General features: G+C 36.0%; 22 protein-coding genes, 6 long non-coding RNA genes, 1 other non-coding gene and 3 pseudogenes across 46 annotated transcripts; 18 read left to right on the forward strand and 14 right to left on the reverse strand.

Moving 5' to 3' along the window:
• Positions 1-1,522: 1,522 nt before the first annotated feature.
• LOC147277167 (putative disease resistance protein RGA3) lies at positions 1,523-6,300 on the reverse strand. Of its 2 annotated transcripts, XM_086255446.1 has the most exons (2): positions 2,539-6,300; positions 1,523-2,485 (listed from the first exon to the last, which is right to left on the reverse strand). In XM_086255446.1, the coding sequence occupies exons 1-2, from the start codon at positions 6,082-6,084 to the stop codon at positions 2,336-2,338; spliced, it is 3,696 nt and encodes a 1,231-aa protein (XP_086111572.1). In that variant the 5' UTR covers positions 6,085-6,300; the 3' UTR covers positions 1,523-2,335. The 2 variants fall into 2 exon arrangements, with proteins under 2 accessions (XP_086111572.1, XP_086111573.1); XM_086255447.1 differs by having other exon boundaries at positions 2,341-6,300.
• A 1,329-nt stretch (positions 6,301-7,629) lies between these two features.
• On the reverse strand, positions 7,630-26,983 carry KEA3 (K+ efflux antiporter 3). Of its 4 annotated transcripts, none has more exons than XM_086252954.1 (19): positions 26,646-26,974; positions 25,468-25,854; positions 25,198-25,299; positions 24,441-24,521; positions 22,525-22,626; positions 21,394-21,471; positions 19,004-19,072; positions 18,745-18,795; positions 14,186-14,299; positions 14,004-14,105; positions 13,782-13,916; positions 13,065-13,246; positions 12,804-12,939; positions 12,393-12,464; positions 12,153-12,254; positions 11,086-11,247; positions 9,234-9,326; positions 8,952-9,113; positions 7,630-8,136 (listed from the first exon to the last, which is right to left on the reverse strand). In XM_086252954.1, exons 1-19 carry the CDS (start codon positions 26,679-26,681, stop codon positions 7,894-7,896), a joined length of 2,409 nt encoding a protein of 802 aa, XP_086109080.1. In that variant the 5' UTR covers positions 26,682-26,974; the 3' UTR covers positions 7,630-7,893. The 4 variants fall into 4 exon arrangements, with proteins under 4 accessions (XP_086109080.1, XP_086109081.1, XP_086109082.1 ...); XM_086252955.1 differs by having other exon boundaries at positions 9,234-9,323; positions 26,646-26,972; XM_086252956.1 differs by having other exon boundaries at positions 8,039-8,174; positions 26,646-26,979.
• A 1,672-nt stretch (positions 26,984-28,655) lies between these two features.
• On the reverse strand, positions 28,656-31,199 carry LOC147277169 (peptide methionine sulfoxide reductase B5-like). Its single transcript, XM_086253165.1, has 3 exons — positions 30,798-31,199; positions 29,096-29,252; positions 28,656-28,991 (listed from the first exon to the last, which is right to left on the reverse strand). The coding sequence occupies exons 1-3, from the start codon at positions 31,136-31,138 to the stop codon at positions 28,827-28,829; spliced, it is 663 nt and encodes a 220-aa protein (XP_086109291.1). The 5' UTR covers positions 31,139-31,199; the 3' UTR covers positions 28,656-28,826.
• A 3,100-nt stretch (positions 31,200-34,299) lies between these two features.
• LOC147277170 (glutamyl-tRNA reductase 2, chloroplastic-like) lies at positions 34,300-36,572 on the forward strand. The gene is made up of 2 exons (XM_086253164.1): positions 34,300-34,685; positions 34,967-36,572. Exons 1-2 carry the CDS (start codon positions 34,424-34,426, stop codon positions 36,334-36,336), a joined length of 1,632 nt encoding a protein of 543 aa, XP_086109290.1. The 5' UTR covers positions 34,300-34,423; the 3' UTR covers positions 36,337-36,572.
• Positions 36,573-53,091: 16,519 nt separating this feature from the next.
• Positions 53,092-56,494, forward strand: LOC147277171 (protein RMD5 homolog pseudogene; annotated as a pseudogene). The gene is made up of 4 exons (XR_015123814.1): positions 53,092-53,129; positions 53,216-53,280; positions 53,845-53,886; positions 55,152-56,494. The product of XR_015123814.1 is annotated as a protein RMD5 homolog pseudogene (transcript).
• A 671-nt stretch (positions 56,495-57,165) lies between these two features.
• On the reverse strand, positions 57,166-57,964 carry LOC147277172 (uncharacterized). The gene has a single exon (XM_086255135.1). The coding sequence runs from the start codon at positions 57,816-57,818 to the stop codon at positions 57,327-57,329; it is 492 nt and encodes a 163-aa protein (XP_086111261.1). The 5' UTR covers positions 57,819-57,964; the 3' UTR covers positions 57,166-57,326.
• An 11,366-nt stretch (positions 57,965-69,330) lies between these two features.
• On the forward strand, positions 69,331-74,033 carry LOC147277173 (uncharacterized). The gene is made up of 3 exons (XM_086255603.1): positions 69,331-69,559; positions 69,671-71,053; positions 71,155-74,033. The coding sequence occupies exons 1-3, from the start codon at positions 69,331-69,333 to the stop codon at positions 74,031-74,033; spliced, it is 4,491 nt and encodes a 1,496-aa protein (XP_086111729.1).
• Positions 74,034-74,157: 124 nt separating this feature from the next.
• On the forward strand, positions 74,158-77,562 carry LOC147277174 (uncharacterized; the record flags this gene model as incomplete). Its single annotated transcript, XM_086255604.1, has 2 exons — positions 74,158-74,301; positions 77,404-77,562. Coding segments are annotated over exons 1-2 (303 nt in total), but the record flags the coding sequence as incomplete, so codon positions are not given.
• A 49-nt stretch (positions 77,563-77,611) lies between these two features.
• Positions 77,612-78,401, forward strand: LOC147277175 (uncharacterized). The gene is made up of 3 exons (XR_015124048.1): positions 77,612-77,677; positions 78,097-78,196; positions 78,279-78,401. It is a non-coding gene; the product is annotated as an uncharacterized LOC147277175 (long non-coding RNA).
• A 100-nt stretch (positions 78,402-78,501) lies between these two features.
• Positions 78,502-79,044, forward strand: LOC147277176 (uncharacterized). Its single transcript, XR_015124047.1, has 3 exons — positions 78,502-78,577; positions 78,670-78,802; positions 78,910-79,044. It is a non-coding gene; the product is annotated as an uncharacterized LOC147277176 (long non-coding RNA).
• Positions 79,045-81,555: 2,511 nt separating this feature from the next.
• LOC147277177 (putative E3 ubiquitin-protein ligase XBOS32) lies at positions 81,556-83,634 on the forward strand. Its single transcript, XM_086255605.1, has 4 exons — positions 81,556-81,580; positions 81,772-81,834; positions 82,510-82,984; positions 83,613-83,634. The coding sequence occupies exons 1-4, from the start codon at positions 81,556-81,558 to the stop codon at positions 83,632-83,634; spliced, it is 585 nt and encodes a 194-aa protein (XP_086111731.1).
• Positions 83,635-83,647: 13 nt separating this feature from the next.
• On the forward strand, positions 83,648-91,818 carry LOC147277178 (uncharacterized). The gene is made up of 3 exons (XM_086255338.1): positions 83,648-83,768; positions 89,614-90,059; positions 91,204-91,818. The coding sequence occupies exons 1-3, from the start codon at positions 83,648-83,650 to the stop codon at positions 91,816-91,818; spliced, it is 1,182 nt and encodes a 393-aa protein (XP_086111464.1).
• Positions 91,819-93,333: 1,515 nt separating this feature from the next.
• Positions 93,334-96,370, reverse strand: TBL12 (trichome birefringence-like protein (DUF828)). Of its 2 annotated transcripts, none has more exons than XM_086253228.1 (4): positions 95,730-96,370; positions 95,046-95,183; positions 94,294-94,543; positions 93,334-93,998 (listed from the first exon to the last, which is right to left on the reverse strand). In XM_086253228.1, the coding sequence occupies exons 1-4, from the start codon at positions 96,260-96,262 to the stop codon at positions 93,717-93,719; spliced, it is 1,203 nt and encodes a 400-aa protein (XP_086109354.1). In that variant the 5' UTR covers positions 96,263-96,370; the 3' UTR covers positions 93,334-93,716. The 2 variants fall into 2 exon arrangements, with proteins under 2 accessions (XP_086109354.1, XP_086109353.1); XM_086253227.1 differs by having other exon boundaries at positions 93,334-94,016.
• Positions 96,371-96,372: 2 nt separating this feature from the next.
• Positions 96,373-101,189, forward strand: LOC147277180 (4-hydroxy-tetrahydrodipicolinate reductase 2, chloroplastic-like). 5 transcript variants are annotated; one of them, XM_086253231.1, is made up of 9 exons: positions 96,373-96,545; positions 97,762-97,989; positions 98,246-98,483; positions 98,620-98,753; positions 98,847-98,921; positions 99,486-99,587; positions 100,227-100,336; positions 100,430-100,517; positions 100,931-101,189. In XM_086253231.1, exons 2-9 carry the CDS (start codon positions 97,786-97,788, stop codon positions 100,997-100,999), a joined length of 1,020 nt encoding a protein of 339 aa, XP_086109357.1. In that variant the 5' UTR covers positions 96,373-96,545; positions 97,762-97,785; the 3' UTR covers positions 101,000-101,189. The 5 variants fall into 5 exon arrangements, with proteins under 5 accessions (XP_086109357.1, XP_086109356.1, XP_086109355.1 ...); XM_086253230.1 differs by having other exon boundaries at positions 96,376-96,545; positions 97,765-97,989; XM_086253229.1 differs by having other exon boundaries at positions 96,377-96,558; positions 97,765-97,989.
• Positions 101,190-102,352: 1,163 nt separating this feature from the next.
• Positions 102,353-104,378, forward strand: LOC147277181 (uncharacterized). Its single transcript, XR_015123987.1, has 3 exons — positions 102,353-102,490; positions 103,278-103,406; positions 104,016-104,378. It is a non-coding gene; the product is annotated as an uncharacterized LOC147277181 (long non-coding RNA).
• Positions 102,400-102,502, forward strand: LOC147277182 (U6 spliceosomal RNA). The gene has a single exon (XR_015124117.1). It is a non-coding gene; the product is annotated as a U6 spliceosomal RNA (small nuclear RNA).
• A 5,565-nt stretch (positions 104,379-109,943) lies between the features above and the next one.
• FAAH (fatty acid amide hydrolase) lies at positions 109,944-120,434 on the reverse strand. The gene is made up of 20 exons (XM_086254326.1): positions 120,163-120,434; positions 119,936-120,045; positions 119,731-119,791; positions 119,449-119,639; positions 119,223-119,352; positions 118,992-119,069; positions 118,762-118,909; positions 117,590-117,702; positions 117,416-117,491; positions 116,779-116,850; positions 115,624-115,675; positions 115,218-115,298; positions 115,057-115,140; positions 114,842-114,945; positions 113,454-113,546; positions 112,084-112,152; positions 111,148-111,212; positions 110,694-110,755; positions 110,303-110,398; positions 109,944-110,162 (listed from the first exon to the last, which is right to left on the reverse strand). Exons 1-20 carry the CDS (start codon positions 120,239-120,241, stop codon positions 110,100-110,102), a joined length of 1,827 nt encoding a protein of 608 aa, XP_086110452.1. The 5' UTR covers positions 120,242-120,434; the 3' UTR covers positions 109,944-110,099.
• Positions 120,435-133,595: 13,161 nt separating this feature from the next.
• Positions 133,596-135,476, forward strand: LOC147277184 (Octicosapeptide/Phox/Bem1p family protein). The gene has a single exon (XM_086254222.1). The coding sequence runs from the start codon at positions 133,719-133,721 to the stop codon at positions 135,201-135,203; it is 1,485 nt and encodes a 494-aa protein (XP_086110348.1). The 5' UTR covers positions 133,596-133,718; the 3' UTR covers positions 135,204-135,476.
• A 7,668-nt stretch (positions 135,477-143,144) lies between these two features.
• Positions 143,145-143,887, reverse strand: LOC147277185 (putative calcium-binding protein CML18). The gene has a single exon (XM_086254075.1). The coding sequence runs from the start codon at positions 143,826-143,828 to the stop codon at positions 143,376-143,378; it is 453 nt and encodes a 150-aa protein (XP_086110201.1). The 5' UTR covers positions 143,829-143,887; the 3' UTR covers positions 143,145-143,375.
• Positions 143,888-154,022: 10,135 nt separating this feature from the next.
• LOC147277186 (disease resistance protein RGA2-like) lies at positions 154,023-157,561 on the forward strand (annotated as a pseudogene).
• Positions 157,562-160,352: 2,791 nt separating this feature from the next.
• On the forward strand, positions 160,353-161,700 carry LOC147277187 (uncharacterized). The gene is made up of 3 exons (XR_015124101.1): positions 160,353-160,464; positions 160,955-161,051; positions 161,528-161,700. It is a non-coding gene; the product is annotated as an uncharacterized LOC147277187 (long non-coding RNA).
• A 6,588-nt stretch (positions 161,701-168,288) lies between these two features.
• LOC147277188 (transcription factor GTE7-like) lies at positions 168,289-170,832 on the forward strand. Its single transcript, XM_086253661.1, has 4 exons — positions 168,289-169,808; positions 169,909-170,122; positions 170,234-170,425; positions 170,532-170,832. Exons 1-3 carry the CDS (start codon positions 168,417-168,419, stop codon positions 170,290-170,292), a joined length of 1,665 nt encoding a protein of 554 aa, XP_086109787.1. The 5' UTR covers positions 168,289-168,416; the 3' UTR covers positions 170,293-170,425; positions 170,532-170,832.
• Positions 170,833-172,024: 1,192 nt separating this feature from the next.
• LOC147277189 (DNA polymerase V family) lies at positions 172,025-180,687 on the reverse strand. Its single transcript, XM_086255048.1, has 8 exons — positions 179,919-180,687; positions 179,530-179,655; positions 179,233-179,430; positions 176,951-177,178; positions 175,714-176,838; positions 174,911-175,195; positions 173,511-174,003; positions 172,025-173,248 (listed from the first exon to the last, which is right to left on the reverse strand). The coding sequence occupies exons 1-8, from the start codon at positions 180,516-180,518 to the stop codon at positions 172,395-172,397; spliced, it is 3,909 nt and encodes a 1,302-aa protein (XP_086111174.1). The 5' UTR covers positions 180,519-180,687; the 3' UTR covers positions 172,025-172,394.
• A 3,146-nt stretch (positions 180,688-183,833) lies between these two features.
• On the reverse strand, positions 183,834-187,753 carry LOC147277190 (heat shock 70 kDa protein, mitochondrial). Its single transcript, XM_086255445.1, has 6 exons — positions 187,503-187,753; positions 186,604-186,668; positions 186,431-186,509; positions 185,770-186,336; positions 185,069-185,689; positions 183,834-184,786 (listed from the first exon to the last, which is right to left on the reverse strand). Exons 1-6 carry the CDS (start codon positions 187,575-187,577, stop codon positions 184,160-184,162), a joined length of 2,034 nt encoding a protein of 677 aa, XP_086111571.1. The 5' UTR covers positions 187,578-187,753; the 3' UTR covers positions 183,834-184,159.
• Positions 187,754-188,928: 1,175 nt separating this feature from the next.
• Positions 188,929-192,535, reverse strand: LOC147277191 (pentatricopeptide repeat-containing protein At3g03580-like). 4 transcript variants are annotated; one of them, XM_086254795.1, is made up of 4 exons: positions 189,998-192,535; positions 189,597-189,840; positions 189,365-189,479; positions 188,929-189,270 (listed from the first exon to the last, which is right to left on the reverse strand). In XM_086254795.1, exons 1-2 carry the CDS (start codon positions 192,356-192,358, stop codon positions 189,805-189,807), a joined length of 2,397 nt encoding a protein of 798 aa, XP_086110921.1. In that variant the 5' UTR covers positions 192,359-192,535; the 3' UTR covers positions 188,929-189,270; positions 189,365-189,479; positions 189,597-189,804. The 4 variants fall into 4 exon arrangements, with proteins under 4 accessions (XP_086110921.1, XP_086110922.1, XP_086110919.1 ...); XM_086254796.1 differs by having other exon boundaries at positions 189,365-189,490; XM_086254793.1 differs by having other exon boundaries at positions 189,577-189,840.
• Positions 192,536-195,248: 2,713 nt separating this feature from the next.
• Positions 195,249-199,711, reverse strand: LOC147277192 (Magnesium transporter CorA-like family protein). Its single transcript, XM_086255347.1, has 5 exons — positions 199,409-199,711; positions 198,139-199,273; positions 196,905-196,984; positions 196,189-196,453; positions 195,249-196,070 (listed from the first exon to the last, which is right to left on the reverse strand). The coding sequence occupies exons 2-5, from the start codon at positions 198,902-198,904 to the stop codon at positions 195,805-195,807; spliced, it is 1,377 nt and encodes a 458-aa protein (XP_086111473.1). The 5' UTR covers positions 198,905-199,273; positions 199,409-199,711; the 3' UTR covers positions 195,249-195,804.
• A 15,064-nt stretch (positions 199,712-214,775) lies between these two features.
• Positions 214,776-223,551, forward strand: OPT4 (oligopeptide transporter 4). Its single transcript, XM_086252999.1, has 6 exons — positions 214,776-215,391; positions 216,345-216,442; positions 220,793-221,356; positions 221,766-222,018; positions 222,424-222,606; positions 222,797-223,551. Exons 1-6 carry the CDS (start codon positions 214,846-214,848, stop codon positions 223,409-223,411), a joined length of 2,259 nt encoding a protein of 752 aa, XP_086109125.1. The 5' UTR covers positions 214,776-214,845; the 3' UTR covers positions 223,412-223,551.
• Positions 223,552-223,681: 130 nt separating this feature from the next.
• LOC147277194 (heat shock protein) lies at positions 223,682-226,548 on the reverse strand. 2 transcript variants are annotated; one of them, XM_086253001.1, is made up of 8 exons: positions 226,226-226,548; positions 226,021-226,122; positions 225,716-225,875; positions 225,447-225,626; positions 225,161-225,301; positions 224,818-224,900; positions 224,444-224,537; positions 223,682-224,292 (listed from the first exon to the last, which is right to left on the reverse strand). In XM_086253001.1, the coding sequence occupies exons 1-8, from the start codon at positions 226,489-226,491 to the stop codon at positions 224,215-224,217; spliced, it is 1,104 nt and encodes a 367-aa protein (XP_086109127.1). In that variant the 5' UTR covers positions 226,492-226,548; the 3' UTR covers positions 223,682-224,214. The 2 variants fall into 2 exon arrangements, with proteins under 2 accessions (XP_086109127.1, XP_086109126.1); XM_086253000.1 differs by having other exon boundaries at positions 225,161-225,358.
• Positions 226,549-227,094: 546 nt separating this feature from the next.
• On the reverse strand, positions 227,095-230,130 carry LOC147277195 (uncharacterized; annotated as a pseudogene).
• A 5,819-nt stretch (positions 230,131-235,949) lies between these two features.
• On the forward strand, positions 235,950-257,147 carry LOC147277196 (uncharacterized). Of its 2 annotated transcripts, XR_015123758.1 has the most exons (6): positions 235,950-236,128; positions 237,826-237,932; positions 242,142-242,213; positions 255,468-255,611; positions 256,182-256,302; positions 256,400-257,147. It is a non-coding gene; the product is annotated as an uncharacterized LOC147277196 (long non-coding RNA). The 2 variants fall into 2 exon arrangements; XR_015123757.1 differs by lacking the exon at positions 255,468-255,611.
• Positions 237,228-261,966, reverse strand: AGL44 (AGAMOUS-like 44). 3 transcript variants are annotated; one of them, XM_086252986.1, is made up of 10 exons: positions 261,879-261,966; positions 261,343-261,565; positions 255,521-255,599; positions 245,570-245,631; positions 243,163-243,262; positions 243,019-243,060; positions 242,831-242,914; positions 242,422-242,594; positions 237,539-237,568; positions 237,228-237,316 (listed from the first exon to the last, which is right to left on the reverse strand). In XM_086252986.1, the coding sequence occupies exons 2-10, from the start codon at positions 261,522-261,524 to the stop codon at positions 237,241-237,243; spliced, it is 828 nt and encodes a 275-aa protein (XP_086109112.1). In that variant the 5' UTR covers positions 261,525-261,565; positions 261,879-261,966; the 3' UTR covers positions 237,228-237,240. The 3 variants fall into 3 exon arrangements, with proteins under 3 accessions (XP_086109112.1, XP_086109113.1, XP_086109114.1); XM_086252987.1 differs by having other exon boundaries at positions 261,343-261,568; positions 261,879-261,965; XM_086252988.1 differs by lacking the exons at positions 237,228-237,316; positions 237,539-237,568 and adding an exon at positions 242,186-242,302.
• Positions 261,967-279,630: 17,664 nt separating this feature from the next.
• Positions 279,631-282,041, forward strand: LOC147277198 (uncharacterized). Its single transcript, XR_015123751.1, has 3 exons — positions 279,631-279,756; positions 280,395-280,523; positions 281,960-282,041. It is a non-coding gene; the product is annotated as an uncharacterized LOC147277198 (long non-coding RNA).
• The last annotated feature ends 5,607 nt before the right edge of the window (positions 282,042-287,648 follow it).

Raw genomic sequence — 287,648 nt, forward strand, 5'->3', positions numbered from 1 at the left:
CATTTAGTGAGTCTCAATTTTTCTAACAAATAAATAAGAAGAATGAAAATTGAAATTAGTTTTAGAAAGCCTATAAAATGGTCTTTCTGTTAATGTAATATTATGTAATTGGCAATTTCCTAGTGTCAAAACTCTAAGTCTGTAAGTTTGAGTTAGTCATAGGTCTAGTGAGTCATCAAGATGTGTTTCGTGTTGAAGGTTCATGCTTAAAGAGCGACATGATTAACTTTGGTTCAATGAGTTCGGGTTCCTTCGGTAAGTGTTCATTCTCACATTCATACATACATCATGTTAGCTAGATTCATATTTGATTGGTTGCATGTTTGGTTTTTGAAGAGAATATATGGGTTTAGGACAAAATGTGCTTTTGAAGTGTGTTATGTGGAATCGATCACACAGAGTCAAATTCTGTCATTTTTACCTAGCTTGTGTGTCATTATGTGGGATCAATCCCATTGTAAGTGGGATCAATTGCACAGTGCTGGTTTTCCCTTTGTGCATTTTGTGGGATAGATCCCATCATAATTAAGTGGGATAGATCCCATCATAAGTGGGATCGATCGCATAGAACGTTTTCAACTTCTTCTTCACACGTTTACCTTCTTATTCAAGGTGTTTGGTTTCTATGTTGTGTTAGGACTATATATACCTAGTTAGAATTCATTCTGGGGTTGCTCGCGCATAATACACAAAAGAGATTCATCTTAGGATTATTGCTAGTGTGACGCTGTGATATGAACTAGGGTTTTGCATAAACACTTTTGAAAGACTAGTTCATTGTGCATTCAACATAGATAGCAGAATAGATTGTTCTTTGTGAATCTATTCATGCTATCATCATCCATACATTCATTCATCATACAAGTTTGACTCATTGCATTAAGGTTGAAGCAGGGTTCAAGAGTTCTTGTCTTCAGGGCGTTGGCAAAAAGATCTCAATAGCAATTGGTGTAATTGAAGAAGTTTCAAAGTGGCATGAGGTCAGACATTTCTTAATTACTAGAAGGAGTCCAGGAAGGACTTGGATCGAGTCACTTGTTGTAAACTCTTATTTATATAGTGGATTTCTTTTCTGGACTAGGTCCCGCAATTTTTATCCAGTAGAGGGTTTTTCGCGTCAACAATCCGATCCCTAGCTTGCGTGTACTTTTTTGTGATTGGATTGTTTCACTTGAGTTGGTTGTTTCACTTTGTTTAATCCGCTACGTTTCTAAATCAACTTGGTAATTTTAATGTTTGGTATAAGTTGTGAGTAAGCCTATTCATCCCCCCCTCTAGGCTAGCTTAGTTTAGTGACCCTTGGGATTTTCACTTTCAATGCTCCAACAAAATTTTTCTCGAAAACAAATTAATAGATAATTTATTCCCAAATTGAAAATCGAAATTTTGTTAAAATTGTCCCAATTAAGATCGGAAACAACATAAAACACAAACACTAAAATTGGCAAAATTTGGACCACGAGAACAAATGTGATTTCGAGCCAAAACACAACACAATGACCAGTTTACCCCTTTTATTAACTTACATGATGAATTTTAATGACACTATGAAAAATAGGTACACAATATTTCTATATTGCTCTGACACATGGGATCTGCTAATATAGAACTTTCACGATGATATTGGTAATCAAACCAAAGAGGGAAGAACAGAAAACTATGTAAGATCCAAAAAAATAAAATTAAGATGAATTGGCTGGCGTCCATTTAGGCCTTCATAGCATTTGAGGCAGTATATGCAACGTATGTCAGTAAGGATTGCAACTGTCAAATTGAAATGGATGTCAACATCTCATTTATTGGTTCTATAATGCCCTTCGTTAACCTGTAACTTAACAGTCTCAATGACATGAAGGCAGTAGGAAATACATAGTGGATTTAGATGGTCAGGAGAAAGGGTTGAAACATAAGGCACTCTGACAAACAATAGGTTTTCAGGAAAGAAAACCAGAATTGTTTTCGAGAAAACTATTCAAAAGAACATGTATATCTCTTATGTGGGACACGGAATTATACAATTTATATAAATAGAAATGGAAAGTTAATTCCAAGGTAGTAGTCTTTAAACTGTATATATATGCATGTGCAGAGGCCAGAACTGACTTGTAGCATAACACAGAATTGAGCATGCTAAAGTGGAGGTAAGCCATACTGAGAAAATTTATTAGCCTTTAGAAATGGGAAAGCACTGATCTTAGCTTCTCTATATAATCTTCTTGACGCACATCCTCTACACAATAGTGTTTCTGTACCACAGATGAAGTACCTAAAGAGAGATCAGATGACAGAGAAGATGGACAGCAGTCATTAACAATGGAAGGTCTATTCTGTTCGCTTAATTGTTCATGCCTCTGTTGAATACTATGCAATAATATCTTGATGAACATCTGCACAAAGCAACTAAGACAATGATGTCAAAGAAGGAAATTATCAATAAAAGAAAAAAAAAAAAAAAACTGGACAGTCTTTCTCTTCGCTGGGAAACCTGTTTCACTCTTTCTTCACTGATCGAGGCAGTCTTGCTTTACGCCGGGAAACCTGTTTCACTCTTTCTTTAGGTCTGAAGGAGATCCACGTGCTTGCTTCGCTGGACCACCTGACCTGAGGTGATCCAATGTATCTATGTGGGACATGGGCTATTTTCAACCAATCCTCACCACTTCCTTGTCTACACCTTTCCACAAGCTCAGGACATTCTTGAATGGAGAGGTGTTGGAGTTTAGTGAGAAGCTTCAGACCTGGTGGCATTTGTTTCAAATTAGGACAATCAGATATGGTCAGAGATCTAAGAGAATCAAGATTCTCAAACCATTCTGGAAAAGCTGTTAGATTGGGGCAGCTACTAATCTCCAAACAGTGCAGCGTACTGACATTTTGTAATGCACTTGGCAGAGAATCAAACCAAGGACAGCTCAAGAAAGTCAGACTTCGAAGGGCAGAGAGGTGTCGCACACCCTCTGGAAAAGAACCAAGATTTGGACAATACATAATGGTCAAGTGCTCAAGGAATGTGAGATTCTCTAAACTTGATGATAAGGACATCAAGTTACTGCAGTTTTCAATTGACAAAGTTCGAAGGGAGCTCAACCCTCCAATTCCACCATCCGGAAAGGAGATTATACTGTGACAGTCACTAATCTCCAGTGTCTCTAGAGCTTTCAGGTTCTGTAAATTCTGTGGCAGAGAGGACAGCACTTCACACCAACGAATGGTCAAGGATTTCAGAGCACTAAGGTTTCCTATCTCCAAAGGTAGTGAAAGAAGCTTTGGGCAAGACAAGATCTTCAGAGTAGAGAGACGAGCTGATGCAAAAAGCCCTTCTGGGAGAGAGAGTAGCTCTGGAATTTTTTCTATAACAAGAACAGAAAGCAAACTCAAATTTGCTATGGACATCAAGGTTGGATTACAATCCTGCATTTCCAAATGTTGAAGGGATTGAGATAAAGGTATATGTTCTAACTTGGGACATCTTTTTACAATTAATTTCCTCAACTTAGGAAATTCATTTCTGTCATTTTCACATGACCACTCTTCCAAGTTTGGAAAACCAATGAGTGATAGTTCTTCGAGCGATGAAAACCTTATGTCTGTACCATCACCATAGAAATTTGTACCAATGCGCTTCACACTATCCATTCCATGCAGAGAAAGAGTCTTGAGTAACAAAAGATTCCCAAGGGCTGGAAGATGTTTACAATTTTTACAGTTGGTCAAATCAAGTGCAATTAGATTTGGAAGATGCCACCAAGGAAATCTAATTCCTGGATACCCATTTATAACTAGCTTTTTCAGATTTTCATGTGGTTGCAGGCCTTCAAGGATTTTTCCTGCCACTATAGCATCATCTTTTTGCCATTGTTGCTGAGTCCTTAAGAAGGGTACTTTGAGTCTGGCTTTAGCTAGTTTCGTGAATGACTTGTCCCCATGTTCAAGTTGTCCCCAATATAATCCTAATGATTCAAGATATTCCTTCTTCTTCAATTTAGCTGACTCCGCCGCGACTTTACTTTTTACATTCTCCAAGTGCGTAATATTCAGCTTGCCATAAAGATTGAAATATCCCAGCCCACGAAGATTAGAGTTGGAATCATTGCCAATCTTCCCAGCAACATATAATGGCAATATTTGAAGGCCATCTATATGTTCAATACCTGGAGGCATCTCAATCAAACTCTTACATCCAGTTAAATTGAGATGTCTTAGGCTTTTCATCCTTCGGATGGAAGGCAAGGTTTTAAGGTTATGACAACCAATTAGGTTTAAAGTCTGCAAATAACAGAGATTGCATATGCTTCCTGGTAGCTGGGAGATAGGAGTGTAAGACAGATCAAGATACCTCAAACATATCAAGCCACCCAACGATCGTGGCAAATTGCAAACTGCACTACTACTCAGATCTAACAAACGCAAGTATAGAAAACTTGGAAACATTCTTTTAATGTTCGCTAACAAGCCAGAATCCCCAATCAATAACAGAGTTCGTAGATGTTTTGCTTCATAGAGAGCTTCTGGAATTGTAAGTGCACCATACTTATAAACAATAGATGAGTGGCGAACTTGTGCTACACTATATGGAGGAAGAACATGTTCAAGTATCTCATATTCATTTCCTGCAACATATCGTGCAAGATCATGAATGACATCATTCATTTTGTATCCAATTATGCCGCTACCATCCAATAGCTCTACTTCTTGCAGGAAAGACATCCACAACAAGTCCGCAAAGTATTCATCACCAATGTCTTCAAGTCGCTTGCTTCCTTCTTGTAGAATTAGGCCTGCTGCCATCCATAGATGAATTAGCTTCTGTTTCTTGAATTCATAATTTTTGGGAAATATGGAGCAGAAAGCAAAGCATTGTCTAAGATGTGATGGTAGATAAAGATAACTCAACATCAGGGCAGGTAAAACTTTATGTTGCCTTTCATCTAATTTCCAAAGTTCGCAATCTCGCATAGACAACCACTGTTGTTCCCCTCTTTTCAAGCGCATTATACTGCCCAAACTTTTTGCTGCTAATGGAACACCTCCACACTTTTTGACAATCTGCTTCCCAATCAGACATAGGTGAGCATACTTGTGTTCTTCTCCTCGTCCAAATGCCCGTTTCTTGAACAAAGCCCAACAATCATCCTCCTTCAAGCCCTCCAAATGATACGGGGAATTTGGGGTGTCCATCACCAATGCAATTTTTTTACTGCGGGTGGTGACAATGATTTTGCATCCATCAACACCCCCTCTAAACAGAGGTCTTAGTTTGTCCCAATCATCCTGGTCTTCAGCCCAAACATCATCTAACACAATGAGATATCTTTTATTGTGCAGCATTTGCCAAATCTGAGACTGAAGTAGTTCGGTCTTGGAGAACTTGCATTCATCCGTTGTTGCAGACTCAATAATTGTCTTCATGATCTTTTTGACATTGAAATCCTTGGAGACAAAAATCCACATCTTAACATCGAAGTGTTTGGTCACCCTCTCATCATTATATGCCAATTGAGCAAGAGTCGTCTTGCCAATCCCCCCAATACCAATAATTGGAATACAGGTTGCATATCCTTTCTGCTCCCGGTAAGCTTCACAAAATAGTAAAAGTTTGACTAACTTCTCTTTGTCATCCTCTCTTCCATATATATCTGACTCCATGACAAAAGAGCTAGTCTCCCTTTCGGTAGATGGTGGATCTACCTTACTAGGCTCTTGAAAAGTAAACTTACAGCGTCCCTCATTTACAGTCTTTTCTAACATCTGGAGTGTCTTTCTAACTTTACTAGCATCTACATATGTTGGAATAAGAGAATTAAACATACCACCCCTGATGATTTCTTTAGCAGTAAGGAAGTCCAGAAGGTCCTCAGTATTAGAAGCTGCATGCTTGAGCTTTGACAACCAAAGTCTGACTGCTTTGTTGGTCAACTGTTGCTCTTCTGCATTTTCAAGAGTAGCTTGAACCATCTCCAAGGCTTGTTGTAGGCTCTGAAGGCTGTCCTTGAAATCCCAGACATCAGCAACCTTTTGTAGGACTGGGGATGCTAGTCTGTCAAAGATCACTTGCAAAGCAGAGGATAAAACTAGGTCTGCCATTTCTGGCTGCAACAACACAACCAAAACAATGCTCAGATGAGAACGGTTGGAGCTGGAAATGGAATGGATCGGAAGTGGTGGAAGTTTAAGGTTTTGTTAACCCGTGAGGCCACTGTAGTCTATATGATTGCTTTTTTTTTTTTTTTTTGGGTGAAATGGAACAAACAGTGTGCATGGTACTTGCATCTCTAATAGGTCTTTAAAATTAGTAACAGACCTTGTGGAGGCTAGTTATAGATGACTGGCATATCTATCAAAAAACGATTTAGTTTTAAATAAGTAAAAAAAAGTTGATTTTTTAAGAGTGATGTTGGGAATATGCTTGTGTATTGAGCAAAAGTTCAAAAATGTTATTAATATATAAAGAGATGAAAAACAATGATAAGTGAAGGAATAGTACGTGGTTGTAATTTGAGGAGTGGTAGTTGAAGAGAAATTATAGTCAAGTCAAATTAGTTGTGCAGGAATGTTAGTTAGAAAAGTGTGATGGTTGGAAGGATGTTACTACATAAAAATATGGTCCTTGCAATTTTCTAGCATCATGAATCCATGAATGGGATTAACACTTTAACAGTAGTTGATAGATGAAGGATTACAGTACACTTTTCTTTTTCGAGTAATAACTACTAAAATAAGGTAACAACATCTGAAAAGCTAGAGCATTGAAAACAAAATCTGTAGGAGGGAAGCTGTTCTATATCCCTTGCTGCAATCTCTGCAATGAAAGGCGAGTGATCCGACCTTTGTTGTTTTTTAACTATGGGGGAGTGAGCATTCGAACTCGAGACCTCTCCAACACTGTAGAGAAAAATAAAACTAAACAAATTGCTAATTTGGATGGAAAAATAGCAAGTTAATTTGTCCACTGCTACTTATCCATACCATTGATTTTTACAACTACGTTAAATTGCGCTGTGAACCTTAGAGGAGTCGAGATGGTTGACTACTTGACTTCCATGTCAAGGCTTTTCATCCTTGGGTTTGTAAGGTTAGATATAGTTTTTCTCTATAGAAAATGAATTGTTGATAAGTGAATGGATTCTTGTAATTTGAGTGGTAGTTGAAGAGAATTGAAATTGACACACCTTCCAGATATTTTCCCAAGAAAAATGTGAGAGAGAGAGAGAGAGAGAGAGAGAGAGAGAGAGAGAGAGAGAGAGAGAGAAAAAAAAAAAAGAAGAAGAAATAACATGTATTGTTGATTACAAACTCTGATCATGTGGCCATGCACTTCTGTACTGAATTTAGAAGGCAGTGCCTCCCATAAAAGGTAAATTCGCGTAGTTTACAACAATCTTTAGAGCCATTCTCTACTCTGGAAACTGTAATTACTATCAAACCGTAAAATTAAAGTGATAATGAAATCTCTCCGCATATTCAAGATTTGTTTCTTCGGCATTGCTTGATATATTTGTTTGCACAACACCCCCATCAAAGAACAAGATATGAAACTGAAGATACAACATACAAGTAGAATTTAAGACTCAGATAAAGAAAATAAAATAAAACAAAGTAGATTTTAAGAGTGAGAAGGGAACCCAAGAAAAAAACGAACTAAAATATTCTTATAAGTTGAAGTACTAAGTTGGAACACGAGGTATAATTAAGATACTAAAATGTAATTTGCTCAATATTCTTATATTGTTAGTGTCAGCAAATTGAAAAAATATACAAGCCTGTGGTTTGATCAAAAATAAAAAATTCGCTACCCTTGCTACTTTTCCCTGAATCAAATTTTAGCCACGCTCTCACCGAGTTCCTGTGCACATTGTTAGTGTCAAGCAATATACACAATGTTTTCCGCCTACATTACAGGTCATCCTTAGTTGTTACAAGAGGAATTGATGGATCTGCTATACTTTTTTCCCTCTCAGCATCTCGCGATTTAATTGGAAAACCATTCTCTGTATCTTGGTCACCATGTAATACTTCTTCTCCTTCGGTACAATCAGACTGTTGCAGCTCACTGTCATGGTTTACCTCCCATGATTTGTCTTCCGATGAAGTTGATGAAATGGGCATGGGATCATCAATTAAGTCAGCAACTCTCACCTTGTAAAGCCAATCCATTAGTTATACATTTCATCCTACTGCATGCAAAATAATAGCGTATATACATCGAATCAATTCTAAAGATAACAAGATAATTCGTGCAGCTCAAGTTGAAGTCCATTGCAAGAAATTTACATCTTCAAACTGTCCTCCACCATGGGCAATCCAAAATAACGATTATACAAGAAAGTACAATGAGAACTAGGGGGTAACGAGTGCATGTTAGCAGAACCAAATGGACAGTTCACATCAGTTTAGAGATCTAACTCTTAAAAGAAAAATCACTTACAATAAAATATTGTGAATACTTGATGAATGATATCTTGATAAAGCTGGGCCTCAATGAAACTTAATATAACTTTCTCATGATGTGTAGGATCCCTTTGGTATAGAGGTATAAAATGGACTGGGTTGGTACGAGCATGACACGGGCTGACAGTTGAAATGGGCACAAAATGGGCTAGGCCGACTTGAGCACAACACAAGTATACGGGCTGGACCTAGCTAAAGTTTCTGACCCATCAGGCATGGCACAAGCACAAGCTTGAAATAGGCCCAAACTAAAAAGACCCAATTAGCATTGTTTTCTTACTCTTAAAAACTTTTCAACAAGAAAGAATAAATAATCTAAGATAAGTTTAAAACCCTAAAAACAACAAAGAAAAATGGGTCCATGTCTAGGCACATGGTTGGCCCGTTTAAGGTATGACATGATGATGTACATCAAGTCCGAATCCAGAAGACCAATATGAATGATAAAACTACACCTAGTAATTTCAGTGCAGGTTATTAACTTATTATATAATTGCAAGTACCTGCAGTGGCTCCATCCTATTAAATTCTCGGTCATCAGTTTTTCTGACTACTTCTTGAGCTTGCAGCACCATGGAATCACGCATAAGCTGACGAAGAAAGTTCACATCATCTGACATAACACCAAACCCTTTCAAAAGCTTGGAGCCCAGCTGCAAACTTGTCTGCGCATGAGGTAAAGTATCTAGTTAGGTATCAAGTCATTATTAAAAAAAAAAAAACAAAAAAAAACTTTCATGTTATATATTCAATAATTCAAATAAAACAATCAATTAATTTTATACCTCTGCACTTTCCAGAATAGCATCTGTTGCACCTGCTTTCTTCAGATCTAAAAGGTGCTTGAGGTCCAGAGCTCTGGCATAAATAGGGATCTGCTAATGTAGAAATTTCACCATGACATTAACAATCAAACCAAAGAGTAAGAGAATGGGAAGTGATTTAAGAACCAAAATAAACAAAACTGTCAGATATCAATTGGCAAGAATCTATCCTTCATAGCACTTGAGCTAGTACAATTTATGGCAGAAAGGACTAGGATTCTCAAATTGAATTGGATGTCAATATTGTTACTGGGCCCCAACATCCTAAACTGTTAGGGAATGGACCAACAATGTATATCGAGCTAAAACCTTCCCTCACATGCAGCCTCATCCTGCGCATGGAGAGGAAAACAAATATATTGATAGGAAATTGGAGTATCCAACCCAAAACCAACTGGAAATGGGTGGAGAGGCCCAGCACCTTATAAACCACTACGCAAGGCCTTAATTTCCCGATGTGCGATTCTTTTCTCTCATCACATATACATCACTTATCTTGGACCAAGTAAAGACTTTGGGGTTCCAACACGCCATTACTACATCCATTTCATTAGGAATTGATGGTCTTCTAACCATACCTTCTAAGGGGTGGCCAATCCAAGATTCAGAACAAGAAAGTTTGATTTTCCCCCCCAAACAAAAAGATAAAAAAAATAAAATAAAATAAAAAACCCATGCCACCAGACATGGCATAGTTTAGGTTTTGGATATAAGATTGTTTTTCAGGGACTTCATGTGAGCTTGACATTCTTCTAGAAACCATACTCTTAGTACCATGATTAAACAGCCAGTGCACAGGAGTTCTTCAAGAAGACTAGTAGTTTTCCTAATATTAAACAAATGATAGGAAAAATATTGTCCTGTCAACCTAATACATAAAGCACAGGTGGTTTCTGGGGAAAACAACTAGAAGTTGCAGAGTCCTTGAACAATACAGGCAACTTCCCAAGTCTGAGAGACTGCTAGAAAAAATATTGAATTGCGGACCTATTAAAGGGATGCAGGCTTCCAGTATTCCTTAATCCTTAGTATAATGTGAATTTTCATTTCAAATCAAATTTGAATGGCTTGATCAAGTTGATAATTCTACCATTTGATATGCATTCATACATCAGAACATAATGCCAGTAACATAGTTATGTGGATCTGGAAGAATGGTGTATGCATCACATGAGAGAGGGATAGAGAGAGAGAGAGAGAGAGAGAGAGAGAGAGAGAGAGAGAGAGAGAGAGAGAGAGAGAGAGAGAGAGAGAGAGAGAGAGAGAGAGAGAGAGAGAGAGAGAGAGAGAGAGAGGCTCTTGGAGTCCATGTATCAAAGTCAGTGGAAATTGTAGATGGAAAGATTTTAACAACTAATAGACTAAGAATTTAGAAGAGAGAGAGAGAGAGTGGGCGAGAAGAACAAGAACTGATCTATTAAAATTTCCACTTCATCTAGAAATGGGATTTCAAAACCGATGTCATTCATTGAATTCAAATTCCAAAAAGACAGGAACTCAATTCAATGATAATTCCATGCAGCCAAAAGCAACCTGAAAAATGGCCTTTTAGCCCCATATTGAATGACATGGATCCTAGATATAGAATAACATCTTTGATATATACAAGAGTGTCCCTGTCAAATGACAAAAGCTGAAACTGTTCACAAGCTCCAGAGAACAAAGTTTCTTTCCCCTTCGCTATGGCTCCTATAAAATTTCAGTCTTTTGTTGTTTTTTCATAATTCATAAGATGCAATGACTTTTCTGTATGATGTATCCTATGTGTTTATAATGAACAAACATGGACAGAGGGAGAGAGAGAGAGCATTACTCCAGGGAAAGCAAGTCGAAGCCTTTGAACAGCATCAGTTGATCTCTCCCTTGCAGTGTACATAACCATGACAGCTTTAGGGCAAGAGATACCAGCAGATTGCAAAACTGCTGGACGTGATCCATCCCCATAAAGAATTGGAAAACCAAGTTTACTAGACGCCTGCAAATGCAATGGTGAAAATAATTTTATATCATCACCAAGTTTAAATTTTTCTTTACCATATAAAAAACCTGCAATAATTATGCATATTTTCCATAACAGATTTAATGCAGATACCAAACTAGATATAGCATGTATTATCTTCCCTCCAAGTGCCAAACATAAAAAACTTTAATTTAATTTAAAGAAAAAAAAATGAAAATCAGAATTTTCCCAGTAGCAAATTTCTATCTGCTTATCAAGAATTTAACATAAAAAATTTTCTTAACTGATTCCCACACTCTTGATGCAAGGCATTTATATGAGTAATATTGCAACATGCAGAGACCGGTTAACTACTTCAAAAGAAGATTGGACAAAAAAGTTTTCCCCAGCATAATTCTTTCAATGTATAGGGGTGTTGGCACTGTAGTTTCATTTATTTTGATTTTCTAAATTTTTTGTAGATACAGTTCTTCCACACACACATAGCATGTGTAACTGTATATGGGTCTAATATATATAATGTGTATGTCCAATGTGAGAAGTGTTTGTGTGGGATCAAAAACATTTTAGCAAGCTTTACTTGAAAAAATAAAAATTATGATAATAATAACAAATCTTAAGAAGTTCAATTGTTTGTAAACTTAAATCACAAAATCCTTATCTCAAAGAAAAAAATACCTAATAATTACAACTCAGAGAAGATAAATCAGACACTATCCCCCTTCTGCAGAGAGAGAGTCCTCAAACGACATATGATATCTAGATGAGAAGAAGCATCTCACAATGCACAAATGTAGCTTGAAATGCAATATTTGTGTGTGTGTGTGTGTGTGTGTGTGTCGTTTTAGATCCTGAACACTGATAAATACAACACTGAATGATATCAAGATCAATGCCACACAAAGAAATATTTGATTGACCTTCACCACAGAAGGATCAAGATCAAAAGCTACGTATGGCCACCCCAGAGCATCACCATCTATTCCAGAAGCCAATGGAGTGGACAAGAAATTGGCAAGGACCTGGGCATGAGAGAGAGAGAGAGAGAGAGAGAGAGAGAGAGAGAGAGAGAGAGAGAGAGAGAAGTAATTACAATAGGACCAGAGAACAATAGCTCAGTCAAAATTTAAATCTTGCAGCTTAATATAATATACTTTTACCTGGCCCATTTGTCCAAATCCAAGAATAACAACAGGTTCTCTAGAATCAAAGTTTACCATCTCAGCAGCTTTCTGTAAAAATTTGTTTTAAATTCAGGCACCAAACTGAAGCTAAAGATATGGGAATATATTAACTCCATAACTAATTCAGAAGAACTGGAAGGTTGTATTAATTTCAGAAAACATAAATAACCAAAAGTGAATCGAAGTACAGTTATGAAAGCCTGCAAGTGTATCAACAGTTCAGTTTCTGATAAAACTTATAATGATTATGTTTATGGCCTCTGAGTTGTATTTTAAAAGATTTGATGCATGAAACCTCAATCCAGATGCATTAATGGCCAGCTATGGTTGCCTCCAGCCATTTAGTATATAAATCTCAATGCATGATGTAGGAAGGTAGGAACTTACATCCCCTGCATCAAAATTGTCATCAACAAACTCAGCAGCTCTTCTTCCAGCTTCGTTAAGCAATGGGGTTAATGCCATTGACAAGACAACAACAATTATGAGCAACTTGTTAAGTTCAAGTGGTAGCACACCAAGCCTGTTTTCAAGTCAACAAGGAAGGACATTTTTAAAACAATGAACAAGACTGAAATGCATAGTCATAGAGTATTTTCTATTTACAACATGTAACTAATGAGTTATGTGTTATGAGTTATGACTCACCTGTTTGCAAGAGAAAAAACTACAAACCCAAACTCGCCTCCTTGAGAGAGAAGCAATCCTATTCTTACACTTTCTTGTAAAGTGAGTCCAACACGAGGGCCTATTGCTGTTATGATCAGCGTCTTGATGACAATCAAACCTGCCAAGAGCGAAAGCACATTCGGCCACTCTCGGAAAAGAAGCTGCATGTAAAAGAAAAGATGACTAGTACAAAAGAAAATCAGAGCTGGATTTTTTTAGTAATTATTCTGTTTTTTCTATTATTGGCGCATCTATAAATTGTGTATGAGAACCTGAGGCGAAGATACATATATTCATGTCATATGGGTCAAAAGAAATAAACATCATACATTTCATTTTCTTTTTCAAGACAATGGAACCACTTATCAGATCATTAAGAAAATCAAACGCTCCAGAACCTCAATCATTTCAGCAAGTTCAGAAGGAACTTCTCACCATGTTACTCATTAAGAAATGCTCCATTAAAATCTGAATCTTATAAATATTATAACACGAATAAAATGCAGACACATGAAACCATAAGGACTATTTGGTTCCCTTGTTCACAAACAGTATTCTGTCATTAAGATCATGAAAAGAGAAAATTGGGTGGAAACAGGCAGCCAGCCAAGTTTTCAAAAATCGTTTTTCATTAGAGAGTTTAGAAAACAAACTTGGAAACAGAAGCATCCAATGATGCTTGGAAAAGTTCAGTACCTGCATGTCAATGGATGTCCCCGTTGTTACAAAAAATAACCCAAGAAGTAAGCCTCTGAAGGGCCTTATATCAGCTTCAATCTGTGTCCGAAAATTTGTTTCCGCTAAGAGTGCTCCAGCCAAAAATGCTCCTAGCTGCATTATGGAATCAAGCTCAATTACTCCATTGAACTGTAAAGTATTAATCTTGACTATTCCCATATTTTAGAAGAGCTATCAAACCGTATCACTGAAACCCAACTTCTGGGTGAGAAGTGAAGTCCCTGCAACTGTCAGTAAGCAAAGCGCAACAAAAGCCTCAGAGCTCCTTGCTTCTGCAACAAACTGATTTTACAAACTTAATTTTAGTGCCCACAAAAAAACAAGTATTAATGAGCTTAAGCCCAACTGTTTATGATGCACACCTCAAAAACTCGCCTAAGAAGGAATTTTCCTCCAAGAGAAAGAAGACCCAGTCCACCTAAGGCTTTTAAACTTTCCTTCAGAAGCGTTGGCCATATACTTCCCTCTGCTAGGTCCTGCAGGGAAATAAAAATAAAGGAATGCTCAATGAGTCACTTGTATCTGAAAGCAGACAAACTTGAAAATTAAAAAGAGAGAGAGAGAGAGAGAGAGAGAGAGAGAGAGAGAGAGGAGATAAAACAACAGTCGTCTTTTGAAAGGGAGTGAACTCTTTTCACATTGCAATTTCTTCTCCTTTTATTAATGGAGTGACATTTTCCAGCATTAAGTTTCCTTCACTGACATTACATTTCCGACCAGATGTAAAGAAAAATGGCTAAATCAGTTTAAGTTTTAAATTGAACTTTCAAAGCTTTGGAATTTCTCTATTCCAGACTCCATTCTCTACAAAAGACATTGCACAGATTACTTAATAAGATGAATAATGATCTATTCATCTTTTGGAGACAACCACTCACAAATCACAACCATATGAACAATTCTTTTTGCTTTTAATACGAAACAAGGACTTTATTAATAAAAAGTCTAAATTAGTGTCCAGCCGCGGACAAGAGGTCCACCATCTAGACAAGCTGCATAATAGGATCTCTAATGCAAAAAGTAAACCCTGCGTCCATCTACCTAAAACAAGCTTCTTGAGGTCAACAAAGAGCAACTGCCCAACCCGAATGAGTGATAATATTTTAAATAAAAAATAATACCCATAAAGTCAGCATAAGGATGTCAACTCCTCCTCTAACTTTCCTTTGAAAATTATAGCATTCCTTTCTAACCAAATCACTGCAAAACCCATCATCACACCACATTTCCGTATAACCTTTGCCTTTTCTTCAAAGGGAAAATGATTTTCAACTAATAATGATAAACAAGAGTCCAGAATCACCCAACTCAATTTTTCCTCCTCAAAGAGGTTATGCCACTACCTAAGTGCAACAGGGCAATGGAGAAATAAGCTATCAATGTCCTCCACTCCACTCTTATACATAATACACCAAGAGGTACATGTTTTTTTTTTTTTTGAAAAGAAAGAAACTCTTTATTGATCATAACTCAAAACAATACACACAATGGATAAGATGTCCATTATTGAGAGAAAAGATCAAAAAACGAAAAAACATAGAATTAGGCCTCATAAAGCAGAATCCATTTATCTAAGTGCTGCCCTCCAATCTAAAATTATATCGAATAAATATACACCCCTGAAGTCACTAGTAACAGATGCCCAAAGGGATGACCAAAACACTACTCTATCCCACAATTCTTCAACATCTGCTCCTCTATAATCCTCAAAAATTCTTCGATTCCTCTCCATCCAAATAACCCAAAAAATGGCCAGCATTCTGCAATTCCAAAACACCTTGGCCTTCTTGATCCCACCAAAACCAAAGAACTTTTCACTCAACAAAGAATAGCACCCTTCTCGCATTACCCACATTACCCCTGCATCTTTGAATAGATTTGACCACAGCTTTGCTGCTACAGAACACTGAAGGAAAATATGATCAACACTCTCCCCTTGAATCTTACACATAACACACCTGCTTGGAGATAAACAAACATTTGGCCTCCTTTTTTGTAGAATATCACAAGTATTTATCTTTCCAAGAGCTGCTAACCAAGCCAAAACTCTGACTTTTGGAGGAACTTTTGCTTTCCAAATCAAGCCTGCCGGTAGAAAAAGACTACCATCGCCATGCCCACAAAGAAAGGTAAAAAAAGACTTTGAAGAGAAAAACCCTTTTGAGTCCAATTTCCAAATTCTTGAATCTCTAGTGGACGACAAATGAACTTTCTCAAGCACTAAGAGCAAGGATGACAACTCCTCCACTTCTAAGTCATTTAAATTCCTTCGAAAGCCCAGGTTCCAATTTGGCTGAAGATTAACTCCCCCTGCCATTTCTGCCACTGATAAACCATGATGATCTGACAGATTATACAGCCTTGGAAAACCGGTTTTAAAAGCCTCCTCTCCTCCCCAAACATCCTCCCAAAATCTAGCCCTTTCGCCGTTCCCTACAACCAGCTTACAGCACACTATAAACTTATTAAAGCCTTTTGATATATCTCTCCAAGGGCTGCGACTTGACCCTTTCCTTACCTCTTTTGAATCCCAACCATTCTCGTGGTTTCCATATTTACTTCTAATCACTTCATGCCATAAGGATTCTCTTTCCAAAGGGTATCTCCAAAGCCATTTCCCCAATAAGGCCATATTTTTTTCTTCCAGTTTCCCTATACCCAATCCCCCTGATTGCTTTGACTGAGAAACAATATCCCATCTAACCAGATTAAACTTTCTCCCTTCCCCAACTCCTTTCCACAGGAAGTTTCTCATTAGTTTCTCCACCCTTTTAGCTACCCCCTTTGGTATTTTAAAAAGTGATAAGTAGTAAGTTGGGATACTCCCCAAAACAACCTGAATCAATGTCAGTCTTCCTCCCCTTGATAAGAACGCCTTCTTCCAATTTTCCAGTCTTTTCTCTATCTTTTCCATTACCGGATTCCAGAAATTTGTTGCTCTCGGATTACCCCCCAGAGGCAAGCCCAAATACTTCATAGGCCAGGCACCCACCTCACAACCCCAATCAGCTGCTAACCTCTGCACTTTACTCTCTGCTGAATTAATACCCGCTATAGCACACTTTGAACGATTAATTTTTAATCCTGAGACTACACAAAAACAGTCAAGAACACCTAATAAATTCTGCCACATTTGCTCATCTCCAGTGACAAAAAAGATGGTATCATCAGCAAATTGGAGATGAGACACTTGCACTCTTTCCCGTCCCACTTTCAACCCATCGATCAACTGTCTCTCCCTTGCTTTTTCAATCAATCGACTAAGCCCGTCTACCACAATTGTGAACAGGAATGGTGATAGAGGATCTCCCTGTCTCAAACCTCTAGAAGCCCCAAATTTTCCACATGGTCTTCCATTTATCATTATTGAAAAATTTGCAGACCTCAAACAGCCCACTATCCACCTTCTCCATCTTGCCCCAAAGCCCTTCTTTTCCATCATAAAGTCCAAAAAATCCCAATCTACATGATCATATGCCTTTTCAAAATCAATTTTGAATACCAGTCCTTCAATTTTCTTCGTTCTCACCTCCTCAACTAATTCATTGGCCACCAAAACAGCATCCAAAATCTGTCTATTCTTCACAAAAGCACTTTGTGCAGATGATATTGTTGCACTTAAAACCTCCCGTAATCTGGCTGCCAATACTTTTGCTAAAATCTTGTAGAGACTCGATACCAAACTGATTGCTCTATAATCCCCAATTCTTAATGATTCCACCTTTTTCGGAATGAGGCAAATATATGTCTCGTTTGTGGTAGCATTAACCACTCCGGTTCTGTAGAATTCTTCAAACACCTTGAGCAGCTCCTCTTTCACCACATCCCAACATCTTTGAAATACTAACATCGTAAAACCATCTGGTCCTGGTGACTTGTCCTGACAGCAGTCCATGATAGCTCTTCTTATCTCCTCTTCCTCAAAAGGTCTTTCTAGCCACCTTGCTTGCTGATCTTCTATTGGACTCCAATTCAGCCCATGAATTCTACTAGTTCGCCTTTTAGAATTATTATACAGATTTGTAAAAAATCCGATAATTTCATGCTCAATCAACTTCCTGTCTTCCACTATCACTCCTTCTCCTACTTCTAATTTTTCAATGTAATTCCTCTTCCTCCTTCCATTTGCAATTGCATGAAACAATTTAGTATTACTGTGTCCTTCCCTTGCCCATTACTACATGTTAGGCCTTCTACATTGAATTTTATTGCAAGTATTTGCCCTCCCATGAGCAATTATTCAAACAAGTATTTACACCTTGCTCGGTACCTTTGCCTCCTATTGGAATATTAAAAAAATATTGGCCCACATCCTAATAGCTCAAACTTTTGGGAATAGTATTAAACCAACAAACTTTGTAATGGTTTAGAACAGGGGATCCTGAGTTTGAATCCCTGCAATTGCATCCTCCCAGTCCCAATATAAGTTGAATTCCTCATGTTGGGCTCTAGAGGTAGTGAAAGACCCACATGTGATGAGGAGTGTTAAAGTATAAAGCAAATGATGACCCACATCCTAATAGCTTAACCTTTTGAGAATGGTAGTAAACAAACAAACTTTATTACCTTCCAAATTATTCAAGATGGATTGAAAGAGGGAGAAAATGATGGAAACCTTGTCCTCAGAATTGTACAATTTCTGTTTAGATTAATAAAGTCTTGTTTCCTATTAAGGTTTTAGTGGATTGAAGTTGTCAAGCACTTCTATCTACCTACACCAGACACAAAGAGACGTTTCAATGCAAGACAAATCATATGAATAATTCATTACTGAGTTTTATGAAAGGAAGACTAGTTAATCCACCTCAAAAAAAATTTCTACCATGAGAGAACCTAATGACATTAACAAGATTCTCTATTCAAATATAATTGACTTACAATTTTCACATTAAGCTTAAAAATTAATTGAATATTCATATACCTGGCTTTCCAGCACTGGAAGTATGACTAAGAGAGGTACAACAGCTATGTCCTGCAAATATCAAGCAGTGGGGGGGACCAAACAGTTATTGATATCATACTCTTGTGGTATACTTTGCATGACGACCCTAGCAAATTCCAGAATGGGAAGTAAAAGAAGATGCAACACCACTGCTTATTCGACTCAATTTAATAAATCAAGACGGTTGAAGCCAAACAAAAAAAAGAAGACAACTCTGAGTGTGGTTTTGGAATAGAACCTGTAAAAGAAGTATCCCAAGAGTTGCTGAGCCAAATCGTGTAGGGAGTTCACCTTTCTCTGCAAGTAGCTATATATTATGGTGTGTAAGCTCTACAAAGCTATATCAAATATCATCAAATAGCTATATCAAATATCATTAAATAGATTACATATAAATTAACAGAAAACAAATTGATATGAGTAACAAAATACAGAACTAGTTTCATTCTTATCAATTTGATTTGTTCCATGGATTTTAATGGGAAAATACAATTAGAAGATCTGTGTAATGAGAAAATGGAAACAAAAGAAAAATCTTTGTGAAATACTGCCTGACATTCTGCATTGCTGTCCATTTAAGAACTCATAAAGGCAAGACTTTAAACAACTATTTGATGACAACATGAAATACTGGATGCTCTCAAAGTCATCTTATTCGTTGAATTTCACACCATAAGATCTTCTGACTTTCATTGATTAAGCCCAATCAAGGGACCAAAAAGAAGTTTTGATAGAAGATTTTTTCTAGGCATCATGGTTAATAATATTCATAGCCAGTGTAAGTTTGAGAATTTCTGTGTACATTCTTCTCTTTGAGAGGAAGTATAAATAGATACAAGAGTTTACTAAAGTCTGTACAGTTTAGGAAAGAAAATCCTACAGCTAAATACTTAAACAAATTACACAATGAAAGGTAATTACATAAATAAAATACAGCTGGAGAGTTGACTCTAAACAGAGAGTAATTTAACGCTAGGAAGAAGGTGATTTAACAGCCACTACTCCAAAAGAGAAAATGAAAAAAGTGCTTGTTCATGGTAAAATCAAGACCCTGTACACTATTTCATCTGTCTCTTCAGTACTAAGTATTGGAAACCATAAAAACCTTTAGAGAGAGAGACAGAGAGAGAGACAGAGAGACAGAGAGACAGAGAGACAGAGAGACAGAGAGACAGGGACAGAGAGACAGAGAGACAGGGACAGAGAGAGGGAGAACATCAGAGCTGTAGCCTAACAAAAATTAACAGCCCAAATCATGTGTACTGACAAGATCACAACTATGGCATTACTTTGCCACTTTCTTCATATAAAAGATAAAATAGCATGCCAACTTTTTCTAGAAACAAATCACAATTAAAATACACAAGCTCAAGCTTTTTGTCAAAAATAATTCTAAAATCAAGGTTGAAAGAAAAGGTGAAGATGAGAAAAAGGTCCACCCCTTATGTGCCAATCCTTTGCCCAACTTACAGTAGCAAAAAGAAAATGAAGGCTTCTTTTCAAATGCATTTATAAGCCAATTTAATTAAAATAAATAAGAAACCTATGACCATACTTCTCTAGTGACCTAGTATGGATAACTCCATGGAAAGGAATTTCCTTACAGGCATCCATTACCAGATGAAGTGAGAATCGATTTCAAAATGCTTGTCCCTGTTTTTGGAATTGAATTTGGAAACTGTAAAAAGGGGGTCTAACAGTTGTCACTGAATATATGAACTTACAAGTTACCCTATTTTTCATTTGACCAGTGGAACACTTCTGTTCCTATCTAGAAATTACAGATATGGATATAGATACATGAACAATAAATAAAAATATACCAATATGCCAATTTTAGATGAAAGTAAAGATATGATATGCTAGGAATCCATTAATACACATGCATATTTTTTGTTGATTTTTACTAAATTGTTAAACTTTCTATGCTTGTATGGTGTACTTATATTGGACAACAATTTCTACAATTATATTCTTAAAGGAAGTTACAGCCTAAAAGTTGAGGTGTATTTGACAATTAATCAAAACTACTGCTTTGTAGGTCAATAAGTTCAGCTTCACTTTAAAAATTTGGATATGTTTGTTACAGAGAGGATATGTATTAGAAAACACACAAGTACTACATTTGATACAGATCCAATACGGATGAGGGATCGATATTTTGAGCAACTTGGTTTACCAGCATAGTATCAGAGCTTGACTGACAGCCAGATCTGGGTTCAAATCCTTAAACCTATGAAAAGGACTTTAGGATTGAAGCCATTACAGCTCAAATACTGGTAACATTTGCGCAACAACTAAAATGTTATCATACGAATCTGCAACTACATTGGTTTCGTGTTACCCCTGGTAAGAAGTAAACTATCATCAAAGGGTCTTACTAGACCTTCGAATTATTGCAGCACAACAAAACACTCGACAAAAACATTGCTAAAAATATGAAACACAAATACAACATTATCATCTTAGCTTAACAAAAGACAAAAAAAAAAAAAGGTTAATCATCACTTTAGCTTGAATATTGCTATCCATGTTGTTGCACCACTATATCTGTAGTGACAATAGCAGCTAATGGAAATAGACTTGTTGACTTGAAAAATCATTATAGGCATTTTCATATTTATATACCTGCAGTACAAAAGCTGAAGAAGACAGAGAGAGAGCGGCACCAATCACTACAGCTTCATCAATGCTTCTGATGTTGACCTGTTAACAAAGAAAGTATACCAAACAAATTAAAAATGGTACCAAAGACTTTCTGTATCACGACTGCAGTTGGAAACACAAGACCACTAATTATTTTAAACATCAAGAAAAATTTATTAACTTAATCAAGCAAATATATCATATATGAACGAGGACAAGCATTTGCCTAAAGATAATAAATCTTCAAACTGGGTCACCACTATAACTAAAAGTTTTATGAAATGCTCTGCTTAAAAGAAAGAGCTGTGGTATGTGTTGTACAAACATAAATTTGATGTTTAATTTTGGAACTTCAGTATCAGAAAACTGAAATTAATATGCTTCTTTGAAGTCACTCATACAGCTTACAGTTCTCCTGTCCACGCTTAAACAAGAGACGCAAACTAATCCAGAAATAAAAACTAAAGTTTCATCTATTGAAAACTTTGAATTATTAGGTTGTCCTTTTCTTCTAGTGGATTTGGCAATTTCGCTCTAGTAAAAGCATTCCTGAAGAAATATTCCCAAGCTTCTCTTCATATGCTTTCAATGGAACCTCCATCTAATTTGCTTGTTAGATTTGTACTCTCTAATCAACCACATGATTAGCGCCTAAGTAGTTAGCTTGCCAATTCTACAGTGGCTATGATATCATATTGAAAGTTACAAAGAAAACTTGGGCTAGATGTTGCACAATCAAGTTTTAAAATTTTTACCGTCTGCAATCAAATTATTAGAGGCAAAAATTACATTCAAGATTTTGTCGCCAGTTAGAACTTTGAAATTCAGTCAAAGTCAGAATACTGAATACCACTACACAATAGGCGCTACATTTTCTTTGCTTTTACCATTTTAGTATACCATTCAGGAAGAAAATAATAGAAAAAAACTGTCAACACTACATCCAAATTGGATGCAAGCCTGCAAACTATGATAAAGTGGGTTCCAATAAATTAACTAAGTCAAAAAATTCCAATAAATAACAAAAACAGAAGAATGGTAATATTACAGTAAATAGAAATGAAATCACATTCAGAAAATGTAAAATTGTTCTATAAAACAAGAGTTCCTCACCAAATCAGGCCTTGAGTTAAAGAGGAACGTCAAAATTCTTGTTCCAATAGCCCCATTAGGAGGAAGTTCAAACGCTGTGAAAGCAAGAGTAGATAATACAACCTTCAAGAGGGAAAAGAGTTATAAAAAAAGGGTCAAAAATCCAAGCAGAAGTTGTAGAATGATCATTTGTTTTTATTCCACGCAATTTGTGTAGCATTCACAAAACGTAAGCACAAGCTAAAATATAGCATGCAAACAAAGAGCAATAATAGGACTTGAAAATTATGTTGCTATGTCACGGTGTATTAATTATTAATCCGCAATAAACAACTAAATACACTTCCATTAAGAAAAAATATTTCAATGTTCCATAGTAATTTCTGAACTGACTAAGATTATCTTTCATGGAATTCTCCAGCAACAAAGGTATGGCAAGAGCTTTTGGTCCTTAAGACATGCAAATTTCCCTGTTCCTATCCAACCAGAACTTACTTGAATTATATTTTTATGAAACCCTAATTAATCTTCCAAATGCAGGTACAAGGTGTCTTCCAGTGACTGTTTCAACCATCAACATACAACTAACAATATGACCAAATTAAATTATATGTAATTTGAGAAATATGTTGGTAGGCGGTAGGGTTGCGGAAAGAATGAAATTTCCAAGGGAATGATTCTGCAGTTTGGTTGACTACAAAGAAGCAGACTGACCAATCCATCGGAGTGGGAGCTCCCACCTCATTTCAGAAAGAAAAAAAAAAAAAAAAACCATTCCACCTCTTAGGATCTGGAATGGCCTTTCTATTCCCTAAGCATGAGAAGTAAAGTATGTTTTTTTATTAATTTAAACCAAAGAGAAGGTTTACAAGGTCTTGTCCAGTGAACCAAGTGGGAACCCAACGAAGCAATAGGACTACAGTGTAGAGTTTGTGCCTTTCCCATTAACACCTACCTAGTCCTTCATTTATTTTATTACTTTACCACGCACACATGCACTCGCATAGAGAGAGAGAGAGAGAGAGAGAGAGAGAGAGAGAAATATGTTGGTAGAAAAGTAATATGTTTATAGAAATAACTTTTCGCAAAGAGAGATATTTAAAAGATTAATTAAATTTTGATTACATTCGACGAATTTATCAGAAAACTAAACATTGAAATGCAATCTCTATTTCATCCTGCTCTCCGTTCCATTTCCTGAGCCAAACAGATGATTAGAAACATGATGCAGGACAGGAGCAAAGGCTGCTGTCTTGCTCCAGTAATAGGGCAAAAACCACAGTAGAAAGGAAAATCCAGCAATAACAGTAGAAAAGAGAGAGAATAAAGCTATAGAATCAAAGTTGGAACGTAGATAAATGAGTTCTAGGGTTTAACAACCCAAAAGAAACTCTCACATCAGAAATCTCTGAATAATATTATGGCAAAAACTGTCTATTACAACCTAAGCCTTAAGCTTATATAGGAAAACAATTTCCTCAATTGACCAGGAAAACAATAAACCTTAGCTAACTAGGAAAACATAAAGTAAAATTACCTTAAAGACCTAATGAAATAAGGAAACTAGACTCTAAATCCAGCTAGGTAATAAAATTAAAAAGCTACTAAAAAATAATAATAATAATAAGTCTTGGAACCCTAGGAGATGCTCCTGCATCAGAACAGAAATTCAATTCCTGCCTTATTCCATTCCTTTTGAATATTCATTTGATTTCTGCCTCGTTCCTTTCCAGAATACAAGCATAACCTTAGACCCTGAAAATAACTTCTACAAGCACATTTTTCCAACATATCTTATGATTTTAATAACTCATAGCCGAACTACTCCAGTTGGAGTTCCATAATTATGTTCCAGCTAAAAAACAGATGAAGCATCTAATTTACACAACTACTCATCTGCTAGAAACATCAAATATTGCTTTTTGTCAACAAATTACCTGAGTTAATCCCATGCCAAAGGCAAATTTTGCAAGAGCCTTTAGACGTGAAAATGAAAGCTCTAAGCCCATCTCAAATAGCTGAAAGAGAAAACGTAACAGTCAGAATTATATAAAAACAATTGAAGAGGTATGCACCATAGAACATATCATCATGAGAAGACCATAAGCTTCTGAAAGAAAAAAAAAATCATATTCTTTAATCTTTAGGAGAAGCACAAATTTCATAAAAAAATAAAAAGAAAGAAAAAAGAAAAGAGACAAGCATCCAAGAAAATATTATGCAAATAAGAGGAACACTTCTTCCAAAAACCTGCCCAGATAATTCCCTGTCCATATTAGCTAAGTCTAGCCAATGAAACCTAAATACTTCTCATCTTTATTACTTTTAGTATCAAGGTTAATTGCATCCAATAATTAACCAATAGAAAACTAATTTAAGATGGATGTACTTATGCTTGAGCATCCAAAACTTAAGACGACAAGAGATTCATTTCCTTCCTTCTTTTACAAGAAAAGGAAATCATTACAGGGAAAAGGGCCACCCTTGTAGATAGGAAGTACACAAGGGTGGCCAAAAGAAAAGAAAAATGCTCTCTCTTGTAAAAGGGAAAGGAAAATTCAGTTCATCCCAAGGACTATCACAAACCAAGCTGAAGAATTTGCAGTGTTCATAAAAATGGAACAGGTACAGCATAAGAAGAGAAGGCCACAGAATTATTAACAGTTCCAAGAAAAGATAGATGGTTAAGCTTACCAAGAAAAGAATCCCCCATTCAGACAACACTTTCACATCTGTCAGATTTCGAATCAAGCCAAACTGATTGAGTACAATCCCCGCAAAGAAGAAACCCAGTATCTGAAAACCATAACATATGCTATATGTCATCTAAGAAGCTACCTCATGCAAGCATGGAGTCACAAGTTTGTATATAAAAACCCACATTGGTGGACACATATGTATAATAGTACATAACATATACAAAGACTCACAGAAACAAAAGGCGAAGTACCACAATAATCTTACAGGGCTAGCTTTGATGATCTTGAATGCAGGAACAACAATGACAGTCACAGCTAAGAATGTCAACGTATCAAATCCTAAATCATTAATGACTTCAACACCATTAGCAACATCAAGTGCTGCATATATGCGCAATCTTGGTGAACGGCCTGGTCTGTGGTTTGAGAAATGAAATCCTCTCCAGCCACATAAAGAGGAAGTTAACAATGGACAGCCTTGAAAGAAATTCCTTGAAACAAAAGGGCTATGGCTTAACTTGAAATTATTAGCATATGATAATGAACGCACTTGCTGACTACTGGAATATGGAATAAAAGAATGCCCACAAAGCTGTGAGATGGCTAGAGAGCGGGCCATAAATGGGCTATTTTTCTTGAGAATGTTGTATCCCTGCAAGGAAGAGAACAAACGATGCAAACTAGAATTACCACCCTTTAGTGTTCTAATAAGGATGTGAACATTGAACAATTTTGAATTACTAGTTTACTCCAACGCCAAAATGTAGATAAAAGAATACTGAAAAAACCATTGGGTTTGCACTTCAATTTTAAACAATTTGAAACTTTGGCCAATTCAATACTCTTATTCCTGTTCGGGACTGGAAAGTTTGACAAACAAATTTTGAAAAATTGGCAAAAAGTTTACCAAATAAATGACATAGTTCGAATAATTTGACAAATTAATTATAACTTAAAGTTTTAACTAATTCATTAAATTTTCCAAATTGGTTTAAATTGTGCCCCACTGATGGCAACCAAAAGGAAGCAAAAATTCGGAAGTTCATCATGAATTTATGTGGTAGACAACGTCTCATTTATAGGATAAATTGAATAATGTTATGCAACGTTTACAAATCTTCTTGGGCAGTCCAAATGAGTATTTTGCTCCAAATAGATGAATGAAAGTCAAACAATGTACTCCCCTTGAACATGGAATTGTATCAAACTATCAATTAATACACACACCATCAATAAACTTATTGCATTACATTGACGTGAAGATATCATTTTCTGCTTTTATGCTTTTCTTTTTTTTTCTTTCAATGCATTAACCACAAAATCAGATGAGTTAGTGTGGTAACGCAAGAAAGCAAAAGAGAACAGAAACAGTAAGTGAAGCAAAAGACGAAGCAATGGGTTAAAGTTGAAAACTTTGAATTATTCAATGGATGTTGGAGGTACCTTAGAGCTTTTAAAACAAGTCACTGACTCCAACATAGTGCTGAGGCTGATGACACAAGAATACCCACATTGAAGAAGTTACAGAGCATTCTTTGCTTTACTTGCAAAACCCAGAATTAACACACAGTTTGAGGAGTTGACCCTTCTTCTGATTCTGAATCTCCTTACCTTTTTTCAGCGTTCTAAGGAACTTATTGGCCCAAAAGAGCCTGACCCAAAAAAGAAAGAAAGCCAAAAGATGAGGAGGACAAGTGCACACGTTTGACGCCTGTGGGTTTGAAACTATGCATAGAAATAGAGATAGAGAAATCGAATTCAATAAGCTTGTGTACGAGACTGTGTTTGTGGAGGAGAAGCAGACGTGGGGCAACGAAATGGCCTTCAACGTCTCTGCTAAATGACAAAGGATGATTTGATTTTTAACTCGGAAGCTAACGTAATATCTACGTGGCGATAGCCCACATAGACCTTGTGGATTGTAATTATCTAGTACAATAATTTTTAGTAGGAAAAAGAAAAAACTGTTATTGCACTCCACCTTGTAATTCTGTGCTTTCAAAATTATTTTTTAAAATCTCTTCAAAAAAATTTATATCATATTAAGTTGGAGTTTGAAAACAAAAAAATTGCAGGGGTTTTTCATGCACAGACCCCATATTATTGTGCATTTTATGTTGTGGCCGTGAATATGAGCGGTTTTTTTTTTTTTTTGGTCAAAGAATATGATCGGTTTGGCTTATGACAAATCCATGACAAAAAATGGGTTAAGGTCCAATGCACGTGAATGAGTTTGGGTAACTAGGAATGAACAAAAACTGGTGTTTTCAGAAAAAATAGCATGGATTTGCACAAAGTGTTTTTAGGAAAGTGGTTTTATTAGCTTGATATATATTATTGTTGATTTAGTTAGTTTTGACAAAAAAAAATTACTTAATTTAAGAGTTTAGAGTCAAGTAATTGTCTAATATGATATCAAAACTTTGTTCTATCCCTTAATTATGTATATCTCATTTTCATAAGTAAGTTGGGGCTACATGTCCATATACATTGATGGACTATTTTCAGAAAATAGCTTAATATTTTGGGATCAAATAGTTGTCGAACAGGTTATGAGGTATTTGAAGTGTTGGATGAAAGTGTCATGTTGATGGGGATTGGGAATCAAACAAAAATAAGAATGTATTACAAATATGATTTGATGGTTCTATTAGTTAAATTTCCATAAAATTAAGACCTTGCATTAAGGGATTACGTGGTCCAACTCCAATCTTATATTTGCCATTTGGTTTTACCTCATCTTCATCTCCCATGCAATGTCATTGGATTAATATCATCGTTCATACTTCATTGGCATCAAATGTTGTTCTAATTTTCTCGTCCTGTAAAAAAATTACTTGAAAACCATGTATGATAAGGCTATGCCATTACATTATTCACATTACAAAGGAGAGATATGAGCAATCTGTCATCAGGAATAGCATTCTGGGAAATAACCAAGCTCGCCATGCTGTCATTTTATGAGCTAATTTTGTGCTGGCTCGAATTATCTTATCGTGTCGTACCAAAATTATCAATCTCAGTTTCAAACTTGTCTTTCTAAAGGGACCTCTTAACTTCTAACGAGTGAAACTAAAAAACTGTATCTACCTATACATGAAGAATTTTTGCATACAATGTGTGTATATAACACCCAATTAGAATAACTGGTCGCCTACCAACACATGAAAAGATTATTGTGAGAAGGACATCGTAAGCAGAAATCTTTACTAAATATGGTGCATTGCATCATACAAGGCACTCAGTACAGGAACTCAAACGAAACCACTTTTTTTTCCTTTAAATTAAGAATAAATCACTATAGACCATATATATTGATCACCTTGCTTACCACTTCTGTAATAGAGACGAGACTTATTTACAGAGTCTCGTCTTTATTAGAAATATGGTCAGCAAGATGGCCAGCAAGAAAGTTATAATAAGTCATACAACATCCTCTGATGGATGGAGGAATGGGATCAAAAGAAGGGCCCATTTGGCTAAATTATGTGCAAGAAAGTTATATTAAATCATACAAAAAGAACAATCACAGCATTTGACACAAAGGTTGTAGCATTAATCTTTACCATGACCACCAATTTATTAACAGAATTTACGATATTAAAACGTAACATGCATAGGGCATCACTGAGAAGGATCAGAATTGGCAGGAACAAACTTGAGTGAGATACTATTCACACAATGGCGTTCATTTGTAGGTGTTGGAAAGCCTTCGCCTTTGAATACATGACCAAGATGTCCACCACAAGATGCGCATGTAATTTCGACCCTCGTTCCATCTGGGTCAGGCTGATTGCAGATGCAATTCATTATAATAGAACTGATAGCTGGAAGAGAATAGATTAAGAGAACAAAATAAAACATTGTTACCAAAAGAAGGTAAGCTCACTCACAGTAGAATTTATGGCCCCAGGAAGACCCTCATAGAAGGCTGGCCAACCACAACCAGAATTGAATTTGGTTGTGGATTTGTAGAGAGGAGTCCCACATCCTCCACAGCTATAGACTCCCTCTTCAAAGAACTTGTCATATTCTCCCGTGCCAGGATACCTTTACAGCATCCAAATAATGTCAAGAACACAAGTCAGATTTGTTCTTGAATATTAATTAGATACGATCATAAAGAACTAAGCATGTTACATTGCACCTCTCTAACAAATTATAATGATTAATTAACCTATATTGCCAATGCATGGAGCCATCAACTATACAGTAGTTATCTGGTTATCCATTTTAGTTCTGAAGATTTTGTAATAGCCATTCAACCGAAGCCTATAATACATCCCAAATAAGAACATGTTTTCCTGTTTTACATTTTATTTTATAAATTTGGGGAAGAGAGGTTCTTTTTCTCTGATAACAGTTTCAGTAATTGGAATGAATAACAGTTTCTGGAAATCAAAAATGATAATTAAAATCAACATTGAGAATAATTTCCGGACGCTTTCTACAACTCAGAGATTACATTCACTTCCTGTTTTACCACATGCTCATTTGCTCACAAACTGATAATTGCCTTCTTTCTGTAAGTGTACATATATAATAACTATTTTGCATTTATAACAAAGCAGCAGCCCCTATTTCAACTCCACTTGTGTCATGCTTAATGTCTTGTTTTTACTTTTTAGTCTATACAAGAAGTGTCTGTAGTAGGATGACAATCTTACAGTCACACCTTATGAGCACAGATTTGATCTCTTTTTGGACAATCAATGTAAGTTTGCCCAATTTGAATATATAATTTTTTTTTTTTTTGTGTTTCGTACAAGCTACTACTCCTATCTTCTTTCTCTAAAGTTGATGTTTTACAACCTACACCAATCTCACTTTCCTCCCCTTGAACAAGTGGTAGTCATGGCAGTCAACATGGAAACATATATAATCAGACCACTTTATACGATAAAAGTTACAATCATCACCACCTAATGATTTGTATTCACCCCATTTATTTAGGACTAGAAATTCACTCATCTAGCAGAAAGACAGCTATACTAGCCATGGTGGGGCGGTGTTCATTTTACATTCCACTACCCAAGCTAGTAATATGTAGAAATCATGGATAAAGGGAAGAAGAACAAGCATCAATACTAGCTCAGTCTCTAATCGGTATGCCAATCCCGTCTGTTCAATAATGAAAGAGATTCATTAAAGCACATCCACATAATCAATTCTAAATAGCAGGAACGCATCAATTGCTATGGTCTTCTGTTCTTCCATTCTTAGTAAAACCTTGAAAATGAACTTCCTTTTCATCTCTCTCTTATGTCTTAACCCATTTACAGTATTAGACTACGAAGCTTACATGAAACAAGACCCAAAAATCCTCAATCTCAGAGACTCAATTCTCAATAGCATATCCTTTATCTCACTCTTAATGTAACATACAACATCCAATTGTTCCAATATAATTAGTTTCCATACAAAACATGAATCTTTAAAATAAGTACCAAGTAAAAAAACTGAAACATAACAAATTATAACATGCTTGAAACTTGCTAGCTCTTTCTCATAATCTATACATCAATCCAATAAAGAGTAGAAGTTAGAAGTGTCAATCAAATTACTAAGCAACTAAACAACCACAAAAACTCTTACTCTGTGCCTTTTTGCCTCAGAATTCGAAACTGCTCAGGCGAGAGGACGGCCCGCCACTCCTGCTCCGATTTCTGAACCGACCCAGGTGCAGCAGCCATGGCTACAACAACTCCACCACGAAAGCTACGCTTGCTCTGTTGCAGAGACCCACCAAACCCAATAGAGGGTATGACGCTGGTGATGGGTTTTGGTGGAGAAGTGCTGAAATGGGCTTTGAAGCGAGAAGTGGGCACAGGGTTTGGAGGGCGGAGGAGCTTTGTGAGAGTGGGTGTGGTTGTGGGATTGAAGATTATGGTCTTGGAGGAAGAAAGGGGTGACGACCTGAGAATGTGCAAGCCCATTTTTAAGATAAAGAAATGAAAATGTTAGATAAGAGTATAAGACCAGTTCAACTGGAATTTGATGTAACGTGCCATTTCGGGAGCCTTTTGCTTCCTTTTATTATCTATTTCCCATTTTGATACACATTTTGTCCCTCACTATCACCCTAGTGTCAAATTACCCTTTAAAATTATAAGAATTCGGTTAATTAAGTTATCAAACTTGTAAAAACAAGTCCATGTAAGCCAATTTCATCAGATTTTATCCAAAATTTTGTATCATGTGTCTTTCAAGCAAGGAATAAAATTTCGGATTTCGAAGAAATTTCGATGAAAATTTCGATGGAAATTTCGACGGAAATTTCAAAAATTTTTAAATTTCGACAAAAATTCGACAAAAACAACGAAAATTGCTATCAAAATACGGAAATTTTGAATGAAACTTTATCATATGTTTATTTAACATATTATCTACTACATTGATAAAAAACATTGAAGAAACTAAATTATATGGTAGGTTTTATGTGATATGTGATGAATATAATGCGCGCTGGAGACAAATACTGTTAAATAAAATTAGTGTAATGAATAAATAAAATTAATATATTCATATTTTATAATTCATACACTAAATCCTATATACTATATATACTCTAATACTCTTTATTCTTTATAATCTACACACTAAGATATTAAGGTTTAGCCGTTTAGGCCCTTTAAAGTATTTTAATTATTTTTATATATAAATATATTAGGGTTTAGGGTTTAAAAACAACTAAACAAAATCTCAAACTCTTTTTTTTCTTTCTAATTGCCCAAGGGCCCCAAATCTCAATTAACAATAAACTTTTTTTTTTTCCTCTTTTTTCTTTTTTTTTTTTCTTTTTTTTCCCTTCCTTTCTCTTTTCTTTCTTCCTTTCTTCCCGTATCTCTATGTTCCCTCCCCTTATCTCTCTCTCTCTCTGATCGTTTTCCCCAAAAAATTCGTCGTCGTCCGGAGGCCAACGACAACGAGAGTACCACCAAAAGGCTCGTCTTCTTCTACTCTCCCTCCTCGTGTCTCTCTCTGTCCCAGATAACCGCCGATCATGGCGGATCGAAGCCACAGGGCCGACAGCCACTCCGGCGGCAATCTGCCTATCTCGGCGAAGTTGAGATGCCGGGCCTAGTGGGTTTTGAAGCTCTCGTCATTTTGAACATGTTGGTGGCCTCCGATTATTCATTGGACCACTGTACAAGGCGAATCGATGCCGAGAAGCCAGCGGCGGCTCCAACGCGATTTCGACGATTACGGCGGCCGAAAATTTCGCCGAAATTTTGAAATTTTTCGCGAAATCGTCGAAATTAAGACAAAATTTTGTTAGTTTTGTGTTAAAATTTCAAAATTTAATACCTTGCCTTCAAGTGAGGGCAAATGGACAATTTACAACAAAAGATCTTGCGGGTTTGTCCCTATTCACTCCCAATTCTACCAAATTTTGTTCCTTTTTGTGCCCTACATTTCTAGAAATAGTAGGGGTGATCATGGGCATATTGGGCAGGTTGGAGAGTCAACCCATGTTTGTCCAAGTTAAAAAAATTTTTTTGCCTATGCAACCCAATGAACCCACAAAAGGTTTGTCCAAATTAATTCCTCGGGTTTCTCAGATTGTCCAAATGATAACATTTTACAAGAAAACAACACGAAAATGTCCAAAAAAAAAAAACACTAATTTAAATTTCAAACATTTCATATGAAAATATTATAATCCTAAGATAGAGTTTCATTGTACCTCAATTTTCAAGGTTCAAACACCTAAACAAATATAATACAACCACTTATTTTGCTTAAGCACATAAAGTACTGATAGACTAATTAAATTCTAACTTGTCCACTGTCCTTTGAGATTCATGTGCACGGTCCAACATTCTCTCTTTAGAGTCTCACATTTCCAAAGTTTTCAACTAATTAACTTTAAATGCATATTATTAATATGTATAATATTTAAGTTCCTCAGGTTAGAAATTTCTCAACCTCGCAATTGTTGGGTAGCCCAGTTTGGAAGGCCGTAAAAAGCACCCAAGTTCGATCTTTCCTCTTCCCAACTAAAAAATATATAATAATCTCAACCCATGTAACCATGTTTGCCCAAGTTATAATTTGGGTTGGTTGGGTTAGAACTTTTTCAACCTATATTACAGACTATTACCACATCTTCTTGTCCAAATTGTATAAAGTGCGGGTTGAATTATGGTTGGTCGGGTTTGTCCAACCCGATGCCCAACCTTAAGAAATGGGACAAATCTTAGTAATGTCAAACATCATTTAACTGATGTGAAAATTAATGTCTTACATAAATGTTTTTATCTTTTTATTACATATACATGTGAAAAACAACATAAAACACAAAAGAAAAGTATAAGATTATGAAACCACATCCATCATAATTTTGTGACTTACTAGTTAGTTACATATATATTTAAAACCATTATAACTGTTTGACAATTATAATGAAACTGAATGACAACTATAATAAATTAGACGTTATTGCCAAACTTAGCAAGCAACATATATGGTGTGACCAAGAGTGATTCTACATTTTGGCTTCATGGGCTGCAGCTCATGTATTTTTTTTTAATGTTTTCTAAGTATGTTTTATATCTAGCACATCTCTACCCATAAATCTAACCTAAGTCCTACCGAACCCTCCCAAACATTTAACTGGTTTTCCACATTTTGCAAAATTTCAAAGAAACAAATGCCGCTTTTTCAAGTTTCAAACTTTCAATTAGGAAAAAAACAAAAGTTTCCTAGGGTAAGTTTAGCCCATTTCATATTAGAATCTTGATTTGCTCAAGATGTGATATTCAATGATATATAATCACATGTATGTTTATTTCAAATAACAAATCTAACAATTGTACAAAAGTTGAGTTGGACTTGGCGGTGGTCAATGGGTGGTTGGCCGGTTTTGGAAACAATAAAACATGACTACTCCTACTTTGGTTTGGGTTTGGTGTGTTTCTTTAACTTGACCAATCCCAGTATCAAAACGTGTATTTACTATTTAGCTTTCCTAGCAAAACAAAGAAAACGTGTGTATATAAATCCAACTTGGCTGCCTTCTCTCCTCGGTCAAACCTTTGAGGCTTTGACTTTTTCGCACCCAATTCCAAACCGAATCAAAGCCTTTCAAAATTTCGTTTAAAAATTCTCGATCGCTGCAATCTCTGTAGCCTTCTTTGTTCTTCTGCGCTGGTCTTCACCACACACCAACTCCGATCTTCAGACCTTAGGTTTTCAGATCTCTCTCTCTCTCTCTTTCAATGGCGGCGGCTACGAGTGGCTTCGCGGCCCCTCTTCAATGCCGGAACGCAGGTCGCACCGCCTCGACCTCTTTCTCCACGTCTTCGAATCCCCAAATCCGAATCCCATCATCCAGGCCTTTTCCAATTATCAAGCTCCGACGACCCGCTTTGAACCCTAGGTGCGAAATCGTTTCCGAGAACCCGGTCCAGACCGTTAAGACCGGTTCAAGGGCTCTGAATTCTTCCGCTCTCGAGCTGCTCAAGACGTCCTCAGCTGACAGTAAGTCCTCTTCTCATACAATACAGTTTTCATTATATATCGATTGATGTAATGGGTTGATAAAATTTGGTGAATTGGGATTGAAATAGATTTAATGAATCATTTTAATTTCATAAATAGTTGATGGGTTGTGGTTAAGGGAAAATTGGGTATAGTAGTATATCCTACATTGTGTTAAATTATGCTAATTACAGTTTGTTTAGATCTTTTATAAATGCTAAACCTTTCATGAAATAATTTTGGATCTGATTTTTCTGAACAATCTTTTTAATTTCTTTTAGGATATACCAAGGAAAAGAGCAGCATTGCAGTAATAGGCCTAAATGTACACACGGCTCCGGTCGAGATACGCGAGAAACTTGCCATCCCTGAAGCACAGTGGTCTCAAGCCATTGGCGAGCTCTGCAGTTTGAACCATATAGAAGAAGCTGCTGTTCTTAGTACTTGTAACCGTATGGAAATATATGTTGTGGCTCTCTCTCAGCATCGAGGGGTTAAAGAAGTGACTGAATGGATGTCAAAGGTTAGTGGTGTTCCCGTGTCCGAGCTTAGTAAGCACCGATTTTTGCTGTACAACGAAGATGCCACCCAGCACCTATTCGAAGTAGCCGCTGGGCTTGATTCTCTTGTCTTAGGGGAAGGTCAAATCCTTGCTCAGGTCAAACACGTTGTAAAAGTTGGACAAGGAGTACCTGGATTTGATAGGAAAATCAGTGGGCTGTTCAAGCATGCAATAACTGTTGGGAAGCGGGTTAGAACTGAGACCAACATTGCCTCTGGTTCAGTTTCTGTCAGTTCAGCTGCTGTGGAGCTAGCCTTAATGAAGCTTACTGAACATTCTTATGCTACTGCCAGAGTGTTGGTGATTGGTGCAGGCAAGATGGGAAAACTCGTGATTAAACACTTGGTTGCAAAAGGGTGCAGAAAAATGGTGGTTGTTAATAGGAGCGAGGAGAGAGTTGCTGCCATAGGTGAAGATTTCAAAGATGTTGAAATAATCTACAAACCCCTCTCAGATATGCTAGCAAGTGCTGCTGAAGCTGATGTCATTTTCACTAGCACTGCATCAGAAACCCCATTATTCTTGAAAGAACATGTAAAGATGCTTCCCTCTGTGAATCCAGAACTTGGAAAGCGGCTTTTCATTGATATCTCCGTTCCTAGGAATGTGGAACCATGTGTCTCGGATCTTGAATCTTCATGTGTATATAATGTGGATGACCTCAAAGAGGTTGTGGAAGCTCACAAGGAGGATAGGCTCCGGAAGGCTATGGAAGCTCAGACAATTATCAGTGAGGAATTAAGCAAATTTGAAGCTTGGAAAGATTCGCTTGAGACTGTACCTACCATCAAGAAGTTTAGAGCTTATGCTGAGAGGATCAGGGCTTCTGAAGTTGACAAGTGTTTGTCAAAGATGGGCGATGATATCCCAAAGAAGAAACAAAGAGCTATTTACGATCTTAGCATGGGAATAGTGAATAAACTCCTTCATGGTCCAATGCAGCACCTCAGGTGTGATGGAAGTGACAATCGTACTTTGAGTGAGATACTAGAGAATATGCATGCTATAAACAGAATGTTCAATCTTGAGACAGATATGTCTGTGTTGGAAGAAAAGATTCGAGCCAAGGTGGAACAGACCCGGAGGTAAGGGTCTTTGTAGCTGGATTTTTTTTGCTCCAGTTGCAATGAAATTGGAATTCCGGCGTAATGACCCTTATGTAAGTGGCGGAGCCACATAGGGACCAGGGGGACACAGCCCCATCTCACCTCTAATTAATTCATTTTTCTTTTTGATTTCTCCATCATTTTTGTTAATATAGTATGACCTATATTTTCTAAATAATTACTTTTGGCATAAAATATGAAATAGTTTCTTGTGTAGCATGTGTAAATCTAAGTGAATCATTATATATATTTTTTCAATGGTATAACGTAAAAGTCGATCTGTCTTGTTTATTTTATAGAAAAATGTTTATTCTTGTTGGAGATACTTGATGATTAATTAACTTAAGAACAAGTTAATTTTTTTAATTTTTTGTTTGTGAAAATAATTCTAATTATGTAAAGATGATTTTTATTATTGTGAATGTCATGAGAAAAACAATCGTTCATTTAAAACAATGAAATTATCATACATGTGATAAGGTGTAGAAATATATAGATATGTGCTTGGGCTTATTATTTTAGAAAACAAAAATGAGCTTCTGCGTGTCATAGTGAAGGTCCATTAGAAAAGTGTGGCATGACCATTTTACCCTTAAATAGCAAAAGTTTTGCTATATGACCATTTTACCCCCAATATACTCTTGTGCAACCCCTCCACCTCCATCTCCACCTCATGGCCAGTTGGTGATTTCTCCAACAACCTCTTCTAGCAACACCAACGACATCGTTGACCCCAAGAGCGCAAGTTTTGGGAGAGGCGCCCTTTTTTAGTCCAAATTCCGGCGGGTAAGGGAGGTTAAGGGACACGGTGGAAAAGACATGGTAGGGGCAATGGCATCAACCGACCCCTATAACTTTTTTTTTGTTAATGATATTGAAGTTTTTTTAATTAATTATTAACAATGAAGTTTTTTTTTTTTGAAGAATATGTTGACCAATTCGGCTACTATGAGAGACAAGTCAAGGTTCAAATCCAATCCTTAGATATGTTGTCCCTCACTTGTCCCTTATATTTTGTCCCTCATACTAGTCATTCTGATATATTAACAATAAAGTTGATAAATATAATTTGGATAGATTTGTTTAATCTTGGATTGATCATTTTGAGGTCTCTTCCTAGTCATTTAAAAAATGTATATGGATTTCAAAGGTCAAAAAAAAAAAAAATGTATATGAATTTTGTGAACGTGACATATTGGTGTAGGGGGAGTAATTCATTGGTCTTTTCAGCTGGGCTATACCAAGTGTAAAATTTTTTAATTACAATGGATTCATACGAGTTAGGCCAAGATGGGTCAATTGGCTGATTAGCTCAATAACCTTTTCTACTTATCTTTTTTTTTTTTTTTTGAGTTAGAGAGAGAGTGATTGAACTTGGGTGCGGGTAATTCTATAACCCTTCTAACTGGGCTACCCAACAACTCTACATTTTCTACTTATCTTTAAGCATATAATATATTTTTTTTTGGCCAAGATCTTTAAGCATATAATAAGTATTAATATTATAGAGTGTTTATATTCTCACATCTCCATCGTATTTTCTCACATACCTTATTTATACACCCCTATTAAATTTGAAAAATATATGAAATCATGTTTTCGACCTCTCACTATTCTTATCTTACCCTTTTGTATACCAACTCAAATACCCACCCGCTAAGCACTATTTCCATCCACCCACAAATCGTCTTCCATAATTTCTTTCCTCCATAAACCTTAATTTTACATTGTCACTAAAACTGAAAATCGATAATACTATTGGCTTATATCCATTGAAATGTATAATTATTATTTTTTTATGCGTTTGATGTACAATTGCTTCCTAAATAGTCAATTATATTAATTGAACAGTGAAAATTAATCAAATGCATGTGTTTTAGTGTTTGATGTTGAATATACGTTTGGTTGTGTGGTGCTTTTGTTAGTTTAAATTGACATTAAAATGCATGAAACTATAGAAAATTCTTTATGCATTAGCAGTAATGTTGAATAGCATAAACATTCAAGAAAGTTACTGGGGAGAGTGATCTTCAACGCTCATTTGCTAGGGAGGATGATATATGTTTGTGGGAAAATCCACATCGATCCGAACAGCCAATCACAGCTCGACACGTGGCTGGTCAACATCCACCTCGGAGTTGACTCTCAGTGGTCAAACTTTGACCTCCACGTCATCATCACTCAGCATCGCCTCAGCCAGCTCGGACCGGATCTCCACACCGGGCCCTCCATGTTCGGTCCGAGCCGAACCGATGGTCTTCTAAGGGATCGAGTATCCATCTTCCCACGATCATCCCGGTTCGGCTCGGCTCGGCACAGGAGATGGTCTCTTTTCGAGTTCTGGCGTCGACCAGTTAGGGCTCGGAAAGACCCCAATCTATGGGACCGGCTCGGCCTGGAATCCCATGTCCGATCCGACCACACATGGACTTTGTGTCTTCGCATGAGAACATGTGTTTGTATCGGCTCGGCTCGGCTCTCCGCCGCCATTCCCAGGAAGATCACGCTGGGACGAACCGCCACACTTGAATGCACCTGACACAATCTTCTGACAGATAGAATATCAGGCTTGCATTCATGACTACTGGGACAGTTTGCCTGATCCTTCCAACCTAGCATTTAATGGGGCATTCAATGGGGCATTGAATGTTGAGGGAGTAAGCAGCTGAACATGCAACTAGGCCTGACCAGGTGCGTGGATCTCTGGCAACCACTCATTCACATGCAGGTAACTTATTCATTAAGTCTTCCTTTGCCTATATAAGGCACCACATATGCACAAAATGAGGCATCTAGCAATCTACGCATCTACCCAAAAACACTTACACAAAAATTCCCACTCACCAAAGAGCTTACCCAACTTGCTGAGAATAACTCAGAACATTTGCCTTGTTCTTCCCATTCTCCCAAGTTCTTCCTTTGTTCTTCCTCATCCACCATCAAACACCACCACTAATTTCATCATCGAAGTGTGTTTGGCTGGTACCACACCGGTCCATCTCCTTTGATCTTGTTTTTGTCTACAGGAAAATCTCAACCAGCATCCACTTCATCATCCAGCAAAGCACCTGATCAGCCAGATCAGCTTATCTAAGTTGTTGCATCTACCTTACGAGAATTTGCATCAACAGATTGGCGCCGTCTGTGGGAAGCTGACTTCAGCCGTTGTGTTCATCACCGCAAGCGGTAAGCTCTTCCTTCACGCGAGTCATCATGACTACCATCTTTCGGGACACCAGCTCTTCCTCAGGAGCATCTCAGAATGATGAACAACATCAGCCTGAGACGCCTGAGAAAACGAGGGGAGCACAACTCCCCAGGACATCAAAGTCCAAAGGTCCCTCGAAAATCCGAGCTGCTCATAAACTCCTTAAGGAGAGCCGGCGACATCTAGCCGCAGAGAATGCACTCCTGAAGCAGAATAATGAGCTGCTTGCAAAACAGGCCGAGCTGGCCGGGGAACTTGCACGCCACCGTGCTCAGCTTGAGAATAGTGGGGGATCGGGCTTCCGATCGCGCCGGACCCGAACCGAGCAGGAGGTCCTTTCACCGTCTCCTTCTCGGCAAAGCACTCCTGCCGAGCCGAACGACCAGACGGATCGGCAGGATTCTGATTATGTCTTCCCGAGCTTCGAGGACAAGCCCCCGGTCGAACAGGCCGAATGCCTAAACGCCCACCGTCTTCTTCAGCAAAAACAGGCGGCTTTCGGGAAGCGTGCCCCCAGGAATTCGAGCGGAGACCGTGCCGACCCGAATACAAACCGACGACCCCCGGCCCAATCAAGGTTGGGGGCCAACAGTCCAGCCGGTTCGGCCGAAACCAGGGTCCCGATTGGGGACAGGCTCGGCCCCATCACCAGCCAGGATCCTCCCCCATCAGGAGCTCACTCAGGGAGACGATCGGTGAGCGACCGACTGGGATCGACTATGATCATGTCGGATCGACGACCGGTGAGCGAGAGGGTCACTCGCCAGCCGATGAGTGAGAGACTCGGTAACCGGGCCGAATGCTCGGGGGAAAATGCGGCCGAGCCGACCCCGCCCGACGTGGAAAATCTTGTCCGGACTCTGGTCCAGGACCAAATCCGGAGCGTCCACGATCGGCTCGGCCACGTCAAGGTCTCCAGGGGGTACACCGGCAGGGCCGACCACGGGGAGGAACTTCCCCTCCCGTACACCAGCAGAATCATGGATGCTGAGGTCTCCCGCGACACCAAGCCCCCCAAGATGGATCAGTACGACGGGACCAAGGATCCCTATGACCATCTTGACAGCTTCAGATACGCCATGGAGGCCCGCCAGGCATCTGAAGCCACGAAGTGCAGAATCTTCCCTTCGACCTTGAAGGGCTCGGCTCGGGGTTGGTTCCGAACCCTCCAACCGAACTCCATCGACTCCTTCTCCGACCTCCGAAGGGCCTTCCTGGCGAGATATCGGGTTGTATCCGAACGACTCTACAACTTGAACGATATGTCGCTCGTTAAGCAGCAGGAAGGGGAGAGCCTCAAGGCCTATATGATCCGCTTCAACATCGAATATACGAAGTGCGACGATTGCGACGATAGGTCAGCTAAGAACGCCCTCATGCAAGGCCTGCACGCCGGGGGACTCCGCTCCCACCTAATGAGGAATCCTCCCTCCACTTATGATGAGCTTTCTGCCGAAGCCACTAAGTGGGCGCGGGCTGAGGAATGGGATGCTCAGGTGGAGGCCCTGAATCCCAGGCCGACCTCGGCCAAGAGGAAGGAGGGAGAGGTTTCAAGTCCCAAACCCCAGGTCCAATCCAAGAAGACCAGGACCGAGGAGCCACGCCAACTTTTGGGCAAGGGACCCAAATTTGTCCAGTACACGGAGTACACTCCCCTCAACGCCGGTCTGGAGGCAATCTACTCCAAGATCAAGGACCAACTCCCAGCTGCCAGGGAGATCAAGGGACCACCCCCGGACAAAATCAGGGAGGGCGTCTTCTGCAAATACCACTCCAATCACGGCCATGTCACGGGTGATTGCTACGCTCTCCGCGACGGGATTGAGACTCTTGCCCGGGCGGGTAAGATCAATCAATTCCTGGCCGGAGGGCCTAGGGTACCCAAGGCCGCGCCGAAGAAGCCCACCAACACCATCGAGGTCCAGGATGCTGCCATCGGATCAATCGGCGAGGGACCAACCTTCGTGGGGAGCTCGAACCGATCCCAGAAGGAGTATGTCAGACAGGCGGCTCAAGCTCACGAGTCCCTGTCGATCCAGGCAGGTCAGCCCAGCACTTCCAAAAGACAGCGGAAGGACTGGGCGCCGGTCACCTTTGAGCCGAACGAGGCAAACGAGATCATCTTCCCCCACTATGATCCGGTCGTCATAGTGGCTGAGGTGGCCGGGACAACCATCGCGCGCTCCTTCGTCGACGGAGGGAGCTCAGTCAACATCCTCTACCACTCTGCGTTCGCGCAGATGAGCATCGGCGAGGATAAGCTGGAGACCGATACACCTGCCTTGGTCGGGTTCGGGGGAGAAGTGGTTCAGCCCCTCGGACACATCTACCTTCCCCTTTCGCTCGGGAAGGGACCGATTAAGAAGACCTGCATGACGTACTTCATTGTCGTCAAGCGGCCGTCAGCCTACAACATCATTCTGGGCAGACCGGCTCTGGTCGACCTTGACTGCATCGTCCATTACGCCAACCTCCTCATCAAATGTCCGGTGGGCGACGACTGCATCGTCATTCAGGGAGACCAGTGCTCGGCTCGGTCTTGCTATGCCACTTCGATCAAGCAGAAGGGTCAGCTGCCGAACTCACAGGAACTCGACTCCATCGCTGATTCGGGCAGGTGGCCGAGGGCGGAGACATTCGACTTCACTTTCGAGCCGAACCCAGAATCTCGGCCCCTTCCCGCCGAGGCCTGGGAGGAAGTGCCGATCTCGGCCGAGACACCGGATCGGCTCGTCCGACTGGGGACTCAGATCAGCCCCGAGCAACGTTCTGCCATCATTGACTTCCTCCGTGCCAATGCGGAAGTGTTCGCCTGGTCTTACGATGACATGCCAGGCATATCGTCTGACGTGATCACCCACAGGCTGAACACCGACCCGGGATGCAAACCGGTCCGTCAGAAGAGGAGGTCATACGATCCGGTCCGATACGCCGCCATGGCTGAAGAGGTAACCAAGTTGCAAAACAACGGGTTCATCCGGGAGGTCAATTATCCCGACTGGCTTGCCAACGTGGTCATGGTGAAGAAGAACAACGGGAAGTGGAGGATGTGCGTGGACTTCACCGATCTGAACAGGGCTTGTCCCAAGGATAGTTTTCCCTTGCCCAGAATAGATCAGCTCGTCGATGCAACAGCAGGACATCAGCTCCTCAGCTTCATGGACGCCTACTCTGGATACAACCAAATCCTGATGCACAAGTCCGACCAGGAAGGCACATCTTTCATAACGGATCGCGGCATGTACTGTTACAAGGTTATGCCCTTCGGCCTCAAAAACGCCGGAGCCACCTACCAAAGGCTGGTCAACCACATGTTCAGATCTTCCATCGGCAAATCCGTAGAGGTTTACGTGGATGACATGCTGGTCAAAAGCATCAAGGCGGACGATCACGTCAGGGACCTCTCAGACATGTTCGGAGTCCTAAAAGAGTATCAGATGCGGCTGAACCCAGCCAAATGTGTCTTTGGGGTTCGGTCGGGCAAGTTCCTTGGCTTCCTGGTCAGCCAACGGGGGATCGAAGCCAACCCGGAGAAGATCCAGGCTTTGATCAACATGAAGTCCCCAAGGACACGTAAGGAAATCCAGAGTCTGACTGGAAGAGTTGCCGCCCTGAACCGGTTCATCTCAAAGTCCACTGACCGGTGCCTCCCTTTCTTCAAAACCTTAAGGGGAGCAGGGAAGAGTATAGAATGGACCCCCCAATGTGAGCAGGCCTTTCAAGATCTGAAAAGGCACATGGGGGAACCTCCCATCTTATCCAAACCGGAGGAAGGTGAAGAACTTTTCCTCTACCTTTCTGTTTCAGACTCGGCTCTCAGCTCGGTTCTGGTGAGAGAGGTCGGCGGTGTACAACACCCCGTCTTCTACACAAGCTGAGCCCTCGCCGATGCCGAGACCAGGTATCCAAAATTCGAGAAGATGGCTCTCGCCCTGGTTAGCTCGGCTCGGAAACTGAGACCCTACTTCCAGGCTCATTCAATCGTTGTCTTGACGGATCAGCCGCTCAGACAAATCCTAGCAAAACCCGAGACTTCGGGTCGGCTCATCAAGTGGTCGATCGAGCTCGGAGAGTTTGACATCATCTACCGTCCCAGGGCGGCCATCAAAGGTCAGGCCATGTCGGATTTCATCTGTGAGTCGACCACCTCGACGGAGGATCCACCGCGCACCGACGCTATGCCAACGGCGTCCGATCCAAACACAATCGGCGAACACGACCAGGCTGATCTCCTCACCTGGACCCTCTATGTGGACGGATCTTCCAACGCCATGGGGAGCGGAGCCGGGCTTGTTCTGATCTCCCCAGAACAAGTTGTGATGGAGTATGCTCTTCGCTTCAGATTTCAAGCATCAAACAATGAAGCAGAGTATGAGGCACTCATCGCCGGGCTCAATTGGCAAAGGAGCTCGGCGCGACCAAACTAAACATCTTCAGCGACTCCCAACTAATCGTCAATCAGATATTGGGAGAGTATGAGACTCGGGAGCCTAGCATGACTGCCTATCTCGAGAAGACCCGTTTGCTGCTCGGGAACTTCCAAGAATACAAAATATCCCAAATCCCGAGGGCAGAGAACTGCAGAGCCGATGCCTTAGCACGTCTGGCTTCGGCCACGGACACCGGATCCGCTAGGCGCGTCCCGGTTGAAATCCTGGACAGACCTAGCACCACCGAAAATGAGGTCACTGTCATGCAGACCGAGGCCGAGCCGAACTGGATGACGCCGATCATCAGCAACTTGGCCTCCGGGATCCTTCCCCCGGAGAAGGACAAGGCACGTCTCATCAAAACGAGATCGGCTCGGTTCAGCATGATCGATGGTCAGCTCTACAGGAGGGGTTTCTCCCTGCCTTACTTGCGGTGTGTCACTCCCCAAGAAGGTCAGGATGTGCTGAGAGAAATTCACGAGGGGATATGCGGAAACCACTCCGGAGGAAGAACCCTCGCCTACAAGACGATCAGACAGGGCTACTTCTGGCCGACGCTGAACAAAGACGTGGATCATCTCTCTCGCGCTTGTATCAAATGCCAACAATTTGCCGCGATTCCCCATCAACCTCCCCAGTTGCTGACCTCCATATCCAGTCCCTGGCCGTTCGCGCAGTGGGGACTCGATCTGATCGGCCCAATGCCGAAGGCGAAAGGGCAAGTCACCATGGCGGTGGTAGCAGTCGACTACTTCACCAAGTGGGCCGAGGCCGAGCCCCTAGCCACAACCACAGCCGAACGGATGGAGACCTTCGTCTGGAAGAATATCATTTGCCGGTTCGGCATGCCGCACACCATCATTGCGGACAATGGCAAACAGTTCCACTGCAAAAAATTCAGGAGTTTTTGTTCACGTCTGAACATCAACTTGCGCTTCACCGCACCCTACCATCCGCAGTCGAACGGACAGGTCGAGGCCATCAACAAGATCATCAAGAAAACCCTCAAGACTAAGCTTGATAATGCTAAGGGGAATTGGCCTGAACTCTTGCCAGAGGTGCTTTGGTCTTATCGAACTTCCTATCGCAACTCGACGAAGGAAACACCCTATGCATTGGCGTTCGGAACTGACGCCGTCGTCCCGGTCGAAATGGGGACTCCTTCATTCCGGACCGGCACGTACAATCCCGAGACCAATGACACCGGTCTTCGGCTCGGCCTGGATATAATCGAGGAGAGGCGAACCGACGCCAATCTCTGCCGAGCCGCTTACCAACAGAGGGTGGCCAAATACTACAATCAAAGGGTCCGACCAAGGAGCTTCAGACTGGGCAGCCTCGTCATGAAAAAGAATCCCCTTGCCATCAAGGAGAGTTCGTTCGATCCGAACTGGACCGGACCATACAGAATCACAGGCATAGTCAAGCCTGGCACTTACAACTTGGCCACTCTGGCTGGGAAGCCTCTCAAGCATAGCTGGAACGCTGAACACTTGAAGACTTATTACCAGTAAAATGTAGTTAGGATCGGGGACTGTCCGACCTAACACCCATTCCAATCAATGAAGAGATGAACACATTTTGACTCATTTCTTCTTATTTTTTCGAAACAAACACTGGGGACTCCACTCCTATACACTTTCAATAAAGAGGAAAGATCTAAGTGTTTCCTTCGAAAAAATAGTAAACCCATGTGCCGAGCCGAAGCGCCATTTTCGGCCCGACGCTCGGTACATTACAGACTCATCAGGTCTATAAACTCATGTGCCGAGCTGGCGCGCCATTTCCGGCCCGATGCTCGGCATATTACAGACTCATCAGGTCTATAAACTCATGTGTCGAGCGGGCGCGCCATTTCCGGCCTGATGCTCGGCATATTACAGACTCATCAGGTCTATAAACTCATGTGTCGAGCGGGCGCGCCATTTCCGGCCCGATGCTCGGCATATTACAGACTCATCAGGTCTATAAACTCATGTGTCGAGCGGGCGCGCCATTTCCGGCCCGATGCTCGGCATATTACAGACTCATCAGGTCTATAAACTCATGTGTCGAGCGGGCGCGCCATTTCCGGCCCGATGCTCGGCATATTACAGACTTATCAGGTCTATAAAAATCCCTGTCCGAGCCGAAGTGACTTCCTACAGTCCTAACGTTCAACAGGATATTTCTAAAAGAAAAATATACACTCCAACCAAAACTTTCATCGTGCATGCCGAGCCGATCTGAAAGTAAGTTTGAATATTTTTCTCAAAAAACAAAATTTCTAAATATCTCAATGGGTATGCCGAGCCCATCTGGGATCACTAGGGTTTTTAAATTTTTACTTAATCTTGGTTATGCTTATCAAGCTGATCCTAAGACAAGTTCTAATTTATCATTACCATTCATTCTCATTGCGATCGGCATGCCGGGCCGATCTCAAAATGACTCGGTTTTTATTATGTTTTTCACTTTTATCATTTTCTTATCCATGTGTTGTTAGTTATGTCTTTAGCTTAATTTCCGAGCTGAACTGACAGCAACTTGTATCATATAAAGAAAATACTGATAAAATAAATAACATAAAACCAAGTACAAATTGTTCCAAAAACAATTAAACCCGAGCCACACTTCGGCTCGGGAACAAAAAAAAAAAAAAAACAACAAAACAACATGAAAGTTAAACAAAGTCAGCTATCATGCAGATCGCTCGGCAGGGCCCTCCTGGATCGGCTCGATGGACTCCTCGGGCGTCTCCTCGCCGAGCTGCACCACCTCAACCCCGCCGATCTGCATCTCAGCATTGGGATCGGATTCGGGGACTGGGGGGATCGGGGTCGGCTCGTATGTAGGCAGCGGAGGGTCCTCCGGAGTCGGCTCAGCTTCAGCGCGGACTTGGCGAACGGGAGGAGGAAGCCCATCCTGTTGACTCCCCTGAGTGTCTTCCTCGTCATCGGACTCGCCAAGGAATGAGACATCCCAGTCCGGCCTCTTCGATTTGATCGCCTCCAAGAGCTCCTGATACCCATCAAAATGGGCATCAGCCAGTGCCTGGGCGCTCGGCACTTCAGCTCGACGTCGGAGTTCGGCATTTTCGACCCTCCGTTCGGCAGCCTCGACGTCTCGCTGGAGATCGCCGACATAGTGCCTCAAGTCAGCCACATTTTGCTCCGAGGATGCAAGCTCCTTGCCGAGCCGAGCGACCTCCTCCTCCTTCTCGGCCAGCCTGGACTGCAGACCCTCCGACCGTTCACGCTCGACCTTGACCGCCCGATCGGCCTCGGCCAGCTTCTTCTTAAGCTCCAGGGTCCGCTCCCGGAATCTCCCCAGTTTCGCCTCGGCATCGACGGCGGCCTTGGCAGCCTCGAACTGCCTCATGGCGAGCTGCAAGAGAAACAAATCCATTACTAATCCGAACCGAGTGGATAGACGAAATCCGAAGTAAAAAAGACTTTACCATCATAGCCTGGCGGGATGTGATCAGAGCCTGGTGGCTGAAGCCCGGCTCGCCATGACCGGTCCACAGCCCCTCCTGCGCCTTTGGCGTCATCACACGCTTAAGGCCCGTGACGAACGGCTCGAGGCAAGGGTCTACCTCCACCGCCTTCAGGGGCGCCGATCCGGACGCCTCGGCACCAGAACCGCTGGGCTCGGCCCGAGCTTTCTTCTCCACCGGGGCCTCGGCCTGGGGAGCTTTCCTCTTCTCTGCCTGCCGAGTCGGTCTCGGCGCAGGAGATCTAGGCTGAGCTGCCGCTGGGGCAGGAGCCTGGACCGGCTCGGCAGGGGCCCGCCCCGCGGCCCTCCTCTGGACGCTCCGAGCAGCCTTCCTCCTCAGGCGAGCCTCCAGTTCGGTGGGCGCCATTCCCCTTTCGGCCCTAGGATTCCACCTGGGTACAAACCAGGAGATCCCGCTCAGTCTGATCTGGGTTTCCCCGAGCAGAAACTTGGTTGACAAGTACTCTGCTGGTGAGTCCCTGATCGCGGCGATCTGGTCCTTGAGCTCACCTCGGAGTTTATACTTGCCCCAGCTGACTGCAAAGACAAAGCCAAAAAGAGTTAGACAAAGAAAAAATGCAATTATTACAAGACGTAAGCAAATCGTCCTCGGATCGGCCCCAAACTCCCAATGCCCACCTGGAATCCTAAAGGCTCTGGGAACCCGAGCCGAAGTGATTCTGTTCGGATCGGCGAACTCCCAATCCCCAGAGACAAAGAAGTATCTTTTCTTCCATGTCTTCTGGGAAGAGGGATTCCCACCGAAGAGTGGCCCCGAGTACGCCTGAAGGTTGTAGAACCCGAGCTCGCTCTGCTTCGACCTCAGCGCGTAATTGCAGAACAGGATATCCTTGTGTGGCACACACTTGTGCACTTTGTGCCACAAGATATGCATAGACAGGATGATCCTGTATACATTTGGATTCAGTTGGTGCGGCGTCGCGCCGATCGTCGCGAGCCAGTCCTGCAGGAAGGTGTGCAGGGGAAGCCGAACCCCATTCTCAAACATCTCCGGGTACATGGTCACCCATCCTATCGGGGGTCGGCTCGGCTTCTCCCCCTCGGTCGGCAACCTCATCAACACGGAGTCGGGGACTGAGTATCTATTCCTCAAGTCCCTGAGATGGTACTCGGTCATCTCGTTGGGGATCTGATCGGCCTTCCACGCCAGTTCCTCGTAGAAGTCCGGGTCGATCGGACTTCCCGTCACCCCCTGAGCCGAGGTCGACGCCTCGTGACCCCTGTCCCTTTCATCCGAGCCTGAGGTGAGTCTGCTCGGAATGGTGGCGATCGGCTCGACGTCGAGAGGTTCTTCATCACCTCCTTCGGCCGTCCCTTGTTCCCAGTCGGAACTCAATATCTCGGGGTTTTCCTGATCCCCTCGGGCTCGGCGCTCTCCACCTGGATTGCGATTCAATGCCGAGCCGGCCTCGTCCAACTCTTCGGACAACCCGTCCCAACTCGCCTCACCCGCAGGTGGGCTTCGGCTCGATTCGGCCTCGTCCGCAGGTGGGCTTCGGCTCATCTCGGCCTCACTATCTCCTTCAAACGCCTCCCCAGAGCCGAGCCGATCACTCGAGTCGGATCCAGACATTACTAACAGTTTCTCTTTTTCTCTTTCTTACTTTTTGGATCAAAAGGTGTCTTTTTCAAGAACACCAAGAACAAACCCAGAAAAAACCCGAAAAACACAAAAACTCAAGAATGGACAGAATCACTTACTGGTTTTTGTCCGGCCAATCTCTCCACCCCTCACACACTCGGAATGGCTTCGTCTATGATTACGCTTGCCCGAAACCGTGACCGAACTGCTGCACTAACGACGGAGGTAAGAGGAAATTCACGGCGGAGGAGGGAAGAGTTTGCAGAGAGAGAGTGGGAGTTTCTGAAAAAGTTGGAAAGTGAGGGGGAAGAGAGAGAAAGGCATGATTTATACCCCCATGCAAACTGATCTCAGCCCTTCATTTCTGGCGCTTCACATGCCAGATCTTGACACCTGTCAAGCATTCAAAAATGCCCATAACGAGGTGACCCTTACGTTCCCCCATGCAGAAATCAAACGTCCCTTCACCTGTCCCTGAGATATTTTTGACCAACCACAAGTCGTCTTGTGTTCGGATCTTCGGGAACGTGGGCTCGTAGGGTTCGGCTCGGATCAAGCAACATGCTATCTTTGGGATTGTCCTTACACTTCAACTTCCAATCCACCACTGCCCGCTCGGATCGGAAGTTGGGGGACTCCTGTTTGTGGGAAAATCCACATCGATCCGAACAGCCAATCACAGCTCGACACGTGGCTGGTCAACATCCACCTCGGAGTTGACTCTCAGTGGTCAAACTTTGACCTCCACATCATCATCACTCAGCATCGCTTCAGCCAGCTCGGACCGGATCTCCACACCGGGCCCTCCATGTTCGGTCCGAGCCGAACCGATGGTCTTCTAAGGGATCGAGTATCCATCTTCCCACGATCATCCCGGTTCGGCTCGGCTCGGCACAGGAGATGGTCTCTTTTCGAGTTCTGGCGTCGACCAGTTAGGGCTCGGAAAGACCCCAATCTATGGGACCGGCTCGGCCTGGAATCCCATGTCCGATCCGACCACACATGGACTTTGTGTCTTCGCATGAGAACATGTGTTTGTATCGGCTCGGCTCGGCTCTCCGCCGCCATTCCCAGGAAGATCACGCTGGGACGAACCGCCACACTTGAATGCACCTGACACAATCTTCTGACAGATAGAATATCAGGCTTGCATTCATGACTACTGGGACAGTTTGCCTGATCCTTCCAACCTAGCATTTAATGGGGCATTCAATGTGGCATTGAATGTTGAGGGAGTAAGCAGCTGAACATGCAACTAGGCCTGACCAGGTGCGTGGATCTCTGGCAACCACTCATTCACATGCAGGTAACTTATTCATTAAGTCTTCCTTTGCCTATATAAGGCACCACATATGCACAAAATGAGGCATCTAGCAATCTACGCATCTACCCAAAAACACTTACACAAAAATTCCCACTCACCAAAGAGCTTACCCAACTTGCTGAGAATAACTCAGAACATTTGCCTTGTTCTTCCCATTCTCCCAAGTTCTTCCTTTGTTCTTCCTCATCCACCATCAAACACCACCACTGATTTCATCATCGGAGTGTGTTTGGCTGGTACCACACCGGTCCATCTCCTTTGATCTTGTTTTTGTCTACAGGAAAATCTCAACCAGCATCCACTTCATTATCCAGCAAAGCACCTGATCAGCCAGATCAGCTTATCTAAGTTGTTGCATCTACCTTACGAGAATTTGCATCAACAATATATATATAAGCTTAGATCAATTTATGCTTACCTTACCACTATAAAAGTTATCTTCCACTCTCATTTGACTGTCCTATCACCCAAAAACAATATTAATAAACGAATTAAGAATATGAGAAATAGATATAAGCACCCTTCTAGGGTTTGTGGAGTTTAAGTGGCTATAAGGGAGGTGAGTGAGTTAGGACTTGGGAGTGGGTGGGTGTGTAGAGTAGTACTTTCTTTTTCTTTTTAATTAAGGACCATTTTGCAAGAGGATATAACTTGTCATTAATATATTTATAAAAAAATGGGTGGAAAAATAGGACAAGGGGGTGAGAATATAAGCACTCATATTATGTGTGTTTTTTATAGGTTGCTCCTACAAAGTTTGGTGAAATTTATTGAAAATATAAAAATATCATTTTTTAATAAAACTATTAAAAGTGCATTATTTAATGATCATAAATTATACAATAATTATTTTATAACTGAACAGATATAGTGTGGTTAATAAAGATGAACAAATAACTTAGGAGGTGAACAATGTTGTATCAATTACATGTGCTAATAAGTCCACAAAATTGTGTAATATTTTTGAACACGTTAAATGTGATTTTGTAAAGAAAAAAGAGTGATGGTTAATAACTTTTACATGATAAGTTGGTCATAATAAACTTATTTTTCTAACTTACGAAAACCAAATATAAATTTGTGCTTCAATGAGCTAGCGTAAAAACTACCAATGTAAGTGCTTTAAAAAAACACTATCAATGTAAAGAAAAATTTGATCGAGTTAATATGAATGATTCATTATTAATATATATATATATATATATATCTATCTATCTATTTAAGATATCATGCTCATTCAAATAAGGATGTCATTACTTAAAAAAAAAAAGTAAGAACATCTTCACTGTGGAACACTTGGCAATGCAGTTCGATAATCAGAACTGTTCATTTTTTAGGTTCATTCTCAATGGTTATCTTTGTAAAAAATCAACCAAATCGGTGATTGTTTGGTTATCTAAAGTGTGCAGACAAATACAGGCTGTCAAATTAAATTAAATTGATGTTTGCTATAATAAACAAGCTAAATAGTTTCCGATCTGATTAATTTTTTGCAAGGATAAACGTTGAATGATGTTCTAAAATATAGACGGTTCCGATAATTAAATTGTAGGTCTTAAGAGAATGTTTTTACTTTTCTTAAAGTAAGTGTATATTTACTTAAAAAATTTTCTTTAAAATATTGGAAGAAATTTAAAAAAACTATAGTTAATATACTAGGAGTTAAAACTCCTCCTCGATGAGCAAGGTTCCTAGCTTTTATTTATTTGTGTACATCATCACAGGTTGACACAGACTTTTCATTGCATAGTGTCAATGAAAAGTCTGGCACAGGAGAAAGAGACTCTTTGTACCCACTGTCAATGTGTAACATATCACAAATTTTTGTAATTCTCAGACATGTTTTTATGACCATCATACTAAAAAGATGGCTTCTTATATGTCAGTGAATACTTAACATGGTTTTATTCAAGAAATTTTTTGAAATAGTCCATTTTAATTCTAGTTAAAAGTTTTTTGACATCTAATTAGAAAACTTTATTTTTATGACTTTTTAGAGTTTAATTTCAACTTCAACACGATGAACAAATTTTGAACAAATTCTCATTCAATTAATTTCAACCTATTCAATTTGACTTTCAACAAGATGAAGAAGATTTGAACAAATTTTCATTCGATTAATTTCAACCTATTCAACTCTAATTTCGAACTATTCAATTTTTACAAAACATACTCATGGTACAAATTTGGAATTAAGATGGAGGTGGTCCCCAAGCCAAATTAGAGCCAAAATAATGAAATATTAGGTTCGAAATGGTGGTTTTTTTCATTTTTTTCTAATTTGGAGAAAGATATTTTCTCTCAACCTTAAGAAAAGGAAAGAAGTACTACTAAAAATGTTTTTAACCCTTACACTAATACCTACTTGGTAGAACATGGTCAACATAAACTATTTCATATAATTTCCCAAACAAAATTTATATAGCATACCAATTCTTACTAAAAATTTTCTTTTTCTTCTTCACTCTCACACTCTCACCTACCACTTTTTTTTCTTCTTTTAGAAAAAACAAACGCACTGCCGTACAGCTGTGCCCCGCAAGTTCTAGTGGTAGAGAATTTCTGTCTAATGAAAAAGCGACGTGGCGCCTTTCCGCTACACCACGTAGAAAGCTGTAACCGTACACAAACAAAGCCTTTCTTCAACTTCCAACTTCACGAAGTTTAAAGGACATAACCGGCATAAAGTAAATAGTCCAAGGGCAATTCAGCACAACCACATATCCATCCACACGTGTGTGCCACCAGCCTTTCTCTCACTACTCGCACGCTTGCGTTCTTCTTCTTCTTCTTCTTATTTTTTCTCCTTCTCTGTCTCAGGTGTCACGCAACGAACCAGAGCCTTCACTTCGAGATTGATTTTCCGAAATTTCGATCTGATTTCGGTCGGTAATCTTTATTTGCTTTTAATGGAATTTTTTTTGAAATATCAATTTCATAGTTTCTGTTTGGTTTCCGAGAAATGAAAAAAAAAAAACATAAAAATTAAGATTTCAAATCGTATAGTTTATATATGGCATGATTGAATTGAAAATTAGCTGAACAAAGGGATGCTCTTTAATTTTATTTTTAAATTCGGTTTATTTTCCTTGCGAACCAAATAAGGATTGGGTTATCTAAAATTAGTATTTGGTAGTTGTTAATTATCAGGTTTAAGGACGGAAATAATTTATTTTATTTTATTTTTTTCCGGCCACAAAGTTTGAAATTTTTTATGTGTTCTTGTTTTCTAATGTTTTTGAAAACGGACTAGTTCATAAGTAGTGAAATTCAATTTGGCAATTGCTTTCTGTATAATTTAACTTTGGCATTGTATTACTGTTTTTAGAAAATTCAAAAATGGTTCTTTAATGAGTGTACAAAGAACTTGTTGCTATTTTCTAAGCTATAATGGCCATGAGTAATAGGTTGCATTCCTATTCTTATTGTTATTTTCTTTTTCATTACAGGAATAGCTTATTTCGCTCAAGGGACAGTTAGGAGCAGGGAAGGTATTCCTTGCTTTTCGTTAATTTTTCCCTACTGGGTTTTTTTTTTTTTTTTCGATTGGATATGAAATTATGTTTAATAAAAATAATAATAATTAAACAAAAGAGTTTTACGTTTTGGTTGTCAACTTTATTATTTTGCAAACATTTGTGATATCAATTGGGTGCTTGTTTGTAGGTGGTCTTGTGAACTTTAGGGAGAATACATACCTTGCATTTGAAGTTGTTACTTTGCATTGCACTGGCTTCAAAGAATCTTCTTCTTGTAGCATTGGAGGCTTCATTCATCATTTTCAAATTTTTATAGGACATTGATATATACTTGTCCTCAATTCCATATCATTGGGTTTGATGTGTTAGTCAACTCAAAGTTAAATCGTGAAATGTTTTGTGCATTTATTTGTCAAAATTCATAGCTACCCTGCATTTGCTGCCTTATAATTCTTTGGTTGATCCCTGAAAATGATTGCTTTGCAAATAATTTGATGTATGGGATTTAGTGGGGTCTGGGTCCCTAACTGATAGAAAGGAGGACTGCCACAATCCAGTGACCCACATAGGTTGACATCCAGTGTTGATCCTACATTCTAACCTTATGAACATGAATCTTGATTTTAAGCGGTATGGCCAGAGATTAAGCTCAAGAAATGAAAATAACTTCACGTGCATGCTTGAAGGCAAAGCCTTAAATTAAGTTTTGTTTGAGATTTCTTGATTTTTAGTTATGGGCTTCAAAATTTGTAAGTTATGGACTTTGGGGACCCATATCTATATCTTCAATACCAAATCACTGTAGTAAAAGAAGACTAGCTAGATCAGGTTGAGGTGAGCAGGAATCCAACTAAACTGTAGGAAGCTTTAGATAATCCCAAGGCTGAGCAAGGTAGAGCTCAAGTTGACCTCTATGTGTCTGTTTAATGCTATATTTCATCAATGAACCTTTACATCTGCTTTTTGGTTTATTTTCATTTTCTGTGAGGATTGTCACAAAGAGGCTACTATGATATAGAATGTTGTCCACCTACTTTCTTGATTACTATTTTGTACATATCGTCTTCATGCTCAATGATTTTCTTGATATTTTCGTTACTGACATAACTTTCCATTTCCTTTGTTAGCTTTTGTGGTTTTCCTTCCGTAAAGTTCTGTTTGAAAAGAAATAAAATTCCTTGTTTTCTGATAAATACATTCAAGAAAACTAATGTGCATAGCTTATTTTGTGCTGTTATGGATTCAAAGCAACTATTGCCTTTATCACTTTCTTGCAGGAGCTTGTCATTCAAACAGGAAAATGGAGCTAAATACCATCAAAGATGCCTTTGAGCGTGTTGTTAAGAAGCAAAAGCTATGCTCTTCTAAATCCCAAGAAGTAATTTACCTAGTTGGTCGTGAAATTGAACAGGCACTGACAGAAATTGCTGCAGCTCATGACCCCGCCTCTCCTGTTGATCAGAGATCCATCCTTGCAGAGCTTAAACTCAAGCTCAATGCAATTGGCCCAATCCACCAGTTAGAAGGGTCACATAAGGAACTAAACTTAAACCTTGGCAAGTACACTAAACTCCTTGAAAGGTTCTTGAATCCTGACATATCAAAGGCATACAGAGATGTTGACTTTGACTACCACATTGTGAATCAGCTCATTGCAAATCATTTTTACCGGCAAGGCTTGTTTGATCTGGGAGATGGCATAATAGATGAGGCTGGAGAACCAGAGTCAACCATTATAAAATCTCAGTTCTTGGTCATGCATCAGATACTTGAGGCTATGAGTGTTAAGAACCTGGAGCCTGCTCTGAACTGGGTATCTGCTAATCGTGAAAAACTGAATCAGAATGGTTCAAATCTTGAGCTGAAACTTCATAGTTTGCAGTTCCTGGAGATTTTACGAAATGGAACTCAAGCTGATGCACTTAAATATGCCAGGACTTGCCTTGCTCCTTTGGCTGCCCCTGCCTCCCCTCACAAGGATGAGGTCCTGAAGCTCATGGGTTGCCTTTTGTATCCAGGAAGGCTTGACAGCTCCCCATATTCTGAGTTTACATCACCAACCCATTGGGAGAAGTCGATGGAGGATCTTACACGGCAGTTCTGCAGTCTCTTGGGGCAGTCCTTTAATAGCCCGTTAAGTATGGCTTTAGCTGCTGGATTTGAAGGGTTGCCAACTCTCTTGAAGCTGGCAAATGTAATGGCTGCGAAGAAGCAGGAGTGGCAGGCGATGAAACAGTTGCCAGTGCCTGTGGAGTTGGGGAAGGAATTTCAGTTCCATTCAATATTTGTCTGTCCTGTGAGTAGAGATCAAGGCAGCGAAGAGAATCCACCTATGTTGATGCCATGTTTGCATGTTCTCTGCAAGCAATCAATCATGAAGCTGTCAAAGAGCAGCACACGAACATTTAAATGCCCATATTGTCCAGCAGAGGCTTCAGTAGCTCAGTGCAGACAGCTGTATTTCTGATAGTTTTTGCTCTCCCTCCAAGAAGAGCTGTGGTAATAGGGTACATTGCATCCATGGGTTATTACTTTGTATATAGAAATTCCTTCCAGACTTGTTTGATTTTTAAGTACCACGAGTTTGCATAAAATGTTGAACAAACTTGTATTAATTTCATCAAGGTCAAAGGGAAAAAGACCTGCATTGTTCATATGTTGGAATATGCTGTCATGTAAAGTTTGTTTATCTGTTGGAAGCAATCTAGAAATGAGCATTGCCTCTCCCATAATTTCATCTTTCCAATCTGGATGTTTCATGGTTCGAGAAGAAAAAGACATTTTTATGGATTTAGTATTTGAATTTTGATAACAAAAACATGTCACTTGACAATACTACTTAAGCAGTTTACTTGTGGCAAAATACGAGTTCTATAGAAAGAAAGTTACAATTGCTCCATTCAAAGGCCAGAATGGTTAGAAAAGGTGAAAGCTATCCATATTAACTTATTTGGTTGTGATGAAGAGAAACTGCAGAAGAATTGGACTCAATCACCAATGTTACACTTACACTAACCAAAACTTTTCCCAAATTTTTGTATACCAGCTGATGTAGTACTGTCTTATTTGTTTTATATCTAAATCCACTTTTCACCTCATTTATTTTTGATAAATAAGCCATTAACATGTAACTTTCCATATGACTATAATTGAGTTTGCAGGTTCACCATCAAGAGGATTAGGAACCTTACATACCAACAAGGTTTGATAACTATATTTTTGAGGGTCCAGCATCTCTAACCTTCTTCGATACCCAAAAGAACAAAAAAAAAAAAAAAACTGATTAAAATAAAAATTCAGGCTGGGCAAGATTTCCTCCAATTAAACTCATTATCTGAATTTCTTATTTGAACCTTACAAGCTCAAAGTTCTTGAGTCTGATGAAAATAATTACATCCCAATGGGCAATGAACCCACTAATATTTAACACCCAAATGCAAGCCAAAAGCAATCTATTTGTCTTGTGAGAACCCCATCATTCTCTTTAAACCGGGAAACAAATCTGAAGCAGAAGATTTTGGAGGTGGGTTTTCTTCATGCAGATGTTCCTCAACCAATTCTATAACAGACTTTGCAGACAAAGGGTGAAAATTGACACCCCACTCTGAAACGAACCCTTTGACCAAAACCCACTTCTCCTCCTCATCAATTTTCCTCCATTTCCTCTTCACCTCCTCTGGTTTGGAATTGAGGTATTGGCACAGCTCTGTGAAGAGAAGCTCTGTGCTCTTCTTCATGGCCTCCTCTTTCTGCACCAAAAGGGTGTTCATCTTTGACAAGTCTGATGCGAGCTCTGCATCACTGATGCTCTTGTTGGTGCAGTGGGTGGCTTGGGTTTTGGGTGTGATGGTGAAATGGGTCATGGAAGGGGAGGAGGGATGGGTGTGCAATTTTGGAGGTTGTTGGGGGATTTTTGGGGAAAGGAGATGCATTCTCAGGGCCATTTGAATTGCGGATTTTAGTTGATGGGTTTGTTTAGATTGAGGGTTTTAAGGTTAGAAGAAAGTGGAAATGAATGAATGTTCAGATTGGTTTGAGGCTCAGAAAACCCTCGTAATAGTGAAAGGTGAAAGGGAGTTTTGTCCAAAGGGAGTTATTTTAGGGTACTCCGGAAACAGATCCAGTGGAGACGGGTGGGCCTGTAGCTCAGATCCGAGTGTTTAGTGCTAGGGCTTTGCAGATGCAGATCCAATTTACACTTGATTTTTGGTTTGACGTTGTGTTGTCCAAAATTTTACTGAATAATTATGAAAAAAAAAAAAAAAGGTATAATTCTACCAATTAATTATATAAAAGAGTGCTACTATTTTCACTCTCATGTCTTATTTTCTCACACATTTTTTAATTAAAATATTAGTAATAAATTATCCTTTTATAGAATGACCTTTAAGAATCAAAGAAAAAATAATAATGACCAAAGAAAAAAAATATTAATCATACTTTACTCACCTTCCCACATCCCCCATTAACATGGGCGTAGCTACATGTTAATATATTTGAATTCTTAGCCCCTCCAAGAATTTTTTTTTGACTCCACCCTTGCCTATTAACCCTAAATTCTTCGTCCTCCTCAACTTAATTATCACTACACCTATGAACCATGAATCAAAAACAATAACTCAATTGATGTCCTCTTTAGAGGTGGAATTGGTTTGGTAACCGAACCGAAAACCCACAAGGGCCACAACCGACCTCCGAATCGGTAGCGATTGGAATGCCATTTTTCATATCGATCCGATGAGTGTCGGTTTTCTGACGGTCGATTGTATCGACTACCCCGGTTGGTATCAGTTCTAAGTGGGCTTACCAACTTAGAATAGAGGGAGGAAGGTCGAGCTCAGCGGCAGAGAACAGAAACGCGGAGAACTGGCTCTGCGTTGCGACGGCGTTTGGGCACAGGGTGAGCTGCGATGGTGAGCTTTGTGGTGCTGTGCGTGGGTTGCTGGTTGGAGCGAGTTCCGTCTTGGCGTAGCGGAGGTGTGAGCTCGGGGTGGCTTCATGCAAAGTGAGAGAGCGAGAGAGAGAGCACCTGGTGAGGTGGAAGAAGAAAGAAGAAAATGAGAGATAAGTTGAGGGTAACCTAAAATCTTAAATACTATTATCATCAGCTAGTTTTAGTATAAATATATTTGGGATAAGTAACTCAAAAGAGCTAGGTGGTCCAGTGGATAAGGCGTTGCTTAATTTCCTCTTGGTCTTGTGTTCGAATCATAGGAAGGGTACTGAGTTTACCCTTTTTATTGAGAATATATATGGTCGGTTCGGTTTGATAGAATTCGCGGAATGAATACTTCAAACTGCTGCTGAAGCAAAAATCTTCGGTTCGGCTCGGTTTCTTTCCATTAAACAATTTGACTAATTTGTCATCCTCATTTACATATATATTATATATATAGGTCAACAAAAATGAAGGCAACAAAGGAATGCAAAGGGAGCTAAAACATGGGTTCAATTTATCTCGACCTATCTAAGGCTCCTCCTCGTATACCTCAGCCTATGTTTATATTTTTTGTAAAGAAAATTGGAGCATTCAATTTAAAATTATGTGATTGCATTTGATCTTAAACACAAAACATTTTGGGTGACGTGAATCACGTGTGGTGGTCACTTGGTCTAAAAACATATGGGTGAATCTGCTTTCATACCATGAAAAAAAGTTAAAGTACCCAATCGAAAACCAATTGGCTATCAAATAAGAGATCCAAAACACTTAAAACAGTTATACAATATTATAATTTTTTAATATGAAATAACATTTCACATTCTTGGTAGTACACAAGAAGATTCCAGACTATCTTCTCATAATCCCAGCATGCATGTCCAAGGAAAGGGATTCCACTACTAAATTAATCACTTATTATCTGGAAAACAATTAAGTTGAAAGTTTGAAACATTACTGGGTCAACACAAATGTGATTGATTCAAAGGCATGGTAATAAATGACATAACTAAGAAGAAAACGAGTAGGCTGTTGAAGTACGTTACCAAATTATTTATTAACACGATGGCTACGCGAAAGCGCGTGACACTGACACAAGTAATTAGCAGAAAACCGAAATCATACATAATTAACCCACAAAAGGGACCCACTGAAACTTCCAAGAAAATTGAATATGTACATAGTCAAAATTATTTCATCATCCAAGTAAAAAAATAATAATTATTTCATCCTCACTTCTTAATATATAGAATCGATCTGTGTATATATATAGACAGTACATACATAACATATTGTGCTTCATTAATCTTATAGAACTTAATTTCGGTGACAAGTTTGTCCATATCTACTTGGCATCAGGTTTTCAAAGGTACGTAAATTTTGCAAAATTCATGTCAAATGATCGATATTGTCTGCTTAGTGTTCTTTTTCTACCTGCATGCTGCGGAAATAATTAGAAAAATTTTACCAAAAGAATTTAAAATTTAGATCGACTCTGTGTCATTTTAAGATATGAAATTTTTTTGTGTTATTAGAAGAAATAGACTTCCGTGTTGTGTCAATATGGTCTATTTTTTCATCTTTGTTACATACACCCTCAAAAACTGATTGCATGTCATGTACAAAATGATCAACTTAAGGGTTGAAGTGGAATAATGTTTTTGACCTTTAATTTCTTTAAAAGAGATCATGTGCAGCACCTGATTTGTTTTGATTGATAGATTATATAACATAGATTATGCAAGGGGTCATATTAACACAAAATCAAAATTTATATTCTCTAATGACACAAAACACAATTCATATAAGATAAGACCCAAAGTTTAAGGCAGCCTTTGGAATTGTTATGTGGCAACAAAAAGCTGCTTTCCTTCACAATTTTAGATTAGCCACGATAAAGTGCAAGCTGCTTTTTCTCACAAAGATCATCCACTATAATTTTTCAAATTAGAGATTATGTACTTTTCAAAATTGTTGTAGATGATATTTATTGGGGATGTAGCTACCTACCGCAATTTTACATTCTATATAGTCACGTCACTTTTAAATTAAAATTTATCAAATACTCTTTACACTCATATATAATATTTTTTAAAATATACTTTACCAAACACTAAACGATTTCACTTCACAACTAATCTTTTCCTACATATCGATACCAACTAAGCCTAAATCCTTTTAATAACTTTTCCCTTATTATTCCAAAAGTGAGTTTTTGCAAGCCAATCCATTATTGAGTTTATTATCAAATGTTGTACACGATTTCAAATCTCCTCGTACAAAAGAGAGACTGAGTGCCACCACTAAATGATCATTGACAACCAACTAAATATTTGTCTATGGATATTTTTCTTTACTTTATTAAAAAATGTCTCAAGTTCAAATCCTAATTCAACAAAATCCAGAAAAATAAAAGTCGATATCCTCTACTAGTATTCATTCAAGAACAAAAAAAAAATCTTGAAGTGCATGGTCAAAATTAATCTAATAGATGAAGCTTGTTTTTTTTCTCTATTATACAGAAGGGAATTGAATTTTTACGTATATATCCTAATCAATCATACTTTTTCCATTATTTCATCCTACTTTAATAGTAGTGCTAGAGATCTCAACTTTTTTTCTCAACTTACATGACATTCATATATTGGATACTAAAAAATAAAACCTAAAAAGAAAAGAAAATGCTCTGTCTAATAAAATAATGACACATAATTAAAGTGAAAAACAAATATTGGAAAAAAAAGTTGGCCGGGACTCTTAGCATTATTGCAACTTTAATAAGTGAGTTTTTCTCATAAAAGAAACGTCATTAATGTTCTCAAGAATTATATATCCTTAAATTCGGCCAAGATTACAAGATTGGTAGCCCTTTTGTCTATTCAGTATCTTGTTGGCTGTTCTTAATTTTTGCTTATCCGGCTTCAGCCATCCATATGTTTTCATATCTAACAAATTCATGTTTTAAAAACTCCTTAAATTACTTTAAAAAAATATAAATTTAAGTTCTTACTCAAAAGAATATAGAAAACTAACTTCTCCAACAATAAGACTATTTTCCGTGCATCTCAGGAAATTTTAGATTGTCGAGCGTTCTGCAACTGTATCTATAGCGCAACTGTTTCTGTAGCTGCAGCTGCTAGCCAATTGTTTTTTTTTTTATTTGGATCTTAGAATTTGTGGAGTTGATTAGAATTTTTTATAATGTGATTATGTTTGTTTTAGAGGTTTTATTGATTTAATATTTAATTTGAGGGCTTCTTCCTACCGAGTGCTCGAAGTTGCTTTTTGTCCTGAAACGTAATAAAACAGGCAATTGTAATCCAATACTTTATAAAGGTATGTTATTTACCTACTTAATAAAATAATAAAACATTATTTTTGTAAAATTATCAACATAATTTATAAAGGTATGTTACTTACCTACTTACTTATATATATTCGTAATTTAATAATTAAATGTGTATTTACAAAAAGTCAAAGCACTAAAACCAAAACCCAATCTAATACTTGATTTAATAATTAAAAAACGTCAGATTTTATATAAGGAATAAAACACCAACTTGATCCATATATATTAATTCAATAATGCTAATTGTCCCACATTTTTTTTTCCCACATTTGTATCTCACTTGATGTGTCATTACTTTACTGGAAGGGTATTTCCTTTTTCTTTTTTAAGTTTTATTTTTTAATTTGTAGTGTCCAATGTATGAATGTCGATCATGTAAGATGGTATGAAATTGTGGTATAAAAATGTGATAAGTGTAACATTACTGATATTAATTAGACTCTGTTGCAGGTCTATTTTCAACTCGATTTGCTTCATCATGCCATATATGTAATGGCTCCTACATTTTTAAGATATATTACTCTAAAGGGTTTAAAATTTTTTTAAAAATTATTTAAAATTTGATTTGTTATTCAAAAGGATATGGACAACTGAATAATGTAATAAGAAAGACAATCTCCGCACACATGCATTAGAGAATCTATAGTTGTTGAGCACTCGGCAACTATATCTGCAGCACAACTTTAGCTGCAACTGCATCTTGATTTACAATTGCCGATAAGTTTTTTTTTTTTCTTCTTAATTTTCTACTTGAATCACTACAAGAAATCTGAACAAAGCACACCGTTTATTGGTGACACAAAATGGGGTACGTGGCAATTGGAAACTTTAGTCCCTATTGTTTAATTGTCACATCATTCTATGCTACCAATGAGGGTGGGATTTGCTCACATTTCTTGAATCTTAATACTTGTAGGCCAAGTTGATTAGGGTTGTTTATGGTGTGTTTATATTATAATAGATTTAATTATTGGTTAAATATTTAAATTTAGTGTTTTTTTTGTTGAGGATATCTAGTGTAGCTGCAATGTACATACGTTATAACTTGAGATGCAGCTACAGTTGCGCTGTAGCTACAATGTCGAGCATTCAATGTTACTTAATTTTTTTCACAATTTATAATAAAACAAGCGGTTATATTTTTAGATAATTAAATTAGTGATAGAAATTTGGAAAACTAGTCCATTTTGATTGTCCTTAAAGACTTTTAACCTTTTTTTTATTATATTTTTTTAGAAATTTGACCCTCGAGTAATACGTGCTCAAGCTTCTATTGAGTAGTGCTCGAAACCCCCTTGAGTAGTACTTGAACCCTATCGAGTAGTGCTCGAGCACTTCTCAAGGGGTTCGAGCGTTACTCGAGGGTCAAATTTTTTAAAATTAAAAAAAAATGTTAAAAGTCTTTATTTGACTTCAATTTAAATTAGTTTTCTAAATTTCTCACTTATCGTTAATTTTTTCTAACATGTGCTTAATTTATACAAATTCTTGTGTGTGCAGTAAGATCATGTCAGAAAAAGTAACTAAAAACGATGAAGAAAATTTGTCGGAGGCGCAAACAATACAGGCCGGTACACTTGCAAGCTCTGAGGGCTACAGTAGAACGTCGTCTTCTCGCAGTCGCAGGACATTAACTCATCCATTACCACCGGGCCACGGGACACCGATTATAGCAATCTTCAACAGTCCCAGTCCGCCTAATTATGAATTTCATCAACCTGATAACATACCCCAAATGCAAGAAATTCTATATATACTAAACGCGCAGATTGGCGTTACTGTTCATAGCCTGTAGCTGGAAAGGTCTGTTTGGCCCTTCAGTTTGTTTTGCTGTGTTGGTGGGGGTTGTAATATTCGGGGTAAGTTTGCCCTTTTTTCGTCTTTTCACGGTTTCGTGGTTTTTGCCCTTTTCTTTTCCGTTTTTTTACGGTTCCTGCCATTTGTTCATGGTTCTCTCACATATAAATTTTTTTTTGATCTGATTGCCACTGTGCAATTATTGAATTGGCCCTGCCCCTTTTCGTAATTCTGCCCCGTTTGCTTTTTGGTTTCTGGCTGTGAGGGAAAGGTCTATTTGGCCCTTGGGGTTTTTTTCCTCTGTTGGTGGGGGTTGTAATTTTCTGGCTAAGTTTGCCCTTTTTTCGTCTTTTCACGGTTTCGCAGTTTCTGCCCTTTGGTTTTCCATTTATTTACGATTGCTGCCATTTGACCATGGTTCTCTCGCATATTTCATCTTTTTTTATCTGATTGCCGCTCTGTAATTATCCAATTGGGCCTGCCCCTTTTGGTAATTCTGCTCCATTTGGCTTTAGCTTTCTGGGTCTGCTCGGTTTCCAAGTATGCAATTCTTTTGTAAGTGGATGAACGATGCATTCGAGAGAGGCGTTTGCTAACGAGATTTGCATTTCGTCGTCGCGCGAATGGGGTGGGTGAAGGGTTCAGACTATCATGTCGTTGATTGACGTTGGAGGTAAGGTGTGCCACAAGTTTTTAAAAGAAATTTCTTCTTTTAAAAAAAAAAAAAAGCGGTGATTGATAATTAAGAGATGTTGCAGGCTCTGCATCCGAGGAGATAATCACTGTTTCATCCTGATCTGGCGTTGCGATCATCGTTGATTTGTGTTTGCCATTGCGATGGGTGAATCTGTCCGTCCGCTGGTTCTTCAACAGATAAGTCTAATTTTCATTACAGTGGTTCTGTTTTATTTATGTCCTTCTGTTTCCTTGCTCTCTGTATTTCTTCTGGGTTAATGTGATTACTTCTCAGGGGTTTGTGAGTTTTCGATTGTCTTGGGTAATTCTCTTTTTAACTGATTTTGTTTGTGCTGCATGATTGTTTGTTATGAGTTTTTGTTTATCTTCCAAATTGATGTTATTGCTATGCAGTTATATCGATGGAGTTGAGTGCTATGACTCATTGTCTGATTTATTTTGCTTTTGTTCTTCTATCACTTTATTTTTATCTAAACCTCCAGATACATACCTTTTGTTCATATGGGAATTTGATGGCCCATGTAATGCGCCATCATCTTATTTATGTTTTATGAATGTATACTGAATGTATACGGGTTAAGGGGTTGAAGAGATGAAGTGAAGTAAATGCATATACTTTATTTCATCCACATCATAAACGCTTCTCTTCATATATGTATTTAGTCTATTTGATTTCCTTGATTATCTTTGACTATATTTTTAGAAATTTACAAGTGTTTTCTTTTATCTTCATTATTTATCATTTGTTTTGTTTTATCTTCATTTTTTATTATTTTGAATGATCATTTCTTTTATAAAATGTCATTGTTCATTGTTCATGATTTTCTTGGTTCTATACGTTTTTTTTTCTTTCTATTCCTCCTGTGGTTCATTCATTTTAATTTGTTCTTATTGTTTAATCCATTTCTATGAGAGTCATTTAGTGTGTTTCGGCTTTTATCATAGGTGTATTATTATTTTTTCTTTTCGCTGGAACTTATTGACAAACCTTTACATGAAAAATTCTTACTCTGGAGGTTGTGTCTCTTTTGGTTCATCAGTACAGTAAATCTTTTCGCACACAATATATGGCACCCAGGCAATATCTTCGCTATCAAATTCACTTTCTTAGTTTTGTGCTGCTTTACATATCCAGTGATAATTTACAACTGCCTTTTGGGTCATGCTACTGGCGTGTGTGTGTATTTTATTATGTTTATACTTCTCCTAATATATCTTTTACTTTTGTCTAGGGACATAATATACCAATTGTTCATACAGTAATTAAGGTGAGAATGAATGAGTTACTTTTTTCTCTTCTTTTTCCAGTATCATTATTAGAGACAACCAATGGTTTATCTATTTTCCAAACTATTCCCATTTATGGGTCTATTTTCATTCTTATATCTGCGCACAAGTGAACATTTGACCAAAAGGGTGTCCCCTGTATGACATCATATCACTTCCCCACATCTTAGTTTATATTGTATTTAATGTTCATGGTCATTTTGTAGTACGTTCATCAGTGCAGAGATATTGGAGAGGTTTGTATCATCACAAAAGGTACTTTCTTTTTATCTACATAGATAGATTAAACCATTTTAATTGGTGTGTTCCTATCAATTGTTCTCAATAAATTCTTTCCACTTCAATCATTCTTATATATAAAAAAAGAAACAAGGTCAAAGAAAACAAAAGTCTTGCACTCATTGCATGATTGCATAGTAATACCTGATTAATTTATATTCGTGTGTTTCAATAATTTAGGTTTCCTTCATTTTTAATAATGTATATTTATAATGACATAACTTCAGCTACAACTCAACCTTCATAGAAGCTAGCAATTAATTTTAACAGTCATAAACCCATTTGACTAGATATCTTCATTGTTATCAAATGCATGTACAATCAACTATTGTAAACCAGCCCTGGATTAGTTTGTGTGTGATGTTAAGTGCATCAACTACCTAACACATACATAACCAATTTTCATGGTTTAACAAGATCAATCATATCTTCATAGTATTATTATTTCACAGTTAACATACTTGAAGAGTTCCATGCTTACGTTTTCCTTCAAATAAAGACAATGCCATGGAAGCTAACAATCACATTTCTATCCTTAAATATGAAATCCTTAAGTATAAACAAATGCTTATTAAGCAATTTGAATAAACCAAAACAAATTAGTTTGGAGTTCTGCTCAAAATTATTTTTTGGAGCTGGAATTCAATTACTATTTTTGAGACATTTATGTTAATTTATTTGGTTTCAAATTTATCCTAAAAAAAAAGTTAAAACTATCATTCAATGGCTTTTTGTTGGCATTCACGATTGGCATTAATTTTTTTGGTCGCTGCAGCTTTGGTTAGATTCATTCAATCTTTAATCACTGTATACATTTTATTGACTTTTTTTTTCAGATGAGTATTCAATTTTTTCAAAGTTTGTTGATTGAGCTTTTATCAATTGTGACATAGGTTCTCTTGATTTTCTAATTTGGAAAATAGAATTTGATAGTTTCTTTTTATATTGTTATGGTTTGAATTTTTTAATTTATTTGGTGCTATTATGTTTCATAGGTACTATTGTCGTGCTTTTGCAGCCGTCACCATTGAACTCAAGTTTAAGGAATTCTGTTAGGCGAGAGGTTGGTTTCTATTCAATACTTTTTAAAGATGTACATGCACATTCATCTGTAAAACAATTCAATGAATCACCCTTAGTATTGGTTGATGTGTTATTTCACTCTAAGAAATTAATCTATGATTATGTATTGACTTAACTTCTGTTACCTTATGCATATATATGGTTGTATGAACTGGGTTTTTAGCATGCCTCTATGTTTTTGCTGACATTTAGGAGGTGTACATCATTTTCTACTCCATCGTACTATAAAATCATAAATAAATGCCTGCGTGTTATTGCAGATCTCGAAAATGTTTAAAATGTGCAAGAGGCCATTTATTTTGTACACAGCCTATAAATAACGTTGTCATTACTGTAAAATTCTTTTGAAAATATCGGTTTTAACACTTTTACTATATACTGATATATAGACCAAGGTATTTAATTTGGCGCTCCAAATTTCAATTGCTTCAATCCATTTTCAATTCCAGGTTATATGTAAGGCTGCTTTTGAAAGTACATAAATCAGTTAATCAGATAACTATGTATGTCAGGCAGCAACCCAAAATTTTATGAATCCATTATATATTATTTCTGCTTTTACCAAGTTTCTTTCTAAAGAATAAAGTTAATAAACACATAAATATATTGTATTTCTTAAATCGTTGATCACATAAGCAAGAATAACATTGTTTGATGGTGGATATTCTCTGCATTATAGATATAACTACAAATTTCAATTAGTTTGATCCCTTGAAGCGTTGGTTATAAGTATATATGCTCCGTCTTCGAAGTAGGCAAACAAATATCTTATTGTTAGAAAACATTTGTTCAAATTGTTTACCAATCTATTTAATTTTTTTAGGCAGCAGGTCAATTTATATTAAATATGTTTCAATTGTTTGGTGAATTTTTTATTTCATCAAAATGTAAAAGATCAGTATGATGGTTCTTAATTCTTTGTACTAATATTGTGAGTGTGTTTTTAAAATATTAATTTTACAATTTTAACTAAAAGGATAATTTATTCTGTGGATGTTGTTGTGTTTACAGTGCAAAGGATGTGGTGAGATTGTTTTCTTGGTGTTTCTAACTCTATCAAGCAATAGGTGAGTTTTTATTAAATATCTTTCAATTCCTCATTTTCAATTCCAGTGTTCAGTGAGCTTCAAAAAAACAAAAAAATGAACTTACTAATTTTCATGAACATTGCTAATATGAACAAATATAAATTAGTATCATGTGAGTCACTGAAATTTAAAAGTCAATACGCAAATGTCTTGCATCAAATTTCATCACTCTATCACACTTTTTTCATGCATGCATGTGAAAGTCCTCCCAAAATTTTTCATTAATCTCAATGTCATCGTAAGGTCTTTGTTTCATGTCAAACGTTTGTCTGAACCAGTGTTTCCAAAGTCCAAACTCCTCATATTCTCTGTCCATTGTCACAAAAACTTTTTTTTACTTGCTCATTTAAACATTTATACAACCTGTTCTTTGCAAATATCAATTTAATTTATGGCATAAAAAAAATACCAATGATCAAACTGAGTATCAAATAATTTAACAATAAGAAATTATCATTTATAAAAAAAAAAATTCACTCTTAAAGTTGTCAAATTTCTGCTTTGTAGGAATTCCTTTCCTGCTTTTCTTACAGTTCTGCGCATTAAGCAAAAGGTAAGTATCTGTTTAATCTTTTTTCTAAATATTTTATTTGCAGTATCATTACAGTGTGCATCTCTTATTTTTACAAGTAATGTATAATTTACAGATGCTGTTATATATTCATACATTTTTTTTTTCCAGCCATCAATCTACTGCTTCCAAAATTTTTTTGAATGCAATGCTTAAAAAGCCTAGGGTGCGTGATAGAACTTTAATGATAGAACAAAGCCATAGTTCCAATATATCAAGTAGCATTGAAATAGCTAGCAAACAAGTATGTGATACTGATTGTAGCAGTGCCTATAAAAAAAAACAAATAACTCAGAATAAAAGACAAAAAACTGCTGATACTGGATTGTCTAGCTATGTAAATGCACTTGAAACAAGCACATATCAAATGCTTCTAGATCAAGTGGATTCTGATTCTAATGCTTTCATCTCTGATGAAAGTCATTTCGATTCTGGTACTGGAGTTTCCAGTTCCTCAATCATTTCTGATTCTCATGTTTTAGTCTCTAATCAAAGTCACTTTGATTTGGCTATTGGAGCTTCGATTTCCATACCTATTGAAGATAGTTCAAATCACATGAATAGGGGTCAGGCACATTATCATAAGCAGAGACAAAGTATGTTTTCTTTTTTGTTCGAATTTTCTTTCCGATTTCAAGATTGTTGATATATTAGTCATAGTTTATAATTCTGATTTTCCCCTCTTTTCTCTGTGTCATTTTTTTTAGGCACTGTTCACGAATATGTTGATTTTGGAGATAAGAATTATAAATGCATTTATTGCAATGCACTATTTTGGTTAAATGAATCTATTCTAAGAAAATCTAAAAAGAATGAGCCTCTATTCACTCTTTGTTGTCAAGAAGGAAAGGTCAAACTTCCAATTGTCAAGCCAACACCCCCTTTTTTAGACACTTTACTTAATCCTGCTAAAGGGCAGTCAAGCTTGGCATTTAGGGAGAACATTAGAGCATATAATTCTATGTTTGCATTCACTTCAATGGGAGCCAAAGTTGATAGTTCCATTAACAATAGACCAGGCCCTTACATCTTTAAAATTAGTGGTCAAGTTCATCATCTAATCGGTTCATTAGTACCACCTGAAGGAGAATGTCCAAAATTTGCCCAACTTTATGTTTATGATACAAATAATGAAGTAATTAATCGCCTTAGTGCTGTTAACCGTCTTCAAACTAATCAAAAGTTGGATGACAATATTGTTAAAAATCTCATCAGGATGTTTGACGAATCAAATGAATTGGTTAAATTTTTCCGCACAATGAGGGACAAATTTGAAGAAAACTGTCTTTCTAATGTCAGAATCAAATTGTTAGCTAGGCAGCCAAATGACACCAAACAATATGAACAGCCAACATGTGATGAAATTGGTGGTCTAATTGTGGGAGATATAGGACTTTTTGATTCAAATAGAGATATAATAATTGAATTGCAAGGTGGAGAATTGAAGAGGATAACAAAATTACACCCAAAATTCATGTCTTTACAATATCCTATTCTCTTTCCCTACGGTGAAGATGGTTATAGGCCTGACATGAAATGGAATAATATCTTGAAAAATCATCAAATGAAAAGAGGTAGAGTGCCTATGAGAGCTTTTATCGCTTATCAAATTCAAGAAAGAGAACTTGAGTTCAGTACATTGTTAAAGGGTGGAAGATTATTTCAACAATTTTTGGTAGATGCTTATGCAACACTTGAGGAAGACAGATTAGATTATATTCGAAAAAACCAAAAAGTTTTGAGAAGTGAGATATTTAAAGGCATTTATGATGCTGTTTCAAAAGGTGATAAAAATGCAAATGATATAGGTCAAAAAATAATATTGCCAAGTTCATATACTGGAAGTCCTAGAAACATGATAAATAACTACCAAGATGCTATGGCAATTTGTAGAAAATATGGAAATCCTGACCTATTCATTACATTTACTTGCAATGTAAAATGGCCTGAAATTGTTAGAGAATTGGATAGAAAGCCTGGCTACAAACCAGAAGATAGACCTGATATTATTTCCAGGGTGTTCAAAATGAAACTAAGTGATATGATTAATTATATCAAATCAGGTAAACCTTTCGGAGACACTGTGGCAGGTACAATTTACAAACCTAGGAAGCTTCTTTTAATTAGTTATTTGGTTTTTCATGATAATCAAACTAATTACACTTATATTTTTTGAAATTATTGCAAACAGAAATCTGCGCAATTGAGTTTCAGAAAAGAGGATTGCCTCACTCTCATTTGTTAGTTTGGTTAGAACAGCAATATAAGTGCACTTTGCCAGTAGATTTAAATAGCATAATTTCTGCCGAAATACCGGATAAAACTGTGCATCCAACTCTTTACAATATTGTGAATCAATTTATGATTCATGGTCCCTGTGGAGAATTGAATTTTGAATCTCCTTGCATGCGAGGAGGTAAATGTTCCAAGTTTTTCCCAAAGCAGTATAAGAGCGAAACAGTTTTGGAGACAGATGGCTTTCCTGTGTATAGGCGTCGTGAAAATCCAAACAAATTTGTTTTAAAAAATGGAATTAAAATTGACAACAGATTTGTGGTTCCTTATAACTCAGAATTATTATTAAGGTACAATGCTCATATCAATGTTGAATCATGTTGTCAATCAATGCTCATAAAGTATCTTTTTAAGTATATAAGCAAGGGTTCAGATAGAGCTAGAGTTGTTCCTGAAAATAAACCAGAAGATGAAATCCTAGCCTATCTAAATTGTAGGTACATATCTCCGTATGAAGCTGTTTGGAGATTGTTTCAATACCCTATTCATCTTAGGGAACCTGCTGTCGAGCGATTGCCAATACATTTGCCTTTAGAGCAAAATGTTGTTTTTAGCGCTGATCAATCACTTGAGTCCGTAGTTAATCGAGAAAGTGTTCAAATGACAATGCTTACAAGTTGGTTTGAAGCAAATAAAAATTATCCTCAAGCACGAAATGTATGTTATGCAGAATTCCCTTCAAAATTTGTGTGGGATTCTCGCAATAAAATTTGGAAACCTAGGCAAAGAGGAACATCTTTAGGTAGAATTGCTTATGTTCATCCTGCATCTGGTGAATTGTATTATCTAAGGATGCTTTTGAATTTGCAAAAAGGTGCCTTAAACTTCAATGATATCAAAACTGTTAACGGCATTCAACATTTGTCATATCAATCTGCATGCCAATCTTTAGGTTTATTAGGTGATGACAAAGAATGGCTTCAAGCCTTAGGAGATGTTATTAGTACAGCATCATGCTCTGAATTAAGACAGCTATTTGTTACAATCATTTTGTTTTGTGATGTGGCCAATCCTAAACTACTTTTGGATACTCATTGGCAAAGTATGTCTGAGGATATTTTGTACAAAGTTAGAAAAACTTTTGACATGCCAAATCTAATTGTGCCACAGTGTGAGCTCAAAAATTCTCTTTTGTATGAATTAGAACAGCTTTTTAATGCATCATCTAGCTCTTTAAAAAATCATAATCTTCCACTGCCTGATGAAAATAAGATGTTAGAAATAAAAAATAAACTTTTGAGAGAAGAGCTAAATTACAATATTCATGAATTACAAAGTGAATGCTTGAGCTTAATCTCACAACTAAACACAGAACAAAGAAATATCTACGATTCTGTCATAGCTGCTGTGAATGAAAAAAAACCAGGCTTATTTTTTGTTTATGGACATGGAGGAACTGGCAAAACTTTTTTGTGGCACACAATTATAACCAAGCTTAGATCTGAGAGCAAAATTGTTTTGGCTGTTGCATCATCAGGAATAGCATCTTTATTATTACCGGGAGGTAGAACAGCCCATTCTAGATTTAAAATTCCATTGAATGTTACAGATTCTTCTATATGCCAAATCAAAAAAGGAACACATCTTGCCAAATTAATTCAAAAAGCTGATTTAATTATTTGGGATGAAGCACCGATGAATCATAGATATTGTTTTGAGGCATTAGACAAATCATTGTGTGATATCTTATCAGAAATACATGATTCATGTGATGCCAAACCATTTGGTGGAAAACCTGTTTTACTAGGAGGTGATTTTAGACAAATCTTGCCAGTAATTCCAGGGGGAACAAGAGAGGAAATAGTGGATGCCTGTTTTAATAACTCTTATTTATGGCCTTACTTTAAAATATTTTTTTTGAAGCAAAATATGAGATTATTAAAAAAAGATTTGGACATTAATGAAAAGCAAACAATAGCAGATTTTGCCAGCTGGATTCTTAAAATTGGAGATGGTCAAATTAATGATATGGATGATTTAAATGATGAAGAAGCATCTTGGATAGAAATTCCTGAAGATTTGCTCATTCAGCCATCTAAAAATCCCATTCATTCAATCTTCTTGGCTGCATACCCAAATTTTGACAACAATTTTGAAAACATTGCTTATCTAAGAGAACGAGCCATCATTACTCCTAGAAATTCAACAGTTACAGAAATAAACAATTTTGTCATTAATTTAGTACCTGGAACTCATCGAACTTATATGAGTTCAGATTCTTTATGCTCTTCATCTAGCAATTTTGAAAATCTTAGTCTGATATATCCTGTAGAATTTCTTAACCAACTTGAATTTAGTGGTCTGCCTCCACACATTTTGATATTAAAAGTAGGTATGCCTATCATGTTGTTAAGAAATTTAAATCAATCCTCAGGCCTTTGTAATGGAACAAGATTAGTTATTACTCAAATGCTTGACAAGGCCATTGAAGCAAAAATTGTCACTGGCAATAACATTGGCCACAAAGTATTCATACCTAGAATTATTCTTTCTGCCACCGAAAAAAAATGGCCTTTCATTTTTAAAAGGCGTCAGTTTCCAATCAGGTCATGTTATGCAATGACAATAAATAAAAGTCAAGGACAATCTCTTAAAACAGTTGGTTTGTATCTTCCAGAATCTGTGTTCACTCATGGGCAACTCTATGTTGCATTATCTAGAGTTACATCTAGGCAAGGACTGAAAATCATGATAGAAAATAATGGAGAAGCACCAAATAAATTTGCTAAAAACATAGTGTACAAAGATATTCTCCAGCCTTTCTTAACAGGTTAAATACACTGTGGACATGTTATAAAAGAATGTCATTTTATTCATGCATATTTGCTATTACAAACATTTCATTGTTTTGTTTTTTTTCTCAGTCACATTTATCTTATGTTTGCAGTTCTGCAGCACAATGAGCTTGGTTCCAATCCGCAATCTGATACCCTTTGAAGACAATAAGAAAATCAGGGTCCGCATTTGCAGGCTTTGGAGGCCAAGGGCATATGGATCTAATGACCAGTTTGCTGGCTTGCACTGCGTGTTGGTAGATTCGATTGTAAGAAAATTCTTTTCTTATACTAATTTATTCATATTGTCCTTAATTTTCAAATACATAAATTTATAATCATTAATATCTGCTATATATTGCATTCACCATCCTTTAATCAATATTTACTTTTCATTTCTGTAAATTATAAGTGTTTATTATCCATGCATGGTATCAATTGTCTATGTTATTCATTTTCTTTATCAATTGTCTATGTTATTCATTTTCTTTCTATTTCACTTTCATTAATGACATTCAGTTCAACTTTTCTTTTTCTACATTATCATACCAAACCTACCTTAGCATTTTACTTACAATTGTGTTTCATTCAATTTATGTTTTTTTATCAACTTACCTAATATTACAAAACATAAATCAATGATCTATCTAGCTGTGATAACATATAATAAAAATACACCAACTATAGTAAAATGGTCTCACAAAAATTTAACCACCCAAAGATGCTATTCACAATCTATCTATCATACTTAGCTGATTAATCTAATCCATACTAAATTTGCTGAAATCAGTCAAATTAATCTTCTTATATCAATTTTTGTCTCATGTCTGCAAAACCATAATCAAATTTCGTTAACATCTATAACCAACTTATTTGCATTGTTTCATATAGCCTAACCCATCGCATACATCTATCAAACAAATTCTATTACTTATTAATCATATCCTTACTATTAATTTGGCTCATATATATATGTATATACATATATATATTAACTCAAACATTTCAGCAATCATAACTGTAAATGTATAATACTGCCTGACAATAATGCAACTTCCACATCACAATCCAATCACTAACTGAATGAAAATTACTTTTCCAAATTTTAACTCTTACCATAACAATTCTACACGAAAATAAGTCATCTCAACTAGACCCAACTAAAGCACCTTATGAAAAACGAGACCTAGATAATATTCTAAATACTTTTCTGCCGCACACACGCTATCAACTAAACCCAACAAAACTACATTTCGCTTTTTCACTTCCTTATTAGTTAGTCCACAACTAAACTACAATTCACTTTTTCACTTGCTTATTATCTACAATACTATCAAATTTTCGAAATCATCTATGAGTACAAGAAGTATACTTTTTATTCACTTCGTTACAATTCAGTACAAATCTACCCATAACACAAAAAGATTCATATGATAAGATTACTTACTACTCCATTTATTTAGTGCATTGTCAATCTACATTCCCACAGACAGTTTTGCTATTGCATGCCCCTCATTTATTTAAAACTGCTCCCCTGTGCCAAAATGACCCATGAATAACCAAATAAAAAAAATTAACAATTTATAAATTGATGACACAGCAATTTTCTACCTTCATTACCATACAATCTCCTGATTGGCAGCATCAACTGTGCAATCTACAAATTAATTATATTGTATATTTATACAAATAAACAGATTAGAACTTTCATATAAATGTAATACACTTACTACACATTTTATAGACTTTTAGAACATTTCTTAACCTTTGTATGTATCTCTACATTCTAAACACTTCATACATCCACATTTATCCAATTACATCAGTCCACCTTTTTATACCTTTTATTCCAATCAGCACTTGCGCTTATTTTTTAAAACCTTACTCCATTACGCTTCTTTTTTAAAACCTTACTCCATATTTCATAGCTCTTTTATTCCATAATCATATTAAACCTACCATCAATTAATTAAAAAAATCCCTTATAATTAAACTTCGTAAATTACTAACAATTTCGAGCATCTTAACAATTTCAATATCCTAACACTAGCAAATTATCTTTCTATACATTGTTCACAAATTCTCAGCTTAACTTCATTCCTCTTTTCAAATTACATTGCATTCCTTAAATTCCTGATCATTTAAATCAATTATGATAAGCTCTTATAAACAACTCGCACTTAAAATAATATCCATTTCAATACATTCAATATCTTCAGTTTATACTGCAAGTATAAAACATGAACTATCATCCACAGCCATTTAAAGAGTAAACCAATCACAAACAAATCCAAAATTCAATTGGTTTCCTTCTCTAATTAATTTGTGTTTTTAAACATTTGTTTTTTTCTTTTATTTTTTTGGTAAACCTTACAACATGACCATACTTATTGATCATTCTAAATTTTTTCCACTAATTTTCTCTAACACATTTAAAAAATTTATTGTCCAATAATAATTTTCGTTTATGATCATTTTAACTCTGATGCTTATGTGATTTACTTTATTTGCTCACCAACCCTATCTTTTTTGATTAAAACATAGTACTCTTAATCCGTAACTCCCATTTTAAATTCCAACATCTATCCTAATATCTTCTCAACTCTATACTTAACATACTCTCTAATCCAATATACTCATGTGCACAGCAAAATATTTAATTTCACACTACAAATTTCAATTAGTTCAATCCCTTCAAAACTTGGTTATATCTAACACTGCTCTTAAAAATAGCCAAACCAATCAAATAACCATATATCTCAGGCCCTCAGATATTTAAGAACCCAAAATTTTATATATCCATTACATATTATGAGTTATATATGTTATATGATTATGTGGCAGTTAACAAACATTCTAGGTATTATGAGTTAAGGATATTACATATTATGAGTTATATATCCATTACATATTATAAGTTATATATCCATTACATATTATGAATTATATGTCTTATATGGTTATGTGATTAGGTATTTAAGAAACATAATATGCTATGTGTTTATCAACTTTGTTGTTTAGGATATATATGTGTTATATCCTCAGGTATTGTTGTTGATTAGGTATCCTTAACTGAATTCTCCAACGTAAAATGGACCTACAATCCTCTCAAGCATGACTTTAAGTCTCTTAAAATACAGACTGCACTTTCTGCTTTTCTTTTTTTTTTATGCTCAATCCTACTCTACAAAAGTCATTCCACTTTTTGCCTTCTTATATACCTTATAATTTAACTATGTATCTATTCTCAACAATTTTCCAGACCAAGCTTACTTTTGTTCATTCATTATTATGAATATTTTAACTTTTCTTTCCATGTATTCATTATTAAATTATTTTTTTCCCAACCATTTTTGTCTCTCACCATCAAGGGAGATGCAATCCAAGCAACAATTAAAGAGATAGATTATGATATTGTTGGTCCAAAAATTGAGGCTGGGTGTGTTTATGAGATTTCTCATTTCCATACTGTCAACAATCGATCATCTTACAAGATTGTACCTCACGTTGCAATGCTCATCTTCAATGAGAGAACAAATTTCAAAAAATTAACAGCCATTCACCCAGCCATCCCAACCCATCGTTTCCACCTCCTTGACTACAGTCAACTTCCATCACGGATCAATGTCCATACACTTCTTACAGGTAATCATGACACTTAATGTCATAGTTTTGGTTACAAATTTACTTAAGTTGAATTTGCTAATTCTCAGTTGCATTATTTGCTTCAAGATACAATAAATTATTTAACTTTGCTCACTTTGTAATGCCATCAAATACAAAATTATGTCCTGTCATTTGATTCTGCTACCTATTTTACAAACATATCAATTAATTATTTGCTTTTATGTTTTTTTCCAACTATCAAAATGCAAATTATCATTTAATTATGAATTCTTCCTAATAGTAACATAATAAATGCATGGCAAACTGTCAAATCAGTTCTCCTAGGTTTAAATTTTCACACTGGTGAAAAATCATTTGAATTTAAAGATCTTTCAAATATCATTTATCCAATTTCAAATCATTCAAACTGTTGAACATCTCATGCCAATGATTACCAGATTTAATGGGACGGATAATTGCTATCCAACCTTTGGAACACATGATGGTTGACAACGCAAGGATTGAGAACAAGTGTGAAATTCACATAGAGAATATGAGGTAAATTCTTAAAAACTGTCTATCAACTTTCAAATTTTTCATATTAATGCTTACACATGCTGTTTTATCTCTATTACTGTAGAAGAAATGAGATCAGAGTTACACTATGGAGTGATGCTGCCAAAGACTTTGATCATGAAGCTGTACAACAATTACCACCGCCAGTGTTCGTTGTTTTCACCAGTTTAAAAGTCAAGGAATACCAGAGTAAATAAGCAATTGTTTTATCCTTTTTCCTATTCAATTTATTTATAATCTTATAGTAAATATGATAAGTTCACCCTCTTATAAACATGTAGAAAAACCAGTTCTGAGCAGCACCAATGCCACTGCAATCTTCCTCAATCCAGAGATACCAGAAATTGATTCATATAAATTAGCGTATGATTCTCACACTTTTTCACTATACAAACGTTACTTTTTTTTCCTTTTAATTAACAATTTTCATTCCTTTTTAAATATGAAACTTGCAGTTTTCGTGGTTTTGCAATGCCTATCAACATCTTACCACCTTCCACAGCCCCACGACTACCTCCTCAGCAGCTAGAAACTACTGACAGATTAACTGTCAAGGCTTTGAATCGTCTTGATCCACAACTTTGCAAGGTAAACACTTATTTACAAAATACATTTAACAATTTTCATTAACTTTATTTTCCTTTCTGATCTAAATTATCTTTAACTCTTATTCTTTATCTCTAAATCTAATGCAGGATAAGATTCTTACCTGTAGAGCTACAATCACGCGTTTTGACACGCATGCTGGATGGTGGTATAAAGCTTGCCCAAGTTGCTTCAAACAACTAAGAATCACTGCCCAAAATGACAAACTCATCTGCCCGAAGCACAGTGCAATCAATCCAATCCCTTGGTATAATTAACAGCTATTAACGTGGAAATTTCTTTACATGATTTATACTAATTTCAACAATTATACTTGATTGATGCAACATCTAACAAATTGAAATTACAGGTTCAAAGTAAGCTTTGTAATTGCAGACCAAACTGATGTGGCCAATGTGATTGTGATTGGAAAACAAGCAGAACAATTATTCCGGGTTTCATGCTACAATCTGGTTGTTGAAAGTGGTTTCGTTGATCAAAACCAATTTCCAGAGGCGCTGCTTCGCGTGAGAGGAAAGGCAAAAAATTTTCAGCTTCGATTTGGAACCCTGAAAAGTGATTTGAATAGGAATGATCTCCTTATACATGCTGTGTTTGATGAAGAACCCCTTCTGATTGAATCATCATCAACTCCACCTGCTGAGCAAGTACCCATTCCAAAAGAAAATCCATTACCTGAAAAATTGCTTCTCCATAGCCCATCACCTTCTGCTAAAATAGCTCCAGTTACACCCACTCCCAGCTCATCCACCAATTTGAGGAAAAAAACCATATCAAAAGCCAACCTCACAGTCAGAAGAGCTCTTTTCAGCGCTATCAAAAAACAAAGGAAAAAATACCAAAGGTAATTCCTCTTCCAATAATTTACATTTTTTTGTATTCTTACTCTTTACCTATAACTTACACACAAGCTCTAATACTTATTAACAGCTTTTCATTTTTGTTTTGCCTTGCATCTCATTAAGTGTTAGTGAAACTGAAGAAAAAGCTGAAGAAAGTGATGCTCCAAATCCTCCAGAACAATCTGATTCAACTTTCGACGATATTCCACTCAAGCAATTGAGGACTAAACCAGCAGCAAAGAAAGCTAAAATCAGGTTTGTTTTTCCCTACACAATGCTACACACTCTTGAATATATCCCCCTGCTATTTATAATTCATAATTTATTCAACTCCAATTAAATTATCTCATTTCTAATTTTTATTCATTACATTAGAACCAACCTAATTCAAAACCAACATAAATTTTGCTTCATTCACAGTATTCTTCAACTCAACCATCTTAAACAAACATAGAAAAAATATTAGAAATAAAAGAAACTACAAGTTTTAACACTGTGTATGTGTATCTATCTTTTGTAAACCATTTTCGCTGATTTCACAATTCCAAACATTTATAATCTCCTCAATATATATAACAAAGAAATTGTTCAAATCAGCTTACAAGTAATATACCAATATAGGAAACAATTCTAAAATTTCTTTCCCTTTAAACCATCTCTTTTCCATGTTTCTTTAAAATAGTTTAGCTGCTATATAAAATAATATAATTATCAAATAACTAAATCTATGCCAAAATATATTGGATAACATCAAACACACAACATACCTTCTCCCAACTATCTACTTTAGATGAAACATTGCACAATTTCTTTTGTTAACTAACTGCTTTAATAATACTGCTTACAATCATTCATTTATCTTTGACGCTTATTTACTTTATCATTAGTTTCCAAAGATCAATTCTTAATCTATTATGCGAAAACAAACTATATACTCTGCTGGACAAATTATTTTTAGGCCAACATTGTTTTCAGAAAAAAGCATATACTCCACATTATTTTCACATCCACAATTCATTCAAACCATTCAATTCCTATTCAAAAATATCATAATGTTACTGAAAAATTGAATTCACATTACTTTCAACTACCAACTGTTCTTAACTCCACACAGTCACAGTTTCACTATTCATGTACACCTAACAAATAACATATTCTAATTTTTCAGCACAACAGAGGAGCATCCACCTGCAGGAGACAACAAAGAGGATGAGCAACCACCCAATCTTGAACAAAAATCTCCTCAAACTCATACATCAACCTCTCCAGATCCATAAAACAACTCTTCAACAGTGCATCTTGCTCTTTTTGTTATGTATCACATACAATTCTATAATCAAGTGTTGTAATATTTTGCGCATGCTGTTTGCTTTATTAAGATATCAGCAATATCTTAATCTCACAACCAGCATAAAAAACATACTGTCAACCATCATTTTGTAACTTTAAATGCATCAGCAACATTGATGCTACTATTCCAGTTCTGCACATTTATCATATCTTCACAGTTTCATACTTCCATGCACTTCTAAAAAAATTCACGTGATAGAGTCTTTACACATTTTCTCATTACAAATACTTTGTTTATTTATTGCTTCAAATAATTAATTTATGTTTATTGCTGTATTTATATTGCAGACGCATAACTATAACTTAATTACATTAAATATGAATTTAACAAACCTTAACAACATTTCCAAAATTTTAAACTTAAATATTATAACGTTCAAACACATTTTAAAACTTTTTCAGACCCGCAGCATCGCGCGGGCACGAACCCTAGTAATACCTAAATTTGGTGATCAATGGGATTATGAGAGTGGTTCTTCTACTGATAATTATGCAAATATAATATTCAGGGATACCAAAATTGCGAGTTCAGCTTCCTCATCGATGCGTCATTCCGGGTCAATTTCATGTACGTATCAGTATCACCTTCTTCCATGCATGCAGCTTGTCAATGTCGACGGTTTTTAATTGTTTTTGGCTCTTTTGTGCTGCACAAGCTAGTTTTTTTTGCACATATATTACATGTCACAACATTTTTTTTTTTTAATGGCTTATGACTAATTTACCATAAATATTATGTTCGCTTGGTTTTCATATTAGATATTGTTGGGGAATTGAAACACTCCAATGGGATTTGGGCGCCAAACCCACAGAATCAATCAGGTATGAGATTTTTAACTCACAAAACATCTTGTGGCATCCATTATTCTAAACTTCATAAACCCACAAAGAAAGAACTGTATTAGAGCACAAAATTAGGACACCCTAGCATAAACCATATCTTATATATGTGTTGTAAAGTAGGTGGTGTGTGATCTTCTATCCGATGATCGAGATTATCATACTTGCAAAACCTTTAACTTGGGCAAATTCGAATGATCTAACATATATAGATTGGATTGTAAATTTTATATTCCACTATGATATGAGATGAAAATCCTATTAAATCTAATTGATATTGGATTGGGTAATCAGTTGTTTAATGAAGGATTTTTTTTTTTTTTCTAAACTTAAACAAATAATAGAAATCTTTTCTAATCACATTTTAACATAATTGAAATATGTGAAAAAACTCAAGTAGCGAGGGATGATGATTTTCTTACTTGAGTTTAATTTGACCCGTGTATTATAAATTTAAAAGTGTTAGCAAAATAGATGATTCATAGCATTTTGGGAATGTGTGTGGAATCACATTCATAGATTTATAATTCTTAAATTTATACATATATAACTAGTTGATTATAATTGAAACAAATAAAAACAAGTATAGTACCTAAAGAATCCAATTGTTCAAATCCTTGTTTGGGGAGTACTATTTACAGCTTATACTCTTTGCAGCGGTGACAAACAACCTAGTTCCCTATGTCACACTACATCTTGCTGCTCTTAATGGTGACTGGGCTACTGCCAGAAATTTCTTGCGATTGAACCCAGAAGCTGTGAGGGCTAAGATCACAAAAGGTTCAGAAACTGCTCTTCATATCGCAGCTGGGGCCAAGCATACAATGTTTGTGGAGGAGCTAGTGAACTTGATGATACAAGATGACCTGGAATTGAAGAATGATGTGGGAAACACTGCCCTTTATTTTGCAGCTGTATCTGGTATCAAAAGGATTGCTGAGGTAATGGTGAATAAGAATCCAAGACTACCCCAGATCCGAGGTAGTAACAATTCAACACCTCTCCATATGGCCACTTTGCTAGGGCACAGGGAGATGGTTTGGTATCTTTACGGCAAGACTGATGCAATTTTGACAGACCATGACCGTGTGGGGCTTCTTATTGCTGCCATAACAGCAGATCTATATGGCAAGTATACTATAACTTTTTCAAAGTTTTTTTTTTTTTTTTTTTTTAAGGCTCAAAATAAAAATTTCTGATAGTCCAGTCCGGCCACTTGCAGAAAACCACTGATTGGCCGGTCCATTCTTATTAGGACGGAACAATGACTTCTAATTTAATTAATTGGTTTTTTTATTATTATTTTTTTTATATATATAGTACTTCAACCATATTTTTAATTAATATTTTTATTGTTTTAAATATTATAAGAGACAAATAAATGCATTACAACCAAAATTGAAGAAGCCATAAGGGTTTAATAAAAAACTTAGGGTGATGGAGGAGTACTTCCTAATTTTCTCTAATTAGGAAATGATACTTATAAATTTATTTTTTTCTTATATAAACATCAACGCGTGTCAAGTTTGTGGAAAATGTAGTGCTAGGGAGATTATCTATTTGTACCATCCTCTAATAGAAGTGAGACCCACCAATACAAGTCGAACCCACCAATAAAAGTTGTCATAGGCTGATCACTAAAAACCTTTTTTTTTTTAATTCCCTAGAGAACAAAATAAACTTTATTTAAGTTCCTGACCAAAAATATTGCTCGAGATCCATGTAGCACTGGATAATTACTTCATGGTGATTATTGACAGATGTTGCACTGGATATAATTAAAAAGCATCCTGAAATGGCTTTTGCTCGAGATGAGAATGGAGAGACTGCACTTCATGTAATGGCTCGAAATCCTTCAGCATATTATAGTAGAGGAAGTCAGCTGGGATTTTCGCAACGATATTCAATATTTTCAGGTCAGTAAATGACATTTCGCCTTTTTATTTTTATTTGGTATGGCCATATGGGTGATTTCAATTTAAAACCTCTGCAATGCTATGAAGAGAAATACTGTTTTTTTATTATTTAAAAATGTAAAGAGACTACTAAACCAATAACCAGTTAGTACACTACAAGAAAAGTAACTTTTTGTAACATTAAATTTACAACATTTAATACATAAATGCTGTTAATCATAAATATTTATAACATTTACTTGATAAAATGTTGCATAAGATGTTAAGTTTGTCTAATTTAAACAAAACACCTGATTTTATTTATTTGCAACGTTACCTTTACGCCTTAAAATCCCTAACCTTTACCACGCAAGAGAAATGTTGTTAACTCCAGATTTTTTTATGAGTTTTCATTCTTCCGCCAATTTCATTCTTTGCGCACAAAAATTTCATCATTATAATGGGTTATCATCTCTCAAATCATGATCGTACAAAAGTGACTTAGAATTCAACCCTAAACCTTAGAGGTATGAGGTTCTTCAAAAATACCCAAAATCCAGTGGTGCTTTCTGTTTCTCTTACCCAGTGATCTTGGTACGACGTCAATGGCATGTGTTAAGAAGTAAAAAATCTGTACGTTTCTCTTCTTCTTCTTACTTTTCATTTTTTGTTTCTTTGTTTGGAAATAGCTCACACTAGTCGATCCAGTTGTTTCAGTAGCTCACAATGTTCCAGTGGTTAGAGCTTTGGACAATCGCGCTTGAGTAGTGGGTACTATGGATCAGACAAAATTGGATGTGGGTATCATCATTCATGATAGTAATTTTTATGGGTGTGGGTATCATCATTCATGATAGCAATTTTATTTTTTTTCCTTTTTGTTGCTCCCTCTTTTGTTTCTTTCTTTTTTCTGTTGATGAATCCCTCACACACTCTGTTTGTATGTCTCTGTATCATAGAACCAAAAAAGATTTAATTGGAAATTTGGTGAGAACCAAATCTATGGGAACTTGAAATTCATACGAATTTTTGTATTGTACCTGAGTTTTAGAAGATATTCAAGGATGTGTAAGGCTTTTGATTTGCAGTCTAACATTAAAGGAGATGGAGTCTAATGTATTCATGGCGATTCTTTTCAAGGAGATGGATTATAATGATGCTATAATCCAATATTATCATGAAAAAATTAGACTCATTATATTGATTGCAAAGTGTTTCTGTGATAAGCAGGAAAAAATTTCCTTTCCTCCCATTTGCCAGCGTTTGCCTGAGAACAGGGCAAATAAATGCAATAATGTTTACCTTTTGTGTACTGTACCATTCTTTTTCTTTTTTCTTTTTTTCCTGTTTTTTTTTTTTCAATAAAATCTCTTGTAAAGAAAAGAATAAATAGATAAATTAATTAAAACACATGCTTATCATTTGAAGATCGTCTAGGCTAGACACTTACACCTTGTTGGTCTGTGTCACTGCTTGTGAAACTTGTAAAATTTTAACCGTTTATTGCTTTTGGTGAAACTATGTTGCTCAACACTATCTCATCTTATCTGCAATAAATATTTGATATGCACATAATAATGCTATTGTGTTTGTATTTTCAGAGTCGAGGCTGTGCACTCTTGGGCATACATGATACACCAACATTAGAGGCAAGGAAAAACTATTTCTTGACCAAGGATGGCAGGTAGATTTTATAAGATACTATTTTTCAGCAATAAACTATTACCTCCTGGATTCATTGTCTTATATGTATATGATGATACACCATAAACTTTTCTTTTGGGTATGGCTACATCACACAATTTACAACAGTGAATTACTCTTTTAAATGAATTATGCAATCAATCTAGCCTCGATTGAAGCCTGGGAGGAATGAAATTAGATGTGTACAAATAAAAATGTGACATTTTTAATGTTCTCTTGAGATATTTTTCCCTGAAGGCATTCAAGTTTTTGATCATAGTAATTTTCTGTTTCTTATTTGATAGTCAAATAGTGAATATTAGTGAACCTACAGACTCAAGTTAATTATAGTAATTTTATGACCAAGTTCTTAGACTCAAGTTCACTCTCACAGGCTAAGATGGAGCTTGAAACTTTTTCAATATGGCTCTAACAAGCGCAAAGATATTGATGGTCATAGTAATAGTACCAAGATGGTCAAGTTCACTCAAGTTCATAGTAATTTTACGAGACTTGAGTCTAAGAATCATAATAATGATGGTCATAGTAATTTTATATTTCTTATTTGATGGTCAAGTTGTAGGTCATAGTAATTTTATGTTTCTTATGTTTTTTCATACATTAGACTCCATCTCTTTGAATACAAATGGATTATAATGAGTCTAATCTTAAACTAAGTTCTTGGAATTTCTTAGACCACCACACTCAAGTAAAGATTATAAGATGATCAAACTTTGCAATCTGTATGTAGCTGTAACCCAAATATACAAAATAAAGATAGATTAATTAAGGAGCTAGCTAGATATAATTAATAGGCACTTAATTTTAGATTTCGTTGAGAAAAATTCATGCTTAATTGGCAATCCCTAGATGGTAAATTACCTGATCTGTAATGTATTGTTGCATTGTAAATGTCCAAAGAATCCTCGACCCTCAAACTGAGCAGTACTACTACTGTGGTGGCTTGTGGGTTATAGCAATTTTCTTGTGATTGGAGTGTTATTACTATTCTATCTCATGCACCTTCATTACTAATCATAGAGTGACTTTTGATAGACCCTCGTAAATCTTGTATTGTCTATCAATCTTTAGTTCTTCTAAAATTGAAATTAATGAGTTATCCACTAATTATTTCTATGTTTCTTAAGAGAGAAGAGAATGGATCAGTGTCTAGAGTTGATGTGTGGCTTCGTGGATATTCAAAGAAAACAGGAAAGCCAATTAGTGAGGCACTTGCTGATGCAACGGTAATATACATTAATTAATAAACCGAAAGGGGTTGGAATCCCTTATGGGAATGGTTTATTTCAATCTCTTAACAGTTATACATTATCTATTCTTTTATTTAATGTTAGTTTGCTTTTTTTTTAATTATAAAGTTTTTCGAATCTGCAATGTTCTTTATTTGTTTGGATATGAGGTGTTGATTTTTGCAACTCCTATCCACTCCATCTAAGTGTTGATTTGTTTGTCCCTTTTGAGTTAGCAATATAAATACAAGCAGTAAATTTGTTAATTTTTAGCCTTACACTATTAACCAAAATATTTGCTTACATTCAGCAAAAAGTGAGTGAATATAACAAAAAACATGCAAGTGAAGCTGCTCAATCTCTCAAGGACGATGCTCTAACCCATGTATTTGGAGCTGAACGACCAGGGCGGGTTCAAGCACTCGGGTTTGGAGCGACGTCAACAAGATTCACTTTACAAGCACATAATAGGTCCAATGTTGCATGTCTTGAGGGTAAGATTAAAGATCTTCAATCACAATTTGATGAGCTGAAAGCCTTGTTTATTAAACAAGGCAGCAGACAAAAGGTAATTTTATTTTTTTGCTTTATCTAAAAGCAATGAACTCTATTAATCTAATTATAGAAATACACTAGCATGAAAAATGTTAAATTCATGTACAACCAAGGCCCTTACATGTTTGCTGTGATGTGAGCTGTGGTTCAATTTTAATTGACACCAAATGATGAACAAAATATATGATTACTTCATGTTCAATTAGCATATATATGACATTTTATTAATTTTTTTTAGGATCAAACTACTACAGAGGACACATTGGAGCATTCTGAAGATATTCTACAGGTGTTGTATGTGTGTGTGTGTCTATTTGGTGTGTAAAAGATTCCAATTGTCTTATGATTTGAAGAACAACTATCTGTGATTTTAATTTGATACACAAATGCTAAAATCTTTATAGGATCAAACTACTACTCCTAAGGATAGCATGCAACATTCTAAGGAAACTTCACAGGTTTGCATTATATATATGCTTATTCAATTTGGTCATATCTTCTTCTTGGAGAAAATTGACCGCATTCGATCTTTTTTTTTTTGTAATTACTCTATTTGCAGCACATGAATCCAACTATATCAGATGCAAGGAATGTGGAAAATGGTCGATGTAAATTACTATCATGGATGGGAACTGGAGAAGTTGTAGCTGAAGGAACAGTTGCATCAAAAGATCCTCTTTCAAAGGTACACCATGTTTGTTTGGACCAGATTGTTGGAAGGTTTGGGTGACACTTATAGTATTAGAAGATGCTCCATTATATCGTCCAACGTCAGAGTTTAATGTGGTTGATGATGCAATTGGAAGTACTATTGCTTGGCCCAAAAACTACATTGTTCTAAATTAAGTACTTAATTTAGAACAATGTAGTTTTTGGCTATTATGCAGAGGGGTGATCTTTCTAGGTCCAAAGTCTAACTAAAGTGTTTTTGGTTCTACACATGGTCTAGCTATACCAATGCAGGATATGTTTTTTGAGTTTGTGCATATTTGGTCTTTTGCAACTCCATCTTGACCATTATTTTGGCTCTAGTTGATAATGTATATATTGACCTTTTTGTGGTCTACACATGCATTTGGTATATGTTAGAAGTAGGTGACCTTATTTTGTTCTACATAGTTGGTCTGATGTAGAATATATTTAACTTCTAGTTGAATGTATTTAAGTTCTTCTGTAATTTCCACTAAAAACTAAGGTGGCGAAATGATGTAATTATTTTACTATGTGATATTTTATAATTAATTGTAAGAATGTGATCTATTATTCACTTGATTTTATTTAATTTTTTCAATGTCTATTTTGATTCATGGATGACTTTGAGAGGAACATTTTAGAAGTTAGTGGGTGTATTAAAATATTTCTAATTGAACAATAATGGTTAATCAAGAGAATAAGGATGTAAAAAAAAAAAAACCAATATTCGCAGCATTTAAACAATGTTACAAGCTGAGTAATACATAACAACATTTGCAATCTAATATCTTTAGCAACGTTAAAAATATGTTATGAATAATATTTGTGGGGGATGTAAGACCTCTTTTGCAACGTTAAAAATATGTTGTAAATGGAACTTTTGCAACGTTATCCAACTGTTATAAAAGTCAATATCCAACGATGAAAAAATGTTATAAAATATCATTTGCAGCATTTCTTAGTAACATGAAATAAACGTTGCAAAAACAAAGTGTCTTTTGCAACGTCTCAATATACAGCGTTTATGGAATGCTGCAAATGAGTACTTTTCTTGTAGTGCGTAAATGGCAGTTTTCTCGTAACATTAACTTGAACTTGCCAATGACTATTTGATGTAATGGTGACACCTACTAGTTTTCCTTTTGCGTGAGGAGGTCTTGAGTTCAAATTTAATGGACGATATTTAATTAATAAAAAAAATTGTTAAAAATAAAACACTAACTTGAACTTTTAATCTTAAAATTATGGAAATGCATGCTTTTTAAAGGAACTCATATTTTGCAAACTGTTAGTCTAATAGTATTTCTCTCCTTATTAGGAGATGTTCCAAGTTTGATTTCCTCCTCCTTCAGATAAAAACCAACCTCATATTTTTGTCACTTTTTAATTTAATTTAAGTCCTTTACCTAGATAACAAAAAATTAATCATCCATTACCCTAATTAGAAGTTACTGACTGGGTTAATCATATACTGCATCTCAGTCTTTCCAACTCTTTTTTCTATAGCTTTCAATCCATTAGTTCTTTGATTGTTGGGTTTGGCACAGGTTCAAAAACTTGAGCAACTAAGAAGAACCCAATCTTGATTAATTTAAATTAATTCTTTGGTAGAATATCGATCTCATTCCAATTAATTCAAACTTCTATGAAAATATTGCATGGTTACATTTTGTTGTTTTATGCAGTCCCCCATATCAAGGTTTCCTACGACAGAAAATCAATGCATGCCCAAGCCACTGAACTTGTGGAGCAGATCTGGAAAAAAGTTCTGACATTAGGAAATGATAAGCAGATAAGTGATTTAATTAGAACACCCTCTCGCTTACTGTTTACTGCTGCAGAATTGGGGAATATCGACTTTCTGATCATACTTATGAGAGCATACCCCAACCTTATTTGGAAAGTTGATGAACAAAATCGAAGCATATTTCACACTGCAGTGGTTCACAGACAAGAGAAAGTTTTCAATCTCATTTATGAGTTAGGCGGACTGAAAGATTTAATAGCATCCTATAAAGATGAAGACAATAATAATATGCTGCATTTGGCCGCAAGACTTGCACCTGCCAATCGGCTAATTACTGATAGGGGGGCAGCATTACAATTAAGAAGAGAGATGCATTGGTTTAAGGTGAGTAAGCTATGTTAATTTATCCCATTTGGCTCATAATCCGAATACAAAAGTTTCAAAAACCAATTAATTAATCCAAAACAGTTCCTTACTTGCTGCAAATAAATGAACAAGTTAATGAAATACTTCTATATTAGTTGAGATCTAGAAAGTTGAGATAATAGTTGGCTAAATTACATTTAATTTGGTCATTTTGCAATCACGTGGTTAATATCCGTTATCAATCCAATGGCAGAATATATATCCTAATTGAAAATATCTCAATTTTCATCTAATTGAAGTAATAGAGAAATCTGTGCACCTCAAGTATAGGGATATAAGCGTCATCTTGTCATCATTTAACTTAGTCATATATGCATGCTTTGTGAACCACATAGATCGATGACATGAAATAGGATAAAAAATAGCCAATGGAAATTGGCTAGTAGCACCATGTCTCCCCTTTATGGGAGTAGGCCGGTCATGAAAAATAGATTGAAGCCGTTTTGTAATGAAAATATAACTACAACGATATTATTAAAGAAAGGCTTATTCACACAAATGCCTCTGTAAGATATAACTTTTGTTACTTTGCCAACTGAAACTTAAATTTTCTCATTTTGCCACCTGAATCTCACAACATTATTGCAAAAACCCTATTCCGTTAACTCTATCCAATAATCCGTTAAAAAAGTTGATGTGATGCCTACGTGGAGGGGTATTTTAGTCTTTTCCTTATCTTTGGGCATGACTTGGACTGACACTCATCCAACTGGCTTCCACTTGTCTTTTGGCGGGAAATGTTGACATGAAAGCCAGTTGGACGAGTGTGAGTCAGAGTCATGCCCAAAGACAAGGAAAGACTAAAATACCCCTCCACGTAAGCGCCACATCAACTCTTTTAACGAATATATTACTGAATGAGTTGACAGAATATGGGCTTTTGCAACATAAAGTTGTAAAGTTCAGGTAACAAAGTGAAATGATTTAATTTTCAGGTGGCAAAGTAAAAAAAATCTATCTTATAAGGAATATTGGTGCGAATAAGCCTTAAAAAAAAATTAAAACGGCATGAGTACGTAACATACAATTTGGCCTAATTTTTCTTCCATCGTAATCTGTCCTAAGTCTAACGTACTGATGTGAATCATACATTGAAATTCAGGAAGTGGAGAAGATGGTCCAACCATTATATAAAGAAATGAAGAACTCTGATGGAAAAACACCTCAAATTGTATTCACTGAGGAGCACAAGAAACTATTACGAGAAGGAGAAAAGTGGATGAAGGGCACTGCAACCTCATGTATTGTTGTGGCAACCCTCATTGCCACTGTAATGTTCGCCATCTTCTCCACTGTCCCAGGTGGATACGAAAATAACAAAGGTATTCCAATATTTCTGAAATCAAAGGCCTTCATTCTCTTTGCCGTATCAGATGCAGTTTCACTCATCTCCTCCACCACTTCAATCTTGAGTTTTCTGTCCATCCTTACCTCGCGCTATGCCGAAGGAGATTTCCTCCATTCACTACCGAATCGATTGATAGTAGGGCTTGCAACCCTATTCATCTCTATAGCTACCATGATGATCACATTCGTTGCCACATTGTTTATTGTTCTTGGCCATGGATTTGAAGAGATAAAAGTTCCAATAGCTTTGGTAGCTGGCGTTCCAGTTAGTTTCTATGCTCTGCTACAATTTCCTCTTCTTGCAGATATGATCAGTCATGCTTATATTTCAAGACATTCTTTTCGTCGTAGCAATCATCTCTTGCACTAGAGATTCCAGATGGTTTTCTCAGATCAATAACAACAGCAATATATCATTGTCACTGCCTTTGCGCGCGTTTGCCTTTGCCTTGTATCAGTAATTCAAAGGGAAATCTAGCTAGCTATATGTAGTTATGTACGAATTGAAGAAGTATATTGCATTATTGCTACTTGTATTGTAAACATAAAAGTTACATATCTGTGTAGGCCATAATATTTGCTTGACTTTACATAATACATATATAGTTTGTTAAAATTTGGGTACGTGGTAAGAAGTAAAAAGTGAAATCTGACTTTACCCTTTGCATAAACCTAAAACAAAACAAGAGTTAATTTCACAAACAACCCCTGAAATTTTTTCGTGTTTTCACATACACTTTTTGAGGTTTCAAAAATTATAGCGAGACTCCCTGAGATTTTAAATCGTTTTCACATGCATAACTCCTTCCGTTAAAATTCCGTCCAAAAATTGATAACATCATCATAAAAAACATTTCTAAATGACAAGTTTAACCTTATAGTTATTTACATGCACAACCCCTGAGGTTTATCATGTTTTCACACAATCCCCTAAGGTTCCAGAATTTATACAAACACTCTATGAGGTTTTAACTCAATTACAAAAAAGTCGCTGAAGTTTCAATACATTTTCAATAACCCTTTAATCACAAACGAGCATGACAAAAATGGTAAAATACCAAATAACCTACATACAATTTGGCTAATATAATATATCTATCTTACATGTTGAAAAAGATACCAATTTTGAAATTTTAAAATACTGCTAAATCTTATTTTTCTTGTATGAAAATATTGCTAAACCAAATATATAGTGTTTCTTTTTATGTAATTCAATTATTTTCTAAATAATCCATTTATTTCATGTATAAAGAATTCTTGTTGAAAAAAAAAAACTCATTTCTTTGATTGTGATATTCTAGAAAAATAATTCATATGTTCATAAATATTAAGACAAATAAATTGCAAGAGTTGAATTTCAAAAACAATATATTTTAATATGTAAAAAAGAAATATTACTATTGAGAAACATTATTTTAACTTCATAAACGTTATTTTAGTATTTACAAGATTATGCTACTTATGTTTGTGATTAAGAGGTAACATGAAAAAAGGCTAAAACCATAAGGGGTTATGTGAAAATATATATGATAAACCTCTGGAGGTGTTAGTGTAAATAAACCCTAAGATTAAATTTGTCATTTGGAGATATTTTTTAACAGAATTTTAACATAAGGGGTTATGTGAAACGATTTAAAACCTTAAAAGGTCTTGCTATAATTTTTAAAACCTCACGAGGCTATATGTAAAAATATAAAAAACCTCATGAGTATTTGTGTAATAAACCCAACAAAACAGAGTAACCCCTCCGCCAGTCGCAGGTGTTGGACTCTCTCTGTATGTGCACCAATGGGTTCCAGCGGGAAAACAAAGCCTTGCATGATTGTTAAGTCTGCAAAGTACGGCATGCTTTAAGACAAAAAGATGAACACCCCAATATAGCATATGTACGAATATGATTTGCATTTCTTGATAAGCAAGATTGTTAAGCATCTATGAGTTATCTAGCAGACTAGGAACTACCTTCTTTGCCTCTCCAAATAATATTAAAGAAAAGTGATGAAAGAACATGTTACTCAGAGTTACAAATGTTCCCCCCTCGGTATGATTCTGTTACAATTTTGAGTGCAATTTGCACCATGTCACTGTCCTTAACAAAAAGGGGAACAGCAACCTTCTTCTATCAAGAAGCTATCACCAAATTTCCAGTCAGACTTGTGCTGTGATTGTATACACCCGATTGGCCACCTTTGTGTATAGAAAGAATCAGGCTCAATCTGCCCTTCTATGAAGCCATCTTTGCATAAAATAGGTTCTACCAAGTGTTCATCATCCCATCTCCAACCCAATACGGATCAGTTCTGATAAAATGTCAACCCATGTATCTGGTACACCAGGTAAGCACCAGTGCATGCAGTCCTGGCCCCAGACTGCGACAGCATCCTTCTGTCCCAACCAAATTGCTGGATGGGCATCTGCTCTGAACTCGCTCAGACGAGTCAGGTTAAGCAATTGAATATCCGTTCCTTGTAATGTGTTTTCAATCAAACGATTCAGCAATCTTTCTTCTTTATTCGGTCCATTGTTGCTGGGGTCAAACCACAAGTCAAGCTGTTGAGGTATTACTATCTGATTTTCTCAAGAAAACAGGAGGAAAAAGGGACACACTCTAAACGACAAGTATTGGAAAGAACAGATGAAGTATAAGATCTGGTTTCATTTTCAAGCCATGGATAGGTCATGAATTGTTCGTGACATATTCCAGAACATATACATCAAATTCGAAAGCATTTCACTAAATTTTAGGATTTAGTTTCACAATGGACCAGAACCAAACTGATAATGTAACTGACATATGAAACCAAGGCAAGTGGCATAAGGAAGGAAAGCCATCATGAATTCATACCTGCTGCTCCTCAAGAGGCTTGTTGAACAAGCAACTGCCATTCTGATTCCACTCACCCCCGTAAAAATGCCTTGGTGATTGTAAACGCCATAACTTGAGTGTCTTCTGAGGAACTTTGTTTTGTATGTATGAGACCATATTCTCAAGAACAACTTGAAATCCATCCAATATACCAAGGGGAGGTAATATTGGTTCGCCCGCACGATAAAAAGTGAGAGGAGTCTCTTTTGGGAATTTATCAAAACCCCACCTGTTAAGCACAAATTCCTTAGTGATTCCATGCTGTTTTCTGTAAAACTATGAACAGATAACTCAGGCCAAAATACGCCAACCAACTAATGAGGTGCCAGCTCAATGTAGCAAACTCAACAAGAGATTTGAGGGCATCACTAGTGTATCCCAATATTAAGGGGGAGCTTTCTGTTTTCTCTTTGAAGATTTTATATTTCCTAAAGTTATTTCTGTTCCTTTCAAAAACCAGTCATAACATCTCTCTCTCTCTCTCTCTCTCTCTCTCTCTCTCTCTCTATGTCCAAAAAATTTTCCCGGAATTCATGTTACTATAAAAATCCCATTAATAATCAGGGATAGAACTAGTCCTTTCATCAATGAAATAGACCACAAGCAGAGAACCATACTATACAGATGTTAGTAAAAAAATTGCAGATGTCATGCCAGAGCTTTAAGAAGAGGGCGTAAATCAGTTCATTAACAACAACTTTGGTGAATTAGCAGAAGGAGAAGAAAATTACCAATGCCCAGTATTGAAAACAAGGACATCATAAAAATCAGCAATGTTGGCCCAATCATCAGCAGGATCATCAACATCTACTCGATATATTCCTTTCAGCCCATTTTGATCACCATGTGCAGGCTGTTTTGGCTGCCACCTTGATTTAATCAGCTATGAGCATGTGAGGTTTTCATTTTCATAACTTTTTAAGATGAAAAAGCAACGCAGATAAAGACACTTAACAAGATTCTAGATTGAGTTTCAGTTCAGAGCAACCATTAAAACCACAACGATTCACCACAAAACTCAAGGGAAACCAAAACCCAAAGTTGTAATAAAAAACGAAATGGAATTCGCCAATCACTTCAATTATGTATATCCATTAATATCTAACAAACTTTTCCACATACAAAATTAAGTTGCTCAATGTTAACTTCAGCAAACTCCTCATGTCAGTACCACGTGTGTTTCTGAACAACCTAAAAATGCTTAATTTAACCCAGAAGTTGCATATGTTTGTGCATTATGTTCTTTTTTAATGATAGCAAATAACCACATTCATTCCTCTCATCATATTACACCAAGCATCGAATTGGTTCACAACAACAACTTTCACAATAGAATCTTACTCATAAACAAACAAACAAAATAGCACAAACAAAACAACCCCATGAAGTAGTTCTTAGAAAACTAACAATCTTACTCATATTTGGCAAGCAACACTGCCCGATGATACGCCACCGTGACATTGAACTTGGGAAAATAAGCTCCTCTCCAAGCCCCTTTCTTCTTCCACTTCTTAGCACCCACATCAGCCACTCTAAGAATGCATATAAACGACACCAAGAAATTCTCATTCAGAGAGTCACCGACAAACCCAATATGCCTATTCCTCATCCGACCCAGAAACCGAACCGGGTCGATCCGAGGCAAAGCGCAATCCTGAGGGACCCATTTCCAAGAATTGATGATACCCATGTTATCCCTCTTGTTCCGCAAGCAGTTCCAGGCGTTTCTGTGGAATGGGCATGTCTCATCGTACATGGGTCTGTGGTTGGGGTCTTGGACCCAATGGCCTTTGAAGAAATTGCAGGAGGGTAAAGTAGGAATTTTTTTGGGTTGTGGGTTTGGTGAGGAAGGTGTGTGGGAGGTGAGAAGTGAGGAGTAGAGGAAGAGGAGCAAGAAGGTCAATGGAATGAGCCATGGGAAGAGGGGTGAGAGTAGCTTGGGAGCCATTGTTAAGAAGAAGCTTTCGACCTCTATTTCTGTTCTTAGACAGAGACATACAAAGGAGTGAAGGACTTACGGTAAATTTCCCATTTTACCCTTTACCGTATAGTTACTTTCAAGGAGCAAACTAGTAAAAAAGCCTTTACCACATGACTATACAGTTTATACCCTTTTTTCCTTCACTTTGCGGAGCCGAAGGTGTGCAGTGTGCTACTTTGGTCTTCTCTCCTAAAGACCCACAACTCTCTCTGCGGTCTGGGTTTAAGCACGGAATCAACAAAACTGCTTTGTAAGTGTTTGAGGTACAGAACATTGCCTGAGAACTCATTCCAGTTGAAATTCAAAGTGGTTTGTTATTAAATCTCTTTTTGTGTTGAATTGTTGTCATTAAAGTGGTTTGAAAGAAAAAAAAAAAATCTGACTTCATGTCTGTCTTCAATAAAAGGATGGCTAAGCTGCAATGAGTTTGATAAAGTGATATTAGATGTACTGGTTATTCTTGATACATCGTATCTATTCACTATTTATTTTTGTTTATTTTTTTTTGTTATTTAAGTGGTGTGAAAAATGTGGTAAAAATAGTTGTATTCTTGTTTCTTATTGGTTTCTATGCTTTTTCATTTGTTGGGATTTTGTTTTCCTTTTATAGTTTTTGGCATTTTGTCATGTCCTCTGGTTGTTTGCTAAAAAAATGGAGGACAAAGCAGAGTGAAAATTTTGAGTCGTTCATGCTTTTGTCCAAACCAAGTAAGCCAAGTTCTTGTATCATCTTCAGTACATTGGAGATTTTAATGATCAATCAAGCCAAGTTCTTGTATCATCTCCATTGTAGCTTCATTGATTTGCGGTGCTTACTTATTTTCTGAAATTTTGATGTTGGATACAAAGGTTATGAATTTATTTGCTTCTATTAAACTTCTGACTCTATTTATTCTTATGCAATGGTGATGATGATCGGATCGCACACTCATAGTAAATGAACTCAAAAGGATGAGGCTTCTTATTTCTGATCATTATTGAGATGGTTTGCATATCCATCAAATGTGCATGTGTTTAAGTCATTAGATGATGATGCAGATAGGATGGAATTTGTGATGACACTCGTCAGAGATTAAACTTGTGCTTTGTGCTAGATATCGTAAATTTTATGATGAATTTTGGATTTTAGGTGACATTTTGAATATGATCATGGTCCCCATGGATGTAACTGTGTTGTAACAAACTATTTATGACTTTAACTTGGTGATTTTTTTTTTTCCCGATAAATTTGCTAGCTATTTTTATGTATTGATGTTATTGTTGTGAATGCTGGTGTGTAATTCTTTGGTAGTTGATATGAATATAGATTATCTGATGACAAGTTGTGAAATTGTGGAAAAATTCAATAAAAGCAGATGAGACTGTCAATTTTTCAAAATAGAATGTGAATATTATCTCATAAAGATTTCAAATTTTCCTAATTTTTCAATATTTTTTAATAAAAAACTATTAACTATATTTTTTAGCAGCTCAAACTCCATACAAATACAATGGTGTCCATGCTCAAAGTCCCAGCCAATTGTGTCATTGTTCAGCAACAGAAGCATGCATACTTAGCTGTAACCGGAACCAGTAGATTGGCTGGTACTTGTATCAATCAGAAACAAAGAGTTTCATCATCATCAGCTATGTATATGTCCCCAAAGATGACAATTTCAGCCATAGCCAAGAACAAGATTGACATTCCTATCATGGTAAGGCTAAATGTAGATCTAGCCTAGCATGCATAATATCCTAATTCTTGGTGTTCATAATTTTGTAATTGTTCTTTTAGTAGTGACATTGCTCTCTGCTTTGATAATTTGAATGCCTGTAATGAGCCAATCGAAAATTCAAATATGGATGTATTTCTGTAGGCGTTAAACAGATTGTGAGGCTCCAGGAGACGCCTGATGAAATCATAATAACTAATGAGGATTGCCATAAATTTTTGTTCACTTTGTTGATCAGGTAAGCAGTTGTAGTGGGAAAATGGGGAAGGCTATTATCAAAGCAGCAGATTCTGCAGGACTCAGTGTGGTTCCTGTATCATTTGGCTCTGCTGAGGAATCTGGGCAATCCATCCAAGTGGGCGCAACGGAGATTCTGGTGCATGGTCCTTCCGAAAGAGAACGCACCCTTGCATCCCTTCTCGAGAAATATCCCAAATTGATTGTGGTCGACTTCACTGTGCCTTCTGCAGTAAATGGTATACATAATAGGTTTGGAACTTTATTTTGACATATTGTTGCTTTAAAATTTTACCATTGCTACAAATGGGAAATGGTATATATTGTAGGTGACTTTATCTCTTGATTCTTTTGGAACTTTTTTTTTTCATGCAGATAATGCAGAGCTATACTGCAAAGTTGGAGTGCCCTTTGTGATGGGAACGACTGGTGGAGACAGGCATCGGTTGTATAAGACTGTGGAAGACTCAAAAGTCTATGCAGTAATTTCCCCACAAATGGGAAAACAGGTTATCAGAATTTTGTACCTTAATGGGTTCTAATATTGATTATTACTATGGCACCTTGCCTTCCATATCCTAACAGTCTGTTGGTATGAATAGGTTGTTTCATTTCTTGCAGCCATGGAAATTATGGCTGAACAATTTCCCGGAGCTTTCTCTGGATATTCCCTGCAGGTACTTAACTTTTTCTCTTAATTTATTAAAAATGCAAAACGTAGAATAGGAAATAATGTAACTATTTTAACGAAGTTCATATTTGAGTCTGATATTGATGTTTATTTATCTGGTGTACTTTATTTTTCTTTTTGTTCTAATAAGTTCTCATAACTAGTATTTATCATTATATCCTTCCTATTTACAGAAATGGTTATCTTTTTCTTGAAATGAACTGTTAAAAAAGATAATGATAACTTTCAGATCTCAGTTAAACATTCTTGTTCTTTTGATATCTTCTTACTCCGGGGAATTCTTTTTGTCCATTAGAACTCTAGTAAATATTCATCAATAATGCCCATTTTCATATTGTTGTCCTTAGCAGTACATTATTCTGTTTTTGAGCTTCTGTGTTCTTATCCCATCGGACGAATTGCACAAACTAATCTTGCTAACTCCATACTCTTTTTATTGTTTATGTATCTTTCAAAAAAGTGGAATGTTATAAATTCCAAGGTGCTTGTTTTCTTTTTGTAAAATGTATGGTATTAACTGATGTAGCTGATTTATCTTTTGAAAGTTTAGGTGATAGAATCCCATCAAGCAAGTAAAGTTGACACATCTGGAACTGCTAAGGCTGTTATTTCTTGCTTCCAGAAGTTGGGGGTGTCCTTTGATATGAATCAGGCATGCTTCTTTATCCACTATTGTACATTTCTAGCTTTTTGTACATATCTTCAGAGTTTTAACAACACTTGTTTCTCTCTAAAAACAAAAACAAAAAGATAAAAAAAAATAAATAAAGAACTTGTAGCATCACTTTTCCTTCTTTTCCCCTGCTTTCCTCCTTCCTCTCTTTGTATGTCTATTAGAAGCTATTCTATGGGGCCATTACATGAGTATGTGTGGCAAGGATGGTGCAAATGAAATGTTATTTAGTTGCCTTTCACTATCTCTGGGCATTTATGTATTTTAATCGGTACGAACATGTCAGATACAAGAAATAATAGTTTTGTTTTATTAATTTTAAAAAACTGCTACATGTAGAACCTTAAAACACTATTTTCTGTCAGGATCTAACCTTATTTATAACATCATGGACTGGAAAGAGTCTGGCAGTCAGATACGAACCCTCGTTGCATTTACCTCATCTTGTGATTCTATATTGGAGGAGGTTTAGGGCCTTAAAGTGTCGAGCCTCCCCTTTATTGTATTACTCCACTTTGGCCAGTCAACATTGCATGAAATACCAAACAGACTTGGAGAATTTCATCTGTTCCTTAATCATTTCATTTTTCTTTTTCAATATTTTGACAATTTTATCAGATCCAATTGATCCGGGATCCCCAGCAACAGCTAGAGATGGTTGGAGTTCCAGAGGAGCATTTGTCTGGTCATGCATTTCATATGTATCATCTGACTTCACCTGATCAAACGTAATAAAAAATATCCTCACCTCTCTCTCTCTCTAAATTTGTTTGTTATAAAGTTCTAATCTTGTTACATTGAATTACTTTCACTCTTTGCAGAGTTTCTTTCGAGTTTCAGCATAATGTTTGTGGTAGATCAATATATGCAGAGGGTACAATCGATGCTGCAATTTTCCTTGCTAAGAAGGTGCTGAAGATTTTCCATCCCTCTTTTGCTGACTTCTTGGTTTATTATAGTGCTCCAAGTAATCTTAGGATGATTTATAAAATAAAGTATAGGCCTCGGCGTAATTCAACTTTAATTTCCATATATTAATGTTTACCTTTTGTCTGTAATATGAAATATCACATTGTTCTAGAACAAATATGAATTTTCAGTCTTGTAAAGAAAAAATAATTATCCTTATAATATATTAAGGACAACTTATACTTCTGGAAAGAATAACTGTTAAATTCTTATTCTAAATTTCTAATTATTTTATCTAACTGGATTGCTCAGTTTACAAAGAACATTGTTAAAACACATTCAGTGGTTAGTAATAATACTAGTAAGACTATGCAGTTCTCCACTTTTGGATATAAAATCTTACATTATTGCAGGTTCATTCAGCGGCAGACAAGCGTGTATACAATATGATTGATGTCCTCAAAGAAGGTAACATGCGATGATGGTTGGCTTTGCGCGAAGTCTGTTGTCTGTATTAGAATATCAATTAGGTTAAATTGATTAGGATCCTGGTTGAGTAAGATAGGGGCAGAAATTTGGTAGTAGTAGTAGTTTTGACCTTAATTTTTTTTTCTTTCCCGCTTGTATTTGGGAAAAGTTTGAGAACATGATAATTTTGTAGTTTGGTTTAAAGGAAATTCAATGATATTGTTATTAGAGATGGACTTTACATTGGTATACATGGTAGTGTGCACAGCACAGAGCCAAGCCTACAGGCGTTTTAGTTGGCTGTTAGACAAATGCATGGACTTGAATTTGTGGCAAGCATTCTTGATTTGGTCTGTGAAGCTTGGAAAACGACACTGAAAGGTTTTGAACCTTGTGTGCCAAAGTGAAATTTAGTGTACACTTGAGAGGTGTAAAATGAAATTAACCCACTTAAAAACACCCGTCTGAACTAAATTTAAATTACACTTTTATCTACCCTTTATGTATTGATTTAGAAATTATATATTAAAGCAAAATATTAGAAGTAGGATATAGTACTAATTAAAATATATTCATTTTAGGAACTAAATTTATCCTATAAAATAAGGAAAATGTTGTTTGTCTCAATACTTTTTCCAAACTTTTACTTCTTAATTTACGTGATATCAATTTATTTGATAGGATTTATTATTTTCTTTTATAGTTTTTTATTATTTTTTTTCTAGAGTCCAATGTATAAATATCATGTAAGTTGAGAAAAAATGTTGAGACAAATAGCATCTTCCAAAAGATATATTACAAAAACAAAAAATATTTATGCTAAGATTTATGTATTGAATTACGGTGGGAAAAAAAAAAAGATGGTGGAAGAAAATAGAGAAAAAAAACAATTTTAGTTCATGTGTTTTACCTCGAAAACATATTTGATCCCTATATTCTTAAAAGCTAAAACTTTATATTTGTTCATGTGCTTTATATTATGTGCAATTTTAGAACATTTTGTACTCAACATTAAAACTTTTATCAAATTGAAACTAATGACTTATTTAAACTTGTACCCAAAAAAAGAAAGATTTGTTTAAACTTGCGAATTTACTCAACCTAAAATCATGCATGTAACCTTGAATTTGATTTTCAATCAAATGCAGCTTTAAAACCATAAGGACAAAATCTATTTTTCCAGTAAAATACAAGACTAAAATCCATTTTTTCCCAAGAAAATATAAAGGAAAGAAAAGAGAGACTTGTTTAAAATTTAAGATAAAAATTAAAAATAGCAAGAGACTTTTTGAAACGACATATCATAGGAGCCGTTTTAGATATAAGCGGTAATTCGCTGCTTCAGAAATATCCCACACCGGAAAATAAACTTCTTGCAGGACACTATATATAAAAACCGCTTGCACAATGGCTCGTCCCTTCGGGGACATCCGATAAAATTGGAACGATACAGAGAAGATTAGCATGGCCCCTGCGCAAGGATGACACGCATAAATCGAGAAATGGTCCAAATTTTTTTTTTTCCTTTCGCGCATGAATTTTCAATATTTTTGAATCTGGTTTTGCTTTTTTCTTTGTGAAATTACTCAGTTGGGAGTCAATTCTGTTCAATTTTTCATTATTTGCATGATACCCACAATTTAACTTGCTATATACAGTTCTGGGTCTTGGTTATTTTCTTCTATTCATGGCTAATCAAGCAGCTTAACTCTGTTGGTTCGGTGACTTAGTGCTGGTCTTTGATTATTTGTTATGAAATTTGCATACTAGTACCTCGCACACTAGCTGTTTGATGAAATGTGTCTGAGGATGTATTATCTGCTATCTTTTTTCTTATGCTTATTGGAACTGGGTATGCTTTTAAATTCAGTTAATTCTTGAGGTTCAGAACCATGTTCAGATAACCGTTCTTTTCTTAATGCAACAAGTTTATTAATTTCTAAATCGTTGATTAGTTAGCTCTTGAGACTTAAAAACCATTTCATTCTTGAGATTTACGGTTACCTAGAATTAAGCATGATTGCCAAGAAACTGAGTATTCTTGAGACTGTTAATTGCCTAGTATTACTTTATCGATGATAGAACAAATAAAAATCTTGGATAGACCAAGACTGGTTACTAGATTTTATACAAATGGCTTGATCACTACGTTGTCGTGGATTCCCCTTTGGATTACTATTAGCTTCACTACTTTTGTATTTATGATAATTGATTTTGATGAATTTTAGCTTGGCATTTAGTGAAGCTAATATGCCTCTTTGCTATCTCATCTTTCCATGATTCCCTTTGTAGGATGCCAAACTTGCCAGGGACAAGAGATATGGACTCAAAGTCCAGTAAGCCTTTATGATGACTTTGACAAACTTATCAATATCCCTGATTTTGGGGACTACTCCCTAGACTAATCTTTCCATTTGTGGGGTAAGTTTGTAATCACGCTATGCCGTTCATTCTCTCAATTTGATATTTTTACAGTTGCTTGCATTGCATATTGCCTGCTGATCGATTCAAGTTTTCTTTTTGGAATTAGATATGTTTCTTAATGGTATTTCATAATATTATTCCGTAATAAATTCTGTCTACTTCTATGGCATATTGAGATGTATTTTACTTCATATGAAGAAATTGCAACTAAAGAAAAGAACCCAGGTCCTTTGACTGTTGTTAATTTGACATTTTTCATTTTATTTTAAAATATATTTATAAGATAGTTAACCATTCTATAATTAAGATGTGTTTCTTCTTAATTACCTTCTGTTCTCAAGTCAATCAGCTTCCTTTATCATGTTGTATTTTCAATCTTGATGGGGTTGGTGCGTTGAAATACTGACACTAAGTCACCAAGAATTGGGATCTTCTATTGCCATGGTACCAATTACAATAATTCATTCATCTAATATTCTTCAGTTGGGAATCGTAAAGGGGAATTAAAAAATTGGATTTAGAAAACAAGGCCTTATCATTTCTATGTACTTAGTGATGTATTAGGTGCATCCTAGCATTGTGATCGTATGTTGTTTTTATCTGCAGAAATCATCCTCCAGTTAACAAGAGGATTCAATTTGAGCAATTCGCTGTAGATTCCGTTAAACATGCTTGTGCTGTTTAGAGCTTATTATGTTGCATCATCAGGCACCCAATTGTTAACCAGATTTGAGCAGTATGATCTTAGCATAACTGAATGTCATTACAGAATCTGTTAGCAATTTCTATTTATAAAATTATTGGTGATTCCAGTCTTTACTCCCCATCTAGTATTATTGAAAATGATTGAAATACTGAGGGTATTTATTTTTTGTTTCTTTCTTTATGAACAATCTAGGGTGCCATTATTCAGACCCAAATTTTTTATTTCTATTCCCAACACTTTAATAAAAATATAATTTCCAATTCTATCTTAATGTAAATTGACCTTTAAGGACTTAAACATTTAATTAAAAAAAATAAAATTAACTTGAAACTATACCCAACATCTTTCAGAATGTTCCAACTGTTTAGACTGATAAGTGATAAGTGATAACTGATAAATGCAAACAATATTGCCTTTTTTGTGCATCTGTGATAATTCTGATCTCTGATGGGTATGTTCTAAGGTTGCAACTTGCAAGGGTTATGCCTTTGTAGTTGTGGAATTGGGTATGTATAATCCATGTAATGAATAATCCTTGTAGAGTTCAACATGATGTTGGAAATTTTGTTCGATACAAATGAATGCTACATGAATCAGTCCAATGTAAAATTGAGTTCATGCGGACTCCACGAATACAAAACCAAAGATATAAAATGGTTCACCAAATACCAAATCAGATTTGTCTTAATTAACTCGATTCAACTTTAGCAGAAAAAAAACTTAACAGGATTGAAATTGATATAGAAAGATACAAAGAAATTCAGGCCAAGCAGACACATATATATATAGATCGCGATCTGATCCTCCATTGTTCCTTGTATAGCCTCGGCCTCTCCGCTGCTGCTGCTGCCTTGCTGTTGATGATCACCAGCTGCTGGTCTCTGCTGCTGCTGGCGCCTTGCTGTTGATGATCACCAGCTGCTGGAAAAACGACTGAGTGTGTTCGATCTCCCCTAACTTCACCACTCAAAATGCTCCTCCCTTCTCTGCTCTCATGTTTGTTGTGAGACGACGTCATATGTGCGGGGAATTCCCTTCTCTGCTCTCATAGATGTTGTGAGACATCATATGAGCCGCAAATTTCTGGGACGTGTCTATCCTGCAAATTAGTGTCACACCAATTACAAATTATAATTTGGACAAAGAGCTAAGATACTTCTGTGTGGAGTCAGATTGGGACAAATTTTGGCTTCAATGAAAATGAGAACATTTTCCTACAAATGAGGAGCCACAAACAACATATTTGAAAATAGAAAAATCAAACAACATATTTAAAAATAAGTTGGGCTTGGTAATTGGTTAAGTCGCTTGTTTTGTACGTGGTTTAAATAAGAATAAATACTGTTGAAATAGACCAAAAAAAAAAAAAGCTAAAAAGCCAATTGGTGCACGCATGAATGTGTACCAAGGGGCTAATTTAGGACTTAAAAAAGACCATGAAACAACGTGGTTTTAACCATAGATACAATATCAGTAAAAAAACATATAGAATCCAAACTCGTGAATCTTAGTGATGTGGCATAACTCAAATCATTTTACAACTCGACTGACGTTATATAATCTAATTAGGCTGGTCCGAAAGAAAGTTGTGCTCAAAGAATTAGATTTCACAAATAGATATAGATTTACCATACAAGAAGCAAGAAAACTAAAATTTATCCAACAAAAACAAATAAAGCACACATATATGAGGGGATAATTAAGGAATGACAAGTTATATATATAAAAATATTTGTGAATGTGTGAATAAATTAATTCGGAAAAGATTAACATAATGATGAAACAAGAGGTATATCAATATACCTCTGGTAAATCATTGATCCGATGATTAATTTAGAACAATACGCTTCGCTCTCCAATAGCCTCATCTTCTTCTTCATCCTGGCCTTCTAAGGCCTCAAAAACTCTAACCATTTTTCTTAAGAAAAACAAATCAAATAATCAGAGTAGAAGATACGATCTTTGGTTTGTGTACACCAACTCATTATAATGAGTCCTTTTTATAGATGCGTGAAATGTTTAGAATGACAGTTTTGCTAAAACCATGTGCTTGAATCTGTGGGTTTGAGCGGCAGTTTGCAAAAACTATGGGCTTGAATCTGTGGTTTTGAGCGGCAGTTTTGCAAAAATCATGTGCTTAAATCTGTGGGTTTGAGCGGCAGTTTGCAAAAACTATGGGCTTAAATCTGTGGGTTTGAGCGGCAGTTTTACAAAAACCATGTGCTTAAATCTATGGGTTTGAGCGGCAGTTTGCAAAAACTATGGGCTTGAATCTGTGGGTTTGAGCGGCAGTTTTGTAAAAACCATGTGCTTAAATCTGTGGGTTTGAGCGGCAGTTTGCAAAAATCATGTGCTTGAATCTGTGGTTTTGACTGACGGTTTTGAGAAATAGTGGAGTTGAATATATCTTGCACGGGAAATTTTACGATTTTTTTAAATTTTTCTTTGGACATTCAAATCTTAAATTTTGTTTAATAACAATAATATCCCTGTATAAAATGACTAAAATGTACAAACTTAAAATAATAATACATTTTTAAACAACTTTATTTAAAAATCTTATTTTAGAATACTTTGTAAAATAAAAAGTAAAACGTACAGAAATTGAGAAGAAAAAAGAGAGGAAGATTCTCATCTCTCTCGCTCTCCTCCCTCCTTCCACCCTTGATGACACCCACATTCCGTGCCCTCTCAATAGGTTCCTCCATCTCCTCTTTTTTTCTTTTTTTCCTTGTGTTTAGATTTTTAGTTTTTTGTTTCTTTTTATGTTTTAAAGAAATTGAAAAAATATATATATATATATAATTTTTTGAGGTTAATTTTGGTTTGTTTGAAAAATGAGGCCGGGTCTTGGCCAAAAAAAGAAAAAAGAAAAATGAGGCCGGGTGTTCGAAGAAATTATGAAATTCTAAATTTGATCATTAGTATCTAAATAAATTGGGTTAATTGGGTGTTCAACAACATTATTTGACTTTCCATAAAAGTCTCATATTTTAGCAGTTTGAGGAAAAATGGCTAAAAATCTGAAATGAAGCTTCCATTTCAAGTCTAAATTCAATTATTTATTTAAAAAATTAGAAAAAAAATAGCTAGCCTGTCATCTCTAGTAAGGAATAACCTATATATTGTAATTATTAGTAAGATTGTCTGAAAAAAATAAACTGTCGATACTATTTTTTTTTTAAGGAAAAATCCTACAAAGGATTCACACATATACATTTAATAAATATGTACTAAAATATTTTAAGCAATTTATTTTCAGGTTGCATGGAATGGGTAGTATAAGGATAGACATCCTGGTTCAAATATCAGAAATATGTATGTTGCTAAAATATTTTCATTGTTTGATAAAATATTAGAGATGGGCCGGCCCACCCTAGCTCAAAGGGAGGTTGTACAAGAATTAACGCGGACTATAGAAAAAATTTGGGTTTTTTTCTAAAAACCCATTTAGGAAAATCCAATGATAGGCCGGCCCATCTTCAAAAAAACGGATGATAGGCCAACACTTTTTAATGAAATCACGTGGAAAAAAAAACGTTAGGCACAGAACCCAGTCGGCGTTTATTTTATTTTTTATTTTTTGTCTGCGTTGAAGTATATATTGCCACGGTTCTGCTGTTCGACAATGACAATTACAATTACTATTGAACAATGACGTTAAATGACTGATTAAGTTGATTGGTAATTCATTTACCTACATGCATCAAATGAAATGTGAATGTAAAAATAGGTATCGAAATTTCTGGACTTGATAAGAAAGACAGACTGAATGGAGCTAATTTTAATGGATGGCATGATAAGATACTGTGTCGTTTAGATGAGGCAGCAGTACTCCTGGGAAGTCTAACACACATATATAATGATTCGTGATGTTGAGATTGTAGGTCATGTTGTCACTAATTAATGAGCAACACGTTCATTATATCTCTTAGTGACGTGGTTCATTCAGGGGACGACATGCAATAGCTGTTGTTACATAATAAAAATTTCATGACTTTTTTCACTGATGCAAAGTAGAACCCTTATCCTACATATATTGTCCTTTAACATCGATTCTGAGGTGGAGGTTGTTTAGGGAAAGCTAATATTAACCCAAGGAGCTGTGCTTCTTGGCTTTCAGAGAAGCATAAATTGTTAGGCAGAGGTAAGAAGAAGAAAACATGACTATGATGAGCTACAAAGCTGCAGGTAGCATCTAGGAATAGCTAGATGCTCACACTAGAGAACGCTATAGAGCTGGAGGTGGGCAAGCTACAGAGCTGGAGGTGGAGAATTCTAATAGAATCGTAATTACATTTTCAACCTCTTACTGCACTTGGAATCCAACTTGGCTTCCTCGTCCTTCCCTATAAATAAATGGTGTGCTCTGTTATTTTTTATTCATGAGCTAAAAAGTTTCTTTCATACCAAAAGTGAGGGAAAGGTAACAAAATAAAGGTAGAGTTCTAAAGGAGAGAGGTATTAAGGTTTGAATTTAAGAGCTTTTCTTTGTTCTTTTCAGAAATTCATTCATGTTTTTATTCTGAAATTGTTTTTGGATGTCTAAATCTAATTTCAAAATCTAATTTGAGGTCCAAATTTTTATGAGTTTTGTAGTTTATATTCAAAGTTAGGTTATAAATATGTTTTTCCGACCTCTTGTGTTTTTCAAAGTTAGGTTATACGAATTTCAAACATTCAATTTTATAGTTAACCTATTCAATTATATAGTTAACATGTCGTCCTAGTTCCAAGAAAAGAGCTGCTTAGCTATTTCATAATTGTTAAATCAACATTTAGATATAAAAGAAAAGCTCATAATTAAATTTTGGAGGGGCAGCGGCTGCAGGGGCAGATTTTCAGTGGTGATGTTGTTGGGGTTGGGGTTGGTGTTGGTGTTGGTGTTGGGTGGGAGTGGTAATGGTGTCCGTGTTCGTGTTCGTGTTGGTGTTGAAGTTGGGTGTGTTAAGTAGAATTGTTGAATGTGATGTTAAGTTTTAAAAAATAATAGTTTAGAAAACATGTTTAGTGTACGATAAATTTTAATATTTTTTAAAATAAAAATGAGTGTAAAAAATATGTTGAGACTACTAATAAAAAAATTAGATCAAAATAGCGGCACCCTTTATAATTTCATACTCCGTGAAATAGTTGCTCATAATGGTCCTACTAGCATCGTTATTCCCCCTTAACCTAGTCTTCATCATCAAAGCTAATGAGGATCACCTCAATTTCATAATGACAATACGTAAGCCCTACTAGTGCTAGTTGAATCTAAGGACCCTTAGGTTGTTGAGGCAGGCTGAACGTTGTTCTCTGTATGTATTTATATTCCTGCAGCCTACAGGTGGCCACTTTGCACCATTATGAGCAAGTATGAAATTATAAATTCCATCAAGTATGAAATTATAAATTCCATCATTCTTTTCCATCTCTACAACTTTCTTCATTACACGTAAGAGTGTTTTCAGACGGTGCGTCGGTGCCTTACTATCACTTGGGATCGGAATTTAAATTGGATCAAAATTTACAAAAATATTTCAATTCTGATCTAATTTTTTTTGAAATGTTTAGTTTTCGACATTTTTGAATTTCAAATTTGATTTTGGTGCCAAGAATCATAGTGTCTAGAGACTCTTTAACGTTAAGAATGTCAAGGATTATGGATCCACATAATAGTGGCTCATTTGCATCTAACCTATTGACCCAGTTTATTATTGACGGCTTTAAGGTATTTTGCAATTCAATGACCTCACTATTCTCATGTTTATGTACGGTACGCTCACTATTCTCATGTTTTACACGTGAGTACCAAATTTGTATTGATGTGACAAGTACGTCCCAAGTTGTGGCATTCCCAATGTACAAATACACTTAAAAATTTTTAACATTTATTGGAAACGTCTGGCAACGCTTCAAGTTGAGAGAAATGTTATGGAGTAATTGTAATATATAGATACACACAACGTGCCAGCAGAAGCTTTAACAGTAAAAGCAGGTATTTAGTTGGATTTTAGAACATCATAAAATGATGCTGGCCTCTTCTTGGACTTCCCACAGAGTTCCTGAAAAAAACATGCGAAGAACGCTTTAGATTGAAATTGTTCTTTTCTTCTGCAGATGGTTTGCAGAATGCCCAAGCATTTGAAGCTCTACTCCAAAATTGTTCTTTCCTTCATTCACTCAAAAGGTTAAGAGAATGTACCTCTATGGCAGAAGCCAAACGCAAAATTGAAGCTTCACCCCATGGACGGCCGATCAGTTGCAGACCTATCGGAAGTCCTTGTTTATCGTAGCCAACCTACACATTAAACAAGTACCAAAAAATAGAAAATTAGCCCAACAAAACAGTAGGCAAAGAGGAAGGTCATAATACCATTTGAAAACCAACACTGCTATAAGCCTTGTCAAGGCTTAAGAATAATAACATAAGCAGAATCAAGAATCACTAGGTAAAATCATCACAAGGGTCGGTGGAGGTTTGCTCAATTGGTAAGGAAGGTGAACCCCCATTTGCTCAACTTGTGTACACCAAAAGTGACATCAAAGCATCTACCATAACCGAATTAGAACACTTGGAAAAAGGAATTACTCACAGGTATAGAAATGGCAGGAAGTCCAAGGAGATTTCCAGCAATGACAAACCGCATAAGATAACCTGAAACAAACGAACCCATGCATCAATGCTAGTTTGAAAGATTGCAAAAATTGTATGCTTTTTTTCCTAGTGTCATCTACTCATCTTAACGTAGAACGAAAAAACAGAAAAAAATAATAATAAAAAAAGGAAATCAAAAGAGACAAGGCTTCCTTCAAGTGTAGAAGAAAAAGTTCAAGAATACAACATCAAATAACAGGAAAATTATTATGGAGACAGATAGAACCCCATGGCAATGAAGTTATATGAAACCAATCAGTGTGGCTGAAAACCATTTTAAAATTCATTCATTTTGACACATCAGGTGATTGCTATACAATTTATCACATAGGGAAATTAAAGAACGAAAAATTATCCTCTCAAGCTGCAATTCAGATTGTAGAACAGCAGACCTGTAACCCGCATGTCTGTCTCCCCATCTTTAAGAGCGCTAGGTGGAATTAAAGGCGCTGTCATTCTGTAATGCAAAAAAGAAATCTTTATTAAAAAAAAAAAAAAGAGGGTACATCAATTCATTTATAACAAAGAAAAGAAAAGTGTTATTCACAACAAAAATGCTACTTATACTCGAGCAAAAAAAAAAAAAAAGAAGTGCTACCTATAGAGGCAGAAAATAAGTAAGATTACTGACTAGTGACATTCTATCTTCAGACATAAAAAATAATTGTATTAACTTAGGACCTGTTTGGTAGAGTTTTTAAAAGAATATCTTTCAGGTAAAATAGGAAAACATGTTGTTTTCAATATTTTTTTTTTCCAACTGAAAAAAGAAAATAGTATTAACTATTTTGATGTTTTCATAAATTGAAACTCACTTTCAGAAATTTTTTGCAAACAACTATTGAAAACTCATTTGATAGCAAGTTTTTGAACTGTATTATGTTTGTATAGTTTTGAAAACAGATCGAAAACTGTTTTAAGGGGGGAAAAGAACCAAAGGGACCCCTAAAATTGAGATAACATATCAAACTGACTGTATTTAATGAGGGACAAAATTAAAATTGCATATAATAAATAATGACAGTTCTTGCTCATCAATGTACCTTTAGACAATTTTAGGAATTTATAATGTTACACCAACGGTCAAGTTTTAGCTTTATATATCAGTACAAATAAGGACCAGACAGGATCAGATATACTAATCCAGACCTTTAATATCTGATAATGTCAAATTAACTGTGTATAAAATTCAAGTATCAGGTGTCATTAATACCAAATCTGTTTGGGCCAAATTTTAAGTGGAATGTAGTATAGAGTTGATTGTAGATCAGCGACCAATCCTTTCCCAAGTGTATTCATTACTTCTGTTATCAGTTAGGCATACATACCCAGTTGTGGGGGTCACTATGACATCAACATTCTTGAAGATCTCCATATGATGGTACATAATCCTTCTCCTGAAACAAATTCAATCAAACTTTGAAGCATAGATATGGAAAATTATAAGATTACAGATTCACATAGGCAAAATAATTGTCAATATCTCACTTTTTCACTAAACATAAATTATGTGTTCCAGCAAACGTACACAAAATATCTTAAGAAAGTACTGCACATATATTGAAATGGATCTTGGGAAGATATTTCCAATAAACAAACAATCAAAACTTGAAGCATTTTCATACCATGCATTCAAAATGAGAGATAGACCAGTTTCTTAAGACAATGCAATTCACTGTGGAGAGAACATTAAATCTAAACAGAACACACATTTGGGGGCATGTTAGACTAGGTGTGATTTACATGCTAAAGAGCAGGTGCTGCTGGAAGTAGGCCAGGTCAAGTCCAGGTATAACACTCTATCTTCTTCTTTAGATCTCAGAATTCCAATTCATTGCTAGTTTACCTTCTCCAAGAAAACTAAAGGAGGTTTGAATGAACTAGGTTTATACACACCAAACATCTTACCAAACAAAGTGGGAAAGAAGGCCAATCAGCACACAGTCTGCTCACACAATTGGGTTCCACTAGGATAAGTGATACTTATAAATTCAACTTCAATATGAGAAGTGTTACTGAAGTAATGAACTGTTGACCTTTGCAGGTTACAAAGAATTAGAAGCAAACAACAATGTCATAGGCAATGGAACAATTTAATGACAGTCCTCCAAACAACTATCACTCTAAAATTTAAAATTTGGGATGACTGAGCACGAAAGAAAATTAGATTACTATTTTGAATCACTTTATTGGACAAGCTTCAGAACTTAGCACACCCCTATAAGGAAAAAAAATGATTTTTCTTTATTGTTTCTTATAATCATCAATGAGAGTGTCTTTGTTCTCCAAATTTTTTTTTGTAAAGATTCACAAGGGAAAAAAATGCTGATTTAAGAAACTCAAAGACAAAACCAAGGAAAAGGTTTCATCTCTTAGGAAAAAAGAAAGAAAAAATACCTTCTTTTGACAGCTCCAAAACAATTATATTCTCTGTATGGGTGTGTGTGTGTGTGTGTGTGTGAGAGAGAGAGAGAGTGAGAGAGATTACTAATGAAATCTCATAAAAATATTTGGTCAATGAATCAGATTTCGGTTAATATAGAATGCTTGAATGGCTCTTAGAAGCTTAGAGTACAAAGATGAACTTAAATACATATATGATATAACTACACATCCTAAACAAAATTTAAGACTTCCTCTTGCAGGTATTAAAAGCTTCAGCCATATAGATTGTTTTCTGGTAATTATATTGTCTCACCTAAGACACTGGGCAGCAACATAGTCTGATGCAGAGAATGATCGAAATAGGGCCATACTAGTACGTGTATCATATGTCAACCGCCCACCCTTTCTAACAGGCAAAAAAAGTAAATAAATAAATAAATAAAAGAGGATATAGAAATGAATACAGAAATGAGATACAAATAGGATAAGACCATTCTAGTACACATTGCATACGTCAAACTCACGCCATTCCTTGAATTGATATAAATAAATAGTCCCTCAAGTTTTTATAAACTTCTTTTTCTCTGTATAATTTTTCTGGTATTTCCAACTGTCTCTCTTAAAAATTTCTTTTTGTCACCTGTATCTATTATTATACATTTTCCCTTTTACCAATTTTTGCTATTAACTTTAAAGGATAAAGAATTGTTTCAGATAAAAATTGAGTTGCTTCTTGTGTGACATATCTAAGTTCAAGTGATTTCATTCATGTCTTCCTTAGAAACTTTTGTAGGAGATACTTGTTGTTCATATTAACACTTATATTGTTGGTATGTGCTTATTATTGACATTTTAATATTGAAAGAAATTAATGATTTTACAGAAATTTTGATTGCACTAATGAAATTACTAGATTAATTCTGGGCTTTTGGGTTGGATCAGGTGGTCCCAAGTAGATGCTATTCTCTCCTGGAGGAATGTTTTTGGGCAGGGGAGTTAAGAAGAAGAAGAAGAAGAAGGCTGTAACTGTTTTGGCCTGTTTTTAGGTTATGGTGTGTGAAAGGAATGGAAGAATCTTTGGTAACAAGGAGGAAGAGCTATTTTCGCTTTGGGAAAGAGTTTTCCTTGCGTCCCTATGGGCTTTACTGTCTAAATATATTAAGGATGTTCCCTTTAGTTTGACTTACCCGGATTGGTCTGCCATTTTGAATTAGTTGTTTGGTTAGATTTGGCTAGCTTTAGGAGCTTTTGTTTGGATTCTCGATGCTGTGTTCCTGATGGACTTCTTGGCTATCCTGTTTTGTAATTTCTTTTTTTCCTAAGGAAATTGTTGTTTCTTATAAAAAACAATGAAGTTGTTATGCAACACTTTTAAAATTTGAAAACTCATAAAGGACAATTATACTTTTAAATTATAATAAGAAGAATTATCAAATGCGGAATGAATATGCGGGAATAATGCAGATGTGAGACAGTGTTTGAAAATGAATGCTGACCATGGGTGAACATTGTATGTTCAGTGTTTGTTTTCTACATCCTGCATTAGAGAAACCCCCCTTATAATAAATAGATATTTTATCAATCAATACTAAAGTTTGTGTATATAATGACTCTTTTTTTTTTTTTTTACATTATCTACGTTTGCCTCCGTTAAAGTAAAGTCTTGGTGCTACCACTATGGATAAGTCAAAAGAAACATACCCATCCTCACAATCCGGATTTAGTGAACAGAGACACTCAGATCCGATTGAAACAAGATGAGCAGTACGCATTTCATGGAGCTCAGGTATGACAATTTCTACCATCTATAATAATTGGAAATGCAGTGTATCAGCTAAATCACATTAAATCCAAATTAGGAAACAAGAATGGCTTGCAAAAGAAATATCAAGTACATGAGAATGATGATGACTTACTTCACAACCATGGGTTTTTGATAGAAGATTAAGGACATCCTCACACTTATCAGAGATATCAGTTGAATATACATCATTAAACCACTGCAGGAGAATGCATATTCATAAGATGTCATGCAATATCTAAAACAATTAAAAAATCCAATAGAAAGGGTACTTACCACTGTATACTTCCCCAGCTTCAAGGATTCTAGAGAATTCAAACTTTCATGCAATGATAAATTTGGCACAGAAGGTGGGGACTACAGAAAATAGTGAATGACAATTAGTGTCGGACATGGCAAGAAAAGTGAAGCCTAATTAACATTTAAAAACGAATAAGTGTTGGTCAAGATTGTGTAAGAACTGATAGACATTAAGAGGATTAAATACAGAGTAATTCTTGACATTAATTTTTAAATCCTATAACAAAAATGCCTTAATCTATTATACGCTGCAAGTATCTTTCTTCCGGTAAATAGTTTTTCCTTTATTGGCCATGAAGAAAAATAAAATAAAGGGAAATTGGGCAGCTATTTTGGAGCATTGCTTAATCAAGTAATAAATAATTAGGTTTACAAAAGTTACCGGTTTCAAACTAATTCTATCTGCAAGAGAGGAGCCCAAAATTGCCGAGTACCTGAAAATTATTATTAGTCAGAACACATTAGTAAAATACAAGGTGACTACGGTTTTCTGCTGGTGCACCAAAGATCAAACTAACAATAATTGGGTCTTTAAGAAACAAGTGCATGCCATGTGTTCGTTTTCAGCACCTCATGGAAAAAAGAAGTGATGTCCTTGCACAGCTTAGAATAAAAAACAAGGGCATGAAAGAGTCAAAACTATGAAAATTCAGAACTGGAATTGAAACTGAAGCTTGCCAACAAGTGCATAAATATTGTCAGTCCGACCACTAGACATAGGATAAATATGTAATTGGTTAAGTTTATTTTCATTAAGGACCACATGACCATCTGTTTATAGATTTGGTACACAGAGCAGCATTCAACGTTCTTGGTGCAGAAAATATGGTATACTCTAAGTATTGTTTCTCAGTTCAGTTTGAGGATATCATTAAGTAATTTTTACATGAAGATTGATTTGGCTGCTGGTAGGTATTAGAGATGTAAAATAGGTCGTCCTGGACCAAGCACTGAACAGGCTGGCCCATCCAAACTCAGCCTGGCACAGAACAAGCACAAGATGGGCCTCACCTAGATAGAAGAACCAACGGCTCTTTTTCATAAAAGAATAAAAGACCAGTGGGCACTGTTTTTGGTAACAAAGAGTTGTTGGCTGAAGAGCATATGGCTCTTTGATTTAAAGAACACAACAGTCATTTACATGTTTAATTTAATGCAGAACCATTTTACTCGCTTTTTCAGTGGGAATCCAACCGTATTACACAATTCAGCTCATCATCACATCATGCACTCTAACCTAGCTAATCGTCCAGGCAACTAAGTTCCCAATATATATTCTTCACCGTTTCAAGAGATCACAGATGGCATCTAAACCATAACAACTTATATTCTTCAGTAAAACTTACAAACATAACAACTTCTAGGAGTCAATTTATTATTTGAAATAAGTTCAGCTAACTTTTTGTCTGCTCCAATTAAGAAAAAAAAAAAAAGCATACATATATGAGAAGTTTATCACAGATCATGAGAATTGAGAAGGGTGGAACCAAAAACCAGCCAATAACAAAGAACCTGTTCACAAGGATGAATTGCTTACACTAGAATGACATCTTCCACTGTAGATGCGATGGGTCCAATAATTTCCACAGTCCCAGCATCACATAATGACCTGTGAAGCAAAAGAAGTGGATAAACATCAAATCAATCTGGTATGAGACAGATATCACCAATCTGGTGTTGAATGAGGAAGATCTGCACTATAAGCTATTTTTCCTACCAAGAAGGTCAATGGAGATTATAGAGAAAAAGAAAAAGATCTTTATACAGTTTTATAGATTTATTAGAACCTTATGATAGAGTTCTCTTGAGAGTAATGTAGTAGGTCCTAGAAAGGAAAGTAGTCTTCTTCAACATACCAATTCTATTAAATATATATATATATATATATATGAGGCAGCAGTTGCTAGTCTGAGAACTAGTGGTGCTTACATTGTCTTAGCACTAAAACCCTATCTTTTTGCATTGGTAATTGATGAGCTTAGCTTACTAGATCCATTCAAGATGATATTCCTTGGTGCCCGCTTTTTCCGGATGACATTATCTTAGAAGATAAACCAGAGTAGGAGTTCATTTAAAATTAAACTTTTGGAGGGACACAGTAGAGGCTAAGGGAAAAATGTGGCATGTAGTGCAGAAATAATGTTTGACCTTGACCTAAAAGTGAAAGAACTCACCCTTCTATATTTGTCCGTCCATATGTTGTCTTCAAGCCCACTACACCGCAGAGCGAAGAAGGAATACGAATTGAACCTGCCTTTTTACATTGATATAAGCATACATAGTTAGAATAAAACAAAATAAGAAACAATATTAAGTATTTCATATATATATATATATATTTGTACAACCTCCACCGTCAGTTCCAAGGGCAGCAGAGCATAGTCCAGAAGCTACAATTGCTGCAGGGCCTGAGGAAGATCCGCCAGTATACCTTTCTGGTGCATGAGGATTTCTTGTTGTCCTAAAGGAACAAATTGAGAAAAATGTATCAGTAATATAAGACTGAAGTAAGAAAATCAAGCTAATTTTGAAACAAAAGCAAAATAAAACCTATTTGTATTTATCTCTTTACATAAGCAAATAGTGCATTAAGTATGTTAGACTGTAAAGTAATAGTTGGCCCACATCCTAACAACTTAAGCTTTTGGGAATAAACCAACAAACTTTATCAAGTTTAAAGTTCATACATAAGTGCATGGGACAAATGCATCATATTTAAAATCAAAGGATGTTCGTACTGGAAAACAGTTACGGAATTAATTGTAAAGAAGAGATTAGAAACGTAGTGACATTCCAGATAGACCATGCAGCTATGCAAGTATAAAGACCAATAGTCTGTCTGAAATCTTCATTTATACTGAATTGCATTTTAAATCCTGTATCTTGAGAAATCATTTTAAGTGACATATACTGATGTTAAAAACTTGAGTTGTAAAGTCTCTAATAGCATTGACAAACAAAAGATATATTTATATATATATATAGAAAAAAATGGTGCACACAAATAAGTAGGCATAAATACATACATAAAGATTGAAAAGAAGAAATTTTATATTAAAGTCAACTCAGATCAATGTGTTAATAGCAGGTGCTAAATGGAAATGAAGACCCAACAAGGATAACCATGCCTTCTTGATATATCTGTTTATAAATTCATTGCCTTGAGGCTTTCAACCATTTTGAATGACCAAATAACCTATTGAAGTTCACTGAAGTTCAGCACAAAGATGTACATTTTGTTTTCAATTTTAACAGAGCTACCTCTAGAAGCAGTACCCTTTTCCAGGTCATGCTGCATCTAATACCTCAATGCATATGCTTTCCATGTATGCATGAATATGTACACATATATAGCCATTGTCCACCATCAAGTTGCAGGTGAATGGACATGGTTCTAACTTATAAGACAATCTGAGATTCTGAGTAAAAACAATCTTGGCATATTACACACATCTTGTCGATATGAAACACAGCTTCATAAGCAAATCCATCACATGGTTGCTAAGAAAAAAATGCTTACCCATAATTTGGATTATTTCCTGTTGTACCCATGCCCAACTCATGCATATTTGCTTTCCCAACAAAGATCACACCACAACTACGTAACCTTGAAACACTAACTGCATCCTTCCTGACAGTGCGACCCTCATGAATCCATGTTGTTCCACCTGTTGCCATAGAATGATAACCTAAGTAGGCCCGTGTATTTAACATCTCTTCTAGAGGTAATAATAATAATAATTTATTTACCCTTGGATGGAAAGGGATAGCAGTCTATATCATCCTTGATTGCCACAAAAATTCCATCCAAAATTGATAATGGATTCCCTACACAACCAAAACAAATGGATATCTTAGTTGACTATTGAAATTTACTCTACCATACTCAACATCATTATACATGCGATAATTCTTCTTCACAAGAAATAATTTTATCAGAAGTGAAACTTATAAATCTAATATAGAAATTAACGTGGATACCTTCCTCAAACCTCTTTGTCGAAGCCGCCGCTTGGTTCCTGACTTCTTCAGGGTTGAAAGTAATCAACAAAGGCTGTGGGGGTTGCTTATTGATGAATTCTTCTATAGCTGAAATTATATGCTCCGCAACCTACGAATTTTGTAGCTCAATCAAAATTAAGAAAACAATGCCATCCTACGAAATTCAATTAAAATTGAACAGAGTCATAAGAAATTATCAACTTACAACAGATGGGGTTGCAATCCTGGAACGATAAGCATAAGCATAATCACGTATCTTCCAGTACCGGAAAGATGGAGTCGAATCCCCACTCCAACAGCTAGCAGGATCATAGTGTGGAAGGCATTTCAAGGCCACTTCAATTCTGTCTTCTGGTTTTCCATCTTCATCAAGAACAACAACACCAGGTTCTGGTCCTAATTTCACACCACATTCACTGGGTCAGTAGTATTCCTTGCACCCATTTGCAATAGAAAAAAAATTTGAAGGACTATAAAAAGTTAAAACCTTGAGGAGGAAACTCAGGTTTGAACATCGGTGCCTCTGGTATCACAGTGTTCCTCAACAACTACAAATTGCACAACAAAATACACAACCCTTTCAGTCCCTTCTAAATTCTAATTACTTTCTCGATTCTCACACACATAGTAAAACATTTCATTTCAACAAGGAATTGAAAAGAAAGAAACACTGAATCTGCACAGTAACTGACCTGAGCCATCTTGTTCTGCTTCTTCAACAATGAGAGTATCAAAGAACCTATAATCGGAGTTTCAATAATACAAACGAATAACTTGAGCCAGAACCCGGTCAAATGCGGAGCTGCAAGCAAACCCACAAAACCCAAAACAATTCAAGTCAACCACTATCTATATCCCATATTACGAATAGTGTTGTGAGTTTTGAGTTGTGGGTTATTGTTGTGAGACTGAAACTGACCTTTGATTTCTTCTTCCTCGTACTCGACGGCGGACAAGTCGATGCTGTCGGCGGCCACCATTACGCGCTTCTTCGCCATCTTTACCAATTCAAATTGAGCAGCAAAATGAAATGAGCAGAATTTCGAAGAAGAGTGTGTTTATGAATTTATGGTTTGGTTTCGGACGATGGAGGTGGTTGAGAGCTGCTAATGGTCGCTTTCATTTATGCTGCTGCTGCTGCCGTCTGCGAAGAGGTATGTGACTCCTTGAATTGCGATGCTTGGGAGTTGGAGCCTTGGTCATCACAATTATGACTTTTATGATTGTAACGTTGTTCTTCCATTTTTGTATGCTGCATTAAATTCTACGCAACAAACAAACAAGAAAATGTGGACTTGAGAAGTTTTTTATTTTATTTATTTGGGTTAAATACAAAACTAGACCGTGAAGTTTATAATGAATTTCAATTTAATTTATTAACTATAAAAGTGTTAATTTAGTTCATAAACTTTTTAAGTTGTGCCAAAGCAATACAAATGTTAATCATAGTAAGTGATCACATTTTCAAGGGCATTTCAGTCCGTTTATCATATTTTTATGTGACCAATTCTATTAATTCTAGAATAAAAATTAACGTTTGTATTGCTTTTGTTCAACTTGAAAAATTCGTAAACTAAATTGACACTTTTTATAATTAACGGACCAAATTGAGAATCAATGTAAAATTCGTGGACTATTTTTGTATTTAATCCTATTTATTTTTATTAAAAAGTTTCAAACTTAAGAAGTTGAACCAAGCCTTATAGCTTAGGCTTGTAACTAAGCACAATATTAAAATGATTGATTGTATGAGAAAGACTAAACTACGTGGATAAGATTATCGTAGTTTGTTCACCACTATAATGGTAAGAGTGACGATTTAAGCACGCCCAAAGCCCTCAGGTTAATCGGGCGTCCCCACCCACCATGAGGTGGGTTGAGATGTTGAAGAGAGATATCATTATACAAATAGTTAGTTGGTAGTTACTTAAGATTATACGTACGCAAGTGGCCAAAAAAAAAAAAAAGATTATACGTACGAGTATTTTATTTTAAAGTAAATTACCTAAAGTTCGAAAAATCGTCGCCGACCGACAAATCGCCTGAAGCACAATCGAATGGGAAGGAAATCGATCCAACAGACGACGATTTTATATCGAACCAACGGGTGTCGATGGCAGTGACGGTTTGGAAATCTCAAACCATCGAAAAACTGCAACTGACCAACCCTATATTCTTCTTCTTCTTCCCCATGGAAAATTCTATCTACCGTTAATTATTTGATCATTATGAAGATTGAAGCCTCTAGAATGCTCGTTCCCCTCTCTCACTCTAAAGGGTAAAATAGGGGTTTAAATTTACAAAAAAAGGTGTAGGGTAACATGAGCAAATAATATGGTACATATAGAATTCCGGGATAACAAAAGAAGATTAGGGGTGTATTTAGAAGTCCCTAGAAATAGGGGGAGTATTAAAAGAATGAAAACCCAAACTGAGCCCATGACTAGGGCCTGCCATGTGAATATGTGATCAACACCAAAATTCTCCTCTATAGACTGACATATATAGTTCACAAGAAAACCCAATCACGTCCCATAAACTCCTAGCAGCAACCGATACGATTGAATAAGGGTGATTTTAATCAACATTTGCTTATTTTGTTGGGCCCTTGTAATTTGTGTATGGATGGGCCTATAAGTGTGCATTGGGAAACTGTTTATTTATTTATGAAAGAGCTGTTTATTCTAAAAATGAATTCTACGGACTCTCACCACTTGTTTGTGGACAGTGAGAGAATAATCTGCATACATTAAAGTAGCATGAAAACAAAAATTCCTCTTTAGAGTTAATAATCTGCACTTTGCAATGGATGGACTGAGCAGATCAATTCTGCAATCTTAGAAACACTTAGGCCTTCCTTTGCTGAATTTTTTTTTTTTTTTTTTGGTCAAGATAAAGCCATCCATTAAAGAGACCAAAAGGCCTGGGAAATACAACACAAGGGCCCAAAAGCCCGAGAAATACAACCCAAGGGCCCAAGAGCCCATAACAAAAGAGAAACAACTAACAAGGAGCCCAAAACACAGCAGGCCCAACAAAACAAGGAAATTAACCCTAAACAAAAGTATATTGACCAAAAAAAGAAGGCCTTCCTTTGGTGATAAAGATTGGATTGGAATGTTAACTTACTAGATTTAAAGTATATTGAAAGAAGAAATAAAGACCAATTAATAAATTTTGTCCAAGTTAAAAGAAGAAGATGAATTAGTTATAAGGAGTTTATATCTCACCATTTTGTTGGGATTGGAAGGGTATGTTAAGCTCCCTCATAATTGATTCATCTTTTTCCTTTAACCTGGACGAAAATTAAAAATTAGCTCCCTTTTTTATATATGAAATTAGCCTCTATTTATCCTTCAAAATACCTTAAATTTAGTGAATTAATCTATCAAATTCAATTTTAGACACTAAACATGGCCTTAGAATTAGGGGTTCCATTTACTTCCAACCAACCCAAATCTTGCCTAACACATTGTGCGGTGTTGTGGTTATTGAGAAGCTCCCAATCTTTAAATCTTGACCTGGATATTTGGGAGTAAATCAAAGACAAGACAGAATTTGGTAAGATTCCTTGAATCAATTTGTGGGACCCAATATTAAGGCTATTTCAATCCACTGCCCACATATGCATGTTGAAAATGCAGGGGTGATGCTAAATTGAAGGTGGGGTGGTCTACAATTATGTTCATGAGAATGAGATTATGGGAAAGTGGTGCAATTATATGAAACTTGAACCCTAAGGCATGAATGTCCCACTACGTACTATACATGCCCATATGACAAAAGGAATGTGATCCCATATGACAAAATGAATGTGATCATTGAATGATATTGGTGTTGAAATTGTGTGGCTCGACATAAGTTATAAATGTAGATAAAATTAATTTTACATCAGAAAAGTAACTCAACAGTTCACAATATATAAATTGAAGAATGAAGATAATAGCATCAAGATATTTAAGATAAAAAAAATCGTAATAAAAAATAAAAAAAAACTAGTTGCCGAATGATATAAACTCCACCCTACACGGATTCGTATGATTTCCACAAGCACATTTCTAGGCTTGATAAAGTGGAAGCCCAACATGAAAAGAAGCAAGTGGCCCATAGTTGAATGGAAAACAAGTAAAACGTACAATATACAGCAAAAAAACACAGTAGATTAAGCAACTAGCATTCTACTATGTTGTGCTTATAAACCCTATAGCTTTCCTTTTCTGATGTGCCAGCAACATTTCCTCGTGTTCATTTGACTGATCATTTTGAGATTCATTTCTCATTCACTTAATTGATTATGGTTTTGAGTAAGTGAATATAATTAACATGTGCATGAACATGTTTCAATGTCGACTCACCACAATGGGATTGTGGGTCTCACTCAGATATTGACATGAAGTGGACCAAAGTTAATTGTTAAAAAAAACATAATAGCTCTCTAACTGTGTACAGGCAAAAACCACAGGGCAAGTCTCAATATGACAATAATTGTGATGCTGCCCCAGATTGCATAAGTTGTTGTCTTGCAAAAGAGAGAGAGAGAGAGAGAGAGAGAGAGGATGGAAGTAAAGAAATTTGATAGTTCACAGAACTTTCAAAGTTGTTCTTCTTTTAGTCATTCATCGGAGACTTTTTAGGTTAAAATACCTACCCAAAAGATGACAGCAAATTCAAGGGCAATGTGGGCATTATGTATAAAATGGTACATGAAGAGAGAAATATATATGAGTAGAGTTATGAAAGTAGGTGATGGTAATTGACTAATTGATAAAGAAGCATAGGAATTAAGAACATGATGAAGTGGGCATGTTCATTGGAGTAAATATCGCCGAGAATATTGAAGTACTATTTGTAGTACGTACATAGCCAGAAACCAACAATATTTAGTGGCCACTTGATCATTAACTAGTCGTTGCCAAAAGTTGATCATTAATTAGTAGTTGCCAAAAGTCTAACTTAAGTACTCCAAAACGCGGCCACCATCCTCCAAAACCACTAACACTGTCACACTCATCAAATTAATGTAGTGGTCAAGTGGTGTTTTTTTTTTTTTTTTTTTTTTTTTTTGCCTAGTGGTGTTTTATTCATTCAAAAATGACTATTGGCAAAAGAAATGTTATTCAACTTCTCCATCGATCTTTTCCTTTATTAATTTTATATCCATCTTCTCCAGTTTATTTTCGTCACCGACCTTCTTCTTTATTATTTTCATTTTACAGTGTAAATTTGTGATCGGAACAATTCATTTTTTAGATTATTCTATGAAGATCATCTCTGCAAAAGAATTAACCAAATCGGACATCAACTGTGATAAAAAAAATAGGCAGCTTTGGTAACAGTTTGATTCACCGTTTATTTATTTTATAACAATTATATGACTAAATAATTTATGATTTAGTTGATTTTTTACAGAGATAATCATCTTCAAAAAATGATCTAAAAAATGAACAATTTCGATCATAAAAATATAATGCGGAATGAGAATAATAAAATAGAATGTTAGTGAAAAAGATAGATTAGAGAAAGTGGATAGCGTTCCCCTTAAATCAAAATTTCATTTAATTTTAATCAATTAATTAGATATTATACAATATTTGATAAACAAATTTGATTAATAAATCTAGTGACCCTAGCATAAAGGTTTGTTTGGGAGTGTTTCTTTCATAAACAATTTAGTTTAGTAAGGTTTTTTTAAAAAAAGTTTTTGTTAAAAGTACAAGTGCTTCTAAAATGCTTCTTGTAAGTACATTTGGAAGCACTTCTTGAGAAAATACCCATCAAATGCTTCTCCAAAAAGTATTAAAAAAATGCTTCAAAAATCTACAAAGCACTTTACCAAACCGTACCAAAAACATTTTTGACTATTTATAAACTTTCCTAGGCATCGCTAAACAGGACTTAATTATTTGAACAGAGTATATAAGAGATTAGTTCTATTGGGGAAAGAAAAGAATTAATTGCTGATCATGCACGTTGCTCTCCAATTTTATTATGATGGATTCTGCCATGCCAGTCTGCCAATCAAGCATGTCTTCTCCCGTGTTTTACCACATGTTGTTGGGTTCAAGTGGTCAGAACAATATTTTACTTTCAAATGCACATGAGAGAGAGAGGGTTAGTGTTTTTTTTATTAGTAAGTTAATGAAATATTAATTCCAATTTTATGCCAGATGAAGTTGGAGTAATTCAATTAGGAGTTCGCAGAGCCTTGCAAAATTGGGAACCCGACTTGCGACCTGCACTCAGAGATTGTATTAGATTTCCCTCTGCTTTGTCTGATTGTTATTCGTGATTTATTGGGAGAAACGTACAGATCTTAACCCCTGCAGAGAAAGAGAAGAATAATAAGGCAGCAGGTTGATCTACTGCATATTGTGGCTGGGCTTGATTTTCTGCACACTATTTTAATCCTATTACAGCTGGTTGTTTAGGTGTTCATCAATGAAGCAGTGTTACTGCATGTGTTAGAGTGGCGCACAACCAGTTTTGATCAACAGTTTGTGGGCTTGATTTTCTGCACAACCAGTCTTGTTTGAAATTGCAATTATGATTCACTGCAATAACTTGTTCAGATTCACTTGCTGGGGCTGAATCCGGCGGTGATCACGTTGGGGTTGGGAGGTGGTGGTGTTGGGTTTGAGCGTGTTTAGTAGAATTGTTGGCTGTGATGTCGAGTTTTAGTAAGGATAGTTTAGAAAAACATGTTGGATGTACTAATCAATTTTAATATTTTTTTAAATAAAGATGAGTATAAAGAATATGTTGCTACCCTAATAATACTACCTTTCATAAAAATTAACATTTCGGAGTTTGAATTTATTTTCCTATAAGACCTCTCGGTCTTTTGGGTAGCAAGTGTTCACGAGAAAGGTAGTGTTAGTTTTTAGAAGACAAATGATGCATACCTTATATTTTTTGGAGTTCGGGAGATTATCCTATGAATTTTTAAAGAATTCAGAATATTTTAATTTTTTAGAAATAAATTTAGACTTCCTAAATTTTCTGGAAACTCTCAGAGGGCAAATTGATTATTTGACTCCATAGTAAATTACTATTAGTCAAGACAAGTCCATAAGAATTTTCCATGTATTTTTTTAAATCCGGAACTATTTTTAATTAATTTTCAAAGTTTGAAAAAATAGGAAAAGAGAAATAAAAAAAAGGTTGTATATGTGGCCACTTGTAATTGGTTGGGCTTTGCCACTCAGCATGGTGAGGTGGCAAAAGCTTCCCCACCCAAGTTCTTCTCTATGAAAAGACCAAAAAACCCATGAGGATTTGGATGGAGGTGGTAACTTGCAAACAAAATTTAATTCATGGGGCAACTTGCTTTAATTTTTAATTTAGGTGGTAACATGCAAATCAAGTCAAAGTTCAGGTGAGCATCTTGCTAAAAAGCCTAACGGAATTGGTCACATGAAAATGTGATGAACGGACTAAAATGCCCATGAAAATGTGGTCACTTGATATGCACATGATCAGTTTTTGTTAAATTTTTTTATGAAAATTAACATTTGTACTGCTTTGGTACAATTTAAAAAGTTCGTAGACCAAATTAAGATTTTTTATAGTTAGTGTACCAAATTGAAATTTACTGTAAAATTCATAAACCATTTTTATATTTAACCCTAAAATATATTAGCCTACCACCATGGTTTTACAGGTGGGATGGCCAATCTGACAATTTTTTTATTTTGGGCCTTCAAAAAAACCTAAAAGAATAGTCATTTGCCTGAATTTCTTTTTTCTTTTACATGTTAGTATGTTACTTGTGTGATGTTAATACGCTACTACAAAAACGTAATACACACGAGTCTACAAAAAGAATCTTAAAAATTCAAATATACGTACGATTGTAACTGTTTTGACACTAACAACTTGTTACTGACTAACGATTATAAAAACATTTGAACTCTTCACATGAAATTTAAAATGTGAAATGCTAGAAACAAGTTGGTTGTGTAGTGTATTGCTTCCTCTCCACAGGTTCGTTATAAGAAGATTTATGAGAAGTATTATGGATTCCCAGCTATCTAACATAATCTCCTGATGAGGAGTAGTGCGCATGGTACCCAATAAAACTTTTGCAACAAGTTCTATCTATTTAAGTTGAATGTTGACGGGGCTACTCAGAACAAATGGAGCTAGTGAAAGGTTTAGGAGGGGCCATATTCTAGAATGATTTAGGTGCCTTCATGGAAAGTTTCCACCAAGAAAATTCAGGGATTTTTTCACCAACGTGACTGAAATTCTTGTCGTTACCATGAGACAATTGGCCATTGACTTGGGGTTTCGATGTGAGCTCTTTCGAAACTGATGTCACTTTTTCACAATTTTGAGTATGTGGTTTTTCAACCTAAACAATCCATTATCAAACACAAAACAAAAAATGTCCGACACAAATTTTATAAGTGTAGTACTCTTTATTGTAGTGATTTTCATATCCATATACAGGTCATTCACATGTGGTCTGCACAGAAATTTATATGTAGTTTTATAAGTGTGTCATCCTATATGACAAAGAAAGCTGATTATGAACCCTATTATCATATAGGATGACACGCTCTTTGTATAAAAATGCATATAATATTGTCGAATAGGATTTCATGTAGATCACATGTTGATGACCCGTATGTGGATGCGAAAATTAATTTCTACTCTTTCTTGATATGTCACTATTTAAAGATTATAAGTAGACAAATTGGAAGCATTAAGATATCTTATTGTGATAAAATGTATAGATGAATAAATGTTTATGAAAAAACTTGAAATGATGATTATTTAATTAAAAGTTAAATAATTATTAATTAATCTAATTGTTTACAAAAATGATAATTCTTCAATGAGACTTAAAAAATAAATGATTTTAATCATTAAAATATAGTGTGGAGTAACACTCACAAAAAATCTCTTAAATAAACTTATTTAAAGTGTAAAGAATCTTTAAAGGAAGCTCCCTCTAGAAAACATATTGTTTGTTTTATTTTGGTACTTAGTTTCCCTAACTTAAAACTTCAATAAGATTTATTAATTTGGAAACATATGTCGATCACATGCATGAGCCTGCAGCCACTCTTAATAGTTAATAGCCAAACATTTCATTATATTGTTTTTGTTTCCTACTTCCTAAGGTAATACTTTATTAGTCAAACACTTACTAATCTGGGAGTAATGAATTTGAAAGACAATAGTTGAAAAAGAGAGAGTGCACATGCTACAAGAAAATCTATAGTTGTCATCCTGTCAATTACAGTTAATAACACTACTGTTCCTGCTGTTACTATAGTTATTTTTTACATCTTTCTATGCTCATATAGTCATATTCACACATTCATATTTAAATCCCACTAAGTGAGAAACCATATTAAACCCTTCATATGAACACAAATTAGAAAAATAATATATAGCTAGCAGATTCTTGCTTTAATTTTGATGGCCAACATTCTAGGTATGAGTGTATGAATAGTAAATCTAGAATCTTCCAAGTTCCAAGTCCCAACTACACCAATTATATATGCCTTGTAGTCAATCATGGCCACAGCCAATTCATCTTCGATGTGGTTGTACACTTGTACCGCAGCCGATCAGTGAGTTCGACCACCAACTTTCATAAAATCTAAACATGAGCACATCACATTAAGGGAACAAGCAAAAGTAACAAATCATACAGAAATAAAGCACACATCATTATAGAAATCTATGCCTCCGCCATGCCCCAAAATATTAAATATGTAAATCATAACTCTTTCCGTAATTCATGTTGAATGGAGTACTTTAACACCGGAAATGAAATATTAATCAGCTAATTGGCTCACACAACTCATATGGATCCGAAAACCAATTTTGTTAAAACTTATTAAAAGGATAATGTAAATCTCTTTTTCTTTTTTAGAAGATAAAAAGATAATGTTTAGCTTCTTTTACCTTCTATAGTTTGAAATTCTTATTATATTTGAATTTTGTAGGTATTAGATATCTTGGGGCAACTACTATCTTTATTACAAAATGTGAAGTTTCGAAGTGGAAGATTTGAAATGAGTGATTAATTTGAGCTAACTTTAATCTAGATAGAATGTGATACCAATAAGCTTCTTGTTGATAGTGTTGTTAGAACTGAAATATATCTTTCAAGATTTAACATTTCATTCGACCAAAAAAAAAAAGATTTAACATTTCAGTACATAGCTAGATGTGCTAGCTCATGTAGGCTATTCCATCAGTTACTTTCAATTTTGATCTCTAATCTGGGAAAGAGTACGTTATGATTTCGATTTGAGGGCATGGTGGAGGTATGGTCATCAAATGGGTCATCAAGTATATATATGAAGATACATTGAATAGAATGATTATTAATTGACTAGAAAAAAAAGCATATTTTCTTAATTATGAATTATTTATTACTCTTTTTTTCTTTATATTAACTCAACTATTTGGATGATGGAATAAAAAACTCAACTATTTGAATAATATAGATTTCTAAACTCGATAATTAACTATTTGGAAAATATAATTCTTAGTAATTGCTAATGTTATTGTCATTCGCCGTGTTCGTGTTCGTGTTCATTTGATACGATTATGAGAGTGAGATGAGAAAAATATGAGATAACATAGATTAAAAAGAATTGTGCATGTCACGTCTTATATGTTTTTATGTATTTCACATCTTAAGATTTTTTTTAATCTGAAGAGGAAGAATTCAAATTTGAGACATCTCCCAACAAAAATTGGAGAGACATACCACAAGACCAATCCATAGTCGATTTTCTTTAAACTTTTCTCAAGTCATGGGGTTGATGAGTTGTTTTTTTTTTTGGCCACTGGGGTTGATGAGTTGTTAATGTTGTGTAATTGTGTAATTCGATGAAAACAAATAGTGATCAAAGATAAAAAGACGTTGATTCTCACATGCTTTTGTGTTTTTTGCCTTTTAGCTTTTCTCAAGCTACATATCGATGCGTTGTTCACATTGCCACTTTGTAACATCTACCTCTTTTTTTGAAACCAAAGAACAATTCCCAAGGAGGCACTTCCTGAAACCATACATAACAGCCGCAAAGAGAAAGAGCAACCGTGTTGGAATCCCGCCGTCGAAGTCGAAAATTATTATACAATTTAAAATTATTTATTCAACAATTTTTATATTTGAAAATTATTATACGAATATAAAGTATATTATGAATAAAACAAAAGGAAAATATATTTAAATTAAATTAAGAGAAATTTAGAGTTCAGTTTATTTTATAAGTCTTTCTTAAACTAAGACCGGTAGTAATTTAGAGTTTTTAATTAAGTCTTTTTTTTTTTGACGGTTTTATGTTAAGTTTTAACTCCAAGATTCGCCTAAAATCTCGGAGTTAAAACCTAACATGCAGCTTCTACAAAACCCACTCTACACCCTAAGAGAAGAAATATCCTTCAAATAGGGGAAATTCCTTCAAATCAGGGAATGACTTTACTATGAATTAAAATGATTTTCTTATAAATTAAAAAGACTTTATTATGAATTAAAATGATTTTTTTTTAAATTATTATGAATTAAAATGATTTTTTTATAAATTTTAAAACACTCTCGGCCTTCATCTAAAAACTATTTTTCTAAATAACCTAAGCCTAATTATTACTTTGTTTTAAATAAAACATATAGAAATCAAACATACATCAGTGAATTCTATGCCTCGACCATGGCCCAAAATATGTAAATCATAACTCTCTCCGTAATTCATGTTGAATGGACATTTGGAGATGAGATTAATCAATTTGGCTCAGACATCTCATTCTCATATGTTTAATTACATCTTATTATCTATATTATTTATGGATCCGAAAACCAAATGTGGTAAACTTAAATTTTAATGAATCTATTAAAAAGGATAATGTAAAGCTCTTTTTTTTAAAAAACAAAAAACAAAAGATAATCATAATGTAAAGCTTCTTTTAATTTTTATAGTTTGAAATTCTAATTGAAACTTGAATTTTTCGGTATTAGAAAATCTCGGGGCAACTACTATCTCTATTACAAAATGTAAAGTTCAAGGTGGAAGATTTGAAATGAGTGATTATACCTAAAGTTCAAAGCGGAAGATTTGATATCATGAGTGATTATACCCGATTCTAATCTAAATAGAAGGTGATTCCAAGCTTCTTGTTGATAGAATTGCGTTACCTCTGATATTGAAATTTCTCACTCTAGATATTATTTTTCTTTTCTTTTTTCACAAAAAATTAAAGAAATAAATAAATATAAGATATCAATTTTATTTTTTATTTTTTTATATATGCATTTTCTTGTTTCCTATTTTGGACATGTGGAACTGAAGTATATCTTTTAAGAGCTAACATTACAGTTGTGCTATTTCATTTTTTAATTAATTAATTTCCATTCATGAATTTGAATTTAGAATTACTCCAACAAAAAGAGATAGTGTGTCATCTATTAAACTAAATTAAACTAAATGGTGATTGATGATGTGTTATTCTATTGGTTACTTCAAATTTTGATCTATAATTCAGAAAAGAGTTATGATTTTAATTGAGGGCATAGTGGAGGTATGGTCATCAAGTATGAAAGATACATTGGATGAGGTGTCATGCTTGACTATTAATTGACCAAAAAAAGCCGTATTTTCTTGCATGCTTTTTTTTTTTTTCAAGAGCAGCATGGTTTTTTTTCCTCCACATTTTTCACTCTTATATAAAGAATATAGATATATAATTTTTTTCCCTTTCTATTAACTCAGTAATTAACTATTTGTACAATATGTATTTGTAAACTCAATAATTAAATGTTTAGAAAAAAATATGGATTTCTAAGTAATTGCTAATGTTATTGTCTTCATGATACTTGATACTTGCTACTTGCTAGCTATGATTATGAGAGTTATATGAGAAAGACAGTGATGAATTTAAGACTCGCGAATGTTTGTCTTTATTTACTTTTATGTGTTTCACCTTTTCAGGTTTGTTTTTTGTTTTTTGTTTTTTGTTTTTGTTTTTAGTTTTTAATATGAAGAGAATGAATTCGAATTGAAGACCTCTCCTAATAAAGCAGAGAAAAATATCACAAAATTAATTGATAGTTGATACTTTTTAAGCTTTTCTCAAGTCATATGGGTTAATGCGTCGTTCATAATGTGTAATTTTTCAATTTTATTGTTATTTATTTTATTTTTCAGTTACGATTATGAGATTTGTATAAGAAAGACGGGTGGTGGTCAAAGGTAAAAAGGAATAGTAAATGTTACGCCTCACACGCTTTTATGTATTTCACCATTTAGCTTTTCTCAAGCCACACAGATTGATGCATTGTTCACATTGCCTTGTTGATCGTCTTGTAACGTCTACCTTTTTTACTTATTCAGTTGAAAATTATTGTATAATTTAAATATAAAGACATTATGAGTAAAACAAAAGAAAAATATATTTAAATTTAATATAAATTATAAAATAAAATAAATTGCTCTAAAATATATTTTATAGTCTTTAATAATAAACAACTCACCTAAAAAATTGGAATGATGAATAAGTCCAATTTGTACAAATAAAGCCAACGTTATATTTTGTTCCGTGTTTTTGGCGCCAAGCGCTCGGTAAGTTTTTTTTTTTTTGAAGGACAAATTGCCACTATGTGACAGTGCCATTATTTTCACTGCATGACAGTAGCAATTTATAGAGTGTTTTTGCAATTTAAATAGCTTCTGTCTCATAATAATAATAATTGTCAATGTTTGGCAGTGATAAATTTTGAGCGCACAGTGACAATTTGTCGAGTGTTCAACGGGTTGTACCGAGCAATCGGTGAAGGTGCTGAGCGCTCAGCTCATTAAAGTAGATCGACATGTTTTTACAAATGGGTAATTAGGGTATTTTTCGTTTTGAACTAAAAAAAAAAACCCTATAAAATATGTGTAAAAAAATTTTCATTTTGATATTTTAATGGAAGTGAATTTTTTTTATATCATGATTTTATTTTACAGTAGTACTTCTTGCAGGGGTTGTTTGGTTCTTTACTTGAGCGGTTTCACTAGAATTGGCATTTGCAAAAGCCAAAGGGAGACCTTCTTCTTAGTCCAATCCCAGTCAACACATCACTCTCTTATCCCTTATCTCCCACACCATAAACTCTCTCACTCAATCAATGCTGTGAGTAGGCCCCACCCCAACCCCAAAAGTCCATCCAACCTCCTCAGTCCTTCCCTCTCTCTCTCTCCCTCACCACCCCCACCCACATCACCCTCGAACCATCACATGCCACCTGTCCCAATTACCCACAACATCACGACCCACCAGTCACACTATCAAATCTCAAACCCCTCCAAACGCAAATAAAACATCTCCAACTCCAAAACCAGTGAAAAACTAAAAACCCACCCTCTCACCATGTTCTCACAAAACCAGTGAAATACTAAAAACCCACTCTCTCTCCCAAACCCAAACCCTCCTCCATTTTCGAGCTCTCAAAGCTTCGAGTAACAAAAAGCTATGGAGAACTATAACTACAACTCCTACCCCGACTCGGGCGACTCGTCCCCGCGCTCCCGCGAGATCGAGTTCGAGAATCCGCCGCCATGGGAGGACCAGCAGCAGCAAGGTTCGCAGAACTACAAGGTCAAGTTCATGTGCAGCTATGGCGGTAAGATCCTCCCTCGCCCCCACGACAACCAGCTCTGCTACGTCGGCGGCGAGACCAAGATCCTCGCCGTCGACCGCACCACCAAGTTCGCCGCCCTCATGTCCAAGCTCTCTTCCCTCTGCGACGGAAACGACGTGTTGTTCAAGTACCAGCTCCCCGGGGAGGACCTCGACGCTTTGATCTCGGTGACCAACGACGACGATTTGGACAACATGATGCACGAGTACGACCGCCTCTACCGGGGCTCGGCGAGGCCGGCCAGGATGAGGTTGTTCCTCTTCGCGGTGAATCCCAGGGATAGTTTCGGGTCGGATTCTGGCAGGTCCGATAGGGATCGCTTCGTCGAGGCTCTGAATTCGGGGCTCGACCCGAATTCCAAGCCTCCCGTGCAGAATAATGTTGATTTTCTCTTCGGTTTGGAAAAGGGTATTGGTGGTGGGGTCGGCGTCCCTGCTGCCGTATCGCCTCCTCCTCCTCCGGTTCCTACGGCCCCGGAGCACGTGGCTCCGCCGCAGGAGTTCCAGGTCAGGTCGGGTACAAGTGACCGGGTACTCGGGTCGGATCCGGTTGTGAGTGCGGTTGAGTTCCGCAGGCAATTGCAGGACTTGCAGAGGCTGCAAATTGGAGATCAGCCTGATCATCAGCAACAAGCCATGTATCGAAGGAGCGACGAGAATCTTGTTTCCGGCTACGGTGCCGCCGGAGATTATTACGGACAGAAGATGCAGGAAAAGGCTCCTCAAATGACGGCGCCGCCTCCGGTGTCGGCTCCGGCGGGGTACTGGCCGGAGAAGCAGGTGCCAAGCATGGGATACCCGGGGACGATGACGGCCACACACGGAACACCTGAACAGCCCATGTACATGATCCCGGCCGGCGGCGGTGCCATGTATCACGCGCCGCCGATGGTGAGGTCGGTGACCGGTCCGGCCGGTCAAGGGTACTACCACGTGCAGCAGCAGCGGATGCCTTCGGACGTTTACCGCGAACAGCCGATGTACAATGTGGTACCACAGCAACAGCAGCAGCAGCAGCCGCCGCAGAGTAATCTGCCGCCGCAGCCGCCAAAGTACGTGGCGGCGTACACAGAAGGACGTGGCGTTGGGGTTGTGGGGGCGGCGGAGACGCCGTCGTATGCGCAGGTGGCGTATGATAGCGCGATGGGGAGGCAGGTGTACTATACAGCGCCGGGAGGGGTTGTGGCGCCACAGCAGCAGGCCTATTCAGCGGTGAGTCCGCCGGCCGCGGCGGTTGGCGGCGAAATGCGAGTAGCAGGCGGATTGAGTCAGGAGGGTAAGGTAGTGGGTCCGAAGGTGCCACAAGCTTCGGTGTGATAATTATCAATTGAATTATACAATTATTATATGAATATATATTATATTATATATGAGATAAATTTGAAAGTAAGTTATGTTTCTTCTCATCCGTCCCAACTCCCATCTCATGTTTTAATAACATTCTGGAATTATTATTAGTTTTTTCTTTGATTTTGTATATTTTGTCGGAGAGATATTAATGGGTTTTTGTATCTGTCTCTGTGAAGGATTAGCCTATTTGTTATTAATTGTTCATAATTGTTTTATTCAATTATCTGATTGTTTAGAGCCCTTGCCATTCAACTTTCGGATCCTTTACCTGGATTTTGACCATAAAACTTTTATATTTTTTGTTTGCTGTGAAATCAAGATAACCCAAAACTTTGATACTCTCTTAGACTCTTACAATATATTAAAATAAAATTTGTGACGTGGATGAGCTTAACTCAAATAGTTTGGATGATATGAGATAAAGGATACGCTAGATTCGTTTGTTCTTGTAACAAAGAATAAAAGCAAAATTGCCGATATTTTGAAAGTTAAAATAGTAAATTCTTGCACTTAAACATGAGTGTAAGCATATTTACACTCTTATATTTAAGTGTGGCCCGTGTGGGGGAAATGATAGAAGTACAAATTGTATTTTCTTTTTATATTAAGTTTTAATTATAGTGCTAGTAAATTTTGTTTTAATCTCCTAGTTTTTACTCTATCTTCGGTTGAAGTTGTAAGTTAATCAATGCTAGTAATCTTGGACATTTGTCTAAGATGGGATTTGAAAAAGACAAAAAAAAAGAAAGAAAGGCCTAATCAAAGCCCTTTAAACAAATAATTTGCATCCTTGTGATTGAAGCTCTAATGTTTTGTGCTGACACAGTCAAAAACCGTATCAGAAATAAAACAAAATGGTTTCGTTCATATGCAAATAATGTGGCATTGTCTTACTCGCACCGTGTCTATTCAAATCCTGAATATATGCAAAGAAAAGCAACATGTAACCATCAAAGTTAAAATTAATTAATTTCTTTTCATTTTTTTCAGTTACAATATAATATCTTTTTCTCTTCTTTGATGTGTGTGTTGACGAGTGTGAAGGGTTTAGTGTAGTTAGGTTTAGACTATTCAATATTCATCCAAACAAAATTTAACTCTAAGAATGAAAGAGACCTCGATCCATAACAGGTCGAATTTCCACAGACAGGTGTGCATTTTCCCAAGAAACAAACAGCAATCAATGATAACCCCACTACTGGCTACCTCTTTCTTTGAATTCAAGTTATAAGGATGAGTCCTTTTCTTATCTTGTTATATTCCTAGTAGCTTCACCATCATCACCCTTCACACTAGGGAGGTGTCACTGTTGGTTGAAATATTTTAACAAGAGCAGGAGGAAAATTGTTCGGTCTTCACCAATTGGATGCAGCATTGCGGCTACATGTTAGGGTCTTATACTCTTATCTAGCCTTTTCATTTTTTAAGATTTAGATCCTTAACTCTTTGCTGTATAATTAACAATATGTATGCTATGCTATATGCATAAGACAGGGGGGTTTGTTGGTCAGAATAATTAAAAGATTGATCAAGATTCAAGACCATGTTTCTTTCCTTAAAAAAATCCCTAGAGTTTGAAGCAATTTTCTAGACAATGGTACAAGGTTTGATACTCTTATATATATATATGCTTTTTGTGAGAATAAAGCATATCATTGTATTAGCCTAAAAAGCAAAGAAAATATAAAATATGAGCCCAAAGGCTTATAAGAAAACAAAACCTAACAAAAATGGAGCAGAAAAGCCTACAGAAAATTTAAGATCTCACACCATCGGCATCGAGCAGATACTATAGCCATCAAACGGAGCCAGAGAGGCACTGTAGGAATTAGCGAATTAGTCGCGTTTGGGTTCACGATCCTACCAACATCTCTAAGTCGAGGCTGACAATAGCGCAAAGTAGCGGATCGGGCAGTAGTAACCGGTGGAAACATGACCGATACTGGCAAAAATAGTGACTTCCTAACGCCTTGTGATGAGCGCCAGAGAAAACCTGAAAGCATCAAAACACAAAACAAACCAAAATAAACCAAATCGGAAAAACTCTCACAAAGAAAGTTGGAGAAACTCTCGCAAGGAGAGATAGAAACGCTATCATTTATTGGGAGGAGAGTATCCCAACTCTTATATATATATGCTTGGACATCATTATTTAAAGAAGGACTATATATAGTTGTGGAGCACCAAACATTTTCTCTTAGAGGGATGCTATTCGACCACTCTAAACTGCTGAGTTGACCATTTTATTTCAAAATTTCAATTTTACCCTTAAAACAAAAAATTTCAATTTTGTTCGTCGGGTCATTCGACAATTATCTACCGAAATATTTGTGGTTATTCAACAGTTATCTGTTGAACATTGATAGATTATTCGGTGGATAACAACCAGATGGAAATGAAAAAGGCATTCGACAGTTATTTGCCGAAATTTTTGTGTTTATTCAACACTTATCTGCCGAATATTGGTGGATGGTTCGGTAGATAACCACCGAATGGATCTGGGTAATTTCATCATGTTTTTGCAAAAAGAGTAAAATAAGAAAAAAGTTGGGTAAAATATGTTAGGGTGGTCAACTCAGTAGCTGAAGGTGGTCTGTATAACCTCACTCTTTCTCTTATTGGGCACCAAATTAAGGCCCACAATTGTAAACATGAGACCCAATTAATTACTCTACTTGGCCCACAAAAGAGGATCCATGACACTCTGACAGTGCAAGTAAAACTGTTAGGCCCAAGCCCATGCCCATTCCCGATACCATTATAAATTTTGAGAAGGTGGTCTAGATTTTGTTCTTCTTGATCTCCTTGTTGTTGAGAAGATCAACCAGTTTTGGTTGCATAAAATAGGCAGGGGCAGAGCACAGGGTAGATGGATGTAGATTAGAAGTTAGAATAATTGGATTGTCAAAAATAAAAAATAACGGAGTGCCCCAGATAAATATGCACAAGTTGTGTGGTGAAGTAGAAATTAATTACAGATAAATATGCAGAGAAAATGCAGAAGAGCATGTCTTTTGAGTCTAGAATGATTTAATCTTCTATGCTTTTATAAATAATCAAATTTGATAATGATGGACACATAATTGACTCATGTATATGTAGAAATAGAATGCTGCCCTTGGTAATTTTCTTTACAACTGGTAGAATGAGGTAATTGTGATATTAGTATTGACTTGATATTATATTTTACCTAACCCTGCACATATAGAAAGGAAAAGATTTCAATATTTCTCTAACGCAGCATATAGAAAGGGACTGTATTTCATCAATTTCTACTTAAATTATAGGGGGCTTTAGGCACAAGTTTTGTTGGTTTATTTTGGACACATTTATGATGTTATCTGAAACTGAAAGGAGGAGTCTCTGTGTCTGAAAGGCTACTTATTACTTAATTGGCTGCTGTTGCTGTTTCTTCAATGAGTACAACTACTGCTGCTGTGTATGCTTTTTTCTTTGATGTGTTTTTTTTTCTTCCTATTTCCTTTTCCCTTCATTTCATTGGAGTCCAGGGGAGAAAATGTTTGCACCCATCTTGTCAATATAGTACTTGCTATGTAATAAGTTCTAGTTGCCAAGCATGTAATTTGGTTCTACTGTCTCCTAAACTCATATTACTCTCTTTTTAAGAAACATTGCTCTTTCATCAACTTTGGTGAAGTCACTGTGGGTTAAAATGTCTGTGACCTAAACTTGTCATTGTATTGTATCTTTTCTGAATGATATTTTTCGCATTAATATATTTGAAAGTATCCAATTGTTGCACATTTGCCACCATCTAGCATGCCCAAATAATACGCTTACGATATATTTGAGTAATCAAGTTTTGAGTGATTTTGGATCCGGTCCCTCAATTTGGCCATATTTAGACACAAAGACTTGGTGTCTGTTTTGACTTTTGAGTCTTTGACTTAGGGCCAAAAACATGTTCCCTTTGCCACTTCTGTTTTTTAAATTCTAAAATTGCCTCTAATATTATTTAAAATATTTAAATCCTAAATTTCAATTGAGTCTGACTCATAATTCTGATCACTAATGAAATAATGTGATAAAGCCAGACTAATCAAAAACATGTTTAGTGATTTTGTGTTAGGGTTTAAATCTCAAAATTAGTGAGATTTCTATAATTTAAATCTCTTAAATTGTGGGATTCAAATCTCACAAATTACGAGATTCAAAACTGAAGAAATTTAGGCATCAATCCCAAAACCAATTGGCAATAAGAGGAGTAGCCTAAACTATTATAAGCCACTAACAAGGCCCTCACATTTTCAATGTAGGATTTCTCTCAACACGCTCTCGCACGTGTGGCGTCATTTAAACCTAACACGTGGACAATTTGTATTGGGTGACGTGGAAGCACGTGTGGCTGTTAGGCGTATCACGTGGATAACCTGCTCTGATATCATGAAGAAATCTAGGCAACCATCCCAAAACCAATTGGCAATGAAAGGAGTAGCTCAAGCCCTTATAAGTCACTAGTAAGGCCCTCACATTTTTAATGTGAGATTTCTCTGAACAAAAACCTACAAGTCTACAAGTTGTAGGATTTAGACAACATTAATTATCTAATTATAAGCATTAACAAACTACAAATGTATATAAATGCGAACATTTAAAATCTTAGTTAAAAAAAAAAAAAAAAATCAAACTACAGGGACAAACAATACAATTTAATATATTTTTGAAAAATGCTACATGTACCAACTTCTTTAAAAAAATAAAAATTTCTCAGCCTATGTGACGCATGATATGCACACCATACCACTATATTAAATAAAGAAATATTATTGAGTCAATGTAAGAATACCATGAATGTAAATTAAAAAACAAAAATTTTGGCTTAATAGTATTGTGCTATAATTTTTTCTACTAAAAGATGGCGTAGGCATTAAGTCACATTGTTTCAGTAAATAGAATACTTAATAAATCTTGAGTCTTTTGTTATTACTTATTAGATCGTAAAAGAAAAATCAACTAAATCTTCGCTCCCTTTTTATCTAGCCTAACAAGTAACAACCAATTAGCATTAAGCTCTGAAAGACTGAGACACCTTTGTTTTTGGTATGAGATTCAAACTGCTAAAAACTTGACTTTCTTTTCTCCACATAACTTGGGGACAAGTCACAATTGTTGAAGGAAAATGCTTGGGTACTCAACTTTGAGTACCAACTTTGTACTCATCACCAATTACATGAGCCCACGATGAAGTCCACCATTTTCTCTCTCAAAATGGACCTCATCATGAGTTGAACATGTGATTGGGGATGAGTACACGTTGGATTGGTTACACCCAATAATTTTTCGTATTTCAACTGCATCCATTATCTACAAAATCATTCAAAAACATGCCTCATCTAAAATCTAAATTGAAAAAATGAAATTTTCTTCTTCTTTTCCATTTTTACCTCTCTCTCTCTCTCTCTCTCTCTCTCTCTCTCTCTCTCTCTCTCTCTCTCTCTCTCTCTCCGGCCAACCCTCCTAGCCCCTCCCAACCCCACCCCACCCCCACAACAACCTGCCAAACCCTCCCCTTCCACTTACCCGAGTCTCTCTCTCTCTTCTCTCATTTTTCTTCTTCTTCCCCGTGTCTCCCTTCTCTCTCGTGACTTCACACAATCTGACCGTGACCAGGCCAACTCTGGCCAAGACCAACCGGCGCAACACCACCAGCCACTAGCCTGCAACTCCTCTATCTCCCCTTGACCATCCCTTTCTTCCCTCTTCTCTCCTGTGCGACTCCCACCCTGTGCGCACCTTAGCCTAGCCAAGGCCAACCATTTCCCGACTGCCCAAGGCCACTGGTGAATCCCCCTAGTGTCGGCCATCCCCCTATGAGCTATAGTTGGGGTCGAGAAGGTGTGGTAGTGGGGGTGGGGGTGGGTGTTGGGTCGGGAAGGGCTGGGTTAAGAGGGAAAAGGGAGAGAGTGAGAGGTAAAGAGGGGTAAAAAAGAGAAAGATGAAGAAAAATTCATTTTTTCAATTCAGATTTTAAATGATGTATGTTTTTGAATAATTTTGTAGATAATGGATGCAGTTGAAATACCTCTATAATTAAGTGTCTAAATTGAACTTTAGCCTTTTTTTCTAACATGGCATGATTGGGGGCTTTTTTTGTTTGCATGAAGCTATGTGGAAAAAAGAATCTAATTTTAAAAAAGTGTTAAATATCAAAACAATTCATTAATGTGGGCCCTTTGCAAAACATTAGTGTTAGAGATCCCAGCTTTTTTTTCTTCAACTTTTCATTAATGGAATTCTTATATTAGAAAATTATGATTAAATACCAAATCCTAATAATTTTTTGGTATAACATAAAGACCATATAATATTTCAATTAAACTACCAAATTTAAATATAGTTTTTTAGATTAGGTCACAAATATGTTGACCCATTTGATTTTAGCCTTTTCCATTTGACATTTTTGTCCTTTAGTCCACATATGATCGGTATTAGTTAAAATTTATAAAGTTTTGAAAAAATTGTCCTTGAGGCTTTTATATTATCTTAAAAATTTGCTAATATAGTCTCAACTTTACATTTAATTGTGACTGTACGACACTCACAACTTCAAATTTAGTTGTGACTGAACGACAGTCACAACTAAGTTGTGAGACAGTCACAACTAAGTTGTGAGACAGTCACAGTTAAGTTATGACTTAATTGAATTTTTTTTAGAGAAATTATACTATAATATTGTATAAATAGAGGTCAAAACAATACTTTTACTCAAAATAATACATAATATAGTGGTGTGAGTTGTCTCTTTCAATTTACCAAGACAGTCACAATTAAGTCTCTTTCAATTTACCAAGACAGTCATAGTTAAGTTGTGACTTGATTGATTTTATTTTATTTTAATACAATATAGTATAAATTAATATAATATTTGTGATGTAATATTATTTTTATTTTTTTATTGTAGTGGCATGTGATGTAGTATTTGTAAATTATAATATCTTTTACTTTTTTATTTTGTTTGACTTTTCAACTAGTACCTAATTTAAAATACTATTTAATTTTGGTACCTAAACTAAAAAGTTATTGAAATTTAGTAGTTAAAATCAATTGACCTTTCATACATTGAATACTAAAAAATAAAAAATAAAACCTTGAAAAAAAATACATGTCTAGTAAAGTAATGACACATAAAATAAAAAACAAACATTAAGAAAAAAAAAAAAGTTAGACTCTTAACATTATTAATTGCCAAAAGAAGGCCCTCAAGCCTACCATATTAGAAAAAAGTGAGTCTCATCTTTATCACGTCATCATTAACTGTTAGGTCAAGTCAGACTAAATTGTTATGAAATTAAAACTTTAAATGTGAATGTAAAAAAATTAAAAAGATAGAAATCAATTTGTGAATTAAGTCAAACTTTAAAAGTGTTAAGTTATAATTTCCTCTATAATATATATTCCCTACATAAGAACCAATCAATTGATATATTCGTTACACATAAATTGGGATCAGTGTCATGGACATGAGTTCATCACTTTGTGCATTATCTCTCTCAAAAGATACAAAGTGCGTCCGATATCTACTAAAAGATGGTCAGATGGTCGAAATAGTTTTTGTTATATTCGTTGCCATACAAACAAAGAAAGAATAATAACATATCAAAATTCAAAGCCAAGGAAAGCTCAATTCCGTGTTGAGGTCAGCAAACGCGTGACAACCAACCAACCACTTTTAACCCAACGACGAATTCAATTCAATTCCATGCCCAAGACCAACGACCGCCCCCCCAACACCTAATATTAATAATGACACTTTCCATTTTGCTACTTCCACTACTGAAATTAGAACCCAACGGCTCAAATAGTCAAAAATTTCACAAGCAATCCCCAAAAACACCAAAACCATAACCATAAAAAAAAAAAAAAAAAAAAAAGTGCCAAACTGCCAATGCCAATTAATCAAAAGCATATTAATTAATTCTAATTCCACCAATATTTTTGCTGCCTGCACGCACTACTTTCTAACAAAACAAACAGCAAGAAGAAACGATAGTGTGGATCGAAATCGCAACACTCAATCCCCAAGAGTATGTACACATTCAAAGTTCAAACTAACTAACATTTAATTTGTCTTGTTTGTGTTGAAGGATCGAAATCGAATACCTTTAGTTCTTCTTCCGATTAAGCGCCCGTCATCATCTTCTTGAACTCGTCGAAGTTGACGTGGCCATCGCCGTCGGCGTCGACGGAGCCGATCATCTTCGCGCAGTCCTTGAGCGAGCACTTCTGGCCCAATCGCTTCAGCACCTCGTGGAGCTCACTCGCGGAGATGAGGCCGTTCTTGTCGAGGTCGTAGAGGTCAAAGGCGTCGCGAAGCTCCTTGGTGGATCCGCCGTTGAGGATCTCCGCGAACTCCTCCAGGTCGATGTGGCCGTCGCCGTCCTTGTCGAACTCCGCCATTATGCGCTGGACTTCCTCCAACGACGTCGTTCCGGACCCGAGCTCACCAAACACGCCCCTGAGCTCGTCGCAGGAGATTTTCCCGTCGCCGTTCTTGTCGAACTTGTTGAAGATCCTCCGCACCTCTTCTATTGACCCCACGCCACTTAAACTTGACGGCTTTGACTTCGACATCGCAAACAAAGAGAGAGAGAGAGAGAGAGAGAGAGAGAGAGAGAGAGAGAGAGAGAGAGAGAGAGGAATTAGGGTTTTCAACTGGCAGAGAGATCGATCGAGTAACCAGAAATCTTGTAGTTGTTGTATATATAAGGAAGGAGCTTCGAGAGTTCACTCGCTTTTAACGCGTTAATTGGCGTGAAGGTATAGTTATACCAAGGCAGTGATCCACTGCGTCAAGGAACACTGTGTGGGTGCCTACGTGGCATAATCTATGTTGTTTCTTTGAATTTGTGGGCGTAATGGCTAATGAAGTTTTGACACGTGTGGAGAGAGTATGGGCGAGGTGTAGAGGATTGGGTGTACAGTGGTGTGTTGTATAAGAAAAAGGGAAGACTTGTGAAGTTGTGCTTAATTGGTGGGCCTACTGAGTGTTGGGCTTGGAAGGAAGTTAGTTAATGAAAGGGAATCTGAAAATTATGGTTGCAAATTAATTTGGGATTGATGTACCTGTTCCCGCGTGAATTCATTTAAGGAAAGGAAATCAACTTGGCAACAATTTCGTGAAAGCGCGTTTGGTGGAAAATAAATAATAATAAAAATAAAATAATGTTTAGCCTCTTTAGTAAATAAATAATAATCCTTAGCGAGTGCCAAGAAACTTTTTATATTGTGCAAACATTGATATTTTGATATGAACAGTAAATTTAATAGGATTTTCCTATTATGCATAGGTTGAATTAGACAATTAGGATCTTAGCCAAAAAAAAGAATTAGACAATTAGGATTAATCAAAGAGTTGTTATTCTCACTCCTGTCTTATTTTTTTACCCATATTTTAATAAAAAAATAAAAAAATATTTATTCTTTTGTAAAATTAATCTTGAAGAACTTAATTAAAAAATAAAGTAAATAAATTTATTCTACTCTACTCACCTCTCCCTACTCACCCACTTCACCCACTTCTTTATAAGGATTTCAACTCCATAAACTCTCGAATCATCTTTTTTCATTTTCTCATATCATTATTATTTTAGTTATATTGATTTTGAGTAATGAACAATCAAATGGAAGTCGAGAGAAGTCGAGAACTCACCTAGTGAAAAGGTAAGCAAAACAATTCATTTTGTGTGATGCTTTCAATTTTTTTTTTTTTTTGGGTAAGACAACCACGTGTTGTTGATCCACTCTCGGGTGGAACCACATACCATGAAAGATCCCCCTACATCACAAGTACAATGAACAAGTGGCAGATATAATTCATTTGTTAATTCCTGCATTAGTTTCGTTTGAGTTCAAATCATGCATCCACATAGAATCCTACATGCCTAGTTCACTAGTAATATCATCAATATCCAAGTATTCTGCACATTTATTCATTAATTAATTAATTTTTTTTTTTTGTTGTCTAAGAGGCTTTGACTTGGAACCCATTTGTTTGCTTTTTCTAAAACGTTCTGACATGATCCTACAGAACAATATTGGTGTTAGTGAATAGTAAAAGGTCTGCAAAACATATATTGTTGAGAAACGGCGTGAAAAGGCTAAGAAAACGAGAACCACAGGAGGATCCAAACGACAATGTTCATAAACCCCACATAAGATATTTGATTAATAATGTCATATAACTAGAGAGATTTTGGAAGAAATAAATTAAGAAAAAATGGGTGGGTGGAATAATAGTTAATGGGGTGGGAAAAATGTTTTTTTGGTGGATGTTTAAGTTGGTATATCAAATTGTATTATAGGATTAATATTGAGTGTGAAGAGTGCATTTATATATATTTTTTAAATTTAATAATGAGTGTAAAAATAAAGTGGGTGAGAAAATAGGACAATAGGTGAAAATATAACTACTTTTAATCAAATTTTAATAGTTTTACAGCAAAACAATAAGAAGTAAATTACTCTAAAGTCTATTTTATAGCCCTTAAAGATAAACAAAATCATAAAAAAAGTTGCAATAATAAATAGGTCTACTTTGTACAAATAAAGCTCATGTTATGTTTTTCTGTGTTTTTTACGCCGAGTGCTCGGTGAGATTTAAAAAAAAAAAAAAACTAAACAAATTGCCATTGTCAAACTGGACCCAACCTAACCGGACTTCGCCCACCCCATTGTAAAGTGCTAGACATTGTAGACCCCTATTTTTATGAGTCTTGTCTCTACAATTGAAAAAAATTATTATGTATAACTGCAACACAACTACGTGGCATAATCAATCCACGTGGCATAATATGGGTGGTTGATAGGTCACTGAGTTTGAATAAGTGTTGGTACTCCTACCTTCATGGAATTCATAGGTAGCCCAACATTATTTATGCATGATTAATGCTGTGACCACAAGTTACCCATACAATTTGAACATTAGTAAAGCGTGAATACTAGCTGCTGGAGCATGGCCTAAGTCCCAGCTTAATATGGTCGTGGTAATCATATATAAAAAGCCATCATGCTGTTGATGGCTAGTAATTGAGCAGATACAAGGATCTCGAGCGCGCATGATCAACAATAATAGGATGCAATTAAGATATAAATTATAATTCATTCGATTTTTAAGTGTACCCAAAAGAGGGTCAATTTATAGGAGCCAAAACATAAGAGATAAATACGAATTTAATCTTAAGATATATTATAAAATGTCCTAGATAATTATTTATGAAAGCCAAATAGTAATACGATAAACAGAAATTATGTACTGGTAGGAGGAGATGGAGATTTTGCAACTGGGTTAGCAGGTTGTTGTGACGTCACAGTGGTTCCTCTTAGCAACGTGGGCTCCACCGACTTAGCAAGCTGTCCGGATCATTAGAAACCTTGGTAGGGATCTGAGCAGAGCTTTGTTCAGAATCTCCCAGAGCTTCTTTAAGGAGCTTCTTAAAAAGTTGCATATTCACCCAAGCCTCGGCTCTGGCCTCACGGTTGATAGCCTTGCATTCGGCCTCACCCATTCTTATAAAAATTATTGGGTGTAATTGATACACCGTGTAACTACACCGTCATGTGGTGTAACCAATCCAACATATAAGGGTATTGTTGGACAACATGTTTATCTTTGTAGAGTATAATATTAATAATATTCACATATATTTTGATACATATATTAATTATAGAGTCCATTAATTATAAAGTACTAACAAAGCAAAATATTAACCAAAACCACTCAATCTATTTTTATTAATTTGCGGACACTATCTACCAGCTCCCCAAAATATAACATGCGGACACCTTCCAAAAGAAACGCATCACAACCAAACTAACTATACAAACAGTCCAAAACTGATCTTCTTCTTTTTTTTGCCAAATCGATCTATTTCTTCAACTTTACCAAATCGACAATTGTTCATCTTCACTCACAAGCATCGTTCTGCAACTGCAAGCCTGCAACTAAAAAAAAAAACTGCAGTTTCAGTTCACTTTGCAGTTTCACTTGCAGTTAGTAACTGCAACTGCAAGCCTGCAGCTCTAATAAACTACAGTTTCAGTTCACTTGCAGTTTCACTTACACTGCAACTGCAAGCTTACAACTCAAATAAACTGCAGTTTCAGTTCATTTGTAGTTTCTGAAACTGCAGTTGCAACTCAAATAAACTGCAGTAACTGCAACACCAATAAACTGCAGTTTCAGTTCACTTGCAATGTTCCATAAATTGCAGTTTCAGAAATTGAGCTTAAAAAAGAATCAAGAACCTTCTACTGATAAGAAATCAAAGTAGGAGTCTACGTACCACAAGCTGTAATCATGCCCAATCAAGGAGAAGTCGGAGTGGTCAGAGCAGATCTAGAAGGCTTCGATCAAGCTCGGAGCAGATCCATTAGAAGGCTTCGATCAAACACAGAGAGAGAGAGAGAGAGAGAGAGAGAGAGAGGAAGCCGGCGGCATTACTCCCCTTTCTCGCATCAATTTGCTGCAGGTGGCGGCCAGCCGGTAGCGGGGAGGGTGGGTTAAGTCGGCGCCGGTGTAGGGAGCACACCGGTGGTCGCCATTCGTTGGGGGAAGGCCAGAGCAAGAAGCTTCGGTGTGGAGCAGTGTGGATCGCGAGAGAGAGAGAGAGAGAGAGAGAGAGAAAAAAAAAAGAAAAAAAAAACATATTTTTTTAATAACATATCTTTTTAATATCATAACTTACAAATGTGATCTTATTGTTAAATTTGAACAATAGGTATAGTAGAGGTTAAATAAAATGCTTATCATGTATCCTAGAGTAATTAATTCTTAATTATACCACGTAGTCATATATCGATTACATAGAATAACTTCTCCTCATCTTGATACCCATGTTGCACAACAGCTCATGCTAAAAAATAAAGCAAACAATTTATAAGATGTATGTGGATGTGGGAACCCTAAAATTCAGCCGTTAGATTCAGTTTGTGGCTAAGATTAATACATGTAGCAACTAGGACTTTATATAGACTTACATTCCAAACTCTACTAGGAAACATAATAAAAAATCCTGATTAATACAGAAACACATAAAAGGGAAATCATGTTTAATATATCTAATTGGAAATTAGTTTGACCCTAACCTTATCCAGCAAATCGACTATACAATTTCAAATGAGATTTTGTATTGTAACTCCTTTTCTTGTGTGTGTAGTAGAAGAGTGAATAATGAGTGAAGTGAATTGTGTCCTATGTGCAATTTGGTGTGAGTCGCTGTAGTATATTATATGTGTCAAGATTACCCCCCCAAAAAAAAATAAAAGTCTGATGCAGAGAAGTTTTATATGTGTTCAACGCTGCCATATATAGGGTTGAAATTCTGTTCTGAATATATATGCATGATTTGGATTAATTTCCTATTTAGGGGTGTGGATGGTTTTGAATTTACATTGGTCATTTTTTGAAGACATTATTCATCCAATCTAATAATTGATGGTTTGATATAGCCAATCCAGAATAGTCATAAGGACCAACCCTACAGCCTATATGAATTGGTTTGGATTGGTTTACTAAATAAGAAAATAAGTATAGCTTCAAGCCTATTAGAACAACAAAATTCATTATTCTAGAATGGACTTAAACTACATGATGCTATTTTTTCTAATTTTATAATTGTTTGTAATGGGGCTAAAAATTAAAACAATCTGGACATTCTAGTGCCTCAATGATGGGACCCAATGCATAAGTGAGGAATGCAGTCTTTTTAGCTTTGGCAGCAATAGCTTGGTAGTATTTTCAATGCATTAAACTGGTTTTTATGTTTTGAATTTTTAGGCTTGAGGTTAAAATATGACATAATAATTTTCATTTTGACCGGGTTCTTTTTCTTTAGTCTGTTGGTATCTTTGGAGAGGTCACTGGAGAAACTTGATGAGGTCAGAAGAAAGAAGCTTTCTGAAATGATTATGGGTTCTGAAGGTGGTACATCCACTAGTGCGAGCTCAGGTTTCTGTTCTTTTTTGGCACTCGTAGTGACTATATATATCTCTTGTTTTAGAATTCAAATTTGTTCAATGTGATTTTTTCTCACTTTGTTTATATACTTCATGATAGGACAACTACAATCCAAATTAAGCTCTGGTGTGACTGCAACTTCTCTGGAGGTGGGTTTCGTCTTGCCTTTCAGTTTAGAGTTCAAGCTTCTGCAGTCTATGCTTATAGCTTATGGTGCACATTATACTTCTGCTGTCAAATTTTGTCAGTTGTCATTACTATTTACTAGTTAATTTGGATGCCATAGGCCCATACTATGTTTTGGTCTTGAGGGTGTTTAGGTTGACTTAACTTTATGCAGACTTCAGATGGTTAGTTTGTTCAAAAGTCAGCTGCAAGTGTGCTTAGTGGGAAGAGGCCTGTTCAGCCAGCTGTGATTTTTCTTTAGCTCTTGTTGGACGGTGGCAGCCAAGCAACACTTGGTGTGGTTCAATTTAATTCATCTGGTAACCATAGCTAGCTAGGTAGCTATAGATGGGTGGTGCAGCCTTATTTGAAAGCAAGGAAGCAATCTTCAGATTGCACATTAAGGCACTGCTGAAATTGCATTAGTAGTGCAGGAGACATTGAACTAAAAATAAGGAAGACATTGACTTGACATTACAAGTGTCATGATATACACAAATTTGCCATTGAGTTCAAGTGCCTATAAATATGCATTAGTTCAATGCATTGAGGCAATCCGAAAAATCATTCTCTACAAGCTATAGAGAGCTCTTTACGGGTATTTGAGAGGGTATGTTGAGAGGGGTGTACAAGGGATTAAGGGCTCAGGTTTGGAATATTAATTAAACACGAGTGGTTCTAGCTTGTACTGTTATTCTCAATATTTTTCAATAGTAAAGAAAGACGAGAATATGTACGCCCCATGGACTTACCTCAAGTTAAGAGGGAGCCACCACTACAAGAAAAACTATTTTAGGCGATGGCCTATTTCGTTGCCTAAAGTGGTTTTAGGCGACAAAAATTACCATCGTCGCTTCAACCAACATTTGGGCAACGAACATGTTGCGTTGCCCAACGTTATGCGCCAAAATGGCCTTGGAGGCATCTTTGGGCGATGACTAAACATTTGTGTCGCCTAATATTTCTTGGAGCGACGCACAATTTCATCGCCCAAAGATCCTTTGGGCGACGAAAAGAACATGGCGTCGCCTTATGGTTCTTTGGGTGACGAAATGGTACGTCGCCTAAAGAGGAAAAATTGTCATATTTTGTTCTTTTAGGTGACAAACCCTTCGTTCCTTAAACCATAGTTAGGCACCAAAACCAACGTTTCGTTGCCTAAGGGTTCTCTGGGCGGCGAAAAAGATTCGTCACCCAAAGGTTTCATTTTTGCATGCATTTTTATGTATGTATAACCATACATCTCTATTGTGTTTCCAATTATTGAAATGATAAGGTTAATTTCAATGAAAGAATTTATAGAATTATACTTTTCAAGTGTTAAAACCATTCATTTATATGTAAAATGTCACATCTCGATTGTGTTTTCAAATATCCAAACCGTTCATTTCTTAGTTTCTCACTCAAAGATTATCTCTCCAAAAAATTAAATTAATCGGAAATGTAGAAGTTAGATATTGGAACTCGAACGTATGAACGATCATGGATTGCTAATTAAAATGTTCTTAGGCAACAAAAGTATTGTTTGGGCGACGAATGAACCATCACCTTAAGAAGTAAAAAATTGGCGGGATGGAATGGCGTCCTAATATTTTGCCATTTTAGGCGACAAAACCCTTCATCGCTTAAACCACATTTAGGCGATAAACCTATACCTTCGTTGCTTAAATTGATTTGGGCGACGAAGGGATTTGTCACCTAAGTGCATTGGGATTTATAATCCCTTTTCCCTTTTTCTTTTCTGGTTTGTGTGAAAATCTCTCTCTCGATCTCTCAGCTCTCTCAATCTCTCATCTATAATCCCTTGGGCTGGCCTCCTCTTTCATCTCTCTAATCTCCCTCCTCTCTTTCTCCCCCATCTTTGTGATCTCCCTCATGTCTTGCATATTCACCCAAGCCTCGGCTTTGGCCTCACGGTTGATATCCTCGCACTCGGCCTCACTCATCTTGGTACCCATGTTGGACAACAACTCATGCCAAAAAATAAAGGAAACAATTTATGGCGACTAGGCCTTTAGTTTATATAGGCTTACATTAATTCCAAACTATACTAGGAAATATAATGAAAAATTCTGATTAATACAGAACATAAAAGGGAAATTATGTTTTATCCTAATTGGAAAAGGGAAATCAAAAAAGACAATTCGGTTCATGTTGGATCGACGGTGAGGGATCACCGATGTTGGACTGGTCAGAAGCCCGACAGTGAGGAGCGAAAAGAGTAGGGCCACCCGAAAATCAAAAAGCTCACCCAACCCACCTAACCCAGTAGCTCCACCCCTTTGGCTTCCGTCAACAAAGGCCTTTGTTAGACAACCACTAAATTGTGTCGGGTTCTCTAACAAAGGCCATATAACATTTTCAATCCAAGCAATTTGGGCCACATTTTTTGTACTTATAGTTTTAGTTGTATCAATTTTGTCCTAATAGTTTTCTAATTGTTGCAATTTGAGGACACATACTTAATTTCATCAACTTTGTTCGACGAAAAGAGCACGTGAAGCACATGTGTGAGGGTATTTTGGGTTTTTGAGTGGTTTAGCTTAATTATCACTATCTAAATTAAATACTCTAAATTATGATGTCACATACTATTTTTGTTGATCAAATTGACGGAATTAAGCATGTGTCCTTAAATTATTACAATTAGGAAACTACATGGACAAATGACAATTGAAACTATAAGAATCAAAGTGAAACTTGACCCAAACTACAAGACCGAAAACGTAATTTAGCCTCTAATAAATATATATGTAATAGGTACCCTTATCCCATCAGAGTCATATGCTGGTTTTTTTAGCTTGTCTAGTTGGCAACACTAATCTCAAGGCTCCTTGGTAAATTGTTACCATGAAACATCTATATACAAGTATAAACAGAATCTTGAATCATAAATCCACAATTCCCATCGATCCATTAGACTTTACATATTGTTACATTGTGTCTGAAATTTTTAGTATGGTTTAATTTCATATTTTGAAAAGAATAATATAATAGGATTACTGGATTAGGTTAGGAAACTGCCTGTTTGGTTATTCCTTACTCCCCCAAGAATCTGGTTTAGAATTCTGTATATTGATATTAGTCAAAAGGTTTTGGTAGGCCTAAGCTCAAAACATGCAGTTCGGAATTCTGGTGAGCATTTTCGTATCTCCATGTGAATTTTCTAATAGTCATTGTCTGTGGATGTAGTTCTTAGGCTTAGTTTGAGATTGCTATGAGAAAAAACAGTTGTGAAATAAAGCAACTGTGAAGTAAAGCAGTTGACTGTTTGGTAAACTATATTTTCAAAAGTGCTGTGAGTACAAAAAGCAGTATGAAAGTGTTTGGTAAAATTGTAATGTAAAACTGCTGTGGTTATTTATAATTACTAAAATGAGGGTATTATGGGTAAAATAAAATTTTCATTGTTGCTGTGATTCACTGTAGTTTTTAAAAGCATCTACAAACTTGCTTTCTATTTTTGCTGTGGAGAGTTAAGAATTGTGAGGCAAAACACTTTTTCATTTTTTTACCAAACACCAAAACTGCTGTGGGTGTTTGAGAATTGTCATCTACATCAACTTTTAGGTCCTCTACAACAATTCCAAACAGAGTCTAATGAGACAGAGACACATTGTTATTGATGATGACATTTGCATTCTGCATGTAACTGTTTTGTCTTGAGTAATGGTCAACCTCCAGTTAAAATGGGCTGGCGCTTTGGAGACATCCCAGGTCCAATAAAGTTGGAGTAGATAAGACAACTACATTATGGGATATAGGGAAACATATGGCATATCCTCACGAATAAATCTTCTATGGGGCATGCCCCAGTGAGACATGTCTCACATGAGGTGGGACCCATATGATTGTGGGTCCCACCTCATGTGAGACATGCCTCACTGGAGCACGCCCCACTGAAGACTCGCTCATATCCTCACCTATGTTCCTAGTCACTGTACAATATTTTTTTTAGGTTGCTCCTTTTGGCTCATATTTGAATCTGCCCCATAATTATGGTATTTTCTGATTTTCCTCTGTGATGCATAGATTCTCTATCCAGAACATGCCATCAAAACCACAGAATTACATAGATTCAAATGCCATAATTGCTTCTATAAGCTAATAAAGGCATTAACCCAATTAGTAAGGTCATGGAAAAACATCTACTTTAAAATTGTTAAGCATACTGTGATGCATGATGACTGAGATGTGAATGTGATTCATATACTAAAATTGTTAAGCATACTGGAATACAGATAAGAAATGAAACGATGTCAATTTTTTCAATCCAAATGAGAAAATGGTGATTATGGATTGAGGAAATTGGAGTAAATTACTGACTGAGTCCCTTGATGTTTATATAATGGAAATAATAACTAGTTCTTGATCAGAAGACTCTTAATTATGAACGATGTTACCATACCAAACAGCAGTTCTGCTGCAAGAATACATGTGAACAGAGACCTAATTTATTCGATGAAGTAAACAACATATAAAATAGAGTATAGGGCAAAATGGAATCTTAACTTCTTTTGTTTGTTAGTGATATATATATGTTCAAACAAGAATACTTATCATGAGAAACTATACATTCCCTCCTTCCCTTCATTCACTGGTTTGGCTCTTTACTTCTACCAACTAGAACACAAGATATGCTCCATATGGCAGATGTAGCCTTGTCCCCGCTTCTGCAGGTTGTCTTCGACAGACTGGCTTCCCCAATCCTAGGAACGCTTCAAAATCTCTGTGGTCTTGAGAAGAATTTTCAGAAGCTACAACAGTCATTGCCGATGATCCAAGCTTTACTTGAAGATGCAGAAGAGCGGCAAGTGACTGATAAGTTTGTGCAAATGTGGCTGTCGAAGCTCAAAGATGCAGCTTATGATTCAGATGACTTGTTGGACGAGCTTGAAGCAGAAGTCACACGGTGTGAAAGTTGCGGCAGCATTTGTAATCAGGTAACCAGGCTCTTGCCTTTCGAACCATCCAGACGTCTATTTGATATTGCTCATGAGCTTGAAAAGATGCTTATATTGTTAGATAAGATAACTGTGGAAGGACTAAGCTTCAATTTCAAGGAAAAGGTTCAAGGTAGGAGGAGTTCTGAAAGTTCAGCTCGAATGAGGGAAACTGGTTTTATTGTGATTGAATCAGAGGTCTATGGAAGAGCAAAAGACAGAAAATATTTTAAAGCTTTTGTTACCAGCTGACTGCCATGGGAAAACCATAGGTGATGTTTCAATCATTCCTATAGTTGGTATTGGAGGCCTTGGCAAGACAACACTTGCTCAACTAGTCTACAATGATGCTGCTTTGAAGGAGTACTTTGATGTGAAAATATGGGTGTGTGTGTCTCATGATTTTGATGTTAAGAAACTGATTAAAGCAATCATAGAATCAGCAACCAGGAGGAGATGTGAATTCTTAGAGATGGCTATACTTCAGTCTCAGCTGCAGGAAACTCTATGTGGGAAGAGGTATCTTCTTGTTTTGGATGACATGTGGAATGAAGATCAAGATGAATGGGGTGTATTTGGAGCTTTGTTTAGAGGTTCTGTTGAAGGAAGCAAAATACTAGTCACTACCCGTAGTGACAAAGTAGCATCAATAGTGGGAACAACTTCACCATATCATCTGGAGGGCTTGCCGGAAGAGGACTGTTTGGCTTTGTTCACGAAGCGTGCTTTTGGTGTGGGAGAAGAAGAAAATCATCCTAATCTGTTGCTCATTGGGAGACAAATCATTAAGAAATGTGGAGGTGTACCACTAGCAGCACAAACTCTGGGAAGTCTATTGCGCTTTAAAAGAGACAAGAGGGACTGGTTGTTTGTGCAAGAAAGTGAACTTTGCAGATTGGATGAGTTCCAAAATGGAATTTTACCAACTCTTAGGTTGAGTTATAAACAATTGCCGCCGCATCTTAAGCGTTGCTTTGCATACTGTTCATTGTTTCCCAAGAATTATGATATCAAGAAGGAAAAGTTAATCCAACTTTGGATGGCTGAAGGATTGATTATGAGCCATGGAGGACTTAGGCCTTTAGAAGACATTGGAAATGATTATTTCAATGATTTATTGTGGATGTCCTTCTTTCAAAAAGTTCAGAATGGTGAAGTTGACAGTATGACAGTGTACAAAATGCACGGTCTCATTCATGATCTTTCTCAATGTGTAAGTGGAAATGAATTTGTGACACTAAAGTCTTCTCTTAAAACAAGTAATCTTTCACCGACTCGTCATGCATCAATACTTTGCAGTTTTGAGTCATCTAAGATTCCATCAGCCTTGATCCAAGCAACACGTCTCCGGACCTTGCTGTTGTTCTCACCCGGAGTCAGCTGTGGGGATCTTCCTTCCCTATTGCCTACTGATTTCACATATTTAAGAGTGCTAGACTTAAGTGGATCAGGAATCAAAGTACTGCAGAAATCAATAGGTGAATTCATGTGCTTGAGATACCTTGACCTCTCCAACACCTCAATTCAAGAACTCCCTGATACAATCTGCAACCTCTTTAATCTGCAGACACTGGACCTATCAGGCTGCTACCTCCTTGCAAAGCTGCCTGAAAGAATAGGGAGGTTGATTAGCCTAAGACACCTCAATATAACTGGGTGTGAAGGATTGACCCATATGCCAGATGGGATTGGAAAGTTGGTTGACCTTCAGACATTACCAATATATATAGTGGGAGTGGGTAGTGTGGCAAGCATAACAGAACTCAATTGCCTGAAGCTAAGGGGTGAGCTGAACATCAAATGCTTGGAGAATTTGAGAGATGCAAAAGAAGCAAAGCATGCTAAGCTAAAAGAGAAGAAGGACCTTCACACATTGGGATTATCTTGGGGAAATAACAAGGGCTTGAAGATGAATTCAGCTGCAGGAACCAGTTCAGCACAGGTGGAAGACACCGAAGATTTATCATCACCGGGACATGACAGTGATGCTGGATGTGGAGATGTAGAAGATATTCTTGAATGCCTTGAACCCCACCCGAACTTAAGAAAACTCTTTCTCAAAGGGTTCCCGGGAATCAAGATTCCGAACTGGATCCTTCCAAACTTGATTGTTGTTGTGTTGATCAACTGCAAAAGATGTGAAAAGTTACCCACCCTTGGGCACCTTCCACTTCTCAAGACTCTATTTGCAGGGAATGGACAATGTCAAGGAAATATCCAGAGAATTCTATGGTGAGGGCACCCAGAAACCATTTGCATCTCTTGAAGAACTAACCCTGAGAGAATTTCCAAAATTGGGAGCATGGTCTGGCATACAAGACAGAGAAGCATTTGCTTTCCTGACAAAATTAGTTCTAAACAAATGTCCAAATCTGATATCTGCACCATTCTTTCCATCACTCCAACACGTCGAGCTTCAGGATTGCCACACAATGATCCTCAACTCCATGGAAAATCTGAGCTCACTTTCAAATCTTGTAATTGACACATTTCCAGTGATGGAGTCCCTATCAGGGGAGATTCTGAAAAACAATAACTTTCTGACTTGTCTGAAGATTAGCTCATGCAAAAATATTCAGTTTCTGCCTTCGGAACTGGAAGAACTCGCTGCTCTGAAGTCACTGACCATAAGTTGGTGTGAGAAGCTGTCCTATTTGCCTCAAGGATTGCAAAACTTGAAATCCTTGGAGACCTTGGAGATCAGTGAATGCCATGGTCTTGACTCTTTGCCGGACGGTATAGGAGGTTTGATCTCCCTGAAAGTTTTATCCATTGAGAATTGTGATAATCTGACTTCTTTGTCAAATGGACTACAAAACCTCAATGCCCTCGAGCACTTTACCATCATGTACTGCCCAAAACTAACTTGTTTTCAAGAAAATTTTCACAATCTTTTGGCCCTTCGGAGTCTTACCATTTTGTGTTGTCCTGAGCTTGTTTCTCTTCCAAAGGGGCTGCAACATGTCACTACTCTGCAAACTTTGGAAATCCGTTGCTGTCCTAATTTGAAGAACTTTCCTGAACTCATTAGTAATTGTTCTTCACTTCGATCATTGGCCATTTCTGACTGCCATAGTTTGACTTCACTTCCAGAAGGACTGCACCATATCAGTACACTGCAGCATCTGTCCATTCAAGGTTGTCCTACTCTGGAGCAGAAAGTGGAAGAAGAAGAGAGGGAGGGCAAATGGCAGAAGATGGCTCACCGTTCACACACTTACAGTTCACGATTCGGGAATTAACTTTCTGCAGGAAACTGTTCAGGTCTAAACAAAAACTTTAATAGATTATTGCTCTAAGTTCTGTGACACCTACTTTCACTTGTGTTTCTGAAATGCTATTTTCAAATTGGTTATATGTAAACAAACTTCATGGCAACACATTGTACTTCCTATGGATTTCTTACCTATATCCACTCTGTATTACCAACAGCCTTCGCAGCGTTGAGACTGTTAAACAGGATGCTCCTAATTATTCTGTAATTACATTTTTACTTCAAGAAGTTGTAATGTTGCTGTAATTATATCAACTATCTGTTTCGCAGGTTTTATTTCATAGAAGACTCCAAAAATTGGAAAGTAAAGTAGTAATGGTTCCAACCATTGTCACCATACATCTAGTTAAACAGTTATGTGTTTCCAACAAATATTGAACTCTTAGAGAACCCAAGAAGATTATATGGGATATCTTACTTGACTTGTTTTTGGCATAACACTCTTGATGAAACAATTGTTGGTTTTTAAAATCCATCAGCTACATGAAGCACCATGCTTTGCTAAACATTTATGTACAAAATCTAGGCAATCTTTTTCTTCTTGTTTCTTGGTAAAACTTGTACCAACTGAAGATTACTTTGGAAGATTAGAGTAATTTCGAATAAGACTTTAAGGCTAGCTTAGCTGAGGATTCAGGGGTAACAAATTTTGTATTATATATGGATAGAGATGTCAGCCTTGCAGTAATTTCTGGTATTGTTGAAGAAAATGGGTTTTGTTTGCCGGATTCAGTTGTCTACCAAGAGTTATGGTTGAGAATATTAGGAGGAAAACAATGAAATATGACCAGAACCTTGTCAGAGACCCAAATATATAGGTGTTCCACGTACACGTTTTATGCATAAAAGATATTGTAGCTATTTGCTGCATAGTTCATGACTAATATACTATGTCGTTTAAACTGTAATGACATAATATACTATATTGTCATTCAAATCAAAAAGCGTCCTTGCTTCTTCAATCCTGCCACATTGTGCCAAAGCTGTTAAAACTGTATGCCCAGAAACCACACTCCTCTCGGGCATCCTCTCAAACAAGTCCAAAGCCAGATCAACCCGACCATTCCTTGCATACCCATCAATCATGGTGTTCCAGGAAACCACATGCTTCACCGGCATTTCATAAAACAACTGCTCTTCATCCTGAAACCGTTTCAACCTTATATACCCAGTGATCAACGTCATCCATGTGACGACGTCTTTTTCACGCATTTCATTGAACACTTGGCGTGCTTCACCAATTTTACCATCTTTACTAAGTTTAGTAATCAGCGAGTTGGATTGTGCTACATTAGAATTGGCACTATAATCTCTATCAGGTGATGTGATTCTGGGCGTCACCGTGTAGTTCATGGAGTGGTATACAAGTTTGAGATTACCTAGCATAGGGAGGATAGGTAATCTAGCTCTGTTTCTAACATGTACCATAGTAATTGGTAATCGTTAACATTGGACCTCTGTTTGGTTCGCATCAACTCCAGAGGCTATCGGATCTGAATAAAGGGACGGACCCAAGATTATTTTCAGCATAATTTCATCTCTACTTTTGACATTTTCACTCCTAATTGTTACCAGCCTATTGTGCATATAACTCTCTAACTTTTTCTATAAACATATAAAATTATTCCTATCATATTTTAACTTCATCCTTTACCGTTTATTTTATATCACATTACTTCCTAAAACTAGCAAGTTTAGTTTGTCTAAGAGGGATTAGGGTTTATTTTGTATCTATCATTAAATACTTATCCCATTACCTAGCAAGTCTAGTTTCACTAGACTAGTAGGCTCGGCCGAGCCAACACCGATCACCGATCATTTGATAGGGACCTAGGGCCAAGATATTAATTAGTAACCATAGTGTCCAAGTTTTAAGGGCTAGAGTAATATACTTTCTTGCGTCCACTAAAGTGATGATCATCTTAATCGTGGTTGACAAATAATTAATTAATCACTAAATAAATGAAGTTTGAAGTGATAAATTCAAATTTGAATAAATAAATCACTATTTTGACATTTAATGAGTAAACTTTAGTAACTCAATATTATTTTAAGAATTAATTACCAACTAGTTATTAATATAGTAGTACTTTTTTCTACAATGTTGGATAAGTCTAAAGTTCAAAACTCTCATCTCTAAATAAAAATATTCTAGTGATTGCATTTAGAACCTCAACATTATTATAGTGATTGAATTAGGATTATGTAATTACTTTACAATGGGAAGTGAATATAGTGCAAAGCAAAAGTAGTGTGGTAAGCTTCCACATATGCACCAAATTTGCGCACGAACTACCAAAGCAATTGCCAAATATTCTTGTGAGCTTAATACACAAGCTTTGACTTCATGCACAGAACTCAGAAGTCCCACCATTCAAGGAATCTTGCAATTAAAGAAATTAAATGAAAGTTTCGAACAAAAAGAAACAAAAAGTTACATTCCATCTTCATCATGTCACCTATATATGAAAGAGAGAGTCTAAACTTTTAAGATAATCTTGTCACTGATATATGCCTTCCTTCTTCTAGAATCTACCAATCACAACACTCCAATTAAATTGCTGCAGTAAATTAAACTCATCAGGCTCAAAGTCAATATTAATGAATTTAATTGAAAGGACATTGTTTCTGCCTTTCTGGAGCCTTCTACTTGAAGTACCTTCTCCACACATCATATAGATTCTCCAACTTTCTTTTCATGCATGTATATATATATATATATATATATATATATGAATACCAGAGCCTAAACCATAAATCCCAATCTCATTGTCTTGACAATAAATCTCTCTCTCTGGTGTTTCTGATAAATTGATTTGTGTTGTAGAGATATGAGTGAGCCCAAGTATGGTTACCCTTACCCACCTCAAGGTAACACTTCTTATTTTAACCTTATAATTTCCAAAAATTAACTATATCTGTATTAATTGCATGCATTTAATTTTAGTTTGTCTTTGTAATTCTGATCTATTCTTTATTAGTATATGGTTAGTTGAACCCTTTCCTTGCTGATCGATCAGATGTTTTGCTTTGTGTGTGTGTGTGGAATTTGAAGAATATGCGTGTTTCTCTGATAGATAAGTAACAGTTCTCCCCAACCAAATTTACTGCATCTATATATGGTTTCCTATATAGTATTTTTATGTTTGGACTTCTATTAATAATTACATGATGTTACAAAAATAATTATAGATAGGAGGAATATATCTTGATGTAATTAGCAAGTGGGAAATGAAAGGCATTTATTAGTCCCTCTAGCTGATAAATTCTCTGCAATGATTAACTAATTGTGGTTTGAGGAATATGATCAGCTTGCTCAAATATTAATGAAATTATATATTTATTTAAATCATGATCCCAGGACCTTATCAAGGGCCTCCTGTGATGGCTCCTCCACAATATTATGCTGCTCCACCACCACCACCACCAAAAAGAGAACCAGGTTTCTTTGAAGGATGGTATGTGCTATATGTATAAATCTTCCTTTATTCCATTCTTTTTCTTGCCAGGCCTTAATTTATTTGCTTTGCTCTAGTACTTGTTTCCTCATCTGCAAGCAATCATAATTAAATATGATTACTTGTAGCAATTAATTAATGTCATTTTTATACATACGTACTTATATACAAGGTAATGTCCTCTGGTCGAACAGTTTATATACTATTATGTTGCAGACTGTAAATATAAATTACACATTTTGTTAAGAGTCAGTTTAATTAGTAAAATATAAATTGGATTAGTTATGTTGTTAAACTATTTTCCAAGAAGATCGACATTATTCTTTATATATATAAACATTATGCATCCACATGTTTTCATAAATTCATATATATGCAGTTGTATGTGGATGAATGTGCATAGAGCAATATATATGCGGTATTTTGATTTTAAAGAACAATGATGTAAACAGTTTGTTGTTTGACTAACTATGCAGCCTTGCAGCGTTATGTTGCTGTTGTCTGTTGGATGAGTGTTGCTGCGACCCCTCCATTATATTTGTTACCTGATCATAACTATGACTTAATTAATTTCTAGCTGTACAAATTAAAGGGACTATGTATTCTTTTTGGTTGATGTTTTCATATATATACAAATTGTATTACTAGTGATGCAGTACTACTCCATCAAAAAAAACACACACACACACATATGTATGTATTAATGTATGTACAATTGTACAAATGACATCTTCATTAGCCAACTGTTCCACCTTGCATCCCCCTCATACGGTGAATTACACCGAACTGAAGCTAGGGTTAAACAGTAAAATAGCAATGCAAAAAAAAAAAAAAAAATCAAAACCCAATCCCGTTGAAAAAAAATAGAAAATCAGATCACGTTATCTTTCAATCAATTCACACTACCAACTATTGCACCATAAAAAGAAGACTCTTGATCAAAGTCTAATAATTTTGGGATCAGCATTAAGATTGAAAATATTGAAACCGTCTCATTTTGTGCCGTTCCGTCTCGGTAAGTCCCATCTAAAAAAAAAATTTCCCACATCCCTTCCCGTTCTTAAATATTTGAAAATCATCTTGTTTCATACCGTTTCGAAATAATTTTATTTATTATTTTGAATTTTAAAACTCTTTCTCTCTCTCTAACCTCAAGCCCGCGCGCGACCCAGCCCAACCACCCATCTCGTCGTCCGACCACTTTCCTAGCGACCCAAGGCCACCGGAGTGACTCCCTCCCACTGGCCATCACTTCTCGTCCCTCTCCCTTGCCGGCTGACCACCAACTGCAGCAAATCGAGGCTGAAAAGCCCAGCCCACCGCCGGTTTGAAAATGGTACCGACCCATCCCGAACCATATGGTATGGGTTTGACACGGTACCATTTCTGAAAAATGGTCATCCCGTCATGATCAAACATTTCGGTCTTGGGAATGGGATGAGGTCAATCCCGACCCATCCCATCCCATCCCATCCCATCCCATCCCATGCCCACCCATATCTAATATGATAAAATTGCAACTTATAGTCAATTTCATTTTCTTCAATGTTTTAAAATACAAATTCTTTAATCTCGTAACCTCACCCACACCATGACACCACCACATTGCCTTTTGGATGAGGAGAGGAAAAAAAAGAATGAAACTTTCATTAAGAATTAAAGGATTAAATATGATTAGAGGGTTTTTTAGAAGAAAAATACGGGGAACAAGTATATATTTAGATATGTTTTGGAATAGAAGTCTGGCCTTTTAAACATAGAGTGCAAATTACAACTTCTGTAAAGCATAAACTACAATGGTCTCTCTATAAATTCTCAAACACTCCTGAAAATCTCACTAATATTCCAACACAGGCTAACTAGAGAAAAATAATGAAAGTGCCAATTTTGTTGTAGGGGTGGTAGCAATAATAGTGCTGCTAGGAACTGTAGAGGCAGAATTGTATGTGGTGGGAGACTGGGAGGCACCTTGGGTTGGGCTGAGCCTCCAAACTGTTTGGGATTGCCCATTTATCAGAATTGGGCGTCAAAACATATGTTTTTCATTGTTGGAGACATATTAGGTAAACTTCTCTAATTATAAGAAAATTAAGAAAAAAAATATTGAGTAGTTTGATTAATTTCATTTTGATTTTCTTAAGTTATGATGTTTCCTTAAAAAAAAATATATTTTTGCAATATTTGATGCTAGTTTTTGCTTATTTATATTGGATGTCCTTATTATTTGCACTATTGCAAAATCTAGCATATTGGGATTTAGCTAATTAAAATTAAAAAAAAGTCTGGATATATATATATATATATATATATATGCAAGTGTTCTATATTTTGTAATGGTCGAGTACTCGAGTGTTTCTAATCGTACCAACAGTTCTTGCTAGCTATGTCATGATTTTTGAGTTTTGACTTTATTATTAAAATAAATGATATATTTACATCTTTTTGTTGTGCCAACTTGTTGATCCATTGGGCTGAGTATTGGTATTGGGCTTCATTGGGTAAATAAATGATATATTTACATCTTTTTTTTTTGCTTCATTGATCCAAATTTTTGTCTTTTCATTCAATTTGGTCTATTTGGACAAAAAAATTAATTAAAAATTCTTATATTTTATAATATTAAATTTAATTAAAAAATTAAAAACTAAAATAACTAAAAGAAAAAATATATATATACCAAAATGCAGCACCCCTTACCCAAGTCCTGCCCCACCCTCCTTTAGCCAGCTTCAACATGCCAGCAGCCCATCTTACCGCTAGTGACTCTTATCCCTCTCTTTCTCTCACTTCCTCTATCTTTCCCTCTCTTTCTCTCTTGCCGCCGGTATACATGTGTCTTGTGTTGCATTGGATCTTTTGGGTTGTTGGATTTGATGCATGGTCTCAGATCTAATGGGTTTTACGTGATCTTGAACTTATGTGGATAAGAGTCCAGAGTTGTATAACTTACGTGATTTGGTGCAACAGGTGTTGGTTTTTATGTGAATTTGTGTAGATCTTTGCTCCTGAATATTATATTTTTAATTAATAGGGTTTTTTTTTTTAGTTTTAGAATATTATATTTTTTATTAATTTTTTTACACATGGTAGCTTACATAAGCAAAAAATAGGCTTACAATGGCCATGTAGGTGCCACATCACCAATCTTTTAAATACGAGAAATTTTTATTTATTTATTTTTGTTCAAGTGGATGAAATGACAAGAATGCCCGCCCCTGCCACGTCAACATTTTTAATAGTTTAGATGACAAAATGGACGAAAAAATGCAAAGTAAGACACGGAGAATAGTAGTAGGTGGTAAAGTAGGACACAGAGAATAGTTATAAGTGGTAAAGTGAGATAAATAAACATTTTGGTGATAAAGTGAAAATCAACTCAAACTTTAAGTGATAAAAACACAGCTACGCCTTTGAATTATAATCACTCTTTGTTGCTTTATTAGTCATCTGAATTAGCCTTCTTAGATACCATGTCATGAGGATACCATGTTGAATAAGTCATTTGAATTAGCCTTCTTGCATCACTCTTTTGTTGCTGTGTATTATCCTCGCTCTTTGTTGTGAGGATACCATGTCGTGTTGCTCTTGTGTTCTTGGATAATTCCCTTGGTGTTGTAAACTTGTCAATAAACTCTGTCTTCTCATATGGGGATCTTGAATGTGTACTGCTACTTAGTGATAGCAGACAGTTGAAATGAACGGTTGTTCTTTGTTCCTGGCTGGTCATCTTCTAGTATTCTATCGATGAATCTATATGAAATTTGTAGATGCTTGAAATTGTAATTTTCCAAGGGTCATTCTAATTTTTGCTGCTATTGCAAATGCAAAATATACGATTGCTCGAACTTATGTCATTTTTTTGATTTCCAAATTAAATACTCAACAATACCATATCTTGTTCTGAATATATCAGGTACAGGTTGCTGAGAAGGAAAATGATTTTGCAATGAATCTTGTTAGTTGATGATTTGAGGAACTTTCGATTGCATTTCTGTGTTCAAAAGGTCCATTTGTTTATGTATGATACATATAGTTCTAGTTAATTGGATAAAAGAGCCTAAAGAGGTCTCATTTATTTGATTTATTAATGTCTGCATGTTTGACATGATCTAATTGATTTGCCTCATTCCCAAATTAGAAGGTGAATTCGAATTTAGGTGTTTCATTTGGTAAGCCTCTCAAGAAATTCCAGTGGTGTACGCATAGATGTGAAAATTCCAGTGGTGTACGCATGGATGTGGAGATTTTACAATTTAAATGTATCAATCCACGTATTGGTATAATTAAAATGTGTCAAATTCATGCATTAGTACAACTAAAATGTACCAACCCGCTTGTTGTTACAATTAAAATGTACCAATCTACGTATTAGTATAATTTAAATGTACCAATCCACATATTGGTATAATTAAAATGTGTCAAATCTATTCATTGATACATCTAAAAGGTACTAACCTGCTTGTTGGTACAATTGAAATGTACTAATTTCTCAATTGGTACACATGAAATGTACCAAAAACTTAGGCCGAGCACTCGGACATTTATATATATATTTGGTATATATATACATATATTATACCTTAGATGTACCAATCTTATATTTGTGTGGATTTTAAAATTCAAATGTCATAAATTTTGGAATGCCATGATTTATCGGTTTAAAGTATATTAAATCATGGCATAAAAGGATATTTAATATCTTACGTGACATAAAAAGACTTGATTAAAAATCTTAAAACACTACCATTTAGTCTAATGATGGCGTATTCAATTAGGATTTTAAATGACTTTGGTGGAATTGAAAAGTCTTGTGGTATCCCTTGCAAAAAAAAAAAAAAAAAGTATTGTGATATTCAATCAAAATTTTTAGAGTTTATAAAAGTCTGATGATATTCAATCAAGATTTGTAAAAAATCTATAATATTCAATTAAGTGAGAGTCTATTCAGGGTGATATGGTATTTAAAAAGTCATTGACTTGATTAAATGATAGGCTTTAATAGACTTTCATAGACTTTGGAGTGTAAATTATGTTATGTTCAACTTAATAATTCTTTAATATTCTCCTGCAGATTTCAAATATTAAAAAACTCTTAAAAACGTGATATTTTTTTAAGAGTGACGCTAAACCCCCTAATCTTATTTCTTTACTCACCTCTTAATTTATTTTTTTTAATTACTATATCCTTTTATATTAATTTTCTTTTTGCTAGTCATCATATTTTGTTTTATTAAGAACAACATATAAAGGTGTTGTCATAGATTAGAGTGTTGCATTTTTATTTGTTCATGGAAGATCGCACATGGTTAGGGGTGTGTTTCGGCCGGATCGGATCGGAAATAGGGTGTTCCAATTCCAATCCAAAAAATTTTGGAATGAAATTTATGTTCCAATTTCCATTCCAAAAAATCGGAATTTCAACATCTCATTCCGATTCGGAATTTTCGGATTTCTCGGAATTTTCAGAATTTTTCGGAATATAACATTTTCGGAACTTTCGGATAAAATTTGAAATTTTCGAATAAAAAATCGGAATTTTCACATTTTCATAATATTTTTTAGAACATGTTTGGATTTTTTTTTAGAATAATGATGAAATTAACAAACAAACAAAAATTAAAAGACAATAGATTATGATGCATTTCAATATTTATATTAAAATGTAATTAAAATATATGTCCAATTTAAAAAGAAAATTCAAAATATTAATTTAAATAACATTTAGAACCATACCATCTCATGCATTACCATAAAAAAAATCTAGAAAAGAAGGAAAAAAAAAAAGATGCAATTTAGCAAGTTTTTCATTGCTAGATTATGTATGTTAAGAAATAAATTATGTATGATATATATTGTGTATGTTTAATGGTATATATTATATATTATAACACACATATTATATAAGAGAAATAAATGTCACTATGAATGTATAATAGGCTTAATAGCACATATCTTAGAGGTGGGAGATTAATCTTTGGAGCTCATCCAACATTGTTAGAATAAATGTCATTAGTAGATACATGTTACTCACATATATATATCATGTTTGAAATTTTGAAAATAATAAGCTTAAATATTTAGTAATTAGTAATTACAATTGGTGGGATATTCCAGTTGGAATAACTATAGAATTGCTCCATATCTTCAATTCTCCTCCCTAATAAAAAAAAAATAGTAATTACATGTACGGAAAATGTGGGTGCATGTTTGTGTTACCAACTTACCATTTATGTTATTATGATACACATATATTTATAATGTACATATGTTTATATTAATAGTATTAGTCATCTTTTTTAAAATATATGTTATATGTATCATACTAAATAAATGATAAAATATATAATATGGAATAAATTGGCATAATTTTGGAAATATTGGATCGGAATGCCTTCGGAACATTTCGGAATTTTTTGGATCGGAATCGGAATTTACATAAACATTCCAATTCCAATCCAATTTTTTTCGGAATTTTCGGATTTCGGCATTTTCGGATTCAGCAATTTCGGATTCGGAATAAAATTGGAAATTTTCGGATAGGAATCGGTCGGATTCGGATTTTCCAATCCAAATCACACCCCTACACATGGTAGAACTAGAGTTCAAAAATTGCATTAAAAGAATGAATATATATATAACCCATCAATGAAACCTTTTTTTTTTTCTTTTTAAGGAAATCCACCACTGAAACTTGAAATATGAAAACAAAACACAAATACAATGAGTCAATGAGGAAGAAAAATGTCGTAATGTCAATATGTAGATCTAACAACATCATTTGGAAAGTATAAAGATTATTTATATGCTTGAGAATCATGAAATAATATGATAAATATATAACCATATAGTACTGGGGTTGATTAGCAATTAATTAAACTTTATCAAACTCTATATAAATTATTAGAAGTTTAAAATAGTCTATCAAAATTCATGAAAAAAGTCTAATAGACTCGGTTAAATTCTATATAGAATTTTGGAAAAATTTATGTGGAGTCTAGCTGTCTAGGAAAGTAATTAAAAGTCTATAAATTTTACAAAATTAATGACTTAAAAAAACTCTAAAATATCAGTGAAGTGAAATTTCATATTGAATACACCCTAAGAATAACTCAGAACCGGACTCTGAGTCCATTTTTTCAATTTCTGTTAGTTGCATGGTTGGATCAATTGCCACGTGTTTGGTGGTGATCTGTTGAACTAGTGGTAGTAGCTCTATAAAGGGAATCTCACTGTAAGAGTTAGGGCATCAATGAAATCAAACCCAATTGGATTCCAACATCGTCCGCCGTCTTAGCCAATCGGAAGGAACCCAATTGGCCGTCGCAGCAGCCCAGAGGCGGAGGCGGAGGAGGCGGTGGAGGATTCATGGGAAAAGTCCCCTTTTCGAACCGAAACCCTAACCCTAAGCAGCGGCAATTCCAAGTTCACCATGCCGATTTCAATGACGAGTCGCCTGCCGTGACCCAGACCGCGTCCGACGACGCGTCGTCGATCAACCACCACCGGCGATCGAATACAAACAACAACGTCACCAACAACAATGGCGATTTCAACCTCGTTCAGTCCCAATACGTCAGCTTCAACACCGCAAAGTATTCAAGAAAAGAGCTTCTGGAGCTCAAGAACCGTCTTCTCTCGGAGCTCGACCAGATTCGTCTCCTCAAGAACAGAATCGAAGCCGGAGACTTCAACCCGAGGCCGGCCCCAAATTCCCAGCCCAAGAAGCCCGTCGCCAACAAGAAGATTGCCGGGTCGAAGCGTCCTCTTCCGGTCGGAAAGGAGCCGAATTCCAATTCAAAACGATCGCATTTGGAAAACAATGGCAATTTGATGAAGAATTGTGTGCAGATTTTGTCCAAGTTGATGAAGCACAAGCACGCCTGGATCTTCAACAAGCCCGTCGATGTAGTTGGGATGGGGCTCCACGATTACAACGACATAATCAAGGACCCGATGGATCTTGGCACTATAAAAACGAATCTTGCCAAGAATTTCTATTCTACGCCATCGGATTTCGCTGCGGATGTGCGATTGACGTTTGAAAATGCGATGCGGTATAACCCCTCGAGCCACGAAGTCTATGCCTTTGCCGATCAGCTTCGGTCCAGGTTCGAGGAGCTGTACCAGCCTCTGAATGGCAAATCGGGAGATGTGTCGCGGGGCGATCGGGTTTCCGATGAGGAATTGCAGGCTAGCTCGTGGAACCATGTTGAGCCTGACCCGGTTCCGGTTCCGGTTCGGCCGCCCAGGAGGGAGGATCCTATGCGGATTGAGAAGAAGTCTGAGCCGGTTCGGCCTCCGGCTCCAGCTCCTGCTCCAGTGCCTCCCCCAGCACCAGCCCCAGCCCCGGTGACCTCATCAAACCCGCCATTATCGCAATCGCCAGTGCGTACTAGTTCACAGATGAAGGGGCAGGCCAAGCCGTTGAAGCAGCCAAAGCCAAAGGCGAAGGACCCTAATAAGAGGGATATGAGTATGGAGGAGAAGCATAAGTTAGGAATTGGGTTGCAGAGTTTGCCTCAGGAGAAGATGGAGCAGGTTGTGCAGATTATAAGGAAGAGGAATGGGCATTTGAAGCAGGATGGGGATGAGATTGAGCTTGACATTGAGGCTGTGGATACAGAGACCCTTTGGGAGCTTGATCGGCTTGTTACGAATTATAAGAAGATGGTTAGCAAGCTTAAGCGGCAAGCGCTAATGGTCGGTGGCAGTAACAACAGCAACAGCAACATGACTACTTCGAACAGAGGTCACGGGGTAATGGCTGATTGAATTTGGAGTTTTTCTTATAATGGCATTGTCATAATATGCAGTTTACTCAATTTTTTGCTTGTTGGGATTTGTGGTTTTTGTGTAGGAATTACCTGCCAGTGAGAAAATTGATGTTCCAATAACAGAGCCTAAGAGGCAGAAGAAAGGCGAAGCGGGAGACGAAGATGTAGACATTGGCGATGACATGCCAATGAGCAGCTTTCCACCGGTTGAGATTGAGAAAGATGTTGGGGGCCATGCCAGTAGTGATAGTTCAAGCAGCTCCAGCAGTTCGAGCAGCGGTTCCTCCTCATCAAGCGGTATAATCCCAATCCTTAATTTTGGTATTGGTGTAAAAGAAGTTTATTGTTGCTGAAAATATCAAAAGAAAAATGCTTAATTGTTGTTGTGGTGGGTGTGCCTCTTTGCAGATTCAGATTCTGGGAGTTCTTCAGGGAGTGATTCAGATGATGATAACGCACAGTCCTAGTTGTGCATTGCATTTGCAGCATTGAAGGACTTTGCAAAAGGAAGACCCATGTAAGAAGCTTGCTGAAGAGTGTTTGATGCATGCTTTCCATGTGGGAAGGGACTCACTTGGTTGAGTGGATCGTGATGATGAGGTATGAATTGGAAATTGGTGTTATTGCTTCTGCTAATTAATGCTCTGCTGATGTTGATGGTTTGTCACCATGGGAGGGCTGAATTTTATTGACTCCGTTTATGCAGGTTGGGGAGGGTCTCAGAACTCAGAAGTAATTTTTGTGAACTTGCTGTGTGGTGGTTGCTTGCAATTGGAAGTGGGCATTGGTTGTTTTGCTTGGAGGTGTAAAAAATATGGAAAAGGAAAAAAATTGTTGTAGGTGAGTAGGTAAAATGTTAGTGAAACAGAGTAGAGTGGAAAGAAGAGGGGTAGTGAGAGAAGATTAGAGTAGTGAGAGGAGATTTGAAACACTTTGTACACATTACAGAGAGAGCTAAGCTAGTACATAATTTTCCCCAATTAGAGATGATGCTCTTCTTGTGCCTTTGTTCTACTTCTACATCTTTTGCTTGATTAAAAGAAGCATAGCACCAAGAGACGTTTTGGTGATTGGCTTAGCTAAAAGAACTGGACCTTTCCCTTTTCTTCAAACTAAGAGATCCAATGCTTCATTTTAACAATTATGCAAAGTTGTTCATGTTGTAAATTGCATTTTTATGAACAACCTCATGGGTGAATTTTTTCAAAAGTAAAATTTCCAAACTGAAAGTAGTGGGTTACTGAAAAGTAAGATTTAATGGCAGAAAAGAAAATTATTCCCAGGTATCATGTGAGAGGAACTGCCAGGCAGACTTGCTTGTCAAAAGCATGTGCTTTCCACTACCAGTAGCAACAACTGTTCAAGTTTAACATATGATGTGCTTTTCCATCTGCAATTGGAGACATGATGCCCAAACCAAAAACGCCTCTATGAAGTATATGTTCCAATCCCCCAAAAGTTAAAATAAATAAAATAGATGGTCCAACAAATTGAAAAGTGGGTATGAATCAGCCTGGGCTGGAAAGCCCTTGTTTGATGATGGTAATGGCTTATTATATTTTGCTAGTTTAATGCACAAGGGCAAGTCTTGGCTAGCGAAAGGTCTATAAATAAAAGGCTGAAACATAAGGATTTTCTTTTCGATTTGATTAATGAATGCATGGTGTTTGAATGTCAGATACTTCTAGCACTTGGCCATTTCAATAGTGTTCCCACACTAACAAAATAGAGAAAAATCACAACCATGTCATAAAGCTCATTTTCTTGCAATATAATTTTGCGGGTATTTAATAGCGTCGAGTAGTTACAATCACATCCACAATTCGAGTCCAGAGGAAAATTACAGAAATTATACGGCCTTTCAAATGTTGTTGACCTCAACTCGGGTCATTTTCGAACTTGGAAAAAGTGTCTCCATCCCTTCCTCTAGCATAGAGGAAAAAGAATTCTAAACAAAATGAAAGGTCAAAATTCTTTTTATTTTTTAATGCAATATTGGTCCCAATTTGTCATTTGATAGTTCACATTATATGCACCCCCAATAAGACGTCAAGGTGTTGTGTGCATAAAATAGACCCACCACCAGTTCATGCATGAACAAGTAGACTAGTGGTCTATAGATAAGAAAATACAAAAGCTGCTAAGAAGGATGTAAAGAAAATCAACAAGCTACATGACAATAGAAGAGAGTTGTTGGGATTCAAGTGCCTCAAGGTTCTTTAATAAAATATAAGTGAAATTTGAGTATGCCAAATACATAATTTTCTGCTATGACCTAACTCTTAATGTCTGAAAACTGAACTCATAAAAGTGACAACTAAATGAAATCAGACAAAACTTAAAAAATGTTTCACAGACAAAAATTATGTAAGTTATAACACGTACTTACTCTAAAAGTGAAGTCAAACAGTACTACTGCAAGTGCGATAACTCCTCAACCTTGTTTCTAAAGTCAAAAATGGTGATTGATATTAGCACTTTCAGTACTGTCTGGGGACTGAAAGAAGCTTCCCTAGAATTTAACATACATAGGGAACATAACTCATTCACGACGCTCAGCAAAATTGACTCATGTAGGTGTCTTCTTCATATTAAGGAACTGATCACCAAGTTGCGATTCACACTTTGCATGAGCATCTGGGGATAAGTTTTTAAGGAAAGACTTGGTCAGACTAAGGGTTGTTATCATCTGAAAAATCCTTGCACAAAACTTCCGCACTTCAGCCCGCCTTGATTGCTTTTCGGGCATATTTGTCACCAATTGCTCTATCAAATGACACAGCTTTTGCAGATGGTTCTTCATCATTTTCTTCAACGCTTCCTGGCCAGTTCCATCAGTGGAGGCCAGGGGCTTCATTATTTCACTCACCAAATCAAGTGCTTCTACTCGCCGAAAGTCTGACTTTGAACTGCCACATTTTTCCAAAAGGAAGCCAAAGAGGTGACGCCCTATCCACGGCCGCCTTCTAAATATTTCTTTCAACAATTCAGATTTAATTTGAGACTTTTTAGTAGTGAAATATTCTGCCAGAACGCCCTGGAAAATCTCAAAAACCCTCTGCAGATCTGACTCTGGAAAATTTCTTGCATCGATGATCTTCAGAATCCAGAAGGTGGAACTCTGTGCAAGGGAAGCAATCATTTTGTGTCGGTTCCAGGAGGCTGACTGCTTCTTCTTGGACAGGGTGGCAGCAGACTTCTTTTTCTTAATTGGTTTTGATGCCAACTTCAAATTCCTTTGCAACAAAGATTCTAGAGTAGGTAGTTGCACATCTTCTCCCTTAGGATAGTCCTTTGATTTAAATATTTTCTTTTGCAGAATTCCCCATATACGCTGCCCAAGCTGTTCACTATTTTCTGCAGTATGTGGTTCAACAAATGCCCGAGCCAAGTTTGAGTAAACCAACAAAACCTGTGGCTTACCTGTGAAATCAAGTCAACCAGAGGCACAAAAACAAAAAGACAAAATTAGAAAGAGAAAAATATAAAAAGTTTTCATGAATATTAAATTTCAAATTTATAAATCCTAATTCGTTATTATAGAACACATATTACTTCCTAATACACAATGAAGCAGACTTAAATTTTAGAAATGTTTTGGAAATTTCCGCTTGCAAAATATATTGTAGCAAATTTCTGTATGGAGAAAGCTTAGTAGCTAATTTCAATACAACAACACACTTACTTGGATTTTCATGTAGGTAAATTTCTAGCAATGAAAGAACACGAAGCTTGAACAGCATGAGTTGCTGATGCGCAGTGTCACCCCCAGCCAGATTGTTTCGCTCTTTGAAGATCCGGGCAAGATAAGTATCCATTCGGAACATTGCATCATCATCCATTCCTCCATCAGAATCATCAGAAGCTTCGGCAGTTTCTTTGGTAACCTCCTCACCATCAACAGCCTCAGAGTCAGCCTCAGAGTTATCTGTCTGCTCATCACTCTCACCTGTTTCACCTGTCTCAGCTTTATCAATTTCCTCATCTTCTTCAATCTTAAGAAAATCAATTTCCTCATCTTCTTCAATCTTAAGAAAATCTTCATCATCATCTTCGTCGTCAAAAACGTCATCACTATCAGCATCCTGATGTCTAGCAGGTTTCAAATTCTTCCTAATCACCCTCAACATCCGCAACAGACCATCATCCGTGATATCATCACAAAAGTATTTAAAAACCTACGAGAAATTAATGCCAAATAAATAATTATGTAAAGTTTAGCTTGAAATAGCTTTTCTTGGAAAAATGACACTTTTGACAAGTTACTGCCCACATCTGTAAATTGACAGACACAAGAAGAGTTCTTCAACTATACATTGCTGCAAGCTAGTTCATAAAAGCATCTGTGTTGACTTATTTATTTATTTGAGAAGATACAAGCATTTTATTAAAGCTAACAAAATTACACATCAGTGGACAAAAGGAGTATACTCTAAGGAAATACACAAAGAAAGAAAGAAAAGGATCCATACATAGATCTACCCCATCCAATATAGAATAAAGTTGAGACCAAGAACCACCCGCTCCACCCCCCCGGGCCGCCCAAAAAAGAACCTTCTAACTAAATGACTAACATAATGCAGCCTTCCAGTCAAGAAGAATAGCAGAGAGGGAACTATCCTTAAATTCTGTAGATACAGAAGCCCAAAGCAATGATTAAAATCTGGACTTATCCCACAGCTCATTCGACCCCAACTATTAAAAGCTCCAACATTTGTCTATCTCCTTCCACCCATATGACCCAAAGAATGGCTAACACACTGCACCCTCACAAAGCTTCAGCTTTCTTTCTACCACTAAACACCACATGAATTTCACACAACAAAAATGACAATCCTTTAGGAAACACCCAGCATGGAAATCTGGCATCAGATGAATTTAGGCTCAACAGATTGAATTAAAAAATTGTACATGATTATAAATCAGAGCAAAATTACCCAACTACATAAAATACCCACGCCATCGTAACATACTAAATCAAACAAAATACCTATGAGATATAGTAGGGACTAAATTTTCAAACATAGCATAAGTGTAAAATCATTTTAAAAAATAAAACAGAAGCCCAAAATCCCAATATCATACCTGCTCAATAGCAGTTCGCATTGGAGCTGATGACTGTGGCAGCAATGAAAGCAATGTATCCACAAGAACATCCATCACCGCAGGTGCAGCGTCACCACCTAAGTCGTCTTCTCCGGAAGAATCAAGATCACGAACAGGAAAAGATTTCTTACAACATATAATAAGCTCAGACGCTGCTTCTAAGAATTCCTTTGGTCGAAGGAGCACTTGCAAAAGCAACTGGATGAGCAAGTATCTTAATGCATGCAACCTATTTCCATCACCACTAAGCCCACAATTCCTTTCCTGCCATCACCAAAGCATTTAAGAAGTTGCGTTTATGTCAAAGAATATACAGAAGAAAACATAACAGCCAAGCAACTGACAGACTAAAGCAAAAGTTATTAAGAGGCTTGCATCTGAAACTCAAGTTCAATGTAGTTCTACAGCACATGGCCAAGAAGGATGAACACACCATTTACTGGACCCCTGATCTTTGGGTCAGGGTGGTATAAGGCATCAGCAAGTCTCTTATTATGGCTTGCATAAGAATCAAACCTATCTTAAAATAAATGCAAAGTTGGCCTTTTTAAGGAAATAATCCATTGGGAAAACTGGAAAAGAAGAAAAAAAGAACCCTTAATCTTAAACAACGCTAATTTGAAAGTTTTAAGGCATCCCATGGTCAGATCCAACTTCCAATCTAATACTTGAAACCCACCTTGAGATTCAAAGTGGATCAAAGTGCTCAGATGCATAAAACTCGAAATCACCCTTCCCCATACCCACAATAATGCTAACCAAAAAAAGGCCAAAGAAAGTACCTCTCTAGCAAGTGAAGTTTCCATTGCTTGCAATTTTTTCAATGTGTTATCTTCCTCAGTTTCCATTGGTCGAAAGAGAGAAATCGAAGGAATGTTGCACAAAGTGCTAAGGAACCGCATAAAGTACGAGCCAAGATCATTGGACTCGAGACGGTTTGGCAAAGCATGTGGCCCCTCCCCTTTTTGAGCATTTGCTAACAATAACTGGAGCTGCTCAATACACATCCTGCAAAGAGCACTCGAGGTGGCTGCTTTAGGCCACCTAAATTTCTCTTGTAATTCAAAGGATGTCACTTCAGTGCCAAGAGATGCAGTAAACAAACCCTGAACAGCTAGAAACTTCAAAATTTCTTTTTGAACCCGAAACTTTTCTTCGGGATCCAGCTTCAAATTTTTCAATATACTAGGGAGGGATTCAACAATCCATGTTTTCAAAAAATCAGAATTCTCCATTATTCCAACTGAATCCTTGTCTTCAATAGAACCTATCTCTGAATTGTCATCTGTTGTTTGACTCTGATCTGAAGGTTCCTCAGAAGCATGACTTTCATCCACAAACATGTTCAACAAGTTCTGAATAAACAGCATGCAACCAGATTCTGTTCTGAAATCTGCCATCAAATCCTTAACTGTTTTTGTTCGTGTAATGCAATCAAATTTTCCGTTGCTGTGTTTCTGTAGAGCCACAATGACAGAAACCCTTCTGACGTCATCATGTTTAACCCAATCTGATAATTCTTTAAGAAAATATTGCACAACTTTATAGAGCCATGAATCCTTTGTAGAAAGTATATCAATCATGCACTGAACAAGTTTGTAAGACAGACTAATTGGGATAAAAGATGCAGGCAACCTTGGTAGGAGAAGAAGCAGTACATCAAAGGCCAGGTGCTTGCGGTCATGAGATGATGGGAGAAGAGATCCCTCAATAATCACCTCACAGAAGCACTGGAAGTTCTTTGCAATTTCTTCATCAGAAGAACTAGACTTGCGATTCTTTTTGTGCTTCTTTAAGGAATTTGAAACAGACACTGCATCTTCAGCCTGCAAAACTCTATCAGGTAAAAGAATATTTACCAGAACAGGCCACACATTGTGAACACGAGGCTGACAAAAGGTGGACTCCTGTCATATTCCACATGAATACAAATGTTAGGAATTGTTTCTATCTTATTAGTTATATTTTCCTCTATAGTGATATGTACACCATGCAGAAAGATATACAAACCCACACTACCTTCAAGCAATTAGCAAGAGAGGACAGATGGTCGGCAGCAAAAAGTTTGTTGGGACTGAATGGATTTGGCAAAAGTTTACCAAATCCTGCACTGTCAACAGAAACTTTTTCCCTAATCTTCAGAGCCAGAAGCAATGCATCAGGATTTCCAACTTCAGTAGCTCCTTCAAACCATTCATTAAGTCCTGGAGCTTCAAGAACATGACTCAACACGGCTTCTGGGTGCAACTGCAAAAAATAGAATACACAGCACTAAAAGTATTAGGACAGGATGCTGATATAACAACCTATTTCACATCCAAATTAATAAGGTAAAACATAAGGGGCAAGGAGCCAAAACAAAGCAGTGGAAACAGACCAAGAACCCCCTATCTCTGAGAATAGAAAGACACATTCTGCGGGGGGAGATTCAATCCCTCAAATAGTGGCATAATATAAGTACAAGAACTTTTCAAAGTAAAGGTTGTGCACAAGTGATTTATTTTTCTCTTTCTCCCTGTTTCCACCATCCCTTGAACTTTGGCCAGGAGATTCATTCTAAGAGACCCCACAACTAACAAGGATAATTATCTCTCCTAATATATGTGAATAAAAAATGCTTTCTTTTTCCTGGAAAACCTTCTACTTCTCCAGCATTTAAAGACTATGTATTAACACAATCAGTGAACTTGATTAGAACTACAAGCATAAAATTCCTATCAGAGACAAACAGGAGACATCCACAATCAAGCTGTAATGTAGAATGCAAAACCTAGAATCACACGATTTGAAATTTCTGTTACAGATGCATGTCTACATGCTACATTGTTAACCTATCCTTGTACTCAAACGCATGATATATTTTCAAGTACAAATTTGGGTACAAAAATTGGCTTAGAAAGGTTTTCTACCTGAAGGTTGTCTTTAGAAATACTAGCTATGGTCAATATTCTAATACAGAACAGCACATGTGGTGTTATGAATAATGCAACTAACATATAAAGTCTGCACAAATCTGACTGAAAGCAACTTAAGAAGATAGATGACCTTCATCTATGAATGCAACCTCCAATAATAACAAGAAGTAAAAAGACATAATTTTACATGCTTCCTCTCTCTTCTGAAATCAATTGGATAGGGGGGAACGGGAAAACAGTCTACAAACAGTGGGCTGTACCCTAATCGACACGGTACTTGGGGATTAAGTGCCCAAGTCCAAGTAAGAGAAATTAATCTACATGCAAAGCTTCTGCAACTGCATGACCAAACTAAGGGCCATTTGAATTTAATTTTGCAGGTTTAAAGGATGCAAGTCCGTGGAGCAAATGCTAGAGTGTTATATGGTGGAGCAGCTGGAAAGCACAATGCTGGGGAAGTGTACAGTTTACCTCTCTCATGATACTTTTATACACCCAGCCTATTGCAAAACAGTGTCATATCCGATTTCCAAGTTAAGACAAGCAGATCAACATACTCTGAGTGCTGAAAAATTCAAATCCAAGGGATTGATACAAAGTTATCAGCAGATCAACTAAATCAATGGATTTGTTGGTAACTGTCCAGTGTCGGGAAATTATCTTAGGGATTCACCACTAACAACTGTTGACTACTTTCTAAGACAAAATAAGCAAAAAAACCCAAGACTACATTTAATGAGAAATTAAGACGTTATAACTCAATCATTAACATACTGAGATATGAACTGAAGGGGGGGAAAATGTATCCCACAAGACAGAGGAGGTGCATCTAGTATGTTTGGGGGAAAAAGGGTTAAAAGGAAGAGGTAAAGTCTGTATATTGCATTTCAATGGAATACAATACAGTGGTTTATATGAAGCACCAGTACATAAATTTTGCCTCAAATCTGTCCCAATGCTGTGCCTTTAATTTAAGCTAATTTGTAATTACAAACACTCAGATCTATTAATTTAAGCCAATTAGTAACTACAAACAATCAGGTCTCTCAATTTAAGAAATTACCAGATTAGAAGGCTACACTCGTGACATAATACAAACAGGTTTATGAGCATTGATGATAATATACAGTCCAATGCCATAATGTGCTATGTTTATACACCAAGTCTAAAACATCACTGTTTATTCAATGAGTTAAAAATAACGCTTTATGACCATTATGAACTCAGAAGTCTGGTCAATCCTATAGCAACCATATTTTAATAAGAACTGAATTTACTGCCATAGATCACTGAAACCTTCACTAATATCTGACAAACAAGGCATTAGATAAAGAGTATAATTTTTTCCCCAAACAGATCCAACTTCTGTTTATCAGAAGAATATACCTTTTCAATCAAGTCCAAAATAACTGAAACAGCAGGCTCTTGCAAGTATCGCTTCTTTGATGCAAGGGCGATGACAAGACTAGTGAACTCCTTTATGTACAGAGTATTCCTATCAGAAACCCACTCCTCAGCTAGTCTTCCTGATCGGGCAACGGCACCATAAGCAAATAAGCGACCCAAAAGACGATCCCTTTGTTCCTGCAATGCCACAAGGAAGCAACTTACTAAACTTTATAGGAAGAGTAAAGCCACCAGATCAAAGAATTCTTTGAAACATAAAGAAATGGTATTGCCTACCTGACCCTTCATTGATGAAGAGACCTCCAAGAAATCAACTATGAGTTTCAGCATTGAGTTCACCTTGATGCTGGAAATGGTACTTACTAAAACAGTTAAACCTAAGGCAAACCCTTGTCTTGCACACTGCAAAAGCAACACAAACCATGCATAGATAAAAAAGAGGCACGCATGTGGCATCATCAGTGAGATGCGTAAGTTTATTTCAACAAAACGAAACTGTGTATAAAAGAGGCAAGCATTTTTGTCTAAATTCATGCACCATCTCAAGCACAGGATGTGCAAATGCTTTCAGCTTGATATCAGGACACATTAATTTACACTCCAAACATTCTGAAATGGCACAAAGAACTTCGAAAACAACAATAATACAACAGATGTTCAAAAACCTCTCTTGACGAAGAAACGCCACGAATGAGTCTCCGAACAGCATATCTCAACGAGGGCGCACAGTCATTCAACCCATCATCCTTCTCAGCCTCCAAGTTCAATCCCTCTTCAACCACCTCCTTATTCTCGAGCCCCTCGTACGCTCTCTGCACCGCCACCAACTCCGCGGCCATGGCTTCCGCCGCCGCGTCCCTGACAGACCCATCCGCGGAGGCCAAGTCCTTGAACACCCCAACATGGAACTCCGGCAGAGCCGATGAAGAAGACACAGTGGTGGGTGCCTCAGTTTTCGATTCTACATCAACATCCATTTTCTTGGGTTTGATTGGTTCTTCAGTGTGGTGGCGTCTCTCTTTGTCCAAAGCTTTTCGCTTCTTCTTTCTCTCCATGGGTTTTGCGGAAGTGGGTGTGGTAGAAGAAGGCCCAGCAGCAGCAGCAGCAGCAGCAGAAGCTGAAGCTGACCCATCTTCTGCTTTGTCTTGTTTGGCTTTGCCCTTCTTGGATTTCTTTAGATTGTTGTTGTTGCTAACATCACCATCGCCACCACCATCACCAGCAGCAGCTTCTACGGAGCTGGAGCTTCTCTTTTTACTGCCCATCTGAACCCAAATAGAATTGCAGAGCAAAAAAGGTTGGAGAGCTGAGGGTTGAGAAACTTGGAGGCAATGGGAGAGTGAAAGAAAGAGAGAGAGGCTGGAAGAAGGGAAAAGCCGAAGAGGGTATTTGGTATGAGACGTAGCGGCGTTGTTTGTGGGTTTAGGTTGGGACGGTGGAACGAAGATGCTGCATATACTGGTACCAACATCTGGGCCCAATACCAGCCCATATTGTAGTACCAACTTTTAACTAGGGAGGGGCTTTTAGTTAATCCTATTTACGCGATAGCCCTAAAAATTATTTTTGAAAGGAATAATATTAGGATGGGTTATTTTTCCATCATGACACATACTTTGGTAATTATCATAGTTTATGATACATATTTCAAAGTGTACCATGTAGGACACCTACTTTGAGTTTGTATCAATATGAAACATTTTGTCACCTCTATTATATATTTCGAATGAGGGGCAAATTGATCTTTTCATATTAAATAAACTTTTTATTCTATTTTAACTTACAAAATATTAAAATTAAAAACTAAAAATATATTAAAAGAGATTAACTTAAAATATACTAAAAACTTATTAATTCTCTTTCTCTCTCCATCTCTGTCTCAACGGGTTGTTGATGTCAGGACTCGCCGACGGGTTAGGGAGGGGTGGTGAGCAGAAAGTAGAGAGGAGGAGAGATGATGGTGGAGTAATGGAGTGATTGGAAGGGGATGATGGTGGAGTGATTGAAAGTGGAATTGGAATTGGGATTGGGGAGTGTTTGGTTCTAGAGATTGAGGAGGCTGAGCTGCTGCTATCGGAACTTGAGGGAGGCGAAACGGCATCGTAGTTTGTGGTGGTGGTGATGATGGTAGTTTTGGTGGTGGTCGTTGACATCGTCATAGTCGATGTCGAAGGTGGTGTAGGATCGAGGGCTCGGGATAGAGAAAGAAAGAGGGTACAAACCAGAGCTCTGGAGGGAGAGATGGAGAGAGAGAAGGGGGAGGGTGGGGTCGCGCCAGCCGCCGGGGGTAGGCCACTGAGGTGAGTTGGGGCGGGGTGGGTTGGGTTGTGTGTTCTGCAACTTCCTTATCTTTTTTTATTTATTAGATTTTAGGGAAACTTTCATTTTGGTCCTTTAATTTAATAATTTACTGAATAAAGCTTTATGACTTTTAAAATTCTAACTAAAGTCCAATAATATTGTAACAATTCCATATTACATAATATTTTTTCACACATACCAAGTTTCGAGCCCTTAGCGGTCATTTTCGAGTGTTCAACAGTGCATTTTTACTTCTTCTCAAGCTCTGGTTTGTCGGCTTTATATTAGAGTTAAAACTAACATGCAGTCTTCACAAACCTCATTCTATAGCTAAAAGATATGAAGTGAACTCGTACCATATACCTTCAAAAATAAAAAAAAATGATGACATATTTCTTTGACAAGGTAGTGGTCAAAGGGTTTTATTTAGAAAAAATAAGGGCTTTATTTGAGAGAAAAAAAAAGTCATAAAGTTTTTTTCTAAATAAGAAATGTTAAAAGGACTATACTATAATTTTTCTTAAAATAAAAGTGAGCTTATGCATGTATTAAAAAAACAGTAATGCTACACTTACCACATTTTTATATCACAATTTCATACCATCTTACATGGCATTCATACATTGGACACTATAAATTAAAAAATAAAACCTAAAAAAGAAAAAGAAAATACCCTTCCAGTAAAGTAATGACACATCAAGTGGGATACAAATGTGGGAAAAAAAATGTGGGACAACTAGCATTATTGTTAAAAAAATACTGTCACATTATTTGAAATCTAGATATTTCTAGCCGTGCTCTTTCTTAGGAGATACTATTAATATCTTTAAATGCTCTTCATACCTCTCTCTCTCTCTCTCTCTCTCTCTCTCCATTTTGTAAAATATTTGATTCAATTGTAACTATGGGATAGTCGTTGATTGGTTGGTGGAAAAAAATATTTGCCTCTTCGCACAACATATGTACCCTAATCTGAAAGGTTTTGCTGTGAAAGTTGCTGGAGGAGCTTTGAAAGGCACAATTAGTTCCTATGATAGCAGTCAAGGGCTGTGTGACCTAGCAGATTTGAGTTCTATGTTTGAGTTTTGTTGTTGATTCATTAGAGTGCTTTGCTTGTGATGTAGTCCTGAGCTGTTTGACCCTTCTTATAACAAATATGGCATTCCACAATAGCTTGTGTAGGACCAAGAATTCTAGGGCCATAATTGTAAAAGTGTGCATTGTGATTCTTGCCTCCATTGTAGGACCTACCATATTTTCTTCCACCAAAGTTTCCACTTTGATTTCTTCCTCTGCCTCTACCTCTGTAAGATGACCCCCCCCATAACCATTGTAGAATCCACTGAAATTTATTGGTAGCACAGTGATCTGAAGGAGCTGAATTATCTTTAGCTACCATAGCAGTTATGTTTGGAACTTGAAGAATTCTTGAGGCATGGTTAATGGAGTCCTCTTTTGCAATCAACTGAGATATGAATTCTTGAAGAAAAATAGTTGTCTCTCTAGCCTTGATTTTTTTTTTTTTTTTGGTGTTAAACAGGAGGGAGACCATTTAGAGCAACAATGACAATATCTTCATCACTTATGGGAACTTCAACAGCAGATAGAGCCTTAGATAGCATTGATCAATACTTAGGGTAAGGTGCAGCAGAGGTTTGTGTTCCATGTGGAAAATTGAAAAATGAGAAGCTTTGCCCAGCCACTGATGGCCATGTAATGTTAACATTCTCAATATGTTTCTTATTTTGTAATTAATTAATTAAAAAACCTCTTGATCACGTGGCTTCAGGTTAAAACCCAAAAGAAAGCTTCTTCTTGAAATTATTTAGTAATTAAAACCATTTCCTATTTATAATTTAGTCAGGATCAAATCACTTTGCGATTATTCTCTCAGATGATATACTAGCCATTTTAGCCCTCGACCACATATGGATTCTATTCCACCCAATAAAGAAAAAACAGCATATGGATTTTCTTCAGCAACTTGCAAACTCATCTTTACTCAAAGGAAACTTTTTGATGTTCCAACCCTGTCAGTTTTTTTATAATTTGAAGCAATAAAACATTCCTTCAAATATACTACCATTACAGTGTCAAGCCATCGCTATAATCTGATAACATATGCACAACCGGATAAAAAACCCCATGCATTATCAAGCATTTAGAAAGTTCATTACAGTTATATTCCGGTGTCTTGTGAACACCAATATATCCACCTGAGAGCACCAAAGTTAAAATACAGTGCATGCGTTACACCAATTAAAACATGAACAAGTCTAGAATTTTGAACCTATTTCTTTATTTCAGAATTTGAAGAGCTAATAACAATTCATCCCGCCTCAACAAAACTAGGCAACAGTACTCATGAATAACTTACCAGATGAGAAGTCACTACCACAAAATTTCGATTAATAGTGTGTATTGAAAGAGGCATAGCATGTAGGCAAATAAATAAAATGGCTTCCCTAATACATTCAAGCTCCCGACACTTAGATACAAAAACCGAAAGAGGTGAGGTTGTACGAGCATATAAAAATTTAGAAGTTCATCTTTAACAGCGATTCAGAATCACCACTCAAAGTAAGACGAGTAACTGCTTCAGCACTCACTTCTTCACTTCTTCGTAATCTGCCTCAGGAGCCTGGTCACCACCTTGTGAACCTCCAGATGAAGAGTCACCACCACCAGAACCGCGGGACATGTGCTCCCCAATCTTTGAGATGGCTTTGTTTGCGGCATCAAGCTTCGTCTTGATTTCATCAACATTATCACCTGTGGTTGCCTTTCTCAAATCTGCAACTGCATCTTCAATTTCTTTAGCAACTTCACTTGGAATCTTGTCCCGGTACTCATTCAAGCTCTTCTCGACACTGTAGGCGGTGGTGTCTGCACTGTTTTTTATATCAATGAGAGCTTTCCTTTCCTGATCCTTCTGAGCATGCAGCTCTGCTTCCCTGACCATCCTCTCAATTTCGTCTTGTGTAAGCCCACCAGATGAGGTGATGGTAACCTGTTGTTCTTTACCAGTGGCTTTGTCCTTTGCAGAAACAGTAACTATACCATTGGCATCAATATCAAATGTGACTTCGATCTGAGGCATGCCTCTTGGTGATGGAGGAATGCCTCCAAGCTCAAACTCTCCCAGGAGCTTGTTGTCAGAAGCCATTTCTCGCTCACCTTGTAGCACCTTGATACCGACCTGTGTTTGGTTGTCAGCTGCTGTGGAGAAGACCTGCAATGGCACACATGTCAGGAACACAACATCCATGACAAAATGTAAGATGCAAACACTTCAGCAACATGTGCAGTTAGATTAAATGTCAGGCTAAATAGAGACTGCAAGGCAAAAAAGCCAACTAGAACCTCCCACCAAATATTAACTCTTGTGAGACGAAACTTGAAACAAACAAATAGTTAAGCCTCACTCCCTCAAAATCTATCCCTCTATTGCAACACCCTTCTCATCAAGCAATTAATAAATTCTTTTTATACACTGTTGGCTTTGAGCACTGACCTGACTCTTCTTTGTTGGAATTGTCGTGTTCTTGGTAATCAGCCTGGTGAAGATACCGCCCAATGTCTCAATACCCAGTGATAGAGGAGTAACATCCAGAAGAAGCAACTCCTTAACATCACCCCGGAGGATACCACCTTGGATGGCAGCTCCCAAAGCAACTGCCTCATCAGGATTCACTCCTTTGCTTGGGCTCTTTCCAAATAACTCTGCAACCACCTGTTGCACCTTGGGAACACGGGTCATTCCTCCAACAAGAAGAACCTCATCCACATCCTTAATAGATATGTTGGCATCCTTTACACAATTCTTGCATGGGGCCTTTGTCTTCTCAATCAAGTGATTTACAAGACTCTCAAATTTTGATCTCGTCAGTGTGATGTTGAGATGCTTAGCGCCTGAAGCATCGGCTGTGATGAAGGGCAGGTTCACCTCAGTTTGAGATGTTGATGAAAGTTCGATCTTAGCCTTCTCAGCTGCCTCCCGAAGCCTCTGTAAAGCAAGCTTATCCTTCGAAAGATCAATCCCCTCAGTCCTCTTGAATTCGCTAACCAAGAAGTCCAGCAAAGCATTGTCAAAATCCTCTCCTCCTAAGAATGTGTCACCATTTGTTGCTTTCACCTAGAAAAGAGAGTTGTTACTGAAATGTTCCAAAATAAACGGAAAGAAAGAGACTTGACTGAATGGCAAACGATGCATACCTCAAAAACACCATTGGATATCTCCAAAATGGATACATCAAATGTTCCACCACCAAGATCAAATACTGCTATTAGGCCTTCCTTGTTGTTCATACCATAGGAAAGCGCAGCAGCAGTTGGCTCATTTATGATTCTCTGTACATCTAAGCCAGCAATTCTGCCAGCATCCTTTGTTGCTTGTCTCTGGGCATCATTGAAGTAAGCTGGAACAGTAATCACAGCTTTCGAGACACTTTTTCCAAGGTAAGCCTCTGCAGTTTCTTTCATCTTTGTCAAAATGAAGGCTCCAATTTGGCTTGGGGAGTACTGTTGTCCATTGACTTCAACCCATGCATCTCCATTTGGAGCTTTGACAATCTTGTATGGAACCATCTTCATTTCTTTTTGGGTCTGGGGATCGTCAAAGCGTCTACCAATCAGACGCTTGGTTGCAGAAACTGTATTTGTTGGATTGGTCACAGCTTGACGCTTTGCCGGAGTACCAACAAGTAGCTCTCCTTTCTGATTGAAGGCAACTATTGATGGTGTGGTCCGAGCTCCTTCAGAATTCTCAATAACTTTGGGAGTCTACAATAATTTTTAAATTAGTTAGACATGAACTACAAGCCAAAAAAAGCTTAAACAATGAATTTAGTCACATGATCAAATCAATGGCCTATACCTTTCCCTCCATCACAGCAACACAGGAGTTAGTTGTTCCTAAATCAATCCCAATAACATCACTCCCAGCAGGTTTGGAACTGTTTAGAGCACAAGAGAGTATTAAAAAACAAGCCAAGGAGACAGGAAAAAAGGAATGATAGTTACCACATGCACTAGGAAAGTCCAAAGTACCTGAAAGGCCTTGCCAAGCTTGCCAATTTGTGACCCAGAAGCGATGTCTTTGGAGTGCTAGTCAACTGCAGAAACATAAAAACATATAAATAACTAAGCTTTATATGACAACTGTTCAATTCATAGAATCATATTGAACTATCGTATGGAACTCCAAACCATTGGTAGGGTTTTATAAAAATAGAAAAAATCAGAACTCCACAATGAGGAAAACAAGGAGAGCTTCAAAACAAATAAAATACCATCCCATATCTTTTTTATACTTAACATGAACAATTATCGCATATTTTTCAAAATTAAAGACCACCCAAAATTGCTACAATTATAGTGAAGTACATACAATCCCACCAACTCATTTTACTAATCGAATAGCTCCAGGCTTCAAACTACACAATAATCTATACAAAAAAAAAAACAAACCAGAAAAAAAGTACTGTATCAAATGTTCGTAATAAAAAAACCTCAAAGCCTCAAACTTTGTCAAAATTGGCAAAGAAAAACAACAGTACTTCACTGACTAAGTATTAGCCATCAGGAAAATGTAACAATCACAAAGAGAAGCGGAACCTCTACCAAATTAAAGAGCTCATAGCCATCAACAACCCAATCAAAGCAAAGCGAAAATATTACACATCAGATGGCAGATGAAAATCACGTAGTAGATAAAAAGCACACAGATATTCGAAAACCCAAAACCTCATGAAAACTGAAAAAATGAGTTTTTTTTTTTTTTACTTATCCATTTCTATATCCTCTTGATCACAACAAACAAAGTCTCCACAAAATCAAAATTTATGTAGCAAAAAACTAAAGTCCTAAATCCAATAGACAGATCAAACAGAGAAATGGTCGAGGTCGAACTCGAAGAGAAATCTGAGGGGAGAAGTAAAGAGACATACGGATCGGTAGGCACAGAGAGGGGCCGAAGCGACATCGCGGCGTCGTAGAGAGCGGAGCAACGCGGCGGTGGCCATGGCTGCTTAGAGAGAGAGAGAGACAGAGAGAGCGAGCACAGAGAGACGAAGAAGGAACGCGAAAGAGAGGGTTCTGAGAGTTAGGGTTTAGGGTTTTGGGGAGAGTGGGGTTTTTTATGAGGCGGAAAGTGAGAGAAAGATGGATGTGGAAGGTTCTGGATCTATCTACTCTTCTACTTCAGGGTTTTGTCATTTTTGTGGTTTTTATTAGTGAGACGACGTCGGATTGGGTTTGATCAGTTTATGTGCACTTGTTTATGTGGTGCTACGTGGCCAAAACAGGGAGTCTGACTTGGCCTATTTTTGAGGGAATAAGCTTTCTTGAGCAGCACTACACTACACTCCCAAGTCCCAACCTAATCCAGTGCTTGTTTTTAAGTTTTTTTTTTTTTTTTTTTAGGATAAAAAACTAATAAGGATAAATGAAAAGGTTTATGCACAAAACAGGCCAATGTTTACAAAAAATGGTTTCGATCATTGCAAATGCTTACGGTAATTTTGTGAGTGCTCAAAATCGGTATATATGTCGCGGTTTGAATTATATGTGTTGCATTTAGTTATATTATCTAAATTATATCTAATGTTCTACACTTTTTTCAATCAAGTTTGCCTTGTTGTCAAACCCAAATCATTTATTTGAAATCACTACATCCAAATGGAGGTAGTGTTCAAATGCTCAACCTTGTAATTGTTGATCAGTTACAATAATTATATTAAGAAAAAAGTCATTCACATAATTTTTCTTACATATTACTTATGGAATATATTACAAGGCTACAAAAATTAATATACAAAGGTTTAAAGATGGTGGATTGAATTGACATAAATTTATACATTTTATTATTTTTCTTCTGCTACATACGATGATTATAACTATGGGAAACTGTAATGTCATTTTCTTTGTCAAGTGACTGAAATCGCCATTTTTTCAGTTAATTTGCTCCATGAACAAAGTCAATAAATGCGAATTTAAACAAAGAAGACTACTAGTTGTTTCTTTTAAGTGAACTATAATTATTCAACTCAATACAAAAGAGGGGAGGAGGAATTCAAACTCGTAAACAATAATACTAGGGATCCAAATTTGTAATGCACTATATGTGTCAACATTTTACTAATTGTAACTTGTAAGTAAACCAGCCTAAAAACGGACTCATATATGAATCAATTAAACAATTCATCATTTGAGATCCAAATTTGTATAAAAAACTATACCTGCAATACCATGCTATTTCACCAGACCACTAAGAATGCAGCATAAATTTGCAAATCAAGTCCGAAAAGCAAATTTCTTTAATTATTTATTTCAACATGATATAGGAAGTTTCTAATCGTGCAAAGATGTCAAACATACAGCTTTTATCTTTGATTCGTTTAAAACTGCATTAGCAGCCAGCAACTCAACAAGAAACAATGAAGGAATGAAGATTACATTGACCTCCAGACATCTGAAATTTGTAAAAAAATTGGGCAAGCAATAACTTCATGGCTAGTTTATATCAGTAACATTCTGATCTCTGCATGGCATCCTTACTGAATTCATACCCCAAATTTAATGGTATCAACAGGTCCCCCATGTCCTTGGACCAAAATAACAAAGCCGCCAAAAGGGTGGAATAAAAAGTAGTTACTACCTCTGCGGCAGTACTAAGCATTCATATGATACAAGAGACTGTACATTTTACAAGCTGACCTGCAAGAAATGAGTAAAAGAAGAGGTATTACAAACCAGCTAAAGGAGTAAAATCATCCAAAGAATAGGCTATCCTCCAATGAGAAACCTTTACCTTTTCCTCTTGGTGTCCAGATTCAATAATTGCTCAACTAAATTCCCATATCTCTGTATGGGTCATTTAGAAAGTAGCTTAAACCAAACTGGATGTGGAAAGCAGCACAAGATTCCTGAAAAAGAGCTATGGCAATGATAAGGAATGAATATTCAAATAAATAAATAAAAATTCTGAACCTAGGAACCAAATGAGAAGAAATAAAAAGACACTGCAAATATGGATGCTTTACTTGAATCCGGAGGTAGCCCCTACTTTAATGAACTCCAATTCTGTGGGATTTCTTGAGGAATGACTTCTAGTTGAGGGACCAGCTTCTCCTCATGACTCTTCTCCTTTGCCAAGCAGCCATTCGGGTTTAAGAAGAAAGACAACCAAAGCACAGCAGTGCCAGAAGTAGCATAGCCACGCAGAGTAACATGACGTACAGAAACTATCCTTCAGCAATGGATCTTTTTGTCTCGTCCATGGAACACCTGCATCATTCATGAGAAACACAGAATGAGCGTATGCTTCTTGCTCAAACTGACAGCAAACTCATAGTCACCAATATCGAGCGTCAGGTATGAAATTTAAGGAATCAAATTTGAAGTGAAGTGAATCTAAGTTAGGAGGAAATCACATCTCAAGCACCTGTTCATCTAGCTCTATTAGACTATACCCTGGAGTTCTTTTTAAACGTCTCTCTTTCGCTGTGGCTCTTACTCTGACTACTTCACCCCACTTTCCACCTTCTGCATATAAATTTGAAACCATGGCAAAAGCACTTGAGTTCTTGGGTTCTAAATCCAAGAGGTGCCTTCCTAAAATCTCCCCCATCTCTATATTTCCATGTACTTTACAAGCCGCAAGCAAGGTGCCTAGTGTAGAAGCACTAAGCCTTGATGGCAGGGACTTAATCAGATTATAAGCTTCTTCAAGCCATCCTGCTCGGCTTAATAAATCTACAATGCAACCATAATGCTCTTCACATGGAATTATAGAGTATTCTTCCATCATGGACTTGAAAACTCGTAGGCCCTCATTTACCATGCCAGAATGGCTACAAGCAGTGAGAATTGATGTAAAGGTAACCTCATCAGGCTCAACCTTCTTGCGTTTCATCTGTTCAAATACCATGAGAGCCTCCATGCATTTCCCATGCATCCCATATGCAAGTATCATTGTGTTCCATGATGTAAGACACCGTTCAACTGCATGCTCAAAAAGATTTGCAGCCATATTTAATTTCCCACATTTGGAATAAGTAGTAATCAAAGAATTGGTGACAGATATCTCATTGCCCATATTAGCTCGATATAAGTGACAATGGACTTCCTTCGCTAAACTCAGACATCCAAGCTGACAAAATGCCTGAAGCAAAGTTATCAGAGTGACTGAATCATGTTCTACTTGCTCTCTTTGCATCAATCGGAACAATATTATAGCTTCATCAGCATGCCCATGATTAACATAGCCCATCATCATTGAAGTCCATGAGACCAAGTCCCTATATCTCATCTTGTTAAAGATTTGCCTAGCATGAACTGTACAACCACATTTTGAGTACATGTAGATAATTTGATTGGTAATTTCAGCATTCGAATCAAATCCATGTCTTAAAACATATCCATGGATGCTCTTTCCTTTTCTTATGTCTTTCAGTTCAGAAGTTGCAGAAAGAGCACTCAACATGGAACCTAGGTTTGGTTTAATACCCATTCCAACCATTTCAAGAAAGGTGTTCATAGCTTCACTAGCAAAACAATTGTGCAGATAACCACTCATCATCACATCATAAGATATAGCATCCTTTTTCTCCATTCTATCAAATAATTCCCTGGCTTGGATCAACTTGTTGCATTTAGAGTACAAATCGACCAGAGCAGTGGTTGCTACTAGATCAAGTTGAACACCAACTCGAATAATGTAACCATGGATACTCTTTCCCTCACGCAAACAATTCAAGTAAGAACAAGACAAAATCCCATTCGACAAAGTTATCAAATCTGGAACAAATTTTTCTTGCATCACTTGACAGAAAAGGCGGAAAGCCTCCAAGGGTTGCTCCATTTTAAGATAACCCGCAATCATTGTGTTCCAAAAACCGATTGTCTTTTTATCCATTTTTCCAAAAATGCAGGCTGCCATTCTAGGTGCCCCACATTTGTTATACATGTCCATGAGACTCGTTTCGAATACTTCATCTGAACCACCAATGCCTCTTCTAATAGCATAGCCATGGACCGAACAACCCACCTTCAGTGTGTTTAACTGTGATGCTGCCTGAAGTAAGCTCACGAGAGTGACCCGGTTCGGATACAATCCTTGTCTCTGCATATCGCGAGCAACCCCGAAAGCCTCATAAGCGCGGTGATCGCCAGTCTGAGCATACCCTGTAATCATTGAAGTGTATACAACAATATCTCTGTCAGTAATTTCATCGAACACCTTAGACGCATCCTCAATACACCCACATCCAGAATACAACCCAATAAGCGACGAACCCACAAAGCCATTTGCATTCAACCCAGACTTCAAAGCATCCGCATGAACTCCTCGCCCGAACTCCAAGTTCCCCAACACAGCACAGCTTTTCAAACCAAATGTAATGACTGCACTGTCCAACCCAATATCCCATTGCCTCAAATTTACGTACCGCCGAAGAACCTCGTCGAAGTGACCGGTTTTGTAATACCCAAAAAGAATTGAGTTCCAAAGAGAGAGACTTCCATTGATGATTCGATTGAAAACCCATCTAGATTCTGATAAAAATTCGAACTTTGCATAACAATTCAGAAGCTTAGAACCCAGAAAAATATAGGTTCCGAGCCCCTGACCCAAAATGCGAGCATGGAGTTTTCTCAGTGAAAAAGAGTCCGAGCAATTGTCCAAGGCAAAAGCGAGCTTCTCTGGAAGAAATGAAGGTGGAGAAGCTAGTGGATCTTCGATAATGAGTTTAGAGAAAGATCGAATCTGGGATCTGGTTGCTAATGATCCAAACCCAGATTTCATAGCGTTCTTTATTGTAAGCGATTGGTGAAAAGAGAAAGCATTTTGATATTCACAATTGACAGTCCTCGCTCTTCTAGAAGCTAAATTTCACTGACCCCTCCATGGAAATGCAGGTGGTGGAGATACGGCTGCCAACGCAAGCGGTTCTCTCCGGTCCATTCCCATAAGGAGAGCCGGTTTTTACTTGGAACAGAGTTCATTACTTTGCATCTTTAAAATTGGAGCAAACTGCCAAAATGATCCTTAAACTTTACCATTTCTCAATTCTCATTAGACTTTTGTCCATTAATTTTGACCAAAATATCAATCTAAGCCTTAAAAGTGCATTTTAAGTAACGTGGTTCTTGTATTTTTCACCACACATCACTATTGTTGCCCTTTATTGAATTTCATTTGAATTATCGTAAAAAATAATCATGTGTGTCCCACAAAACTTTTGTTTAAGAGTAAAAAGGTCTTTAACACACCCAAAGAGTAAAGACTACGATTGGGAATTATTTTTTTCAATTTTTTTTTAAATTATTTTATTTTAAATTATTTTAATATTTTTTAAGAGTACACTTGGAATTAAAAAGTGACCAAAAGCTTGTAGGATTTTTTTGGGTAGTTATGAGACTTGTGAAGATTATTTTGTTCCTCAAAAAAGAGTTATGTGCATTGCATGACACTTTTTTACGAAAATTTGGACGGAATATAACGATATGACAATATTGATGTAAATTAATAAAGATGAAGGATCATATTGAGTGAAAATATACTTTAAGGATTAAATTGATATTTGGGTCAAAGTTGAGTAATCATCTATAATAAAAATAAAAAAAAAACAAATCTTTCTCATTATTATAATTTCCAAACTTTTAATTTAGAAATTTTAGGACTCAAAATTTTACAATTATGTCAATTTAAAACTTATCGTTAATTTTTCAATTTTCATCTAATTTACAGTTAAAAATGCTCTAAACAAACCCCCTCCCCCCCCCCCCCCAATCTTCTTTTGCTACCCACCCTACATTATTTTTCATAAAACTTCTAAATTATCCTTAATTTAGATTTAAAAAATAAAACATAAGAAAAAAAAACCCCAAAAACCACCCACCCCACCCGAGCCCCCACCACTTCCCTCCCCATCAGCCGATAGCCCCTACCTCCTCTCCATCTAGATCAACCCCGGTCAATGGCGTCTCCTCTCTTCCTTTTCTTAGTTTCTCTCTCTCTCTCTCTCTCTCTCTCTCTCTCTCTCTCTCTCTCTTCCATTTTTTATTTTGTATTAAGAGTGAAGGAAGATAAAAAATGATCAATTAGTCTTCCAATGGTTGGTTGATTATGGTGAGGAAAGACGATTGAACTTTGAAATAGGTTTAGGTTTACTAAACCCCATTTGAGGATCCCAACACCAACTTTGATCTTTGACAATAATTTCATCTGACAAAAAGTGGGTGAAAAAACAAGGATAAATCTTGTATGGGGCATGCCCCACTGGGGCACGCCCCACTGGGGCACGCCCCACTGGGGCACGCCCCACTGAAGACTCTCTTTGAAAAACAACAAAATGGATTGGATCAAACATTACGGTGTCTTGGTTTTATGTTATCAAATTGTGTTGTGTTTGTCACTGAAAACTTTCGAGATTATGCTATGGAGTAAAATTAATGAGAACTATTATGATGACTATGCTTCCTTTCACGCTCATATTTGTTAGAATTAACAACAACAATGAGAGAAATTATTGTGTGTAACATGGCGGTGTGATCAATTTATTAGAATTTTAATATATACATAGTAATTAATATCTAAAAACTCTAAATCTTAAACTAATAAATTTATCATTCACCTATATTATAACACGTGAATTAAATAACACTGTCACATACAATAAAATTTTCCAATATTAAAGTCTTAATGATCCAAAAATTGCCAAGCACAGTAACCAAAGATAATTGTGAAGTATACAAGAATGACCCCGAGAAAAGAAAATACAAAGTTTTTTTTTTTGTCGAAAAATAAACAAAGTTTAACGGACCAAATGTTATTTTTGGCATACCATGGTCCAGCTAGTGATTTCAAGGAGCACGAAAAAGGGAATTGTATTCATGTTGCAACAGATATCTTCAGTTTAATTAGATTTTGTAGGAACCCTTGAACCATATATACCGTGTGAGATCGGCATCTTCTACTTAGATGATGGATGAATTGAGCAATCCTCTCTACTTGTCTGTCATTCATTATTTCTCTAAATTGAGTTGGTTAGTCATATGCTGCACCCGTTTCTTTAGAGTCTTAAAATTACAACAAAGTACACAAGAGGCTTTGAGCACTAAAGGGGTTCGAGTAACACACAATGGTCATATTATTTAGGACTTCTTGTTGTTTCAATGCAATATTAACATTTACTTTCACCAGTTGCAATTTGTAATACCTACACTATCTCTTGTAATGTGAATATTATTATGTGAATACTGCGTAACAATGAATACTACGTAAACAAATGTAACTTGGATACCAAGGCATGAATCGCTATGTAATGCCTATAAAACCATGAACCAAGGTACATAGTTATTCTTAAGAGAGAGATAGAGAGATCATATTGTTACTAAAAATCACCACTAACTGGAGCGTCATAGTCTCTTTAATAAGTACTCAATTCCTGTTCAAGCAAGTGGTGAATCATATGAGCTCATTCTTGGGAGTCCACAGTTAATGAATGACAGATGCCAGACAAAGATCTCTGTTTAAAACACAAACCCAGTCTATGGGGAGCAGACCATCTAAAATGAGTTTCCAAAGTTCTGCAATTTGCAAGTGCAGTCCATACATCTTGAAAACTACATTTCATAATAAACAAAAGATATATATACATTTGACCTCCAAACATCTGAAAGTTGTTAAGAAATCAGCCAGCAATAACTCAATTGCTAGACTTAAAAAAAAATCCATTTCTAGTTTATATCACTAACATTCCGATCTCTTTATGGAATTAGTACTGAATCACATTCCAAATTTAAAGATATCAACAAATCCCAAGTCCTAAATCTTCACTACCAGTTGTAATGAGTCTTTGCTTATGATCATGAAGCTGTTAATGACTGAGTATACATTATAAAACAACCAAAAGGGTGAACCAAAAAATAGTTACCACCACTGCAGCGGTATTAAACTTTCGTATGATACAAGAGACTGTACAGTTTAAAAGCTAACCAAAGTGAGGAAATGAAAAAGGAGGAATTACAAACCAATAAAAGGAACAAATCATCAAAAGAATATGCTATCCTCCATGGAGCAACCTCTACCTTTTTCTCTTGGTGTCCAGACTCAATAAGTGCTCAACAAAATTCCCAGATCTAGAGCAAGAGTAAATGATATTATTGACCATTTACATGTTTGTCACTGTATAGGTCATTTAGAAGGTAGCTTAAACCAAACTGGACGCGGAAATATGAACGCTTTCCTCATATCCGAAGGTATCCCCTTCTTTCTTGAACCCCAATTCCATGGGTTCTCTTGAGGAATGACTTCCTGTTGAGGGACCAACTTCTCCTCATCACTCTTCTCCTTTGCCAAGAAGCTATTCGGGTATAAAGAGCAGGAAAACAGAAGCAGAGCAGCGCCAGGAGTAGCAGAGCAACACAGAGTAACATAACATTACGGAAACCATCCTTCAACATTGGGTCTTTTTGTTCCGTCCATGGAACTCCCCCCACATTCATGCCAAACACTGCAAGAAATACAGAACAAGTGTTTGGTGTGAAAAGCTTCTTGCTCAAAGTGGAAACATATAAGAAAGCCTCAAAATCCAGTAAATGAAAGGTTATTATGTTAAAGAATAACTTTACCTCCAGTAATGATGGATAAAGGAAGGAATATTATAGAAAGGAACGAGAGATAATATAGTTTCCTGTTTATTTGCTCAGCTTGCCAGCTGTCTAGACCAGCCTGTATTGCCGTGACACGATTTGCTATAAAGCCTACATTCTCCTTTAGCCTCCTCAACCGTCCAATCAGCTCTTCAAGAGCAATAGTATCTTCACTGGAAAACCAATGTTTTGAAGAACATTTTTCTTTGACCCGAGGAAAAACTTGCTCCCCATGAGCAATTACCTGAGCTCAGTAAAATAAATGCAAAACCAATGAGGCTTATTCCACATGGTTCATTCATAGAACAAGAATTTAAATCAATTAGGAGATACACTTTCAAGCCAATCACATTCTTTTGAACAATCAAGGAACATGCATGATATGAACACACCCGTAGAGACTAGATGTTTAGGAAACCCCAACACCCATATGACTGATAGAAGAACTATCATGTATTCTAAATTCATGAAATTGGCTCCATCAAAATGGCTATATGGGTTGAACTACAATTAGCCTTGGCCTACTTTTTGCTTTTTGCTATTTTTTTTAGGGTATGTTGCTACTTATCAAAAAGTAGAGCTTGTGAAATCACCACTCAAATCTGCAGTAAGGCTTTAATGTGGAAGCAATTTAAAATAACACATAATTCTTCTTCCTTCCACACATGGTAGAAAATAATGGGCTGAAAAACTACCTGCAGGAGGCGCTGCAGGTTGAGATGCATTTTAGGAAATCTTCTATCATCTAGCATTTGTTTCTTCAAAGCAAAACCACCTGTTACAAATCAGAACCTCAGTGCATATTATTCAATCAAAATAAGTTCCAAAATTACATAGAAGATTACACATAAAAATCCACTTTTTTTCTATTTTTTTTATAGCAAAGTATCTATATATATATATGAAGGATAATAGGTGGTAAGAACAGAATCAACTTGCAAAGAATTACGCTCTACAAGTTAGAAAGGCTTTCAATTGCGGAAATGATTATGCATGGAAAAGCCAACATGCTTAAGAAAATGCAAAGTACTTCACTGAAAAGCACCACAATGGTTACTTGGTCCACTATGGTTAAAAACTTACCTCAAAAGCAAAACCTTTACTGAGTGCTGTCATAGGAGTTTTAAGGTATCCTTCATGGAAGGCCAGCAAATTATAAGTTTTAGAACTTCATGTGAGTTTTTCACTCATCCAAATCTGTCTAATGCAATAGAGAGGCTTCCAATGAACATTTGCTATCCACCAAGATTGGAAATACAAACATCAAACTAGACTGATATACTGACTAATGCTATGATATATGTATCTTACTAAACAAACATTCTTTTCCTGCTTGACTTATATGAAATGTATATTATGCCCTAATCATTTTAAGTATCTGCGATAATAGATCAAAAAGCTAAGGATAGTGTAGTCATTGTATATGAAATTTCAGATCCCCCAATGTGAAAAATCTTCTTTTTCGTTTCGTTTTTATTTTTCTTTAATCTTTCCTTAGTGGTTTTGTTACTTATCGAGTAAAAGTCCTAATAACAAATGTAGATAATGTAGATAATACAATACAAATTATTGACAATTTAAAATGATGTCTTTGGAAAATATATTTTGAACAAGGGCAAGTCAATTATGCAAAAAGGACAACTCGGTACATGCCACCATTTACTGATGATCTCCCAAGTCAACCAAAAAAGTTACCACCTTGGAATTACTTACAATAAAGAACAACACTAATGCAGTAGAAATGTGGAGCATGAAATTTATAAGTTCTATAACATTTTATTTCAAATGAATAGTCTGAAGGGGAAATAAGGAATTGACTAGAAATTTGTCCAAAAAGCAATATGTTCTGTGATATACAATAAATAGGCAAAAAAATTTGGTAAAGTGAATCTTTTGGGAGGCAGCTTAAATGTTACAATTGGAACTCACCTTTATCCAACTCAAACTCAACAGAATCCAACTCTATCTCGAGTTTAGTCACAACATCTTGGAGTTGATCCACATGTGTGTCAACAATATGAACCACAAGATTGGAGACAGATTTTGGCACGGGATTATCGGCCTCCTCAGAGTGATTCATCGTCAATAAGAACTCAAGAACATGCTCCCTTATTAGAATCCCACTCCTTTCCTTCTGCTCACCTCTATGGTAAGAAGGACTCTCCACACTAGGAATCTCTGAGAGTAGAGATTCACCCACTGGTGAGAATCCCAATCTGGGGACACGGCCCAAAGACACAGTTATCACCGAATTCTCAGTAATTCTTGCAGCAATTCTGAATGTGAAATCACTGGAGGGAGGGCCAGGAGAGTTGACTCTGAAGACAAGAGCCCCATCAACATGCCCACAAAAGGGTCCATTGCTGACAAGTGAGAGAATGTCCTGGAGTTTCAAAGGCGGGCAAAGAACATCGATGAGGTATTGTGCAGATTGAGATAGTTTCTGATTTCCTTTTGGAAGTTCCACATGGTACCAACAAAACTCATTTCCTCTACCCTCTGTAAGATCCCATTCCTTATTGTAAAATTCTCCAAATCCATCAAAGATATAAGCTTTCTTTCTCACCATGCCCCCATAATGATTCCGGTAGCGATGGGGCTCTCTGAGAGGAGCTTCTGCAGAGGGCTCTCTGTCCTCTCTGTCCATTTCCTCTGCCTCTCTGCTGTTGACTTGTAGCTCATCAGTTAGCTCCATAAATCTATAGCTATTCTTATATAATCAATCTAATTCTACAACAATCCTGAAATATATTAAAGTCAATGATATCCAGCCAATCCTAAATCAGCCTTGCCACCAATCATATGAAAATCTAATCATTTAAAGGCCCAACACAATATATTGCAGTCTTTCCAAATTCAAAACTGTATGTTACCAATCGCTTTTGGTCCAATTACAGAACAAATGCCTAAGATGATGAAGCCAAACCCAATCAGACTGCCCCAAAACCATACAGGAAAGGCTCTTAGATCCAAAAGGAACCAAAATCAATATCATTCACCAAACTTGTAACAAACCTTTTGGTATAGAAAAAACCAAGATTCCAAATTCACAATTCATCAATCCCTGAAGAAACACATCATAACTATATTCAAATCCCATGCATCCCAAAAAATTGTTAACTAACAGAAACACATCAACAACCAGAATATAAAGAAAAAACCAAGGTACTTAGAAAACTCTAAATTGGATAACCTTTACCTCATTGAAAGGCTAGAAATCCAGCACCACAGGGCCTAAGCAAGCAAACCCAGATAAGAACCAGCAAAACCCATCAAAGATCACAAGGGAGAGGCCAGAGAAAAAAAATAATAATAAACCCAGAAAGTCTTTCAGCAGCCACACACGTTATTGAACACTTCCAACAAAGATCATATAATATTAGTTACATTGTGGAATATTTTGGGAAATAAAATATCGGAGAAAACAAGAAGAAGCCTCACGTTCTGCTTCTGCATATAAACGTCCTGTTGGGAAACTTCCCCCTCCAAAACGAAAAGAGAGTATCTATCATAAAGAAAAGTAAATTACAAATCAAATAAAGAAAAGTAAATTAATCAAATACTAGTAATGGTACAAATATCATATGGTTTTTAAGATAATTATTACCACTGTACAAATCATACCGTTTTCGTTTCAAGTATTTATGTCATTACTATATTAATTTTAGTTTGAAGTATTATTGTTGCTTATAAGCTATAACTTATATGGTATTTTGGGCGATTGAAGAGACAAACAAGTCAGTTCAACAAAAAAAATTTTAAAAAGAGAGAGACAAATAAGGAAAAGGAAAAGATAGATTTGTTGTTGGATTTTGTGAGGTGAAAGAGTGAAAACAGGGATTATCCGTGTAGAGAATAGAAATAAATTAATTATAGTAGTAGTTGCACCTAAAAGCCTCAAATGAGTATAAAGCCAAAAAAAATAAAATAAAAAGTCTTAAACGGGTTAGTTATACAAAAAGAAAAGAAAAAACAAAAAAGCCCAACCTTGATTTTGGACATTTAGGGTTAAAGGCTTTAAGTTTGTATTGGGCTTCTAATAATTAAAAAAAGTGTATATTCTCTAAGGTTGAAGAAACCAGCCCAAATTAAATTTGGGCAAGGAAAGATATGAGGCTTTCACACGTGAGACCTCAACAAAATACCAAAATTTATAAACTAAATTATTTTAAAATCTATTTTACACCCCTAATGTTAAATAAACCAATCTAATGTTTCCAAATGTTAAAAAGGTCAACCTAATTATAAATATATCCACCTCATTAAAAAAAAGGCGCTCAAATTGGCCAAACAAAGAGACGCTAAGTGCACATGAAGCGTTGTACGGTGTTAATAGCCACACAGTAACTTTGCAGCAATAGTTACTATTCAACAGTAACTTTGCAACGATAAACATAATAAGGGTTGATGTGACTCCAAGTGTATTTTTTGTGTTTTATGTTGTTTTATGAACTTTTAACATTTTATGTAAGAAAAAGCCTATAAGTATCATATTTATGCCTTTTTTTTTTTTTTTTATAATTTTTGTTGCATAGTGAGTATAGTCATTGTTCAATAGCACCCACGTTGCAAAACACCAAAAAAAAAAAAAAAAAAAAAAGGAACTCAACACATTATTTTATTAAAGTGGATCAATCTATCACCAGTTTTAGAATGGGCTGGCCTATCATGGTATTTTCTACAATGAGCTTTGAAAAAAAAATTTATATGATATAGGGTTTTTGATCATTAGGCCCCAACTTAAAAAAATTTCTCCCCTTTTTTTTAATCAAAAACTTACAACTCCTCCTAGTAATAAACCTAGATCTTTTTTCCATTTATATTTAAGGCATTAGACATTTTTCATGTTTATTTTTAAGCCATCAATCAAAACAAAAACACAAAGCATTTGTACACCTAACGAAAAACCTTCAAGAGTGATAATTGACCCTAGATCGATTAGCATATCTTTGCCAACCGATTCATTACCTGCTAATTAGCTTAAGAATAATGTCATATTCATTGTAATCGTCACTAAGAATTATTGTTACAATCAAACAATAACAATGGTTGTAATTGTTAGCCAATATATGTTGTAAGTTGTAACAGAGTAATAGCTAGTCACAAAATTAGGGTGGATGCTATTTCATAAGCTTGTACTTTTGTGTTTTGTGTTAGTTCATTAATTTTTTTAAAGTTGTTTTTTATCTATAGTATATATCAATTCAACTATTTTTGAGTAGTCACTATTGCTTATTATTGACGAACAGTAACAATGTTTTATATATATATAAAAAAAGGCGATGCCCATGTGAGCTGATTTGTCAACCTATAATTCTTAGTTTGGCCTAAAAAAAAAATCTAAAAGAAATTAAGAAAAACAAAAAAAAACAAAAGTATTGAGTCATCATTCAAAGTTATAACTTACTACATCCTAACCCCATAAACATATCTGCATAGCTTTGAATGGATTAAGTTTCTCTTATGACTTTGTTTAATTTTGTTTTCATGCTTGCTTGGTGCCTACAAACATTGTTCTCGATCTTTCTTGATAAGTCAGTTGATTTTCAATTAATATAGAGGTGGATGTGGTAGTAGAAAGAAGAAGATAAACAGCATTTAAAGTTATTGTGATTAAGCATTTAAAGTTGAAGGAAAATATAAAAAGGAGAAGATAACAAGCATTATTATTTTTTTAGCTTATATTATAGGTTATATACTCATGTCCTCCAATATAATAAAAAATGATAAATATCATTTAATTCAATTTTAAGAGTGCTTAGTTATTCTATATATCCAATTATTGCCCAAAAAAAGTTGCTTTAATTTAGCCCGTCATCTACGGGTCAACAATAGGTACATTCCAAGTTCAAAGGCGATAAGGTTGATAGATGATATACCAATTTATGGGATCCAGAAAATGAAGTCTGACTCACAAAATCTCAAAATGGGATGGTTGACACTTGACTAAGGCAACTAGAGTTCACACGATAATTGATGCAAAGACTCAATAATTTAGAATCCTTGTTCAAGATTCTGCATCAATGATTCGAGTTGAAATCTCCTATCCCCAAATTGTGAGTTCCCTTTTTGTCACTCATCCTAATTTAATGACATTTGACCAGAACTTCAACAGAAAAGTAACACCGTTAACTTTAATAAAACATATTAAATAAATAAAAGGCCAAATGACACTTTTGGTTACTATAATTTCACCAAATTTTTATTTTAGTCATGTATTTTTATTTTTGATGATTTTGATCTTATACTTTTTTATATAATAGTAATTAAGTTCAAATAATTAATATCGTTTAAATTATTGACAGATAATTAGACGTGAAAGCACGTGCTTCGTATATGAGTGTCATTTCGAATATTTTAATCTATTTAAATGCATATTTAAACTTATATTTGTCATTTAATATATTTAGTATGGCATTGAAATTTTTTATTTTTCCTTACTAATTATATATAAGAACAGATATAGACTTAGGGGGTGTACTCAATTTAGATTTTTAATGACTTTTGTTAAATTAAAAAATCAGAGGGTACTCAATCAAGATTTTTATAGACTTTTTAAAAATCTATAAAAGTCATAGAGTACTCAATAAAGACTTTTTAAAAGTCTATGAAAATCATACGGTACTCAAAATGTCAATGACTTTCATAGATTTCTCAAATTAATGAACTTTGAAAGACTTTTGGCATTAAAATACAAATAACAAACCTCTTTATTTCTTTTCCATTTCCCCCACTGACTTTGAAAGACATTTTAGTCACACCATGCGGTTCCTCTCCCTCATTTTGGAGACAGTTTCAAAATCAAGACCAACAAGACTCCCAACCATCTGGTCCATTAGTGCCACCCTCACAGCACCATGACCCAGGTTACTACGAGCAACCACAAGGCTACTATGATCATGACCAACACCCACAACATGCATGGTTCACATGGTAATTCACAGAGACATCCACTGATCCACGACATCATATCCAGAGCCCCCACCCACATAGCTTGCATATACCACACCCTCAAATAATTTGCTGTGCAATATTTTGGGTTGTCATAATCATAGGCGGCCTAGTGGTTCTCATTGTCTATCTAGTTTTTCATCCCCGGACTCCAAAATTTGATATCTCTGCTGCCACTCTGAATGCAGCCTTTCTTGACATGGGCTATCTGCTCAATGCTGACCTTACTTTGCTAGTAAACTTCACCAATCCAAACAAGAAGGTGAGCGAAGACTTTAGCTATATGATCATTGATCTTTAATACGGGAATACCTTTATTACCAATAAATTATTTGATAGAGTGCTTGCAATATTTCTGCAATTGTTTTTACCATAAATTATTATTTTTTGCATATAATTTCCACATGTAGTTGCTTATAGTCTCAAATCCAAAGACTAATCAATAAACAAAAATAATTAGAGCACTTCAATGACTATTAATGCAAAATTATAATAATACATGGCCTTATGTTCGCAAAAGGTCCTTTTCAAGTTCTAAATATATAAAACATGCGTGAATTAACGATTAATAAGTTCTTTTAGGCATAAATTCAATTTAGACACATAACTATATATGTCATTTCAACGGGGTCCATTAACTTTAAAATATTTCAAATATACACCCGATCTACTATCTAAATTGAAAAATGGACTTCCGTCCATTGATTCGTTGAGAGATCAGTTAAATGTCAGCTTGGCTTTTGCTGACCGGAATAACTTAGCGATGTGGCGCCATCTCAGCAAACATTTCCCGCCAAATGAGCGACACGGCGACACCTGTCCCCAAGTTTCTATACAAAATAAAGCAGAACTTCGGTTCTATTTAAAAAAAAAATGATATAACCAACTAATAATATGTTCCCATGTATTCCCAAAACCTCAAATTTAGAGTAGGTTTGAACTTCAACTTCTAAATATTTGCTCTTCAAAAGTCATAACATGAACATCATATCCACATTAGCATATTTTTGAAACTTCAGGATTCAATTGGATTATATAATAAGGAATTTCAGGCCCTTATAATAATTAAGGTCAAGGAACTTCAGGTCCTTGTATATGGTTCAAGGAACTTCATGTCCTTGTACGATAAGAAATAAAGAACTTCGGATCCTTATCTTATTTAGTTGTCTAACAATTGAAGCATTTTGCACTCATTCGAGTGTATAAGAATTGAGTCACACTTGATTCTCATGAAGTGAGGCACCTTTTGCTTTCATCGATTATATAATGATTGAGGAACTTCACACCCTCAATTGATTTTGGCAAGATTAAGAAAATTTCAGGCCTTTAATCAATTGTATAAGAATCGAGACATTTTTAGCCCTCAATAATATCATTAAGGATTTTCTGGCCCTTAATTGATTTTATTTTTAAGATCAAGAAACTTTTATACTGATCTTATTTGTGAGATCAAACGATTTTGTGATATACAATATTAGAACACTAAAATGAAATTAGTAACAATCAAATAATATAAGAATTAAGTCATATATGTGAATATGATTAAATATAATATTTAAATCAAATCAAATAAAGAAACATAATTTAAAATATCATATGATTATAATAACATAAACTAATAAAATAGAATTATATTTAAGAAGAATCGGCTGCAATACTCAAACAATGGGTAATAATTGATCATAATGATTTTGATCAAACCTCTCTTTGCGTTGTTCCGCCCATCAATTAGATGAATCCAAAAGGCATGTTGAAACAAAACCCTTTAAGAAAATATTAATATATACCCATAAACACTACTGATCTACACTACAGGCGATATATTAAAGAATTGATCATGTATGTGGCCATGTAACTTCATGAAAAAGGTTAACATAGCTATAAAGATCCACATGCACGCAATTAAATGTAAGATCTCTAGAACAGCGTTAGAACTTTATGAATTATGAATCAACAAAGAAATACAGATCAAATCAAATACAAGAGATATACGCGTGCACATGTTATGTATATACTCAAGAGATATGCATAGATAATATATATACAAGTTAAGAAAATTCTGGAACTTGTAGATTAACCTATACAACCCAATCAAAGGCAAATTTCTTTGAGGGTGAGAAACAGTATACGAGTCAATCGATCCTATTCAAATAGAGAACCCAACCATATAGGATATATATTATACAGTATGTGATTATAATTATATCATAAGCCATTTAAAACCCCCAATACATTAAACGAAAGGAAGAGCAATATATGATTGGAATTGAAAGACTTCCATGGAGTTTGTATTATATATGAATAGCATATATGTGCATATGATTTGTAATACTGAACACGAGATCAATCTTGGAGTAAAATTTACATGTAATACCCACATCGCACAATCAAAGTTAAACATCGTTCAAGTTTTGCATATCATGGTGGGTTTGTATAATCAAATATAAGAAAGAGAATCTACATATCAAACCGCAAGCTTATGAAATAAAATAAATCTCTAGATCAGGAGTATTGGACATCAGCAACTAGGTTGCTCCATATGACTCTTATATCTAGAATAGTTTATAAGAAAATAAAATATAGGAGAGACTATCGTGATGATAACGTGTTATAAATAAAGAGAAATGTAGAGAGAACATAAGAGAGAATTTGGGAGGAATCAAAGTGTCTTTCTTATTCACATAAGGCCTCTATTTATAGGCACTTGGATGACCTGAAATAGACCCTTAAGGTCTCTTATTTTACAATGAATTGGACTTCTCTTAATTATCTATACAATTATTCTAGATAATACAGGAGATAAATATTAAACATGATAATAGACAGCCACATAATTAATATATTTACAACAAGTACAAAATTATAACTTTTTTTTTACTTTTTTTTTTTTCATGAACCCATATGGCATATATATGATCGATATGCACACCGCATTATTAAATTAAAAAAACACTACTATTGTATAGTTATAAAACATTATTTAAGTTGTGAAAAATATTAAAAAAATAGTTGAGCTAAATAAGATTATCCGTTTTTAAAATACATTTTTAATTGATTATTATGATAAGTGAGCTATTTAATTAGTATATATGTGATGAACACTAGAGAAGAATTTGAGGATGGGAATAAAGCAAGCCAAAACCAGGCAAGGACAGACTGGACAGTTAATCGATCATGGGGTACATGCCACCAGGCAAGATTTGGTAGAGAGATGGAATTGGAGGAACAAGCACCTCATGCAGCAATGGGCAGAGTAGAAGAAGATCGACTAGAGGGAGAGAGAGCTACTTTTGGTGTTTGGACTTTGGAGGGTACAATGCGTGATCTCAACTTGTGGGTGCTTCCCCACTCCTTATAAAGAACAAGAATGCAGTCAAGAGGGGAAGTGAATTACCAAAATACCCCTACGTACACTTGGCCATAATTTACTAAAAACACATGTACTTCCATAATTGTGATAATAACTTGACTCAAACATATACACATATAAGATATGTGAGATACTATATATAATTAATGAATGAATGGAGCAATATCAATCATACTCATAAGTACCCATGTATGCATCATTGTCGTACACCTGTTTGGAGGATTTGGTGTTGCTCTTTTGTTTGTTTGAATTGAACAGATGATGATGATGATCAAGTAACGAGTGAGTTGCTAGCTACCTATGAATCAATTAAGCAACATTTGACATTAATGATGTTTAACCTCATTTGGATGGATGATGTGCCGCCTAATCAAGTAGCCCCAATGCGACAGATGCATGCCATGAATTTTGTTTGCTAGATTAGTGTTGGGGCTACATGTCTCTAATATTATGAGGTCTTGCTTTGGTCTCATCACATTACCCTTTTAAGAGGGAACCAAAGCTTTTGTTGTTTTCCTCCATAACGGTCCACACTTTTCTTCTTCGATCATTTGGAATTTTGATTAACTTCAGTACGTACATTGTCTCATAGACCCATCGGTGGCTCTATTGACAATTAATCTTGTATTAATAATATTTGAAAATTTCTTCGTCTCTGATTGCCCTATCCCATTGTTTATTACCCTTTAGGAATAATAAAACTATCATATTTGAATATTTTCATTTTAAAACTTAAGTTATTAAGTAGAGAGATCGACTAAATATTTATGGTTTTATTACACTTTTCAAAGTAATCGTGTTTATATGATAAGAAGTGTACGTGTTTAATGGTAATATAGGATTTGAAGGCTAAGGTACTGTTGCGCTAAATCAAAATTTTATAAGATGGTTCTATATTAAATCTTAAGCAGTGAAGTTGAGAATAATATCAATATATACAGCATAAGGGCTAGACTAACGCCAAATTCCACACCTAATCATGTGATTTTACTATTGATAACTGAAATTAATCCTTCTAGCTAGCTAGGGATATATAATATATTGATCAGTCTTTTCCTGTTTCCTTTTTTCTATCATAATTTCACGTAGTTTTAGTATGATAATTCTTTTGCGCCCTACTTATGCCTTTTCCTTTCTACTCCAAACTACATGCAGCATATTGGAGAGCCATAAAAGGCATGAATATTCTTCTGATCATTTTGTTGGGAAATGTCATTAATTTGTTACATACTTACATGCAACATTTCTATGAGGAAAGAATCATTCATCGCTATGCTATAATCTATATGAGTGGAAGGCAAGAGAAAGAATAATACATTGTATTTGTATCCGTTATATGTAAAATATTCTTTTACTCATGGACTAAAGCTGAAATACATATTCATTCAAAAATCAACTTAATCAATAATCTAGATTTATAATTTGACAAACAAATATTATCGTTGAAATATATAATTCATCTTTAGAATAGATGACTGCATGCATGCGCAGAAGTGCCGATTAGTGAGCAGTTCGTGTAAATTTTTTTGGATTCGATCACTCAATAATAATCCATTGTCAACTAAATATTAGACTTTAACTTTTAGATTTTGTGAGCTTAAAATTCGAAAGTTAAACATAATATCTAAGCTCTAAAAGTCATTTTACACTTTACGAAATAAAATCATGTCCAAAATGAAATAAAAAAACGGTGATAAAAATAATGAATGCCTATTAATTGGTTGGTATCCTTACTGATCGATCGGCACTAAAAATCCAAAAAATAAAAAATACGGTTAACCGCGCGCACTTGAGAGTTATTAGATATATATATTCAGAATAAAATACAAAGAATACTTTATAATGTATATCCAATGAATGAAAGAAAAATTGGTAAGAGTTAGGATTATATATGCTAGATGCAGGATGTTCAATTCTCTACAATGTAAAAAAGAAAATAAAATAAAATAAAAATGTATACTCTCTTTTCTAAAGCATTTGGAGTCACTACCATAAATCAATACAATACAAAGTGTACCAATTATTGATTGCGTAATTTCAGCTATGGAGCATCATAAATGGCATCTTGCCAGCCACCCTTTTTATGCATTTCACATAACAACTGCCCTTTTTTTTATAGGTGCTTTAATTATAAACCTAAAATTAGAAATAAATTTTACCTAAACTTCAATCAGCTTAAAAATTAAGTAGAAGCTCAAACTGTCCGGTTACCGAGCGCTCAGCTTAAAGCTGTATCTGCGCAACCTAACCTGCATCTGAAACCTAAAAACGTGAGCATCTACATTCATCGAACACTCGGTACGCTGCTGAGTGCTTGGCCTACCGAGCGCTTGATAATGTATTTTTTTAACTCTGTGTACACATACACGGACATATTAAAATTTTCATAAGCAAGACTTGAGAGTAATTTATTATTATTTTTTATTTGGTAGCTAGCTAGCTAGGGATGTGCTAAGCCTCCAGCTGCCATAAAAATGAAAATCTAGAGGTCCCATGTGTACCATGTCCTGCCAAAAAAATAAAACCATGCATGCCAATTTAATTATAAACTTATGAATTAATCCCACTACAAATTAAATGGCGACATAAATGACAAATATTCTCTTTTGGTGAAATTAATATATCCCACGTTTCTACACTTCTCTATTGTTTGTGGATAAATCCACACCGATCCAACAGCCAACCATGGCTGGACACGTGGCCGGTCAGACCCAACTTCAGTGTTTGATTCTCAGTGGTCAAACTTTGACCTCCACATCATCACACAGCTCGGCACTTCCTCTATCAGCTCAGATCGGATCGCCACGCCGAGTCCTTCGTGCCCGGTCCGACCCGAACCGATGATCTTCCAAAGGATTGAGTGTTCATCTTTCCACGGTCGTCTCGGTTCGGCGCGGAGGGAACATCCTTTCGAGTTCTAGCGTCAACCAGTTATGACTCGGAAGGATCCCTATTTACTGGATCGGCTCGGTTAGGAACTCCATGTCCGATCCGATCACACATGGGTTTCATGTATACGCATAAGAACATGTGTTCGGGTCGGCTCGGCTTCCCGCCGCCATTCCAAGGAAGATCACGTTGGGATGAACCGCCACACTTAAATGCACCTGACAAAGGTCTTCTGACAAATGAGACTTCCCAGCTCACATTCATGACTATTGAGGCAGTTCACCTGAATCTTCCATACTTGCATTCAATGCAGCATTGAATGCAAAGGAGGTGGGTAGCTGTGCATGCCACTGTTCACGACCGAACGCGTGGATCTTTCTCAACCAGCCAACCACATGCAGGTAACTTACTCATCACAATCTCCTTTGCCTATATATACCAACTTATATGTGCAAAATGGAGGATCTAGCTATCAATCTCTCACCAGACAAACACTTACACAAAACCTTCACTCACCCAAGAGCATACCCAACTTGCTGAGAATAAGCCCAGAACATTTACCTTATTCTTCCTATTCTCCCAAGTTCATCCCTTGTTCTTCCTCACCTATTTTCAAACACCATCAAACACACATCACTGACTTCATCATCGGAGCGTGTTTGGCTGGTACCACACCGGTCCATCTCCTTTGATCTTGTTTCTCTTACAGGAAGATCCCACGTCATCATCCAGCAAGGCTTCGGATCAGCCAAGTCATCATTTCTAAGTTGTTGCATCTATCTTACGGAAATTTGCATCAACATCTATCTTAAATTTTAAAGAAATATTTTTTTAATTAGCAAACTTTCCATAAATATTGCAACTTAGTCGAACAAAAGCATTGTTTTCTTGTCTTGGTTGGGGGTGTGTTTGGCCAAATTTGTATAGTATGCAAAATATCTCTTAGGAGAGTGTATTCAATTAGGATTTTAAATAACTTTGGTGAAATTAAAAAGTAAGGTGGTATTCAATCAAAACTTTTAAAGAGTTTATAAAAGTCTGATGGTATTCAATCAATACTTTTAAAAAGCCTATGGTATTCAATTAAGACTTTTAGAGAGTCTATAAAAGTGACATGGTATTCAAAAAGTCATTGACTTTATTAAATGATAGACTTTAAAAGACTTTCATGGACTTTGTAGTGTAAATTATGTTATATCAAAGTCAATAATTCTCCAGCGTTCTCCCGGCAGATTTCAAAGGATTTCAAATATTAAAAAGCTATTAAAAAAGTGGTATTTATTTATTTTTTAAAAAGTGATGCTAAACCCCCTAATCTTAATTTTTCACCCACCTCTTAATTTATTTTTTTCTAATTAGTATATCCTCTTTTATTAATTTTCTTTTTCTCTTATATTTAATTGACTCCTCATCCTGGGTTGGAACCAACAACGTTGCCACAATGCAATGTAACAGCAAGATATTCAAACCAACCACTTCACAGTCTTTAAGTACTCAACAAAATCACAAGATTATATATTCATAATTTGAGAAATAATGTTACCACCACATCATATAATGTTCTCAACCTGTCAATTCAATTAAACAAATTCTAACAACTCGTTAAAACACAATATTTGACAGTCTAACAACATAAAAACATAAAATTCAGAATACTTATAATAAATTATGGAACAAAATAATTTTGGTCCCTACATTCTAGCCCCAACTTTTTATATTGTTTGCAATATTAGGACAATTTATAACATATGCATCTCGGTCTTGAAGCTCATCCCCATTCCACTCACTCACGGAGGACAAAAAAATAAAAAACATATTGGAGAAATCCTAAAATAAATAATAAAAAATTATATTAAAGTTATTAGAAGTCTATAAAAATCCTTCAAAATCTATTAGAAAAGTCAGGGAAACTCTAAATAGAATTCTGTAAAAGTCTATGTAGAGTTTATGAAAGTCATTAAAAATCCATCAACTTTACCAAAGTCAATGACTTTTAAAAACTCTACAAAAGTCCATTAAAATCTTAATTGAATACACCCCCTTACTCTTTTTCTCATTTAAGTGAAGGAAATATGATAACAATGATAAGTGTGGGCAAGGAGTAAAATTTCGGTTTCGAGGAAATTTTCGATGGAAATTTCGACGGAAATTTTCGCGGAAATTTCGATTAAAATTTTGATTTCGATAAAATTGGATAAAAACGACGGAAATTGCCATCAAAATATGAAAATTTTGAATGAAACTTGACCATATGTTTATTTAACATATTATCTACTATATTGATAAAAAATATTAAAGAAACCAAATAATATAGTAGATTTCATATGATATAAGATAAATATAATGCACGCTGGAGACAAATACTGTTAAATAACAATAGTTCACTAATTAATAATTACATAAAAATGACCTCTTTTTAAGGGATATTTAATCATTTTGAATCCAATTGTCCTTAAAATATATGTGGACAAATAAGAAAATGACATGTATTGTTATTTTCTAAACCACTTAATCCAATAACCAAAAAAAATCTAAATAGATTGTGAGATCCCGAAAAGTTGGTTTATAATTTATTTTGAAGTAAATAGTGATTTATTGATAATTATCTTGTTAATTCGGCGATATTAGAATTTTTCTGAGAAATTTTGGAAGGAAATAAATGAATTTGAAGTCGTAGAAAAATAAAATTTATCAATACGAGCTCACGAGATTTTACAAAACATTTTTCGGACCTCGAAGTTAATTTTGGTAAGTTATTTGAATTTTAAGTGATTTCGGCGAGTCATTGAAGAACAATAAAAATTAGGAAAGACTCAGTCTTGATTTTAGTCTTGTTGGAAAAGTCTCGGGTCAACGAGCGCATAGACGCAAATGAAACTTGTTTTTTTTTCTTTTCTTTTTCTTTTTTTTTTCTTTTCTTTTTTTTTTCTTTTCTTTTCTTTTTTTCTTTTCTTTTCTTTTCTCTTCCTTTTTTTTTTCTTTCCTTCTTCCTTTCCACCCGTGACCTCTCCTGCTCTCCAATCTTCCCTTTCTCTCTCCAGCCTTCATTTTCTTTTCTTTCTCTTCCCTCAGTTCTCACGCAGACATTTGACCAAAAAAAAGTTCTCACGTAGACAACACTTCTCCCTCCCCCCTCACTCCTCCCTCCTCCCTCCTCTCTCCCTAATCTCTTCTTTCTCCTCTCTCTCCCTCCCTCTCCCTCCCCCTCCCCGATCTCCTTCTCTTCCGGAGCTCCTCTCCTCCCCGGATCTCCTCTACCTCCGGCGACGGCGGCCCTCTCTCCCTCCAGTCTCTGCCTCCCTTCGGTCTGTACGCCAAATTTCAGCGAAATTTTGACGAAATTTTGGCAAAATTTAGAGAAATTTAACGAAAATGTGCTTAGAGCATTTTCGAAATTTCGTCGAAATTTTTACGAAAAATAACGGATCTGTGATAAATTTCGGGATCCCCAAAAAACGAAAATTTCGGCGAAATTCCTTGAGTGTGGGTTTATTTATTATGTAAAAGAGGATTCAAATTGAACTTGAAACATTTTTAATATTGTGAAGAAAAAATCATTAAACTAATAAATAATTAGTAAGGTAAATGTGGATTTAAGTGTTATAGCTCATCTAAAGATGCTAACTATATGGAGGAGAAGCATTGTAGCACCCTACCAATGGAATCATTACTGCTAAGTTGGGCAAGGGATAATGCCTTATCCTGCTAAGCCAAACTACAAATTTTGTTCAATTATAATATGAAATATAAAATATTTCAACAGTATAATTATAACAATAAATGTGGAAAGAAAAAAAGAAAAAAGTGGATGATGATACAATACCTATAATAGTTTTTGTAAAGGGTGAAGGGTAGAGTGGTAATTTAAGGGTAGAGACTTGTATGAATTATGATGGACCATATAGGGTGCTAGGTGCGCAGAAAATTGAAGTGTGGACAAAAAGTTGGCCCCAAAAGACATTTTGTTCATAAGGATTAAGGAAGGTCGACCTGCTGCATGAGGTGCTTATTCCTCCAATTCCATCTCTCAACCAAATCTTGCCTCGTGGCATGTACCCCATGATTAACTGTCCAGTCTGTCCTTGCCTGGTTTTGGCTTGCTCAAATTCTTCTCCAGTGTTCATCACATATATACTAATTAAATAACTCACTTATCATAATAATCAATTAAAAATGTATTTTAAAAATGGATAATCTTATATATAGTTTTTTAATATTTTTCTCAACTTACATAATATTTTATAACTATACAATAGTAGTGTTTTTTTTAATTCAATAATGCAGTGTGCATATCGATCATATATATGCCATATGAGTTCATGAAAAAAAAAAAAAAAAAAGAAGAAAAAGTTATAATGTTGTACTAATATATAGCATTTTCCTTACCAACTATATATACGTATGCCTAGTATTGTATACATACCCTAGCTGTATGTACGCTAGCTAGTACTGTTTTTAGGGTTGATATGTAGTTTAAATGGGCTCTTCATTTTTTATATTTTTAGGGTTTATTTGCAAACAACCGAAGGCAGATGAAGAAGAGCATTGAAGGCACTTGATAAAGGCAAGCAACATAAGAAAATGGTTTTTCGCCCATTATGCATGTTAGAGTAATGTTATTGTGTTATTGATACATTACAAAATGATTTATATTATCTGCATGAGTTAACAACGTTATTTTTCAGTTAAGTACCAGTGACAGCTGGAAGGGGACACAAAATTTGGGGACAGGAGATTTCAACTCCAATATTGATTCATTGAATGATCCCCTCTTTCAGTCTTCCATATATAAATATAATATACCAGAAGAATCTTTTTTCTTCAGGCTACTTCGTCATCTTCTTAATTATTACAAAAAATACTTCAAAAAACTATTTTTCATTTTTTATAGATAGAGAACTAATGTTGCACTCTTTTAATTTTTTAATTTTTCTTATGTATATTACACATTTTTAACCCTTTAAGTGAGTTAATTTATCATGGAACCTTCAAAGTGGGCATTTTCATCTTTTACTGCAGAAAAAATAAAAAGAAGAGTTTTATGTCTATATAACATTTCAAATGGTGAGTCACAAATGTTTTCTTGATATGAAGTCAGTCCCAATTCCCAAACTTAATTATTTATATTTCTTTGAAAACAAAAAGTAGGCAATTGCTAATTCACATTTCTATATTACCAAAATACCCTCAGCCGATATTTTGCATTCCCATTGAGTCATTGACCATTTTGCTCACTCTCTTAAGAGAGTGCCATAGATCCATTATCCACTACAGTCAAAATATCAAATATCTCACTCTCACAGTCTCACACAGCATGCAATAAATTAAAGGCCTACACTTACTAACAAAGTAACGAGTGACAACCAACCATAACAAAAAACCTATTGCTTCTCCCAAGACTCTCAAGTCTCAACCCATCCTCCTCCATGGGCACTCTAGAAATAGAACCTCCCTACCCCAACATCACCACCCAAAAACACCGCTACTCCGCCGGATCCGAACCCGAACCCGACGACAACGACGACGACATCTCTCCCATTGAACAAGTCCGGCTAACCGTGACCAACACCGACGACCCGACCCTACCCGTATGGACCTTCAGAATGTGGTTCTTGGGCCTTCTCTCATGTGCCCTCCTCTCTTTTCTGAACCAATTCTTCTCCTACAGAACTGAGCCCCTCATCATCACCCAAATCACTGTCCAAGTCGCCACACTCCCCATAGGCCACTTCATGGCCAAAGTCCTCCCAACCAAAAGGTTCCACTTACCCGGGTTCGGGTCCCGGATCTTTTCTGTCAATCCGGGTCCTTTCAATATAAAAGAGCACGTGCTCATTACCATATTTGCCAATGCTGGAAGTGCTTTTGGTAATGGCTCAGCTTATGCTGTTGGGATTGTCAACATAATCAAAGCATTTTATCACCGCAATATCTCTTTTCTAGCTAGTTGGCTGCTTATCGTCACTACCCAGGTATTTGTTTTTCGCTTTTGCGGACTTCTTTTTTTTTTTTTTTTTTTGAGAATTTTGTGGATTTTTTTTTGAATAATGCTATATTTACCACATTTCTTATACCACATTCTTATACCATCTCACGTGTCATTACTTTATTGAACATAATTTTTCTTTTTCTTTTTGGGTTTTTATTTTTTTTTTTAGTATCCAATGTATGAATGCCATGTAAGTTGCCACATAAGGTGGTATGAAATTATGGTATAAAAATGTGGTATATCTAGCAGTACTGTTGTTTTTTTTTGAAGGAAAAGTTGATTAAAGTTTGGTGCGGTGGTGCCATAGAAAGTGGGTTTCTTGGTGGCTACCAAACTTGGCCAATAAAAAATTGGATGGCTGAATGGTAATTTGCTTTTATTAGCTGGCTTGATGGCTGGCTGGATAATTTTATATTATTTTTTCTTGAAAAATGAATTTCATCATTATCTGTTTTGGTTTTTGTTTTTGAAAACACATGGAATTGAAAATTAGAAAGCAGTTTTTTCTGGTTTTGGCTTTGTTTTCCTAAACAAGAGTTGTTTCCTCCTATTTGTTTATGAATTGAAATGGGTGAAAGGAGGTAAACAATGAAGATTTCTATATTAGATTTAGATCAAATAGGATCATGTGGTTATATTTTAGGCGTTAATATTGTGCTTAAATTCAAAATCACGTCATGTTGAATTTATGGTTTAATATCTTGGAATTAAATTTTAGTATTTAGAATTTATTTCAAAAAAATAATTAAATAAAAAGTAAAATAGCCTAATTTTAGATATAAACATAATATAAGCATAAAAAAAATTTGAGAAGTGAATTCACTCTCAAATTCTCAAATGGGAAAAGACAAACAATTTTGCCTACTGTGCTTTGCTTTCTCTTATCTTTGATTAGCTTGGTGGTAGTGGTAATAATTGGATAAAAATGGGTTACAGGTGTTGGGATATGGTTGGGCTGGGCTGTTAAGGAAGTATGTTGTGGAGCCTGCCCATATGTGGTGGCCCAACACACTCGTTCAGGTCTCACTTTTCAGGTATGCCCTACTTTCTTGGTCATTAATTCATCATGCACTCCTCATGCCATTTCATTTCTTTTCTAACTAATACATGTAAAAAAATAAAAGACTTTTCAGAAAAACAGTACATAATTATTATTTTTAGTTCAGTATCAATTTGGAACAAAAACCTTTTAAATTAAGCCACAAATTTTGTACAAAAAGGAGAATTTTTATTTCCTCGATCCATTGGTTGTTTTGCCAACCGATTGGTAGATTATGGATGCTCAACGTCTGTACGAATTACGCAATAGTATTTTGGTATATTGGTGTAACTTATCCAAAGTCATAGTTGTAATTGTATGAAGTTGAAAAAAAAGTTAAGGCTTCTTATTTAAACTTAAGTTTTGAATCAGAATTCAAACATTAAACAAACAACATAAATAAACTGTGATTGTAACTAAAATTGAAATGTTTTGATTGTCATGTAGTTATAGTTAAGTTCATAGATAAAATAAAAAATAGTTATCTGGCTGATCAATTGTTAAATAATTTGTCCTAATACTTAAACCAAAATGACATAAAATTTTGATATTTAAAATGAAAAAAATAATAATTTAATACCTAAAGTCACCAAACAATTTCCAATAAACTGGGTAGTCTTTCGATGATTGGACTGACTAAACCTCAAAATAACATTACATGATTTACATCAACCAATTTTTAAACCCTAAAAAGAAACATCACATCAGTCAATTACTGACTATTATCTAAGCATTTAAAATTAACAAAAACAAAACTCTTGATAGAAGCCAGTGAAGTGCACTAGTTCTACCCAAGGAGTAAAATTTCGGATTTTGCAGAAATTTCGATGAAAATTTTGAAAAATTTTAAATTTCGACAAAAATTAAACATAAACGACGAAAATTACTATCAAAATACGAAAATTTTGAATGAAACTTTACCATATGTTTATTTAACATATTATCTACTAAATTGTTAAAAAACATTGAAAAAACCAAATTATATAGTAGCTTTCATGTGATATAAGATAAATATAATGCGTGCTGAAAACAAATACTGTTAAATAAAAATGAGTGTGCCTCTTGTTGTGCCCATGTATAATTTGTCTATACTCTATAATTTGTATAATTTGCCCAAACTCTAAATTATAATTTGTATAATTTGTCCATACTCTCTATCCATATTCCATAATTCTATACAAGAATAAATCACCAATGTGTCAACGCCTCAACGGGAAGTAGCAAGCTTACTCAATGAGATTTGAAAATGATCTTTTGTGAAACCCCGAATCTTTATAAAATTTTTATTTCAAAAAATAATTTCAAAAAAATAAATAAATAAAATGTGTTGAACATTTTTGTAAATTCACTTTTAAACTTTTAAAAATAAAAAAAGTTAAAATTATTTTTTATATTCAAACTCTCTATTCTCTCTCTTAATCACTCACGGGTGACTATTCTTATTTCTCATCTCTCTTTCATTTTTTTTTTTTGCCACTCATCTCTTTCATTAATCATTCATGCACCGAAGACTCCCTTTCATTTCTTATCTCTTATCTGTCTTTCATTTATCACTTTCCCACTCTCTCTCAGACTCCCTACAACTCACCTCTCCCTCATGAATTCAACTTGATCTTCACTAGTGGCCATGAAATCACCCTAGAAATTCTCCCCTCATCCTCCTCTTCATCCCTGCGATCCAGAAAAATCCAAAGAAACCCTATTTTCCCTCTCTGCTCTCTCTTGGTTATTCTCTATCCAGCCATGGGTGGCCATGAAATCACCCTAGAAATTCTCCCCTCATCCTCCTCTTCATCCCTGTGATCCAAAAAAACCTAAAGAAACCCTAGACCCGAAAACCCAACTCCATACGCTAGGTCAACGCCAAAAATTTCAGAAAATTTCGTTAATTTCGCAAAATTTCGGCAAAATCACTGAAATTTTGATGAAATATCCTTGGGTTTGTTTTAAAATTTCCACACTCTTCAAAAACAAAAATTTCGCCGAAATTTTTAAAATTTAACTCATTGGTTCTACCTTCTGAAATTTAATATTTTACTAAGCTTAAGGTTTTGACACCTTGTGAAAAACTTGTGCCCCACCACTTCAGATTAAAGCATGCATCGATGCAGTCCCTTTTTGAATGAATATATTGATTGTTAATATCCATTTGAGTCTGCTCAAAGTCATCGATGACGTGCACGGTGCACCCCAACACACCAATTATGTAATTTGTATGGAATGGGGCTACCAATCAAGATATTTGATTGGTTTATTAAATTTTCAAGTTAACTGGATGGATCAGTTAGAATCTTAGACTGATCGGTCTAAATCTTACGATCTTAGTTTTATTGGTTTGCACTTGAGACATGAAACATAGAGGAAATTGCTAATATACTCTTCAAAATGTAACTAATTTTTTGAAGTTGACTTTAAGGCTTTAAATATCCATCTATGATGACCTCTTTGGAAGTGCTTCTGTATGAAACATTTTTGTTCGGTAGCACTGTTTCCTAATAACGACAATTGCTATTCACTCTCAGACTCTCAGTTTGTCATTATGCATTTCTTTTATTATTTAAAACTCAATGAAATAGTGCAAGATGATAAATTGAGAACAGGAATAGCACTGCCCTGAAAAAATTTCATTAAAAACTCAAGTGCTTCTTGCATATTCACTTGTGCTTTTCCAGAAAACAATAGTGCTTTTGTAACATCCAAAAGCACTTTTGTCTATTACTGCCGAATACTATAAAAAGAGCGTTCAATTGTGCTTTTGGCAATTGCCCAAACAGAGCCTCAGTCACAAATACAGTGCTCATGCTCTAGTTGGCAGTAATCTTCATTCCAGTCGTAATCAAACAGTGAGTGACCCGGGCGAGGAAGGCTCAAGGGTCAATGTCTCAATGACTATACCACTAGGCCAAGTGGTTAGACTATTAGACATGAAAGCTCAACCTAAACAAACAAAGATGCGATGGGGTTGTCTCAATCACATAAGAAAAATTTGCAAATGCCAGAAATTTTAATTACCAGGAAATCACATCTGAAATTATAATGAAAGGATACTCCAGCCAAAAAATAAAAATGAAGGATAAAGGGTGTGAGAAATAAAAGAAAAAAGGTTTAAAACTTCTTCAGCATGAAAGCTCTGACCAAAACATTTTCATATGTCCCCATCACATATATTTAAGATAAAAAAAAAAAAAATTCAAATTGATTATCAAGATTATATATGGATAAAGGTAATTGGTGGCCACAAACTTTAGGTTTGTATATCTTAAGCATGCTGATGTTATTAGGCAGTGGAAGGAACCAAAAACCACACAAGATATTGATATGAAACTGGCCTATGGTCAATCAATGAAACCAAATTCTTCCTATCACTACATGATTTAATGGTAAAAGGTAGGCCATGCCATGTATAATCAGTCAAGACAACAGCACATAATACACTAAACAGCCAAATTAGATATTTAAAGGTTTGAATACCCATTTACATATGTCTGAAAACTAAATTAGAATTATGTCTTATAGGTCACTTGCAACTTTTGGCAGCCAGGATTTGTAAGTGACTGTGAATGTGTGCATTTTTAGTGGATTTGAATCGGTAACGATATATGCAAACACATATGAATGGATGGATACTGAAATAAAAGAAAAATAATCCAAACCACATTTTTTGTTTCTCCAGCTGTTGACCACAAAACAAACTCCCTTATTCTTCTGTAGAACCACAATGCTCTTCAAACAATTAAAAATTTCTACTTTTCTGGTATTATAGGGTTATAAGTAGCAATAGCAAAATTGTGGTCAACTACCTCAATCCGTATTTCTTTTTAACTTAGTAGGGGAAAAAACTCAAACCTTAAAGCAACAGCAGAATTAGTGTTGTCCACTACAGACCTAAAAGCAGTGGAAAAGTCAGTTAAAATGTCCAATACAAAGATCAGTGAAGAAAACATCATTCCTACTACTTGGTGTTATGTACCAAAACACATTTTTCCATTCCACTTATTTATTTCTGTGATAAATCATATACCACTACATATATCTCTTCTCAAGATCTTAACCAAAATACTTATAGCCTCCACATCTTTCCCATAGTCTTATCACCCAAAACCATCTGCCTTCTCTCCTTAATCTCAACAGATACTACTGCTAACTTCATGCAAATTCATTATCTCATTATTAATCTATTATACACTATCTTACAAGAGGAATTATTAATCTAAACATCCTAATTCGGACATGCCAAATTCATGAGAATGAAGTTTCAGAGTGCCTAGCATCCAATGTTGGATCAGTAATTATTAATGTCCATTCTCATATGATGGCTAACTAAGTTTTTATATTTAACTTACAGGGCTTTGCACGAGAAAGATGAGCAACGCATGTCACGGGCAAAGTTCTTCTTAATTGCTCTAGTTTGTAGTTTTACATGGTATGCTGTCCCGGGGTACCTCTTCTCAACACTCACAAACATATCATGGGTTTGCTGGATATTCTCCAAGTCGGTTACTGCCCAGCAGATTGGCTCGGGAATGAGAGGGCTTGGAGTTGGAGCCCTGACACTAGACTGGTCGGCAGTGGCGTCCTTCTTGTTCAGCCCCCTCATCTGCCCTTTCTTTGCCATCGTTAATGTTTTTGCAGGCTATGCATTGATACTCTACGTCGTAATCCCTACAGCATACTGGGGACTGGACGCATACAGTGCACAAAACTTTCCCATCTTTTCCTCACACTTGTTTACAGCAGAAGGTCAAATTTACAACATATCAGCTATTGTCAATGACAAGTTTCAGATAGATCTTACAAAGTATGAGGAGCTAGGACGGATTCATTTAAGCACATTTTTTGCTCTCACTTATGGCTTTGGTTTTGCCACCATTGCCTCCACCCTCACGCATGTAGCCTTCTTCTATGGAAGGTAATTTCTTTTCTTTCTTTTTTCTTAAATTTTGAGATTCCAGATATGAGATCTTCCATATGTTAGCTTACATGTAATTTTTTCACACAAGAGTTCAGAGAAAAAGAGAATTAATAGTATCAAGTCTTTTTTTCTTTAATGTTTATAGTTACATTTATTTTTATACTAAAAATGGTAAGAATGTCGGTTCTTCGGTTCAAATAGTTTCGTGATGACGTGATGAATTGTTTTCTTATAAAATTTGAGATAAATTTTTACCTTCAATTTTTCTAAATGTTTATTGCACGCACATACAGATGAAGAAAAATACAAATTTGATCTTTTAAACAACAAAGAAAATCACTCTTCTTCCCTATTCAGTTCTTAATGTTCTGAAAAATTTATACTCGGTTACAACTAAAATGGGCAGCGAGATCTATGGGCGCTTTCAAGCTTCTTACAAAGGAAAGGAAGATATCCATACAAGATTGATGAGAAGATACCCGGACATACCTTCCTGGTGGTTTCACTTGTTACTGGTCATTACACTTGTAGTGTCCCTTGTACTCTGCATCTTCTTGAATGATCAGGTTCAGATGCCATGGTGGGGACTCCTATTTGCTGGTGCCATGGCCTTTACATTCACCCTTCCTATCAGCATCATAACAGCAACAACAAACCAGGTGAGTCAGATGTTTGCTGTTTTGTATTTAATGGCGAAAGATATGAAAGTTAAACTTATCAACTTATCCTTACTTATAAGTAACATCTTATCACAACTCACAAGTGGCTTTCTTTTCATGTGGTTTATAAAAAAAATGCATGAAACTATGAAACAATACTCATTTTTTTTTTATTCTGGTCTGAGCATGATACAATACTTGAGTTTAGTGGTATACAATTCTATATAGATGTAAACAGCTGGTTATAATTAAAGCAGTTGTAACGAAATGGAGCCAACACATCACATTTCCTGCATTATGATTGACAATTGCTATTTTTATATTTATATATCACAGACAACATCAGTGCAACCCATTGTTTAGCACTCTGTAATGCTCTCTAATGTTCTGATCCCCCTAATACAGACACCAGGGCTAAACATAATAACAGAGTATGTCATGGGAGTCATATTACCAGGAAGACCAATAGCTAATGTATGCTTCAAAACATATGGTTACATGAGCATGGCTCAGGCAGTCTCCTTCCTGAATGATTTCAAGCTTGGGCATTATATGAAGATCCCTCCAAGATCAATGTTCTTAGTTCAGGTATATTAAATTTTTCATACTACCAATACAAAAAAAGGGCCAGACTGAAAATTCTAAAGGCATGGTTGGAAACATTCTTAACAAACTGGAAATAATCTACTCTGACATATTCCAGTATATCATTACTTTACTTTTCATAATATATTCTGATACATTCAACTCTGAAGCATTTTCTTGCGTGTATGTCTAGTTCATAGGAACCATTCTTTCTGGAACCATCAACCTCGTAGTAGCAGATTGGCTGCTGAGCTCTGTCACAAACATATGCCAGGATGATCTCCTTCCTCCGGATAGTCCTTGGACATGCCCAGGTGACCGAGTCTTCTTTGATGCATCTGTGATATGGGGTTTGGTGGGACCTAAACGTATATTTGGAACCCTTGGAAACTATAGTGCCATGAACTGGTTCTTCCTTGGAGGTGCAGTAGGACCAGTTATTGTTTGGCTACTGCATAAGTTATTCCCGAAGCAATCTTGGATAACCCTGATCAATCTTCCAGTCCTTCTAGGAGCAACAGGAAATATGCCACCAGCTACAGCATTGAATTACAATTCCTGGATTATAGTCGGAACAATTTTCAATTTTTTTGTCTTCCGTTACAGGAAAAAGTGGTGGCAGAGGTACAATTACATTCTTTCAGCAGCACTGGATGCTGGGGTGGCTTTCATGGCAGTTTTATTGTACCTTACGGTAGGCATGGAAAACATAGGTTTGACTTGGTGGGGCACAAACGGTGAACACTGTGACTTGGCAAAGTGTCCAACTGCCAAGGGAATTGTGGTTGACGGTTGTCCAGTGAACTAATGCTTGTCTTCTCCAGTTACATGTGATTTCATTTTTAAAATGACACTCTATAGTGTCAGCAAGAATTAGAATATAAATTGAATATGACCGCGTAGATGATGTTTATGTGTCTCATAATGAGATAAAAGATGATTAATTGACTTGCTCTATCTTACCCAAACACAGCACCCACAGACAAAAGCACGTTCCTTCTTATGAGATTGTCAATGGTCAAATTCTTCTGTTGATTAGCAAACAAAGTGCAAATGGCTACTTGGGAGGAATTCTCAGACCCCATATCTCTTTCCAAGGGAAAAACCTATAACTTGGAGCCCCTCAAAGTCATATATAACTACTTAAACTAAAGTCATGGTGTTTAACTTATCCTCTACGATTTTAATGATCTATCCTGCATTCAAATTAATGAGGAAGGCTCTCACCGTATCTCGTTCCCAAACATTGACAACCACTTAGAACATTGAATGTGAAACTATTTACCGGAACCTATTAGACTCACTTGACTTGACCAAAACTGACTGCTATAACAAGGCACATTAGAAAGGATACCATTGAACCCAGTTGTCGTAAGTGACGGTAATGTTTTCAGGGATCAAATTTCATTTATGTGAGAATAATTCAAAAGCGGGTGCAGGCAAATATCAAATTGCAAAATATGAAAAATGAAACAGGAAGAATACTAAAATTGTAATTTCAGTATTTATAGCACAAATAGAGTCATCTGAGAAAAGAGGTGGTCAGGTAATTCAAATTTGGGGACTTACCTAACAATAGTGTTTCACACTTTGACATGTTCATCTTGAATTTCATGAAACCCACTGATTGTATTCATCCATCCTTATAATAAAGGAACTAGAATTTGGGGAACCTCCTCCTCCATATGCCTTCACATATTGAGATGCGTTATTAGAAATAATAATAATGATCATGACGATGATAACAACATAAAAAACACCAACAATAAAACTTGATAGTTTTCTTAAAAAGAAAAATCATAAAAAAGAATATGTGGTCACATTAATAATGAAGCCACACCTTTGCAACTTCAGAGGTATCAGTAGCACTATCGGTACTCCGTAAGCACATTTTTAGGTTTTTCCGTTGCATGAATATAACAGCTCCTATAGGCCTGGCATCATGGACGGAAGTACTCATAAGCAATGACAAACTCAATTAAACAAAAATTATTTGGTGTAGTTCCTCCATTAAAATTTGATAACTTGTAAACAATCAATGGTATGAAAAGAAAAAAATTTAATCAGACGTTTGGGCAATGGCATATATGAGTCCAGAAACCATTTCAAATGGAACTATAAATTCAACTGCCCGAAGCCTAGCCATGGAAAACCCTAAGAATACATTATACGCTATCAGTTTTGCATTCATAAATGATTAATATATGAAATTACCTTAGACCAGCAGCAGCACTTTTTACACTAAGCTGCTTGCCAATTTCATCACTCAACTCAGAATTCCCATCGGCTCTAACTCCCTACAATGACCAAATATTTGTTTAGATATTTCCAAGGATCAAACTAGGAAAAAAAAAATTAGAGAAGAATTAGGGAAGCAAAAAAATAGCCGCTTTTACTTACATCATATAATAAATGGCATGAAATATGTCCATGTCAAGCATACAAAACAAAAATCGACTAGAAACTGTCCTACCAAACCAATATCGTCCATGTAAACCAGGCATAATGTTGCAGCACATAGGAAAAATGGTTTGAAAGGGAGAAATCAATAATTTACCAGACACTCCCCATAAAATCCTCTGCCCAACCTTAGTTTCAAAACCTTATTAATCTCCAGTAACTTATTTGCAGCTTTCTGTCGAGTAGAAATATGAAACTTCCCCTTAGCGATTACATCCACCGCATTTATCTCCAGTAACTGCAACAATGATGGTTTTAAACAAGTCAATAGTGACTTCAGCACTGGAAAGAAAAACTGCAAACGAAGTAAAGGTATTTCAGGGGATGGGCGTGTGTTGGTTTACTAAATTAAATAACCATCCCAACTGCATTACATTTCCTACCTGTTCATACATGTATGGATTAGTAACAAAATTCAACTTTGAGCGCCATTCACTAAGTCCAATATTAAACTCCCGAATATCCGGTAAGCTCCACTGACGGAGATCTCCTTCCTCAATGTACTTAAGTACCATTTCTACACGATCTCTGTCCTCGGGTTCTAATAATCTTGCATTCATTCCCTAATTTCAACAAAAGCAAAATAAAAACGAACCTTAGTATAACATTTATCTATAAATTGCAAGTGAAAAGAAACCGCAATTCAACTTACATTATGACATTTAACATCGGCGAGTTCAGCAGAGAAGTATTCATACACAGCACTAGAGCTACTCTTTCCAAGATTCACATGAAACGTGAGGTTCTTTGGACAATCTTCCTCAGAGGGTATCTGTGGAAGCACCGATTTTCGATGATCAAAGGCAATTACCCTAATCGAAATTCGAAACCAAAAATAGCCAAACATAAACAAACCCACTTGGAAAATGACCAATGCTTAACCATTAACACAAAATTCACATGCATTTCAAAACAAACTGATCACTAGATAGTAGTATTGTCAAACGGAAAACTTACTCGCACGAAGCTCTCCGCGCAAACTCGACCGCAAATCCTTTCAGGCCAATAAAATCAAGCAAATAGCACCTCTCTAGCCCTTGAGTGCACAAATCATCAACCCTGTATAAGCAAAACAAACAACCAAGTTAAAGAGCATGTTTGTGAGAGAGAGAGAGAGAGAGAGAGAGACAGAGACAGAGACAGAGAGAGAGGGAGACTGGACCTGAGGGGCTCGACGGAAGAGAAAGGGAGAGAGAGGCAAGGGAGGTCGAGGCGAGAGTGAAAGAGGTGAGCGAAGAGAGCGGAGAAGGCTCCGGAGAAAGAGGGGTAGTTGTAGAGAAGCAAGTTGGGGACTTGGTCTTGCGAGGCTTTGGCTAGAGCTTCTAACGCTGCGTCTGATCGGAAGCTTCTGAGGGCTTGTGAGAGCGGAGCCATTGCTGCTGATACAAGTATGGTCCTCCATTTTCCAAGAGGAGGAGAAAGAGGCATTACCGCCGTCTGTAGAGAAGTGCTCTGCCAAATGCCACTGCCAACTACAAACTCTAACCAGTCTAAACTACAGATGCTATCCAAAATTACCCAATAAAAACCTTATTTTCAAGGGTTTTTTCTTTTAAACCAAAATTGGCCTCGTAGTCTCGCATACCCGCCACACCCTATGTCCCGTTTGTTAGTAAGATTTTCTTTCGTGTATTTGGTAATGTAAGGAAAATAAATTATGAATTATCTTTTTATTTACATTCTCATGTTTAGTTTATGTATGAATAGTAAATAAGGAATAAAATTTCGGATTTTGAGGAAATTTCAATGGAAATTTCGACAAAAATTCGACGGAAACGACGGAAATTACTATCAAAATACGGAAATTTTGAATGAAACTTTAACATATGTTTATTTAACATATTATCTACTACATTGATTAAAAACATTGAAAAAACCAAGTTATATGGTAGGTTTCATGTGATATGTGATGAATATAATGCGCGCTGGAGGCAAATACTGTTAAAAAAATGCTTCACTAATTAATAATTACTTCAATAACACCTCAATTTTATTTTTACTACAATATTGCCAAATGAATTACAAAAGTAATCAATACCACATAGAGTTTCTAGGAGGTTCAAAATTTCCGCTGTCTTTAGTATCATCATGTTCAGAGTAGGTGTAATGCGAAGAATAATCATCCCAAGATACTTCTCCAGCATAATTTTGCATGTAATTGCCAACATGCCAACCATATGGATCAGGAACCTGTTGTGGTTGAATTTGCCCATAAGCATACTCATTTGAAGAGTTTGTCTCTTGTTGTGCCAATGAGTTACTATCAGACTCAACCAAGTAAGACAGATGTGGTGGGTAGAATATTGGAGGGTTTTGCCCATAATTGTAATTGTCACTTCCTACCCCCATAGAGCCAAAAGTGGTGGATAATGAATCATCTTCTTCTTGTGCCAAACTCTCATGACCTCTTTGTCTGCGACTATAGTCTTTTCCTATGGCACCAATTCCTGGTCCGGCACGCCTACTCCCATGATCCTCATCTTGTGTTGCATGTGTGTAGTTTGCTTCGACAGAAAATGGGCTCATATACTCTTGAGAATGTCCAGTGACATCTTCATTTCCACCACCACCACCACCACAACCTCTACCACCACCACTACCTCTACCTCCACTGTTGATAGGAGTGCCCGATCTTGTGCTAGAGTTGCCTGATCAAGAAGGATTAGTGGGAACTGGCTCAGTACGATGTGTCGACCTTGGTTGCATAAGTTCATTGAAACTTACAGTAAGACTCACCTCCTCATTTAGAACTCTGTCCACATTGATACCTTCCTGGCGTGCTTGAGCTGCAATATCAGAGTCTGGATTGTCTGCATCATCATCTAAATGGAGGGGCCTAATCCACTGATAAAGCTGGTTTTCCTCCACATCATCATCCCCTATAGCAGCATCATATATATCCAGCGAATCATATTCATCGACGCGATCCTCCTCTGCTTTCTTGTCTCGAAGTGCAAGCCTCATATTATAGTAGCAATACACCATCTTTTCTAACCTACTATATGAGAGTCTGTTTCGTTGTTTAGTGTGTATGAGTGCGAAAGTGCTCTAGTTTCTTTCACAAGCTAATGATGACGATGTTTGTGATAAAACTTTGATGGCTAACTTTCTCACAATAGGCGCATCACTCCCATACATGATCCACCATTCACCTAAAATGAAAAATTTGTTTGTGTAAGTGTAACTATAAAAATAAATAGTTAAGTTAATTTAACTAATACAAGTATGATGTATATTCACTAGGAGACATTCGTGATCTAGCGGCCTTTGCAGCTCGCTCTCCGAACATTTTTCGGGCATCTTTAAAATATGTTAACTAGATACAAATACAATACAAATTATACAATATCAATCAAATATATAATTTAAGACAATCAAATTCTATAAAGTATTAATATTTTTCGTAAGGATTCTTATGGGCCTTATAGCAAATTATTTTTACCTCATTTCTAAATTGGCCAACTTCTGGTGAATAGAGATCTAATTTAGAGAATACGTTGTGCACAGCCCGAATAAGTTCACCATCATCTCCAACGCCAGGTCTATATTGATAGCGATGATTCGAATAATAGGCTGCAATCATGCATCAAGTAAATATAGAAATACATAATTAGTAATTTAGTTCATTAATTGAAAGCTAAATCAATTAAAAAAAATGCGGAACAAAAATAACAAATAAATTATTGGGTTACCTGCTACGTGCAAATCGTGTTGTAACGTTTTAAACCATCGATCGTTGATGAATTTTATTACCCACCGTGCACCATGTTTTTTTTCTAGCTCTTCCTTCACGACACGCATCAACTCATAAATTGATCCTATTGTAGGATACACTTCTGTGTCGACAATATGTAAAACTATGTAGAGAGATTCAAACAGACCGCACACCTTATGCACCTGTTGCCAAAAAGAGTGATCAAGAACTATATTTTCAACCGTGATGCCTGCATCTGAACGTCGGAAATTGCTACGACCCCAATCATCACTGGTGAACAATTGCTTCAGCCCCATCATCTTACCATACAAACTGTCCAATGCAATATAGTTTGTAGCAAATCGGGTGGCACTAGGACGAACAATATCTCCCTTCGTGATCTCTCGCATCTTTGCCAACAACCAGTTATGGTTGTAAATATAATTCGTGATCATTCTGAGTTTTTTAATCACATTAGCAACCTGCTCTTTCTTCCCCATCTCTTTAAACATTAGATCAATGCAATGTGCTGCACACGACGTCCAGTACACATTGTATTTGTTAATTAACTTCTTACCTGCTTTGACAAATGCGGAACCATTGTCGGTCACAACTTGAACAACATTCTTCTCTCCAACCTCCGTGATTACATCATTCAGTAGCTCATAAATATATTTATGATCCTTTATGCAATCTGAAGAATCAACGGACTTAAGGAATACCGACTTCCCTCCTGAGTATGCCATGAAGTTTATGATAGACAGTTTGGTTGGACCTGTCCAACCATCGCACATGATTGTGCAACCATAAGTTGCTCAATCGGTCTTCAATTTGTTAACATGCTCTTGCATTTCTTGAAACTCCTGGTCCAAAAATCTGGTGCGTATCTGATAGGGTGTTGGAGGTTCCACTCCTACTCCTGCCTGTTGACATCCTATCACCAAATTTTTGAAATGATGAGATGCTGCTTTTGAAGGGGGAACATTTTCATATATGAAGAACTTGCTGATCAAGCGTTGCATCCCATCTTTGATTGACCCTCCGGAAAAAAGATTTTTAACACTCTTTTGGCGTGCTTGAGCTGCCTTGTACAAGCTTGGTGCTACTGGAGGTGTTGGTCGTGATTCCCTCATGCTTGATGCTCTTTGCATCTGTGCACCACTACTAGACCCAAAACCTTGTCCCCTATTTGGGACTTTATGTAAGTGTTCCCTCTCCCATTCTGCTTCTCTAGAGGCTCGAAGTGCAGCTCGAAATTCTCTTCGCTCTTGAGGCCCCATATCATCATTATGATCTTCATCATCATCATCCTCATCATCATCACTCAGCTCAATCTGACCTTGTCCTCGAAGCTCTTCTCTCAGCTCTTCCATCCTTTGTATTTTTTTGCACTTTTAGTGTTGTTTGTGTTGCATCCCTGCAATGATGAATTGTCTCACTTCTGGTGGGACACTATTGCATCGTTGCACATTGTGTCCAAGATCCAAACCACTAAGGTGGTATTTCAATTGTGTCACTCCAGCACCCTTCATTACAAGGCCACAATATTTGCATATTGAACCTTGTCTGCTACCTGGTAATGGATCGGCATGATCCCAAGTTGGATCACGTGATCTCCCTCCACTGGCCATTGAATTCTAAATTCCTAATAACAAAAAGACATACACAGTAACACAAGAACAATAACAATTAACAAGAGAGTTAAATTCTATATTAATATCATATCAGTATATCCCCAAGAAATTAATATCATATTAGTTATTAACTTATTACTAATTAGTAATTTCATATCATATCTTATTGATATTACTAATTGGCAATTCCATATTACTAATTTGTAATTTCATATCATATTACCAATTTCATTTCCATATTACTAATTTCATATTAATTATTAATTTATTACAAACTCCATATTAATTTCACTAATTTTAAATTACCAATTCGGCAATTCCATACATGATACATATTAGATACTATTAACAAATCATACAAATTTCATATTAATTATTAACAAATCATACTAATTCCAATTCCATATTATATCACCAATTTCATCTTCCATATCAATATTTATATATCATACAAATTACACAAATCATACAAATTAAAATCAACCCAAAATTATACAATCAATTTCAAAATTATATGATTAAAGATTCAAAATTAACCCAAAATCATACAAATTATACAAATCAAAATCAACCCAAAATCATAGAATTAATTCCAAAATTATACAAATACAATCAAATATGTAAAATCTCAACATCAATCCAAAATCATACAATCAATTTCAAAATTATTCAATTAACCCTAAAATTTTAGTCACATTATCACATATTGATCTTAGATAATATCATAATAGGTGATAATAATTTATTTTGATGCTAAAAAATTTTAACTAGTAAACTTTTAAATAGAGATAATGGCTTACAAAGTTAGAAACTCTGTAAAATTGTAAATAGAGATAATGAATTAATGACTAAAATTATAAAATTGTGTACAAATTACAAAGTACCAAGGGTTTGAATTACAAACCGATTTCTGGGTTAAGACTTAAGAGAGAGAGAGAGAGAGAGGTCGAGACTCGGAGTGACCTCGAGGTAGCCTCCGATTTTTGGGTTGAGAGAGAGAGGTCGAGACTCAGAGTGGCCTCGAGGTGGCCGGATGCTTCGAGGTGGCCGGAGTTGGTGAGAAGACAGAGAACAGATCGACACAGAGAACGCCGGTGAGAAGAGAGAGAGAGATGAAGCCAGTCCAGTCCAGGCGTCCAGCAAGCCAAAGAGAAGACGAAGGAGAGAGGAGAGATGGCAGCGCTGCAGATCGAGAGAGGCGTGCGAGTTGCGACTGTGCAGGTGAGGTAAGTTGGTCTGGGTTATTGGGTAAGTGAGCGAAGTTTCGTCGAAATTTCTCTGAAATTAAACAAATTTGGCTGTTAGGGTGTTCGAAATTTCACCCAAAATTTCGGCGAAATTTCGAATATTTCGCCGAAACATTCCGAAATTTTGTCGAATCAGTGTTAAAATTTCGGACCCCTTCAAAATCGAAATTTTCGACGAAATTTGGTCGAAAACTTTGAAATTTAAACCCTTGATAGTAAATAAAAATTGTTCAATTTTATCGTTGTATATTATATATATATAATGAATGAAGGTATGTAATAAATTAAGTAATTCTAATTTGTATTTTCAAATATTAGGATGGGCGTATTTGTCTTGAAAAAGTGTAACAAATGATTTCTCAAGAGTAGGAAAAAGAAAACCCAAGCTTAAAGGATGGATTCATTTCCCCTTTTTTAGGTGCATCATATTCTTAAAAACAAGAAAACCATTTATCATTCATGTATTTACTAAACATGAAAATTGAATTGATTTCTCATTCTCAATGCTTCAAAACTTGAACCACACGGGTCCTATATGCAATGATAAGCTGGTTCACTTAATGAGCTGAGCACTTAGAAGGGTTTAGAAGGTTGAGTGCAACAAAATATTGCCAATGCTCAGCATTAACAACCAGCGTCAACAAGCAGAGAGGAAACTTTAACGTGATAAATTCCTTTGGCAAGACCTATTGCTTTTATAACTCCACTTTTCCAAACATATATATTTATATTACATATATAACCCTTGGTCTAAAGTCTAAACTACCCTTATCATTTTGTAACTCTCACCTTTCTCTTTCTCTCTCCCAAATTAACCAAACCTATATCTCAACAAACCAAGATTGCAAATCTGTGTAGGCCATCGATTTCTCTATTCACTATTCTCTTTCAAACTTGCATGAGTTTTTCTCTATTAAAACTTCTAACAAGTTGGGTCTCTTCTGATGCAGATCATGCGGGTCATCTTCGTGTTGTCGATCTGAGACCACCATATCTGGTCAGAGTTTTTAAAATTTTTATAGGGGGTGCGGCATAATTAACCATGGGATCACGATGGACAAGAAGGATACACGTGGCAGCAAGGGAGTGGCAAAAATATGCGGCTGGACCTAAATTGCAGCAAGTTTTGGGCTATACTATTCTACGAAACAAGAAGAAAATTAAGAAGAAGATGAAGGCTTCTGTAAATGTCTTCTCGGTGTGGCAGCATGTTTGATCCTGATGATAAGGTTGTATGCAATGCATCAAAGTGGGCGTTCCCAATGAATCATGTCAAGAGTGTGAAGTAGAAAAATGATTGGATGATTGGGAATCCAAACTCTATAAAACGAAGCCCCCCAGGATATTATTGGTACCCATCCAATCTTGATCGGTCACCCTACGTGGATGATTTCCACCAACAATCCAACCCATGAAAATGTTTTTGTTGTTTTTAGCCTAATGTTGTACTTTCAAGTGTAATCTAATATGAAATTTACCGCTTTTATCAATTCAAATACTAAAAAATATCAAACAAGTGGAAAGAAAATTAATGGAATTTAAGAAAAATAGAGAAATTCAAGTTTGGATATGAAATTAAAATTATTTAAATATATCTAATATTGGGATCATTTAAATATTTTATTGAGATATTTGCAATAATATAATTTTTAAAAGAATATAATTTATAAATTTAATTTGTATGAATATATACGAAAATATTTAAAAGATATAACTATTAACTTGTACTATTGAATTGAACCACTAAAACAAAACAATAAGCGGAAGTCAATAATTGAAAAAGTAAGTCAATACTAAAAAGACTTACTTATCGACTAAACTATTCTACATGCTGTTTTAAAATTTTTTATCTTAATAACTTTTAATTAAATTGTTTAATTTGATGATCAAATTTAACTTTAAAAAATTTATTGTATTTTTTGTTGGTCAATAAATTGTTGTCCATAAGCTTTGAACTCAACACATAAATAAAGATTATATGTCATTTACTGAACTAAATAGTCATTAATAAATTTATTGTACTTTATAAATTACCAAAGGAAATTTTGTGAAATAACCTCTTTTAATACCAAACTTACTTTTTGACTCTCAGCTCTAAAACTAATCTTTTTTTGACACTTTTTGAACCAAAACACCCTTTTAGTCGCCACATGGTCGCCACTTTGTCAACCAAAAAATTGATTTTAGCAAAAATGTAAAAAAAGTAGAAAATGATGATTATGATGAATTGACTATAGCACCATCTAAAGTGGCTATATATAGCACCATTTGTCAACTATGTGTCGACCATTTGTCGATTATCAAAATTTTAGATCTTGAACAACAATCCCAGGTCGGAATTAAAATCTAGAACAATAAATCCAGATCAAAATTTCAAATCTATAACAACAAACTCATATCATCACATAGAAATCAAGATTTAAAGCCCATATAAATTAACAACCAAAAGTCAGAATACAAAAAGATGGTGCTATAAATGTTATTTGTGTAAATCAAAATTTTATTGATTTACACATTTACAAAAGTCAGAATCTACAACTAAAATCCAAATTTTATTTTATTTGTGTAAATGTTTATGAATATATAACCTAATAACATCATTTTGAAAACCACAAATCGGCAAGCTGAGAAAGATCTGAGCTATCACTTGGGAGCAATTCTATTAGCCGTGGCTAGTTTTCATTGCATCCAGTTTGTCAGCATCTATAATGCAGCTTTTGGTTAATCCCATTGGAACCATTGTTGAGAAAAAAGTTGGTGATGCACCCAATGATATATGACCTGACCATTCCATGACATGAATCCACTTTGAATTCCCTGCAAAAGAGAGACATCATAATATAGAAATTGCCGAAAGTATTTTATCCTCTCAAATACATATGAAACATGAGCTTTTTGCTTGAATGTAGAGACTCACCAAGCCAACTGGGGAGCATCGCACCAGCCGCTGTCATCGCTGGGCAATCTATTAACACTAAATCTGGATGATGCGTGCTGAGAGAGAGAGGAAGAGAAGGTAAGAGTGAAAATCCAATGGCTCTCATAGGATATTCATATAAAGGGTGTTTTGGCCAAAAAAAGGTCAAAAGAGTCAAAAAAGTATATTTGGTATTAAAAAAGATTATTTCATAAAATTTCCTAATTACCAAATGTGTCAAAATTTTTACATCAACATGTCACATATCTTAGTAAAATGACCCTAAGGGTCCGTTTGGATGGAGGTATTTCATGGGAGGGATTTAGATTTGGACTCTCTCCAAATCTAAATATACTTGTTTGGATTTAATTTAAAGTAGTGATTTAGATTTTGCTCAAATTCATGATGGATTTGAAAGGGCCAAATTCATGAATTTCAAATACCATTTGTAACTAGGTATTTGAAATCTCACCACTCCACTCTCTCTCTCTCTCTTTCTCTCTCTCTCATCACCTCCGGCCACCATCATCGCTAACCACCTCTAGCGACTTTTCCAACAACCATCTCCGGCAACTTTTCTATGTGACCATATCCGTTGACTTTTCAGGCCACCGCCTCCGTTGACTTTTTAGGCCACCACCTTCGTTGACTTTTTTGGCCGCCCCCTTCGGCTCCAACGACTACTTTTCCGACCATCACCTCCGTTGACTTTTTCAGCCGCCCCCTTCGGCGGCTTTTTCAACCACCCTCTTTGGCAAATTTTTCGGCCACCCTATTTGGCGACTTAAATTTTGTATTCAAACAATAGAATTTCAAATACATAAATTTGAAATCCAAATCTAAATTAAAAAATTCAAACGCGCCCCAAGTTTGGATTTAGCTTGGAGATGGGCTTCCATAATTTGCATCAACCTTCCCCTTTCTTATTGAGTCTTTGCTGAGGCCAGAGTTCATGTTTAGGGTCCCCGTATAGCTTTTCTTTTTCTCGGGCTCAGGCCGGCCCCGTATACCAAAAGAAAATCACCAAATTGCCCCACGTCAAATACAAAAAAAAAAAAAAAAAAAATCCAACTTGCCCCACGTTGAGAATGTCTCGTAAACCGAACTACCGAAGTCCTTCTTCATGTACCCGTACGGTCACCTTGCTCCCCAGTTCGGGACCCACCCCACTCATATAATCAGCTGCATCACATTCAAGTCCCCTAACCAGCAGTTTCCCACACACGTCAAGACGCGTACTGTCGAATGACGAAATTGCCCCTCTCATATCCCAACCCAATTAATCGTGCTCCGGGTGCAACCGTAACATCCTAAACCTGGTTGCATACAATCTTTCTCCCCTCAACACGTCACTGCTCCTTAGATATTTTCTTCTCTCTCTACAACACGAACGAACTTCCATTATTTCTCCATCTTTCTGGTTTTTCGGATTCTTCTCAATGAATCAGATCTCCATTGATGCTTCTTATTTATTCACAGTTTCACACACTTCGTTTTCGCTAATCCGACGACGCATTGGAGCTGCGAATGACAAATGGATTTGCTATGGCTTCCTTTCCACGCTCAGCCTCAGGTAAAGAAGACGATGAACAACCACACTTCTATACATATATGTATATGCATGTATATGTGTATCTTGATTTATTGTACCTACATGTTTTTCCTTTGTATATGTATTTAATGATGGTAGAATTTCTGACTGGGATGTGTGTTGGGTGTTCCTTGATTTTTGTTTTGCTTACTACACTTATTGGGATGAGAATCTGGACTCTAATTGAGCTGTTCGAGAATGAGGTCGATGCATTGCATTGGATTCTGATTAGTTAACAAGTAATGAATTGCTTCGAAGTCTATTTTCGGACAGCTAACAAGAAAGGAGATGTTGAAAGTAATTTCTAAAGTAAAAAAAAAATCAAACTGGTTAAAGTTAATGAAACTTGGTTATTAATCCTACGAACGGTCTATTAAACTATATAACGCATCACTTTAATGGATGATGTGCATTCTTGTTTGTATTTTTGTGCATATGTACTACAATTATAGTATGAAGTGTGACCCTTCCTTATGTCATGTTGAGTAGATTGTTCATTTCTTGGCATCTTTGTTAAGGTTAGGTTTTTAAGATATGTTGATTAATGAAGGCATTGAAGGGATATTTTCTCTTTCTTGGTAGCGTATATAAAACAATGCTTCTACAATGTAGTTTTTTTGCAAAGAAAACAATGCTTCTAGAATTATATAACGTTAATATCAAAGTACTTTATTGGCTAACTGTACTTGCGAGAATAGGTTGTTTTGTTATTATAATTTGTAATGATATTTTGGTGCCTTTGAAGAGAGACTTGTGTATTTAAATAAGATTAATAGTTCCAGGGTTGTATTATGGTCCTTGATGTTTCTATGTCCAAGGTCAAGATATATTTCTACCAAGTATGTACTGGCATGTTGGATATTAAGTTTTCTCCCCCTTGAACAATTCATCAATTCATTAGTATTTCATCTTCCTTTATTTTTTATTTATATTGGTATGCATGCAGCATATGCATACCTGATTAGCATATTAGTTGTAGTTTTTCAAATGCACAAGTACAGACTATATATGGAAGAAGAGGTGTTTAGAAGTAATGATATTTCTATGTACTAAGGAATGCAGCCATTTCAACTGGGAGACTTTGATGGAAATGCTTACTGGGTCTTGAGAGAAATGGAAGTAGTGCAAATTGGTTTGCATCCTTTCTTATCTGGGAAAATCCTAGACCACCTTTTAGAAGATTAAACATGAAGTTGTTAATACCTGTTGAACCCAAATGTATATAAAGATCGCCACAAAGCTGTCAAGAAAATGGCAGTTAGGTAGCAAGTGATTAATTGATTCTCATTATTGTTATGTATATAACACCATTTGGCTGAAAAATTCCTGCTGATATCGGATCACCAATAATAAGGACATGTTCAAGTACTACCATCCTAACAAAACCCTCACCTTTGATCTTCTACTCCATCTCCTAGCATGCTGAAAAGATTAATTGATAGTAAAATTGTATGAAATAAAATATTTCTTCAAATTGTAGTAAATCTGAAATATTTCTTTTAGCACATGAATGAATGATTGAATGATTCACATAGTGGAATATATTGTTCTAATAATGGTCAATACGAAGCTTTTTTTTTTGGTACAGAAAAAAATATGAAGCCTCTTTTTTTTTTTTTAAACAAATTGATGAGGTGCTATCACTTTAGTGTTCATGGTTGTTTTTGGGATGTCCACAGATAAGTTTTAAGCTGGTCTAGTGGTTGAGGACTCATGAGGAAGCTAGTTATCATGAGTGCTGAATAAGAAGGGCTTGCAGATTTTCATCATTCTAGCTGCTTTTTCCGTAAGTATAGCCTACAATGTCCCTTGAAAATATCATATTCTGATTCCCTCTTTAATCTATTATGCTTGTGAATTTGCTTTAATTGACTCATTACTTTTTTTCTACAAACGGAAGTTTTACTCTTTTTAGAAATTTTTATATACATCTTTCAGATCATATGTCAAATGGCTCTATTTGTCTTTGAATTTTTCTCAAACTGAGTGAATTCTCTATTTTACCATATACTAACTGCTTAGAAAGGGTGAAATTAGGAGTTCGCAAACAGAGACAGAGGTTTTGCCATTTTATGTTAGATGACTATTCTATATTAGAAATTGTGCTCTTTCTATTCCCCTCTAGAGAGATGTTCCCAAGTGTTAGAAAAGAGGCCTTAGTCAGAGTAATGTTTGGTCACTGTCCCTTACCCTTCAGGTTTGAAACATGTGTACATCATAGGGCCTTTAGGAACAATTTCGAGAAGTTGTGGGAGGAGTGTTTTTTCCGGGGTTGGAAAAGATATATGTTTATTAAAAAGTAGAATGTCTGAAACAAAAGTTGAAAGTGTGGAAGAAAGGAGTGTTTGGTGCTGTTAGGGTGATTAAGTTGATTCTTAAGGAAGAAATATCTTGGAGGCAAAAGACAAAAGTGAAATTCAAGCGAGATTCGGGTTGGCAGGTTGGAAAGAAGATTTGAGGAGGAGGTGAAGAAGGTTCTCTTTCGAGTGCAGTAAAGACAAGTCCCCTGGCCTGGATGGCTTTTCAATGGCTGTTTTACAGAGTTGTTGGGACTTGATGAAAGGTGAAATACTAAAGGTGCTGGATAAGTTTCACAAAATGGAGTAGTTAATGCTGACTATTTAGGCCTACATTTGCCTTATTCGAAAGGGGGAAGTCTCATTGAGGGTGAAGGATTTCAGGCCAATAAGCTTGGTGACCAGCTTATACAAGATTATTGCAAAGGTTTTGGCTTGTTGAGTTGGAAAGTATCTTGTGCACATGGGCCTTTGTTAGGGTAAGCAAATTCTGGATGCATTGCTAGTGGCAAATGAGGTGGTGGAAAAAGTGAGGAAAAGGAAGTTGGAGGGGCTGGTTTTTAAGATAGACTTTGAGAAGGCCAACAATCATGTGGAGTGGGATTGATTGGAATTTGTATTGGAAAAGGTTTTGAGCAAAATGGAGAAGCTGGATCAGGGGCTGTTTACGATCTAAATTTTTCTATCATGGTGAACAGGTGGCCAAGGAGAAAATTTGGAGCTTCAATAGGTATAAGACAAGGTGATCCTTTTCTCACCTTTCCTTTTCACACTAGTAGTGGAAGTTTTGAGCAGACTATTGGAGAAGGCAGGGGAGGTACAACTAGTGAAAGGGCCGGAAGTCGAAAGAGAAAGGGTGAAGGTCTCTCATCTTCAGCTCGTTGACTATACAATGTTTTTCCGTGTTGGAGAGGAGCTAAATTGACGAAATCTGTTTTGGTCATGTTTCGCGGCTTTCCCAGATTAAAAATCAACAAATGTCAAGTGCTCACTATTGGGATTAAATTCACAAGTGGGTAAAGTGGAAAGGCTGGTGGGTTCATTGGGGTGTGAGGTTGGTTCTTGGTCTTTGAAGTACTTGGGTTTACCCCTAGGTGGAAATCCAAGGTCAGCTTGTTTTTGGGATTCCGTAGTGGTGAAAGTTGAGAGAAGATTGGGGGGGGGGGGATGTAAGAAGGCTTTTCTATCTAGAGGAGGGGGACCAACTCTTATTCAAGTTGCTTAGGTAGTGTGCCTCATTATTTATCGCTGTTCAAGATTCCATGTGGAGTTCCTACAATCTTGGAGAACCTTATGTGGGATTTCTTGTGGGCCGGGGTGCAGGAAGGGAAGAGAGAGTATTTCATGGAGTAGGGAGGTGGGTGTCATTAACAAAGGAAATAGTGGTTTGGGAGTTAGAAGATTGATGGCTAAAGAAATAATGTTTTGCTTGTAAAATGGTTGTGGCGGTCTCCCTTAGAAGGGGAGGGATGCTTTCTGGCATATGGTGATAATAAGTAAATATGGGATTCAAGGAAAAGGGTGGGATGCAAAACTTTTGGCGTGGAGTTCTAGTAGGTGTCCGTGGAAGGTTATTGGTCGTTGTGGATGTGAATAATCCATTAGCCAGTGCTGCTTGGTTGTGGGAAATGGGGAGAGGGTAAGATTTTCCCTCATCTATTAAGCCTATCTAGATGTTACGAAGTGGTTATTGTAAGGATGATAGTGAATAATAAATTTTCCTTTAAGTTGGGACTTCGGTTTTAGAAGAAACCTAAGAGATAAGGAAGCTGGGGAGTTAGTAGACTTGCTACAGGTATTGGAAGGGTTGTGCAAGTATTGGAAGGGTTGAGATTACATAGCAGTGAAAGGATGAAAGAAGATGGCTCCTGAATAAATGGGTGAAATTTTCAGTCAACTCATATTTTAGAAATTGCTGCAATATTGCAGGCGGGTCAATTTTTCATCTATTTGGATATCAAAAGTGCCTCCGAAGGTGCAGATATTGGCGTGGCTGGTGGCACATGGCAGGGTGAATACAAGTGATCAAATCTAAAGGCAGAGGCCATATATGTGCTTATCAACTAAGTGGTGCATCGTGTGTACAGCTGACTGAGACTAGTGCTTGTCACAATTTGAGGCCAAGCAAATCTATTTACATTAAAAATATATACACGGCTGACAAAAATACCCTTGACAGTAAAACAGTAAAAACAATAATAATAAAATTAAAGACACATGTTTCCAACACTCCCCTTAAGCTGGAGCAAAGATGTCCACCATCTGAATTTTAATAAATTTATGTTTTTCTTCACAAAAAAGAAAAAAGGTACAGAAGCCAGATGTAGACCGTCTCTGTGTACGTGAACCAACAGAGTCTGCATCTGTGAAACAAGATACACAACTGAGATTTTGTAGTATAGCGTGCCCATGATGCAAATTTTCAACCATTCAACAAGACACGAGCAATACTTGAGTGGGTGTGTGCTGAGAAAAATTCAGGTCACCCTTGGAATCAATCTGACTGCCAGGTGCAGATTTATCACTCTCCCATTGTAGAACTCAACTGTAGTGATGACTTATGAAGTAAATACTAGACATACCTTGTATAATAATCGGGAACCAAAAGAAGACCAAGAATAATTATCTGGGATGGGCTGGAACCGAAGAAAATAGGGTCAAAAAATCCAGAATCTAGCTAAAAGAAATGCAAGGAAGCAACAGCAAAATAACCCGGACCAAAGAGCAGCCAAACCACAAAAAATTGGATCAAACAGCAGCTGAACAGCAATAAACTGGACTAAACAGCCGCAAAAAATGTTCCAATCAGCAACAAGAAGAGCTGGAAAAATCAGCCTACCAAAGCTGCTGAAGAACACGGAAGCACCAAAAAAAAGGTCAAAAGGTCAAAAGACCCTTTGGCACATCTGCAGATGCAGTAAAATTCCCAAAACAGGGTTTTAGGACCCCAAATTGAGAGAAAATAGGAGGTATGAGCCTTCATAGAAGGTGGCCACGACTGGGCCCACTTCCATAGGGGGTGGAAAGAAGTGGAAAGATGAGGGGAGTGGGTGGCAGCTGCTAGAACGTGGGCTAGAGTTTTTTCACAATATGAGGTGTAACTTACTTGTCACAATATGAGGCCATGCACATCTGTGTATATTAGAAATATAAAAAATACCCTTGAAGGTAAAACAGTAGAAAAACGAAGCTAAAAAATACCCTTGGGTTTAATTTATTTATTGTTCATGCAAAAAATTTGTTTCTCCATACCATTATATGAATCCTCAGCAAGAAGAAAAAAGAAAAAAGATAAAAAAAAGGATATATAAACTGTTCCAAGCAGGATAAATGCAGGTTTATTTGAAAAGGGAATTTCTCGTCATCTTCTTAAAAGTATCTTCCATGACATTTTTCTGTGTCTTCATATTTCTCATTTCGTTATTCTTTCCTATAGACTCTCCATTGAACTTTTCATAACATAAAAAAAAAAATTTGTTGCTGGCAAAAGTAAAAAAAATAATGGTCAGTTTGAGATGTATCTTGTTCGAGATGCTGATTATTATTCATGAAAATAAGTGTAGGTACAACAATCAACAAGTCCTTTGATTGATCACAACACATTTTGAACACAGATAAAATAAGTCCTGGCACACATAATTTTTTCCCATTATTGCATAAATTTACAAATCTAACTGGTCTGTCTAATTCTTGTTCAGAAATTCTAAAGTTTGTATTATTGAGAATTTTCATACCAAAGCTGTTGGTCCTTCTGCTGGATGCATTTTACTGTAAGTTTGACATCTCACTCCTAGAAGATTAATTTTCACTGTGGTGCAAGTTGACGGTACAATGACAGCTTTGCTAATGCAGTTGTAATCTGTTGCAGATTTTGATGTTAACAGCTTATTCAAAATAGTAAGCCTTTTTTTTTTTTTGGGGGGGGGGGGGAAGGCATCAATATAGTGGACATATATCGTCAGAAGTTTTAGGAGATACCCTAATTTGATTGCTGTTGCTGTTATTTCATTGTTCTGAGTCTGGGGATGAGTTTGATTCTGTGGCTGGCTTAGCTGCAGATGGATGGGTGCATGAAAATCATATCCACTACTGATGGTATATGGAGGTCCGGAACTATTGTTTTCTTCATTCACATCCCTTGCTCCGTAAACCTGAGAGCAAAAACTTCTGTTTAGGCTTCGCCAGAGAAGAAATCTTCACTTTGCTGATATAATATTAACATTATGGCCTTATGCTCTTGGCTTAGTGATATCTCATTTTATTTCTCTCTTTCCTTCTACTCCTCCCTCCTCCCTTTTCAATGAAGTTATAATGTGTTCAATAAATGAGAAAATTGAACTTGATGGATAGATTTTCTTACAATTACATGCAGCCTTTTAGACAATACCTTTTTCTGCAGTTCCACATTCTCTTTACCTATGAGGTCTAGCTTCTTATACAGTTCGATATTCTCTTGATGTATCTGATTTTCCTGAAATAAAGTCAACAAAAGTTAGAAATTAAGCATGAATTAGCCCCCAGTAACATGAATTCCTAAATGAACTGGGAGAAATCGAGCCAATTTTCTTGAGCAACCTTCTGGTTCAGTTCTTTTATTTCATCATTTAATATCTGGTCCTGCAGAAAAGGAAAAAATTGAATGTCCTGCATGTGCTATATATAGAAGGGATCCTTAAATTATTAACTGAGATTGTATAATCAGGGCTAAGACTTTGATACCTTTTTCATCCGGACACCTTTCAAACTCATCTCCAGTTGGTTTTCCAGGTTCTGTAGATCTTTGGTGCTCAAACCAGATAGTCCTTCCCCCATTAATTGCCTGCAGATTTCACATAAATTTTTGGGGTATACTCTCTCTTATAGTAATTGATATCCACTATATCTCACTTTGTTGTGAAGACACTAAGTTTTTCCCAAAAAACCATCATCTTGCTTTTCAAGGGGAATAATTTATGTGTTTTAGCAATAGTCGAGTAATGTCTCGAAAACTATAGTTTAAGTGAGTCTATATTAGTTTCATTGTAATATTCTTTTAATTAACAGGATTTTGTGAAGCATTCTTTATGAAATTGCTATCAATTGGTCTAATGAAGTTTGTCTAGGGCAACATCGCTTTGGGAGGAAGCAAAGGGGATATCCACATTAGTTTGGCATAAATTAGGTGGACTGAATTACAAGTCCATTCTTAGGCTTGCGAGCTACATTAGCAGTTTTCAGGCTTTGGATTATTTGTGTGACTATAGTGGTTCTGAGCTACATTAAGGTTCCTCCTTAGACCTTTTCAAACCAAATCAAAGTTGAAGTGCTTTGACATACTGGTTCCTTCTTATGCTCAGTGAAGTGCTATTATTTCCCATAAGAAAGCTCAAATGTGGCTTCTAGGAGAAGCCCAAATTTTGAGGTTTTCCAAAATGGGTTTATTTTTGAAGCAGGTCTCCTAGTTTAATGAAATTTCTAGATGGCTGAAAATACCCTTATAATACCACTTTTGCCAAATAATTATAAATAGAAGGTCTATTAAGCAATGTTACTCTTTGTAATTTACTGCTATCACAAGCACATCTTCCACAATTCATCTTGTTTGGTTGAGAATTTTGAGTTGTTTGTAAAGTTTCTTTTGTTACTATTTGGTAGTTGTTACATCTGATGGACTTCCTGTCCATATTTTCTTCAATTCCTTTCCTTTTATAAAATTTGCCTTTTGCTATGAAATAAAAACTTATCCAATTCTGCGGCCAAATAGTCTGTTCAGAACCAATAACATTCCTAGGATTGAAAGCTAAATAAGCAAACAGTTTCTGAGTTCAGTGCATTTTACAAAGATGTACTGCTAGAAGCATTTCACTACAAAGTTCTACTTGTCATATAATGTCAAATGGACGGTCTTTGCCAAATCCAATTCCCATTAAGTAAACCTATAGATTGTTAAGTTGATCGATATATTGAGTGTTTGGTTTATGAAAGGCATATGAGCCTGGAGTCTCTCTCTTGGGTTACTCTTTCTGCCAAGTAACTGTCCAAACTGTTGATGGAGATACACACTATTGGTAGTTTTCTGGCTGTCCTTGCAAATTGGACAACTTTTCCTTCACCTAAATACCTCTAAAGCCACAAGATTTCTGCTTAATTTGTTTCACCACAAGTAACCTTTAAAACTTTCCGATTTTTGTGAACATTATCTACTGAAAATGTTCTGCAGGCATCACTTTCAGACATTGAAAAGTTTCAGTCTTCAAGACTCAAGCTTTCCACCTCAAAATTAATACAAAAACCCTGTACTCTTCTACAATCCTAAGCCTTCGAATCCACATTTACCAGACCCAAAGCCAACCATTTTAATATCAGTGGCCTACTTTCATTAGGCTGTACTACTTGTGCTGCTTTGCTGTCGGAGAGATTTGAAGGGAAGAAGAGGGGTGTGGTGTTGGGGAGGAGTGCAGTGATGGCTGTTTTGTCAGTAATTTGGATGGAGAGAAATATAAGGATTTTTTATGATCTTAGGGGGGAAGAGGTGGATAATTTGTGGGAGAGAGTTTGGTTTTGGGCTTCATTATGGGCGTCACTCACTCCAGCATTAGGGAGTAGATTCAGGGACTACTCGTTTTCTGCAATTATCTCTAGTTGGAAAGCTGTTGTTTGTTAGGGTTTGATTATTGCTGTTTGACTAGGATCTAGAGCTTGTTTATTTTACTAGAGCTGTTTTACTACTGTTTGGATTTTATAATATCCCAGAACTTGTTATCTAGAAACTCTTAGGAAGGTGGACATCTTGTCCACTGTATTGTACTAAGTACTCTTTTTTGTTTTCATTAAATGAAAGCGTGGCTGTCATTAAAAAAAATTAGGCTGTCCTACTGGTCCACCACTGCCACTGTACTTTCTTAATTTATGTAAATAAATTGTTCTGTTTCATAGAAAAGAAAAAGCCTCTTTTCTTTTCTTCTTCCCCATGTCAAAAAGGTTTTGTGGACTTTAACTTTGATAGTTGGATGAAGCCTAAATTAGTATGATCTTGCTTATATGCAACACAGTAGGCACTTTTATTATGCATATTGACATTTTGGTACTTCCAATTTAACTCCTAGTTTATATTGAAGATTCATTATCAGGCATGAGATGATTGTACCTGTGGCATTCTTGCAAGTACTGCAATTGTTGCCTCAAACTTGCTGCCTCCCTTTGCCAAAACTAGCAAGTACACAAACACAAAGTATTCTTATGCAATGTAATATGAGATATACAAGATGATCATTTACATGAGCACTATAACGTAGTTCAAAAAGCACTAGAATAAAATATCTTCTAATTATTTATTTGAATAAAGTGCCAATGAGTTGGTGGAAAGGGAGTTCAAGGCTCAGAACTTATAGGCAAAAATCAATACTGAGATGATGCATTTTTAATTAATTAGCTCCTGTTGGTTTTCCTAGTTTTCTTGTTAACCCCGCCCACCCCCCCCCCCCCCCCCCTCTTCCACAAAATAACCGTCCACCCAAAAGTTTTAACAAATTTGTTGACAAATCGACATCGCTCCGAGCACCTCCCACAGTCGTGTCCAAATTTTTTTTAGTGAAATTAAATTGCAACATGCAAGAATATGCGATCAGAACTCTTCCCACCTTTCTTACAAAGTACACCAATGTGGAGATACGCATACAAAGGACCTTCTTTAGAGCATGTCACATGTTTTCATCTTCCCATGAAACACCAACCAAGTGCAAATCTGCACTTTAGTTGGAAGTTGGAACCAGCCTTCCAAACCAACTGACTTGGCTTAAAAATGAGCTCTGACTTATCATTTTCATATGAAGGAAGAAAGACTCACAAGAAAAATTGCCAGAAAATGGGCTGACCAAAATTTTTGTAAATTCTAGAGAGATTAATTATTAGAATTCCAACCTTCTCCTTAGACTTGTGCACCCGATCCCAACTAATTATATGATCTTTTCTTCCCTCTTCACTCATCTCCCATTAGATTTTGGGAACCATGGCAAATAATTGTTGATCTACGCACGTAACATCTTTTAACTTTCAGGAACAGGGGTAAACAAAAAAATCCAACATGGTATCAAAGAAAGAGATTGTGAGGATTAAATCCTTGTAACGCAACCTCCCGATATAAGCTGAAATATCATATGTTAGGCCCTCTATTCGTGGAAAGAGTCTCATATGTAAGAGTTGCATCCTAACTTAAGCTTTTGAGTAGAGGTAAAACAACAAAATGCATCATAGTTCAGATCTTAGAATGTTGGTTTTGTTCCCCTTGTGCTTAATCACTTATGAGAATCCACTCCAATTACCTCTTGCCCTGTCGCATTTTTACTTTTATCGTAGTGAATTGAAAAATTATTTTGTTTATTGGTTAGACATTCATTTATGTTGAGGTAGGACCTTTGGTTTATGTAGCATGTTTCTTCCACAAGGTTGTAATCGTATCCTATTCATTTCAATCAATACTTCTTGTATACTTCAAAATATGTATTTGATATTTGATGTAGTAACCAACGATAAATTTTCTACCTTAGAGACATAACTGACAGTTCTTGGATACTTTTTAAGATGTACCTAGCACATTTTAATAAATAAGAGATACCAATCTTTATCTGTATATCAGTACATACTCGAGGTGAGTGACGATGCTTAGGTCTTAAGATGACACCCTTAGCTCGGAGCCCCTTAGGTTCAAGTATTAGGGGTCATTGAGCTTGACTAAGGTCAAGCGTGTCCTCAACCAAAGTTGAGTTTGTTCTCACTAGGTTGATACTAGGGTAGATCCCTTCCTCGACTACAACCATGTTGAGTTGGTAATCAAACGAGGATCTTGTACTCAAACCCAAAGTCTACCCGACACCACGTGGCTTTGATTAGCTGTTAATTTTACCTAGAAGAACAAATTATCAATTTTGTAATCAAAAGTTGCCATCATGAAGATGTTGGTTTGAAAAGCCTTTTTATGGACCGCCAAACTTGTGACTTAGAGAACATGATTTGGACACCACTTGAGATTAAGCCTATAAGTTTTTTTTGGGGTTAAACCATGTGTATTAATTTCTCAATGTACTTTTTCATGTTATAGTGCTACACCCTTACGACCGCCTCTAATTGTAGGTACGCAATGAATCCAACTTATCTCCCCGTGGCCTTTAAAACCATTTAAAATTTCATGTTTAAGAGTCCAAAATTCATCCGTGATCAAGTAATAGTCCCACATATTACCATTACCACCAATCACATATTCTTCACTAATTGTGGCAATTAATTGGTACCCAACACCTTACCATTACCACCAATCACATATTCACACATCTTGACAATGCATCCTTGCTCACAACAAAACATTCCCACTTAATCGTGGAAACTAAAAAAGTCAGACACACACTTGTCTCATTACACAAGAAACACTCTTGGTCATAATTGGGATACTAGCCGAACTATCATCTCTGATACCATTGGTTGATTGGTGAATAATTTGTAATGATTTACGCTAGTGTCAAACTTCTAAGCATTGTGAAAACTTGATAACATGGTTCTGATACCACTTGAATCCAGAGGCACCATTTGGTCATTAGCCAAACCATATATCAGTACAGGGGAATACACCCTTGAATGTGGATTTCAAGTTTCAACAGATCTTTATTTCCTGTCAACGTTACTCTGCAACTACTTAAAATTTTAAACTATATTTGTTTTCTAGCATATTTTGAATCAGTTTTCCTAGCATTGTACCAAGTAGCAACTACCATATTGAGGTTTTTCAGTTACCTATTGTTCTTGGTTCTCACAGTTGAGATTTCTTGAAAATGTTGTGACATCTTTTGGGCTTGAATTTGTGGACACATTCACCAATATATAGTCATGTTTCAAAATATATAATGTTTTTAATTCTCTTCATGAACTTAGAAATATTTATGCTTTGTACACAAGGAATGCTTTGGTCATGCTCTCTTCTAAATTTCAATCAACTTGCATAATTATTTAAATGATGCCAATAGAATCTTTTTCGCAAGTTGTGATGATGACATTCAGAGATGCAGCATGTTGATGCATCTGCAAATATGTAGATATGTGATGCCTTCTCAAGTTCAAGTCTCTGATTACAAAGTTGATTTTTGAATGACAATTAGCAGAGAGAATAGATGCTCACTGGATTAAGTACCAAATGGTGGGCTTGGACAGGAGATCATGGATTATGAATTAGAGACAAGAACTGTTGGTAACTGTTTACCCTTATTTTGATTTAAGGGAAAGTGGAAGTTGAGGAGGACAAGTATGTGTGGACTGTGGAGAACCTGTAGAATGGCATCAAGAATAATCTTGTGAGTGAACCATGGTTACTGTTTGAAGGAAGATTTGGTTTATGACTACCATCTCACATACTTTAGTTGAGATTTGGTTGTCTAAAATTGTTTTGCCGGCATATCTAGAAGGCTAAGATTTTTTAATTACATGCTGACATGATTGCATGAGCCTGTAGATACCCATAACTTGTATGAAAAAGGCATGGGATTTGGCAGGTAACTTGCAAGACATTCTTTTTAGTTGTACAATTGCTCAATTAAGCAACAATTAACAGAATAGCACTTGAATGTATGCATAAAGTAGTACAAGTGGTGTCTCTTTTAGATTAATGTTTGCAGAAATTAGATTAAGCAGTTTTGGTTCATCCCTTCACATATAGAAAGGTTTTCAATTTCTATCTAATGCATCATTTGGATAGCTTCATGACTAGTGAAGGAATTGTATCTTATCAATTTTTAATAATATTATAAGGGTTCTAGGCACAAGTTGGTTTATTTAGTTTGGGTGTACTGGAAGGTATAGAAATTTTGGAAACATGAAAGTTGAACATATGATGTTATCGGTAGACTCTGCTTAAATGTTTGTCTTATTACATTAGCTGTTCTGGTTGTACAAACTTGTACTGATCCATATTTTAAGTCATTCAAATCAAATAACTACTCTTAATTTCTTTAGAGCATGCTCAGGCTTCTGTCCAACATCATGACATCTGTCGTACACACTTATGCCAGGCAGAGCAGCTTCCTCTCAATGAGCCCTAACGAATTATTTTCATGCTCTTTGACTGTGGGGCTTGAGACATTGAATGAGTTGGTGATCTACCCCATTGAAAAATTTACATCGACTCCAAAATGATCCAATTAGGTTTCTTTCTTCCCCGGATATATCAAAAATGATGAGCAATGCACATTTGTCCTGGAAAGTTGCACTTATTCTGACTCATCGTTTTCTTAAGATTAGTCATCTATAATCTCCTCCTCCACATTTTTAAGTGGGAATGGCTAAACTACACCCCTGCTCTCTCCTTCAAGCCTTGAACAGTCAACCTTGATTGGTTCATGATTATGAATCCAACTTGAGCTTGTGGACATGAAATCACTCAAATTAGTTCCCCTTCTCATTATTTGATAATGTAGTTCACCGAGCCAAAAATAAAGAAGATAATAATCTTACAAGAATATTAGAGGAAATTACAGATTTGGTCTACTTATTTTATATCTAGTTCAATTTTGGTCAACGATTTTTTTTAAGTTCTGTTTTGGTCCACTAATTGTTTCCTTTGTTCAATAAAAGTCCAGATTTGTGATTTTAAATCCTTAGGTTGTGTTTTCTTCAATTATAATTGAAGTATAAGTTATATTTCATCATTTCTTAGTCATAAAAACAAATTTGGAGTATTAGAATCTAAGAGAATTGAGATTGGGTGAAGTTTGAAAAATTGGCAGTTTCGGGTACCCTACTTTGGGGTCAATTATCTTCAGTTTTAGAACTCCAATTTGAATGATCTTTATATGGTTGTAAAGAAGAAATGCATAGCTTTAAAACAAGTATATGTTTGCTGAATTTGGGTGAGATTTGATAGGATAAAAGGCAGGCCAAATTTGAGAAAACAAATCTGCACCTTTATTGAACAAGTGAAATAATTAGTGGACCAAAACAGAACTTAAAAAAGATTGTGGACCAAAATTAAACTAAGGACAAAATAAGTAGACTAAATATGTAATTTCCTCAGCATATTATGTTTCACATAAGCTTGACAAAGTGATATTTATAAGGATATCTTTTTACGGTTTAACTTTAGAGCATTATGTCATCTCGATTTATGTGATTGCTCTGTAATCAAGTTGTATCTCCCAGAGGAAGAACCTCTGAGATATCAGCTATGGATAATATACACAAAGACTTGTAGGAACATTAGTTATTGGAGAAGGATTCATGATATCCTATTTTTGACACAAGTTTTCAATAGGGCTTACTCCATATTGGAGTTTAATAATTCGAAACGTCTATTTTGTAGGTTTCCATCAAAAGATCATACCTGCAAAAAATTAGGTAAATCAGAAGCCATTTACTTATAAAAATTAAATGGTCAACATTTTAAATGTTTATTTTGTTGACTATTTAATCTTTGTAGGTAAACAGTTTCCAATTTACCTAATTTTTTACAAGGATGATTTTTTAATGGAGACCTAAAAAATGGTTTGGATCATTGAAATCCTATATGGAGTGGGCTCCATTGAAAACTTGTGTCAAAAATAGGATGTCATGGATCCGCCCCCTTATTTATATATGATATGTTCAAAAGTCAATGTTCTTTAACCTCTGCCCATAATGAAATCTGCAAAAAATGTTGGAAGAAATTCTCTCCTTGTGTTCTGATGTTTACACATAAGCACGAGCACACGCTTGCACACATACACAGGCTGGATAAATTCTTACAATTTTCTACCTTAATGCCATGAAGTAGAAATTAAAATTACATGCATGCGTGCTAACATGAATTGTTTTTCGGGCCATTTAGGTGCATCTCATATTTTTAACTATTGCCTCTTGTTTTATCTAAGGAATTAAATTTTGACAAAAATTAGACAGAAACGACATAATTTGTTATCAAAAATACGGAAATTTTTAATGAAACTTTACTATATGTTTATTTAACATATTATCTACTAAATTGATAAAAAAACATTTAAAAACTCAAATTATATAGTAGGTTTTATGTAATAGAAGGTGAATATAATACGCGCTAGAGTAAATACTGTTAAATAAAATTAGTATAATGAATAAATAAAATTAATATATTATTTATATTCTATAATCTATACATTAAACCCTATATATTTTAGGATATTAGATTTTAGGTCCTTTATAATATTTTTAATTATTTTTTTATATAAAAATATATTAGAGTTTAGGGTTTAAAATAACTAAACGAAACCCCAAATCTTTTTTTTTTCTTTCCAATGGCCCAAAGGCCCCAAACCGCCCCTCCTTTTTTTTTTTTTTCCTCTTTCCTTACTTTTTTTCCCTGTGCCTCTCTTTTCAGTCTTTTTTTTTTTTTTTTTCTTTTCTTTCCTTCATTTTTTTCCCGTGCCTCTCACCTAGCCAAGCTTTGTCTTCACTGAGTGTAACAACCCAAATTTTGGCTTATGATAATTTTGTTACTTAAATTTTTCAAACTTGTTTTAAGGTTTGTTTAAAGGAATTAGAAATTTCCTTGAGTTTATTTTAACTAACTTAAACCTTTGATTGTGGTTCTAGAGCTTAGTTGTGTGGAAATGAATTTTAGAAAAGGAAAATTTAAGAATTTGGCCTTATTATTATTTTTGGAATTAAATTATGAGAGTAGGATTTTTCATAATTTTTTTGAAAGAAATTTGACTATTTTGAGGTCATAGGAAATTAGTACTCATTAATACTAGTTCGTAAGATTTTTCGGTGAATTATTTGGAGTCTCGAGCTATTTTTGGTGAATTTTCGAAGTTGGAGAAAATAGAAAATAGGAATTAATTAATTGCTGACGCGGAAAATTTCGATAATTTCGGTAAAATTTCGGTGAAAACTTCACGAAAAATTGTTGAATATGTGTTTCGATTTTGGAATCCTAAAAAAACGAAATTTTCAGCGAAATTTCGAAATTTAATACCTTGGTTTTATTACATGCGAATATTTTTCTTTTCTTGTTTGATCTCAAATGTGTACTTGTGAATATTTGTCTTTTCTTGTTTGATCTCCAATGTGTATATTCTGCTTACCCTAAAGGTCTTCCTTTTCTTATTGACTTTAGTACACTAAATATGGTGACTACCATTTGGTAGTTGAGAGCAGGTGATTGTATTATTCTACTGATGAAACAGTAAAAGTATTACTTAATAGCTCTCTCCCTTAGCTGAAACTCAAGGATATTACCTACTATGCATAGCATCCTCCACAGTAAATTGATGACAAAATTGCTCTGTTTGGTATAAAGTTGTCCAGAAGTGTGTGTAAATCTGTTGTTTTATAAATGCTAATAGCTCTCTCTCTTTGATGAACCTCAAGGATATTACCTTGTCACCTTTTTTTCTTTTTTCATCTTAATCCCTGAATTTCATAAAGTATGAAGATTACTTGCCCACATCATTTCTGTCACCTTTTTGGTCCAACTTAAAATGATTGTCATTGTCGACTCATTTCGTGCATTTTTCTGGGCATCACATAAGGAATTTCTCTTGGGAGGCATTACTTTACATTTCCAGAAACCATATAATAGCAACAACTATGGAACTTGAAATATGTCTTCTATCATACTGCAATCTTGGAATAAATTTTTTCCCTGGATTAACATGTTAACTTCTTCTGTTTGTTGCCTCAGAATTTTGACACCCAGAAATCTTTGGTTAATTAAACTTCAACCTGGATAGTATTAGTAGGCTTATCTATAGTCTTTGGAATAAAATCCCTCTGATTGGAACTAAGTTGCAATATTCTAGCACTGCTGGTTGGCCAAGACAAACGAACTATTATTCAATGGTATTATGCTGAAGCTTGCAACCTGGAACTCATTCAAAAGCTTCAGCACCAACATATGTTCTCTTGGGCTTTTGTTCTTTTCTTCTGCAAATGCAAACAAATAGGCATTAGCTCAAGGCGTTGCCTCATTGCAAATGGAATGTTTTACACATGATAAGTTATGCTTCTCTTGGCGTAGCATCTACCTTTTTCCCTCGTCTATTATCCCTGGAAGATAGGCTTCATCTTTAACGCCACATGTTCATGTTTGTATTGACTCCAGTCCACCCACAATCTCCTGTCATGTCTGTTGACCTAGAGCAAGAATGTGAAATGGTTCCTTTTAGCACTGTGGTTCTTTGAGCTACATTCTTCTTTTGAAGAGTGCTTGAGATATGGATAGTTCTCTTCTCATAGAGAAGTAAATCTAGGCTTGATTTCTAAGGCATTTCCTTAAGTAGCATCCCTGAAAGTTATTATAAACTGAATGTGCTACCCTTGCTTAAGAAGCTCTGGTTGGTTGTCCAAATATATAGAAGAGAATCCCTTGTAGAGAACACACCAAAGTGTTTCGAGTACTAGACTTTTTTGCTTCTAGAGGAAAATTTAGAATTTTAATTTCAACATATACTGTAAAATTGAGTTGCTATTTGCTACCCTGCTTCAGTTAAGCTCTAACAAGTTGTTTGAAGCTCCCATGTTAATTTTTAAGTGAAATTATTTCTGCTAGATAACAAAGAAGCTTTTTCAAAGCAGTCTATTATTCACAACCATCATCAGGTGAACTTGCATCCCTCCAGAACTCTTCTGCAAAGAAGCTTTTTCAACAACTTTCAAATGAGGTTTTTCACTGTTCTAGGCTTTACTAATATATTGGACAAAGATTGTGTCCAACAGAACTGCATACTAGGTTCTTCGAAAAGATAAAAGAAAAGGGATATTTGGGGCCAAGATGTTATAATGGGCAATATAATAAGTCACTGATTTTTCACATGAGAATGCAAGAATGGAGAAAAGGTTTTGAATTTCGAATTCTTTAAGTTTTATGAATTTTCAACTAGAGTAAAATTTGAAACCCAGATCCCACTCTACTCATACAGTTACCATTTGGATTCCATGCTTCACCTCTATGCAGGGATTTCTTATGGTCTTTTGTTCATGTGATCCAATAAAGAGGTAGTTCGTTTGTCTTGGCCAGGTAGAATGCTTGGATACTACAATCCTAAATCATATCATAATCACACCAATAGACGTAGCTGAGTACCAGTTTTCAAGAAATGCATATAGGAAAACCTAATATGCGAGTAGCATCAAATATTTGGGCACTAATGCTTTTTATTTGCAGGAGCATTACATGTATGAATACTTTCCTATTTTCCTCTGGCATTGTAGTTTGGGAGGAAGACAGATATATTAAGAACTGAGTTCAATCAATACTTTCTAGGATCTCCACTTTCTTCTTGCTCTTTTTAACCTATATATCAGTAGCTTTCTGCAACAACTGCATCATAATATGAAATTGGACTACGATTCTAATGTTTTAACTATCTTAACCAAACATAATCTTATGATTCTAATGTGTTTGATATCACCTGCTGCTTTGATGGTCTGTTAATTTGTTTAGCTGCTTTTCTCAATTACTCTTTGTGTGTGTCTTTCTTGTGTTACATGTGGCAAAAGCAATTCTACAAAGAAATCTGTGCAAACTAGAATTTGAAACTGGTGCAGTGCTTTCCTAAACCTTTGCAAAGAACATTTTTTGGTTGACATACAATCTAAATTTATATCCCCCTAGACAGTCACATGCACTTCCATAATGTCAATTTAGTTGAAAACTTAAGCATTTCGAGCTCATCTAAAGCTAATCCTATCATATCCTTTTCCAGGAAGTTCGATTTGTGACCAAGACTATTGGCTCTAGGAGAGTCATCTCTAGTTGTTCCTATGTTCGGTTTTCCATAATCTCCCTAGTAACTAATGCAACAAGGTTAAAGAGGTTTATGTTTTTTAGTGTATGCAACTAGAAATAGGCAAACTATAGACATCTATAATTGAAGAACTGCAATGCTCGGATAGACTGTAAGTTCAGCACAAGAGATTTAATACATCTAATATGAAAGGAATTGTGCTAGCTTGTGTGAATCCTTGTTTAACCCATTGTAATGCTATTTTAACTGCACAAGGCTTTTTTTCCAAATGTTTGACAATATCACATAGATATTATGCCTCTATAGATGCAGGTAAAACCCAACAGAATGAAATTTGAGTACTTAGTGGTGAGTGGTACCTTGACTTCTGAAGCAGGATTCAGCAGATGGTGATGTTCCTCTTTCAGTTTGTTATAGCGGTCGATTACTGATTTCATGCTGATGAGAAGAGTATGGCATTATGAGATACAACAATCATGAACTTTCTGATAATTTCTTAGCTTATGGACATGCTGCTCATAGTTATTGTAAACAAAATTAAATACACATTATTTTGATGATATATTTTCTGTTTGTCCTTTTTTTATTTATTTTTATTTGATATCTCGATCTACTACTGTGTCTGGCACTAATGTGTTTGCTACAGTGCTACTACTGTTGCTTGTAATGAATGATACCTGAGTATATATCAAAAATTTCATAGCAAATGATTTTCTACCCTATTCCATAGTTGCACATGGGTTATAGTGATTGTAACACAAGATACACAGCAAATTGTTGACAGAAATGTAGAGTGAATACTTATGATTTGTCTAGATAAAGCAAAATGCTGATGATTTGATCTCTGATTAATTTGCCAATGAAATACAATTGAGGACAATAGCACATATATATTCTGTAAGACACAGAAAGAAAATGGAAGAAAGAGCAATTGATTTGTGTCGTCATCAGAATATGTTACATTACTTGATTTGTGCCATGAGCAATTTAGACTTATTTTTCTTTACATTTGCATTTCAGTTACGTTCTTTACAATTTAGACTGCCTTGCCGGCCACTACTCAGCACACTTGGATTTAAAGGACGAAATCTGCCAACAAGATCTATATATGAGACAACAACATGATGAACTCAACAACTAGGCTTAAGGACAATATTTCTATCAATCTACGTACGTAGGCTTAAGGATCAGTGATGACAATATATATGAGACAACAACATGATGAACTCAACAACTAGGCTTAAGGACAATATTTCTATCAATCTACGTACGTAGGCTTAAGGATCAGTGATGACAATAATGTTGATCGAGGTGGTGACGATGATTGTTCTAGGGGTGGAAGTGACAACAGTAACGGTGGTGTGGTTGTTGTGACTAATCTTAAGATCTCATTCTCTTAGGATTTGAAAATAACACATGTTTGGGTGAACATTTAAATAAGGCCATTTTAAATTCCATCTATAAAATAGAAACCCTATCTTAAGTCCCAAGACTGCTAATCCTATTTGCCAAGGACACCTAGTTTCTCCTTGGAATTAGAGAGTTAATACCAACAATTAACCTCTTTGACATATTAAATTTGAACTTCGAGCACACACCAAAACTGTCGGCAACTGATAAAAGATTTCCGCTCATCCCCAACATTTAGAAAAATGGGAGACCACAACCTCTTTCCTATACCCTCTGACATTTCCTCCACCGAGTGATAACCTCCTTAGTCCTCAGCACTAATCAACTCAAAGCAGCTATTACCAGAGTAAACTAAAAAGAAATCGTGATTAATGGATCACTAATTTTCCTAAGATACCTCATCAAACATCCCTCTTAATTATCTGTTTAGCATAAACCCTTAAATTAATTATATTATACGGTTATAATTTAAACAAATAAAAATAAAGAAAACATGCAGATAATCAATCTAAATCCTTTGAAATAGCCCTAATGTGATCTAAAACTTCAAATTTATTTTGTTTTTTCATAATCCTTTACAACCTCATTTGCAACCAAAACTGCATCTAAAACAAAAGTCGGTGCGTAATAAAATGAAATTATTTACTCAAAACTTTCGTCAATCTTATTGACAACACCTTCTCTAACACTTTATATAAACTTAACACCAAAATGTAGCCACTAATTAAAATCTTCAAAGAATCATATCCCGGCCCTTTGGAATGAGCCAAATGAATGTCTCATTAGTTAATGTTTGAAACTCGACCACAAAAAACTGTTAGGTCCCATGTCACAATTCAATGACGCACTCGATCATCACATCAGTGTGACACCCTAAAACAACTAATCACTAAGGAGGCTCTTTTTAGTGGTAGCCCAGAACGAACTAGTACACGACTGATGTGAGGCTCAACACTGCTGTGTGGTTTATATAGCCCACATAGCAGAAACAGTTTTTTTTCAAAGTCATAGCAATCTCAAACTGGACCTAAGTGGTGAAGGTGAGTGTGGTAATGGATTAAGATTAGTTTAGATCCAAGATTCAAATCTCTTCATTGTAACCAAAAAAATTCCCTATGTCCTCGTCAGAGCTCAAATGTTTTATATTGCAATGCCTTTGAGTCCACATGACGGTACCAAGTAGACCTCAAAAAGACTAGTCATTAGTGAGGATCCATGTAAACTTACAGTACAAAACCAATGTGAGACTCAACATATGCTTGCAAAACCACACTAATCGAACTAGGGTATCATAACTTATAGGTATGCACACACCACATAAACGCGACACTCCATAAAGACTAGTCACTAATCTGGCTAATTTCTTCTTGATCGATCTTCTTCTTCTTCGATCCATATTCTTCTTTTATCGTTTTTCGTCTAGAGTTAGAGGTATATTTATTATTCTTTACATTTCAATCTTTTTTCAACCCAAATTAGAGGTATCTTCTTCTTCTTCTTCCATTTTTTTACCTACGCCAAAAGTATTTTCTTCTTCCTTTTTTGACCTGATCAAGAGGTCTCTTCTTCTTCTTCCATCTTTGTTGATCTGTGTTAGAGGTACATATTAGTCTACCTATGCATCCCCTGGTACTGATTGAAACCCTATAATTTCTTCTTCTACCTATACATCTTTTGCGGGTCAAAATATATTGAAACCCTAAAGTTCCCCAAAAGTTCAAAATTCTCAACTTGCAATATGGTACATGCATCCACCTATGCTGGAGGTACAATTCCACATATTGTACTCTTTCGTTGTGTTTTTGGAACTGGTGTTTTGGGGCATTCAACTTGTGGTGTCATCACATAGTGTTTGTCACACATAGGTTGGTGTAGAAGATGAATATATTAGAATTTGTGTTGGCTTTGTTACCTTTTTATTAGATTCTCTCTTTCTATTTTGTCTCCCAAAGTGGAGGCTTACCGTGTTCTCATTTTTCACAGATGGTGTTTATATGCGACTTTCACAATTGCTAAAGACTTTTTTGGATTGGATAGGTGTTATAAAATTTGGATCCGTTAGATTGTAAGATTTGACAACTAAAATTGTTGGTCTAAAGGACAACTAGCCAAGTAAGTTGAGCTAAAAGCCAAAATTCAAATAAGAGTCATTCTAGTGCATTTGTAAAAAAAATTAGTGCATCTGTTGTCAAAAAAATTCAGTGCAGTTATAAAAATACAACAAGTGCATTTTTAAAAAATCCAGAAATTGTCCTTTACACCAACTTTTTAAGTTAGGGTCCTTTACACTAAATTTATTAGTGGTTGATACTATGAGATAATTTACTATAAAATTTTTAGAAATAAAACCATTCAAAATTAAGAGTAATAAATGCCTAAAATCAGGGATTTTTCATGTATATCCATTATTTACCTCGGACAAATAGACATACAAACAAAAATATGAAATTGGTCTAAATAAAATAAAAAAGGATTGAGTTTAAGTCTTAAAGCAACACACTTTTAGGCTAGAATCTAAGAATTCCATATATATCAATAGAGCAATCATTTAGTGGGATCGATGAAACTAATTTTTATAGCGGGGACAAATCACAGATGGATATGGTAAATGTAGCACTAGCATGCCTCATTGTCCTTTACACCAACTTTTTAAGTTAGGGTCCTTTACACCAAATTTATTAGTGCTTTGGTACTATGAGATAATTTATTATAAAATTTTTGGCAATAAAATCATTCAAAATTAAGAGTAATAAATGCCTAAAACCAGGGATTTTTTATGTATATTCATTATTTACCACAGACAATTACACATACAAAGATATGAAATTGGTCTAAATAAAACAAAATAAAAAAGACTTGAGTTTAAGTCTTAAAGAAACACACTTTTAGGCTATAGAATCTAAGAATTCTATATATATATCAATATAGCAATCATTTAGTGGGATCGATGAAACTAATTTTTATAGCGGGGACAGATCACAGATGAATATGGTAAATGTAGCACTAGCGTGCCCCATTGGCCATTGCCATCCCTTTCCTCAAACTTTATTTTTCTTTCTTGAGAGCTTGAAAAGTGAAAAACTTCTCTTTTATATCACTTGATCAAATTGATGAATTGAGACATTCCTGAAAACTTGAATCTGTATAACACCCTTGCTTGAATTAAGGCCCGCAGGTGTGTATGGTACTAAGGTGCACTATGAAAATTAGAGACAAGTCTCTAAAGCAATATGCATGGTATTGTAAAGCACAACCTTATATAAAAAACTTAACATAAGGGACAAGTGAATGACGACACATTTAATGGTTGGATTTACGTTAATTAATTATTAATTTTATAATTGTATAAAATCCAACCATTGAATATATATATATATATATATATATATATATTATCACTCACTTTTCCCTTATGTTAAATCCTTCATATATATGAGCCGAACTATTGTAAATGATGTGATAAATAGTAGTTGCCATGCATACTTTTCTAGCTGGTCAGTCTTTTTGCTAAGAAGGGAGATTCTAAACACTTGATAGTGATTCCGGCCTTTACCAACCATTTGGGCCTGACATCTCAAACTTCATCTTTTTCTTAATTCGTTTTTTATTTTTTCGTGAGAATTTGAAAAGTGCAAACTTCTCACTTGTAACTTTTGATAAATTTGATTAATTGCAACTTAGGGGTGATCCAGTTGAAAGAGGTATGACATGAACACAAAGAGACGGTTGCAAGATGAAGTTTACTTGATAAAATCTGTAAAATAAATAATTGTGAGCTATGGACACAGAATATCTCGTGCAACACAAAGCATGCAATTATGGACGTCAAAATATGCATGCATGGGTTGCATGAGGACTGGTTTTTATAGCAATTCTGAATACCAAATTTCCACATGCAAACTTTAGACCTTCATGACTAGTTTGTCGTTTGGTAAAAAGTTATTTCTGAAGTGAGAACATCACACTTCTAGGGACCAAAAAAAAAAAAAGCACACAAACATATGTAGACTCTCTCTCTCTCTCTCTCAGAATATATGTGATAAAGATTTTTAAACTTAAAGAATAAATGATTAATTAAGAGGATATATGTCTACTACCTAGATTCCTGATCCCTCTTCTTTGGACATTATCACATGCTAATTAACTCCTTGTACGTTTTTCCCTCTTTGTCATTTCAAATAATCAGCTCTTGCCTATCAAGAAGAGTAAAGTTTCAAGAAGCTATACCTAATTGAAGCCTATATCACACATCGTGTGAAGCATTGCCTATAAAGAAGATTAAATTAAGTTGCATGTACATATATATATATAGTTCCATCTGTAACTAATTCCTTATCACAGTTATAGCTTTATAAATTCGATCCTTTGCTTATAGACAAGTAGAAGAACCAACCACATAGCTAGAATAATTAAGTATTAATTCCAAATTAATATCATCCTTCAAGACAATTAACCAACCAATATATATTTATCCTCCATCATCGATCCAATATCTTCATGTTTTTCCAAGAAAATTGTATCACATATAGCAATATTTCGGTCCAAAGATAAATAAAACAATGATAATTAATTTCTGTCTCAACTAATTAACTCAATAATAAGTCCACTGACCTCCATCCTATGCTATATATACAAGATGCATATATATAAATCAAAACATAAATTCAGCTACAAAACCAGCACTAATCAGCTAGAAAAATTAAGATGAGAGAGAGAGAGAGAGAGAGAGAGAGAGAGAGAGAGAGAGAGAGAGAGAGAGAGATGTAATTACCTAGAGCTGGCATAATCATAGAGCCTGCCTGTGCTGGAGAAGATAATGAGTCCAACCTCAGCATCACAAAGGATTGATAGCTCCTTAGCCTTCTTAAGCAACCCATTTCTTCGCTTCGAAAACGTCACTTGCCTGCTCGTCGAATTGTCTATCCTTCGGATCACAATCTTCCCTCTCCCCATCTTCTCTTGATCAATATCAATCTTCTTCACTCTTTAATTCTCTACTAGATCCATCCGTGCATCACATACATACACACACAAGCAGAGAAATTAAGAAGTTAATTACTCACCATAAAATTTAGAGCAGTTTTCCCATTTTCCTAAAAGGGTAATAAAAAACTCAAAACACATGTCACCACCAAAACAAGATCAACAAGATATTAAACCAAGAAAACCCAAAACAGCAAAGATCATGATCAACCCAAAAAACCCACTTTTCCTTTTTCAATTTCTCATTTAATTTTTTTAATTTTTTTAATTTTTTTTTAATTTCTTTTTATTTCTCAAAAGAGCAAGGTATGAAGTAGAACTTACTGGTTTGAAAGTAGAAACAAGCTAGGGGACTAGGAAGACAGTTGAAGCTCCTCTCTTTCCTCTTCTCAGATATATAGTCAGATCAGATGTACCCAATAAAAATTTTTAAAATGCAATTTTTATGCTTTATATGGAAACCTGCCCAGGTCCTTTCTGTATTTTTAAGGAAACATGGGTGGTCCGATGCACCCAAAACCACTGAGTGGTTTAACGTCTGGATCACCTCGCCCACTCGCTCGACTACTCAAAAACCATCCTACTCGCTCTCTGAGGCCATTATTTCTTAGGTGAATCAAACCGAGGACTGTTGACAGCGTGAGAGAATCGTTAAGGTTAAGAAGAGAGACAGGAAGGGACAGGTGTAAGCAGGTTAGAGCGAGTGTGGGGCAGTGGGATTGGGAGCGTGGACAAAAGGGTATCCTAGGAATCTCAGAGGGGCCCGGGATTCTTGGTGGTGTGGAAAGAGTAGAAATTATGGCAGAGATGACGTATAGATGACTGACACGTGTGGTTTGGAAAACCGAGGTCGGTCTCTCTTCAGTTTTTGGGTTTCTGAATTCTGATTGGTCGCCTCTTCTACCCAGCTGTGCTCCTTCTAGGGGTCGGCAATGGGCCGAGCCGGGTTCGGGCTTGAATTATAGAAGCCCAATAGGGCTTTTGGGCCGGGCCGGGTCAGGCTTGGGCTTTAATACACAAGCCCAAGGCCCGCCCATCGGGCTTTGGCTTGCGGGCTTGGAGGGCCGGGCCGGGCTAGGCCCGAACGGGCGGCCCAAAATGGGCCCAAAGCCTATTTAGACACATATATATCTTCAAAAAAAAAAAAAAAGGATTTTGGCTATATTGTGATTTGAACATCAGACCTCACATAACAAGCTTCAACTCTTAACCAACTGAGCTGACTAGTTTATTTGTCAAGTTTGTGAATCATAACATATTTAATAGCTATTTCGTTTATTTACTTCAATAAATTATTAATATGCTTATTAAGTTATTATATAATACTATTATGTTAGTAATAGTGTAATACCATAAATAATAAACTTTTAAAATTATATACAACATTACAACTATAATAAAACATAAATGTACATATGTATTATTATATATTTTATTACATATTTTTATAAACAAACGATGCAATTGTGTTGTCAACGATTCAAACCGTTTAAATTTTAGTTCCTCACTCAAAGATAATTTGTGCAAAAAATTAGCTCAATCGGAGATGTAAAAGTGACATAATGGTGGTCAAATTAATGAACGATCGTGATTTTTCTAATGATCATCGAATGGGTAGATGAATTTCGATTTAGCCGATTTTTTGTACGGATGATCTTTGACTATGAACATAGAAAATGAACAGGTCAGATTGTTGAAATCACGTTGTGGTCTTCATAATTATGGAAACAATAAGGTTTCAACGGGAAAGTTATTAGAATTATACTCTTCAAGTGTATTTATATGTAGAAGCTCACATATCGATCTTGTTTTCAACAATCCGAACCGTTCAAGTTTTAGTTCTCCACTCAAAGAGAATTCTTGCAAAAAATTAGCTTAATCGAAGATGTAAAAGTGATTTTTCTAAATGTAACGGTGGTCGAATTAATGAACGATCGTGGTTTTTCTAATGATAATCGAATGGGTAGATGAATTCCGATTTAGCCGATTTTTTGTAAGGATGATCTTTGACTATGAAAATATAAAATGAACGGTTCAGATCGTTGAATTAATGAAATGACGACTGTGGTTTAATAACTTTAATTATACTTGTATTATAAAAGTTGTATATACACATATACATTTATATTTTATTATACTTGTAATGTTGTATATAATTTTAAAAGTTTATTACTTTATTATTTATGGTATTACATAATTTACACTATTACTATTTACTAACATTATAGTATTATATAATAACTTAATAAGCATATTAATAATTTATTATAATAAACAAATAAAAAACCTATTAAATATGTTATGATTTCCAAATTGGGCTTTGGGTCGGGCTTTGGGCGGGCCTAAACGAGCCGGGCTTCGGGCGGTCCATGGGCTTCAAGGGGATGGCCCAAGCCCAACCCAAGAGACTTTCGGGCCGGGCCGGCCCAATTTTCGGGCCAAATTGGGCTTCGGGCCTAATGGGCCGGGCGGGCTTCGGGTGGGCTTCGGGCCTTGGGCTTTTTGGTGAGGCCTAGCTCCTTCCCATCTCTAATAAAAATTGGACTCACGGTTACCATGGGCGGTCTCCTCATTTTTTAAGAAGGCTGTTATTTGCATTTTTTAAAAAATTAAAAATTAAAAATCAAAGAAAAAAACACATTTCTCCTTCCCACACTCAAAAATCAACTCCATTTTTTTCTTTTGCACACCCCATCAATAGGCCCAAAAAAAAAAACACACACACCCAGCCCCTTCCTCTCCCTCACTAACCCACGCAGCCCTTCTCTCATCAGCCTTTTCCTCACCCAGCCCTTCGCCCCCTCACTCGACCACTGAGAACAGCACCCGAGCCCCACCCCCAATTCCCTTCTCTCTCTCTTTTCTTCTCTCCTCCCTCCCTCCCTTTCTCTCTCTGCTTTCTCTTTCGTTCGGCACTGGTCTGCCGAAAATTTGAGTTTCCTTCAGCAGCCACCCACCGAACATCCACAACTCATTCAACAGGTAGCCGCCGAACATTCATGACCCATTCGGCATATAGCCGCCGAACCAGCTGCGATTTTTTTGTTGGCAGTGGTGCTTCGTTGTGGTTGTAGCAGGTTGAGGCGCGATGTTGCAGGCGAGCTCGGAGAAGAAGGGTGAGGCTCTACTTGCTAGCTGGAGACGATGTGCTTAGCCATTGGTGTTGCAAGCGAGACGAAGGAAGGAAGGAAGGAAGGGAGGGAAGGAGGGAGGGAGGGAGGGAGGAGAAAAGAAAAGAAAGAGAGGAGGAGGAGGTTGGGGGTGGGGCTCGAATGCTGCTTGTGGTGGTCGGGTGAGGGAGGGAGGGGGCTAGGTGGGTTGGGTGAAGGAGGGGAGGTGGTCGGGGTGAGGCTGAGAATGAGGGGTGTGTTTTTTTTTTTTTTTTTGTCTGAGAATGAGGGCTGTGTTGGGTGAGGGGGTGAGTGTGTCTTTTCCTTTGATTTTTGATTTTTTTTTTTTAAAGGGTGTGCAAATAGCAGTCCTCTTTTTAAAGCGTTGATTCAGAATTATCAATCGTCATCGTCTAAATTATTAAAAAAAATTGCATATTTAGTCCCATATGTAACTGGTGTGGGTTTCTTCTTATTTTTTACTTTTTTTTTTTTTTTTTAGCTTCAGAATAATACTTTCAAACATAAGGTAGCTGTAGCTTGGCTTTGACAAACTGAACCAACCATGAAATAATGTTCTAGTTTTATTTACTCAATTAAAAATGTAGTATATAAAATAATAGTTAGTGTGCATCCTAATAGTTTATACTTCTGAGAATAATAACGCACCGACCAAAATTTATAATTAGGTAAGTTACAAACTCATTAGTAATTAATTAATTTTAAAGATAATTCATTAAGGTTTTCAATATTAATTAGATATTTATTTGTTCTCGACCAAGAAACACATATTTTTTAATGCAAGAATCTTAGGAGGGGAAAAGATAACTTTATAGTATAAATAGCAACATGTATCTACATATATACACGCGTGCTTGTGTGCTTACAAGTTTGGATTATAGTCTAAATAGCAATGTATATCTACATATATATATTTGTGCGTGTGTGCGTACAAGTTTGGATGATTATAAACCGTTGATGTATGAGTTTCATCATGATTTTCACATATATGAACGGCTGACACACACTTAAGCACGAGTGGACAATTGCTAGCTCATGAACGATTCAAGCTTGAATTGTGCATCTAATTGAGTTAATTAGACTAGCCTCTTCGCACGCACTTCACACGTGTCAATTGACATTTTCACTATGTTTTTTTTTTTCTTTTTGTATTCTTTATCATTATTTATAATTTCTCACAACTCTTTCCATGTTTTAAGGTAGTGGTGTATCTTTTTTTATTTTTAAAATTTTATTTTAATGGTTGTATTTTACAATTATACCCTCATTTATTAGGTTTTTTTTATATGACTGTTTTGGTGAATGAAATGTATTTTAAGCAATCCCATTTTTTATAAAACCTGTAACACCAAATTCTTTCTTCTGATTTTACGATAGTAAAGATACTCATTAATTAATAAATTGAAGATAAAGGCTGCCTAGATCAGTATTCAAATCATTTTCAATGCGAGAATATTATAATTAAGGAGGGGAAGACAACCTAATTAAGAATCCTATCCTCTGTTCACACTTGTCTGTGTACTTTTCAAACAATTAATTGACAGAAGTATTTGTTCCATATGAAATTGATATATGTGCATTAGAGTAAATATTTTAAGTATAAATTTGTACCTCCAAACATAATCTATTCGACTTGCCCGTTCAGGTTATCGTTTTTCATTGGAGATATATAAGTAACTATATTTCGAGAATGATTAATATTGAAGAATATAATTTGTTCTGCAAACCTAGGATTTGGCTTCGATCTATAAATAAATCAAGACTCATTTTATATTTAAAATTGTTATAAGCTTAGGGTTTCATCATTAATTCTTTTTCCAGTGTATTATTTCCATATGTTCGTCTCTAGGCTCTTATATCCTATATATATACAACATTTTATTAAGTTCTGTAAACTCTCTTGAAATATATAACAAACCTTTTCGATCATCAATCATGGATCATATATAGCATAGTTTTTTGGAACATAAATCTGGTAAATATTTATTTTCTCCTTCAAAAGTTGCACTGTGGCATCGATCTTTCGAATCAACAACATCATTAACTGTATTCTTGTTTTGTTTCCTGTTATATAGTTGAAGATAGTTAGTTCAATTATATGGTTTTGTTTGTTGTATATTTTTTGTCTCCCTCTTAATTTTCTCTACTTGAACTTGACCCTACATTAAATTAACTCTAAATGGAACCAACTACCAAGACCAGCTAGGAGCAGGAGCAGCAGTTGTTGCAACTTTTAACGCTAGGATTGCATGTGGTTCGTACAATTTGTCAAATTCCATGGAGTTACTTTCTATATTTGAGAAAAAAAAAAAAAAAAAAACCATGGAGCCACAGCATGCATATACATATATGATTAAGTAAAGCATGTGAAAAAGAATAATGATCACAGCTCTAAAACCTAGTAACATAATATAATATTTACACATATGAGAAAATTTAAAAATAGGACTCGATCCATTGAACGAGATGTAAGTGTACGATCGATCTCCTTTCAGGTACTTTAAAGTAGCATGGTCGATTAAGATGTAAATGAAATTTAAACCCAAATTTTCTTTCATTTGATTTCTTAGTGTTATCTGTTGATGCAAATTTCCTTAAGAGAGATGCAACAACTTAAAGATAGTGACCTGGCTGATCCGAAGTCTTGCTGGATGATGACGTGAGATCTTCCTGTAAGAGAAACAAAGCCAAAGGAGATGGACCGGTGTGGTACCAGCCAAACACGCTCCGATGATGAAGTCAGTGATGTGTGTTTGATGGTAGGTGAGGAAGAACAAATGATGAACTTGAGAGAATAGGAAGAACAAGGCAAATATTCTGGGCTTATTCTTAGCAAGTTGGGTATGCTTTTGGGTGAGTGAAAGCTTTTGTGTAAGTGTTTGTCTGGTGAGGGGTTGATAGCTAGCTCTCCCATTTTGCACATATAAATTGGTATATATAGGCAAAGGAGATTGTGATGAGTAAGTTACCTGCATGTGGTTGGCTGGTTGAGAGGTATCCACGCGTTCGGTCGTGAACAGTCGCATGCACAGCTACCCACCTCCTTTGCATTCAATGCTGCATTGAATGCAAGTATGGAAGATTCAGGTGGACTGCCTCAGTAGTCATGAATGTGGGCTGGGTTGTCTTATTTGTCAGAAGACCTTTGTCAGGTGCATTTAAGTGTGGCGGTTCACCCCAACGTGATCTTCCTTGGAATGGTGGCGAGGAGCCGAGCCGACCCGAACACATGTTCTTATGTGTATACATGAAGCCCATGTGTGATCGGATCGGACATAGGATTCCTAACCGAACCAATCCAGTAGATAGGGGTCCTTCCGAGTCATAACTGGTTGACGCTAGAACTCGAAAGAAGGTTCCTTCCGCACCGAGCCGAGCCGAACTGAGACGACCGTGAAAAGATGAACACTCAATCCTTTGGAAGATCATCGGTTCGGGTCGGACCGGGTACGGAGGACTCGGCGTGGCGATCCGATCTGAGCTGGCAGAGGAGGTGCCGAGCTGTGATGATGTGGAGGTCAAAGTTTGACCACTGAGAAGTCAAACACTGAAGTTGGGTCTGACAGGCTACGTGTCCAGCCATGGTTGGCTGTTGGATCGGTGTGGGTTTACCCACAAACATTATCTTGACTTAGAACATAGTTTCTTAAGTTTTTGCATAGTATCAAAGCTTATGCCTCAAAGCGCTGCTCCTTGAATCCTTTCACGAGCTTTTCATCTCTTGCTTATTTTGCTGAATTTCTCAGTTAGCAGCATCATTACAAGTATATATATGGCAGACATCAGTGTTGTAACGAGTGTTGTTAACAACATTCCAAATGATTAGTACGGTCGACAGCTGTATGCTTGGTTAAGCATTAGTTAGTTAGTTAAACAATAAATTTTTTTCGTTTCCTTTGAGTTTCATAGGGGCTCCAAATTAACATCTATGAACATTAATGCTCTCAGATTGATCTGTAGAAGTTAACTCAACTAGAGTTAGGTGTGTAAAGAGTGTGATTAACATCATGTGAAATGATTACCGGTTTACTAATGTATGCTTGATTAAGTGTAGTTAGTTATATGCTTGGTCTAGTACGTATAGTCAGCTATATGCTTGTTTAAGTATAGTTAATTTTCTCAAGTTTTCTCTATGGGTTTTTGAACGCTGTCAGATTTATCTGTAGATCTTTCGTTTTTACTGTATTTTGTGAACTCTAAATATGTATGGTCATTCGATACTATCAAATTTATTTTGCAAAGAACCTTACATATTGTGACACAATATATACTTAATATTCTTAAAGCATGTCAGATTCTATGCTCTCAGCACTATTTTATTAAACAAGATATCGCCTAAAAAGTTGACCCTATATATATATATGTATATTATGTACTAAGAAAACATTTTAATTATTATTTTCCTTGAAATAAGCCTTTCAATGAGTCTAATAGAGGAATTTGGGTTTTGTGATGTTTATGAAGCTTCCTTTGCTTTGACCAATTGATCTTTTTGTAAGGAATTGTTTCTGATAAATTCTCTTATCATTTTTCAGGGTTATCAATAACTTATCATTATTACTAAGATCTATTAATATGGATAAATAGACAATAACAAACAAATTAACAGATGTCTCCTTGCAGGGACAATATAAATTCTCTTCTCTAATTAGACTGCTTTTTGTTTTGTTCTTAATCAAGGAATTAAAGCCTTCAAAAAAAAAAAAATCAAGGAATAGTAAATAACAATTGAATGTCTTCTACTAGGAATTGATCAAATAATTTACTGTAAAAGTGAAACTTTCAGTTAATTAATTAGACAAGGGGAGAAAAAAAAAAAAGGCATAATATATTATAGGGAATACAAGTATTATATGCTTAATTTAATAGCTAAGCCAAGATATATTGCTTAATTCGTTAGCTAGATATATAAATATATATATATGTATGTATGTATGTATGTATGTATGTATATATTCTTGGGAAGATTTTGTGCATTATTAGTTTACATGAAAGTTAAGCTTCTATGTGCAATATTAAAATCGATTTTAACAAAAAGTACATGTAGTTAGTAATCGACCAAGTTGTGGGAATCGAAGCATATTGTAATTGACTAAGCTAGGAACTTGGGTGTTTAGCAATGCATTTCATGGTTGATTTATAACTAATTAAGGTGATATTTTTTTCGTGATCTCCCCACTTTCTGTAGCTCACGAACCAATTAAGTTGGATACTGGTGGATGTAACTGAGATCAAGGTGGGTTTAAGAGTGGGTGTGAGAGCAAGTGGCTATTTTGTACATCAATTGGGAAACATAGTTCGTACGTCTATAATGATCAAGTTCCAAAGTTCATGAGGAGTGACAAAGAATACTGGGAAGTACTACAGCTCAAGTTTTATTAGTATTCCGTTTTGGTAAGCTTTCCCTAAATAGGCATACTGAGGATTAAGGGCACACAAACCCTAGCCTCCAGCAAAAAAAAAGCCATGATCAGACTATGCATGTACTTTTCTGTATAGAGCACTAGTTGGTTGGAAGTTGCAACTGTCAGCCATCCACCACAGTTTTATTCCACCAAAACAAGAAAAAAGGTGGCGCGGTTAAACAGAAATAATAATACTTAGTTTCAATACCTTTACTCGTATATAAATGGTAGTACTATTTCATGTGCGCTTCCTTTTATGTGTAAATAAAATAACCCCACTTGTTTTTTTTGTTGCTTTTAGTAATGAACAACAATAATTTAGACTTCCAATTGAAAGTATAAAGGCGTACGTGGAAATTTTGGCGACTGCAAATGAAGACTATTGAATATATACCGGCCTCTATCTATGGATTACATGCCCACAAATCTACCACACACAGAGAGGATATAAACATGAGAAATTCTCACATATAACAGGTGTATACAATACTCATATCATAACTAGTCACGTAATCAATATAATTAAGTAAATGAATAAATATGAGAAGATTTTGCATGTATACATGCATATACCCGTTGTATACAAGAAAGACCATCTTAGAAAACTAAATAATATATCTTAGCTATTAGAGATATTTATTTGATTAAAAATAAGCATGCCAACGTACTATATATAAGCATGAAAGCATGCAGGATATAACAAAAAATAAACAAAGCTTAACTCACCCGGAAACCAATAAGGTAGAAGTCAAGAACCCTTTTCAAGATCAAAATTTAGATTTTATTCGATCTGTTTGCTGAGAGAAAAATATTTTATTGGAAAGAAATGGCCATACTTGATTTATAAGAAGTTGGGCATCTCCATCTATTGCCGATTTTTTTCATATAGGAAAAAACTTACCTATAATAGGAATAAGAGTTGACTTGACATCCTATAAGATACGTTTTATTTTGAAATTAAAAAAAGTTTTATGTGATGAAGTATAAGAGCATATGTGTCATATTACTATTACAGGGAAGTTTTTGAACTCTTTCATATATGGTATCATAAGCAGGTTATACAAGTGTCAAGACCCAACTACATACCACACGTGCGGGGACGTATTAGGCTTACTAGTTTATAAGGAATTGGACATCTATACCTATTATCAATTTAATTTTAAGTTGAATTTACCAATTTCTTTCGGGGAATGGGTTGGAGATGCCTTTTTCTAGGCTTACCTTGCAATGTTAGAGCATCTACTCTCCAAGCAGAGTTACCAACATAAAATTTTATATTTTTCATTAATTTCTTACAACCTGCCCCGAAATGCGACCATATTCCTGAATAAGAGATTGAACAGCTTCTATTTTTAGAGCCCTTGTAACAATCCAATAAATCACCAAAAGTATATAGACAATATATGTTGTATTTTTAAAGGTGTATTTGTCATAATTAACGTACATATTAAAATAGAGTCCGTTAATTTCAAGGTACTGAAAACTCAAAAACTTAACCAAAACTACCCTAACCCAAAAACTTAACTAGCAGGTAATCTTCTAGAAGGCCCAAGATATATAGGGGCACTAGCGAAAGTACAAAACTCATCACAACAAATATAAAAAAAGAAGAGCAAGTCTTTCTGAAACTGTTATAATAACAAAAAATTTAAGAATTATGAAACTTCAAATTCAAATAGGTACATCAAATATGAGAATTTCTACAACTAAAATTACAACTAAAACTGAAATTAAAACTGCAATATGAAACTGAAACTGCAAACTGAAATTGTAGGTACAACCAAAAATAAATTTGCAAAATCGATTATAAAGATTGATTTCAATGCAATCAGCTACAAATCTAAGCGTGAAATAGAGATAAATATCGATCTGCAAAATTGAAAATCAAAAATCAAAATCAAAATCAAATTTAAACTGAAACTGTAGCTACAACAAAAATAAATCTGAAAATTCGATTATAGAAATCGACTTCAATGTAATCAGCTACAAATTTGAGTGCAAAACAAAGATATATATCGATCTACAAATTTGGAAATAAAAATTGAAATAAAAAACAATGAAAATAAAAAACGAAAAAAGAAACATAAGTTAATCATAAAAGGAAAGCCAACCATACCTTAAAACTCAGATCGAATTACAAACAAGATCGAATTACGACATTAAAGAAGATCAAACTACATGCGAAATCGCTAAAGAGAAATTAAGAAGAGAGAAGAAGATCGATGTGCGAAATCGAAGAAGATCGTTGGGCAAAATTGATCGTCGAAGAAAAATGGACAAGAGAGAAGAAGATTGCAACAAGTTTGAAGACCCCTGGTTCTAGAAGAGTCTGAATGGTTCTGGAAGAGTTTGAACACTATGTTGAACGTGTGTGGGTTAGGTGACTAACCTGATTATTAAATATTTAACCTTATTATTACATTTTAAAAATAGGTGTATTATAGGGTAAATGGTATGGTTATCCTGCATTAATTCATTAAAATATTATAAGCTTATCACTTTCATACTTTTGGTCCAATTTTAATCATACTTTAATATTTTTTTTTTCTATTATAAGTTTATTGAATTGTGCGTACAGTATGCATAATATATATAAAGTCATTCTCTTACAATATGCCTTCATATTAAAAATTAAAACATATAGGTAACCAAATTTAAAATTCTAAAAATATTTTTATAATTATAATTTAAGAGAGTCACCTATAAAAACAAACAACAAGAAAATAGCCTCAAATATAGAATTTATGTTGTTAACTATTTTATCCATAGTATTCAATTTATTGTTAACTATTTTTTATCAGAAAAAATAATTTCTTTTAAGTTTTTAAAAAAGTGAGATTAAGATGTGAATGAAAAGAAGATGTGGGTGGATTTGCACCCAAAAAAAAAAAAAGATGTAGCTGGATTTCACAAAAGGTGCAAGCTGGGTGAGTGGTGAGGCTGTGAGGGGAAGAGAGATAGAAAGAGGGGGAGAGTAGATGATCTGAAACAGAGGAGAGAAAATGGGAAAGATAGTCCCATCGTGTACCACTTATTTTGGTGAAACAGAAATCCCATGTTATTTGGGACTGTTGTCCCAAGTGTGAGTCTCGTCCTATACTCTTAGTAAGTTCACCAAACATGGGATAAAAGACAATTGTCCATTTTAATTGCTTAGTCTCGTCCAGTCCTGCGTTCCAAACGAGGCATTAGGACTACTTTGATGGGGCAATCCTAAAATGCCTCCCTATTACCTAAACCGTTCACTTCTTTAAGGTAATTAATTATATATATGTATATAAGGATCATTCATGGAAAAAAAAAATAAACTAAATTGAAAATTATTTAGTCATTTTATTATCATGATAATCATTTCTATGGCTATCAACATTATGTTTGTCTATTTGTATGACGACAATTATATAGGTGATTATTAAAGAGAAACCTATAGAATAGATTATTCGGATTTAGATCGCATTATGGAAGTGCCCAACAGTTGTACTCTTTGGATGATTATATATAGGGAGACTTAAGGTTCAGTCCATTTTATGAGTCTTTCTTATACTAAGACTGGTAGTGATTTAGGGTTTTAAATAAAGTCCTTTTATTTTTCTTTTTTTACAGCTTTATGTTAGGTTTTAACTCCGGAATTTTGGGTGGAATATGCAGCCTCTACAAAGCTTACTCTATACCCTAGAAGGGGAAATACCCTTCCAATCGGGGGAAATACCCTTCAAATCGAAGGAGGACTTTATTATGAATTAAAAAGATTTTCTTATAAATTAAAAGTACTTTATTATGAATTAAAAAAAATTATTATAAATTAAAAGATTTTATTATGAATTAAAAGAATTTTCTTATAAATTTTAAAACACTCATGGTCTTCATCTAAAAATTGTTTTTCTAAAAAACTCAAGCCTAATTATCTCTTATATATATAACCGTATATTATTTTGGTATATTACTGTTTATATGTATATATTTTTTTTTTATATATTACAATTATGTTAATATAGAATTTTATTCAAGTGCGGACGAGCGCTTGGTGTGAGATGTTCGCACTGTGCGAACATTCGCACCTAATCGAGCGTGTGTTAATATATATATACTATGCAAGTTCTTGAAAGACATATGTCAACATACCATGCACGAGGTATGTATTGTGTAAAATAATTGTTGATCACCTCTTAGCAATTTAAATTTTTAGAAAAGTGGTAAAACAACAAATTAACGATAAGTTGAATCTCATGTATGGGAATTAGATCAATGTATGTAAATATAAAGCAATTGTTGGTTTATAGCTTAGGCTTGTTTTTTCTCTTTTTTTTTTTTTTTTTGGTGAGAGGAGTGCTTAGGCTTGTTTGGCAACCTTTGTTTTTATTATTTTTATTTTAAATTAAAAATAGAGAAGAAAAAAAAAAAAGAACGAAAAGTGTAAGGTGATAAATGTATATGCATCAAATTTTTTCTTATGAGCATAAGTTATATAAGCGTATGTGAGTATGTAAGATTTGAACCATGTAAGCATTTTCTCTTATAAAATGATGCATCTCTCTCATTTGGACTTATATATACCGTAAACTTTATTATTAGAAAAATTCTAAATGCACCAATCTCAATTGCTCAATTTAGCCCCTATAAAATTTTTTTAAAATCTTTACTCTTATGAAATAAATAAAAAATTCAAAATTGAAAGAATCCAGAAACCCTAAGTCCCCAACTCCTTGCCCACCCTCGTTGATGCCACCTCTTGCCGGCAATTCCACCCCGACCACTATCAGCGCCACTTTCTCTCTCTCTCTCTCTCTCTCTCTCTCTTTGAGCCATCTCCTATACGACATAAAGGGAGGCCGGCTAAGAGTGGGACAGTCGTCGACAACTGTGAGGAGGAGGCAGGGTTAGGTTGGAAACTTATTTATAGGGTTTCAGAGATTTTTTTATTTTTTATTTTACTAATTCATTTTAGGGTAAAGTTGAAGACAAATATTTTGAGGGGCTTACCAATTCTAAAAAACATATTGTGGATTAGTCTTGTAATTTTTTGTCTTTTTGCAACTGAACAATTTGAAGGAAATTAGAGCAATTTGAAGTTTGTATGTGCCAATGAGTTAAAGTTGAAGAAAAATATTTTAAGGGGCTTACCAATTCTAAAAAACATATTGTGGATTAGTCTTGTAATTTTTTGTCTTTTTGCAACTGGACAATTTGAAGGAAATTAGAGCAATTTGAAGTTTGTATGTGCCAATGAGTTAAATTTTGAATTTCGATGAAATTTTGATGGAAATTTAGAGGCAATTTCGATTTCGACAAAAATTATACAGAAACGACGAAAATTGCTATCAAAATACGAAAATTTTGAATAAAACTTTAACATATATTTATTTAACATATTATCTACTACATTAATAAAAAAACATTGAAGAAACAAAATTATATACTAGCATACATGTGATATAAGATGAATATAATGCGTGCTGGAGGCAAATACTGTTAAATAAAAATGGTTTAATAATTAATTATTAGTAATTACATAAATTTTATTGAACAAACACTAAAACACCTCAATTTTATTTATACAACAATATTACATCATGAATTACATAAGTAATCAGTACCATATAGAGCTTCTATGAGGTTCAACATGTTCACCGTCTTCAGTATTCTCATGTGCAGAGTATATATACTGCGAAGCATAATCACCCCATAATACTTCCCCAGAATAATTTTTCCTAATAACAAAAAGACATACTCAATAATTGTATAATTGTTTAATCTTTCATGGTATAATTTGTAAATAGGATAATGAGGAAAAGGACTCCAACTTGTGTGTCGGAGCAAAATCAGGACGCCCTCTTCAAAAGTGTATTTGTTAGGACTAAAAATTCACTTAAGGGTCAAATAAGGGTCTTCCGTCAATTTAATGCAAATGTCCGTTAGTTTTAAAGGTAAAATTGTCACTTCAATCACCATTAAAAAATAATTATTAAATTAATTATTAAAAAATAGAAAAAAAAATATATGCATACCCTCGACCTCCTTCACTCCGGCAAGCTTTCAGCACTGGCCATCCTCTCTCTCTGTTTTTTTTTCTCTCTCTCTCTCTCTCTCTCTCTCTCTCTCTCTCTCTCTCTCTCTCTCTTTATGTCCCTCTCTACCTAGAGTTCCAGATCGGTGGCTTCGACAAGGCGAGACTAAGGATGGGTTGGCTTGCGGTGGAGGTGGGGTTAGGGTGGGTAGGGAGGGGAGGGGAGAGGGTGCGACGGGGCGAGGCTCGGCTGGGTAGGGGGGAGGAGGCTGGGTCTGGGTAGGGCAAGGCTGAGGGTGGAGGAGGGAGGGTCTGCTCTTCCCTTTTTTTTTTTTCTTTCAGTTTGTTTTTTTTATTTTATTTTTTTGTAGTTTGTTTCTAATTTTGTTCTTTTTCTTCTTTTAGTTAGTTTTTTTATTTTTTATTAATATTTTTCTTTTAGTTTTATTTTTATAAATATTTTAATAGTGAGAAATGTCAATTTTGTCCTTAAAAATTGATCACATGCGTGGCACGTGATCAATTTTGACAGAAAGTGTAACAGATTTGACGAAAGACACTTATTTTAGGCTTAAGTGAAGTATTAGTCCTAACGAATACACTTTTGAAGGAGAAGTCCTGATCTGGCTCCAACACCTAAGTTGGAGTCTTTTTCCTCAAATTATCCCTTTGTAAATTGTATAATTAGTATTACATAATTTACATTGAGTGCTGCTATTTGCACACCCCTTTTTTTCTTTTTGCACACCCCTCATCACTTAATTAGTGATTTTACAAATTTATCCTATTATGAAAAGACCTTAAAATCCTCCCCAACACACCCCATCTTATCTCCTCTGTTTCTCCAATTCCCTCCCAATTAATTAACTGTGCCTTGCCCAGCACATTAACAATCCCCATTTCAGTCTCTGTCTGCGACCACCCCAGCCCAGCCCAGCCCCGTCTCGTCGGAGACTACCCCCAGCGACCACCCTTTCTAGCTCTCTCTCTCTCTCTCTCTCTCTCTCTCTCTCTCTCTCTCTCTCTCTCCCTTTCTCTCTGGCTTCTCTCCCCTTATGCTTGCAGCACCACTGCGTGCAGCAGTCAGCACCTTCCTCCACAGTACCTTCCAGCCACCGCACCTTCCAGCCACAGCACCTTCTAGCCACCGCGTGCAGCACCGTCGAAGCCACTCGCGCGCAGCACCGTCGAAGTCACTCGCGCGCAGCACCGTCGAAGCCACTCGCGCGCAGCACCGTCGAAGCCACCTGCGCGCCCTTCTGCTCGCACCAACCCAGCCACACCACCCTGCCCCGCCCTCCTACTCGCACCAACCCAGCCACGCCACCCTGCCCCGCCCTCCTGCTCGCACCAACCCAGCCCCGCCCTCCTGCTCACACCAACCCAGCCACACCACCCTGCCCCGCCCTGCTGCTCGCACCAACCCAGCCACGCCACCCTGCCCCGCCCTTCTGCTCGCACCAACCCAGCCACGCCACCCTGCCCCGCCCTTCTGCTCGCACCAACCCAGCCACGCCACCCTGCCCCGCCCTTCTGCTCGTACCAACCCAGCCACGCCACCCTGCCCCGCCCTTCTGCTCGCACCAACAGCCAAAAACTAAAAAAAAAAATATTTGTAACTTGGTTCGAAAGTACAGTGCCGAACATCAAGAGAACCATTCGGAAATATAGTGCCGAACACTTTCAGTCATGTTCGGCTGGTGATTGCCGAATGAAAAGAAAAATTTCGGAAGTGCAGTGCCGAACGACCTGCAACGTTAATAATCCCCCACCCGAAAATTAAATCTTAAACTCTAAAAAACCCACACTCCAAATGGTCTAAAACATACAAAAAATGTGTTAAGATGGATGTTGGGGTGAACCAAAGGACTTTTAATTTTGTGAGGAGTGATGTTGGGGATGAACCAAATGGTCTAAATGGTTTAATTTTGCTGCGGGGAGAGAGGAGAGAGAGAGGGGTTGGGTGTGTGTATTTTTTTTTTTTTTTGTTTGAATAGATGGGGTGTGTTGAATAAAATGGGGGTATTAGGGTAATTGGAGGGGTGTGTTAGAAGAGAAATTTTAAATTTTAAAAGAGAATAGAGGTGTGTAAGAGAAAAATGTGTGCAAAAAGAAAAAAAAGGGTGTGCAAATAGCAGCACTCTTTACATTAATATTAAAAGGGTATAATTTGCATAATTTGTATAATTTGTCCATATTCTATAATTTGCATGATATGCAAAGACATACTGTCACATACATAATTAATAATAAATGATGTTTAATTGTTCATGGTGACATACTAAATTTCCTTTAATTTGTATAATTTGTCTATAACAAGAATTTCAAATTAATTCATAAATAACTCCATCTATGATTTATTCATATTCTATGTATAATTTGTCTATAACAAGATATAAGTTGCTTTACATATTGATCTCATACTTCCCGAAACATCATATAACTCTATAGTCCATACTCTATGATTTATCCATATTCCATAAATTAATTCTATTATTTCCATACAAGAATTTTAAATTCACAAATTTCAATTTCAAACCCTAAAATTTCAATTTCACAAATTTTTCAAGTTGGAAAACCAAACATTAGAGGAATGAAAGCCCAAGGAGAAGAGAGGAAAACCCACTAAAAATTTTGGTGATCGGAGGCCGAAGGTGGCCGGAATCAGCTAGACAAGCCAGCGGCAGAGTTGGTGTTCCTGAGCAAATCTGCACGCAGAGGGAGGATGGCCAGCTTTGAGGTGACTTGGGGGACACTACTACAATTATATAAATAGACAACAGTCAATAGACAACGGTTTGTATTTTGTCCGTTATCTTAATTTAACACACAACGGGTATTAAGAAACCGTTATATGATGATATCATATCCAATACTATTCGGTTGGATAGATTTTTCTAAATTATTAAAAACAATAGTTTTGGAAAAAACCGTTGTGTAGGGCAAGTTACACAAAAATTAAAAATTTGCGGGTCTTTGTATTGACAAAGCGCACGCCCGCTTTAATGAAAAGTAAATGGCGCCTTAAGTCTTTTTGGGTCAAACCCTCTTGACTTCACCCACCCATCAGATAGAACACTTAGCCCCCATTCGAGAAGCATGCATTGAGACTGAAGAAGCACTAAGCCCCAGTGAACACTTCATCTGCATCCTCAATCTTCACTCCAGCCCAATGTGTACACTCATCGCTCAATCTTCACTCATCACTGGGACTGAAGAAGCACTCGTCGCTCAATCTTCACTCATCGCTCAATCTTCAATACTTCTGCCATCTTTCTCCTCCTAGCTCATTCCTTATCGCCCATTTTTGTGCCCTAATATATAATTTCAACACTAATCGACTAAAGAAGCACTCCCGTTCATCATCTTCGTCTATCACTCAGGTAAATTTGGGTTAGGGTATGAAATTTGTTAAATAAAAACAGATTTCAATATGGGTATGAAAAATCAGATTTCAAACGAGTCTTTTCCTCTTTAAATAAAAGCCCCAAATTTGGGTTAGGGTGTGAACTTCTGTTTTGTGGTTAGAAAAACACCAAATTTCGGTCTGCTCTCTCTCACTCTCAAAATCTCTCAGTCCAGTCGCACCCACCTCCCGCCAGCCCTCCCTGCCCAGTCGCACCCACTTCTCACAGATGAAGCTCGATACCAGTTTCCCTGCTGTAAGTCCTTCTTTGTCTCACTCTATTCGCTCTTTTTTTAGGGTTTGTTTGAACTTTCGAATTTTAATCTGTTTGGTTGCTAAGAAAATGAAGGAAAAGAAGAGAAGTTTTTTTATTGCAGTTTCCCTGTGCTTTTCGTACGTTTCATTAACTAAAGTAACGAAGCATTTTTTGTTGATTCGAATTATTTGGTTCAAGTTTCAATTTTTCTTTTTGGGGATTTATGAGATATCTGATTTGGGCCTTGGATTTCTCTCTCTAGACTCTAATTTCTTTGTCTTTGCTGTTATTCTAATTTTAGCTAAGAATTGGGTGATGGGTGTTTTTTGGTTTGGCTAATATGATTTGGTTCCGGAATTGGTTTCTTATCCTTGATATTGCTTAGTGTTAAAGTGAATCAATGGGTATTTCATTCATGGGGATTTTAGGGCATATATGGTCTGGAGCATGCTTCTGTACTCTTCTGATGATGTGATTTATTTTTTGGTCAAGATGAGTTGATGAGTGCATGACTTTTTAGGCCAATACAGTAAAATCTGATCTGGTTACAGTGATATTTTTGTTTTTTAAGATTTCCCCGTCGTTCCCTCTCCTCTAGTTTACTTGCTTGTATAAGCGAAAGCTCTATCACATTGCAGGAATGGCAGGGCTGGGGCACCATGTCTCTTGTGCCTGCCATGGTTACCAAAATTGTTGAGGATTTGAAGGCTTTAGAAAAAGATATTGATGCCCATATGAGCTTTGGTGGAAGTGGTGGTAAACTTCAGGTACAACATTCGAACAGATAATAATCTCTTTTTGTTTGCTGTGAACCTTTGGAGTTTTGGATATTCTGTGTATTGTTTATGTTGGTGTGAAAGAAAGCCAAGCAAAAATCAAAAGAAAATGAGAATTAGATATTATGTATATGGTTTATGCTGTTTTTCTTTTCTTTTTAACATTTTTTTATATTTGAATTAAATTAATCCGATGCTATCTCCCCCTTTGCCTACCCACTCAATGCCACTTGAGCCAAAACCCACGGGTTCCTTTTGAGTTTAACAACATGGTTTTTGGAATTTAAGGTTTATAGTATATATATATATATATATATATATATGTCTCGTTTTCTATCAAATGAAGCAACTAAAAAGTTGAGATGGATATTGGAGAAAATAACCGCTCTTAGCTTTTTTTGGTGCTTGAGAAAACCGAGGAATAGAGGGCAACAAACCATTGAGATTTATGTTATATTTTAATATCTTGTTAGATAGTGTCATTGATCAGACATATGCTTGTTTGAATGATCCAGATTGAGAATCTGGCAATAAAACATAAAAACATGTCAGATATATGATAAGAGAACATTACCCTACACACACCCTTTTTTCTATTTTGTATATTTATTTATCTATTTTTCTTTTGGCAGTTATGATACTGTTTGTAAAGTCAAGTTGTTATTATAAAGGCAAAGGTTTTGCTTTCTTGGTTTCCAACTGGTGGAAAATCCTAAGAGTCTTAAGTGTTTGATCTTTTGTATTATTTATTTTTGTTTCTTACATTTATCTGTAAAGAAATGAAGCTTTGTATTTATTGACCTAGAATTTGAGTTGGGTTGTGTAAAAACAAGAGCCTAGTGGTGTATCTCCCAATGGAGGTTTATTGCTATCTTTTTGAAACCATTGTTATAAGTACAGAGAGCTTAATTGAATGAGTGATCAAGTGCTTATACTTTCTAGAATTGTACCGTATTAAAGGCTTAGTTCAGATGTAGGTTTCCTGCTTTTTTCTTTTCTGATTATGATCAGGGAGTGGTTGATGAATTGGTCCTGAAGTAAGTTGTGGATGTCTTACTTTTCAGGGGAATTTTAAATTGCAAGAGGATAAAAAACTCTGAAAAACATATCAGGCTTTAGGTGATTCTGAACAAAAGCTCCAGTTCTTTGCAGCTCGACAATTAAATAGCTTGTCGCTTGCTTGGAAGTAGGGGATACCTTTGTCAAAAGGTATTTGGTTTATTTTGCATAGACACATATGTACATTATATCAAACATTCTTCCAGTGAGGTGATATTGATGTTTCCTAGGACAAGCGAATATGCCTTAAATAGTTGCATATCTTCATACCTTGTTCATTATCTCATATTAGACTTATTATCACTTTGCAGTGCTGGCTTTAAATAGTTGCATATCTTCATACCTAATCACATGACTTTTATGCGCAGGATCAAGCAAAGTCAGTTTGGGGAGGGGGGACTTTCCTTGTATTTCCCTGGCCACTGGTGCTTCAGCAATGCATAAACTTCGGTAAGAACTAAAACATAATTTTTTTAGTTTTTTATAAGAGGGTTTTGTTCTTTTTTCTATTGAGCTCTTTATTTTGCTCTTCCACATTTCCCAAATCACCTGTCATATTGAATCCAATTTGAGATGACATATGTCTTATCCATTTCCTTTTTTTTTTTTTTGGTCAAATGTTGCCTCTCTTCCCTTCCCCTCAACCATAATCTTTATGTTCTCAGATTGAAATGTATTGTTAAAGAAAAAATCTTTCTGGTTTTGGTTTTCATAACTGTTGAGTTTTCGATGTAGCAGAAGTCCCTTTTCTTTCCTTTTCCTCTTCTCTTACTGGGTTTCTTTGGTGTTTGATGTATCAAGTGCGTAAATATCCTATTGGCTTCCAGTGGCACAAGTGTCTTCGTTATATAGGATTTCTTTGATACCACTTGTCATGTACTTCAAAGAGGCTATGTATGACTAACTGGTTTCTAGAGAATCCCTTGTCTTGGCCCAAGTATGTTACCACTGTTTTTTTTTTAACAAATCCTAAGTATGATATCTGCATTCCACTTCGGATTTAGATAATGACAAATATTGATTAGTTTGGTAACTTTAATTTAGTTTAAAAGTATTACTTGAACCTCAGCCCTTTAATATGGATGATTCTGGTACAAAATTTTCATTTGGCAGGCCCGGATTAAAAAGATTATGCAAGCTGATGAGGATGTTGGGAAGATAGTACTGTACGTCTAATTAATGATCGAGGACTAACAATTGTATTGGTTGAAGATAATCTTAGCAGTTGGAACAAAGCTGCAAGCAATTATAGCTCAAATGGCATTTGAAATTCAAGAAAGACATGTTGTAGTCCAAGGGATACCTCTGGTGCAAGTCACAGACAAGAATTTTTGGTTCAGCTGGCCCCAGTTAGTTCTTTATTTGATCCATTTTGTCTTGTTTCAGGTAGAAGCAAGCCTCCTCATCTTTTTGGGTAACGTACTAAACCAATCTCCTTTCTTTGTACCAATTACAAGTAAAGTTGTGCAGAAGTCAAGCACTACAAGTGCTTTTTTCTCTTTGGTTGTTAATGGAGTTTTCTTTGCTTAACTAGCTGGGGTTAGCTACTGTTGTTGCTCTTTGGGTTTTGATTTTCTAATAGAATCACATTTACTCTTGAAGGAGAAAGGTTTTCTTAAACTTTGAGTAGAGCAATGGAGGGTGTGCCGCTAGTACCATCCCAATGTTGGCGTTTGCCTCACTACCTCTTATACTTAGGTACCCATCCTCACTACCTATTATTTGTAAGATCAATGACAAATTTGCATGCAGAATTTTTATTGCATTTTATGAGATCTTGAGGATTGTTCTCAATTTGTTGATACCAAGGAGCTAGCTAGTTTTATTGTCGATGATGAAGGCCTCCACTTCTGTAAGTCCCCTCTTGCTTTTATGAGATATTTATATGTTCTTTGAATTCATCATCTACCACAATTTGGTTTTGCATATGGGTTTCTGTGGCTTTCTACCTTCAATTTCATAACAGAGAATGATATATACATACATATATACCCTTTAATTTTCTTTGGTTCATATATATGTTTTCTTCTTTGCTCTCGGAATTCTCATAAGTACCCTAAAAGAAGGACGTTCATTCGTTGCAGTTTGCTTGCTACTATGGCTTTGCTTGCTTATATGGCTCTGCATGCTTTCTGTAGCTTAATTTCTTCATTTGGAGCTAATTTGTTGTCACAAATTATAAAGAGGTAGGCAGTAGGCTCCCTATGATTTCATTGCATATAATGGTTGATATTTGTACTTGTGAATTTGTGATTAATGCTTTCATACGTGCATGTTCAGAATCAATGCAAGGCTGATGGAATTGAGGGACTGGCTAAAGGTATTGTTTCCAAGACCTCTGACTTGGTAATGCAACCATTATGGGGCCCATAAAAAGGTGAGCCAATATTTATATGTTGATTGTAGTGATAATATAACTTTTTAGGGTGCCTGAGAATTTTTTACTTGGGTTTAATTTGATCTCATTTAGCTGCATTTACAGTGGTATGCACTGAATAAGGTTGTAAGTAATGCAATTTTTTACTGTTCACTGGCTATTTGATTTGAATGTTGATGTATGCTCTGCAGTCTGCACTCTTTTTGTTGAGGTTGATTTAAACTTGATTCTAGATTAATTGGAGCTTGATTCTGGATATAGGCCCCTATTTTATCTTGTGGATGCTAACTAAGCGTGTATATATATATAGCTATTGGATGTTGAAACCTAACAGGGGCATATTTCTCTCTTATATACCTATGTTTTTCAATACACTTAATTACTTAGGGGCATGTTCTTTATTTTTTTTTTTCTGCTGGACTGTTTGCATTTGGGTTGAATTTTATTTTTAATTAGTACTTCATCTTTGCCTTGTTTCAGTGGGAACGAAGGCAGGACAACACTTATACCCAAGAAGATATTGATGAAGTTCAGGCTAAATGGGCAAACTTCGTGGGCTAGTATATGTAGACTAAATGTTGGATTTTTGCATGACACCTTTTTGACATAGGCCATGTGTTTAGCTAGACTAATTTGGGGTATATATATGATATATTGCTTACTTTTCTAAATTAGCTTGGGATGATTGATAGGCTAGCTGCTGGATAATACTTTTGATATATGGCAGCAATTAGGTTGATTAATTAGATTGATGCCTAGTTTTTTGGAAAGACATATATGGAGGGTTTTTGTGTTATGGCATATATGGCTGGTTTTGTGAATGAAATTAAGCGAGCAAGCTACATATATACAATTACTACATTCAAATATCTTATATTATTTGGTACTTTAGAAATTTCAATCATTTATTATTGTGAATTGGTATTTTGTAAATGTATAATTTATTAGGAATGTTAATTATGAGGGGAATCAATTTGGAACAATTAATGGTTGTACCAAAACAACCTTTCTCATCAATCAGATTGTGCATTGTTTGTTCATAATTGCATTGTGATCAAAGACAATTGGAAATTTCTAAAAACAGATGTAAACAGGCACATTATACAACAATTTTTCGATCAAAAGCGTGGTCTGTGCCCTTGACTTACAATGGTTCAATATCATAAACCATTGTCTAATTCTTAAGCATACCACACAAATCTCAAAAAGTCATTGTGCTAAGTGCCTTCATACAATAGTTTCTAATCCAAAATTGATGTACCAAATAACTATATACAACGGTTATATGGTTAATATTCAATTTTCTTAATGCATTAATACAACGGTTTTATATAAACACCGTAGTTTGAAAAACCTATAGACATGGCAGTACACCTATTATTCAATAGATTAGACAACGGTTTTTAACAATAAACCGTTGTTTTAATGGCTATTTCACCTCGTGTTTCTACCTAAAATAGTTGTAAAACCAATTCTTTACTTAACATAACCGTTGTTTAACATATATATACACATCGGTTTTTAAATATAAACCGATGTTTAAATTGGCACTCAACAACGGTATCTTCCAAATCATTGATTTTAAAGGTTGTATATACAACGGTGGTATATCTATAACCGTTGTGTAGGTGCACCAGGACAACGGATTTTATCCGTTGTCTATTGGGGGTATGAATAGACAACACTCGATTAGACGACGGTAAATTATAAACTTAGACAACGGTGAAAATCCGTTGTCTGATTGCTATTTTGTAGTAGTGGGAGGATGGCCGGCAGCTGGGGGTCACGCCGGTGGTGTTGGGCTGCCGAGATTTGGCCATAGATGGTGCTCCGGTCACGCGCCAGGGAGGGGGGTAGAGAGAAATTGCGAGGGAGAGAGAAAACAGGTTTCCAAATGGGAAAACCCCTTTCAAAAGTCGAAATTTTCACCGAAATTTCTTGAAATTTTTCGAAACATTGCCCAAGATCAATGTAAGTACGTGTTGATCTCGAAATTTTGGTTGAAATTTCTGAAATCTTGACGAAAAATGGATGGTTTCATATTAAAATTTTCATATCCCAAAAAACCAAAATTTTCGGCGAAATTTGGCCGAAAATATCAAAATTTTACTTCTTGGTATGTGCCCATGTGGCATTTTCTCTTTGTTTAATGAAATTTCTAATTTACTCAGCCAAAAAAAAATTAAAACTAATTTACAATGAATGGAGAGGCTCAACATTTCGTAAACCACTATGTAAGACTATAATTTTTTAATTCTCAACAGGTTCATGTATTTAGAATTTCTCTTATTAATTACTATATCAGCCTTTCATAACTCATAATAATATATTTGAGTAGGGAAACATCCGAACAGTGGAGCCACTGCTGAACAGCTCAGCTCTCGCATGGCCAAGGTAATAAAGAAATCAACATTATAGATAAAGAAATGTGGAATTCGTTGCATATATTTTTTAATAAATCTCTTGGGGGGAACCCGCAAATGATATTATTAACTAACTCATGTATTTGATGCTTGGGGGCGGGTGTACTAGTTAATTAATAGCATTAATCAATTTCATATTTAGAACAAGTGTCAAAGTTTGTGAATCCTAGCTATTTGTTGATTGGTCAAGCCCCATGTGATGGTGATTGCAGTATCCAAGAGAGATACTATGTTTCCTTAAACCACCAATGGATGGGGGTCCTAGACTCCTAGGATAAAAAACTCACAGTCAAGGATATCATAAATTACAAGAATAAAACATAATTTAAGCTTTCAGCTACACCACTAATTTATTATTGGACCGACAAAAGAGAAAAAAGAGAGAAGTACAACTAATTAATAGTAGTACAAATGCCAAGTGTTGATGATCAAGGAATGGGTATATATACATTGACCAAGTATGCAACACAACAGCCTCCCCAAAAATATTTTAATCACATTAGCTTAGCGCATAATCCCAAGTTGGCCCAACTATAAAATTGCATCTTTTGCATTGTCATAACCTTATATTAAAATATTCAAAAGCTTGTATTAAAATGTTCATGGTAGCTGTGGTTTTGATTTGGAAAAGTAGAATCACACAAACACACACGCAGATGCCATTTCTCATGCCATTTTGACCGGACCTGATGGAATCCTCTTCTAGGCCAAAGTTGTTCTTGTGCCTCTTTATTTTTAAATATTCACCGTTAGTTTTAAATCAGACGACGAATCAGGGGCGGATTTACAGTGGGGTCAATGGGGTCATTTGACCCCATGAACCCAGAAATGCTTGGCTTGATAAAAATTCTTGCCCCCATGAATGAACCAAAACTCTTGGTGGCAGCCATAGCTGGCAGGGGCAAGAAGAGGAAGAACCAAAGGTGTTGGTCTGAACAGCAGAACAGAGGAAGGACTGAAGGAGAAGGGCTGAGTTTGTAGGCTTGTAGCACGTGAGATGCATCAGCTTTTTTTTTTTAATTCAAAACTTGCCAAAACGACGTCGTTTTGGCAAGTAAATTAAACAAACTAACCCCTGCCCAGCTGCCCTTACGCTGCAACGCATAAACCAAATCTGAATTGCTGAACAGCTGAAGGTTGCGTAGCCTCACTAGCCTGCGTACTCAGCCAGTTGCCCACTGCTCCGTCGGCCGTCGCCCCTTGCTGGCCTGCTCCCTCACTCGTCGGCAGTCGCCCCTGCGTGCTACTAGCTGCTGG

This window comes from Dryas octopetala, chromosome 8 (assembly GCF_963921425.1).
Source record: "Dryas octopetala chromosome 8, drDryOcto1.1, whole genome shotgun sequence".
NCBI classification, from domain to species: domain Eukaryota; kingdom Viridiplantae; phylum Streptophyta; class Magnoliopsida; order Rosales; family Rosaceae; genus Dryas; species Dryas octopetala.

Coding starts and splice junctions, on each gene's coding strand:
- TBL12 (XM_086253227.1), bottom strand. CDS start 96,262: ATGGCTCCCAAGCTACTCTCACCCCTCTTCCCATGGCTCATTCCATTG. Junction 95,184..95,729: donor GTGTTGCTTGCCAAATATGA/GTAAGATTGTTA, acceptor GATTAAATCAAG/GTGGCAGCCAAAACAGCCTG. Junction 94,544..95,045: donor GTTTTCAATACTGGGCATTG/GTAATTTTCTTC, acceptor TGTGCTTAACAG/GTGGGGTTTTGATAAATTCC.
- OPT4 (XM_086252999.1), top strand. CDS start 214,846: ATGGGCACTCTAGAAATAGAACCTCCCTACCCCAACATCACCACCCAA. Junction 215,392..216,344: donor TGCTTATCGTCACTACCCAG/GTATTTGTTTTT, acceptor AATGGGTTACAG/GTGTTGGGATATGGTTGGGC. Junction 221,357..221,765: donor GTAGCCTTCTTCTATGGAAG/GTAATTTCTTTT, acceptor TAAAATGGGCAG/CGAGATCTATGGGCGCTTTC.
- LOC147277191 (XM_086254795.1), bottom strand. CDS start 192,358: ATGAAATCTGGGTTTGGATCATTAGCAACCAGATCCCAGATTCGATCT. Junction 189,841..189,997: donor TAATAGAGCTAGATGAACAG/GTGCTTGAGATG, acceptor TGAATGATGCAG/GTGTTCCATGGACGAGACAA.
- LOC147277185 (XM_086254075.1), bottom strand. CDS start 143,828: ATGTCGAAGTCAAAGCCGTCAAGTTTAAGTGGCGTGGGGTCAATAGAA.
- LOC147277170 (XM_086253164.1), top strand. CDS start 34,424: ATGGCGGCGGCTACGAGTGGCTTCGCGGCCCCTCTTCAATGCCGGAAC. Junction 34,686..34,966: donor CAAGACGTCCTCAGCTGACA/GTAAGTCCTCTT, acceptor AATTTCTTTTAG/GATATACCAAGGAAAAGAGC.
- LOC147277188 (XM_086253661.1), top strand. CDS start 168,417: ATGGGAAAAGTCCCCTTTTCGAACCGAAACCCTAACCCTAAGCAGCGG. Junction 169,809..169,908: donor CTTCGAACAGAGGTCACGGG/GTAATGGCTGAT, acceptor GTTTTTGTGTAG/GAATTACCTGCCAGTGAGAA. Junction 170,123..170,233: donor CGGTTCCTCCTCATCAAGCG/GTATAATCCCAA, acceptor GCCTCTTTGCAG/ATTCAGATTCTGGGAGTTCT.
- FAAH (XM_086254326.1), bottom strand. CDS start 120,241: ATGGCGAAGAAGCGCGTAATGGTGGCCGCCGACAGCATCGACTTGTCC. Junction 119,640..119,730: donor ACCTGAGTTTCCTCCTCAAG/GTTTTAACTTTT, acceptor GTGTGAAATTAG/GACCAGAACCTGGTGTTGTT. Junction 112,153..113,453: donor GTTGCTGCCCAGTGTCTTAG/GTGAGACAATAT, acceptor AATTTGTTTCAG/GAGAAGGATTATGTACCATC.
- LOC147277167 (XM_086255446.1), bottom strand. CDS start 6,084: ATGGCAGACCTAGTTTTATCCTCTGCTTTGCAAGTGATCTTTGACAGA. Junction 2,486..2,538: donor CTAAAGAAAGAGTGAAACAG/GTTTCCCGGCGT, acceptor AGAGTGAAACAG/GTTTCCCAGCGAAGAGAAAG.
- LOC147277173 (XM_086255603.1), top strand. CDS start 69,331: ATGCTTCTAGATCAAGTGGATTCTGATTCTAATGCTTTCATCTCTGAT. Junction 69,560..69,670: donor TTATCATAAGCAGAGACAAA/GTATGTTTTCTT, acceptor CATTTTTTTTAG/GCACTGTTCACGAATATGTT. Junction 71,054..71,154: donor TTTCGGAGACACTGTGGCAG/GTACAATTTACA, acceptor TATTGCAAACAG/AAATCTGCGCAATTGAGTTT.
- LOC147277189 (XM_086255048.1), bottom strand. CDS start 180,518: ATGGGCAGTAAAAAGAGAAGCTCCAGCTCCGTAGAAGCTGCTGCTGGT. Junction 179,656..179,918: donor GCGTTTCTTCGTCAAGAGAG/GTTTTTGAACAT, acceptor TTGCTTTTGCAG/TGTGCAAGACAAGGGTTTGC. Junction 175,196..175,713: donor AAACTTCACTTGCTAGAGAG/GTACTTTCTTTG, acceptor TGGTGATGGCAG/GAAAGGAATTGTGGGCTTAG.
- AGL44 (XM_086252986.1), bottom strand. CDS start 261,524: ATGGGGAGAGGGAAGATTGTGATCCGAAGGATAGACAATTCGACGAGC. Junction 245,632..255,520: donor ATCCTGCTTCAGAAGTCAAG/GTACCACTCACC, acceptor TGTACTTGCTAG/TTTTGGCAAAGGGAGGCAGC. Junction 242,595..242,830: donor ATGTGGAACTGCAGAAAAAG/GTATTGTCTAAA, acceptor TTTTGCTCTCAG/GTTTACGGAGCAAGGGATGT.
- LOC147277184 (XM_086254222.1), top strand. CDS start 133,719: ATGGAGAACTATAACTACAACTCCTACCCCGACTCGGGCGACTCGTCC.
- LOC147277177 (XM_086255605.1), top strand. CDS start 81,556: ATGCGTCATTCCGGGTCAATTTCAT. Junction 81,581..81,771: donor TCATTCCGGGTCAATTTCAT/GTACGTATCAGT, acceptor TTTTCATATTAG/ATATTGTTGGGGAATTGAAA. Junction 82,985..83,612: donor ACAGCAGATCTATATGGCAA/GTATACTATAAC, acceptor GATTATTGACAG/ATGTTGCACTGGATATAATT.
- LOC147277190 (XM_086255445.1), bottom strand. CDS start 187,577: ATGGCCACCGCCGCGTTGCTCCGCTCTCTACGACGCCGCGATGTCGCT. Junction 186,510..186,603: donor AGCTTGGCAAGGCCTTTCAG/GTACTTTGGACT, acceptor TGCTCTAAACAG/TTCCAAACCTGCTGGGAGTG. Junction 185,690..185,769: donor TATCCAATGGTGTTTTTGAG/GTATGCATCGTT, acceptor TCTCTTTTCTAG/GTGAAAGCAACAAATGGTGA.
- LOC147277172 (XM_086255135.1), bottom strand. CDS start 57,818: ATGGCCCTGAGAATGCATCTCCTTTCCCCAAAAATCCCCCAACAACCT.
- LOC147277192 (XM_086255347.1), bottom strand. CDS start 198,904: ATGGAGCTAACTGATGAGCTACAAGTCAACAGCAGAGAGGCAGAGGAA. Junction 196,454..196,904: donor ACCTGCAGCGCCTCCTGCAG/GTAGTTTTTCAG, acceptor TACTGAGCTCAG/GTAATTGCTCATGGGGAGCA. Junction 196,071..196,188: donor TTTATCCATCATTACTGGAG/GTAAAGTTATTC, acceptor TATTTCTTGCAG/TGTTTGGCATGAATGTGGGG.
- KEA3 (XM_086252954.1), bottom strand. CDS start 26,681: ATGTTGGAGTCAGTGACTTGTTTTAAAAGCTCTAAG. Junction 21,472..22,524: donor TTAACTCAAGGCCTGATTTG/GTGAGGAACTCT, acceptor CTTTGTTAACAG/GTCAACATCAGAAGCATTGA. Junction 9,114..9,233: donor CTATTCTGGAAAGTGCAGAG/GTATAAAATTAA, acceptor CCTCATGCGCAG/ACAAGTTTGCAGCTGGGCTC.
- LOC147277178 (XM_086255338.1), top strand. CDS start 83,648: ATGGCTTTTGCTCGAGATGAGAATGGAGAGACTGCACTTCATGTAATG. Junction 83,769..89,613: donor ACGATATTCAATATTTTCAG/GTCAGTAAATGA, acceptor TGTTTTATGCAG/TCCCCCATATCAAGGTTTCC. Junction 90,060..91,203: donor GAGAGATGCATTGGTTTAAG/GTGAGTAAGCTA, acceptor ATTGAAATTCAG/GAAGTGGAGAAGATGGTCCA.
- LOC147277180 (XM_086253231.1), top strand. CDS start 97,786: ATGGTGTCCATGCTCAAAGTCCCAGCCAATTGTGTCATTGTTCAGCAA. Junction 98,484..98,619: donor TGTGCCTTCTGCAGTAAATG/GTATACATAATA, acceptor TTTTTCATGCAG/ATAATGCAGAGCTATACTGC. Junction 98,754..98,846: donor CCCCACAAATGGGAAAACAG/GTTATCAGAATT, acceptor TGGTATGAATAG/GTTGTTTCATTTCTTGCAGC.
- LOC147277194 (XM_086253000.1), bottom strand. CDS start 226,491: ATGCCTCTTTCTCCTCCTCTTGGAAAATGGAGGACCATACTTGTATCA. Junction 225,876..226,020: donor GCGCGGAGAGCTTCGTGCGA/GTAAGTTTTCCG, acceptor AATTTCGATTAG/GGTAATTGCCTTTGATCATC. Junction 225,359..225,446: donor ATCCATACATGTATGAACAG/GTAGGAAATGTA, acceptor CTTCGTTTGCAG/TTTTTCTTTCCAGTGCTGAA.
- LOC147277169 (XM_086253165.1), bottom strand. CDS start 31,138: ATGGGCTTGCACATTCTCAGGTCGTCACCCCTTTCTTCCTCCAAGACC. Junction 29,253..30,797: donor CTGAGGCAAAAAGGCACAGA/GTAAGAGTTTTT, acceptor GATGCTGTAAAG/GTATCCTGGCACGGGAGAAT. Junction 28,992..29,095: donor CTGGGGCCATAAATTCTACT/GTGAGTGAGCTT, acceptor ATCTGCAATCAG/CCTGACCCAGATGGAACGAG.